This window comes from Kogia breviceps, chromosome 3 (genome assembly GCF_026419965.1).
Source record: "Kogia breviceps isolate mKogBre1 chromosome 3, mKogBre1 haplotype 1, whole genome shotgun sequence".
NCBI lineage: Eukaryota > Metazoa > Chordata > Mammalia > Artiodactyla > Physeteridae > Kogia > Kogia breviceps.
Window position 1 is genome coordinate 104873908 of NC_081312.1, and position 242912 is coordinate 105116819.

The 242912-nt window shown below is 41.0% G+C and overlaps 6 protein-coding genes and 2 non-coding genes across 16 annotated transcripts; 4 read left to right on the forward strand and 4 right to left on the reverse strand.

Annotated features, from left to right (window-relative positions):
• Positions 1–19948: 19948 nt before the first annotated feature.
• Positions 19949–38472, forward strand: CHRNB4 (cholinergic receptor nicotinic beta 4 subunit). Its single transcript, XM_059058161.2, has 7 exons — positions 19949–20135; positions 24427–24575; positions 31753–31797; positions 31901–32010; positions 33130–34117; positions 37579–38009; positions 38107–38472. Exons 1-6 carry the CDS (start codon positions 20081–20083, stop codon positions 37717–37719), a joined length of 1488 nt encoding a protein of 495 aa, XP_058914144.1. The 5' UTR covers positions 19949–20080; the 3' UTR covers positions 37720–38009; positions 38107–38472.
• Positions 38473–39547: 1075 nt separating this feature from the next.
• On the forward strand, positions 39548–39619 carry TRNAW-CCA (transfer RNA tryptophan (anticodon CCA)). Its single transcript has one exon. It is a non-coding gene; the product is annotated as a tRNA-Trp (tRNA).
• Positions 39620–42088: 2469 nt separating this feature from the next.
• CHRNA3 (cholinergic receptor nicotinic alpha 3 subunit) lies at positions 42089–70610 on the forward strand. 2 transcript variants are annotated; one of them, XM_059058160.2, is made up of 6 exons: positions 42089–42518; positions 44198–44337; positions 44451–44495; positions 45644–45753; positions 59880–60891; positions 66249–70610. In XM_059058160.2, exons 1-6 carry the CDS (start codon positions 42437–42439, stop codon positions 66375–66377), a joined length of 1518 nt encoding a protein of 505 aa, XP_058914143.1. In that variant the 5' UTR covers positions 42089–42436; the 3' UTR covers positions 66378–70610. The 2 variants fall into 2 exon arrangements, with proteins under 2 accessions (XP_058914143.1, XP_058914142.1); XM_059058159.2 differs by having other exon boundaries at positions 42114–42518; positions 44183–44337; positions 66249–67902.
• On the reverse strand, positions 68972–130613 carry CHRNA5 (cholinergic receptor nicotinic alpha 5 subunit). Of its 3 annotated transcripts, none has more exons than XM_067029427.1 (6): positions 130296–130590; positions 82102–82214; positions 77171–77215; positions 75709–75818; positions 73238–74069; positions 68972–70452 (listed from the first exon to the last, which is right to left on the reverse strand). In XM_067029427.1, the coding sequence occupies exons 1-6, from the start codon at positions 130420–130422 to the stop codon at positions 70291–70293; spliced, it is 1389 nt and encodes a 462-aa protein (XP_066885528.1). In that variant the 5' UTR covers positions 130423–130590; the 3' UTR covers positions 68972–70290. The 3 variants fall into 3 exon arrangements, with proteins under 3 accessions (XP_066885528.1, XP_058914145.1, XP_058914146.2); XM_059058162.2 differs by having other exon boundaries at positions 69844–70452; positions 82063–82214; positions 130296–130601; XM_059058163.2 differs by having other exon boundaries at positions 69910–70452; positions 81967–82214; positions 130296–130613.
• LOC131754069 (small nucleolar RNA SNORD116) lies at positions 106514–106606 on the forward strand. The gene has a single exon (XR_009335118.1). It is a non-coding gene; the product is annotated as a small nucleolar RNA SNORD116 (small nucleolar RNA).
• Positions 130614–141893: 11280 nt separating the features above from the next.
• On the reverse strand, positions 141894–149252 carry PSMA4 (proteasome 20S subunit alpha 4). The gene is made up of 9 exons (XM_059058189.2): positions 148981–149252; positions 147306–147332; positions 147038–147080; positions 146601–146763; positions 145276–145353; positions 144864–144952; positions 144031–144161; positions 143420–143543; positions 141894–142303 (listed from the first exon to the last, which is right to left on the reverse strand). The coding sequence occupies exons 2-9, from the start codon at positions 147306–147308 to the stop codon at positions 142149–142151; spliced, it is 786 nt and encodes a 261-aa protein (XP_058914172.1). The 5' UTR covers positions 147309–147332; positions 148981–149252; the 3' UTR covers positions 141894–142148.
• Positions 149253–153196: 3944 nt separating this feature from the next.
• HYKK (hydroxylysine kinase) lies at positions 153197–178840 on the reverse strand. Of its 6 annotated transcripts, none has more exons than XM_067029429.1 (6): positions 178644–178739; positions 175902–176062; positions 173778–174128; positions 172726–172865; positions 163145–163328; positions 153197–155202 (listed from the first exon to the last, which is right to left on the reverse strand). In XM_067029429.1, exons 3-6 carry the CDS (start codon positions 174121–174123, stop codon positions 154742–154744), a joined length of 1131 nt encoding a protein of 376 aa, XP_066885530.1. In that variant the 5' UTR covers positions 174124–174128; positions 175902–176062; positions 178644–178739; the 3' UTR covers positions 153197–154741. The 6 variants fall into 6 exon arrangements, 5 of the variants coding, with proteins under 5 accessions (XP_066885530.1, XP_058914154.1, XP_066885529.1 ...); XR_009334725.2 differs by lacking the exons at positions 153197–155202; positions 175902–176062 and adding exons at positions 157973–158040; positions 159763–159873 and having other exon boundaries at positions 178644–178835; XM_059058171.2 differs by lacking the exon at positions 175902–176062 and having other exon boundaries at positions 178644–178840.
• A 5850-nt stretch (positions 178841–184690) lies between these two features.
• Positions 184691–233519, reverse strand: IREB2 (iron responsive element binding protein 2). Its single transcript, XM_059058149.2, has 22 exons — positions 233319–233519; positions 231464–231553; positions 212657–212822; positions 211094–211231; positions 209989–210207; positions 207574–207643; positions 206891–207074; positions 205948–206087; positions 203319–203490; positions 201295–201395; positions 198907–199023; positions 197672–197831; positions 196752–196887; positions 195497–195581; positions 194751–194907; positions 194320–194444; positions 192563–192667; positions 192332–192474; positions 189309–189456; positions 189101–189223; positions 185805–185990; positions 184691–185107 (listed from the first exon to the last, which is right to left on the reverse strand). Exons 1-22 carry the CDS (start codon positions 233335–233337, stop codon positions 184997–184999), a joined length of 2895 nt encoding a protein of 964 aa, XP_058914132.1. The 5' UTR covers positions 233338–233519; the 3' UTR covers positions 184691–184996.
• Positions 233520–242912: the final 9393 nt, after the last annotated feature.

Sequence of the window (242912 nt, forward strand, 5' to 3'; positions counted from 1 at the left end):
TCACTGCAAGACCTCGAACAGACAGTGAAGTCCTCAGAGCCAGGAACCACAATTATTTAAAATAATAAAACTTTTTTCCTTTTTTTGAGGTGAAATTCACATAACAAAATTAACCATTTAAAGTGTACAGTTCAGTGGTATTTAGCACAGTCACAATGCTATGCAGCCACCACCTCTATCTAATTCCAAACCACCTTCATCACTCCAGAAGAAAACTGCATGCCCATTAAGCAGTGATTATTATAAGCAATCATATAATATTTTAAAATAGAGATAAATATAGGTGGCATTAAATGTACTTATAAGATTTTAATTTTTTAAAAGGGTCTGTTACCCCCGAACCTCTATTTCTCTGTACTTCCAAAGAGGAACTTGAAACCGACCTTCTTAAAAGTACTTACTTAAATTTTCAGCCCAGAGTCTCTCCCTTTGAATGCAAGGAGAGTGGGGTGGAGAGGGAGTTCACTTATTTTTCTGATTACTTGTCAAACACTTAGAAAAGCATCAGAGATAGGTTGTCAGATAAAACACAGAACACTGGTGAAATCTGAATTTCAAATGAACAATGAATAATTTTTTAGTTTAACTATGTCCCATGAAATATTTGGGACATATTTCATTTAATTTGGCAACCTTACTTGGGAGTTGTTCAGAGAATTGCAGGAGATGCCAGGAAGGACAGTATTTGGAAGTACTGGTGTTTATGGGGAGGCAGTTTGTACCAAGGCAGGCTTTGGGGGTGTTCCCGTGCCCTAAAAACAGCACCCTCATCCCTCCACTAAGACTGGACCAGCTCTAGACTCCCACCTTCCCCCTTCCCCCAGCTCAGGGCACTGCGTGGAAGTCACAAAGACACGGGAAGGCTTTAAGGCTCTACTTGGTCTTCCAAAAGTGTGTCAACTTCTGACCTGACCTTTTACAGCTCTTGCCCACTTCCTTTTCACATTCCCATCAGAGGACTATATGGTTTGATTTGGAGAGTGTTTTTGTTTGTTCCTTTTTCCTTTCTTGAATCAGTCCCAGGTATTTAAAAACTTTTTCTCCGACATTTTATTATGAACAATTTTAAACAAAAGTTGAAACAAATTCCAGTTTCAAAAGAAAATGGAATCAAAGCACTTCTCCTGACCCTTTCACTGATGCATCAAAACCCCCTGTATATTATATACACATGAAAGATAAGAGGACTCTGAAAGGTGGAGAGAAGAAAGTAGATTGGCCAGGAACCTCAGGACCTGAGGAATGACAGGGCAGGTAGTTCCTGGGTTTTCTTTTTTGCCTAATATATGCCCAACTTGGAGCTAGAGAAGCCAGCAACCTAAAAACACCAAGAGGCACAGACAAAAAAATGCCTTAACCTAGGCTACTCTCTAACCAAAAGGTCAGGGAAAGGAGCAGCCCAGCAAGATAGAAAGCTCTAGACAATAACTGTTCTCCTCCAGCCAAACATCCTTGAAAATACTGTTGCCCCAACCACATCCCATGAGCAAAGATTTCCATTCTTACCCTGCTGTTGCAAGGGGCCCCTAACTCCCAACCAGGGTGTCAGCGGGGGTCACTGGGGAGTGGTAATAGGATATCCCTCTCCTTCCTAGCCAGACTGGTGTCAACCAAGGACACCAGAGGGAGCCTACACTTTCACCCACACTGAGCACTAAAACAGAAGGTTGAAATAAGATCTGGAGTCTCAAAACATCATATCTAAAATGTCTAGGACACAACCTAAAATCACATGTCATACCAAGAACCAGGAAAAATTCAACTTGAATGACAAAAGACAATCAACAGACACCAATACCAAGCTGATACAGATGTAGGAATTATCTCACAAGGATTTAAAAGCAGCCATCATAAAAATGTTTCAACAGGCAATTGCAAACATGCTTGAAACAAATGAAAAAAAGAAAAGTTAAGAGAAGTTAACAGTAATCTCTAAAATACCCGTCACCTAGATTCTTTAATTAACCTTTTACTATACTTGCTTCCTCACCTATCAATCCATCCCTCTATCCATCCATCGCTCCATTTTATTTTTTGTACATTTCAAAGTCAGTGGCAGACTTCAGTACACTTCTGCTCATGTGGACTATGTTCACCCTGAGCCCAAAGGCCTCAGATGCAATGCTGGCCTGCAACCTCACAGAGTTCTGGGCTCCTTGGAGGCAGGAATAAGGGGAGAGTTATGTGTCTTGTGGCTGGGTGATGCCTAAGAATGTGTGTGTGTGTGTGAGTGTGTGTGTGTGTGTGTGTGTGTGTGTGTGTGTGTGTGTGTGTACAGTATTTCTTTCCTCTTAAGAGGGAGGCACTAACAGGAAAAGGCAAGTCCAGGATGGGGATTAAATGCCAGGAATTGGAGGCGGACCTATGCTCAGCCCCTATTTCCTTGGTTAGAGAGGCTGGAGCCCAGGGCAACAGCCACAGGCCTCAGGACCAACCCTGGACACAAGAAAATAGAGCTGGGTGAATCCTTGGAGACCACACAATCTACCATCTCACTACAGATGGAGAAACCAGGCTCTGAGTCTGCTGTAGATTTGTGGCAGATCCCAGCCTGCTATTCTTTCTCTCTGGCCAGAACCACTGCAACCTGGGCCTCAGCTGGTGAGGCAGCTGGCCCAACCCACTGCCAGGGCAACTACAAATAGAGCATGCACCAGTCATGGGTGGAGCCCTAAGCCACGACATCAGCCTATCTCTCTGGCCCTTGGGGAACTGCTCAGCCTGCAGCTGGGGCCAGGCCAGCCAAGGGACCTGGAACACAGAAGGGAGGGTGTTACTCATTTCGTAGTCATTGTCCTCCTGGGCCTACTCACCAAAGGCACTCTTTTTTATAAAAATTTTTTAAATTAGGAAATATCTCAAACATACATAAATCTATAGGAAATCATATTATGAACAACTGTGTACCCCTATCCAGCTTTCTCAGACTTAATTACACATAGTCATATTTGTTTCAGATCTCCTTTTCTTGTTTTAAGAAATAAAAGCATTTTTGATACAAGTGAAACCCCCAGAACCTCTCCCCAAGCTTAATCCTCTTCCTGTCCCCAGAGGTAACCACTTCTCTGAACTCAGAGTTTATCACTCCTGTGATTTTTATACTTCTGCTACTCATGTGGGTATCTTTAAACATATTTTTAAATGTTAGTGAATATGTATATATCCATATATATGTGATTTGTAAAGATGGTTCAAAATTTACTTTTTTGCTTAATGCTACTTTTTAAAAATTTTATTAATTTTATTACTTTTATTTTTGACTGCTTTGGGTCTTTGTTGCTGCACACGGGCTTTCTCCAGTTGTGGCGAGCAGGGGTTACTCTTCATTGCGCTGAGCAGGTTTCTCATTGCGGTGACTTCTTTTGTTGTGGAACAAGGGCTCTAGGCATGTGGGTTTCAGTAGTTGTGGCTCGCGGGCTCAGTAGTTGTGGCACACGGGCTTAGTTGCTCCACGGCATGTGGGACCTTCCCAGACCAGGGCTCGAACCCATGCCCCCTGCAGGTGGATTATTAACCACTGCGACACCAGAGAAACCCTAACCCTACTTTTTAAAGACTTATTTAACGTTAATTAACATGACTCTAGGTCAGGGGTCAGCAAACTTCTTTTGTAAAAAGCCAGATAGTAAATATTTTAGCTTTGCAGGCCACATGTGGTCTCTGTTGTACATTCTTTGTTCTGCTTGTGTTGCTGTTGTTTTGTTTCTTACAGCCCTTTAATAATGTAAAAACCATTCTTCTTAGCTCCCCGGCTGTACACAAACAGGCCATGGCCAGATTTGGTTCTAGGTCATATTCTATTTTATGACTATCCCACAGTTCATTTCTCCATGTTCCTATTACTGGACATTTCAGTGGTTTCCAAATTTTCACTGCTACGCACAGGGCAACTATGAAAATCATTGTGTAAATGTGTGAGTACGCACCAAGATGTGGAAGGGCTGGGCTTCGGACATAAGCATCTTTGACTTCATGACACAGCACCAATTTCTCTCTGTAATCAGTGCCAGTTTTCATTCCCAGCAGCAGCATATGAGCATTCCTGTTGTTCTGTATCCTTACTATCACTTGCTATTATAGGGCTTTAAAAATCATATGAAATAGTATCTCACTGTTGTTTCTATTTGCATCCTCACACTTCTATTGAGGATAAACATTTTTTCCTATTATTTTTTCCCACAGAAGTAGAACAAATAATCCTAAAATTTATATGGAACCAGAAAAGACCCAGAATTGCTAAAGCAATTCTGAGGAAAAAGAACAAAACTGAAGGCATAACCATCCCAGACTTCAGACAATGCTACAAAGCTACAGTAATCAAAACATCATGGTATTGGCACAAAAACATACATATGGATGAATGGAACAGAATAGAGAGCCCAGGAATAAACCCACACACCTACAGTCAATTAATCTTCAACAAAGGAGGCAAGAATATACAATGGAGAAAAGACAGTCTCTTCAGCAAGTAGTGTTGGGAAAGCTAGACAGCTGCACATAAATCAATGAAGTTAGAACACTCCCTCACACCATGCCCAAAATAAACTCAGAATGGCTTAAAGACTTAAATACAAGACAAGACACCATAAAACTCCTAGAAGAGAGCATAGGCAAAACATTCTGTGACATCAATATTTTTTGAGTTCAGTCTCCCAAGGCAATAGAAATAAAAGCAAAAATAAACAAATCAAATGTACAAGCTTTTGCACAGCAAAGGAAACCATACACAAAACAAAAGCACAGCCAACAGACTGGTAGAACATATTTGTAAGCGATAAAACTGACAAGGGCTTAATTTCTAAAATATACAAACAGCTCATATAACTCAATACAAAAAATGAACAACCCAATCCAAAAATGAGCAGAAGACCTAAATAGACATTTCTCCAAAGAAGACATACAGATGGCCAATAGGCACATGAAAAGCTGCTCAACATCTCTAATTATTAGAGAAGTGCAAATCAAAACTGCAATGCAGTATCACCTCACACCAGTCAGAATGGCCATCATCAAAAAGTCTTCAAATAATAAATGCTGGAGAGGGTTTGGAAAAAAGGGAACCCTCCTACACTGTTGGTGGAAATGTAAATTCGTGTAGCCACTATGGAGAACAGTATGGATGTTCCTTCAAAAACTAAAATTAGAGTTACTATATGATCCTGCAATCCCCCTCCTGGGCATATATCCAGAGAAAACGAATTCAAAAAGATACATGTACTCCAATGTTCATAGCTGCATTATTTACAGTAGTCAAGACATGGAATAAATCATCAGATGAATAGATAAAGAAGATGTGGTATATATACATACAGTGGAATGTTATTCAGCCATAGAAAAGAATGGAATAATGACGCCTGCAGCAACATGGATGGACCTAGAGATTAACATACTAAGTGAAGTATGTCAGACAGAGAAGGACAAATATCATATGACATCACTTATATGTGAAATCTAAAAAATGAAACAAATGTACTTACGAAACAGAAACAGGAGACCTTCAAGATGATGGAAGATTAAGACATGGAGATCACCTTCCTCCCTACAAATACATCAGAAATATATCTGCATGTGGAACAACTCCTACAGAACACCTACTGAACGCTGGCAGAAGACCTCAGACCTCCCAAAAGGCAAGAAACTCCCCACATACCTGGGTAGGGCAAAAGAAAAAATAAAAAACAGAGACAAAAGAATAGGGATGGGACCTGCACCTCTGGGAGGGAGCTGTGAAGGAGGAAAAGTTCCACACACTAGGAAGCCTCTTCACTGGCGGAGATGGGACGTAGAGGGGGTGGGGGGAAGCTTTGGAGCCACGGAAAAGAGCACAGCAACAGGGGTGCAGAGGGCAAAGCGGAGAGATTCCTGCACAGAGGATCGGTGCCGACGAGCACTCACCAGCCCGAGAGACTTGTCTGCTCACCTGCCGGGATGGGCAGGGGCTGGGCGCTGAGGCTCAGGCTTCAGAGGTTGGATCCCAGGGAGAGGACTGGGGTTGCCTGCGTGAACACAGCCTGAAGGGGCTAGTGCACCACAGCTAGCCGGGAGGGAGTCCGGGAAAAAGTCTGGACCTGCCTAAGAGGAAAGAGACCATTGTTTCAGGGTGCGCGAGGAGAAGGGATTCAGAGCATCGCCTAAACGAGCTCCAGAGACGGGCACAAGCCGCAGCTATCAGCGCAGACACCAGAGATGGGCATAAAACGCTAAGGCTGCTGCTACAGCCACCAAGAAACCTGTGTGCAAGCACAGGTCACTGTCCACACCTCCCCACCCCCGAGCCTGTGCAGCCCGCCACTGCCAGGGCCCCATGATCCAGGGACAACTTCCCCGGGAGAACACACGGCGTGCTGCAGGCTGCTGCAACGTCACGCCGGCCTCTGCTGCCACAAGCACACCTTGCATTCCGTACCCCTCCCTCTCCACGGCCTGAGTGAGCCAGAGCCCCCTAATCAGCAGCTATTTTAACCCCGTCCTGTCTGAGCAAAGAATAGACGCCCTCAGGTGACCTACACACAGAGGCAGGGCCAAATCCAAAGCTGAACCCCAGGAGCTGTGCGAACAAGAAGAGAAAGGGAAACTCTCCCTGCAGTCTCAGGAGAAGAGGATTAAATTCTACAATCAACTTGATATACCCTGCATCTGTAGAATACCTGAGTAGACAACGAATCACCCCAAAATTGAGGCAGTGGACTTTGGGAGCAATGATATATATTTTATTTTCCTTTTTCTCTTTTTGTGAGTGTGGATGTGTATGCTTCTGTGTGTGATTTTGTCTGTATAGCTTTGCTTTTACCATTTGTCCTAGGGTTCTGTCTGTCTGGTTTCTTTTTTTTTTTTAGTATAGTTTTTAGCACTTGTTATCATTGGTGGATTTGTTTTTTGGTTTGGTTTTCTCTTCTTTCTTTTTTTTTCTTTTTTATTACTTTTTAATTTTTAATAATTATTTTTATTTTTTATTTTAATAACTTTATTTTATTTCTTTCTTTTCTCTTTCTTTCTTTCTTTTTTTCCTCCCTTTTCTTCTGAGCCGTGTGGCTGACAGGGTCTTGGGGCTCAGGCCAGCTGTCAGGCCTGTGCCTCTGAGGTGGGAGAGCCAAGTCCAGAACATTTGTCCACCAAAGACCCCCAGGTTCCATGTAATATCAAACAGCGAAAACTCTCCCGGAGATCTCCATCTCGACGCTAAGACCCAGGCTCCATTCAATGACCAGCAAGTTACAGGGCTGGTCATCCTATGCCAAACAACTAGCAAGACAGGAACACAACCACACCCATTAGCAGAGAGTCTGCCTAAAATCATAATAAGGTCACAGGCACCCCAAAACATGCCACCGGATGCAGACCTGCCCACCAGAAAGACAAAATCCAGCCTCATCCACCAGAACCCAGGCACTAGTCCCCTCCACCAGGAAGCCTACACAACCCACTGAACCAAACTTAGCCCCTGGGGGCAGACATGAAAAATGACAGGAACTATGAACCTGCAGCCTGCGAAAAGGAGACCCCAAACACAGTAAATTAAGCAAAATGAGAAGACAGAGAAACACAGCAAATGAAGGAGCAAGGTAAAAGCCCACCAGACATAAGAAATGAAGAGAAAATAGGCAGTCTACCTGAAAAAGAATTCAGAGTAATGATAGTAAAGATGATCCAAAATCCTGGAACTAGACTGGAGAAAATACAAGAAACATTTAACAAGGACCTAAAAGAACTAAAGAGCAAACAAACAATGATGAACAACACAATAATGAAATTAAAAATTCTCTAGAAGGAATCAATAGCAGAATAACTGAGGCAGAAGAACGGATAAGTGACCTCAAAGATAAAATAGTGGAAATAACTACTGAAGAGCAGAATAAAGAAAAAAGAATGAAAAGAACTGAGGACAGTCTCAGAGACCACTGGGACAACATTAAACATACCACCATTCGAATTAAAGGGGTCCCAGGAGAAGAAGAGAAAAACAAAGGGACTGAGAAAATATTTGAAGAGATTATAGTTGAAAACTTCCTTAATATGGGAAAGGAAATAGTTAATCAAGTTCAGGAAGCACAGACAGTCCCATACAGAATAAATCCAAGGATAAACATGCCAAGACACATATTAATCAAACTATCAAAAATTAAATACAAAGAAAAAATATTAAAAGCAGCAAGGGAAACACAACAAATAACATATAAGGGAATCCCCATAAGGTTAACAGCTGATCTTTCAGCAGAAACTCTGCAAGCCAGAAGGGAGTGGCAGGACACATTTAAAGTGATGAAAGGGAAAAACCTACAACCAAGATTACCCTACCCAGCAAGGATCTCATTCAGATTTGACAGAGGAATTAAAACCTTTACAGACAAGCAAAAGCTAAGAGAATTCAGCACCACCAAACCAGCTTTACAACAAATGCTAAAGGAACTTCTCTAGGCAGGAGACACAAGAGAAGAAAAAGACGTACAATAACAAACCCACAATTAAGAAAATGGTAATAGGAACATACATATCAATAATTACCTCAAATGTAAATGGATTAAATGCTCCAACCAAAAGACATAGACTGGCTGAATGTATACAAAAACAAAACCCGTATATATGCTGTCTACAAGAGACCCACTTCAGACCTAGGGACACATACAGACTGAAAGTGAGAGGATGGACAAAGATATTCCATGCAAATGGAAATCAAAAGAGAGCTGGAGTAGCAATTCTCATATCAGACAAAATAGACTTTAAAATAAAGACTATTACAAGAGACAAAGAAGGACACTACATAATGATCAAAGGATCAATCTAAGAAGAAGATATAACAATTGTAAATATTTATGCACCCATCATAGGAGCACCTCAATACATATGGCAAATGCTAACAGCCATAAAAGGGGAAATCGACAGTAACACAATCATAGTAGAGGACTTGACCACCCCACTTTCATCAATGGACAGATCATCCAAAATGAAAATAAATAAGGAAACATAAGCTTTAAATGATACATTAAACAAGATGAACTTAATTGATATTTATAGGACATTCCATCCAAAGACAACAGAATACACTGTCTACTCAAGTGCTCATTGAACATTCTCCAGGATAGATCATATCTTGGGTCACAAATCAAGACTTGATAAATTAAAGAAAATTGAAATCATATCAAGTATCTTTTCTGACCACATCGCTATGAGGCTAGATATCAATTACAAGAAAAAAATCTGTAAAAAATACAAACACATGGAGGCTAAACAATACACTACTCAATAACCAAGAGATCACTGTAGAAATCAAAGAGGAAATCAAAAACTACCCAGAAACAAATGACAATGAAGACACGACGACCCAAAACCTATGGGATGCAGCAAAAGCAGTTCTAAGAGAGAAGTTTATAGCAATACAATCCTACCTCAAGAAACAAGAAACATCACAAATGAACAACCAAACCTTACATCTAAAGCAACTAGAGAAAGAAGAACAAAAAAACACCAACGTTAGCAGAAGGAAAGAAAACATAAAAGTCAGATCAGAAATAAATGAAGGGCTTCCCTGGTGGCGCAGTGGTTGAGAGTCCGCCTGCCAATGCAGGGGACACGGGTTCGTGCCCCGGTCCGGGAAGATCCCACATGCCGCAGAGCAGCTAGGCCCGTGAGCCATGGCTGCTAAGCCTGCACGTCCAGAGCCTGTGCTCCTCAATGGGAGAGGCCACAACAGTGAGAGGCCCGCATACCGCAAAAATAAATAAATAAATAAATAAATAAATAAATAAATAAATAAATAAATGAAAAAGCCATGAAGGAAACAATAGCAAAGATCAATAAAACTAAAAGCTGGTACTTTGAGGAGATAAACAAAATTGATAAACCATTAGCCAGACTCATCAAGAAAAAAGCGGAAGAAGACTCAAATCAATAGAATTAGAAATGAAAAAGGAAAAGTAACAACTGACACTGCAGAAATACAAAGGATCATGAGAGATTACTATAAGCAACTATATGCCAATAAAATGGACAACTTGGAAGAAATGGACAAATTCTTAGAAAAGCACAACCTTCTGAGACTGAACCAGGAAGAAACAGAAAATATAAACAGACCAATCACAAGCACTGAAATTGAGACTGTGATTAAAAATCTTCCAGCAAACAAAAGCCCAGAACCAGATGGCTTCACAGGCAAATTCTGCCAAGCATTTAGAGAATAGCTAACACCTCTCCTTCTCAAACTCTTCCAGAATATAGCAGAGGGAGGAACACTCCCAAACTCATTTTACGAGGCCATCATCACCCTGATACCAAAACCAAAGATGTCACAAAGAAAGAAAACTACAGGCCAATATCACTGATGAACACAGATGCAAAAATCCTCAACAAAATACTAGCAAACAGAATCCAACAGCACAGTAAAAGAATCATAAACCATGATCAAGTGGGGTTTATCCAAGGAATGCAAGGATTCTTCAAAATACGCAAATCAATCAATGTGATACACCATATTAACAAACTGAAGAATAAAAACCATATGATCAGGCTTCCCCAGTGGCATGGTGGTTGAGAGTCCGCCTGCCAATCCAGGGGACATGGGTTTGTGCCCCGGTCTGGGAAGATCCCACATGCCGCGGAGCAGCTGGGCTCGTGATTCTCAAGGGTGAAAAACTGAAACCATTTCCTCTAAGATCAGGAACAAGACAAGGTTGCCCACTCTCACCACTATTATTCAAAATAGTTTTGGAAGTCTTAGCCACAGCAATCAGAGAAGAAAAAGAAATAAAAGGAATCCAAATCGGAAAAGAAGAAGTAAAGCTGTCACTGTTTGCATATGACATGATAGTATACATAGAGAATCCTAAAGATGCCACCAGAAAACTACTAGAGTTAATCAATGAATTTGGTAAAGTAGCAGGATACAAAATTAATGCACAGAAATCTCTTGCATTCCTATACACTAACAATGAAAAATCTGAAAGAAAAATTAAGGAAACTCTCCCATTTACCACTGCAAAAAAAAGAATAAAATACCTAGGAATAAACCTACCTAAGGAGACAAAAGACCTGTATGAAGAAAACTATAAGACACTGATGAAAGAAAATAAAAATGATACAAACAGATGGAGAGATATACCATGTTCTTGCATTGGAAGAATCAATAATCAATCAATAATCAATATATTACCCATAGCAATTTACAGAGTCAATGCAATCCCTATCAAACTACCAGTGGCATTTTTCACAGAACTAGAACAAAAACTTTCACAATTTGTATGGAAACACAAAAGACCCCAAATAGCCAAAGCAATATTGAGAAAGAAAAGTGGACCTGGAGGAATCAGGCTCCTGGACTTCAGACTATACTAAAAAACTACAGTAATCAAGACAGTGTGGTATTGACACAAAAACAGAAATATAGATCAATGCAACAGGATAGAAAGCCCAGAGATAAACCCACGCACATGTGGTCACCTTATTTTTGATAAAGGAGGCAAGAATATACAGTGGAGAAAAGACAGCCTCTTCAATAAGTGGTGCTGGGAAAACTGGACAGCTACATGTAAAGGAATGAAATTAGAACACTCCCTAACACCACACACAAAAATAAACCAAAATGAATTAAAGACCTAAATGTAAGACCAGACACTATAAAACTCTTAGAGGAAAACATAAGCAGAACACTCTAAGACATAAATCACAGCAAGATCCTTTTTGACCCACCTCCTAGAGAAATGGAAATAAAAACAAAAATAAACAAATGGACTTAATGAAACTTAAAAGCTCTTGCACAGCAAAGGAAACCAGAAACATGACGAAAAGACAACCCTCAGAATGGGATAAAATATTTGCAAATGAAGCAACGGACAAAAGATTAATCTCCAAAATTTACAAGCAGCTCATGCAGCTCAATATCAAAATAACACACAACCCAATCCATAAATGGGCTGAAGATCTAAATAGACATTTCTCCAAAGAAGACATACAGATGGCCAATAGGCACATGAAAAGATGCTCAACATCTCTAATTATTAGAGAAATGTAAATCAAAACTACAATGAGGTATCGCCTCACACCAGTCAGAATGGCCATCATCAAAAAATCTAGAAACAATAAATGCTGGTGAGGGTGTGGAGAAAAGGGAACACTCTTGCACTTTTGGTGGAAATGTAAATTGGTGCAGCCACTATGGAGAACAGTATGGAGGCTTCTTAAAAAGCTAAAAATAGAATTACCATATGACCCAGTAATCCCACTACTGGGCACATACCCTGAGAAAACCATAATTCAAAAAGAGTCATGTACCACAATGTTCATTGCATCACTATTTGCAATAGCCAGGAAGCAACCTAAGTGTCCATCAACAGATGAATGGATAAAGAAGATGTGGTACATAGATACAGTGGATTATTAGCCATAAAAAGAAACGAAATTGAGTTATTTGTAGTGAGGTGGATGGACCTAGAGTCTGTCATACAGAGTGAAGGAAGTCAGAAAAACAAATATCGTATGCGTACACACATATATGGAATCTAAAAAAAAAAAAAAAAAGGTTCTGAAAAACTTACAGGCAGCAGAGGAATAAAGACGCAGACGTAGAGAATGGACTTAAGGACACAGGGAGGGAGAAGCGTAAGCTGGGACGAAGTGAGAGAGTGGCATGGACTTACATATACTACCAGATGTAAAATAGATAGCTTGTGGGAAGCAACCCCATAGCACAGGGAGATCAGCTCGGTGCTTTGTGACCACCTAGTGGGGTGCGATAGGGAGGGTGGGAGGGAGATGCAAGAGGGAAGAGATATGGGAACATATGTATATGTATAGCTGATTCACTTTGTTATAAAGCAGAAACTAACACACCATTGAGTAATTATACTCCAATAAAGATGTTTTAAAAAACCAAAAAAACAGAAGCAGACTCACAGACATAGAAAACAAACTTATGGTTACCAAAGGGGAAAGGGTGAGGAGGGATAAATTAATAGTTTGGGATGAACAGATATACACTACTATGTATAAAATAGATAAACAACAAGGACACAGAGAACTATACTCAATATCTTGTAATAAACTATAATGGGAAAGAATCTAAAAATATATATATATTTATATATGTAGAGCTGAATCACTTTTCTGTACACCAGAAAGTAATAAAACATTGTACATCAACTATACTTCAATTAAAAAACAACAACAAAAACCCCCACATCTTTTCCTATGTCTGTGGGCCATTTAAGTTTCCTCTCCTGTGAATTACATGTTTGTGGCATTTGCCTAATTTTCTCTTTGGTTGGTTAACTTTTACAAATATTAATGTTTATAGGAATTCCTTAAATATTCTGGAATGTATCCTTTGTTGATTATATGAATTGCAAGGGTCTTCTTTCACTCTGTGGTTTCTCTTGAAACCTAATTTGAGGTATGTTTGGTTGGAGAGAAGTTCAAATAGTTTAGTCAAGTCAGAGCTAACAACATTTTTCTTTGGGAATTATGTTTTAAATATTTTGTTTAAGAAGTTACTTTCTACCTGTTATGGACTGAATGTCTGTGCCAACCCCCAAATTCATGCGTTGAGATCCTAACCCCTAATGTGATGGTTAGGAGGTGGGGCTTTTGGGAAGTGATTAGGTCATGAGGGTTGAGCCCTCATGAATGGGATTAGTGCCTTTATAAGAAGATACATGAGAGAGCTTGCTTCCTCTTTTTTTCTGCTCCCTGCCATGTGAGAATACAAGGAGAAAGTGGCTGTCTGTTAACCAGGACAAGGACCCTTACCAAGAACTCAACCATGTGGCAGATCTGATCTCAGACTTCCAGCCTCCAGAGCTGTGAGAAATAAATGTTTATTACTTAAGCCACCCAGTCGATAGTTTTCTGTTATAGCAGTCCAAACTAAGACATTTACCCTAGTCATCATGATATCTTCCTATATTTCCTTCTAAAAGTTTTTAAAAGTTTTTCATTTCACAACTAGATCATTAATCAACCTGGTATTTATTTTTGGTATGATGGGAGCTAGGGATCTAACTGTATTTACTTTCCATGTGGATAATCCATTGTCCCAACACCATTTATAGAACATTCCATCCTTTCCTCATTGATCTACATGGCAACATCTGTCTCATTTCACATTTCCATGTGTCACGGGTCTCTTGATGGGTTTTTGTTCTCTTCCAGTGGTCTATTTGTCCATCCCCTTGACAACACTTCACTGTCTTAATTTCTATGGCACTATCATATGTCTAAGTATCTTAATAAGTTCCATTACCACCACCCCATATACCATTCTTATTCTTTAAAAATGTATTAATTTGGGTTGCCCTAGAAGCAGAGCCTGAGACAAGGATTTGGGTGTAAGAATTTTCTTTAGAAAGCAGTCCAAGGAAGAACAGGTAAGACAGTGGGGAAGTGAGATAGGGAAAGGAAGAAAGTCAATGGAGGTGCATTAATGAACAAGATGGAAGGTCACCTGAGCGCAGTCTCACTGGGCACTTCAGAGTTACTCCAACTGAGGAGCAAAGAAACTGGAGTATTTATCTACTAACTCTCATTCCTCATTGGCTGTTTTTTAAATGTACCCAGGATTTGTTTTAATCTGGTAAGGTAAGACATACAGACATAGAAATTACTATCATAAAGGAAGAAGTTTTCCATGCCCACAGATCTTTAGGAAGAGGAGGCATGGCATGTCATGTAGGACCACAGGGGGAAGAACCAAGTTCAGTCAGGAGGCAGAGGGAGTGAGAGGAAACACAGTATGAGTCTTTATTGTGATTTCTGCAGGAGAGGCAAGGCAAGGTAAGCAGGCTTAGTATTGACTAGTTTGAATAATTTCAGTGGCCTCTGGGGCATATCAGCTATCTGTAGCTGTCTAGTACTTGGCCCTAGGATGATTAGGGCAGATGGATAGTGGTCTGGAGTATAAGAGCCTGATAAGGAGGTGGTTGAGGGCTCTGGGCTTTGGACGGTTGGTTTGCATATGCAAGTTGCACTTGCAGGTGAGTCCTTGATTATCTCTAGAAATTGGCTAACCCCTGGGAGGGGGAGTCTCTCCAGGATCAGCAAAGCCTCAGATGTGTCAAAACATCAGAAAATAAAAAGGCATGATTAATACACTAAGGCTGCTCTTGGAGGCATCAACTCCCTGGCATGTATGGGGTTGGTGATGCTGAGGGATAGGGGCAGGGCACCATTGGTGTCTGCTACACTATTCTTGGCCCCTTGATTTCTACAGGGACTTTGCAATCCACGCATTAAGTTCCATGAAAAATTCTATTGGGATTTGTGTGGGAATCACATCAAATTTATAGATTAATTTGGTAATAAGTGATATAATTACAATATAGGTCCTCCTGCTCATAAGTATTTCCATTTTATAATTTGAGTGCTTACATTCATAAATATGTTATATATTTCCATGTAGTCAGTTCTTCCTTTAAGTCCTGGAGTAATTTTTATAATACTCTACATGAAAGGTCTTGTGTATCTTTTGCTTGATGCATTCTCAGATTTCTGTTGCTGTTGTTAATAGAATCTCTTTTTCTATTACATGTTATAATTTGGTATTACTCATGTATAAAATGCTAATAATTTTTTAAAAGTTGATCTTGAATTCAGCAACCTACTCTCTTACTATCTAAATTATTTATCTGTATATTTTCTTGGGTTTTCTATATAGACAATCATATTGTCTTCACATACAGGTAGTCTTCCTTTCCAATTCTTAAATTTCTTTCTTTCTTTTATAGGTTGCATCATATAAATTGCTGCTGTTGGGCAACCTGTGACCTAAAAAAATGGCAATTTCATATAACTTAAGCTAGTACATGAAGGCCTAGGACATCCAGTGTAGTGCTGAATAGAAACTATGATAGAAGGCATCCTTGTCTAATTCCTGACTTTGATGGAAATTGCTTTTAAACTTTTACCATTAAGTCTGATCATTGCTACATGTTTATTAGGTTAAGGAAGCTAGTTTGCTAACAGTTTGCATTGCATGAGTAATCTGTTAAGGTACATTAGTGATTTATCTAATGTTGACTCATTCTTGTATTGTAGGAATAAACCCTACTTTGCCATGATGCATTATTTTTGTGTGTACACTGATGTTTTCAACTTTGGTATTATTTTATTTAAAATTTTTGAATCTACATTCATGAAAACTAAAAATAGCTAACATTTATTAGGTGCTTTCTATGTTTCAGGCACCATTAAGGCATTTTCCATGAATTATTTCATTTCATCCTAGAAGGCCTATTGTTTTGAAGGTTATTTCCTCTTCTGAAATATGAGAGAACTGAGGCACAGAGAAGTCAAGTCACCTCCCCAAGGTCACATAGAATATTAGCAGTGACACCGGAATACAAATCCAGACTGCCTTGCTCCAGGGGCCATGTACTAACCACTAATCCATGCCATCTCCCTGTGACAAATACCCACAAATCATACTGGTCTATAATTCTCTTGTATGTCCTTGTCTGGTTTAGTACCACAATTATACTACCCTCAACAAATAAGTTTGGGTAGCTTTTCCTCTCCTTCTTTTCTTTCTAAAAATTATTTGTCATACTTCTATAAAAATGTATTTCATCTGGAGTGAATTTGCCGATTTCTTTATTTTGTTTGCTACCTTTCTTAGCCTTTGATTGCTTACGTTTTCAAATCTTGGTTTGTAGGCTCACTTGGCTTTTTTAAAAAAAAATCTCAAATTTACAGAAAAGTTGCAAGTACCAGACACAGACCTTTCCCCCCTTGCATCATTTTGAATACATTTACCACACAAGCTTCTGAACACTTTCATGTGCATTATCTACAAAGATATCTCCTATATAGCCAAAATATAGTCATCAATATCAAGAAGTTAACATTGACATAGTACTACCATCTGATCCCCAGACCCCATTCAAATTTTGCCAGTTGTCCCCATAAAGTCCTATAAAGCAAAAGGATCTGTTTCAGAATCAAGCGTTGTATTTAGTTGTGGTGTCACTTGAGTCTCCTTCTATCTGAAACAGTTCTTCAGTCTCTCCTTGACTTTCACAACCTTGACACTTTTGATGATAAAAGATCAATTATTTTATAGAATGTCCCATAATCTGGGTTTGTCTGATGTATCCTCATGATTAGATTCAAGTCATACATCTTTGGCAGGAATATCACAGAAGGAATTCTGTGTACTGCATCCTATCAGGTAATGTATAATTTTGATTTGCCTCATTATTCATGATACTAATTTTGATCACTTGGTTAAGGTAGTATATTGGTTTCCTAATGATGCTGTAAGAAATTACCACAAATGGAGTGGCTTGAAAAAACATAAATTTTTTTCTCTTACAGATCTGAAGGTGAGAAGTCCAAAATCAGTATAACAGGGCTAAAATCAACGTACTGGCATGACTGGTTCCTTCTGAAGTTTCCAAAGGTGAATCTGTTCCTTGCCTCTTCAGTTCTGGAGGCTGTCTTGGCATTCCTTAGCTCATATATACATCACTCCAATCTCTGCTTCCATCTTCACATACATTCTCTCACTCTGATCTCCTGTCTCCCTTTATAAGAACCTCTGTGACTACATCGGTCCCACCAGGAAAATCTCCCCATCCCAAGACCTTTAATTTAATCTCATCTGCAAAGTTCCTTTCACCATATAAAGTGACATCCACAGGTTCCAAGATTAGGATGTAGACATCTTTGGGGATCATTATTCAGCCTACCACAGGTGGTATCTGCAAAGCTTCTCCTCTGTCAACTCTTTTCCCCCTTATAATTAATAAGTATTTTGTGGGGAGGTACTTTGAAACTATGTAAGTTCCTCATTTCTCATCAAACTTTCATCATTTATTTACTCCAATATAGTCTTAAAGTTTCTAATTTTATTCAATGAGAATTCATCATCATCATTATTTATTTTAATGCTAAAATTGTCCCAGATCTGGTCAGTGGAATCCTTTCCCGATCATTCTCTGAGCACTTCACTTATGTTCCAGCACAAGTTAGGCTGTTTTGAATGGACATCATACCTTCTCCCTCTCTCTCTCCCTTCTTACCCTCCCACCTTTGCTTACCTAACTTAAGGTTTTGCAGATGCCTCCAAGTTTTATAGCATTTTCAAGCTCCCATACTGTGGTATATGAGGGATAATACACATCCTATGAAGTTAGGGCCTCAGACAACAGATCAGCAGCAGCATCCCTACTCTAGCATCCTTTCAGGGACTGGGGTACATCCAAGCCCCCAGCTTCTAGCCAGGAGTCTTTTAGTCCCTTTTTATCCCTAAGGACCTGCCACTGCCTTTGGCTTCCAGAGCCCAGCAGCCTCCAGGCTTCAGCCCCCCCATCACTTTGCATTTCTTTTTTGATTTTAGTTCATGGAGATCTTATTTTTTCAGCCTGGCTATGTCTTTTTGGTTTGCTTTATATATTTCACCTATTTATCGCTGCAGTTTGGAGAAGAGAGGATGCACTCAAACCTTAATTCTCCAAGCCATCTTAAAGGGAAAGTCAGCTCCATTCTTTTTAAAAGAATATGTCAACATGTCAGATTATAGCAAAAAAGACATTGGGGGAAGCAATATGATAGCAAGACTGAGAGTCCTGGAGAGAAGAAGGTGGCAAAGCTGCCGTTTGTAGGCGATCACTCTCCCAGACCCTGCCCTTCCCAACCTCCCTCCAGTTAGTTTTTTTTGTTTTTTGTTGTTGTGTTTTTTTTTTTTTTTTTTGGCTGCGCTGGGTCTTCATTGCTGTGCCTAGCTTTTCTCTAGTTGCCGCAAGTATGGGCTACTCTTCACTGCGGCGTGCGGGCTTCTTATTGTGGTGGCTTCTCTTGTTGCGGAGCACGGGCTCTAGGCCCGTGGGCATCAGTAGTTGCAGCACGCAGGCTCAGTAGTTGCAGCGTGTGGGCTCTAGGGTACGCAGGCTTCAGTAATTGTGGCTCATGGGCTCTACAGCGCAGGCTCAGCAGTTGTAGCGCATGGGTTTGTTACTCCGCAGCATGTGGGATCTTCCCAGACCAGGACTCGAACCCATGTCCCCTTCACTGGCAGGTGGATTCTTAACTACTGCGCCACCAGGGAAGTCCCAGTTGTTAGGTTTGCCTGCTGGGACCCAGACAGGGGAGGGGGTGGGTGGGGAGTTGGAGTGTGAGCGAGGAGTGCCATGGGCTACAGGAATATGCCAAAGGCTCTTTTGGATCCTGGATTGAGGCACCACTTCTGGCCAGGTCCAAAAGTAGGGCTGCCCTGGCGCTGATGCCTATCCTGTGAGGTCCCCCAGCTCCCAAGGGAATGATACTGATTCCAACACTTACCCAGGACCACCTGGCTGGAGGAGGGGGTGCTTGCTCCCTTGAGTCACCAGAGCTACCTGTGGTCAGCACAGGTTGTAAGGCTCAAGGCGGAGGATACAGCCAGCCCACTCTGGCTCCATCCTGTCCCTTCCCCAGTCACCCAATCTAGGTAAGGGGACCCTGAGCTATTTCACCCTCCCAAATTCCACACACTTTTCCTAAGCACCCTTTCCCCAATGTCTGCAGATAGCTGCGCCCCACTCCAGCTGCCTTACTCCCCACTGCCTGCAGTGCTCCTTTTTTTCAGCAAACCCCATGCGCATAGACTTGAGATCTTTTTCTGAAAGACCTCCTGAGTCCTGACGGCAGGCAAAGCCCAGGGACCTCCCGGGTGGAGTACAACCACTTTCCCCAACAGTAGAAGGATCCAGAGCCAGCGTCTGCCTCAGTCTCCCCAACTGTACAAAGGGTGCATGCACGGTCCCGCCGGCCTCCCTTCAAGGAAAGTTGGAGGCCCGAGTAGGTCGGGAAGCTCAGAGACCAGCCCCCGGGAGACGACTCTAGGCGGTTGGCCGAAAAGAGCCAGTCCCGCCCGGATGGTGCCGGCCCCGCCCCTGGGGTCTTCCGCCCCGCCCCATCCCCTTGTGGGTGTAGCTCACAGCTGCTGCCCCCCAGCGGGGCTTGGCTGGGATCTCCGCTGGGTCCTAGTGCCCACCTTCACCACTACTTCAAACCTCCGAGGCCGTGGGCACCGGCTCTCACTCGCCTGCCCGCGGCCGCTGGTGCCCGGGTGGTCCGACCGCTGAACTCGCCTCAGCTGCCTCTCCAGCCCCCGCCCGTCATGAGAAGCCCGCTCCCCTTGCTCCTTTTCTCCCTGGTTGCCCTTTGCGGGCGAGGTGAGTTATCTTCGGGGAAGGAGGGAGGGACGCCTGGGTCGGCCAGAGCCCGGCTGGACTGGCCACAGGTGGGAGGGAAGGGAGGGTGTCCAGCACCCAGGGGAGTGGCCCTAGATTGTCCGGGACGAATGGGGGCGTGGACGGGGCTAAGCCCACTCGCGGCAGCAGGGGCGGGTCAGGATGAGTGGGTCTGCGACGTTTGGGGTGGGGACCGCCTGTCCTCTGCGCGGCCGCCAGGGCCACCCTCCATATGGAGCGCCTTTGGGCTGGGCAGGGGGGCTGAGTGGCACCCGCTCGACAGGCAGCTCTGCTCAATCCCAGCGCTACTGTAGATAGGGAAACTTAGCCTGAGGGGGGGCTACCCAACTCGCCAGCCCAAGCGTGTTTGGGGGTGGATCTCCTAGAAAACACACTTTATGGCACCTCTGCCTCTGGTCACCCACTCCTAAGAGTTGGCCGGCCGGGACAGCCAGCTTGGCTGAGTGTGGGGCTGGTGAAGTGCCCCTCAGGAACCTGCAGAAACCCAAAGGGAAATCCAGTCAGCCCTTCTCAGGCAGAGTCCAGATATGGTGAGGATTGTCTGCTCCTGGCCTCAGTCTCCCCAGCTGAATTCCAAGGACTCTTTCAGCTCCTACGCTCCAGCCCAAGCTTGTCCTCCAAGCCCTAGTCAGCCTAGAGGACCAGGGCTATATCTTCCTTGGACAGAGACACACCACCAGGGGTGTTGGAGGTAAGGGGTAGGGGCACATATGAAGTTCCTATAGGGAAGCGGAGATCTCACCAAAGATGGTGTCTGCACTCCATGTGTGCATCCTGGATCTGTCACCACTTGCTCAGCGACCCTCTCTGGGCCTCTATCTGTTCTACGGGGATGATATGCCTTGACTACATACTTAGGGACTCAGATGTGAGTCAGTTGCAGTGTTTCTTAAATATGGTCCTGGGGCCACCTGCATCAGAAACACCCACTACACATCCCCGGGGCCCCATCCTAGGCTCACAGGATCAGAATCTCCGGAAATGGAGCCTGGGAATCTGCATTTACACAAGCATCCAGGTGATTCTTGAACATGATTGGAGAAGCTACTGATAATATATTGTGAGCTTTCTGTAAAACGTAAAAACCTCAACTTTTTGAAAAAAATCCATAGCTGCCTTTTAATAAATACAAATCTCTTGTTCCCTTCCTCAGTTAAGGACAAACATCCCCAACTGAAAATCACTCTGCCTTTCACATGCCCACTTGCCAAGATTCCACTGACCCTTTACTTTCTGTGGTTTGTATTCCAAACCAATAGGTATTGCCTTTCCATTTTACCAATATAGATTTTTACCATTAGCTCTGCTTTTTCAGACTGTACACACACTCACACGTTTTGGAATTCCAGCCATGGCTTCCTCTCAGACTGTTAACCCCTTACTGGTGGGGAGCAGTTTTTCCCAGAGAAGGCCAAGGAAGGCAAGGCCCTGGAGAGAGGCAGGGCGGGCCCACTCCTTCTCAGAATCACTGGGTCATGACTGACCCCTAGTGGTGGCCTCTTTGTGTAACTGTGCTGGCCCCAGGGCTGGGAGGTGACCCCCAACCGTGCCCCCAAAGCTTCCACCTCTTCTGGGCCACCCTGTCTTCTGGGGGTGAGAGGCCTGTTCCTTGTCTTTTGAACCAGCAGGCCTAATAGGCATAAAGCAGCAGACTGAAAAGCCTAAGCAAATATAGTTTGGAAACCCCTCTGCCCCCCATGCACATATACAAGTACAAACACAGGCACAGGCATGAGTACACACTTGGCTCTGGACACCAACATGGCTTCTGCAGGGACAGGCTCCTTACGGGGAAGTTAGCAAGGGTGCAAAAGAAGGCACAGGGGTTAGGGGAGGGCCTCTAACTGGCTCTGCCTCTGACTTGCTGGGACTCCTTGAGTAAGTTCCTTGCCCTCTTTGGTCTCAGTTTCCCCCGATAAGAAATAGAGAGTGGGCTAAATGGTCTAAGGTTTTCGGAACCTCTTTTTCTGGATCCCACAGCTGGTCCTCAAGATGGGCAAGGGTCCCTGGGGACCAGCTGAACGACTGAGAGGCAGGACAGGCCCAAAGGTAAGCAACCTGAGCATCCCAGGTGGGCTTGGAGCTGGAACACAAGCCCCCACAGCCTGCAGAGCAGCCCATGCCTCTCAGGTACCTAGGTACACCAGCCTCCTGGGGCTGCAGAGACGTGGGATCCAGACTCCCCCAGCACTGCAGGGCTGGGGGCCAGGAGCCTCAGATTCTGACCCGAGCTGTCCCAGACATGCCTGATGGACTTGGGCAAGTCATACCCTGCTCAAATGATGGGTCAATTCAAATATACATAATAAAGAGGGGCTACGGGAGAGACCCAGCTATAACCTGGGGCTACAGATTGGCTTCCAGGGTATTCAAGCAGCTGGCCTCTGGGAGGGGGTCCAGGGTATGAGAGGCAGGGCTCAGAATGTAGGCCAAGCATCCACAGGACCACCCCGGACAGCCTGGGGCAGGTTGGGGGAGGGACAGTGGGCAGCAGGTGCCCTGGGAGCATCTTTCACAGGCACTAAATGCTGCATTTGCTCCAGATAGGCAATGAGTTGGAAAGTGCATGGAGCAGGCAGCGTGGTGGCTGCTCACCGTGGCCTCGTGTCCAGCCCAGCACCCACCCAGGAGTCCACCTCAGACTTGCTCTATCAGGCAGTTCACACTCTGGGCTCTCTGGCCGCATCCAGAGGGCGGGATTTGGTAAGGCAGAGTGAACTGGCCCCTCAGCGGAGGATGTAATCCCAGTTCTGGGCCTGGTGAGCCGGCAGACCCAACCCCACCTCCTCAGCCTCCCTTATTCCCTTATCCTTTTCCCACTTTCTTGCCTGCCCCAACACTGTTTCCTCTGCACACCCGCATCTCTTCCCCTGTTCCTGGGGTCTCCTACTCAGGTGTCCTTGACCTTCCTCTGAGGCTCCCTCTTTCCCAGGCCCCTTCCCAAACTGCCCTTACCTGACATCACCAGAGTGAACGAGATCGAGTTCCTGAACCTCCCCTTCACTCCCAGACGTGTGAGGGAGATGGGACAAAGACCCAAACACCACATGGCAAGAGATCTGGGCTGTGAAAAGGGGCAGATCTGGGGCTGTGGGAGCTCAGTGGGGCTCCCGGCCAGGTCAGGCTCCTTGCAGGAGGCTGCGTTTGCTGGCTCACAGGTATGGTTCTGAGCCCAGACCTCTCCTTTAAGCTCCAGACCAGGAGCCAACTGCCAGATGGACCCCTCCATTTAGTGTCTCAAGGTGCACCCTGCACCCTGTAGGGCCAAGTCTGATCCCAGGAAACTCCCCCTAGCCCAGGCCTTTTCTCTTTTAGTGAAAGCACCACCATCTCCCCAGCTCTACACACAAACCCGCGTTTGAATAATATCTCTCCTCCACTACACGGGAGGCTCTCTGAGGGCAGGAGCCAGGGTTTTTGCTGGCTGTTACCCCCAGCGGATAACACAGTGCCTGGCACAAGAAAGACTCTCAGATATTGATGGCTGGTCGCCTGGGGGCCGTCCTGGCAGAAGAAAGAGTGTGCTTGAAGATTTAGAAGTGAGACAATGAAGGCCACATGGGGAAAGGAAAGCAGTATATATGGCCAAAATATACAGTACCTGGGCATAGAGGTGGAGAGGTAAGAAGAGATCAGGTTGAGGAAGAAATGCTGGTGCCAGGGGCTTTGGATGCCAAGCCGAAATGTTTGGATTTGAACTCTGCCTACAGCTCTGAGAGGTTACGGGAAGGGATGGTCTCTGGTTTAGTAGCTCTGGTTCAGTAGCTGTAGGAAGACCACTCTGGCACTGAACGGGACATGATGGCAGGGGCAGAGTGGGGTTGGGGAGACCAGCAAGGAGGCTACTGGAAGAGCCTGGGGCAGCGTGGTGAGCCAGGACCAGGAGGGATGGAGAGGGGAGGACAGACTGAGAGATTTGGAAAGTAGAATAGACAGAACTGGGTGGCCCCTTGGATGAACCAAGGAAGGGGTCAAAATAGATGCCCAGGTTTTGGACTAGATGTCTAGAGCGTGGGGTGCCATTCATTGCTAGAGGGAACAGGAGGAGGAAGATGTAGGGCGTGGGAGGAGAGAGCTGAGCTCTGTCTCGGATAGATTTAATTTGAAGTCTCCAAGGAGAGGCAGGCCTGCCAGCACCTTAGCTGCTCCAGCTGGCCCCGAGGGCACCTGTGCTCTCTGGCCCTCGCAGCTCTCCCTTTCACTGCCATCAGCTGGATGAGGACCCAGCAGATCTGACCATGTGTTTTCTCAGGGGACTGCCGCGTGGCCAACGCGGAAGAGAAGCTCATGGATGACCTCCTGAACAAAACCCGCTACAACAACCTGATCCGCCCAGCCACCAGCTCCTCAGAGCTCATCTCCATTCAGCTGCAGCTCTCCCTGGCCCAGCTCATCAGTGTGGTAGGTACAGGCGGCAGCTGTGCCTTCCCCACAGCTGGACACAGTATTCTACATGCTCCTCATATGCATGCTGCCCTCAGAGCTGCTTCCAGGGGCAGGGTTCCAAATCTGTGTGTGGGGATGTGGAAACGGCCACAGGGAAGATTAACAGTAAGCCATGGTTCCCTCAGGCACCCCCAACTCAGAGATAGCAGAGGGGAGAAGGGGAACTCTCTAGTGCCTCAGCCTTCCTCAGCACTCCCTACGAGGCCCCACATCCACACATCAAGACCTGACAACCCTACTTTTGCACTCTGTAATCCATTCTTCATTTCCATACCTGCAGTGACCACCCTCATTTATCCAGACCCTCAGTTGGCTAGACCGATGCAGCAGCTGCCTCTGGTCCTGTCCCTACAGCTGGGCCTCTGTGCGCATCGGTTTCTGTACCCTAGTTCCTATCTCCCCGCAGTAGGTAGGGGGTATGTGAGGTCATCTGTTGAGCAGACTAGGGGAGATGATAGGGTAGAAGGAGGAGAAGCTTATGGCCATGTTGGAGGCCCACCTTGTCTATGGCAGGCGCATTGGCTGCCTACCCAGTGGACATTCCTGCCTCACAACTTCTTTGTTAATAAAACTATGACTTGATATTGGATACTCATGAACTTCATGGGCCCTTCTCCAGCCTCCTTGCCACGTATTGTTAAGTCATAGCTAACCGTGGTAATTCTATTCCTCCAGCCAATAATCAGTTAAGGCTTAGGCAAGAGCTGTAGCCCTGGCATCGGGATGCAGGGGCTGCCTAAAGGGGCAGGGGTCTCTGGGAAAGTTTTCTTCATACTCAAAAAGGGACCCAAGAAAAGATTTGCCATTTCCTGCCATAGACATTGTCATGTGATGGTTTTATATTTGGAACCATGGCCTCCATCTTATGATTGTGGGGGAAAAACAAGAGAATCACAGATTCCTAACATCACTGTCAACAACCTAGAATCCTGACATCATTGAATTACTGCATTAACCAACGCTGAAATGATTGGCCTGCTGTCTTGTTATGTGATATAACAGATGTCCTTATTGTTTTAGCCACTCGTAGTTGGATGTTTTGTTGAACATCCAGCTATGCTTGAAGCCAAAGCATTTTAATTGGTTCTGGGATATGGATTGGCAGCTGACTCCAAACTGGGAAACTAGAGTGCACAAAGTAGGCAGGATATCCCTAGCAAAGAGAAGAGCACGTGCAAAGGCACAGACAGCACTTTTGGAAAGAAAGAATCCTGACTTAGAGGCTGAACCAAGGGTCTCAAAGTTTAGGCAAATTCCTTAATTTATGCATATGGAAAAAGATCAGATGAACAAACTAGGACCTTGTCCAGGAGTTCTGGCGATGCCAGAAGTAGATCCCAAATTGCCTGACTCCCAGCCCTGCACACTGACTGGCCACTCCTTTTCCCAAGACCTTGCCAGCGCATTGGAAATCCACCGTGCCTCTCCTCCTGAGCCTTGGGGAGCCAACCAATGCGGCTGAGCCTCCTCTGGTCTGGTGGCTGCCTTCTTACTGCCACCCTCTCTCTCTAGCACACTCAGCCCTCACAAACCCAGCCCCTCCAACCTATAGCCCTCACGAGGACTTTGGCCAGATTAATGGCTGCCTTCCTCCCCTGGGAGGAAGCACAGCCCAAGAATGGGGGAGGGGTGAAAAATCTGTGCTCTCTGTCCCTCTCCCCTCCACAGGCCAACGGGAAGGAATAAGTGCTTCCGGCCAGGCCGCTCCCAGGCTGGTGTCTGAGTGTTACTGTCCAGCCAAAGGCTTTTTGCTTAATGGAGTGAGCCCAGCTGCGGCCTTGCAGCTGCTGCCTTGCAGCTGCTGCCCTGGCGAGGGGGAACAGGAAGGCAGCTCTAGCCACACTTCCAGGCTAAGGCTGCCCCTGCCAGATCTGCTCTGTGGTCCCTGTGGGATAATAGAAGTTACCAGAAGGCACACAGCCTCCAGCCCCATGCCTATGAGTGTAGCACTGTGAGCTGTCATAATCCTGAAAGCTGTGTACAGAACAAATATGAGGTTTGGGGGTTATTTTTCCTTTTGTATTTCAGGGTTTGGTTTTCAAGGAGGGAGGGCTATGGGCATAACCAGTTTAAAGATGGACGTTTCTAGGGAGCAGGCAGGGAGTTTGTGCTATGTAAGGCCAGCAAGCCTTCAGAAGCAGCTCTTTGGGAAGGCCAGGACTGCCTTTGGGAAGGCAGCTGCTGGGGGAGTAAAGGGGACTGAGGCACCGGACTAAAGAAGGAGAGAACTTTCTGGGTGGTAGAAATGTTCTATACCTTGAAAGGAGGTGGGTTACCTGAATAATGCATTGTTAAAACTGATCAAACTGTACCCTTAAGATCTATGCATTTCACTGTATGTGAATTGTACCTCAACTTCACTGTATGTAAATTGTACCTCAACTTTATAAAAGTATTTTTTAAGACAGATGAAGGTTTTCAACTTTCTGTAATGACAGAGTATCTTGTTGCAGATTAACTTTACCATAAGAACAATTAGAAAAGGGGGACAAAAATGCCTGTCCTCCCCCAAATCTGTTTGAAGGTCTTAGAGAGCTTAGCCAGGACTTGAAGGACCAAGATCCAGGACCTCCTGGATCTGATAGCTTCTGGTGCTTTTCCTGTCGTTTGATGATTGGTAAACAGTATAGAGCCAAGGGGCTAGGGAGCTGAGTACAGAGTGGTGGCTAAGAGGCTGGGAAGCCTAGCTGAATGCCTGGCACTCTTACATGGCTAGGATGACACAAATTGGAATTGGAGCCCCACTAAGGAGATGTGGCCTTGGTGAGGACCTTGCAAGGAGCATCACTAAGAGTCAAAATGAATCAAGAACAGACCAGCCCTCATAAAAACTAAAACCTGCTTTGAACCAGCTCAGTCACAGACTAGATGAAGGTGATCTGTCCCTCCTCTAACTGCCTGCCATAAAGCCAAAGTCAGTCGTCCCTGGAGGCAGATAATGTCAGATAAAAACTTACTAAGCAGGCAATAAGACAAGACTAAGTAAGAAAAAACCAAGAGAGAAAAGAGAAACAGACACACAGATGATTCAAATATTGGTGTCATCAGACATAGACTTTTAAATAACTCCCGTTAAGATGGTAAAACTTATGTGTATTTTACCACTATTAAAAATAAAAAATAAATAAACATTCTTAAGAAGAAAATGAGATGCATTAATATGTTCAAGAAACTTATAATGATGGAGAATTTAAAATTTATTAGATGGGTTTAATAGCAGATTGGTCATAGCAGAAGAGAAAGTTAATGAACAGGAAGAGAGGTCAATCGAAAATATCTAGACAAATTATAGAAAAAAGAAAGGAAAATACAGAAAAGAAGATAATATGATACAGGATAAAAATGTCAGGTCTAACATGTATTTGGAGTTCCAGAAAGAAAGGGAATAAAAATAAGAAGCAAAGGTTGAAGTGATACTGACTGAGAATTTTCCAAAACTCACTAAAGACATTAAGCTACACATGCAAGAGGCTCTATGAACCCTATGAGAGGTAAATACAAAGAAAATCATACCCAGGTGCATCATACTCAAACTCCTGACAACCAAAGACAAAGAAAATCGTAAAAGCAGTCGGGGGAAACAAAAGTCAGAAGCAACAATAAAACTAACAGCTGAAAATGGAAGACAGAAAATTGAATGGCATTTTTTAAGTGCTGCAAGAAAAAACTGCAAAACTAGAAATATACCACCAGTAAAAATATAATTTAAAATGAAGGTGAGGGCTTCCCTGGTGGCACAGTAGTTAAGAATCTGCCTGCCAATGCAAGGGACACGGGTTCGAGCCCTGGCCTGGGAAGATCCCACATGCCACAGAGCAACTAAGCCTGTGGGCCACAACTACTGAGCCTGAGCTCTAGAGCCCGCAAGCCACAACTACTGAGCCCACGTACCACAACTACTGAAGCCTGTGCGCCTAGAGCCTGTGCTCTACAACAAGAGAAGCCACAACAATGAGAAGCCCTCACACCACAATGAAGAGTAGCCCCCACTCACTGCAACTAGAGAAAGCCTGCACACAGCGACAAAGCCCCAACACAGCCATAAATAAATTTATTTTTTAAAAAAGGAAGGTGAAATAAAGATGTTTTCAGGAGAGAGAGAGAAAGAATTTAATACAAGAAGACCCAATACAGAAAATGATCCCAGATGGAAATATAGAAATGTAGGAAAGAATGAAGTACAACAGAAAGGGTGAATATATGGGTGAATCTGAATTGATATTGACAGTATAAAAAAACAGAAAAAAATATCTTGCAAGGTTTTAATTATATGTAGAATTAGATACATGACAATAACCCAAAAGTAAGGAGGGGGTAGATGAAATTGAAATGTTCTAAAGTTCTTGCCTTGTTCTGGAAGTGATGGAAGAACTAATTTATATTAGATGCTAAAATGTCAAGTATATGCATATTGCAGACTCCAGAGTAACTACCTAAAGAAGAGTCACATTAATATCGGGAGAAATGGATAATAAAATTGTTAATCCAAAATAAGGCAAGAAAAGAGAGAAAGGGAATAAACAGAAAACAGATAGATGGTAGGTTTAAACCCAAATTTATCAGTAACTACACTGAATGTAAATGGCCTAAATACTCTAATTAAAACAAGACATTTGGGGTTAGGGGGAGACAATTGGCATGCATCCTCTCTCTCCTCTTCCCATCTACCCCTCAACAGTCTGGAATGTGGGTGTAATGACTGGAGCTGCAGCAGTCATTGTGGACCATGCAGATGAGCGCCACACTCTAGGTGTGGTAGAGAAGAAATCTGGAAGGAACCTGGGTCCCTAAGGACTTTGTAGAGCAAAGCCACCATATTACAGGTATACCTCAGAGATACTGCAGGTTTGGTTTCAGACCAGCGCAACACAGTGAATATCACCATAAAGCAAGTCACATGATTTTTTTGGTTTCCCAGTGCATATAAAAGTTATGTTTACACTATGCTGTAGTCTATTAAGTGTGCAATAGCATTATGTCTAAAAAAAATGTATATTAACTTAATTTTAAAATACTTTATTGCTAAAAATGCTAACCATCACTTGAGCCTTCAGTGAGTTGTAATATTTTGCAGTAGTACCATCAAAGATACTGATCACAGATCACTGTAATAAACACAGTAATAATGAAAAAGTTTAAAATATTGCAAAAATTACCAAAATGTGACGCAGAGACACAAAGTAAGCAAGTGCTGTTGGAAAAATGGTGCCAATAGATGCTCCACACAGAGTTGCCACAAAACTTTGATTTGGAAAAAATGCAGTATCTGTGAAGCACAATAAAACGAGGTATGCCTGTACGTCCAAACTGTTATAAGAGAAATAAACTTATTTAAGGCAGTGTTACTCTGGCTCTCTGTTACTGGCAACTGAACCTTTTTCTACTGATATGCTTACCTAGTTGAGGATTCAGGAAAGTTTCCTAAAGGAAGTGACTCCCAAGATGATATCAAGATGCTGGAAGTTATCTTGGTGAAGAGGAGGCAGGGAAATTGGTACAGAATGAGAGCACAAGACACATTCGGAGAACTAAAGAAGGCCAGGGTCGGGGCAGATGTCGGGGGAAGGGCACAGAATAAAGGTGAAATGAAGCTGGGAAAGTTGGCAAGACCTTGCAGACCCTGTGAAGAAGTTGGATTTTTATTTTATATGTGAAGGATGCCACAGAAGTGACCTAAGTAAAAATAGGATTAAGGGGGAAATGGTAGGAACTTTGGAAGTTTCTTCTAGCTGCAGAGGAAGAATACATGTGTGTCTGTGTGCAGAGTGGTCATAGACCAGTTGGGAGGGCCTTGCAGTGGTTCAGGTGAGAGATGGATTATGGTGGTCTGGATTATTGTGGTAGGATTCTTATATTTTTCAGAAAATATTTATTGCATATCTGATACATCCCAGATACCCTTCTAGGTGCTGTCTGCCCTCAAGGAACTTAGATGCTAGTAGGAAGTGGCATATAATATACAAATAGAGGTGGCCAGTGGTGATAAGAGCTATAAAGAAAAATGAAGCAGGGGTGACGCAGTGGTTAAGAATCCGCCTGCCAATGCAGAGGACATGGGTTTGAGCCCTGGTCTGGGAAGATCCCACATGCCGCGGAGTGACTACGCCCGTGTGCCACAACTACTGAGCCCGCGAGCCACAACTACTGCAGCCCGCATGCCTAGAGCCTGTGCTCTGCAACAAAGAGAAGCCACCACAATGAGAAGCCCGTACACTGCAACAAAGAGTAGCCCCCGCTCGCCACAACTAGAGAAAGCCTGTGCACAGCAACGAAGACCCAACGCAGCCAAAAAGTTAATTAATTAATTATTTTTTAAAAAGAAGAAAAATGAAGCAGGGAGAAAGGGGAACGGGGTGCTATTTTATGTAGAAAGGTCAGGGAAGACCTGAAGAAAGTGAGGAAGTCAGCTGTGTGGATTTCCAGGAAGAGGGAATAACATGTGCAAAGGGAGAAGCAAAGAGACACGTATAGCTGAAGTGGGATGAGCAAACAGGAAAGTGTTGAGATAAGAGGTACTAGAGCTAATAGGGATGGAGCTGGGGGAGGGGGGCAGATCATGGATGGCCTTGTAGGCCCTGGGCAGAACTTGGCTTTCACTTTAGATGAGATGGGAGGGGAGTGGAGGGTTTCAGCAGAGAGATGTAGTCTGAGGAGCTGAGATTTTAAAAGGATTACCCATGTTACTCTATAGAGAATAGACTAAAGGCAGGCCAAGGCAGAGCAGGAAGGCCAGTTGGGAGGCTACTGCAATAGTCCAGGTAACAGAACGATGGTGGCAGAGGAGATGGGGAGAAGCAGACAAATTTGAGACTCATGTAGGAGGTACAATCTACAGGACTTACTGATGGATCAGAGAGCAAGGGATCAGGGACAACTGCCAGGTTTCTGGCTTGTGCAATAGTATGGCTGGGGGATGCCATTCACTGAGATGGCAATGCCAGTGGAGGCCCAGGTCTGGGTGAAGATCATGAGGTTTGTCTCAGGCATGTTGGGTGGGAAATATGTCTGAGCCCTCCGAGGATGTTAAATTGGTGGTTGGTCACATGGCCCTGGAGCCCAGAGACTTTTGCTTGATAAAGTGGGGTCTGTCACCTCCTAACAGGTGAACTGATAACCTCATTTCCCTCCCCAGAATGAGCGAGAACAGATCATGACCACCAACGTCTGGCTGAAACAGGTAAGTGCCCTGCAGGGTCCCCAGCCCAAGGAGGCGTTTTCTCCAGGGCTGCCCCTTGGCGACGAGGGACCTACAAGTGACGGGGCCTTGCTTGTCTGCTCAGGAATGGACAGACTACCGCCTGGCCTGGAACAGCTCCCGCTATGAGGGTGTGAACATCCTGAGGATCCCCGCAAAGCGCATCTGGCTGCCTGACATCGTGCTTTACAACAAGTTAAGTGGCAGGGTTGGCCAAGGCGGTGAGGGCCAGGCCTCCAGTCCTGTGCTTCACCCAGACTTCCAAGCTGTCAGGCTGCAAGAGGAATTAGAGACGAGCAGAGCCAGCACCCAGCCAGTTACAGATGGGGAATTGGAGGCCAGAGATGGGGAGGGCCTTGTGACTCACTCAGGCACAGCTGGGACCAGGGCCACCATCCTGACCCCAAGTCCAGTGCTCTTTCTGTCCTCCATACTGTCCTCTTTCTTTTTTTAAAAAAAAAACAACTTTCTTTTTAATTTATTAATTTGTTTTTGGCTGTGTTGGGTCTTCATTTCTGTGCGAGGGCTTTCTCTAGTTGTGGCAAGCGGGGGCCACTCTTCATCGTGGTGCGGGGGCCACTCTTCATCACAGTGCGCGGGCCTCTCACTATCGCGGCCTCTCTTGTTGCGGAGCACAGGCTCCAGGCACGCAGGCTCAGTAGTTGTGGCTCACGGGCCTAGTTGCTCCGCGGCATGTGGGATCTTCCCAGACCAGGGCTCGAACCCGTGTCCCCTGCATTAGGCAGATTCTCAACCACTGTGCCACCAGGGAAGCCCCATACTGTCCTCTTTCTGACCTTCGGTTGCTTTGTCAGTGTTGGGTGTTGGTAGCACTGACTTGATATACATAAATATCTCAGGTAGGTGGAGCGGGATAAAGAGACTTCCCAGGTCCTAGTTGTACCAGCAGAAGCAAGAAATGATTAGGAGTAGGTGGTCTAAGGACAGAAAGACCTGACTTCGAATCTTAGCTGTACTGCTTACTAGTTTTCTGACCTTGAAGAGGACAACTAACTTCTCTGAGCCTTGTTTTTCCCATCTGTAAAATGGGGATGGTAATAATACCTACTTCATTGGACTGTTGTGAGGCTTAAATAAGCAAATCTATGTAAAGCCTTCAGGCTGTTTCATGGCAGGGCTCTCGCAGCCAGGCAGTTGCCAAGTAAAGCAGGCCTTTCCAGTGAGGGCATGGGGGTTTGGAAGAGTGATTAGTGAGAAATAATCCTGCAGGGCTCTTTGGTGAGTTCTAAGAACAGCCAGGCATCATCTATGGATTTCATGATATTCTCCTCCATGCCCTGCCCCCACCCCCAGTGCCGACGGTACCTACGAGGTGTCTCTCTATACCAATGTGGTGGTCCGCTCCAATGGCAGCATCATGTGGCTGCCCCCTGCCATCTACAAGAGTGCCTGCAAGATCGAGGTGAAGCACTTCCCCTTTGACCAGCAGAACTGCACCCTCAAGTTCCGCTCTTGGACCTACGACCACACAGAGATCGACATGGTCCTCAAGTCGCCCACGGCCAGCATGGATGACTTCACCCCCAGTGGTGAATGGGACATAGTTGCCCTCCCTGGGCGAAGGACGGTGAACCCGCAGGACCCCAGCTATGTGGATGTGACTTACGACTTCATCATCAAGCGCAAGCCGCTCTTCTACACCATCAACCTCATCATCCCCTGCGTGCTCATCACCTCCCTGGCCATCCTCGTCTTCTACCTGCCCTCCGACTGTGGCGAGAAGATGACGCTGTGCATCTCTGTGCTGCTGGCGCTCACCGTCTTCCTGCTGCTCATCTCCAAGATCGTGCCGCCCACCTCCCTCGACGTGCCGCTCATCGGCAAATACCTCATGTTCACCATGGTGCTGGTTACCTTCTCCATCGTCACCAGCGTCTGTGTGCTCAATGTGCACCACCGCTCACCCAGCACGCACACCATGGCGCCCTGGGTCAAGCGCTGCTTCCTACACAAGCTGCCCGCTTTCCTTTTCATGAAGCGCCCTGACACCAGCCCCTCCAGGGCCCCCCAGCCCAGCCAGGCTCACCTGACCAAGTCCAAGGCCGCCACCACCGCCTCGGCCATGGGCCCCGCCAGCTCCTCCAACCTCTATGGGAACTCCACGTACTTTGTGAACCCTGCCTCTGCAGCTCCCAAGTCTCCAGCCGGCTCTGACTCAGCGGGTATCCCCAGGGATTGCCGGCTGAGGTCTTCTGGGAGGTTCAAGCGGGATGTGCAGGAGGCTTTAGAGGGTGTCAGCTTCATTGCCCAGCACATGAAGAGTGACGATCAGGACCAGAGTGTAAGTTGCTAGCCCAGCCCCCAACACCCGCCCAATGGAAGAGGCTGGGATAATATAGTCAGTTTCCCATTTTCTGAAGTTAATTCATGAGACAAGCGTTCTCAAACTCTTTGTTTGAATAAGGAATCCAAGACTGAAATGAGTTTTATTCTAGTTTCGTGCATCGAGGGATAGGAAAGAAGTACCAGTGATCCTTTTTGGTTTGTTATGGGTTCCCCAAAAGCAGAGCCTGATATAAAGACCTGGGGAGAGGGAGTTTTTTTGAGAAGTGATCCCAGGAAGCAGAGTGAGGAAGTGGAGAAAGTGAGACAGGGAAAGGAGGAAAGCCAATGTCGCTGTCAGTGAGCAGGATACTGCCACGGGCTCTGGGGGCTAGTCTAGTCAGAGAGCCTCTGCGGAAGCCGGAAGTATGGAAGCAAGCCTCAGAATCATCCCCCAGGAGGGAGGAGGGTATTTGCCCATTAGCTCCCATCCCTAAGGCTCTAGTAACCTTTTGGGCATTAACTCCCCTGCACTTCCTGGTTTTGCCAGCTGATTGTGGAGCAAGCAGTTTTGGTGCTAGAGAAAGCCCTGGGGCAGAGAAGAGAGGAGAAGCAGGCAGAAAGTGGAAGGCTGTTGTGGGCTGGAAAATGATTCTGCAGCCTTTAGGGACACAGGTGGGCCAGGGCACCAAGGGCATATGCTCCCATCCTTGTCAGGCTTGCCAAGAAGCCCTACAAACATTTATAACTCTTAGGAGTATAGAACCATCCATTTAAATATTATTGCTACCAGGATAATAAAGTATCAAGTACAATTACAGATTTCTAAAAAGAGGTTAAGTTTGCTTTCACAGGACAAAGCCATGAGTTCTAGAGTTTAGGTGTCTTGACCGACTCCTTTGAACAAGTTAATGCTTCAAAGGACAATTTTATAACTAAACACAGAACGTGATGGTATGGTTAGAAATTTTCACACACATTTCCAGACTGGGCTGGAGAACAAGTTTCAGAGTCTTGGGAATGTTCGCATTTTAACACCTTATCAAATCAGATTCTTTGAACAGGTTTTTACACCACAACATGCAGCTGTATGCGAAAAAGTGGGCATCGCCTTGTTCTTACCTTTCTGTGATTCCTTTTCACTAGCCACATTCTCAAGGGAAAGCACGGGGATTCCATTATTTAGTGCCAAGAGAAAAGAGCAGGGTGGAAAAGCTCCAAAATTACACTGTGAAAAAAAGAAAGAATTGCTAACACGCGGAATGTAGGACACAAGTTCTTCTACACCCTTGTCCTCAGAGTGTGGTCCTTGGACCAGCAGCACCGGTCTCACCTGGGAGCTGTTCAGAAATGCTGCATCTCAGGCCCCACCCCAGACCTGCTGCCTCAGCAGCTACATTTGCACCAGATCCCCAGGGGATTCCTAGGCTCGGTCCAGTTTGAGAAGCACAGCTCTAAAGGATTATCAGATTTCACTTTCTAAAAAATTAATTTAATTATGCTTGCTTTAGTTCAGAACCATTCAGTAGCTCAGTATTACCTAATTCATTGACTCCCAAATATTAATATACAGACTGGGGCCCTCTTGGCTAATTAGGAGCCACTTGGGCAACTTTTCAAAATACAGCTTTGGGGCCACCTGTTCTGACTGAGCTGGGATCTCTGTGGGAGGTGGTCCAGCAGCTGCATTTTTCACCAGATCCCCACTGGTTCCTGTGCATATGCAGGTTGAGAAACTGGTCTCCTGCAGCCCTGGCTGAGCCACCCGCAACCTGAACTCTCTCTTCTAAAGGTCTCACCACCCCCTAGACACTCACAGGCCTCCGCCTCTTTCTAACTCAATTAATTAAAAGCATTTTGTGGGAAGGAGCCAGGCAGGGCCCACAGTTATTATATTTGCCAGTGTTCATTGAGCTCCAACCACACATCAGGCACTCTAACAGGATGTGACATACATTACTGCTAATTCTGCCAGGAACCTGTGAAGTGTCATTTACTCGAATCCCGATTCTACAATAGAAGAAAAAGCTAGGCCCAGAGAGGCTCATTAACTTGCTCAAGGTCACACAGAGCAGAGCCAAGCTCCATACTCAGATCTTTCTGATGTCATTAACATTCCTTGCCCTTCACAGTGCCTTGCCCTGAACTGACACACATGGGGGCCTTATTGGTTGATCGACTTTCTCATGTCTAGCTGGAGAGAAGAGGCTTTCTTCCCTTCCAGAGCATGCCCGCCCCTAAACCAGCCTGGGCTGTTCCTCCCTGGTGATTAACTGGTCACTATAAATAGCACAAAAATATAAAAAGGGGAAAAGGCACACACACACACACACACACACACACACACACACACACACACACACACACACACACACACACACACACACACACACACACACACACACACACACACACACACACACACACACACACACACACACACACACAGTTGTTTGCAATTAGGGCAGTCATAAAGAAACCCAGGAGTGCCCTGTGGAAAGTGGGCGGTGCCTCCTGCATCTAGGAAACAGACAGCAGCTGTGTTTGGCTGGGGGTGTGGGGCTGGTTGAGCAGGGATCATCCTGGAGGGGAGATGTACACCCCTGACCAGGGCTCTGACAAATTGGGTCACTGACATCGCTTGCCCATTGCTGCCCAAATTTCCAGCTCCAGAGCCTCTGCTGAGTTCTGCTGATCCAGCCAGTCTCCACCAGGGCAAGTACGCATGGAGAAGGATCCAGACAGGCTGGGGTGTGAAAGTGGGTGAGGGGAAGGGAGACCTGAATGCTGGGTCTCTCTGGGGTCACCTCCCCCAGGCCAAGGAGGCAGGCACATCTGTGGTGGCACCTCAGGAGGCTACCCATGTTTCTGCCAATCCTATACCCCACACCTGGGCCTGAGAAGATGGGGGGGGCGGGGAAGGAGGTGGAGAGAAACCCAGATGATGTGGAAGGAGGCTGGGTCTTAATCACAGGAACTAGCAGACGTTGCCATTAATGGAACTGAGCAAAGTAAATAGGATTTCCAGGTGTCCTGCGGTCACATTGCCCAAAACCCTTTCAGCTAGGTGCACCTCAAGTCTTCATTTGGGCGAAGCCAGCTCAGGCAGGGGGCTTGGGGTGAAAATGAGAGCAGGGGCCTTGTGATCCTCAGGTCTCATTCCCCTTATTTATAATCCAGTTTGGTTTCCAATCACATACGTGGCATTAATAACCCCTTCCATTCCTAACCTTCCCATACAGCCTGGTTCCCAGTGTCTCCCTGATGCCATGCAGGGCGGGTAGGGGTGGATTGAGGACCTGAGAGGCACACAGGTACCCAGCTGAAAGACCAGCCTCAGACTCAGAACTTACCACTCCATGTTCTAAGTGGCCTACGGGGTCCCTGGCCAGATAGTGAGGCCCCAGCTCGGGGGAGGAGGGAAAGCAGGGAGGACCTCCGTGCTCAGCCCCTGTAACCAGCCCCTCTGTCTGCCCACAGGTCATTGAGGACTGGAAGTACGTGGCCATGGTGGTGGACCGGCTGTTCCTGTGGGTGTTCGTGGTTGTGTGTGTGCTTGGCACTGTGGGGCTCTTCCTACCTCCCCTCTTCCAGACCCACACACCTTCTGAAGGGCCCTAGGCTGCCCCGCGTGTCTGAGGCCCCCAGGATGTGGGGTGAGATGACATGAGTGGCCAGACGGAGTCTGCTGCTTCCTTCTGGGTCACGGCTGATGAGGCCCTAAATAAATGAGTCTGTCAGCCATCAGCCCCATCAAACAGCCATGGCCATGGGAGGGGCAAGGATGGGGGGGCCTGGACCGTCCTCTCTGAAGGCCTTGGATGAACCCCAGGAAACCCACTGCAGGAGGGTCTTTGGATACCTTAATTCCGGCCTGGCTTCCTTCCCTGCAGCAGGCACTGGGAATAAAGGTGCGTGTAACAGTGGCACCCACAGTATACCAGGCATCTGGTCTGCATGCCGGCTTACCTCTCACTCCATCTCCCTCCACCCCTCCTTGTCCACTAGGTTCACTGGCCTTCTTTTAGTCCCTCACATGCTTCAAGATCTTCCCAGCTTAGAGCCTCTGCATTTGCTGTACATTCTACCCAAACCTTCTTCCCCAGATGTCTCATAAGGTCTTCCCATGGCTGCATCATTCAGGGCTCTGCTCCAATCCATCATTTGTTCAATGTCACCTCCCCAAGGGGCCTTCCCCAGTCACTCATTCCAAAGCATTCTCCCCACAGCCACGTTACCCCGACACCTTCCTCCAGCAGCCTTCGGTACCTGAGGCTCTCACCTGCTGGAGTGTAAGCTCCGTGAGAGCAGGGACCTGGCCCTTGGTGTTCGCTGCGGTATCCTCAGGGCCTAGGACAGAGCTTGGCCTGTAGTAGGTGCTCAATAAATGTTTCTTGAATGAAGACATGGCTCCTATTCCTCCTTCAATCTCAGATGCCCCCTCCCCTCAGCAGCTTTCCCTGGTTCCCCACCTGAAAGGAATGGCTCTCTCCTCCATGCTCCGCGGCCCTGGTCATGTTCTGCTTTTTATCCCGGCTGGGTCAGGTGTGTCTCCCTCACAGATGCTCTGATTGGTTTCCCCTACATACTGTCTTTTGCACAGTGCCTGGCACGTCGTAAGCACTCAAAATATTTGTGCAATGGAGGAAGACTTTTCAAAAAATCTATTCTAAAAATTATCATACAATAAAACTGACTTTTTAGGTACTGTTCTATTAATTTTAACACATGTATAGATTCATGTAATCAGGATGTAGGAGTCACTCATCACCCAAAACAGCTCCCACCTGCTACTCCTTTATGGTCACGTGTCCCTCCAGCCCTAACCCCCCCCCCCCCCCCCGGAACCACTGAGCTTTTCTCCATCACTATAGTTTAGTCTCTTCAAGAATAATCTCTAGGGGGCTTCCCTGGTGGCGCAGTGGTTGAGAGTCCGCCTGCCGATGCAGGGGATACAGGTTCGTGCCCCGGTCCGGGAAGATCCCACATGCTGCGGAGCAGCTGGGCCGTGAGCCATGGCCACTGAGCCTGTGCTCCGCAACGGGAGAGGCCACAACAGTGAGAGGCCCGCATTAAAAAAAAAAAAAAAAAAAAAAGAATAACCTCTAGGGACTTCCCTGGTGGTGCAGTGGTTAAGAATCTGCCTGCCAATGAAGGGGACATGGGTTCAAGCCCTGGTCTGGGAAGATCCCACATGCTGCAGAGCAACTATGCCCGTGAGCCACAACTGCTGAGCCCACTTGCCATAATTACTGAAGCCTACCCGCCTAGAGCCCATGCTCCGTAACAAGAGAAGCCACTGCAATGAGAAGCCAGTGCACCACAACGAAGAGTACACCCCGCTCACTGCAACTAGAGAAAGCCCGCGTGCAGCAATGAAGACCCAATACAGACAAAAATAAATAAATAAATGTATATTTTAAAAAAAGAATAACCTCTAGTGGGGACTTCCCTGGTGGTCCAGCAGTTAGGACTCCTGTTCCCAATGCAGGGGGCCCAGGTTCAATCCCTGGTCAGGGAACTAGATCCCACGGGCCACAATTAAAGATTCTGCATGCACCAACATTAGTATGGAACCACTGGAGAGGGGCTTCTTTCACTCAGCATAATGCCTTTGAGATTCATCCAAGTTGAAGAGTGTAACAATAGTTTGTCCTTTTGCATCCATCATATGGCTGTTGAAGCACATTTAGGTTGTTACCAGTTTGGGGTGATTATCAATAGTGTTACTATAAACATTTCACTTATAGGATTTTGTGTGAACAAAACTTTTCATTTTTCTAGATAAATACTCAGTAATGTGATTGCTGGGTTATATGGGGAGAGTATGTTTAACTTTATATGAAACTGTCTAACTGTTTTCTGGAGCAGCCATACTGTTTTGCATTCCCACCAGCAAAGTATGAGAGATCCAGTTGCTCTGTTTCCTCATTTGCACTTGGTATTGACAGTATTTTTAAATTTTAGCCATCCCAGTGGCTGTTAAGTGGTATATCACCCTGGTTTCAATTTGCTTTCCCTAATGGCTAGTGATACCAAAATCTTGGTGCACAGATGCCAAAAAGAAATATGGAGACAGAGTTTTGGAGAAACGAGAAAAATTGCTTTAATCTTTGCCTGGCAAAGGGGGTAACACTGCAGGCTAGTGCCTCAAGAGCTGTGCCCCCTTCCCTGGGGAATAGGGAAAGGTTATATAGCCTGGGGCTCATGGTCTGGGGTAGGTGATAAAGCTCAAAGTAATGAAGGTCTTGCATTTCTTTTGTTCTGCAAATTCATGGCCAAAGCTGTCATCAGGTGGCTCAACAACCGAGACTGGTGTCCCTGAAGTTATCGGCTGTGACCTTCTGTCCGAAATGAAGAGTGCTACAGGGGAGTGTAGGGGGAGAAGAAATGCCAGGTGCAAAGGGTAATTCAAATGGAGTCAGAGTAATCAGCTTTGTGAAGGAGGTCTAGCTACAAGTGTTTGTTAGAAGTAACAGCTAAAGAATAACCACAATTGATTAACTCTTTCAGGCCTGTTTATGTTGTTTCCCCAGCTTGTTCACTGTTTCCTTATTTTCCTTGTTTATCAGAAAACAGAAGTCTCATTTCTATTTTTGCTGCAACACTAGCAGCAAATGTTGGACATCTTTTCGTGAGCTATTTGCCTTTTTTGGTCAAGTGTCTGTTTAACTCTTTTGCTCATTTTTAAAACTGGGTTTTAGTTTTCTTACTGCTGAGATCTTAAAAATAACTAGGTATAATTTACAAATCATAAAATTCACACATTTTAAGTGTACAGTTCAATGAGTTTAGTAAGTTTATCACTATAACCCAGGTTTAGAACACTGACATCACCCCAATAAGATCACTCATACCCATCTATTCTTCCTTTTGAGTTCTGAGGGTTCTTTATATGTTCTGGATACAAGTCCTTGGTTGGATATGTGATTTGCAATATTTTCCAGACAAAGGGCTTCTTGTCAGGAGAATGAAAATTCTCTAAATGGGGGCCTGACAGTAAGCCCCAAATCTTACAAACATTTTCTGAATCCTGCAAAATGTCTCCTTTTGTTTGGTTTTAATGTGGGTAGGTGACCCATAATAAAGGTGACTGACCTGTCCTGTGATAGAGGAACTCCAAGGAAGCCTGCAGGTACCCCACCCCACTCCTGGTGGGTGGTCCGAGAGACCAAGGGGCCCCAGTGTGGTCTGCTCCATCACAGAACCATCCTGGTGCACCCAGGGTGCAGATGGGCCCGAGGGCAGAGGAGGTTCTGCAGGGTCCATTGGCCTGGAAGGGCGGTGCTTCCTCTGATGGCTCCATCTCCAAGACTTATTTTTAAGTTTGTTATTTCTTTCTTTTGTTTTACTTTTTTTGTGTGTGTGTGTGGTACGCGGGTCTCTCACTGTTGTGGCCTCTCCCGTTGCGGAGCACAGGCTCCGGACGCGCAGGCTCAGCGGCCATGGCTCACGGGCCCAGCCGCTCCGCGGCATGTGGGATCTTCCCGGACCGGGGCACGAACCCGTATCCCCTGCATCGGCAGGCGGACTCTCAACCACTGCGCCACCAGGGAAGCCCCTGTTTTACTTTTTATCAAGGCATTGCAACATATTCGACAGCAGCCTAGGCTAACAAACCTCCAGGTGTTTCTCATCTAGCCTCATCAATTACCAACTCAATGGCCGATATTGTTTCAACTGACTCCAACCCTCCTCCTCATGGTAACCCTAAGGACTCTTAAAAACACAAATACCATTATCATTCCTAAAATATTTAACAATTACTTAATAGTGTCAAAATCTTGAGTCCTCGTCTTAAGGATGTGTTAGAACCTTTCAGGCAGGCCTGCGACCGTCCGTCTAGCCCGGTGGTCCCCAAGCCCGGGGAAAGGAGAGACTCGCACTCACCCAGGAAGCCAGGAACACAGAGAGATTCGGCCCCTATTCTTTCCTGTGGTTTGCGAGCACCTGCTCGGATTGGCCCGGCGCGGAGCCGTCCGTGGGCTGCACCGACCAGAGAGAGGGATGAGACCGCCCAGCCCAGCGCACTGGAGGGCCAGTGCATCCCTGTTCTCGGACGCGAGCGCACCTCTCTCCCCCGCAGAGGCTCGGAAACCCCACGGCGGAGGGCGGGGCTGCGCCCGGGATTGTGGGTGGGGCTGGAGCAGCCGGGGCTCCGCGCTCCGCGCCCTGGTCCCGCTCCGAGTGGGCGGGCAGCGCCTGGAGCCCGGCCAGGCGAGTCTGTCTCCGCCACTGTCCCTCCGGCTCCCGACCGTCCGGCTCTGCTCGGCCTGCCCTCCGCCCCACGCCGCCTGTCCGGTCCGCGCGGAGCCTCTGGTCAGAGGGCAGACCAGCCATGGGCGCCCAGCTGCGCGGAGTCCGCGTCGCGAAGCTCTTGCTGCCCTGGGTGCAGCCGCTTCTGCTGCTGCTGCTGCCAGGTACGGGCGCGGGGCGAGGGGGACTGGAGGGACAGGAGCCTCGCCTGAGCGGGGTCCGAAGGTGATGCGGCCCAGAGCGCAGCGCGAGGAGGTGGGGAGAAGGGCGCCGTGGCTGGGGACCCGAAACACGCGTGGACTGGCTCCGGCCCGGCGGCGAGTTAGGTGGGGGGTGCGTGTTTCCCCCTCGGCTGCCCCATCCTTGAGAGTCATTTGTGCGCTCCCGGGAGGCGCGGGGAGGGCCCGCACTGTGGCCCTTCCTTCCACAGCCCAGCGTTACAGATTCGAGTCTCGGCCCTGCCCATTGTCCTGCTTGGCGCACTGGGTGCTGAACTGACGTGCCCAGGCCGCGGGTTCCACTGTCTGCATCCCGCCCACCTCCTCGTTTTACGAATAGATGGGGAAGTTGAGGCCGGAGAGGGCTCAAGATTTGATCAAGGCCACCTGGGGCAGAGGGGAGTCGTTAAGGGGCGCCAGCCTCTCCTCCTTGTCCTCGCCTCTCCGCACTCCTGGCACCTCCCCGCCTTCGCCTTCTGCTCGGTCTCTAAGAGGAGCCTGTTAGGGAGAAGCCGGCCCTGACAGAAAGGCTTTTGAGTGTCCTGGGAGGGGTGGTAGATACCAGGGGACGAGGGATTTGGCAGGGCTGCAGGCGGTCCCTGCAGCTGGGCGGGTAAGTCTGTTGGGAGACCACGTTGTGACCGTGCACTCAGAGCACTGTTCCTGCCCCTCCGGTGCTGAGGCCCCCACTACTCAGAGCGCTGAACACTCCCCACGGAGCTCCTGAATGTGGCTCCTTCTTTATTTGAGGGGAGGAGGAGACAGCCAAAAATCCCTGGAGAAGTTGGGTTGGACTTAAAGGATTCCCCTCATCCCCTCCCCAGATTTTTCCCAGATCTGTGAGAAGCAACAGACAGCTGACTCAAGATGCCTGGAGTGTGGCTTATAAACAAAGAGGGTCCCCAGAGGTTTCAGAGAGGGAAGGGTCTTTGATCAGGATGTGAAGACAACATCAGCAGGAACTGTGGGTTGCACTCTGAGATCATGGGAGCCACGTAGGCACCCGCTTCTAAGATGTTTGGTGGCCAAACCCCTACAGGGTCCTGGGTGGGAAGAAGCAAAGCCCCGGTCCTAGGTTGTAGTCTCCCTCGGGCTCTGGGGTACTCCTGCCCTGGGAGTGGCCTGGTCCTCTCTCCATTGTGGCTGTACACAGGCAGATTGCATTTGGATCACACTGCTGCTGTGTAGTAACAAAGATGGTGAGGGTGGTTCATGAGCTCTTACCATATGCCTGCATGGAGCTAAGCACTTCACTCATAACAACCCTAAGAGGTGGATACATTTATAATCTTTCACAGATGAAGGAAATGAGGTTTAGAGAGGTTAAGCCACTTGCCTAAGCTCACGCAGCTCACAAGTAGTCTGTCAGGATTTGCACCAGATCTATCCAAATTCAGAGCCCAGGCTTGTAATTATGCTTCTCAATGAATGTGTGTGACCTGATGGAATCCCTTCTCTCTTGGGCCTCAGTTTCCTACTCTTTAACTTCAAGGAGTAGGACTAGTCTGAAAGTCTGTAGTTCCAGAGAGTACCCTCAGCAGATGGAGAGGAAGCTGTAGGTGGATGGTGTCCCTGGTGAGGGAAAAAGTGACTTCCCCAGGATCTTACAGGGCTACTTCCCTCAGTGGCCAGAGCCTCCGACGCCGAGCATCGCCTGTTTGAGCGGCTGTTCGAAGATTACAATGAGATCATCCGGCCAGTGGCCAATGTGTCTGACCCAGTCATCATCCAGTTTGAAGTGTCCATGTCTCAGCTGGTGAAGGTGGTGAGTGCCAGAGCCACAAGCCGTGGCCGTGGGGTATGGAGCTTCTGGAATAGCCTTTCCCAGAACCAGCCTTGTTTTTGTAATTCACCATCTACTTTAATCTCTCTTTCTAGGATGAAGTAAACCAGATCATGGAGACCAACCTGTGGCTCAAGCAAGTAAGTGACCAGACCCTGGGCACTGCTGCCCCCTGGTGGTGACTGCTTTATTTGCTGTCTGTGAACCAAGGGCCAAAACCCCTACTTCACTCCTGTGGACCCAGATTGATGTCCATTGACTGGCTGGTCTGTCTCTACCTGGGCTTGGGGTCGTATGCACTGCTCTACACTCCTGTGGAAGGACTGCAGGGCCCAGCCCCTCAAGTCACAGATGATAGACTGCATCCTGGAAAGAGAGACCTCCATGCTCAGACAAAATGGGGCTGACCCAGGAGTGGAGCTCTGGCCCTGACTCTAGGGTGGCGCCTGAGGCACCTCTTCCCCTTCCTCTTGCTAAAAACTCATCCTTAAGTCAGAATCGTATGCCGTTGTTGTTGTTGGGAGGGTGGGAGCCGGGGTTCTGGATTTTCCTGTTCAGATTGGGACCAAAGAAGTGGGCTTCCACATGTTCTCCCCAGGGAGGCTTTGTGCAGACATGGACAGATAACTCACTGGCCCAAGGGTGATCCTTCCACCAGCTCAGATCAACTGGCCACTCAGCTCATGCAGCCTTCCTTCCTAGGAGGCTGGCAAGCCAGATGGGCACGGTGCCCACTCAGCGCCCTATGGTACACATTCCCTCCAGCCACAGACTCACCTCTTTCCCCTCAGGTGCTCAGGACTCACATCTCCCAGCCTCTGCACCCAAACACTTCCTGGGCCCTGGTGGGATCATGGCTCCTTCCCCAGACCCTTCAGAGGCCAACCCTGTTCAACCTGGAGGTGGAAGAGGGTTCTGTGTGTCATTAGCGCCGTTACTGGGGCTTAATGGCATGTCCATTTCAGGAACGTAAACAGCAGGCGCTTTGGCAGGGACCTGGACCTGGCACTGGAAATGACTGGAGAAAGCCCTAGTGGTCCTGATTGATTGATGGGGGCTGGGCTTGCCCCACTCATGGGGGCAGCTAGGAGGCAACCTGCACGCTCAGCCCAGTGCTGTCTCCCCACTAGCACCCACATGAGGAATGGGCCAATGTGGTCTGCATTGTAGAGGCGGCTCTGACGTGCAGCTGAGGTGGGGAGGTCACCAAGATGAGTGGTGTCAAAAGAAGTAAAACCATGCTTGTCCTTCCACTACCCCCCTCTCCCTCCTTGCCTTCTCCCCCCAGATCTGGAATGACTACAAGCTGAAGTGGAACCCCTCCGACTACAATGGAGCGGAGTTCATGCGTGTCCCTGCACAGAAGATCTGGAAGCCAGACATTGTGCTGTATAACAAGTAAGGTGCTGGGTGGCCCCCACCTCTCAGGGCTGTCAGCCTGGACCTGGGTCCTTGGCCTGCTGTGCTTTACAGCCTGGTCTTCCTGGGACCTTTTCCAAGAGAGTTCCATTCACTTGGTTCATTCCACAGGTATTTATTGATCTCCTATATGCCAGGTCCTAGAGATACTGTGGCACATAATAGATACCCTCCCCCTTGCCTCTAGGAGTTTATCAGACATACCAGGGAAGACAGGAATGAGTTACAGTATCCAAATATGCAATTACAGACTGGAGGAAGGGCAAGGAAGGAAACACATGGGGGTGGGCTTCTGTCACCAAGGCAGAACCTGCCCTTTCCTGTAAGTCAGGCTGCAACCGCACCCCATGGTTAGATGGTTAGACCACAGGAAAGCTTCATTCTTTTTTTTTTTTTTTTTTTTAATGGATGACCACAACAAAAGCAACAATGATTGCAATTACCAAACACGAAACACATTCATACTATGTCATAATATTGACATTCAGTCCAGTAATCCTCCACTGTAACAGCTCCTTTACTTTGCAGTGAAAATTGATTTGTATATTTTTGGCCTCTGAGTCCTTGTGGGATTTTTTTTTATTATTATTCAGACAGAAAGTCACAAAAATTATAATCATCCTCATCAGTTCACTCAGTCCCATGTAATTAATTTTTTAATCTTTTGTTAGCACTTTTATGAATTCATCAGTTTTCCATTATAGTTCTGAAAATGCTTATTCATTCAGTTCAGCAGTATAGTCAGTTACCAGAAACCTGTACTTGGCAGAGTCTTTTCCATGAATTCCTTGAAGATGAAAACCTTTTATAGGAACATTTTTGCGAAAGCATCAGAGTACACCCAGAACTCTGTGTAAATGACAAAAGACTTAAAAATGACCACAGTTAGAGATTTGATGAAAGTTCATAATAATGCAATTGACAAGGAAATTTACTTATTTCTGAGATACACATTTTAAAGTAATAACTAGAATTATGACTTATAACATTATACCAGAACATATAAGATTTTTAGAAATTTCATGTAATGTTTGAAACATTTATATTAACATTTCCATACAAATAACCAAAGAAAGTTTAGTATGAGTTGTTTTTTTGTTTGTTTTTTTATACTGCAGGTTCTTATCAGTCATCAATTTTATACACATCAGTGTCTACATGTCCATCCCAATTGCCTAATTCAGCACACCACCATCCCCACCCCACCGCAGTTTTCCCCCCTTGGTGTTCATACGTTTGTTCTCTACATCTGTGTCTCAGCTTCTACCCTGCAAACCAGTTCATCTGTACCATTTTTCTAGGTTCCACATACATGTGTTAATATACTATATTTGTTTTTCTTTTTCTGACTTACTTCACTCTGTATGACAGTCTCTAGATCCATTCACGTCTCAACAAATGACTCAGTTTCATTCTTTTTTATGGCTGAGTAATATTCCATTGTATATATGTACCACATCTTCTTTATCCATTCGTCTGTCGATGGACATTTAGGCTGCTTCCATGACCTGGCTATTGTAAATAGTGCTGAAATGAACATTGGGGTGCATGTGTCTTTTTGAATTATGGTTTTCTCTGGGTATATGCCCAGTAGTGGGATTGCTGAATCATATGGTAATTCTATTTTTAGTTTTTTTAAGGAACCTCCATACTGTTCTCCATAGTGGCTGTATCAATTTACATTCCCACCAACAGTGCAAGAGGGTTCCCTTTTCTCCACACCCTCTCCAGCATTTGTTGTTTGTAGATTTTCTGATGATGCCCATTTGAACTGGTGTGAGGTGATACCTCATTGTAGTTTTGATTTGCATTTCTCTAATAATTAGTGACGTTGAGCAGCTTTTCACCTGCTTCTTGGCCATCTGTATGTCTTCTTTGGAGAAATGTCTATTTAGGTCTTCTGCCCATTTTTTGATTGGGTTGTTTCTTTAATATTGAGCTGCACGTGCTGTTTATATATTTTGAATATTAATCCTTTGTCCGTTGATTAGTTTGCGAATATTTTCTCCCATACTGAGGGTTGTCTTTTTGTCTTGTCTATGGTTTCCTTTGCTGTGCAAAAGCTTCGAAGTTTCATTAGGTCCCATTTGTTTATTTTTCTTTTATTTCCATTACTCTAGGAGGTGGATCAAAAAAGATCTTGCTGTTATTTATGTCAAAGAGGTGTTCTTCCTATGTTTTCCTCTAAGAGTTTTATAGTGTCCTGTCTTACATTTAGGTCTCGAATCCATTTTGAGTTTATTTTTGTGTATGGTGTTACAGAGTGTTCTAATTTCATTTTTTTACATGTAGCTGTCCAGTTTTCCCAGCACCACTTATTGAAGACACTGTCTTTTCTCCATGGTATATCTTTGCCTCCTTTGTCATAGATTAGTTGACCATAGTTGCGTGGGTTTATCTCTGGGCTTTCTATCTTGTTCCATTGATCTATGTTTCTCTTTTTGTGCCAGTACCATATTGTCTTGATTACTATAGTTTTGTAGTATAATCTGAAGTCAGAGAGTCTGATTCCTCCAGCTCCGTTTTTTTCCCTCAAGACTCCTTTGGCTATTCGGGGTCTTTTGTGTCTCCATACAAATTTTAAGATGATTTGTTCTAGTTCCATAAAAAAGGCCATTGGTAATTTGGTAGGGATTGCATTGAATGTGTAGATTGCTTTGGGTAGTATAGTCATTTTCACAATATTGATTCTTCCAATCCAAGAACATGGTATATCTCTCCATCTGTTGGTATCATCTTTAATTTCTTTCATCAGTGTCTTATAGTTTTCTGCATACAGGTCTTTTGTCTCCCTAGGTAAGTTTATTCCTATGTATTTTATTCTTTTTGTTGCAATGGTAAATGGGAGTGTTTCCATAATTTCTCTTTCAGATTTTTCATCATTAGTGTACAGGAATGCAAGAGATTTCTGTGCATTAATTTTGTATCCTGCAACTTTACCAAATTCATTGATTAGCTCTAGTAGTTTTCTGGTGGCATTTTTAGGATTCTCTATGTATAGTATCATGTCATCTGCAAACAGTGACAGCTTTACTTCTTCTTTTCCGATTTGAATTCCTTTTATTTCTTTTTCTTCTCTGATTGCTGTGGCTAAGACTTCCAAAACTAGGTTGAATAAGAGTGGTGAGAGTGGGCAACCTTGTCTTGTTCCTGATCTTAGAGGAAATGCTTTCAGTTTTTCACCATTGAGAATGATGTTTGCTGTGGGTTTGTCATATATGGCCTTTATTATGTTGAGGTAGTTTCCCTCCATGCCCACTTTCTGGAGAGTTTTTATCATAAATGGGTGTTGAATTTTGTCAAAAGCTTTTTCTGCATGTATTGAGATGATCATATGGTTTTTATTCTTCAGTTTGTTAGCATGGTGTATCACATTGATTGATTTGTGTATACTGAAGAATCCTTGCATTCCTGGGATAAACCCCACTTGATCATGGTGTATGATCCTTTTAATGTGTTGTTGGATTCTGTTTGCTAGTATTTTGTTGAGGGTTTTTGCATCTATATTCATCAGTGATATTGGTCTGTAATTTTCTTTTTTGGTAGTATCTTTGTCTGGTTTTGGTATCAGGGTGATGGTGGCCTCAGAGAATGAGTTTGGGAGTGTTCCTTCCTCTGCGATTTTTTGGAAGAGTTTGAGAAGTATGGGTGTTAGCTCTTCTCTAAATGTTTGGTAGAATTCACCTGTGAAGCCATCTGGTCCTGGACTTTTCTTTGTTGGAAGATTTTTAATCACAGTTTCAATTTGATTACTTGTGATTGGTCTATTCATATTTTCTATTTCTTTCTGGTTCAGTCTTGGAAGGTTATATCTTTCTAAGAATTTGTCCATTTCTTCCAGGTTGTCCATTTTATTGGCATAGAGTTGCTTGTAGTAGTCTCTTAGGAAGCTTTGTATTTCTGCCATGTCTCTTGTAATTTGTTTTTCATTTCTAAGTTTATTGATTTGAGTCCTCTCCCTCTTTTTCTTGGTGAGTCTTGCTAATGGTTTATCAATTTTGTTTATCTTCTCAAAGAACCAGCTTTTAGTTTTATTGATGTTTGCTATTGTTTTCTTTTTTTCTATTTCATTATTTCTGCTCTGATCTTTATGATTTCTTTCCTTCTGCTAACTTTAGGTTTTGTTGTTCTTTCTCTATTTCCTTTAGGTGTAAGGTTAGATTGTTTTTTGTTTGTTTGTTTGTTTTGTTTGTTTTTTTTTTTTTTTTTGCGGTATGCGGGCCTCTCACTGCCGTGGCCTCTCCCGTCGCGGAGCACAGGCTCCGGACGCGCAGGCCCAGCGGCCATGGCTCACGGGCCCAGCCGCTCCGCGGCACGTGGGATCCTCCCGGACCAGGGCACGAACCCGTGACCCCTGCATCGGCAGGCGGACTCCCAACCACTGCGCCACCAGGGAAGCCCGGTTAGATTGTTTATTTGAGATTTTTGTTGTCTTTTGAGGTAGGCTTGTATAGCTATAAACTTCCCTCTTAGAACTGCTTTTGCTGCATCCCATAGGTTTTGGATCATCGTGTTTTCATTGTCATTTGTCTCTAGGTATTTTTTGATTTCTTCTTTGATTTCTTCAGTGATCTCTTGGTTACTTAGTAACGTATTGTTTAGCCTCCATGTGTTCGTGTTTTTTACGTTTTTTTTCCCTGTAGTTCATTTCTAATCTCATAGCATTATGGTCAGAAAAGATGCTTGATATGAGTTCAATTTTCTTAAATTTACTGAGGCTTGATTTGTGACCCAAGATGTGATCTATCCTGGATAATGTTCTGTGTGCACTTGAGAAGAAAGTGTAATCTGCTGTTTTTGGATGGAATTTCTTATAAATATCAATTAAATCTATCTGGTCTATTGTATCATTTAAAGCTTCTGTTTCCTTATTTATTTTCATTTTCGAGAATCTGTCCATTGGTTTAAGTGAGGTGTTAAAGTCCCCCACTATGATTGTGTTACTGTCGATTTCCTCTTTTATAGCTGTTAGCAGTTGCCTTATGTATTGAGGTGCTCCTATGTTGGGTGCATATATTTTTATAATTGTTATATCTTCTTCTTGGATTGATTCATTGATCATTATGTAGTGTCCTTCCATATCTCTTATAACATACTTTATTTTAAAGTCTATTTTATCTGATATGAGTATAGCTACTCCAGCTTTCTTTTGATGTCCATTTCCATGGAATATCTTTTTCCATCCCTTCACTTTCAGTCTGTATGCGTCCCTAGGTCTGAAGTGGGTCTCTTGTAGACAGCATATATATGGGTCTTGCTTTTGTATCCATTCAGCAAGCCTGTGTCTTTTGGTTGGAGCATTTAATCCATTCACATTTAAGGTAATTATCGATATGTATGTTTCTATGACCATTTTCTTAATTGTTTTGGGTTTGTTTTTATAGGTCCTTTTCTCGAGTTTCCCACTTAGAGAAGTTCCTTTAGCATTTGTTTTAGAGCTGGTTTGGTGGTGCTAAAGTCTCCTAGCTTTTGCTTGCCTTTAAAGCTCTTGATTTCTCCATCGAATCTGAATGAGATCCTTGCCGGGTAGAGTAATCTTGGTAGTACATTCTTCCCTTTCATCACTTTAAGTATATCATGCCACTCCCTTCTGGCTTGTAGAGTTTCTGCTGAGAAATCAGCAGTTAACTTATGCAAGTTCCCTTGTATGTTATTTTTCATTTTTCCCTTGCTGCTTTCAATAATTTTTCTTTGTCTTTAATTTTTGCCAATTTGATTACTATGTGTCTCGGCATATTTCTCCTTGGGTTTATCCAGTATGGGACTCACTGTGCTTCCTGGACTTGGATGGCTATTTCCTTTCCCATGTTAGGGAAGTTTTTGACTATAATCTCTTCAAATACTTTCTCGGGTCCTTTCTCTCTCTCTTCTCCTTCTGGGACCCCTATAATGTGAATGTTGTCCCAGAGGTCTCTTAGGCCTTCTTCATTTCTTTTCATTCTTTTTCTTCATTCTGTTCCGTACCAATGAATTCCACCATTCTGTCTTCCATGTCAATTATCCGTTCTTCTGCATCAGTTATTCTGCTATTGATTCCTTCTAGTGTCATTTTCATTTCATTTATTGTATTGTTCACCTCTGTTTGTTCTTTAATTCTTCTAGGTCTTTGTTAAACCTTTCTTGCATCTTCTCATTCTGTGCCTCCATCGTTTTTCCGAGGCTCTGGATCATCTTCACTGTCATTATTCTGAATTCTTTTTCTGGAAGGTTGCCTATCTCCACTTCATGTAGTTGTTTTTCTGGGGTTTTATGTTGTTCCTTCATCTGGTACATAGCCCTGTACCTTTTCATCTTGTCTGTCTTTCTGTGAATGTGGTTTTTGTTCCACAGGCTGCAGGATTGTAGTTCTTCTTGCTTCTGCTGTCTGCCTTCTGGTGGATGAGGCTGTCTAAGAGGCTTTATGGGAGGGACTGGTGGTGGATAAAGCTGACTGTTGCTGTTGGGCAGAGCTTAGTTAAACTTTAATCCGCTTGACTGTTGATAGGTGGGGCTGGGTTCCCTCCCTGTTGGTTGTTTGGCCTGAGGCAACCCAGCACTGGAGCCTACCTGGGCTCTTTGGTGGGGCTAATGACAGACTCTGGGAGGGCTTATGCCAAGGAGTACTTCCCAGAACTTCTGCTGTCAGTGTCCTTATCCCCACGGTGAGCCATAGCACACCCCCCACACCTCTGCAGGAGACCCTCCCACACTAGCAGGTAGGTCTGGTTCAGTCTCCCCTGGGGTCACTGCTCCTTCCCCTGGGTCCTGATGTGCACACTACTCTGTGTGTGCCCTCCAAGAGTGGAGTCTCTGTTTCCCCCAGTCCTGTCCAAGTCCTACAGTCAATTCCCACTAGGCTTCAAGGTCTAATTCTCTAGGAATTCCTCCTCCCATTGCTGGACCGCCAGGTTCAGAAGTCTGACGTGGGGCTCAGAACCATCACTCCGTGGGTGGACTTCTGCAGTATAAATGTTCTCCAACCTGTGAGTCACCCACCCAGCAGTTATGGGATTTGATTTTACCGATTGCACCCCTCCTACCATCTCATTTTGGATTCTCCTTTGTCTTTGGACGTGGGGTATCTTTTTTGGTGACTTCCAGTGTCTTCCTGTCGATGATTGTCCAGCAGCTGGTTGTGATTCTGGTATTCTCGCAAGAGGGAGTGAGAGCACGTCCTTCTACTCCGCCATCTTGGTTCCTCTCCAAGCTTCATTCTTTTACTCACCCGATGAATGCTCCCTGCCCCTGCCTCACGCTGCACACGTGCATCTGCCCACCAGCCGCAGGAAGCTGCACCTTTTTCTCTCTTTCAAAGGTTCTTCCTCTGCCTATCTGAATCTGCCCATTGTGGCAGCTCCAAATCCTGCCTCTTTCCTAAGCCCATACAAACCTGACACCTTCCACATTTAACCTCTGTTATTAGACAAATATAATTTTAATTGATATTTTACAGTATGTACTAGTTTGTTCTCCAGGTATTGACAGACTTCAATTATGTAACTGTGCTTTATTTCTGGAGTTCTAATGTCTTAAAAAAACACTGCACATTTTTCAACAAAACAGTTTGTATAGAATTAGTCTAATCAGATTTTAAAGCATTCTGTGTTTAGGTTTGTATGTGTATTAGTACAAATCAATATGTTTTACTGTTCGTATTGGGACTAGAGAAGCTACGTGTTTGGCTGAAGCCCACTTTCTAGTCATGGGTTAAAAGAAAAGTGTTCTTTAACCACTCCAAAGATGGTCTGTGTTTTTACTTTTTTAATTTTTTAAATTTTTTTAACATCTTTATTGGAGTATAATTGCTTTACAATGGTGTGTTCGTTTCTGCTTTATAACAGAGTGAATCAGCTGTACATATACATATATCCCCATATCTCTTCCCTCTTGTGTCTCCCTGCCTCCCACCCTCCCTATCCCACCCGTCTAGGTGGTCACAAAGCACCGAGCTGATCTCCCTGTGCTATGCGGCTGCTTCCCACTAGCTATCGATTTTACATTTGGTAGTGTATATATGTCCATGCCACTCTCTCATTTTGTCCCAGCTTACTCGTACCGCTCCCCATGTCCTCAAGTCCATTCTCTAGTAGGTCTGAATCTTTATTCCCATCCTGCCCCTAGGTTCTTGATAACCATTTTTTTTTTTAGATTCCATATATATGTGTTAGCGTACAGTATTTATTTTTCCCTTTCTGACTTACTTCAGTCTGTATGACAGATTCTAGGTCCATCCACCTCACTACAAATAACTCAATTTCATTTCTTTTTATGGCTGAGTAATATTCCATTGTATATATGTGTCACATCTTCTTTATCCATTCATCTGTCACTGGTCACTTAGGTTGCTTCCATGTCCTGGCTATTATAAATAGAACTGCAATGAACATTGTGGTACATGACTCTTTTTGAATTATGGTTTAAGCTACAGTAATCAAGACAGTATGGTACTGGCACCAAAACAGAAATATAGATCAATGGAACAGGATAGAGAGCTCAGAGATAAACCCACACACATATGGTCACCCTATCTTTGATAAAGGAGGCAAGAATATACAATGGAGGGCTTCCCTGGTGGCGCAGTGGTTGAGAGTCCGCCTGCTGATGCAGGGGACATGGGTTTGTGCCCCGGTCCGGGAAGATCCCACATGCCGTGGAGCGGCTGGGCCCATGAGCCATGGCTGCTGAGCCTGCGCGTCCGGAGCCTGTGCTCCACAACCGGAGAGGCCACAGCAGGGAGAGGCCTGCGTACCGCAAAAAAAAAAAAAAAAAAAAAAAAAGAATATACAATGGAGAAAAGACAGCCTCTTCAACAAGTGGTGCTGGGAAAAAATTTAGCTACATCTAAAAGAATGAAATTAGAACACTCCCTAACACCATTCACAAAAATAAGCTCAAAATGGATTAAAGACCTAAATGGAAGGCCAGAAACGATAAAACTTTTAGAGGTCTGTGTTTTGTTTACTGCTTTCCCAAGAAAAGACAGCATTCATAAATATGTTTCTTTCATGCAACTTATTAATTGGTCCTTAAAGAACTGGGACAGGAGATAAATTAACTGGTTTGCAGAATGTGAGCCATCCTAGAAATCTCCTGGTCCAAAGGCTCTTAAGGAGCTGGGCAGGGTGGTAAGAATTTTTGCTAAGCTAGAATTAAGAAAGTGGGCACAGATCTTAATCTTATGATTTGAAATTCATAGCTGTTTTCTTGCCGGCAATCTTGGGTGAACAGCTGGGGTACTTTAGGGATGTGTGCTTTTAACAATACTGAGAGACATAGTGAAAAGCTTCAAATCGGATATGGAGAGGAGCAAATATAAGGAATTTTCTTGGAATCTGAAGCTGAAAATAAGATTTAGAGAATATCCTTCAATTCCTCTCTCCTAACTAAAACTTCAGTTTCTCTAAACCTCTGGTGAGAGTTTCTTTTCATTTCAACACACTAGAAACACTTTTTACCTTCTTAGGCCAGTTTCTCCTGCCATGTTTTTGTTCTTTGAAGTTCGTTCTCTAGTAGAATCCTCAGAAAGTGTTCATGGACACAATATACCCTAAGTTCTTACAAGTTCATAACTCATTGTAGCCTTTTTAGGTAATACTTTTAGGTCATCTTGCTGATATAAAATCCTTGGCTCATATTTTCCTTCCATGAAAATCTTAAAAATGCTGACTCATGTTCTGGTATGAAGTGTTGCTGTCAAAAACGATTGCCAGTCTAATTTTCTTTTTTTCTTGTAAAATCTGGTGACTTTGGGGAGAGAAAAGGGACTCTATTAATAAGTGTGCCAGGACCACAGATGTAAACCAGGACTGTTCTGGATGAATTGGGATGTATAGTCAGCTTGTTTACAAGCGGGTTGTTCTTTTTCTTGGGTAACCCAAAGATATTTTATCCTTTATGTTTAAAATCTAGTTGTTTTACTCTGTACCATATACATAATACACCTTCTTTTATTCCAGTAAATTTTTTGTGAATTAGAGTTTTTAAGATCTGTTCTATTGCTTTATCTCTCCAGCAACTCCATTTTCACATATATTTGAACTGCTTTACCTATATTCTCTCCATATTATTTTCTCTCAAATTCTTTTTCTTTGTCTCTTTTTGATTTAAAAGAATTTTTTTCTCCTGTTTATTTTCATCACAATACTTTCCATGGTGTCTGCTTGTTGTTACATTTTAGTTTTTATTTCTAAAGTGATTTTTTAAATTTCTTTTTTCCCATTCTTTCCTAAGTTCTGTCAGTTCTTTATTCATCTTCCTGTTGCTTACCCAAATTCTTAACTTTTCTATTTCTAATTTATGCTGCTCTTTCAAAGTTTCTAAAGACCGTTCTATTAGCTTAATTTGTAATGTTGGATTATCAGTTTCATCTGCTCTGAGGTTATATTTTTGCGCTGTGCACTTGTCTGCTTGTATGTTATTATTATTCAGTTACTTTTCATATTTTTCTTACAGTATGTTAATATGGGGTTCAGTCTAATCCTTTTCTGTTGCTCTTGTTTAAATAGATGGCCTTTGCTGTACTTTTAGGACAGGTTCCCAGAGAGGATGGGAGTGGGTAAGGGTGGGTCTCTTGTGTCACCTGCTTGGGAGTTCCCTCCTCAAGTGGTTCCCGTGAAGCATTTAAATACTCTGTGTAGCCATCTCCACAGTCTGAGAGCTGCCACTTCTAGACACCTGGTTCTCTAGTTTCTCAACCATCTTCTGTTTCTTACCCTCAGTTTCCCACGCTGTTCCATTTGGAGCCTACCCTATGCAGCTTTTTTCTGGGTGGGTCTCTGTCCTTCTGGAAGGCAGTTGGGGTGGGAGGTATTTCTGAGATCGAGCCTAGCCCAGCCTCCTCTGCAGACCTTGGTGGTTCCCCATCCTTTTGTCCTCTCCCAGAAACTGGAACCTTTGGTGCCCTCTCTGTTTCACTGGTCCCCTTGCTGAGGATGCAGTGCAGAGAGGGGTCCTCTTTTTTTGAGGGGCAGATACCTCTTGGCGATTTCTGTCTGGGGCTCTCGGGACAGGAGAACTCCCCTTCCTCTTCCCTCAGCCACCTCCACAGCAGCTAACCCCACCCGAATCCCACACAGGCCCCACTGGTGGTGGTGGTTCGACCCCACTCTCTCACACCTGAGGTTCTTGGAGTTCACGTGTTGACCACGTGAGCAGTGGGATATTTCTTTTGCTATCTTGTTGCCCAGTTTTTCTGAGGAAATTTGGAAAGGTTAAAGAAACAGATGCCATCGTGATCTTTCTTATACCACTCACCACCCTCGCCCCACTTCAGCTCTTACTCTTTTTTTCTATTAAAGTGATACCTCAACTAATCATTTGCACCACGCTGCCTTTTTTTTTTTTTTTTTTTTTTTCCGGTATGCGGGCCTCTCACTGCTGTGGCCTCTCCCGTTGTGGAGCACAGGCTCCGGACACGCAGGCTCAGCGGCCATGGCTCACGGACCCAGCCATTCCGTGGCATGTGGGATCTTCCCGGACCAGGGCACGAACCCGCGTCCCCTGAACTGGCAGGCGGACTCCCAACCACTGTGCCACCAGGGAAGCCCCCCTGCCTTTTCTTTTTTTAATCAACTCACATGGTTCAGCAACACACTGGCTGAGTGAGACCTTTCCCCCCTCTGCTGACCCTTGCTGCCAGCCATCTCTTGGGTAGCCGGGGGGATGAGAGCTTCATTTATTTTTTTGGTCATCTGTTCAGTCAGCTAGTACTCACCGAGCACCCTCTCTGTGGCTGGGGCTCTGCCAGACCCTGGTACCCAGCGAGGTCTTCATCTTCGGTCTCCTGGTGGCAGAGCTAGGCCGCTGACACTGTCAGCAAGCAGACCTCCTGGTCTGGCAGACACAGCTGCGCGGGGGTCTGTAGGCAGCCGCCACAGGGACCAGGATCCCTGGAAAATAGCAGACATGGGCACCAGCAACCAAGGTAAGCTGATCTCCAGCGTTTGGCCTTTTGGACGCACAGACTTGAGGACTCAAGTTCTGACTGGTCAAGGCTCTGCCACAAACTCTCTGTGGGACCCTGAGCAAGTGAGTCCTGCTCTCTGACCCTCAGTTTCCTCATCAGTAAAATGAGGGGATCAGACTAAAGCAGGGATCATTAAGCTTTTCTGTGAAAGGCCAGGTAGTTAAGTATTTTAGGCTTTGTGGGCCTTAGAGTCTCTGTCTCAGCTACTCAGTCCTGCCCTTGTAGCTTAAAAGTAGCTGCAGACAATAGACCCCAAATGGGTATGGCTGTGTGCTCCAATAAAAATTTATGTACAGTAATAGGCTGCAGGCCAGTGGGCCATACTTTGCCTTAGACTTGTCCCTGGGCTCTGAAGGTCCATTTTGTTGATCCAAGATGCCCTAAGGAAAGTTGTTCTGGAGGTCTCTGCCTTCCCAGGGGTCCTCTCCGCCCTCTGTGTAGTGTAGGCCAGCCTCCCAGGACTCCTTGGTGCCCAACATGGTCAAGTCCACTTGGGGCTGTGTGGGTCCCCACCCCCTCCCCACTTCTCATACCCTTCCTTTCCTCCTGGAGCTGGGAATCATCTTCTTGTGGGGAATTGAGGGCCCAGTAGGATAAAGTGGGGCTAAGAACATATAAACACAGCAGGGCACCTTTGGGACAACCCAGCCGGCTGGAGTGAAGGCGGGTAGTAGATTTGACATCAAGTCTTCACGTGTAACGGCTGTCCAGCTCGACAGACACACGTGAGGGTGGGAGGGCCAGAGACCAGCAAGGAGACAGGCCCCCAACACACCCCCTCCTGTCTTCACACAGTGGTATCCAGTAACAACCAGACAGGATATCCCTAAATGTTCAGGTTTGTCTTTTTTTTTTTTTTTTTTTTTTGTCCAGCTCTTCAGGCAAAAGGGTATAGTGGTTGCTCCCTTTAGAAGGACATACATGCCTTCAAATGCGGAACTCTTAAGAAATCAACAGGGCTGACCCACGGAAATGTCAAGAGCTTTCACTGGGCAAGGGCATTGTCATGAGGACCGGCTGGCTTCATGCTCAGATGCAAGACTGGACAGGGTGTTGAGCTGGTCGTCAGCAAATCTTCCACTGCACAAACCAGCTGATAAATGCCAACAAGCCAATTGTAGGAATAATGCATGTCTCTGCATAGAAAGGGTGCACATAGCTAAACAGAAGGGAGAAGGAACATGGGGAGAAAATGGGGAAGGATAGGGACACAGAAGGCAAAGGAACCTGTCATGCTGGGTTTGAAAGACAAGGAATCAGAAAACATGATTATTCATTCTAAAACAGTGCAGGGGGCTTCCCTGGTGGCGCAGTGGTTGTGAGTCTGCCTGCCGATGCAGGGGACACGGGTTCGTGTCCTGGTCCGCGAAGATCCCACATGCCGCGGAACGGCTGGGCCCGTGGGCCATGGCTGCTGAGCCTGCGCGTCAGGAGCCTGTGCTCTGCAATGGGAGAGGCCACAACAGTGAGAGGCCCGCGTACTGCAAAAAAAAAAAAAAAGAAAGAAAGAATTAAAAAAATAAAACAGTGCAGGGAGGAATGGGGAGTTTGGTAAACGGTAGAACCGGGGTCCAGAGATAGGGCCTGGTAATGGACCCATCTAACAGGCTCAGTTTAATGGCAGTGGGCTCCTACGGTGGTCTCTGCAGCCCCTTCCAGGTCCACAGTCTGGTTTGACATCCGTGTGTATACACACATTGGGCTCCCAATGCAGACAGAATGAGGAGGCATTATCAGGGCCAAACCATAGGGACAGCGAGTGGCAAATATCCCCAAAGGTCGCCTAAACACCTGCCTCCTGATGACCACTTTCATTAATTTATTTCTTCAGTTAAAGGAGAAAAAAAAATCTCTGGCATTTGAGAGTGTCTCCATAAATATCAGGTTGGGAGTTGTATGGTGTGGAATGAACCCATGACATGCCCCAGGGCGGGGGGCGATGAGTGTGTCAGATTGTTGGGGGTTGGGGGGTCCTGGGCCTCAGTATCCCCATTGGTAAATGGGATGGTGAACTGCGAGACCTTGTACGGCACTTTGAGCTCATATTCTGCAGTTTTACAAATTGTTACTTGCCATTTACCCGCTGGCGGCGTGAGAAGCTGGACTAGATGACCACGTGGTAATGACCTGTGTGCCGCACACCCCCTCTTTGTCTCCGCAGTGCTGTTGGGGATTTCCAGGTGGACGACAAGACCAAAGCTTTACTCAAGTACACGGGGGAAGTGACTTGGATCCCCCCAGCCATCTTTAAGAGCTCGTGCAAAATCGATGTGACCTACTTCCCATTCGATTACCAGAACTGCACCATGAAGTTTGGTTCCTGGTCCTACGACAAGGCAAAGATCGACCTGGTCCTGATCGGCTCCTCCATGAACCTCAAGGACTACTGGGAGAGTGGCGAGTGGGCCATCATCAAAGCCCCCGGCTACAAACATGACATCAAGTACAACTGCTGCGAGGAGATCTACCCAGACATCACGTACTCGCTGTACATCCGGCGCCTGCCCCTGTTCTACACCATCAACCTCATCATCCCCTGCCTGCTCATCTCCTTCCTGACTGTGCTCGTCTTCTACCTGCCCTCCGACTGCGGCGAGAAGGTGACCCTCTGCATCTCGGTCCTCCTCTCCTTGACTGTGTTTCTCCTGGTGATCACTGAGACCATCCCGTCCACTTCTCTGGTGATTCCCCTGATCGGCGAGTACCTCCTGTTCACCATGATTTTTGTAACCTTGTCCATCGTCATCACCGTCTTCGTGCTCAACGTGCACTACAGGACCCCCACCACGCACACGATGCCTATGTGGGTGAAGACCATATTCTTGAACTTTCTTCCCAGGGTCATGTTCATGACTAGGCCGGCAAGCAGCGAGGGTAACATTCAGAGGCCAAGACCCTTCAATAGCGCTGAGCTCTCGAACCTGAATTGCTTCAGCCACATAGAGTCCAAGAGCTGCAAAGAAGGCTACCCCTGCCAGGATGGACTATGTGGCTACTGCCACCACCGCAGGGTAAAAATCCCAAATTTCAGTGCCAATCTCACGAGAAGCTCCAGTTCTGAATCTGTCGATGCCGTGCTGTCCCTCTCTGCTCTGTCACCGGAAATCAAAGAAGCTATCCAAAGTGTCAAGTATATTGCTGAAAACATGAAAGCACAAAATGAAGCCAAAGAGGTAAGGATATGTCTGTTATTACATTGGTCATTCATTCATTCAACAAACATTTTATTGGTTCCTTGTGGGCAAGGCTTAGGGTGGGGTTAAGGAATTAGACTGGCATCAGTGGCTTGTGTTCAGGCCGGTTCCTCATTTACCAGTTATTTATCCTTGGATACACCGCCTCACCTCTGTGAGCCTGTCTTTTCATTTGTAAAATGGGATGATAAAGGTTGTGAGTACGTGGTACACTGCATTTAGCTGCTGGGCTGCCGGCAGTTTGGTCCGTTGGAACACCTGATGCTGAGTGAATGGATTAGGAGGCAGGCTGGAAGAGGGCATGAGACCAGATGATCTCCAATTAGCATTGATCAGCTGAGCTGACATTTTAAACTTTACTAATTGTGTCTCCCTACTCCCCTTTAAGAGTAATTTACATAAAGTACACACCTCTTAAGTCTACATCTCAGTGAATTTTTACATTATGCGTACACCCACGTAACCATGATCTAGGTGAAGATATAGAACATTTCCAGTGCCTCAGACGGTTCCCTTGTGCCCCTCCCCAGTCAGTAACCCCCTCCCTCCCTCCTCAGTAACCACTGATCCCGACCTCTTTTATGTTAATTAATTTTACCTATTCTTGAACTTCATATAAGTGGAATCGCATAATATAAACTTTCATATCTGACTTCTATCATGCAGCAAAGTGTACAAAGATGTCTGAGGTTTATCCTTTTGGTTTGTTATTGGTGTGTAAGATTCTACAGTATGACAACACTGCCTTCTGTTTATTCATTCTACAGTTGTTGGACATTTGGTTATTTCCAGTTTGGAGCGATATGAATAACGCTGCTATAAATTTATACATATCTTTCGGTGAATATGTACACTCGTTTCTCCTGGCTACATTCCTAGGGGTGGAATTGCTGGATCATTGGCGAGGTGTATTTTTCACTTTAATGGACACTGTCAGGTTTCCAAAGGGTTTGAGCCGATCGACACGCCCCCTGGCAATGTTTCAGAGTCCCAGCTGCTGCCCATCCTTGCCAAATGGGGGTGAAGTGGCCTTTCTTGTCCCTGTGGAGTAATGATTAGGGCTCTTTTTCATATGCTTATTGGCCATTTGGATATCTTCTTTTGTGAAATATCTATTCACACTCTTGCCCATCTTTTTTTAATTGGGTGAACTTCTATTTCCTTCAAAAATCTTATGCTAGAACAGTGATAGGTGTTAGTAATGGGGGAACTTTACACTTATGTGTTTGGCTGCTTCCACTCTGTTTACCCCCAAGGTTACCAGAATCATGTTCAATATTTTTTTAAGAAGCTCTGCTTTAAAATTAACTGGTTCTGCTTTAAGTTGATTATTAGCAAAGAGCTAATTACCAGATAATTTCAGCTCCCGATGCACTGTAGGTAATTAATGTTGGTAGGGAATGTCTGGAGCCTCTTTTATTCAGCTGTGAACGGCATATTAAAGTAGATGAGACAGGAGGGAGATAGCAACAGTGGCCCCGTGTCCTCACCCCATCCATCTGAGCAACTCTGAGCCCGTCTTGTGACTGTAACAATGCAAAACCTCCCACTGATGCCAGAAATTTAGCCAAAAAGTCAGGCCCTCCTTTAAATTCAGTTGAAGCAGTTGTTTGTGTTTTTTTTCCCCAAGACTTTATTGAATTTGTTACAACATTGCTTCTGTTTTATGTTTTGGTTTTTTGGCCCTATGGCACATGGGATCTTAGCTCCGGGACCAGGGGTCAAATCCACACCCCCTGCATTGGAAGGCAAAGTCTTAACCACCGGACCACCAGGAAGTCCCTGAAGCAGTTGTTGGACATTAAGTACATGATTAGAGAATCTCATTTGTCTAACACTAATCACTTTTGCAGATATTCTCTACCCTTTCTTTATCCACTTTTAAAATAATCACTTCTTTTGAGTGATAATTTACTAAAGATTGAGCTCTAAGTACCCATCGTCTTTGTCAGGCTATTAGAAACTATCTTTATTCCAAAAATTATTTACTGGGAACCATACAAGGTGTTAAGAGTTTCACGAGGGTTTTAGTTAGAGTTTCCGCAAGACATGTGATGGAGGCAGACAGTAAAAAAAAAAATGTTACTGAAAGGGAAGTCACAGCTGAAATGCCAGGAAGGTACATTAGTGAAACAGCCTGAATGTGGCCAGCTAGATGCTTCTAGCATGCTTCTAGCACACGGTTCATCTCAAGGGGCAGCCACTGCTCACCTCTGGTCATCTGTTACCACAGGTGAATGTGGTCCCATTGTTTTTCCAGAGAAAGCAGAAATCTGGACCACCGTCCAGTGGATTGCAACCTGTTTATGAAAGGGTGGCAAGATAAAGATGCCTACTCAGTGCTCTGAGGAGAGTCGGGCTGTCTGAAGGATGCCTTCTTTCTCCCTTACTGTGTGGCGGACATGCTGCTGTTTACATAGAGTTTTCTAGATCTCCTGTTCACCCTTCTTTTCTCTTTCCCTGAACTGTTTTTGTACAGATGGGATACCTCTGCTCCCAGCTTCTCCATCTCCTAGCTTTTTTTTTTTTTTTTTTTTTTGCAGTATGCGGGCCTCTCACTGTTGTGGCCTCTCCCGTTGCGGAGCACAGGCTCCGGACGCGCAGGCTCAGCAGCCATGGCTCACGGGCCCAGCCGCTCCGCGGCATGTGGGATCCTCCCAGACCGGGGCACGAACCCATGTCCCCTGCATCAGCAGGAGGACTCTCAACCACTGCGCCACCAGGGAAGCCCTCCTAGCTTTTCTTTTACATCGCTGCCCCAGGTGAGGTCCTTACTCTCCTCCCTGTTTCTTTCTGGGGCTGTATTTACCCTTGCCAGTCATCCCAGCTCTTGAGTTCTTTATTGCAGCTTGTCTGTTGTTCACACTTGTATTTCCACTTGATACTTCTATAACACTGCTTGTTCCTAACTTCGTGTCTCCAGTATTCTCTCCTATCCAGTGACTATCTGGATAGTCTCAAAAGACTGTCTTGTTTAGTTTAAATCCTTAACCTATCTGTTCCATGAATTTTCTTTCAAATACCTATGTTTGTGTATTGGGGGCCTGTAAACTCACCTTTTCTGGGGGTGTCAGCCATCCTTACTGAACTGTGTTTGAGGGGCCCAAACCCAGGCTTCCCAAGGCAGAGGACCCGCATGGCCACAAACTGGGCTAGAGCCCCCCCTTCAGGGGCGTTTCCTCCCCTCCAGCTGACCTTGTCTGTGAGGATCTCCTCCACGTCCCTTTCACTCAACTGCAGTTGTTCATCTTTGATGTGGGGAGCAAGGAGGGAAGCCTCAGGCCCCACCAGTCAGTGGGCGCCTTCTCTGCTCTTCCCCTCATCCAGGCCCTACTTTGCTGACAAGTGGCCCTGCCTGCATCTCTGGGCTGGGAGTGGCAGGCTGGAAAGAGGCACGTTGGTGGAGAGAAGAGCACAGCCAAGCCTTCCCCAGTCCTTCCCTCCACCGAGACCCTCCTCTTCCAACCGCATGCTCACACTCAGCAGGCCACACCTGCCCAGGTTTCTGACAGCCATTTAATTTTTTTTTTTTTCCAGTATGTGGGCCTCTCACTGTTATGGCCTCTCCCCATTGCGGAGCGCAGGCTCAGCGGCCATGGCTCACGGGCCCAGCCGCTCCGCGGCACGTGGGATCCTCCTGGACCGGGGCACGAACCCGCGTCCCCTGCATCGGCAGGCGGACTCTCAACCACTGCGCCCCCAGGGAAGCCCTCTGACAGTCTTTAAGGCACAGTCTCCTCTTGTTTCTGGACATGCAGGGCTGGGCTGGGAGACAGAGCCAGGGGCTTGAGCTAGTTCACCATTCTGCCTAACACTCATCGACCTGTTCATGCATCATTAGTGCCAAAGTTTTCAGAGAATGACCAGTATCGTTGTGCCTTAAAGACTCAGAGTTAAGACATAAAATTAAGTTTCACCCAGCTCTGTTTGCAGCACTGTGTGTATTCATGTGTAAAACCCAAGTCCCCTCTTTCTTCACCAGGCTAAACCATGTGAAGTGCTCTCAGAGGTAGATTTATACTTGGTTAATGGTCATTTTTTAAATCAGCATTAATATCAGTAGGTATTATTCATTGAGGACCCTGTGCCAGCCACATATTTCATTTAATCCTCATAACAACTCTCTGAAGTCGGTACTGTTCTTATCCCCGATTTACCAGTGAGGACATTGAGGCTGAGAGAGGTCACGTAATTTACCCAGATTCTCACGCCTAGAAAGGAGCAGAGCTGGGATTATAACAAGTCTTGGTTTTCCTGCCCCACTGCCTCCTAGGCCCTAGGAGGTTTCGCCAGAAGGGGAGTTGGCAGGAAGCACAGGGTCTATTGTATATTGGAATCTTTTACACCCAAAGTCTTAGGAATTCAAGTAAAGTAACTGGTGGCAAATAGGGCATTATAGCTCTAATCCACTGACTTCTCAGTTTCATCGGAGGGACACATTCACTCAAGCTCATAATGGTGAAATAAAATCCTTTTCTCCCAGCCCCATTTCAGTGCACTTAATTAAATTACTAAATCACATGCTGCCTCTTTATTATGTGATTATTTCTTCAAACTCAGTTGATTCATGGATTCCCTTTTTCTCAATCCACTTATGGTTTCCTTTCTGAGTTGTCTAGTATAGTTAATGTACAGTTCTCCCTCCTATTTCAAGCCTAAATTGAAGCTGTCTTACATACAATTAGTCTTGCTCTTTCTTCCATCTTTTACTTTATGGTCAGCATTTATTTCTGATCTTGAACCTGTTCTATAACTGTACAGAATTCCATGATACTTTGGCCTTCTAATTGAAGATGATATTTGGCTAGTTGGGCATTGTGGAGAGGGGGCGGTGGGAGAGGAAGTGATGATGGGCTTGCCCTGATGTGCTTATTTCATTTTTGAAACAGATGTTAAAAGGAAATTAGTATCTACAACTGGATAAGAGCTAGTACTTTGAATTATGTTGGATTGTATTAGCTATTCTAACAAAGGCCCAGAATCCTCCTGCAGAGGTGTAAATCAAGTAACTGGTTTTAACTAACTTTATAAATTGGAATTCAATTTGGGGGGAAAAAAAGGGTTACATAGATATTAAGAAATTTCTGATTTAAAACAGATTTAATATGACAGATATTTTATTCCTGTTTCTCTAGCGCATAAAGAGAAACTTGAGAATGGTAGATTTCCTCAGACTACATCAATTAGAAAAAAAAGGCTTCTTGCATATTGGCAAGCAGAATGGCTTCTTCTACTGAAACATTTATTAAATATTCAATATTGAAAATGTGTTCACCTTGCCTTTTCCTTCCTGCTCTATTTTTTCCTCTTTCATGATTTTTGTTTTTGTCTTTCAGATTCAAGACGATTGGAAGTATGTTGCCATGGTAATTGATCGTATATTTCTGTGGGTTTTCATTCTGGTGTGCATTTTAGGGACAGCAGGATTGTTTCTGCAACCTCTGATGGCCAGGGATGATGCATAAGCACTAAACTGTGTGTTACTTATGAGGTTACTTATGTGTATTGGGGGAGAGGGGGCTCACTGTTTTTTTAATTTTATTTTTTGTTGTGGTAAAATTCACTTAGCATAAAATTTATCATCTTAACCATGTTTAAGTGCACAGTTCAGTGGTATTAAATATATTCACATTGTTGTGTAACCATCACTGCCATCCATCCCCATAACTCTTCATCTTGTAAAACTATAGACCAGTTAAACAATAACTCCCCATTCTCCCCTCCCACCAGCAACCATCATTACACTTTGTCTTTATGACTTTGACTACTCTAAGTACCTCGTATAAGTGGAATCATATGGTATTTGTCTTTTTGTGACTGGCCTGTTTCACTTCACAGAATGTCCCTAAGGTTCATCCATGTTGTAGCATATTTCAGAATTTCCTTACTTTTTAAAGCTGAATAATAGTCAATTTTAAGTATATACATTTTGCTTATCCGTTTATCTGTTGATGGACACTTGGGTTGCTCCCATGTTTTAGGTGTTGTGGATAATGCTGCTATGAACATGGGTTTACTCTCTCCAATACCTTGCTTTCAGTTCCTTTGAGGATATACCCAGAAGTGGAATTGCTCGATCATATGGCAATTCTACTTTTAATTTTTTGAGGAACTGCCATACTGTTTTCCACCACGGTTATACCATTTTATATTGCCACCAACAATGCACAAGGGTGGATTCTCCCCAGTTTCTCCACATCCTCCTCATACTTTTTTTGGTTTTTTTTGATAATAGCAAACCTATTGGTTGTGAGTCAGTATCTCATTGTAGTTTTGATTTCATTTCTCTAATGATTAGTGATTTTGAGCATTTTTTCACATGCTTATTGGCCATTTGTATATCTTCTTTGGAGAAATATCTATTCAAGATCTTGGTCCATTTTTGAATTGTGCTTTTTATTGTTACGTTTTAGGAGGTCGCTATGTATTCTAGATATTAATCCTTTATCTGATATATGATTTGCAAATATTTTCTCCCATTCTGTGGGTTGCCTTTTTACTGTCAGTAGTGTCTTTTGATGCACAAAATTTTTTAATTTTCATGAAGTCCAATGTCTGCTTTTTCTTTCATTACCTGTGCTTTTTGTGTCATATCCAAGAAATCTTTGCCAAATCCAGTGTCATAAAGCATTTGTCCTGTTTTCTTCGAAGAGTTTTATTGTTTTAGGTCTTACATTTAAGCTTTTTCTTAACAGCTTCCTATCATCAAGCTATTGGCTTTGCTTTTGACATTTCAAGGTTTACTTATTATCCAGTTGTCTTGACTTTTGTTAAAAAAAAATTCATGCAAGAAAAATGTCAAGAGAATTATGGCTAAATGAATATTGAACCAGCCTTTTGGGTAACGTAATGTCAGAATATAATTCTTCTACAGTGATAAGTAGCATGCTATGCTATGGACCATGTAAAAATGGATTAAATATGAAAACTGTTTTTTTTTTTTTTTTTAGTGGTCGAGATGTAACTGGATTAAAAAAAACCTTACTGTTCAGAAATACGAAAAATCGTCTTGTTCAGTATCACAACAGATTTCCCAATGGTTTTCTTATTCAGCTCACAATCTCCTTGCAGTTTATACTGTTTCAGTAAGGTCTCACTACTATCATTTCTTAACATGCACTTTTTTTTTCCTGTTTTTCAAGAGTCTAAGGATCATGCCCTCATTGTAGATGGCCTCAGTTATTTATCTTGCATAATTCTAAATTATTATACTATGAGAAATTATGCCTAGTCATACAGTCATTGTTAATGAACCTTTAGAACGGGGTTTCTCAGCCGTAGCACTAGTAACATTTGGGGCCAGATAATTCCGTGGGGGGGGGGGTCTGTCCTGTACGTTGTAGGATCTTTAGCAGCACCCTGGCCCCTATCCACTAGATGCCAATAACATACCCCCATCCCTTGCTAGGTGTGACAACCAGAAATATCCCCTCAGGGGCAAAATTGCCTCTGGTTGAGAACCATTGCTTTAGACAAATTATTAAGGAGAGAGTATCCCATACTCCACTTCTGAATCTGAATAACTACTGGCAAGAGATGATGATTCACAGAGACCATTTTAATCTTCTCATTAGTCATTATGATGTTTTTCCTATGCAAAAATAAAACGGACAAAATTGCAGCCCACTGTGACTCATGTATCAGTAAGCCAAAAGAAGATTTCTATAAAATGTATTTACATGTAAAATTTTAAAGTAATAGTAGTGGAGATATAATAAGAGGGATCGGGGATATATACATGCTATGACAGCCAACTGGCAATTTAAACTCATCGAACGAGGAGACTTTCACTCACTAAATAGCATTAAATAACTGCCTAAAATAAAAGGCAAATTAGACAGGATCCCTTCTGCCTTCCAAAGAGTGTTGAATTGAACTTAGACCTGTTACTATAAATAAATAAGGCATTTGTTCTCTCAAGAGCTAAGAGTTCTAAATCGGATACAAGATTTCTGTCAGTATTTTCTTCCAGGGACATTAAAGATGAATTTTTTTTTTCTGTTTTTGTTTGTTTTTTTTATTTTTTTATTTTTTTGAATTTAATTTTATTTATTTTTTTATACAGCAGGTTCTTATTAGTCATCCATTTTATACACATCAATGTATACATGTCAATCCCAATCTCCCAATTCATCCCACCACCACCCCCAACCCCCCACTGCTTTCCCCGCTTGGTGTCCATACGTTTGTTCTCTACATCTGTGTCTCAATTTCTTTCCTGCAAACCAGTTCATCTGTATCATTTTTCTAGGTTCCACATATATGCGTTAATATGTGATATTTGTTTTTCTCTTTCTGACTCACTTCACTCTGTATGACAGTAGAGATGAAATTTTAACTTGTCTACCTGTGATACATGATACTGTATTGAATAAGTAAGTAGTAATAGGCTAAGACCAGATTATGTCTAAAGGCCCTTACAACACTAATATTCTAGTACTGTAACTGTTGGAATGAAAGATATAAAATTGAAACATCACAGGTATATAACAATGTGCTTATACATAATTACAATACCACCGTTAATCTTAGAAGATGGTTTTCTCACAGAACAATTTAGTAGTATCCACAGATGTGTTCTTAAAATGGGATTCACTTAGTTGTCATGGACACTTCTAAGATCAAAGATAAAAAGATGCTACCAGAATTTATATAGAAGGTGGTTCTATTAATTGGGGGAAAAAGTGGACAAAAGGATTGAAATGAATGTTAAGGATATGCTACTGCATGTTGACAGGAGTTATCTATTGTATGATTTCACGATGGAAGATAGGCTGTAAAAATAGTTAATAACTATTCAGTTTACGCATCTACAAAATAAAGTCAGCCTTAAAGGAGTTCCCAATTCCCATTTTTCATTTTTAAAAAATGTTGGTTATAGAAAAGCAGCATCACATTCAATCATTATCATACCAAGTAGTCAGCTTATTTAATACAGCAATATATTATACTTAAGATTAGCTCTTACCCAATGAATACAGGACAGAGAGAATTTTTAAATGTGTACCTTTACCAAATGAAATCAGTCTTCAAATACAACAGGAATTTTCCAGCACAGTCAAAAGATGAACTTAACTGTTGATTACAAAGCAGAATTAATTGACAGGATACAAACATTAGATTTTTACTAGTACAGTTTAGATAATATTTTGTGCTGCTATTTTTAAAAGATCAAATGTTATTCAGCTAGTTATTCCTTCAGTCACGCAGGTAGATGTTCTAATGGGCAATCTATTAAGATAAACTGATGTTAGTGTCTGTTAATCTGTTGAAGCTTGCATCAAATTTTAAACACAATTTACATTTTCATAATTTTATAGGTGCCATAAGAGATATGTGCCTTTTAACTAAATTCCTACTACAGCCCCTAGGGAAGTGTCACTTATTTGCATTTCCAATATGAATTGGTACTATTATATTGGCCCATTTATAGATAACTGGAACAAAAAGCCCAAGAGATCCAACAATTGAAACCAGAAGAAAAGTCCACAGAAACATCCGATCAAGAACCTGAGCTATGAATTTCCAATCTTCAACAACCTGTATCAAAAAACAAACAAAAAAAACCCATGTTAAATAATTAAGACACAAAATTCGTAAATTTACACATCAACTTGTAATATAAGTGGGTTATTTTGATAGAATTTTAATAAAATATAATACTTAGATATTTTATAGTAAACTTTAAAACATCTTTTTAATTCTTACTATATACAGTTATCTTTATTACCTGTTCAGCCCAGTAGTGTTTACTTATTTTAATTTTTGAAGATAATCCAGCCTGAAGTTAATTTCATGACAAATTAAAAGTTGGTTCAGAATAATATGTATTCAACAGCTGTTAATCTTCTTCCTCACCTCACCTGCTTTATTTTCCTAGGATTTCCTAGGGACCATTTTAACCTAAGCTCATGAATTCAGAGCTTCTGGTGAGCTCATTCCCTCCCTGTTTCCGCAGCCCAAGCAGGGCGCTGGCTCAGCAGGTGTGAGTGACCTCAAGGAAAGGGCAGGCTGAGACCAGGCCCCGAGCACCAGAGGCTCCCTCCCACCAGGCCACTTCATTGACCAAGAGCTTCCCTAGCCCCTGTTCTCTATGAAGCACCAGGTCTTCTACAGGAACTGTGCCCCAAGTTTCAGGATAATGTAGAATTTAGAGGATTATAAACACCCTACTGCTTCTCTACTTATAAGTTTTTTCCCCTGAAAATAAACTCCATTTACTGGCCCTCTTGGAAGGAGCCCGGATCCTTTTGCACAACACTTTGCAGACATTCATTAAATCCCATCTCAATGCATATCATTATCTAATATCTGTATTTTAAAAAATTTATTTTTGGCTGTGTTGCGTCTTCGTTGCTGCGCGCTGGCTTTCTCTAATGGCGGCGAGCGGGAGCTACTCTTCGTTGTGGTGCGCGGGCTTCTCTTGTTGTGGAGCATGGGCTGTAGGCACGTGGGCTTCACTAGTTGTGGCTCGTGGGCTCTAGAGCACAGGCTCAGTAGTTGTGGCGCACAGGCTTAGTTGCTCCACGGCATGTGGGATCTTCTCGGACCAGGGCTCGAACCTGTGTCCCCTGCATTGGCAAGCGGATTCTTAACCACTGCGCCACCAGGGAAACCCCTAATATCTGTATTTTTTTAAGACTCCATTGATAGCTTCACCTTATAAACTAATTATACTTAACCAAATAGAAACGTTATGATCCACAAGCATTAAAAGTTTATTAGATTAAAACAACATTGTAAATCAACTGTACTTCAATAAAAATTTTTAAAAAGTTTATTAAAAACATATGTCAAATGTCCCTTTGGGGGGAGGGCTGTTCTTTTACCGGATTCATTCCACCTGCTTACCATGCCTGCTAGAAATTTTTCCATTTAAAAAGCTTTAGAGATTAGAATTCATATACATTTTTTATTCTAGGTACTATTTTATTATTTTTTGATTATATTAGTTTCAGGTGTACAACAGTGATTCTAAGTTTTTATAGATTATACTCCATTTAACTTATTATAAAATATTGGCTATATTCCCTGTGCTGTACAATATATCTTGATAACTTTTTTATATATAGTAGTTTGTACCTCTTAGTCCCCTGCCCCTACCTTTCCCCCCTCTTTCCTTTCACCACTGGTAATCACTAATTTGTTCTCTATATCTGTGAGAGAATTCATATAATTTTAATGCAACTATTCAAAGTAAATTCAATTATGAAAATAGTACTATAGTCATAGCTTTAAAAATATTACACAGGGCTTCCCTGGTGGCGCAGTGGTTAAGAATCCGCCTGCCAATGCAGGGGACACGGGTTCGAGCCCTGATCTGGGAGGATCCCACATGCTGCAGAGTAACTAAGACCGCGAACCACAGCTACTGAGTCCGCATGCTACAACTACTGAAGCCCATGCGCCTAGAGCCTGTGCTCTGCAACAAGAGAAGCCACCGCAATGAGAAGCCCGTGCACCACAACGAAGAGTAGCCCCCGCTTGCTGCAACTAGAGAAAGCCACACGCAGCAACAAAGATCCAACGCAGCCAAAAACAAATAATTTTTTAAAATTACACAATAGAAATAAAGAATGACAAGACTGAAATATTACATGTTTTGAAAGAAAACTCCAGTTCAATATGATCACATTAATAAAATGTATTCATAGTTCAATTCTTGCATTTTAAATATTAACCTTAAATAAGGAGCCAGTGAGTTATTTTTCTATAATAAAGTTTTGAGCAAATTTTTGTTTTTAAGCAAATTAAGCATATTATTAAGTACTACACTAAGCTTCACTATACACGTTGATGTATAATATATAACACCTGAGAATACCTTACTGCTTTTGATTTCTCTAACATTCTTATAAGTGAACATCAAAAAGATTTATTCTAGAAAAATATCTTGGCTGTATTTATAAAGGCTCCATTAGACTCATTATTTAAAAAATGAAATCACTTTTGATAAACTATAATGCAGTTGTGCCTGCAGATTACTACAGAATCCAGAAACAAAGTTACTGAAGATCAAATTAAAAGTTAATCATGTCAGAGCCAAAAACCAAACGGCAGGATTACTATGCCTTAGAATAACAGAACAGTCAGCATAACACAAAGTGTTTTCAAAAGTCATCCAAGATGCTGATGGGGGAAAACGAGAGAGATTTGTGTACATGCCACATTTTGCAGATGTTTTAACTGAAATTTTAGTAAAGATTTTTACAGAACAGTGTGTCAACATCTCTGGCCCTCAGTCTATGCTTAGTCTTAAGGGTCATGCTGTTTGCCCAACTTAGAATCAAAACAGATCTGCATTTGTAAATACTCGGTCACAGACCTCACGGACATCATTTTCCTTCATGACGTGCCTTGTGATGTAGCGAATGGAATCAAGTGCAGCTTCCAGTGTGTTTCTAGAAGATTTTGGTCCACGGCTGCTCTCAGTTTCCTCCTTCTGACTGAAGCACCTATCTACGTGACTTCGCATGCAAAGCAGTGTTGGAAGCTTCTGAAGAAATATCTTGCGGACCCACGGAGCCATAGCATTATGTGTTGAGGAAGAACGGTGATGGATGTTGATAGCAAAGACAGTGACCATGATGGATAGTGTCACAAAAATCATGGTAAACACCAGGTACTCTCCAATCAGAGGTATGACTTTGGAAGATGAGGGTATGATCTCTTCAATAACAAGAAGGAAGACAGTCAGAGACACGAGTACTGAAGTGCAGAGACAAATCTTTTCACCTTCATTTGAAGGAAGATAGAAGACAAGTATGGTTAAAAATGAGAGCCCAATACAGGGTATAATAAGGAACAAGGTATAAAAGAGAGGCAGACGCTTAATTACAAATGAGTAAGTGATGTAAGGATACCAGCAACAGCTGTCGGTTCTGTTTCCTTTGCTTCCTGTTGCGCTCACAATTTCCCATTCCCCATTATCAAAAAAATCTCTCTTGTCAACATCTTGGTCCTCCAAAATTATATCAACCTGTGATCCATCGTAAGTCCAGGAACCAAATTTCATGGAACAGTTTTGGAGATCAAATGGGAAAAATGTGACATCAATGGTACAGGAACTTTTGTAGTTTGCCGGTGGAGTCCAGGTAACAGTGCCATCATACCTGACGACAGTTTTCGTACTGGCCCCTTCAAAACGTCCATCTGCACTGAAATACACACATGCACAGTAACAATGCAGAGATTAAACAACCCGGTAGTGCGTTTTACAAGCCTAATAGAAAACCTATACCATAGCATGAAATACTTTTAAAATTATTACACTTGAGATATACCTGCTCTATGTAGGGGACTCTAGTTCAAGGACACTGCCCTTAAATATCTAACTCCATTGAAACTAAACCCCTATTTCCATATCTACTCCAGGACTGACAGATCTATATTCACAGAATCCTGAGATTCAAGTGGTTGAAATGATTTCACTTTGATTACACACAAAATGTAATTAGGCTATTTATAACAATGGATGTGCACAGAGCCAGAACCTGAATCCACATTCCTAGATGCCCCCCTCTCCCCTCAATGCTCTTCTCCCTCCATGACAGATACTGGACGCTTCCTACACTGACAGGGAAAGAACAATAGCCCCAAGCTGGGCACAGCCCTGGAAAACAGCCGTCCCTCTCCAACTCTGCCATCATGTGAACTCACGCACTGGAGAAGTCTAGCAAGAAACATCACCACCAACATGAGCTATCTTCGAAATATTGTTCTCTATCTTAATATTCATGTGACTTTTGCACACTCCTATGTAATATATCCATGTTAAATATAAAAATGTTTGCAATGACTTAGAGTAAAATGATGTTCCAGGAAGCTGCATCATGCTTTGTTCACTCCTTGCATGTTGAGAAGCATGGAGGTAAAGGTTTGAAAAGTGAAAGATATTTTTTGCTTAGCATTTGCTCTGTCCTCATGTCAATGCCTTCTTGCAAACAAGACAAAGTGCATTAGGATAAGCACAAATTCCCAGAAACGTCCTGGAGTGGTTGGTCCTAGAAAAAAGTGAAACTGGCATCCAGAAGTATCCTCTCCCCTAAGTTAAAAACCATCCTCAAAACACACTTAGGTAGAATACCTACAAATATGAGTTAATAATGAATCCAATATTCCTCACTGTGGGAAAATTATTATACAGTATTTAAAGCAAAATTAGAAGGATGCACATTTAAACATAAACTATGACCTTAACTGTTTTTAACCATTACCAAAACATCTGGAAGGCAGCCTGCCAAATATGTAGTCTAGAAAATAAGAGTGTAAATGGGGATGTCAGGCTACACCCCACGCACCACGTGTAAGCTGTGTGATCCTGGACAAGTGTAACTATCTTTGGCCTCCATTTTCTCATCTGTCAAATAGATGTGATCATACCTAGTTCATAAGGTTATCTTGAGAACTGAATGAATAAAGATAAGGCACCAAGCATAATGCCAGGCACAGAGTAAGTCCACCATACGTGTAAGTTTATAACAGTGGTTGCCACCAAGTGATGGTATAACGGGATTGATTATATTCCCCCCAACTTCCTTATACCTTTTTGGACTTCCCAAATGTTTTACAAATTTTTGAAATCCGAGAACACTTATGATCAGAAAACAATATACCAAAAAAGGGAGAGGATCCACAGAACCTATTTGTAGGTTCATGAAATGAGAGAACACAAGATTAAGTCCTCTGACTTTATAGCTAAACAATTTTCAAAAGGAAGAAAAAATTACTAGTGCCTAATGGTAATACAGTTGTTTTCTTTTGAAAACAGAAAATGGTATTCTGGATATAACTTACTTATCAAACAAAACAATGTCTGGAGTCCAGAGAGAGTCTGAAGGGACTCGTATAACTTTTATTCCACTGTAGTCATCAGGGTTCCATCTCAATTTTACATCTATCCATTCCTTTAAAACAAAGAAAACTGACTCAATTTCAATAAAATTAACGGTCAAAGACACTGAAAGCTATACTCTCTTTGCCAAACCCAGACATTTTAGACACGAAGTCACCTCTACTCCCAATAAAGAAAACTCACCTCCACGTCCTTCTTATGGGCACTGGAGTATATAGCCCTGTCCCCTCATGTGGTGGCTCTAGCCATGGTCCTCAGGAGACACAGGCGAGGACCAGAGCTGCGTACGTTCATGGATCTGCTCAACACCTCTTCTCCCACCAGCTGACCATGCCCAGGAGCTGCAGCCATGGGCACCTAAAGTCCAAGTTCAAGGGAAGCATTCTCTTTTCTAGCTGTCTTGTCAATGACTGGCTGGACTGGTCCATGCAAAGAGTAGTTGGATTTATTACACATTCCACATAGTTAAACACCTTGTCCCACCTCCACACAGTAACAACTCTGTGATCACATCAAGACTTGCACCCCAAGGAAAGCACACATGTCTTTCAGGAACTGGGGGTTAGGAAACTGGCAGTAGGTATTAAAAATCAGCAATAATAAAGAACAAACAAAGGGAAGCACTCAACAGCAGTTGGGGACATCTGGCCCAGAAAGAAAAGAAGTCCTTCATATAAGAGAGACTATGAACATAAAATTAAATCATTACATTCTTGCCTGTTCCCATCTCACGTAAGAGTAAAAGCCAAAATCCTACAGTGGCCTAGAAGCCACTACTCATAACCTATGCTAGGAACACCCATCGGCCGCCTGTTGCTTCACTGACCTCATTTCCTACACCTGTCCCACAGCCACTCACCTCCAGCCAGCTGGCTTCTTTGCTGCTGCTCCGTGAACATGCCAGGTGCCCTCCAGCCTCAGGACCTTTGCATGTTTGTGTCCCTCTGCCTGGAACAGTCCTCCCTCAGATACTCACATAGTTTGCTTCTCCCCCTCCTTCAAGTCTTTGTTCAACTATTACCTTCTCAGTGGTACTTCCCCTGCCCATCCTATTTAAAAGTACAGTCCCCAACACTCCCTATCCGCTTTCCCAGTGTATTTTTCTCCAAGCTTATCAGCTTGAAAGGTACTATACAACTTCCTAATTATTCCCCCCATTGGAATGAAGTTCCTTGAGGGCCTAGACTTTTGTCTGTTTTGTTCACTGCTGCTTCCCCAGTGCCCAGAACAGTGCCTGGCATATAGCAGGCACTCAAATAATATTAACTGAATGAATACAAGACTCCATCTACTTCATCCTTCTACCTCCTGCCAATCCACCAAGACCAGATACTCATGCTACAAACCCTGTAATAACAGTGGCACCAGTCAACAGTTGGGTGGCTCTTTGAATTGTATACATACCTGCTTCAACCAGACATTGGTTGTCATTAACTGATTTTTCTCATCCTATGAAATAAAAATTTAAATAAGGCTGATTATTTCAATTACGGAAACAATAATCCTTTAAATAAGAATTTTCTCAGTTTTATATAAACACTCCTTTCTATATAGTACCTATGTTCTGTTCATCAATCCGGTTCTCTAGAAAAGCAGGATCTTTTTACCAGGCTAATTTCACATATTCCTTCCAACATACTCTGTATTTCAGATAAGCTTCCCGAAAGGACACCATTGGCATTTTTAGATTTAATCTTAATAGTCTCAGCTACTACATTTCCTCAAATCTAAGATGCAATCTAAGAATCACAACATTATTTTATGTACTTAGCACTAAGAAAGAAAAAGGCTGATAATGAATTGTAAGTTGTCATTAATTATAAGACATCTTGACTTCAGAAGTGCTAAAATGTGGAAAAATGTGCATCTTACAATCAGTGAGATACAATGTATGCATTCTTGAGGGACTATAACTTGTCATTTGCTTCTGCTGAGGCACACATTTGAATCTCTCCATGGAGCTGTTACGTAGAAAAAAATATGGAGGTCAGAGCCTTGAATGGCAACTTCATAAAGCTTTTACATCCTACTTTTCTAGAGGACCAGGGGTCCTTGCTACTTACACCTTCCTGCTGTCTTGCCTTCACTTACGCCAGTCCTTCACTGAATTTTCAAGGCTTAATTAAAGTGATAACTCTTTCATTAAGTTTTACTGAAATATCATGGAGCCAACTGAACCAGTAAAAGATCATCATGATCATCAACCACAAACGGACCTTGTGTAGGATACACTGCTCAGAGCACACAGACACACAGAAGCACGAGGCAATCCCTACAGTTGGGTAGAGAGGATGGGATATAAATAGCTTAGGTGACTGGAGTGTTTCCATTCCCTATCCCATCCGAACAACAGGTGAATGACCTAGGAGAAAGGAGGAGGCCAGAAGAAAGCACATCCCTAGGGACAAAGACAGCTGTTAGGTCCCTACATGGAAAGAATGGGTCCTAGGAAATACAGCATGGCCATCCCTCTTACACTGTGTCTTCCAATGAGCAATTTTCCTTGATTAAAACACTAGAGCTGGAAAGGACCTAGAGATTTTATCTACTGTAATCCCTTCATTTTGAAAATATGAAAACTGGCCCAGTGAGGCAACTTGCTTAAAATCAGACCACCAATTATTGGTAAAACCGATTCTAGAACTCAAAACTCCTAAATTTAAACACTATACCACCAGCTCTACTGTCCACCTCAAAGTCACACACCATCCAGAATAACTGCTGAGCCCTGTATTAGAATATGCCTTTCAGACAAAAGTTCTAACCAGAGGCATTAAAAATTAGGAAAGTTCTGGTAAACATATTACCTGTGATGCCACATGGCAGTAGGTCATCTTTGAGAATCTAATGAAAATTATAGACCTTTTCACCAGAAAAATGTGAACACACGTAGATTTTGTTCTGTGAGCTAGGACCTAGTCCATACTTAGTATCTTTAATAGTAACATAGATAAAAAGAAAAACCCATAAGTTCACAACTGGCCCCAAAGATGTGGGTTAGCCATTGCGTTAGGGGATACACCCTCTTTTAACCTCAAGTATCTCTTGAGCATCTATCACGTGTTCAACACAGTGACTAAGCCCGTGAGCCACAACTACTGAAGCCTGCGCTCTAGAGCCCGTGAGCCACAACTACTGAAGCCTGCGCTCCACAACAAGAGAAGCCACCACAATGAGAAGCCCGCGCACCACAATGAAGAGTAGCCCCCTCTCGCCGCAACTAGAAAAAGCCTGCGTGCAGTAACAAAGACCCAATGCAGCCAAAAATAAATTAATTAATTAATTGATTAATTTTTTTTAAAAAACCCAAACTGAGTGAAGACAAATGTATGATGACACTCAGGAGGAAACCACAGATAAAGAAATGTTAACTACTCATAAGCATAGCAGAAAAGTTTTAGGGGTAATAGGGTTTTTTTTAACCTGACCATAAAAATAAAATCAAAACAAGCCAACACTGACATTTTAAAAAGACAGAGCGAGAACACGTAGGAAATACGATAGGAATCTGAGGAAACTTCAAGGAAGAGCCACTAAACATGATCACCAGGTTGCGGAACAAAGACCTTAGTGATTAAATGGAACATAAACCCACTGAGAAGCAATTCAGTGAAGCTTCTATCAATGTCCAGGGCCTGTGACCCTCATCTTCCTTGACTCCAGTCCTCCTCCCCGCTCATTGTCACTGACCGTATATTTTCTGGGCTCTTCTCTCAAGAAGCAACCCTTCCTCAATGTCTCTGCTTGGCTAACCCTTGCTTCTACCACTTTCTATGAATGTTCTTCAAGGATCAGGCTCCTGCTCTCTCTGCTTTAAAACTGCATCAATTCAAAGTTTTCAACAATCACCCCCAGGCCAGCAATTCCAAACTGACATCCTCGGCCTCATCTCTCACCTCGGAGCCAGTCTTGACCTTCCAAGGGCCTCAGTGAACATTTTCTTTTGAATGTACCACAATGACCTCATACCAAAAGCAAACCCATCGTCTTCTCTGCCCTGCCCCCATAACAACCAATTTTCTCTTTCAAATTGGTTACCCTTCTAACCACCTAGGCTTCAAAATAAGACGCCTCCCTCCATATTCAGTGGTCAAGTCCTGGTCCTTCTCATATTTGGTCTAACTTGCCTCTCAAGTTTCTAATCTTGCACTCTTTGAAGCCACCTATTTAACTATCTTATTGATCCTCTTCAAGTACTGCTTTTACCATGTCTGTTACCCATCAGATCTCTCATTCACTCAGCATTTACTAACGTGCCAGACACCATGCTAGCCTCTGGGACAGACACAAAGACTTATAAAGCTCATTCTGCTTTGAGGCAGCCCTGCCAGCACATGAGTTCCAGTCAGTGTAACTGGAACAGAAGAGAGACTGTCTTAAAAAGTTTGGATTTCAGGGCTTCCCTGGTGGCGCAGTGGTTGAGAATCCGCCTGCTGATGCAGGGGACACGGGTTCGTGCCCCGGTCTGGGAGGATCCCGCATGCCGCGGAGCGGCTGGGCCCATGAGCCGTGGCCGCTGAGCCTGCGCGTCTGGAGCCTGTGCTTCGCAACGGGAGAGGCCACAACAGTGAGAGGCCCACGTATCGCAAAAAAAAAAAAAAAAAAAAAAAAAAAAAAAAAAAAAGTTTGGATTTCAGAGTCTGACAGATGAATTTGGCCTTGAAGGATAAATGGCTTGTGCTGAGAAGGAAAGTTCTCCAAACAGAAGCAATGGCAGGAGCAAAGGCACAGTGGCACACAGGCATCACTCCTCACCTCCTCCACCATCCAGTCAGACCATCGATCTAAACAGCCGAACAAAAAGGCTCAATATCGCTCATGTACCTGTGATTATACTGTTCCTTGTTATTAAAGTTCTTTCCTCTCTGCATGCCAGATCCTACACTAAGCACAAGCCCAGCTCAAGTGCCACTTCTTCTACCCAGGCTTCTTTGATAATCTCAATCAAGATCTGAAATCCCAGATCTCTGTGACATCACAATTTAGTACTGCAGCATTCTACACTTACTCCATTTACATGTTCACAGTCCCCACTAGAAAGAAAAGTTGAAAGCAAGCCCTACTAACTTACTTCCTACTTCCCTATGTTTAATTTATATTTAAAATCTTCCTGTATTGCCTAGCAAAGGATCAAGCACAGAGTTCATATTCACTAATCTTTCTGGAAGCAGTTAGGTTACATATATCAGTCAACAGACTTCAAAAATGTATATCCTTTGATTCATCACCTTTCTTAAGGAAAGGAGAAATTCAAACATTTATGTACAAATATTCATCATTGTCCTTTATAATAGGAAAAATTGGGAGCAAGCTTCTGCCAACAATAGGAGAATGTTTAAATAAATTATAAATGAAATATAGCCATTAAAAATTACATTTGAAGATTATGTAATAACATAAGAAAATGTTCATCATGTAACAATAGGGGAAAAAGCAGTAATCAAAATTATATCTAAAATAATATTTCAATTTTGTAACATATTCACAAAGAAAAAACTGGCAAGAAACACAACAAAATGTTACCAGTGGTCTTTTCTGGGTGGTAGAATTACAGTCAAGTTTTATTTTCTTATTTGTATTTTTTTGAACTTTCTAAACTCTTTCTAAAAATCATGCATTGCTTCTCTAATCAGAAAATAAAGGCACACCTATAAATGTTATCTATATCCATACATACATACACACACATATTTGACTATTCTGGGAACACAACAGGGAAACAATTATTGATTGACATGATCAAAAAAAGAAGAAACTAGTTTAAAAATTAGCGTGAACCTTTTAGTTTAAAATAGAAATAATCTCTTGACAAAAAGAACGAGTTACGATGGGGAATTTACTACCTGGTAAATGTCACATGGAAAAACCTAAGAAATGTTTTAAGTGTGATACTGAGGCAATGATCTGTTGAGATCCCCTTTCAGTCCTAAAAATCTACAACTCTAACTCTTGGGTTTTATCTTTTAAAAGTTTTGACTTTTTTGTCATATTTTTTAATACATTTAAGGAGAAACTTCCATATAAAGGGTTTAATATCTTTGAATTTATTTAAAAATAGACCTATTTTAATTACCAAATGAGATAAAATGATTTCTAAACTACACAAGATTATATAAACATACAGTATTCTTATGTCTGTGGTGTAATAATTGTTTTTCCCTGGTGAGTTCCTGGAGGAAAAGGACTCTATGTTCATTCACCTTTGTAATCTTTGCAGCTGAGCACCGTGCCTGGGCACACAATACGCTCTCCATAGACCTGTGTGAAATTGAATATGGAATGATATGCACACCTACCACATCCACTAATTGAGATATTGCAAGGCCAAACTTTACTTTTATTTTGTCATTCAGGTGTTCCACTGGACGAACCCATCTCTCGTAGTCTTGAAATAAATCCTTAAACAAACTATCTTCATGTTTGGCAACAAAGGATGGTTCAGCTAATCCTGTATAACAAATTTTTAAAAGTTAGTGGATTGGCTTCTCTCCCATCAAATACCTCTACTTTAAAAAAGTTTTGCATTACTAATGAACCAAAGTATTATTTAGGCTATTGTCAAAGGCGATTTTAAAATGAAGGAGATTTTTAAATGTTTGTGATCAATAAGGGACACTGGTTCAGATATATTTCTTAGTTAAATCAGATTATTCACATGGAAATATGCTGAATTCTGAAAGAAGCACTCCGTACTTAACAGAGTAATTTAAAATCTAAGTAACAAAAGCTTTTAAATTACCAGGGCTAGGGGGGTTGCTTGTCATAAAATTCCAAACCTAGAAAACAGATATATTAAAGTTTATTGATCAACTATAAATGTAAAATAAACATGCTTTAACTTACATGCTTTTACTATACAAATATATAAATATTGAACAAATTAGTCAGATTTGTCATACATTTGTTTGCTATACATTTGTATACAATTACCTTAGGGCCTAAGACTTAAAAAAAAAAAAAGATAAAATTTAAAAAGTTTTAGATTCCATAAGCCAAAACCTGGTGAGATTTATGGATCTAACTATAAACAGTTATGTTTACACTTCTAATAAGCTTAAGTAAGCCTCTTTAAAGAAATGAATTTTCAGTGTTTTATGGACACTGGAGTCTCTATTAAGGAAATGTGGAATGTGTGAAATTCAAGGATGACATTTACTCAAGACTCATGATTTTACAGAAGAAAAAACATTTATTTAAAACAAAATGTAACTGGCTTGTTTATCATAAAGTATATACATAGGCATTTAGAGTAGCTAGTGTTGGCCTTTCTCTAACCTAAAAGAAATGATTTAACAGAAAATTAGCACTTTCACAAAATCTTTTTGTTGTGATAGACCATGTTTTCTATTTGGAGCTATTAAAAACTATCTGGTTACTCTAGCTAGAGGAAACCCATTCCCTGATTTTCTTTCACTGCTTATTTCTTCATTAACAGAGCAGCTTATTCCTCAAAGTTAATGTCTTGCTTCCCTGGGCAATTTAAGATATTTGATTTAATATATAAATATCATAGAGTTTGTGCCATGCCTCGGTAAAAGCCTCCTTATGCTGAAATGTGCAGCACTGGAGATATTTCAATTCAATTAGATTATACACTAGAGAGGCATTCTTTTTAATGTTCAAAAGCTGTTAATTTCAGACATTCAAGTTAAAATAGCATTATTGAACCATTTCTCCAATTCTGATCCTATTTTTAAATGGAAACAACAAAAGTTTAAGGTTGTTTAAAAGACAGAGATAACAAAATGTTTTCTAACAGAATCTAAGGAAACTGTGCCTTAGGGAAAAAAATACTAACTTGAGTTGCCACCTCAAATTTTGTTTGAAAGAAAGTAGACAGGGTATAAATAAATAAAATGATAAATTTATCCTAACATTCTACTAAATGAGAATGCTTAAGATACTTCCTTGTGAATACCTTCTTAGTACCTCCAATACTAGAAATACCATTTTCTTAGCACTTTACAGAAATGCCAGGTGCAAAGGTCAGTGGTATTTTAGCACAAAACCTTAATGGTGCACTAAGATTCTACTTAGAGGTCATGTTTCTTTAGCTGGTTCTAAATGTTTTAAGTTTATACTGCTCATAAACCTCAAAATATTAAGAGGGAGATGATCCAATACATTCCCTCACTTCACAAATGAGGATATATGACCACAAAGGCCAGTGCTACAGAGCTCATCAGTGGCAGAGCTCTGAAGGCCTCCCCTCTACCTTTTGCTCTTTCCACCCTAACATTTTCCACCTTGTGACAACTTTTTAAAAGAGCTTAATATCACATGCCGAGACCTCAAGCCCACACCAGTGTTTGTTCATTCATTCATTCAACAAACATTTAACAGAATGTGCCTTGTATCAGGCACCATGCCAAATGCTGGAAATACACTGGTAATCAAAGACAGCATCCACATTTACAGCCCAGTAGTAAGGACTGGCTCCGAAAATGTGATACTGTATATAAGCTAAATTCTATAGAAACTGAATCAAACTAAAAAATTATTTTTAAAAAGTTGTTATGAGGACTTCCCTGGTGGTGCAGTGGTTAAGAATCCGCCTGACAATTCAGGGGACACAGGTTGGGGCCCTGGTCCAAGAAGATCCCACGTGCCATGGAGCAACTAAGCCTGTGTGCCACAACTACTGAGTCTGCACTCTAGAGTCCACTCTAGAGCCCACAACTACTGAGCTCGTGTGCCACAACTACTGAAGCGCACATGCCTAGAGCCCGTACTCTGCAACAAGAGAAGCCACCACAATAAGAAGCCCGTGCACCACAACGAAGAGTAGCCCCTGCTCACCGCAACTAGAGAAAGCCCGCGCACAGCAGTGAAGACCCAATGCAGCCAAAAATAAATAAATTTATATATATATATATATAAGTTGTTGTGAATAGTTAACGTGTGCTATCCTACTCAAAATAAATACTTTAAATCAATCACTTTCAACCTAGGTTCCTTGGAATCCAGGGCCACTTATATTATACTGTTCTCATTTATATCATACTGTTTTGCATTATTTTTCAATTATGTCACATAGTCTTGGGTCATCAAAGAAACCAATATCCTGGAACATAGGAATCATTTCTTTAGTTTGGCATTGCTAAAGTATAATACTTAGTATTGATCACAGTAGTTACTTAAAAGTAGTTTTTCTTCCCTCACTACTTAAAGAGGGAATAAGGGGAGACTGGTTCAAGATGGCAGAGTAGAAGGACGTGCTCACTCCCTACTGTGGGAGCACCAGAATCACAACTAACTGCTGAACAATCATCAACAGGAAGACACTGGAACTCACCAAAAAAGATACCACGTCCAAAGACAAAGGAGAAGCCACAATGAGATGGTAGGAGGGGTGCAATCACAAAATCAAATCCCATAACTGCTGGGTGGGTGACTCACAAAATAGAGAACACATACACCACAGAAGTCCACCCACTGGAGTGAAGGTTCTGAGCCCCATGTCAGGCTTCCCAACCTGGAGGTCCAGCAATGGGAGGAGGAATTCCTAGAAAATCAGAATTTGAAGGCTAGCAAGATTTGATTGCAGGACTTCAACAGGACTGAGGGAAACAGAGACGCCCCTCTGGGAGGGCACACACAAAGTAGTGTGCACATCGGGACCCAGGGGAAGGAGTAGTGACCCCATAGGAGACTGAACCAGACCTACCTGCTAGTGTTGGAGGGTCTCTTGCAGAGGAAGGGGGTGTCTGTGGCTCACCATGAGAACAAGGACACTGGCACCATAAGTTCTGGGAAATACTCCTTGGCATGAGCCCTCCCAAGGTCTGCAATTAGCCCCACCAAAGAGCCTGGGTAGGCTCCAGTTTTGGGTCGCCTCAGGCCAAACAACCAACAGGGATGAAACCCAGCCCCACCCATCAACAGTCAAGCAAATTAAAGTTTTACTGAGCTCTGCCCACCAAAGCAAAAGCCAGCTCTACCCACTACCAGTCCCTCCCATCAAAAAACTTGCACAAGCCTCTTAGATTGCCTCATCCACCAGAGGGCAGACAGCAGAAGCAAGAAGAACAACAATCCCATAGCCTGTGGAACAAAAACCACATTCACAGAAAAACAGACAAGATGAAAGCGCAGATGGCTATGTACCAGATGAAGGAACAAGACAAAACCCCAGAAAAACAACTAAATGAAGTGGAGATAGGCAACCTTCAAGAAAAAGAATTCAGAATAATGATAGTGAAGATGATCCAGGATCTTGGAAATAGAATGGAGGCAAATATCGAGAAGATGCAAGAAATGTTGAACAAAGACCTAGAAGGATTAAAGAACAAACAAACAGAGACGAACAATACAATAACTAAAATGAAAAATACACTAGAAGGAATCAATAGCAGAATAACTGAGGCAGAATAATGGATAAGTGACCTGGAAGACAGAACGGTGGAATTCACTGCTGAGGAACAGACCAAAAAAAAAAAAAAGAATGAAAAGAAAGGAGGACAGCCTAAGAGACCTCTGGGACAACATTAAATGCAACAACATTCGCATTATAGGGGTTCCAGAAGGAGAAGAGAGAAAGGACTCAAGAAAATATTTGAAGAGATTATAGTTGACAATTTCCCTAACAAGGGGAAGGAAATATCCACCTAAGTCCAGGAAGTGCAGAGAGTCCCATACAGGATAAACCCAAGGATAAACATGCCAAGACACATACTAATCAAATTGGCAAAAATTAAAGACAAAGAAAAACTACTGAAAGCAGCAAGGGAAAAATGACAAATAATATGCAAGGGAACTCGCATAAGGTTAACAGCTGATTTCTCAGCAGAAACTCTACAAGCCAAAAGGGAGTGGCATGATATACTTAAAGTGATGAAAGGGAAGAACCTACAACCAAGATTACTCAACCAAGAAAGGATCTCATTCAGATTCAATGCAGAAATCAAAAGCTTTACAGACAAGCAAAAGCTAAGAGAATTCAGCACCACCAAAACTCTACAACAAATGCTAAAGGAACTTCTCTAAGTGGGAAACAAAAGAGAAGAAAAGGACCTACAAAAACCAACCCAGAACAATTAAGAAAATGGTAATAGGAACATATATATATATATATATATATATATATATATATATATATATATATATATATATATATATATATATCGATAATTACCTTAAACGTGAATGGATTAAATGCTCCAACCAAATGACACAGGCTTGCTGAATGGATACAAAAACAACACCCATATATATGTTATCTACAAGAGACCCACTTCAGACCTAGGGACACATACAGACTAAAATGAAGGGATGGAAAAAGATATTCCATGCCAATGGAAATCAAAAGAAAGCTGGAGTAACTATACTCATATCAGATAAAATACACTTTAAAATAAAGAATGTTACAAGAGACAAGGAAGGACACTAAATAATGATTAAGGGAACACTCCAAGAAGAAGGTATAACAATTATAAATATATATGCACCCAACATAGGAGCACCTCAATACATAAGGGAAGTACTAACAGCAATAAAAGAGGAAATCGACAGTAACACAATAATAGTGTGGGACTTTAACACCTCACTTACACCAATGCACAGATCATCCATACAGAAAATGAATAAGGAAACACAAGCTTTAAATGACACAACAGACAAGATAGGTATAATTGATATTTATAGGACACTGCATCGAAAAAGAGCAGATTACACATTCTTCTCAAGTGCACACAGAACATTCTCTAGGATAGATCACATCTTGGGTCACAAATCAAGCCTTAGTGAATTTGAGAAAATTGAAATCATATCAAGCAACTTTTCTGACCACAATGCTATGAGATTAGAAATCAATTACAAGGAAAAAAACATAAAAAACAGAAACACATGGAGGCTAAACTATACGTTACTAAATAACCAAGAGATCACTGAAAAAATCAAAGTGGAAATAAAAAAAACCTAGAGACAAATGACAATGAAAACACGAAGATCCAAAACCTATGGGATGCAGCAAAAGCAGTTCTAAGAAGGAAGTTTATAGCAGTACAACCCTACCTCAAGAAACAAAAAACATCTCAAATAAACAATCTAACCTTACACCTAAAGGAAATAGAGAAAGAAGAACAAACAAAACCGGAAGTTAGTAGAAGGAAAGAAACCATAAAGATCAGAGCAGAGGGCTTCCATGGTGGCGCAGAGGTTGAGAGTCTGCCTGCCGATGCAGGGCACACGGATTCATGCCCCGGTCCGGGAATATCCCACATGCTGTGGAGCGGTTAAGCCCGTGAGCCATGCCCACTGAGCCTGTGCATCCGGAGCCTGTGGCCACAACAGGAGAGGACACAACAGTGAGAGGCCCACGTATCGAAAAAAAAAAATGATCAGTGCAGAAATAAATGAAATAGAAACAAAGAAAACAGTAGCAAAGATCAATAAAACTAAAAGCTGGTTCTTTGAGAAGATAAACAAAACTGATAAACCATTAGCCAGACTCATCAAGAAAAGAGGGAGAGGACCCAAATCAATAAAATTAGAAATGAAAAAGGAGAAGTTACAACAGACACCACAGAAATACAAAGCATCCTAAGAGACTACTACAAGCAACTCTATGCCAATAAAATGGACAACCTGGAAGAAATGGACAAATTCTTAGAAAGATATAACCTTCCAAGACTGAACCAGAAAGAAATAGAAAATATGAATAGACCAATCACAAGTAATGAAATTGAAACTGTGATTAAAAATCTTCCAACAGGGCTTCCCTGGTGGTGCAGTGGTTGAGAGTCCACCTGCTGATGCAGGGGACACGGGTTCGTACCCCGGTCTCGGAGGATCCCACATGTTGAGGAGCTGCTGGGCCCGTGAGCCATGGCCGCTGAGCCTGCGCGTCTGGAGCCTGTGCTCCGCAACGGGAGAGGCCACAACACTGAGAGGCCCGCGCACCGAAAAAAAAAAAAAAATCTTCCAACAAAGAAAAGTCCAGGACCAGATGGCTTCACAGGTGAATTCTACCAAACATTTAGAGAAGAGCTAACACCCATACTTCTCAAACTCTTCCAAAACATCGCAGAGGAAGGAACACTCCCAAACTCATTCTCTGAGGCCACCATCACCCTGATACCAAAACCAGACAAAGATACTACCAAAAAAGAAAAGTACAGACCAATATCACTGATGAATACAGATGCAAAAATCCTCAACAAAATACTAGCAAAAAGAATTCAACAACACATTAAAAGGTTCATATACCATGATCAAGTGGGATTTATCCCAGGAATGCAAGGATTCTTCAATATATGCAAATCAATCAATGTGATACACCATATTAACAAACTGAAGAATAAAAATCATATGATCATCTCAATAGATGCAGAAAAAGCTTTTGATAAAATTCAACACCCATTTATGATAAAAACTCTCCAGAAAGTGGGCATAGAGGGAACCTACCTCAACATAATAAATGTCATATATGACAAACCCACAGCAAACATCATTCTCAACGGTGAAAAACTGAAAGCATTTCCTCTAAGATCAGGAACGAGACAAGGATGTCCACTCTCACCACTATTATTCAACATAGTTTTGGAAGTCTTAGCCATGGCAATCAGAGAAGAAAAAGAAATAAAAGGAATACAAATTGGAAAAGAAGAAGTAAAACTGTCACTGTTTGCAGATGACATGATGCTATACACAGAGAATCCTAAAAATGCCACCAGAAAACTACTAGAGATAATCAATGAATTTGGTAAAGTTGCAGGATACAAAATTAATGCATAGAAATCCTCTTGCATTCCTATACACTAATGATGAAAAATCTGAAAGAGAAATTAAGGAAACACTCCCATTTACTACTGCAACAAAAAGAATAAAATACCTAGGAAAAAACCTACCTAGGGAGACAAAAGACCTGTATGCAGAAAACTATAAGACACTGATGAAAAAAATTAAAGATGATACAAACAGATGGACAGATATACCATGTTCTTGGATTCGAAGAATCAATAATGTGAAAATAACTATACTACCCAAAGCAATCTACAGATTCAATGCAATCCCTATCAAATTACCAATGGCATTTTTTACAGAACTAGAACAAAAAACCTTAAAATTTGTATGGAGACACAAAAGACCCCAAATAGCCAAAGTGGTCTTGAGGGAAAAAACAGAGCTGGAGGAATCAGACTCCCTGATTTCAGACTATACTACAAAGCTACAGTAATGAAGACAATATGGTACTGGCACAAAAACAGAAACATAGATCAATGGAACAAGATAGAAAGCCCAGAGATAAACCCACGCAACTATGGTCAACTAATCTATGACAAAGGAGGCAAGGATATACAATGTAGAAAAGAAAGTCTCTTCAATAAGTGTTGCTGGGAAAACTGGAAAGCTACATGTAAAAGAATGAAATTAGAATACTCCCTAACACCATACACAAAAATAAACTCAAAATGGATTAGAGACCTAAATGTAAGAGTGGACACTATAAAACACTAAGAGGAAAACATAGGAAGAACACTCTATGACATAAATGACAGCAAGATCTTTTTTGATCCACCTCCTAGAATAATGGAAATAAAAACAAAAATAAACAAGTGGGACCTAATGAAACTTAAAAGCTTTTGCACAGCAAAGCAAACTACAAACAAGATGAAAAGACAACCCTCAGAATGGGAGAAAATATTTGAAAACAAATCAATGGACAAAGGATTAATCTCCAAAATATATAAACAGCTCATACAGCTCCATATTAAAAAAATAAACAACCCAATTGAAAAACGGGCAGAAGACCTAAATAGACATTTCTCCAAAGAAATGTCTTGGCCATACACATGGCCAAGAAGCACATGAAAAGCTGCTCAACATCACTAATTATTAGAGAAATGCAAATCAAAACTACAATGAGGTATCATCTCACACCAGTTAGAATGGGCATCATCAGAAAATCTACAAACAACAAATGCTGGAGAGGGTGTGGAGAAAAGGGAACCCTCTTGCACTGTTGGCGGGAATGTAAATTGGTACAGCCACTATGGAGAACAGTATGGAGGTTCCCTAAAAAACTGAAAATAGAATTACCATATGATCCAGCAATCCCACTACAGGGCATATTACCAGAAAAAACCATAATTCAAAAAGACAAATGCACCCCAATGTTCATTGCAGCACCACTTACAATAGCCAAGACATGGAAGCAACCTAAATGCCCATCGACAGACGAACGGTTAAAGAAGATGTGGTACATATATACAATGGAATATTGCTCAGCCATAAAAAGGAACGAAACTGAGTCATTTGTAGAGCCGTGGATGGATCTAGAGAATGTCATGCGGACTCAAGTAAGTCAGAAGAGAAAAACAAATATTGTATATTAACACATGTATGTGGAACCTAGAAAAATGGTACAGATGAACCGGTTTGCAGGGCAGAAATTGAGACACAGATGTAGTGAACAAATGTATGGACACCATGCAGGGAAAGTGGTGGTGGGGGCGTGGTGGTGTGATGAATTGGGATATTGGTATTGACATATATACACTAATATGTATAAAATGGATAACTAATAAGAACCTATTGTATAAAAAAATAAATTAAATAAAATTTTTTTTAAAAAAGAGGGAACCACGAGAAAGTCTTTGCAAACCATACATCTGATAAGGGACTTGCATAATAAAAGCCCCAACAACCTAATCAACCCAATTTAGAAGTAGGTAAGTTATCTAAAAGAAAGGCCAACAAGTACATGAAAAGATGTTCAAAACTTTTAGCCATCAGGAAGATGCAAATCAAAACCATGAGATACCGCATCATACCCACTAAGATGGCTATAATAAATAACACAGATAATAATGAGTGTTGGTAAAAATATGGAGAAATTGGGACCCTCATACACTGCTAGTGGGGATGTAAAATGGTACTGTTGCTTTGGAAAACAGTCTGGCAGTTCCTAAGAAGTTAAAGGGTGACCACAGACCTAGCAATTCCACTCCTAGGTATATACTCACGAGAAATGAAAAACTTGTATATGAATGTTCATAGCAGCATTATTCATAATAGCCAAAAAGTAGAAACAACGCAAATGCCCAGCAAATAATAAATGGATAAAACAAAGTATATCTAATGGAATATTATTTGGACATAAAAATTAGTGAATTATTAATGCATGCTAGAACCTAGATGAACCTTGAAAACATATGCTTATAAAAGAAGCCTGTCACAAAAGACCACATATTACATGATTCCATTTACATGAAATATCCAGAATAGGCAAATCTATAGAAACAGAAAGCAGATTTTTGATGGCCTAGAGAGGGGGTGCTTTGGGGGGGATATGAAAATGTCCTAAAATCAACTGTGGTGATGGCTGCATGTGAATATAGTAAAATCCACTGAATTATACACTTTAAATAGATGAATTATATGGTATGTGAATTGTATCTCAATAAAGCTGTTATTAAAAGAGAACCTCTTGGGAGAGGAGAGAAGATGGCGGAAGACTAAGACGCGGAGATCACCTTCCTCTCCACAGATACATCAGAAATACACCTACATGTGAAACTGCTCCTATAGAACACCCACTGAACGCTGGCAGAAGACCTCAGACCTTCCAAAAGGCAAGAAACTCCCCACGTACCTGGGTAGAGCAAAAGAAAAAAGAATAAACAGAGACAAAAGAATAGGGACGGGACCTGCACCAGTGGGAGGGAGCCGTGAAGGAGGAAAGGTTTCCACACACTAGGAAGTCCCTTCACGGGCGTAGACTGCGGGTGGCAGAGGGGGGAAGCCTGGGAGCCACAGAGGAGAGCGCAGCAACAGGGGTGTGGAGGGCAAAGTGGAGAGATTCCCACACAGAGGATTGGTGCCGACCAGCACTCACCAGACCGAGAGCCTTGTCTGCTCACCCGCTGGGGTGGGGGGGAGCTGGGAGCTGGGGCTCGGGCTTCGGTTGGAAGCCAGGAGAGGACTGGGGTTGGCAGCGTGAACACAGCCTGAAGGGGGCTACAGCGCCACAGCTAGCCGGGAGGGAGTCCGGGAGAAGTCTGGAGCTGCCAAAGAGGCAAGAGACCTTTTCTTCCCTCTTTGCTTCCTGGGACGTGAGGAGAGGGGATTTAAAGCGCTGCTTAAAGGAGCTCCAGAGATGGGTGCGGGCCGCGGCTATCAGCGCGGACACCAGAGACGGGCATGAGACGCTAAGGATGCTGCTGCCGCCACCAAGAACCCTGTGTGCGAGAACAGGTCACTCTCCACACCTCCCCTCCCGGGAGCCTGTGCAGCCCGCCACTGCCAGGGTCCCGTGATCCAGGGACAACTCCCCCGGGAGAACGCACAGCGCGTCTCAGGCTAGTGCAACGTCCCGCTGGCCTCTGCCGCCACAGGCTTGCCCCGCACTCCGTGCCCCTCCCTCCCTCCCTCCGGCCTGAGCGAGCCAGAGCCCCCAAATCAGCTGCTCCTTTAACCCCGTCCTGTCTGAGTGAAGAGCAGATGCCCTCAGGCGACCTACGCACAGAGGCGGGGCCAAGTCCAAAGCTGAACCCCAGGAGCTGTGCTAACAAAGAAGAGAGGGGGAAATTTCTCCCAGCAGCCTCAGAAGCAGCGGATTAAATCTCCACAATCAACTTGAAGTGCCCTGCATCTGTGGAATACCTGAATAGACAGCGAATCATCCCAAGTTGAGGAGGTGGACTTTGGGAGCAAGATATATTATTATTTTCCTCTTTTTCTCTTTTTGTGAGTGTGTATATGTGTGCTGCTGTGTGAGATTTTGTTTGTATAGCTCTGCTTTCAACATTTGTCCTAGGGTTCTGACCAACCCATTTTGGTTTTTTTTTTTTTTTTTTTTACTTTAAAAAATTTTTCTTCTAAATAACTATTTTTTATTTTAATAACTTTATTTTATCTTCTTTCTTTCTTCCTTCCTTCCTTCCTCCCTCCCTTTATTCCTCCCTTCCTTCCTCCCTTCCTTCCTTCTTTCCTTCCTTTCTCCTTTCTTCCTTTCTTTCCTTCCTTTCTATTTTTTCTCCCTTTTCTTCTGAGCCGTGTGGATTAAAGGCTCTTGGTTCTCCAGCCAGGCATCAGAGCTGTGTCTCTGAGGTGTCAGAACCAACTTCAGGACACTGGTCCACAAGAGACCTCCCAGCCCCAGGTAATATCAAGCAGCAAAAATCTCCCAGAGATCTCCATCTCAACACCAAGATTCAGCTTCACTCAATGACCAGCAAGCTACAGTGCTGGACACCCTATGCCCAACAACTAGCAAGATAGCACTACAGCCCCATCCATTAGCAGAGAGGCTGCCTAAAATCATAATAACGCTACAGACACCCCAAAACACACCACCAGACGTGGACCTGCCCACCAGAAAAACAAGATCCAACCTCATCCACCAGAACACAGGCACTAGTCCCCCCAACCAGGAAACCTACTCAACCCATGAACCAACCTTAGCCACTGGGGACAGACACCAAAAACAACGGGAACTACGAATCTGCAGCCTGCAAAAAGGAGACCCCAAACACAGTAAGCAAAATGAAAAGACAGAAAAACTCACAGCAGATGAAAGAGCAAGGTAAAAACCCAACAGACCTAACAAATGAAGAGGAAATAGGCAGTCTACCTAAAAAAGAATTCAGAATGATAGTAAAGATGATCCAAAATCTTGGAAATAGAATAGACAAAATGCAAGAAACATTTAACAAGGACCTAGAAGAAATAAAGAGGAAGCAAGCAACGATGAGCAAAACAATAAATGAAATTAAAAATACTATAGATGGGATCAATAGCAGAATAACTGAGGCAGAAGAACGGATAAGTGACCTGAAAGATAAAATAGTGGAAATAACTACTGCAGAGCAGAAGAAAGAAAAAAGAATGAAAAGAGTTGAAGAAAGTCTCAGAGACTTCTGGGACAACATTAAACGCATCAACATTCGAATTATAGGGGTCCCAGAAGAAGAAGAGAAAAAGAGAGGGACTGAGAAAATATTTGAAGAGATTATAGTTGAAAACTTCCCTAATATGGGAAAGGAAATAGTCAATCAAGTCCAGGAAGCACAGAGAGTCCCACAAAGGATAAATCCAAGGGGAAACACGCCAAGACACATATTAATCAAACTGTCAAAAATTAAATACAAAACATATTAAAAGCAGCAAGGGAAAAACAACAAATAACACACAAGGGAATCCCCATAAGGTTAACAGCTGATCTTTCAGCAGAAACTCTGCAGGCCAGAAGGGAGTGGCAGGACATTTTTTAAATGATGAAGGAGAAAAACCTACAACCAAGATTACTCTACCCAGCAAGGATCTCATTCAGATTTGATGGAGAAATTAAAACCTTCACAGACAAGCAAAAGCTGAGAGAGTTCAGCACCACCAAACCAGCTTTACAACAAATGCTAAAGGAACTTCTCTAGGCAAGAAACACAAGAGAAACAAAAGACCTACAAGAACAAACTCAAAACAATTAAGTAAATGGTAATAGGAACATACATATCGATAATTACCTTAAATGGATTAAATGCTCTCACCAAAAGACACAGACTGGCTGAATGGATACAAAAACAAGACCCATATATATGCTGCCTACAAGAGACCCACTTCAGACCTAGGGACACATACAGACTGAGAGTGAGGGGATGAAAAAAGATATTCCATGCAAATGGAAACCAGAAGAAAGCTGGAATAGCAATTCTCATATCAGACAAAATAGACTTTAAAATAAAGACTATTACAAGAGACAAAGAAGGACACTACATAATGATCAAGGGATCGATCCATGAAGAAGATATAACAATTGTAAATATTTATGCATGCAACATAGGAGCACCTCAATACATAAGGCAAATACTAACAGCCATAAAAGGGGAAATCAACAGTAACACAATCATAGTAGGGGATTTTAACACCCCACTTTCACCAATGGACAGATCATCTAAAATGAAAATAAATGAGGAAACACAAATTTTAAATGATACATTAAACAAGATGGAGTTAATTGATATTTATAGGACACTCCATCCAAAAACAACAGAATAACATTTTTCTCAAGTGCTCATGGAAAATTCTCCAGCATAGATCATATCTGGGGTCACAAATCTAGCCTTGGTAAATTTAAGAAAATTGAAATCATATCACGTATCTTTTCCAACCACAGTGCTATGAGACTAGATATCAATTACAGGAAAAGATCTGTAAAAAATACAAACACATAAAGACTAAACAATAAACTACTTAATAACGAAGTGATCACTGGAGAAACCAAAGAGGAAATCAGAAAATACTTAGAAACAAATGACAATGGAGACACAACGACCCAAAACCTATGGGATGCAGCAAAAGCAGTTCTAAGAGGGAAGTTTATGGCAATACAATCCTACCTTCAGAAACATCTCGAATAAACAACCTAACTTTGCACTTAAAGCAATTAGAGAAAGAAGAACAAAAAACCCCCAAATTTAGCAGAAGGAAAGAAATCATAAAGATCAGATCAGAAATAAATGAAAAGGAAATGAAGGAAACAATAGCAAAGATCAATAAAAGTAAAAGCTGGTTCTTTGAGAAGATAAATAAAATTGATAAACCATTAGCCAGATTCATCAAGAAAAAAAGGGAGAAGAATCAAATCAATAGAATTAGAAATGAAAAAGGAAGACGTAACAACTGACACTGCAGAAATACAAAAGATTATTAGAGATTACTACAAGCAACTGTATGCCAATAAAATGGACAACCTGGAAGAAAGGGACAAATTCTTAGAAAAGCACAACCTGCCAAGACGGAACCAGGAAGAAATAGAAAATATGAACAGACCAATCACAAGCACTGAAATTGAAACTGTGATTTAAAATCTTGCAACAAACAAATGCCCAGGACCAGATGGCCTCACAGGCAAATTCTATCAAACATTTAGAGAATAGCTAACACCTATCCTTCTCAAACTCTTCCAAAAGATAGCAGAGGGAGGAACACTCCCAAACTCATTCTATGAGGCCACCATCACCCTGATACCAAAACCAGACAAAGACGTCACAAAGAAAGAAAACTACAGGCCAATATCACTGATGAACATAGATGCAAAACTCCTCAACAAAATACTAGCAAACAGAATCCAACAGCACATTAAAAGGATCATACACCATGATCAAGTGGGGTTTATTCCAGGAATGCAAGGATTCTTCAATATACACAAATCAATCAACATGATACACCACATCAACAAACTGAAGGAGAAAAACCATATGATCATCTCAATACATGCATAGAAAGCTTTTGACAAAATTCAACACCCATTTATGATAAAAACCCTGCAGAAAGTAGGCATAGAGGGAACTTTCCTCAACATAATAAAGGCCATATAGGACAAACCCACAGCCAGCATCATTCTCAAGGGTGAAAAACTGAAACCATTTCCACTAAGATCAGGAACAAGACAAGGTTGCCCACTCTCACCACTATTATTCAAAATAGTTTTGGAAGTCTTAGCCACAGCAATCAGAGAAGAAAAAGAAATAAAAGGAATCCAAATCGGAAAAGAAGAAGTAAAGCTGTCACTGTTTGCAGATGACATGATACTATACATAGAGAATCCTAAGGATGCTACCAGAAAACTACTAGAGCTAATCAATGAATTTGGTAAAGTAGCAGGATACAAAATTAATGCACAGAAATCTCTGGCATTCTTATACACTAATGATAAAAAATCTGAGAGTGAAATTAAGAAAACACTCCCATTTACCATTGCAACAAAAAGAATAAAATATCTGGGAAAAAACCTACCTAAGGAGACAAAAGACCTGTATGCAGAAAATTATAAGACACTGATGAAAGAAATTAAAGATGATACAAATAGATGGAGAAATATACCATGTTCCTGGATTGGAAGAATCAACATTGTGAAAATGACTCTACTACCCAAAGCTATTTACAGATTCAATGCAATCCCTATCAAACTACCACTGGCATTTTTTACAGAACTAGAAAAAAATTTTCACAATTTGTATGGAAACACAAAGGACCCCGAATAGCCAAAGCAATCTTGAGAACGAAAAATGGAGCTGGAGGAATATCCTCCCTGACTTCAGACTATACTACAAAGCTACAGTAATGAAGACAGTATTGTACTGGCACAAAAACAGAAATATAGATCAATTGAACAGGGTAGAAAGCCCAGAGATAAACCCACACACATATGGTCACCTTATCTTTGATAAAGGAGGGAAGAATATACAGTGGAGAAAAGACAGCCTCTTCAATAAGTGGTGCTGGGAAAATTGGACAGGTACATGTAAAAGTATGAAATTAGAACACTCCCTAACACCATACACAAAAATAAACTCAAAATGGGTTAAAGACCTACATGTAAGGCCAGACACTATCAAACTCTTAGAGGAAAACATAGGCAGAACACTCTATGACATAAATCACAGCAAGATCCTTTTTGACCCATCTCCTAGAGAAATGGAAATAAAAACAGAAATAAACAAATGGGATCTAATGAAACTTAAAAGCTTTTGCACAGCAAAGGATACCATAAACAAGACCAAATGACAACCCTCAGAATGGGAGAAAATAGTTGCAAATGAAGCAACTGACAAAGGATTAATATCCAAAATTTATAAGCAAATCATGCAGCTCAATAACAAAAAAACAAACAACCCAATCCAAAAATGGGCAGAAGACCTAAATGGACATTTCTCCAAAGAAGATATAGATTACCACCAAACACATGAAAGAATGCTCAACATCATTAATCATTAGAGAAATGCAAATCAAAACTACAATGAGATATCACCTCACACCAGTCAGAATGGCCATCATCAAAAAATCTAGAAACAATAAATGCTGGAGAGGGTGTGGAGAAAAGGGAACCCTCTTGCACTGCTGGTGGGAATGTAAATTGATACAGCCACTATGGAGAACAGTATGGAGGTTCCTTAAAAAACTACAAATAGAACTATCATACGACCCAGCAGTCCCACTACTGGGCATATACCCTGAGAAAACCATAATTCAAAAAGAGTCATGTACCAAAATGTTCATTGCAGCTCTATTTACAATAGCCAGGACATGGAAGCAACCTAAGTGTCCATCAACAGATGAATGGATAAAGAAGATGTGGCACATATATACAATGGAATATTACTCAGCCATAAAAAGAAATGAAACTGAGTTATTTATAATGTGGTGGATGGACCTGGAGTCTGTCATACAGAGTGAAGTAAGTCAGAAGGAGAAAAACAAATACCATATGCTAACACATATATATGGACTCTAAGGGAAAAAAAATGTCATGAAGAGATTAGTGGTAGGACGGGAATAAAACACAGACTTACTGGAGCCTGGACTTATGGATATGGGGAAGGGGAAGGGTAAACTGACGAAGTGAGAGAGTGGCATGGACATATATACACTACCAAACGTAGGGTGGATAGCTAGTGCGAAGCAGCTGCATGGCACAGGGAGATCAGCTAGGTGGTTTGTGACCACCTAGAGGGGTGGGATAGGGAGGGTGGGAGGGAGGGAGACACAAGAGGGAAGAGATATGGGAACATATGTATATGTATAACTGATTCACTTTGATGTAAAGCAGAAACTAACACCATTGTAAAGCAATTATACCCCAATAAAGATGTTTAAAAAAATAATAAAAGAGAACTTCTTACGACTACCTAATGACTGAGAAATAGATGTACAAATACAGTAGTAAATCAGAATTGAGAAAATATAACAAACAGTATAGGTATAACCTTCAGAAAAGCTATTTGAACAATTATCCCATAAGTTTTCTTAATAAACATAAAACTGAATGTGCAATGCCACTGCATTTATTTTCCTTTTTTCTTCTTGATGTTTTATAACTTTCCCAGGAATAGTCTATTTTTTAAAAATTAAGACTTTGTTCCTCCCAACAAACAAAAGTCCAGGACTTCACTGGTGAATTCTACCAAACATTTAAAGAATGAATACCCGTCTTTCTCAAACGCTTCCAAAATATAGGAAGGAACACTTCCAAACTCATTTTACAAGGCAAACACTACCATGATACCAAAATCAGACAAGGATGCCACAAGAAAAGAAAATAACAGACTAATATCCCCGATGAACATAGATGCAAAAATCCTCAACAAGATATTAGCAAACCAAATTTAACAATACATTTAAACAATCATACACTATGGTCGAGCGGGATTTGTTCAAGGGATGCAAGGATGATTCAATATCCAGAAGTCAATCAGTGTGATACACATTAACAAAATGAAGGATAAAAATCATATGCTTGACACAGATGTAGAGAACAAACGTATGGACATCAAGAGGGGAAAGCAGGGTGTTGGGGGGTGATGGTGGGATGAATTGGGAGATTGGGATTGACATATATACACTAATATGTATAAAATAGATAACTAATAAGAACCTGCTGAATAAAAATATCAAATTAAATTAAATTCAAGAAAATCATATGGTCATCTCAATAGATGCAGAAAAGCATTTGACAAAATTCGGCATCCATTTATGATTAAAAACTCTCAACAAAGCGGATATAGAGGGTACATACCTCAACATAAGAAAGGCCATATACAACAAGTCCATAGGTTACATCATACTCAGTGGTGAAAAGCTGAAAGCTTTTCTTCTAAGATCAGGAACAAGACAAGGATGCCCATTCTCACCACTTTTATTCAACATAGTATTGGAAATCCTAGCAAGAGCAATTAAGCAAGAAAAAGAGATAAAAGGCATCCAAATAGGAGAGGAAGAAGTAAAACTGTCAATATTTGCAGATGACATGATATTATACAGAGAGAAATCCCTAAAGACTCCATCAAATAACTTTTAGAATAAAGGAATTCAGTTGAAAGTTACAGGATACAAAATGAATATACAAAAATCTGTTGCTTTTGTATACACTAATAACAAACTATCAGAAAGAGAAGTTAAGAAAACAATCTCATTTACAGTTGCATCAAAAAGAAAAAGATACCTAGGAATAAATTTAACCAAGGAGGTGACAAACCTGTAGAATGAAAGCTGTAAGACATTGATGAAAGAAATTGAAGAAGACACAAATAAAGGAAGAGGTATACTATGCTCATGGATTAGAAGAATTAGTATTGTTAAAATGTCCACACTGCCCAAAGCCATGTACAGATTCAATAAAATCTCTATCAAAATTCCAATGGCATTTTTCACAGAAATAGAAAACACAATCCTAAAATTTGTATGGAAACACCAAAGACTCCAAATAGCCAAAACAATCTTGAGAAAGAACAAAGCTGATGGGATCACGTTCCCTGATTTCAAACTACATTACAAAGCTATAGCAATCAAAACAGTATGGTATTGTCATACAAACAGACACATAGATCAGTGGAACAGAATAGAGATCCCACAAATAAACCAACACATATATGGTCAACTGATTTATGATAAAGGAGCCAAGAATATACAATGGGTTATAAAATGAATAAGTCACAGGGATGTAATATGCTGCACAGGGAACACAGTCAATACCTTTATATGGTGTGTAATCTATAAAAATATTGAATCAGTACATTGTACACCTGAAACTAATATAATATTGTAAGTCAACTATACTTCTATTTTTAAAATGTATATAGATAGATATACACACTGGGGAAAGGACAGCCTCTTCAATAAATGGTCCTGGGGAAACTGGACAGACATATGCAAAAGAAAGAAACTGGACCACTATCTTATACCATACACAAAAATTAACGCAAAATGGATTAAAGACTTGAACATAAGGCCTGAAACCATAAAACTAGAGGAAAACATAGGCAGTAAGCTCCTTGACATTGGTCTTGGTGATGATTCTTTGGATTTGACACCAAAAGCAAAGCCAACAAAAGCAAAAATAAACAAGTGGAACTACATCAAACTAAAAAGCTTCCACATAGCAAAGAAAACTACCAACAAAATGAAAAGGCAACCTACAGAATGGGAGAAATTATTTGCAAATCATATATCTGATAAGGGGTTAATATCCAAAATATATAAAGAATACATACAATTCAATGGCAAAAAAACCCCCCAAACAATCTAATTAAAAAATGGGCAGAGGATCTGAATAAACATTTTTACAAAGAAGACATACAGCTGGCCAATCAGTACATGAAAAAGTATTGAGAAGCACTGGTGAGGATGTAGAGAAAAGGGAACCCTTGTGCACTATTGGTGGGAATGTAAATCAGTACAGCCATTACGGAAAACAGTATGGATGTTCCTCAAAATATTAAAAATATAACTATCATGTGATCCAGCAATTCTACTTCAGGGGCTTTACCCAAGGAAAACAAAAACACTAACTCAAAAAGATACATGTAACCCATGTTCATTGTAGCATTACTTACAATAGCCAAGATATGGAAACAACCTCAGTGTCCACCAATGGATGAATAAAGAAAGTGTGATACACACACACACACACACACACACACACACACACACACACACACACACAATGGAATGTTATTCAACCATCAAAAAGAAGGAAATCCTGCCATTTGCGACAACATGGATGGATCTTGAGGGCACTATGCTAAGTGAAATAAGTCAGACAGAGAAAGACAAATACTATATGATCTCACTTATATGTGGAACCTTTAAAAACAAAAATAGGAAAAACAAAAGAAAAACCCAGCTCAGATACAGAGGAACAGGGAGTGTGGGGTGGGAGAAATGGGTGAAGGGGCTCAAAAGGTAAAAAATTCCCATTATAAAATAAGTCATGGGGATGTAATGTACAGTATGGTGACTGTAGTTAATAAAACCATGTTACATATTTGAAAGTTGCTAAGAGAGTGAATTTTGCAAGTTCTCATCACAAGAAAAAAATTTGTAACTGTGTATGGTGGCGGATGTTAACCAGACTTACTACGGTGATCATAAACAATTTTAAAAAATAATACCTTTTAGAGCAGTTTGAGGTTCATAGCAAATCTGAGGGGAAGGTACAGAGATTTTTATATGCCCTGCCCCCTCCACATGCATAGCTTCCCCCATTATCAACATCTCCATCAGAGCAGAACATTCCTTGCAACTGATGAACCTACACTGATACATCATTATCACCAAAATCTATAGTTTACATTACAATTGCCTCTTGATGTTATATATTCTATGGGTTTGGACAAATGTATGATGGCATGAATCCATCATTACGGCATCCTACAGTATTTCCACTGCCCTAAAAATCCTCTGTGCTCTGCCTATTCATCTCTCCCCCTTCAACCCCCAGCAATCACTGAATTTTTTACTGTCTCCATGGTTTTGCCTTTAATAGTCTATTTTGGGGCTTCCTTGGTGGCGCAGTGGTTGAGTCCACCTGCCGATGCAGGGGACGCGGGTTCATGCCCCGGTCTGGGAAGATCCCACATGCCGCGGAGCGTCTGGGTCTGAGAGCCGTGGCCGCTGGGCCTGCGCGTCCGGAGCCTGTGCTCTGCAATGGGAGAGGCCACAACAGTGAGAGGCCCGCGTACTGAAAAAAAAAAAAAAAAGTCTATTTTGATAACTATTTTAATAATAAATTATGGTACTTGAATGGTCTGAATGTTTGTTTCTTCCCAAAATTCATGTTGAAATCCTAACCTCCAAAGGTTATGGTATTGGTAGGTAGGGCCTTTGGGAGGTGCTTCAGTCATTAGGGTGGAATCCTCATGAACAGGGCTAGGGCCTTATAAAAAGGCTCCAGAGACCTGCCTAGCACATTCTGCCATAAGAGGACACAACAAGAAGTCTGAGACCTGGAAGAGGGCCCTCATCCAACCACACTGATCTCAGACTTCCGGCCCCCAGAAGTGTGAGAAATAAATTCCTGTTGTGTATAAGCTACTCAGTGTGTGGCATTTTGCTATAGCAGCCCAAATGGACTAAGCCAGCATTTGAGTAATATCAACTGCACATTTTTTTTTCTTTGTAAACCTCAACAGTACATTTTTAAAGTGTCAACAGCAAATGTGCAAACTTCCTTTATAAGTGAAGAGACTGAAGTTCTGAAAGGTTGTCATTTGCCCAGGATCATACAGCAAAAGGCTGGAAAGCTGACTTGTCACAAGGCTTTGAAGCCAGGTTTGTCAACCAAGTCCATGGTTTTTCCGTATCAAGTGATTCCACCTTTATAGGTTAAGTGCCAGTTAATCACAGAACTCTAATTGCAACCCAGATCAATCCTCTTTCCACTTACTCAGTAGGCTTCTTGAGGTTATGGAATATGAGAATAGGGGACTCTTTATGCATTGAAATGTTAAGCACTAACTTATATAACGATATAGAGAAACATCTTTATTTTTCTTAGTCATATATGTGATCCCTCCCCTGGGAGAGGCCTTCCTGATACCAATGGTACTAGGGTAAAAGAAGAATCCTGCTTCTCTCAAACACTGGTGATAGAAATGTAGAGTGTTACTGCCTTTTGGAAAAGTAATCTTGTAATATTTTAATCTTGCAAAATTTATCAAAAAATAAAAGTATATATTCCTTTAATTCAGCAACCCCACACCTAACTCCCATAGCAATAAAAGCACCAGTACATAAGGACATATGCACAAGAATGTTTACCACAGTAAACACTGTAGCAAAACTCTGGAAACAAAACAAACAATGAGAGTATAATATATCCATTACATGAAATATTATGAAGTCATTAAAAGGCTTACAGGACAAAGGTGCCAGGACCACTCAATGTGGGAAATGACAGTTTCTTCAACAAATAGTGTTGGGAAAACTGGTTAGCCACATGCAAAAGAATTAAGTTGGATGCTTACCTAACACCATATACAAAAATCAGCTAAAAATGGATTAAAGACCTAAATTTAAGACCTCAAACCATAAAACTCCAAGAAGAAAACATAGGGGAAAAGCTTCATGATACTGGATTTGGCAATGATTTCTTGGTAATGACACCAAAAGCACAAGCAATACAAACAAAAATAGACAAATGAGACTATACCTAACTTAAAAACTTCTAACTGCATCAAAGGATGTAATCAATTTTCTAAACAAGTATATACAAAATCTTTATAAATTCACATATTTCTCCAAAAGTGTACATGCAGTCTCAATTCACTGGGACAAAAATAAATATTTTTGTTCTCCACAGGTCACTGAATGAAGTCTTTGTACAGTTCAGGAAGCTATGGATAGAAACTGAGCTAGGTTTGAAAAACAATACTGTGTCATGTAAAAACAACAATTCATGGCTGCCATGGACAGCCACTTGCTCCCCTTCAGGATTCCAGGTCCCCTCGCGTGGCAGTGGTCTTCCATTTGAAGTCTTTCTGTGGTCCTCGTGGACAGCGCCTTGGATCTCTGTGAGGTCCTCAGTAGTGTCGCTATGTCGGAGGAGAGGTGCCAGGTTGTATGGGGTGGGGTCGCCGTCATCAAAGCAGACATGCTTGCTATCTTCCCTGGTGCTCAGTGTGCGCATGTTTGCATGACATCTGTGGCTTTCAGTCGGGTCGAGTCGCACTGCAGGCAGGAGGAGGGCACTTGGGACAAGACTGTTGAGCGTTTGAGCGTTTCCTTGGGGGTCAGGGCTGCAAATCCTGCCAGCTGGGGAGCTGGCCGGAACGTGGCCGGGAAGGTAGCCTAGTTTCCACTGTGGGGTTTGACCCTGGGTCATGGTTGCTGCAGACCACTGCTTCCCGTGGTCGGCATCCCTGCTGGTCCCCGGAAGGTGATTTGGCCTAGTTAGCCTGAAGTGGTACCTGGGCTGAATTCCTTTGGCCCCTTGAGAGGAAGACAGGCTGCATCTTGCCTGTAGCCAGCTGCAGGGCGGTGTCAGCCTACCCATGGGAGGCTCCCTTGTTCCTGGAAGCGCTGGGAGTGGCCCCAAGTGCACATCAGATGTGCTAGTAGCTGGCAGGGTCTCCAGGTCCACATAGATGTCACACTCACGGCCGGGAGGCTGGTTCCTCAAGTCTATGTGCTTTGGTCAGAAGGCAGGGCTGCTGGAGAGTGGGAGCCCGTGGCCTATTTCAACAGCCCATCGGGGTCAAAGTTCGCATGTGGCCTCTTGAAGGCGACTGGGGTCTTTCTCCATTCAGTGGGAGGGTCCGAGGCCGGGGCTCTGTGTATAAGGTGTGGCTTTTACTGTTCGAGGCTCTGCAGAGAAGCAAAGGGACACACAGAGACCAAGACGCAGATACAGAGGCACACGCAGAAACCCTCAAGCACATCCTTGCGTGCAATCACAGACACACGCATGCGTACACACATACACCCTCTCACACACGGGCCCACCTACGTGCCTACCTTCCTGCAGTTGTGCTGTCAGACATGCATTCAGTTCTCCTAAGTGATAGAGGTACTTGGGAAGCAGGTGCAGGGCTCACGCCCAAGTAAATGTTTGCATGAATCGTGTTCTCTGAGGACCCGGGTCCAATTCTGAAGCCTGCATGATTTATGTCTACTTCTCAGGTGTAGCTGCTGGGCAAGGCTGGCCGTCGGTGAAGACAAGAAGACGTTCGCGTGGTCTGAGGACTGGAGGTGGTAGGAAGACCTGGAAGAACTGAGGTAGGCCCAGGGTACCGAGCGTGGCTGTGGATACCTCAGGACGGTAGGCCTTCAAGCACTCCAAGCTGTGCCACTGGATATTAGGGTTTCCACAGACGGGCCCAGTGGCTGCAAGCATGGATTGACTGTTTCTCTTGCTGAGTGGCCTGGGGGCTATGGATTCCCCAGGCCGTTGGAGTACTCTGGGGTCACTGGCTCCTCTGCAGAGCCATGCAGCCTGCCCTGTCGGGTTCTGCAGTGTCCCAGCACATGCTCGGATCGATGATGACTCCCTTGTATGCATTCCTTGGAAAATCTGAAAAAAATGAGGGAGAAGACTCTACCGTCTCCTCATCGAAACTGAGGTCCAAAAAATAAAAATAAAAAAAACAATTCACAGTTGAACTGAAACACTGTGAATGTGTTAATACCTGCCATAAAACAACAATTTATCTAATACAATATTAACCTGCTTGTCATGTAACACAATGTTCATTGCAGCACTATTTACAATAGCCAGGACATGGAAGCAACCTAAGTGTCCATCGACAGATGAATGGATAAAGAAGATGTGGCACATATATACAATGGAATATTATTCAGCCATAAAAAGAAATGAAATTGAGTCATTGGTAGTGAGGGGGATGGACCTAGAGTCTGTCATACACAGTGAAGTCAGAAAGAGAAAAACAAATATCGTATGCTAACACATATATATGGAATCTAAAAAAAAAAAAAAAAAAAAAAGGTTCTGAAGAACCTAAGGGCAGGACAGGAAAAAAGAGACAGACATAGAGAATGGACTTGAGGACAGGGGAGGAGGAAGGGTAAGCTGGGACAAAGTGAGAGAGTGGCATGGACTTATATACACTACCAAATGTAAAATAGATAGCTAGTGGGAAGCAGCCACATGGCACAGGGAGATCAGCTCCATGCTTTGTGACCACCTAGAGGGGTGGGATAGGGAGGGTGGGAGGGAGAGGCAAGAGGGAGGGGATATGGGGATATATGTATATGTATAGCTGATTCACTTTGTTATACAACAGAAACAAACACAACAATGTAAGGCAATCATACTCCAATAAAGATGTTAAAAAAAATTAACCTACTTGCTAAACAGGCACTGATTTATAAGATGCATATATTTCCAAAACTGTTCAACATCTCTACTTATAAATTAATTCACAGGATTCATATAGTTGCTTTTTACTTTCAAAAGGGTGTTAGCAAAAATAATACAAGGAGACCTTCAAGATGGCAGAGGAGTAAGACGTTCCTCTCCACAAATACACCAGAAATACATCTACATGTGGAACAACTCCCACAAAACACCTACTAAACGCTGGCAGAAGACCTCAGACTTCCCAAAAAGCAAGAAACTCCCCACATACCCACATACCTGGGGAGGGTAGAAGAAAAAAGAAAAAACAGAGGCAAAAAAATAGGGACAGGACCTGCATATCTGGGAGGGAGCTGTGAAGGAGGAAAAGTTTCCACACACTAGGAAGCCCCTTCACTGGTGGAGATGGTGGGTGGGTGGGGTGGGGGAAGCTTCGGAGCCACAGAGGAGTGCACAGCAACAGGCGTGCAGAGGGCAAAGCAGAGAGATTCCTGCACAGAGGATCAGTGCCAACCAGCACTCACCAGCCCAAGAGGCTTGTCTGCTCACCCTCTGGGGTGGCAGGGGGGAGCTGGGAGCTGAGGCTCTGGCTTCGGAGGTCTGATCCCAGGGAGAGGACTAGGCTTGGCTGTGTGAACACAGCCTGAAGGGGTTAGTGCGCCACAGCTAGCCCAGAGGGAGTCTGGGAAAAAGTCTGGAACTGCCTAAGAGGCAAGAGACCATGGTTTTGGGGTGCGCGAGAAGGGATTCAGATCACCGCCTAAACGAGCTCCAGAGATGGGCGCAAGCCGCGTCTATCAGTGCATACACCAGAGACGGGCATGAAGCACTAAGTCTGCTGCTGCAGCCACCAAGAAGCCTATGTGCAAGCACAGAGCACTATCCACACTTCCCATCCCGGGAGGCTGTACAGCCCGCCAAGGACAGGGTCCCGTGATCCAGGGACAACTTCCTCAGGAGAACACACAGCACGCCTCAGGCTGTTGCAATGTCATGTTGGCCTCTGCTGCCGCAGGCTGGCCCCGCATTCTGTACACCTCTCTTCCCCTGGCCTGAGGGAGCCAGAGCCCCCTAATAAACTGCTACTTTAACCCCATCCTGTCTGAGTGAAGAATAGATGACCCAGGTGACCTAAACGCAGAGGCAGGGCGAAATCCAAAGCTGAAACCCAGGAGCTGTGAGAACAAAGAAGAGAAAGGGAATTTTCTCCCAGCAGCCTCAGGAGCAGTGGATTAAATCTCCACAATCAACTCGATGTACCCTGCATCTGTGTAATACCTGAATAGACAACAAATCACCCCAAAATTGAGGCAGTGGACTCTGGGAGCAACTGTAGACTTGGGGTTTGCTTTCTGCATCTAATTAGTTTCTGGTTTTATGTTTATCATAGTTTAGTACTTAGAGTTTATTATCATTGGTAGATTTGTTTATTGACTTGGTTGCTCTCTTTCTTTTATATATATATATTTTTTCCTTTTTCTCTTTTTGTGAGTGTGTATGTGTATGCTTCTCTGTGTGATTTTGTGCTTTTACCATTTGTCCTAGGGTTCTGTCTGTTTTTGGGGGGTTTTTTGTCTTTTTTTAGTATATTTTTTAGCACTTGTTATCATTGGTGGATTTGTTTTTTGGTTTGGTTGCTCTCTTCTTTATTTTTTTTTACTTTTAAATTTTTAAAAATTTTTTTAAAATTTTTTATTTTAATTATTTTATTTTTTCTTTCTTTCTTTCTTCTTTCTCTCTTTTCTTCTGAGCCATCTGGCTGACAGAATCTTGGTGCTCTGACCAGTGTCAGGCCTGTGCCTCTGAGGTGGGAGAGCTGAGTTCAGGCAACTGGTCCAAGAGAGACCTCCCGGCTCCACGCAATATCAAACAGCAAAAGCTCTCGCAGAGATCTATCTCCATCTCAACGCTAAGAACCAGCTCCACTCAACGACCAGCAAGCTACAGCGCTGGACACCCCGAGCCAAACAACTAGCAAGACAGGAACACAAGCCCACCCATTAGCAGAGAGGCTGCCTAAAGTCATAATAAGGGCACAGACACCCCAAAACACACCAAAGGACATGGTCCTGCTCACAAGAAAGACAGGATCCAGCCTTACTGACCAGAACACAGGCACCAGTCCCCTCCACCACAAAGCCTACAAAACCCACTGAAACAACCTTAGCCACTGCGGGCAGACACCAAAAACAATGGGAACACCAAACCTGCAGCCTGTAAAAAGGAGACCCCAAACACAGTAAGTTAAGCAAAATGAGAAAACAGAGAAACACATAGCAGATGAAGGAGCAAGGTAAAAGCCACCAGACCAAACAAAGAGGAAATAGGCAGTCTACCTGAAAAAGAATTCAGAGTAATGATAGTAAAGATAATCCAAAATCTTGGCAATAGAATGGAGAAAATACAAGAAACGTTTAACAAGGACCTAGAAGAACTAAAGGGCAAACAAACAATGATGAACAACACAATAAATGAAATTAAAAATTCTCTAGAAGGAATCAATACCAGAATAACTGAGGCAGAAGAATGGATAAGTGACCTGGAAGATAAAATAGTGGAAATAACTACCACAGAGCAGAAGAAAGAAAAAAGAATGAAAAGAGTTGAGGACAGTCTCAGAGACCTCTGGGACAACATTAAACACACCAACATTCAAATTATAGGGATCCCAGAAGAAGAAGAGAAAAAGAAAGGGACTGAGAAAATATTTTTAGAGATTATAGCTGAAAACTTCCCTAATATGGGAAGGGAAATAGTCAGTCAAGTCCAGGAAGCCCAGAGAGTCCCATACAGGAAAAATCCAAGGAGAAACATGCCAAGACACATATTAATCAAACTATCAAAAATTAAATACAAAGAAAAAATATTAAAAACAGCAAGGGAAACACAACAAATAACATACAAGGGAATCCCCATAAGGTTAACAAATGATCTTTCAGCAGAAACTCTGCAAGCCAGAAGGGAGCAGCAGGACATATTTAAATTGATGAAAGGGAAAACCTACAACCAAGAGTACTCTACCCATCAAGGATCTCATTCAGATCTGACGGAGAAATTAAAACATTTACAGACAAGCAAAAGCTAAGAGAATTCAGCACCACCAAACCAGCTTTACAACAAATGCCAAAGGAACTTCTCTAGGCAGGAAACACAAGAGAAGGAGAAGACTTACAATACCAAACCCCTAAAAATTAAGAAAATGGTAATAGGAACATACATATTAATAACTACCTTAAATGTAAATGGATTAAATGCTCCAACCAAAGGACACAGACTGGCTGAATGGATACAAAAACAAGACCCAAGGGGCTTCCCTGGTGGCCCAGTGGTTGAGAGTCCACCTGCCGATGCAGGGGACACGGGTTTGTGCACCGGTCCGGGAGGATCCCACATGCCGCAGAGTGGCTGGGCCCATGAGCCATGGCCGCTGAGCCTGCGCGTCCGGAGCCTGTGCTCCGCAACGGGAGAGGCCACAGCAGTGAGAGGCCCGTGTACCACACACACACACACAAAAATCAAGACCCATATATATGCTGTCTACAAGAGACCCACTTCAGACCTAGGGACACATACAGACTGAAAGTGAGGGGATGGAAAAACTTATTCCATGCAAATGGAAATCAAAAGAAAGCTGGAGTAGCAATTCTCATATCAGACAAAATAGACTTTAAAATAAAGACTATTACAAGACACAAAGAAGGACACTACATAGTGATCATGGGATCAATTTAAGAAGATAAACAATTGTAAATATTTATGCAGCCAACATAGGAGCACCTCAATACATAAGGCAAATGCTAACAGTCATAAATGGGGAAATCAACAGTAACACAATCATAGTAGGGGACTTTAACACCCCACTTTCACCAATAGACACATCATCCAAAATGAAAAAAAATAAGGAAACATAAACTTTAAATGATACATAGAACAAGATGAACTTAATTGATATGTATAGGAGATTCTGTCCAAGAACAACAGAATACACTTGCTTCTTAAGTGTTCATGGAACATTCTCCAGGATAGATCATATCTTGGGTCACAAATCAAGCCTTGGTAAATTTCAGAGAATTGAAACTGTATCAAGTATCTTTTCTGACCACAAGCTATGAGATTAGATATCAATTACAGGAAAAAATCTGTAAAAATACAAACATATGGAGGCTAAACAATACACTACTAAATAACCAAGAGAACACTGGAGAAATCAAAGAGGAAATCAATAAATACTAGAAACAAATGTCAATTAAAACACAACGACCCAAAACCTAGGGAATGCAGCAAAAGCAGTTCTAAGAGGGAAGTTTATAGCAATACAATCCTACCTCAAAAACAAGAAAAATCTCAAATAAACAACCTAACCTTACACTAAAGCAATTAGAGAAAGAAGAATAAAAAAACCTCAAAGTTAGCAGAAAGAAAGAAATAAAAAACATCAGATCAGAAATAAATGAAAAACAAATGAAGGAAACAATAGCAAAGATCAATAAAACGAAAAGCTGGTTCTTTGTGAAGATAAACAAAATTGATAAACCATTAGCCAGACTCATCAAGAAAAAAGAGGAGAAGACTCAAATCAATAGATTTAGAAGTGAAAAACGAGAAGTAACAACTGACACTGCAGAGATACAAAGGATCATGAGAGATTACTACAAGCAACTATATGCCAATAAAATGGATACCCAGGAAGAAATGGACAAATTCTTAGAAAAGTACAACTTTCCGAGACTGAACCAGAAAGAAACAGAAAATATAAACAGACCAATCACAAGCACTGAAATTCAGACTGATTAAAAATCTTCCAACAAACAAAAGCCCAGGACCAGATGGCTTCACAGGCGAAGTCTATCAAACATTTAGAGAATAGTTAACACCTCTCCTTCTCAAACTCTTCCAAAATACAGCAGAGGGAGAAACACTCCCAAACTAGTACTATGAGGCCCATCACCCTGATACCAAAACCAGACAAAGACGTCACAAAGAAAGAAAACTACAGGCCAATATCACTGATGAACATGGATGCAAAAATCCTCAACAAAATACTAGCAAACAGAATTCAACAGCACAATAAAAGGATCATACACCATGATCAAGTGGGATTTATCCAAGGAATGCAAGGATTCTTCAATATACGCAAATCAATCAATGTGATACACCATATTAACAAATTGAAGGAGAAAAACGATATCATCTCAATAGATGCAGAAACATCTTTTGACAAAATTCAACAACCATTTATGATAAAAACCCTGCAGAAAGTAGGCATAGAGGGAACTTTCCTCAACATAATAAAGGCCATATATGATAAACCCACAGCCAACATCGTTCTCAAGGGTGAAAAACTGAAACCATTTCCACTAAGATCAGGAACAAGACAAGGTTGCCACTCTCACCACTATTAATCAACATAGTTTTGGAAGTTTTAGCCACAGCAATCAGAGAAGAAAGAGAAATAAAAGGAATCCAAATCGGAAAAGAAGAAGTAAAGCTGTCACTGTTTGCAGATGACATGATACTATATACATAGTGAACCCTAAAGATGCTACCAGAAAACTACTAGAGCTAATCAATGAATTTGGTAAAGTAGCAAGATACAAAATTAATGCACAGAAAACTCTTGCATTCCTATACACTAATGATGAAAAATCTGAAAGAGAAATTAAGGAAACACTCCCATTTACCACTGTAACAAAAAGAATAAAATACCTAGGAATAAACCTACCTAAGGAGACAAAAGACTTGTATGCAGAAAACTATAAGACACTGATGAAAGAAATTAAAAATGATACAAACAGATGGAGAGATATACCATGTTCTTGAATTGGAAGAATCAATAATGTGAAAATGACTATACTACCCAAAGCAATGTACAGAGTCAATGCAATCCCTATCAAACTACCAGTGGCATTTTTCACAGAACTAGAACAAAAAATTTCACAATTTGTATGGAAACACAAAGGACCCCGAATAGCCAAAGCAATCTTAAGAAAGAAAAATGGAGCTGGAGGGATCGAACTCCCAGACTTCAGACTATACTACAAAGCTACAGTAATCAATACAGTATGGTACTGGCACAAAAACAGAAATATAGATCAGTGAAACAGGATAAGGGCTTCCCTGGTGGCGCAGTGGTTGACAGCCTGCCTGCCGATGCAGGGCACGCAGGTTCGTGCCCTGGTCCGGGAAGATCCCACGTGCTGCGGAGCAGCTGGGCCCGTGAGCCATGGCCGCTGAGCCTGTGTGTCCGGAGCCTGTGCTCCGCAACGGGAGAGGCCATAACAGTGAGAGGCCCACGTACCACAAAAAAGAAAAAAGAAAAAGAAAAAGAAACAGGATAGAAAGCCCAGAGATAAACCCACGCACATATGGTCACCTTATTTTTGATAAAGGAGGCAGGAATATACAGTGGAGAAAAGACAGCCTCTTCAATAAGTGGTGCTAGGACAACTGGACAGATACATGTAAAAGAATGAAATTAGAACACTCGCTAACACCATACACAAAAATAAACTTAAAATGGATTAAAGACCTAAATGTAAGGCCAGACAGTATAAAACTCTTAGAGGAAAAAATAGGCAGAACACTCTATGACATAAATCACAGTAAGATCCTTTTTTTTCTTCACAGTATGCAGGCCTCTCACTGCTGTGGCCTCTCCTGTTGCAGAGAACAGGCCCCGGACGTGCAGGCTCAGTGGCTATGGCCCACAGGCCCAGCCACTCCGTGGCATGTGGGATCCTCCCGGACCAGGGCACGAACCCATGTCCCCTGCATCGGCAAGCAGACTCCCAACCACTGCGCCACCAGGGGAGCCCTGACCGCAAGATTCTTTTTGACCTACCTTATAGAGAAACAGAAATGAAAATGAAAATAAACAAATATGACCTAATGAAACTTAAAAGCTTTTGCACAGCAAAGGAAACCATAAACAAGACAGAAAGACAACCCTCAGAATGGGAGAAAATATTTGTAAATGAAGCAACTGACAAAGGATTTATCTCCAAAATTTACAAGCAGCTCATGCAGCTCAATATCAATAAACAACTCAATCCAAAAATGGACAGAAGACCTAATATGACATTTCTCCAAAGAAGATATACAGATTGCCACCAAACACATGAAAGGATGCTCAACATTACGAATCATTAGAGAAATGCAAATCAAAACTACAATGATATATCACCTCACACCAGTCAGAATGGCCATCATCAAAAAATCTACAAACAATAAATGCTGGAGAGGGTGTGGAGAAAAGGGAACCCTCTTGCACTGTTGGTGGGAAGTAAATTGATACAGCCACTATGGAGAACAGTATGGAGGTTCCTTAAAAAACTACAAATAGAACTACCATACGACCCAGCAATCCTGCTACTAGCCACATACCCTGAGAAAACCATAATTCAAAAAGTGTCATATACCACAGTGTTCACTGCAGCTCTATTTACAATAACCAAGACATGGAAGCAACCTAACTGTCCATCAACAGATGAAAGGATAAAGAAGATGTGGCACATATATACAATGAAATATTACTCAGCCATAAAAAGAAACGAAATTGGGTTATTTGTAGTGAGGTGGGTGGACCTAGAGTCTGTCATACAGAGTGAAGTAAGTCAGAAAGAGAAACAAATACTGTATGCTAACCCATATATATGGAATCTAAAAAATAAAGAAAATGTTTCTGAAGAACCTAGGGGCAGGACAGGAATAAAGATGCAGACGTAGAGAATGGACTTGAGGACACGGGGAAGGGGAACAGTAAGCTGGGACGAAGTGAGAGTGGCATGGACATATATACACTACCAAATGTAAAATAGATAGCTAGTGGGAAGCAGCCACATAGCACAGGGAGATCAGCTCGGTGCTTTGTGACCACCTAGAGGGGTGGGATAGGGAGGAAGGTGGGAGGGAGACACAAGAGGGAGGAGATATGGGGATATATGTATATGTATATCTGATTCACTTTGTTATAAAGCAGAAACTAACACACCATTGTAAAGCAATTATACTCCAATGAAGATGTTAAAAAATAATAATACGAAATGGTCTCTTTGCAATCAACATTTGGCAAGGTACAAAATATTTGCAAATCATATATCTGATAAGGAGATAATATCCAGAATATGTAAAGAACTCCTACAACTCAACAAGAACAAAACCCCTAAGTAACCCTATTAAAAAATCGGGCAAGGACTTGAATACACATTTCTGCAAAGATGACATTAAAATGACTAACAAGCATATGAAAAGATGTTCAACATCACTAATCATTAGAGAAACATAAATCAAAAATCTCAAGATGGGGACTTCCCTGGTGGCGCAGTGGTTAAGAATCTGCCTGCCAATGCAGGGGACATGGGTTTGATCCCTGTTCCGGGAAGATCCAACACGCCGTGAAGCAACTAAGCCCATGTGCCACAACTACTAAAGCCTGCAGGCTCTAGGGCCTGTGTGCCGTAACTACTGAGCCCACATGCGGCAACTACTGAAGCCCACGCACCTAAAGCCCATGCTCTGCAACAAGAGAACCACCGCAATGAGAAGCCTGCACACTGCAACGAAGAGTGGCCCCTGCCTGCCCCAACTAGAGAAAGCCCATGTGCAGCAATGAAGACCCAACACAGCCAAAACAAACAAACAAACAAACAAAAAGATACCTACACCATCTTTAAAAGAAAAATCACAAGATATCACCTCAAACCCAGTAAGATGGCTACTATTTAAGAAACAGAAAACAGCAAGTGCTGGCAAGGATGTAGAGAAGTTAGAACCCTTGTACAGCATTGGTAGGAATGTAAAATGGTACAGTCGCTGTGGAAAACAATATGGCAGTTCCCAAAAAAATTAAAAATAGAATTACATACGATCCACAAATTCCAATTCTAAGTATATTTCCCAAAGAACTGAAATCAGGATATTAAAGAGATATATTAGCACACCCATGTACATAGCAGCTTTATTTACAAGAGGTATAAGCAGGGCTTCCCTGGTGGTGCAGTGGTTTGGAGTCTGCCTGCCGATGCAGGGGACGCGGGTTCATGCCCCGATCCGGGAGGATCCCACATGCCGTGGAGCGGCTGGGCCCATGGGCCATGGCCATTGGGCCTGCACGTCTGGAGCCTGTGCTCCGCAGCAGGAGAGGCCACAACAGTGAGAGGCCTGCGTACCACAAAAAAAAATCAAAAAAAAAAAACAAAAAAAAAGAGGTATAAGCAACACAAATGTCCATCTATAGATGAATGGATAAACAAAATATGATATATACACAGAATGGAATATTATTCAGCCTTAAAAAGGAAGGAAATTCTGACACAGGCTACAACATGGGTGAACCTTGAGGACATTATGCTGAGTGAAATAGGCTAGTCACAAAAAGACAAATACTGCATGATTCCATTTACATTAGGTATCTAAAGTAGTCAAACTCACAGAAACAGAAAGTAGAACGTGGTTCCCCAGGCCTGGGGGAAGAAAGAAATGGAAAGTTGTTCAATGGGCATAGAGCTTCAGCTCTGCAAGATGTAAAAGTTCTGGTGATCTGTTGCACAACAATGTGAATATACTTAATACTACTGAACTTAAAAATGGATAAGATGGTAAATTTTATGCTATGTATTTTTAAAACCACCATTAAAGTTTTTAATTATTTAAAAAAACTACCATTGAAACTATCACCCACAGAGATTGCATCTGAAATTTCAACAATGAAACAAGGAGTTTGTAATAAGTTGCATCAAATAAAAACTTGAACTGAACAAAACACAGCAAAAGGCTTCAGGATTTTCATGAGGCATTGTTAAAGGGAAAAAAGGGATAGAAAAGAGACTATAATGTAATCCTACTTTTGTAAAATAATCAATTATTAAAATCTATCTATATCTATCTACCTATATAATTATATACGCCTGAGGAAAATTATGGCATTTCGCATACTAAATCAACAATGGTAATTAACAAGGGTTATATGGAGGGATATTGATGTGGGTTAGGGAAGGAGGGAGAGAGAAGAGATGGGAAAGGGAGAGTACAAAAAAGGAAAGGGGGAAAATACCAAACTCAATGAAAAGAATAATTCTCAAGTAGCCACACTCCTCAGAAAGGCTGTAAGTTCCTTAAACTTTCCCACATCTCAGTGTGTGTTCAGCACACAGGAAGACTGCTGACGTTAGGTAAAGTTTTGAAATTACTTAGTTATTGGAATAAAAGTGAAAAAATATTTTTACATAAGAACTGGACCTTAGTAGTAAGGTGGATGGTGCTATCATCTTTCATCATCTAGCTTTATGATCTGTGCTTGAGCCATAGGTCAGGCCCCTTGGTTAACTGATTTCTTATTTTTCATTTCTACTAGTTAAGAAAATCCTAGTTCTCAGGAATGGTAGCAAGCATTGGTAGATCCGGAAATTCAACTTAAACAGGGACCTGAGGACTTCCCTGGTGATCCAGTGGTTAAGACTCTACGCTCCCAATGCAGGGGGCCCAGGTTCGACCCCTGGTCAGGGAACTAGACCCCACATGCCACAACTAAAAGATCCTGCATGCTGCAATGAAGGTCTTGCACACGGCAACAAAGATCCCGTGGGCCGCAACTAAAACAAGGCACAGCCAAATAAATATTTAAAAAAACAAAAAACAGAGAACTGAAAAAAGACCTTGAGTGCTGCATTATATGGGCTTTATACGGGCTTCTATCCAAGTGTCCTTCAAGCCCAGTCCTACTGACTCTTTCTCTTGTCCATATCTTCTGTCTTTTCCTCCTCTGCAAGCCCAGGGAATTATTTCCTCCTATCAAGGAAAAGCTGTGCTCTAACATTATGTAGCCTGTGCTAAGTTGCCCTCTACGGTCCACGTTTTTGAAACTGAAAAAGGCAAAAATGAACTCCTAGACCCACTGTCTGCTGGCACATCACGTTCCTTCTCTGAAGTATGAGCACAGAATTAGCTAGCTTGAGCAGGTAGGGGGAAGAGCCAAGAGGTAAAAGGAAAAACCAGGAACAACATAAATAGGGCATTAATATTTCAAAAGTATTATCTTGTCACATTGACATCCTCGAGACTAAATTTGATAGATCACTGCTAACTATTCAAGATATGACTGTACCAAGGAGCTATGCTACTTGAGAACATCTGAAATCAGAAAAAAATGGCATTATTAATGTCATGAAAAAAATGTTTCTCTCAAATCCCACAAGTTTAAGAACTCATGTGTGCACTTTTCCCCTTGAGAACCAGGACAGTGCAATGCAGAAAAGCAGAGGCTTACACAGAGTGCCCATTTCTTCATGCACCAGGCTGAAAGACATGCCTGGTGCCTGTGATCTGCTCTTATTCACAACTGTTTAATATCTCCTTCAACACTGAACCAAGATCAGGAAGCATGCTGTCCCCACCAGCTGCTCTCTGTGAATGAAAGTGCAGGACCCGGCCACACCGTGCAACACCGCTTACTTGCAGAGCTACACCCTTCCCTGCTGCCCACAGAGTCGGTGCTGTCAGAGCTGTTCTCAAGACACTTTTCCAGTCTACATCAGAGATCACAAAAGGGTCCAAAAGAAATTTAAAATCTCTTCTTCTGTAACCTGAGTCTCCAGGGATAAAAATAAAATGCCACCTGGCACACCTCCCTCATATGTACCGGGCATAAACCAGAGGGTGATTCGTTCTCTGCATTTAGTGGTTTTGTCTAACCAAAAAGCAAAATATCAGAAAGCACACAAGTGACAGTAATAGCTCTTCCACTTGGCATGCTATTAATACCGTGCGACATCTAGCACTGTCATTTATTAATTAATTTATTTATTTATAATAAATTTATTTTTTTTTGGCTGCACTGGGTCTTTGTCGCTGTGCGCGGGTTTTCTCTAGTTGTGGCGAGAGGGGGTTACTATTTCTCGCGGTGCGTGGACTTCTCATTGCGGCGGCTTCTCTTGTTGCAGAGAACGGGCTCTAGGTGCCCGGGCTTCAGTGGTTGTGGCTTGCGGGCTCTAGAGCGCAGGCTCAGTACTTGTGGCACATGGGCCTAGCTGCTTTGCAGCATGTGGGATCTTCCCAGACTAGGGCTTGAACCCATATCCCCTGCACTGGCAGGTGGATTTCCAACCACTGTGCCACCAGGGAAGTCCCTAACATTGTCATTTAATAAAGGGACCTTAGTAATAGTCACTCTGCTTTCTCTTCTAGCAGAATAACTTGTGCCTGGATTCACAAGCTGCTTACCACTAGCAGGCCTTAAAGCCCTTTTGGGCGCATGGAACTCATTCTACTCTGAATGTCGTCTCTGGGATCTTGGTCTCTTCTCTTCAGCAACAAAATTCATCAATTTTGTACTGTAAAGTTATTTTATATTTATTCAAGAAAATAACTGGTTCACCAGTAAGGCTGCTATCCTTTGAAAATGTCACGAATGCTTTCCGGGCTGCCATTATTTGACAAAGTTTCACAATAAAATAACCCCTGGGTACTGGGGAATGGATTACTGATAGGGTGAAATCTGATTGCCAGCTAATCATTGTTTTGCTTTCCTTTGGGGGAAGTACATGTGAAATCACCATATCTGCAGATACATTTGTCCCAACACATATAGATTTATACTCTGTATACACACTACATTATAGCAGAATTCTGAATCGTACATTACTATTCATCATCACTATTTTCGAGCCACTGATGCATTTTTAAAAGATGGAATATAATGCAATAGCTAATGTCAATAACTACCCTTAAATTACATGAAGCCTGGCGAAACTCCACAACGTTAACATGTTAGCAAGGACAATTCGTTACATATACATTCTTTAAAAATGCAAACATTAAGAACACAATGGCACACACATCTTTAAAAAAACACAATTAATCTCACATTTCAAGTATGTAAAATGTATGCAAAAAATATTATTCCAGTGCTGACCACCTGATAGACCTCAGGGATGCTTTGTGTTTTCAGGACACACTTTCAGAAACAACAATCAAGCATAGTCTTTCAGAAACTACTGGCTTAAGCACATCTAATCCTTACTTTGGCAGGGAATTTTTTTAGGGTACCCAACAATTACTTTTAGTAATTTTTCAGGAGGCTTATAAAATTGCACTCAACAGTGTAGATTCTGGAAATTCTACTATAGTTCTCCATTAATTTACAACAGAGAATCCCAGAAGGTCATTTCAAAGGGTACAACAACTAAAATAAGCTTAAGGAAAAAGAGAGATTGCTTTCATGGAATCTGTATCTCCTGTACAGACCTCTCCTCTCAGTCCACACCTGAATACCCATTTCCCCAAAAAATTTCAAGTCATTTGCTGAAACCTCACGTAGTTTCAAAAAAATGTAATCTCGCTCATTAATTTTAGTATGGTGAAGAGGAAGGGAGATAGAACCACAAAGCTGAAAGCTTTAATTTGAATACTCAGCACCACTAGTTACCTGTTAACCTCCATATGTCACAGTTCTCTAATCTATATGAAATCAACATGCGCAAAACCAAATTCATGATCTTCCCCAAAATGGTCCCCTGATGGTATTCCCCATCACAGTGAGTGGCCCCAGCATCTGTCTAGTTCCACAACTTAAAAACCTAGGAGTCATCTTTCATACCACCTGCATTGCCAATCCACAAGGAAACTATTGATTTTACCTCCTAAATATTTCTCAAATCCATCCATTTCTTAACAGCCTCATGGCCACCATCCTAGCACATGTTATCTGCATCTCTCATCAGGATGAGCGCAAGCCTACTACCCTAAGTGGTGCCCACACAGTTTCTTAGCCCCCTCCAATTTGTTCTCTGCACTGATACACAAGTGATCTTTTCAAAACACAAATCTGATATTACGCCCTGGTTTAAAATCCTTCTGTAGCATTCCATTAAGATAGACCAAAATCCTTAAGGCCAAACGCTGCCCGATCTGTCCCCTGTAGCCTCTCCCCTTTGCTCTCTCCAGCTACACGGCCAGTTCAGCTTCTCAAACACACCACACTATTCCCTCCTGTAAGGAGTGCTCTTCTTCCCTTCTGAGATGTCCTCCCTCCCCTTCACCTAGCTAACTCCTACTCATCCTTCAGATCTCAACTTCTTCAGGACTCTGTCCTGCCCCCAAAGTCTCCATTAGGTTCCTCTGCAGAGAACCATGTTCCTTATCTGGGGCATAATTATACAATCTTGGATGTATTTGATTAAAGTCTGTCTTCCTCACTGTGTGGAAACTAATGGCAGCAGGTACTGTGTTTTATTTACCATCATAATCCCACCACCTAACAACATACTGGCACATAGTACATGCTCCATTTGTTGAATGAAAATATGAATGGGTAAAGGAGTCAGTACCATCTGATGATTCCCATTTATCTCTAATAATTCAGAATTTCATCATTGGTTGTGAAAGCAACTGTCACAAGAGATACACAATTTTGCTGTTAAGGATTATGAGTCACTAGACAGCTTCTTGAAGTTAGAGAGACCTTGTCTTACTCAGATTTGAATATGAAGAGAGTTAATATAACATACTGGCTAAGAACTCAGGATTTTAAGTCCACAGGTTGGGTTCTATCTAGCCTCTACTACTTACTGTCTGACCTAAAGGCAAGTTACCTAACTTCTTGGCATATTAGTTTTTTCATCGGTAAAACTGGTCTAAAACAATACCTACCTAATAAGGTTATTGTGAGGATTAAATAAAATTGTTCTTATCAATGCCACCACAGGGTCATTCTTATTAGTCCATAAATGATTGCTAAAGTAATGATAACTGATAGATCTCAAAAGGTAAACACACAAAAATATTACCACAAAAGCAATCACTGCCTGCAGAGCTACTGATTTCTACGTAAAACTTCCACAATAGCCCAAGAAAGATCATCTCCCTACAGATGACTCTAGACAACAGGACCTTGCAAAAAAAAAAAAGAAGGAAGAACATGTCTGTGGCATCAGGCACTCTCAACACAGTGCAATGACAGTTCAGTGAATAGTTCTCCTCAAGTCTATATCCTTTACAGCTAATAATAATAATTAGAATACCAACCTACTAATAGCACATAAATCACATATCTCAGAAAAACAAAGAGAACCAAGCTGTGAAACACACTGAAAATAGGACAAAAACAACAACAAAAATAATTAATGGGCAATTCTTCTGAAGTAGTTAAAAATACAAGAGAAAAACTAAATTGAAGACATAAAAGGTGCAAATATATATACTGTCATTAACTCTCTGAGAAATTTAAATTTGGGTTTTACAAATCCATTTGTAACTCCAAGTATCATTACTCTGGTATTGTCTCAAGTTTGAGGAATTAAAAGAATGACTTATCAAAGATATTTCACTTTTAAGTCACTTACTGAAACCACATATATTTTCAAAGAAATGTAACCTTGACCCTTAATTTTAGTATGGTGATTAAGAAACAGCACAAAACTGCAAAGCTGAAAACCATAATTTGAACACTTGGCACCACTACATAGGTGTTAAATTCCATATGTCCCCATTTTCTTTTCTTTTTCTTTAATATTTACTTATTTATTTATTTGGTTGCACTGGGTCTTAGTTGCAGCTTGCGGGCTCCTTAGTTGCGGCCAGTGGGCTCCTTAGATGTGGCATGCAAACTCTTAGTTTTGGCATGCATGTAGGATCTAGTTCCCTGACCAGGTATCGAAACTGGGCCGCTTGTATTGGGAGTGCAAAGTCTTAGCCACTGAGCCACCAGGGAAGACCCCCATTTTCTAATTTACAGAAATTAGGATATCTGTTGGCAAAATGTTGAAAACTGTTAAACGTGTACGGCAAGAACTCTTGAGTTTGTTATACTTGAGGATTTTTGTGTATGTTTGAGTTTTTCCACTATAAAACATTAATAAAAAGGATAACGGGGTTTCCCTGGTGGAGCAGTGGTTGAGAGTCCGCCTGCCGATGCAGGGGACACGGGTTCGTGCCCTGGTCCGGGAAGATCCCACATGCCGCGGAGCAGCTGGGCCCGTGAGTCATGGCCGCTGAGCCTGCGCGTCCGAAGCCTGTGCTCCGCAACGGGAGAGGCCACAACAGTGAGAGGCCCACGTACCACAAAAAAAAAAAAAAAAAAAAAAAAAAAAAAAAAGGATAACGTCTGCTTTGCTGCCTCACGTTATACGGAAAAAATGAAAAAGTACATTATCTCACTATGTCGGGTAGTGTCTAAGGTAGTTTAAAACTTTTTAATGTTTTTCCACTAAATTCAGTAGGTAGCTAAATAGATAAGGATTTTAAAAACCAATTCTAGGAAGAAGAATCTAAGACACAATAGTGTCCTCTATTGGCATTCTTCCATGAAGAATCATGATTTTCTTATCAAAAAGTATTGAAAAAAGTCAGCCAAGGTGTTCTGCAGCTAAATATGAATAGAAGTCCTTTGCCAATCTTTAGATAAAGATAAATTAACAGACAACACCTGCTATAATTTTAAGTTTCTTCCATAAATAATTCTTAAATCTTTAGCATCTGCTACAACCTGAGTATATTAGAGCCTAACATGTAATACCTAGTTTAGCTCATTCATTCATTCAACAATTGTTGAGTCCCTGCTTCCCATGCCAGCCTCTGTTTGGTGCTAGAGGTTAAGCAGAAAACTCTGGTGCCTGCCTTCCTGGAGACAAGTTTGCATATTTATTTACTTTCATCATATCATAATTATAAACTGTATAGCTATGCAGAGAACACCTCACAATGTGAAGGGCACCCCCTGCATATATGAACATGGCTGCAGCCCTGAAGTCTAACAAAGAATTTCTCAACTCAACACTATTGACAGTTTGGGCTAGATAGTTCTTTGTTACAGGGGGCTGTCCCATGCACTACAGGATGTTTGGCAGCATCCCTGGCTTCCATCCACTGCATATACCACCCCTTCAATGTGACAACCCAAAACATGGCCAAACATTGCCAAATATCCCCTGGTATGGGGGAGGGAGGGACGCACAAAACTGCCCCTGGTTGAGAGTCACTGGTCTAACAGTAGCTAGTAAGCAGCAGATGTAGAACTAGAACCCAGATTTGTTTCTGTTCTCAGAATACTTTAGGGACTTCCCTGGCCGTCCAGTGGTTAAGACTTCACTTTCCAATGCAGGGGGTGTGGGTTCAATCCCTGGTCAGGGAGCTAAGATCCCACTTGCCTCATGGCCAAAAACCAAAACATAAAAAACAGAAGCAATATTGTAACAAATTCAGTAAAGACTTTTAAAATGGTCCACATTTTTAAAAATCTTAAAAAAAATAATACTTTAATGACAAAAGTAATGTATGATCATTGTCAAGATTCCAACCAAAAGCACATTAAGAATAGGAAATCTCCCTCTCCTCCTCCTTATCTTCCTTCCTGCAAGGCTAACCACTGTTAAGTCTGTCGTGTACACATCTTAAAATACATACACACACACACACACACACACACACACACACACACACAGAGGAAGAACAAATGTTTTCTTTTTAACTTCTGCGACTTGCTTTTGTCATTCAGTTCTCTAGGTCAATGTACATCCATCCAGCTCACTCTTTCTTCATAAGCCGCAAAGCAGTCTGGGTTATAGGTGTATCATAATTTATGTAAGCTTTCACCACTGGTAGGCATTTATACAGTCTTTAGTTTTTGGTTATTTCTAACCATGCTACAATGGAAAAATGCTGTAGTTAACATCCTTGTACAAGGACTTTTATGACACCGACTCTCAGAAGTAGAACTGCTGAGTCAAGGTATACATGTTTTAAATTTTTCTGGTTACTGCCAATAGCCTTCCCTTTCTCCTTTACAGGTCACCATAGGAAGAAATAAGATAATGTATCTAAAAGGTTTGTAACAGTGATATATATTATATATACTCAATTCATAATTAAGGCATTCCTGGAGTAATCTTTCCCTACAAGTCTGCTTGTATGTTTTTTAAGTTAACAAAAAGTGTCTTGTACACCTTTTTTAAAGATCTTCTCTGCAGCAGTGCTAGGAGGGCTATTTTACGCAATAGCAAGATAAAAAAGTGAACATAACCAACCATTTTGTAAATGAGAAGAAATGCATACTATATCCAACATTTTCAATGTGGCAAATAGGTATGCTTACCAGTCATTATTTTAAGTGTTACAGATGAAATGCAGAGGGTTTTTTTTTTCACTCTAGGATTTTCATTATATTTTCTATTGATTTTTATCACAGAATTATCGGATGAAGTTTCTCTGTAACTGATATGCTTTAGTAAACCTAATTCAACATCTTGCCCTCTCAGAACACTTGCAGTAAGAAAATGACCTTAGGCAGTGTTCAATTTAGGTCCAGTCAATAGTTTTCAAGAGACAACTTGCACACTTTAAAAGTTTCAGCATCATCAGATTGAATAAATGCAGAGTTCACTATGGTAATTTGACAACTCTCAACAGGCAATAAATATGTATTATGAGCTAGTATATTTACAGTGTCATGAACTAAAACACCCGATGGAACATGAAGTTGCCTCAGTTCACTATAGCCCATGTGACCTTGATTGAGACTCTTGCAGGGCTTCCCTGGTGGCGCAGTGGTTAAGAATCCGCCTGCCAATGCAGGGGACACAGGTTCGAGCCCTGGTCCAGGAAGATCCCACATGCCGTGGAGCAACAAAGCCTGTGCGCTACAACCACTGAAGCCCGTGCTCCATAAGAGAAGCCACCACACCGAGAAGCCTGCGCACCACAACGAAGAGTAGCCCCCGCTGGCAGCAACTAGAGAAAGCCCACGCACAGCAATGAAGACCTAAGGCAGCCAAAAATAAATCAGATGAAATAAATAAAATTTAAAAAAAAATTTTTAAAGACTCTTGCAAATTTCCTCCTTAGGAATGTCCAAATATGAATGAATAGTGGGAACTGGAAGGAAACATGGAACTGGGAAGACAGCTCTATTTGTTAGGCTGGTGGGATAGTGCTTAGTTTCTATTGGCCTTATCCTGTTTGGGGTATAGTTCATTGTAAATTCTGTTTCCATAGTTACTATCACTGGAGTCTCTTAAAAATCCATCCAATTCATATGAATGGGAAACTGTCTACAACCTTGCTACTCAAAGTGTGGTACTCTGACCAGCAGCATCCGTATCACTCGGGGCCTTGTGAGAAATGCAGAACCTCAGGCCCCACCTCTGAACCAGTGACTGCATTATAACAACATCCCCAGAGGATTCCTGTGCACATTAAAGTTTGAGGAGTCCTGGTCTACAAGATTTAGAGCAGTGATTCTCAAGGGTGGGGAAAGAGGGAGACAATTTTGTCCCCAAAGGCCCATTTGACAATATCTGGAGGTATTTTTTGGTGGCTGCTACTGGCATCTCGTGGATAGAGGCCAAACTTCCTGCCAAACAACCTACAAGGCAAAGGACAATCTCCCATAACAAAGAAATATCCAGCCCCAAATGTCAGAGGTTGAGAAGCGCTGACCGAGAGGAAAAGCAGTTTTACCCAACTCCATATATACACTGTTGATCGTAAAATAAAAAGAAATATAATATAAAAAGTTCATATTGTTCTTTTTGTCAGAATTCAAATATTCATATTTAATTAATATTTTTATTGGTAAAAGGCTATATTTTATAATTCTTCTTTAGAAGAAAAGAACATGAGGTCACTGAATTAAACACAGGAGAAATAATATCATCCTTCCCCAAAATGGAAACAGAACATTTAAATTAAAATTTTAGTCACAGAGCAGACTAGTTTTATATTGTCACTATAAAACAATATCTATGCTGTTCTGGAGAGCAGTTTTCTAAAGAAACAAATTGTAAACTTTCTTCCAAAACTATTCCCGTATTTACCAGCTCTCATTGTCAAGACATGCTTATTTAATATTAAACTTAAAATTACATCTGAAAGAATTTAATTGCAATCTTAGAGGAGAAAAATAATGCTATTAGAAGAAAAATATTTTGTACTTAAATTACTGTACTGAAAACTCATATCCTAATTATAAAAATTACTTACTTGATCTAATTTGTAGATTACAGGTTTAAAAAAACCGTATTCTGAGAAATGACTGAAAATCTTTTCGAAGTTCCATCCATAGGCTACATTTACAAACTCGTCTGAAACCTATCAGGAGATACACAAATAAAACCCTATCTTCCAGGTGCTTAGTCTAGCTCATAGAGCATACTTAGTATTTGCAAGGAAACAAAAATAATTTTTTTTTTTTTTTGCGGTACGCGGGCCTCTCACTGTTGTGGCCTCTCCCATTGCGGAGCACAGGGTCCGGACGCGCAGGCTCAGCGGCCATGGCTCACGCGCCCAGCCGCTCCGCGGCACGTGGGATCTTCCCAGACCGGGACACGAACCCGTGTCCCCTACATCGGCAGACAGTCTCTCAACCACTGCAACACCAGGGAAGCCCACAAAAATAATTTTTAATTTCAAATTAAACTGCATGAAAAGTTTATATCCTTACATAAGGCATCCAGATACTCTTTTGGATATAATCATAACAAAAGTAAAGAGGACAGTCGCTATATGTGTATTTCTATTAGCTTCTTAAGATGTTAATGAAAATGACTAAAGGTGAGAAGAAAAAGAATCTTTCATAGCTCTCATTTTCTATGAAATAATTATTTTATTTTCCTTTGAATGAAACAATTCAGCCACTACATATACTACTAATAAAGTTTCAACCATTGAAAATGTCACACAACTACAAAGCTAAGAAATATAACTGACTAATGACTATCTAATTTCCATAAATCACTCTCATAATCATGGTCAGGTCAGTTTAAAAGGCTCGTATTATCTTAATATACTAAGTTAATTATCTATACTTTAATACAGACAAAATTGCCTCCTGAGTATCTTTCACAGCTTTGTAACCTTCCACCAGCCAAATAAGTATGGCTGCTGGCAGACTAGACATTTTCTTTTCCTAGAGATTGGCTCACAGAAAACCATAAGGAAGAGTTATTAAGATCCTGAGATGAATATGAAAACAATAAAATGTAAATATAAAATTAATTATAGTTGGAAGGACCTGAAATCCATCTACTATCACCTTCTAATTTTAAAAATGGAGAACTAAAGGTTCAGCAAGGTCAAGCAATATGCTCAAGGAAACACAGCAAATTAATGGCAGGTCTCCCAATTCCAGACAGTACTTCAGCAGTTTTACACAAAAGCATATTAACAATTAGGAGCAAGTGTGCAATTCCATCATTCTTTCAACATCACTTTGTTCTTCAAATGATCACTTACTAAGAGCATCAGAATCTTGGGATTTTAGAGTCTGAGAGGAAAGCCTGTCATGATCCCTCCTCTTACAGATGAGGAAACTGATATCCAGAGCGATTTTACTGTTCCATTCATTCATCCACAAACAATTTACTTGACTGCTGCAATAAGCTAGGTTTCAGAGATACAAAGACACACATAAGATCACAGGTCTTAAGGAGCTCATGTGGGACCAAGAGAAAAAAATATATAAATGTAATCCAACAAGATGGTTATTATGAGAGGTATTCACTAAGAAGAGTGGGGGCAGGAAGGAATTAATCAGCTCTGATTGATTGGATATAACACTGTACACCAAGCATGAACAGATAGCTATTTAGCTATTTACACTATTTAATCTTGGCTACAATGTTTTATATTAAAACAGATGAAAAATGTTCCACTTTCACCAAAAGGAGTAGAGACTACTGTTTTCTAGAGTGTCAGCAGGCAGAGTGCCTGGCATTTCACACGTATTATTTAATCCTGAAAATGACTCAGAGGTAAGCAGTATTATCCCCATTTTTCAAAGAAGGAGGACTGCTGAGACAAGCTTATCCAAGTCAAGATACACGAGAGTCATAATTTGAACCCAGGTTTGCCTGGCTCCAAAATCACATTCCTTTCTTTCTGTTAAACTATGAATCTCTCTGCACAAGATTTATTTGTTTAAATCATCCTCCACGTTCTTCCTCTACAGTCTTCGTTAAGCAATACACCCTGCAATAAATAATTCTAGCCTTCAAGATTATCACTTCCTAGAATCAGGAATCAGAGTTTAAAAACTTTAAGGAAGGAAAGACAAGAAAAGGTTCTGCTAATACCCAAATAAAGTTTCCTCGCTCATAAAAACTGAAATACTGGTGTAGTAAACTTCAGCTTTTACCTCTTGCTTAAAGGAGTCTTACTTTTTCTATGTTTAGATCACACCATAGGTGCTCCATGAGTAGCAGTATTTTTCTTCAAGGTGTTGACAGGGCAGACTCAAACTTTCTGAAGCTTTGAATTTAAAAAAGTACTAAGCATTTTCTTTTATTGTTTCTATTCCTGTCCAAAACATTTTGAAATAGAGAAGGCTGGGGAAAAGCTCTATTCCAAGATGCTAAGGAGGAATTTAGGATGCAAATGGTTAGCCCGCTGCCCAGCCTTCTACAGCTAACATGTTTCATCTTCGGGCAAAAGGGAAGATTTCAAATGCTATGGGGTGAGTTGGGGAGGAGGACGGGGCCAAGGGGTAGAAGATCAAATCCTAATCCCTAGTATTAAGTCCAAGGAGCCTTCATAGTTGCCTGTGAATAAAGTAACTACGTGGGAAGCCCAGCTGAAACCAAGAAAGGAAAGCCCTGCTGGATAACGACGGCATCTTTTATTGAAAAAGTTGTATCGAAGTACACACTAAGTCACCCATCAGTCTCCAGTGATGCGGGTCATGGAACAAAATTCAAAGAGGTCTTTTCTCTGCATTTAAATGAACACATCTGAGCATTTAAACTGAAACCTCACCCCAAGCCCCCAGAAGTAAAATATAACCGCCCTCCGTAACAAGATTTTCGGTGCGGGCCGCAGCCTCGCGGCTCTCCGGGCACCGGCGTGGAGCTGCCCCGGCCTGCCCGCGGTCCCCGCCCGGCGCACCCCGGCGTCCCTGAGCCCCGCCGCCCGCTCCGAGAGCGAACCCACGGACCGCCCTCCGCCGCCCAGGCTCACCTCCGGGCACGCCGCCTCCCGCGCCCTCCGGACCCCAGCGCCCGGCGACCAGGTGAAAAACGAGGAGGAAGTGGAGCGGGCGGGGCCCGAGGCTGGGGACCTTGCGCTCCGACCCCCGCGCAGCCATCGCCCGGGACCCGCGCGGGAACGCAGGGAGCCGCCTCGCGACGGTCGCGTGGGGAACGCGGACTCGAGGGACCGAGCCGGGAGTGTGGGTTGGAGCCAAAGATAGCAGCGGCTGCGGAGGGGTTGACCGGCTCCTCAGCTGGAGACGGGGTAGCCTCCACTGCCCGCCGGATTTGGGCGAGCTCTGGAAGCGAGAAGAGGCTCGGGAAGCCTAGCCCCGCCCAAGCCCCGCCCCCGCTCACCTCTTGTTCCGCCCAGCCCCGCCTCGTCTTCTCTGGCCACGCCCCCTCCTACTCGTAGCCCCGCCTCCGTTCCGCCCCGTTGTTCCCCAGGCCCGGGTTTTGGCCCCACACTATCCATTCTAGCTCCGCCTTTTTCATACCTGGCCCCTCCTCACCACTCTGGCCCCGCCTCCAGGCCCGACACCTGCCGGGTGAGATGTTGGAGCTCAGAGTCCCAGGAAGGGCAAGGCCAGAGGATGGCATCACAGGCGGGTCCTTAGTCTAACCTTGGGCAAGCCGCTGCATACCTATGATAACTACCATTAATTAATGTCTGCCCCGTGCCCAGCACCAAAGGGGAACCAGACAGACCGTTCTCAGCAGACAGAAAACCAGTAAACATAAATAAAGTTATTGAGTTGTGATGAGAGACGCAAAGGAAACAGGCGGGAGGCTGAAACATAGTGGAAGGGCACTTTCTCCTAGGCTCCCGGCTGAAGCTCTCTCCACTCAACCCTGCTGCCCACTAAATTATTCCTTGCGAGGTAAATACCAGTCGCAGCTTGCCTGCCTCAAAAGGCTGTTATGAGAGCCAAGTGATCCCCAACAGAAGACCAGCGAGGCGACACTGGGCAAGTCACCCTCCCTCTCTGGGCCTGTTTCTTCATCCTTAAAAGGAGGAGGATAAGCTAGAGGACTTGGAAGGTCCAGCTCTGACACTCATTCAAGCCATCCACAGAAATTATTTGCAGGTGTCTCAAATGTGGACAACGCCCTCCGTGCTGCCATCAGTTAATGTTAGCAAATATCAGTGACTCCATCTGCCGCAGACACTAGCAACTCCGACGGTGATTGATAATGATTGCTAGAATTCCATCTCAAATCGCACTAGATATACATTTCATCCCTTCTATTCATAATTGATCAGACAGCTTCATTTGGCTGAAGAGATTCAGGCAAATCATCTTTCAACTTCAATGGCAGTGCGTTTCTCTGATTCTTCACAGTAAGCTTTATGGATTTGACACCTCTAAGACTCCTTGTAAGCAGAAATATCACTCCAAGCTCCAGTCTCTGAATCTGTTTAAAAACTAAACCTGGTTGCAAAGAATCCAAAGGTGAAAATTAGTTAAGACTTTTTTCCCCAACTAAGTACCACCAGGAAAATGGAAACAATATCCGTTGAAACTAGTCTGCTTAAGCTGGACTTAGGGAAAGAAAAGGGCCACAGAAAATAACCAGGTTGTCACTAATTACACTTCTACATAGGAAGGAAAGACAGTACTTATTGCCCCTTATTTCTATTTTGCTCTGAAGGATTTATGGGGCATGTAGACACTTATGCAATTCACCCTAGCAGTATTTGGAGAAAGTAAAGTGTTATTCTCCTTCTACAGCTAGGGGATTTGAAACTGAGTGGTTGAATAACTGTTGAAGGTCACAGCACCTATCAGTGGAAAAAATAGAATTAAATGGCTGTTAGCTGAGCCATGGCAAGCATAATTGGGACTCCTAGGTCTCCCCAGAGTGTTATATCAATAACCATGAGAACGGACTTCCCTGGTGGTGCAGTGGTTAGGAATCCGCCTGCCAATGCAGGGGTCACGGTTTCAAGCCGTGGTCCAGGAAAATCCCACATGCCATGGAGCAACTAAGCCCGTGTGCCACAACTACTGAGCCCACGTGCCTAGAGCCCGTGCTCCGCAACAGGAGAAGCCACTGCAATAAGAAGCCCGCCCACTGCAACGAAGAGTAGCCCCTGCTCACCGCAACTAGAGAAAGCCTGCGCACAGCAACGAAGACCCAACGCAGCCAAAAATAAACAAATAAATAAATAATTTTTTAAAAATGATTAAAGGGGTAAAATTATTTTAAAAAAACCATGAGAACAACAGTTATTTACATAATCTGTGAAAAAAAAAACTTGTTACTGTTCTAAAGTGAAAGGCAAAGTGTGTAATTTGTTGGGCACTTTAAAATCCAAGCAAATAATTATAGAATATAATGTGTGCATCTTGGATGTTTTTTCTAGAATGATACACCAATTACTCTCGGTTGCTGGTTATGGTGGCAGCACCTGACTCTGATAACAGGCGTTTTCACACTGCTAGGAAGCGCTGGCTGATCAAATGACAATGGAAACTGGTGCTGTTGCTGTGGTCACCACCTACAAAGGTTCCCTAAAGTAGCATCTGTCTACCAACTTTCTGAGATTTGACCAAAGGGACTGTCATACAGTCTACAGTGCACCCATATCCCAGACACCACATTTCCTCTGAAGATTATGGAATTTTTGTTACACTATCCTGCCTTCGCCCATCCTACTCCTCGCTTTCCCTGAATATCCAAACCCACCCTTTCTTCAAGACCCATTTCAAATGCCACTTGCCCCTTGAAGCCTAGCCTGGTTCCCCCACCAGATACAGCCTCTCCCTTCTCTGAATTTCCAGAACACTTTTATTTCTCTCACAGCACTTAACCACATTCCATCTTTTGGTCCATTTCTCTATACATCTTATGTCCTCTACTAGATAATGAGGTCCTAGGCTTAGAGTCTATGTCTTATTCATCTTTATAATATCCACTAGCCAGTGAGTGCCTTGCCATAGAAAGTGGAATATAATAATTATCATATTAAACTTACTAGGTAGTGGGAGAATATAATAATCTAAGCACTTTTTAATATACTAGCACATTTAAACTCCAGCAGTATTAGAAGTGTGGTACTTTTATTACCCTTGTTTTGACCTCTCCTTTTCACTGCTCTTGGCAGGTTCCTCTTCTTTCACCCAGACTCCGCATGTTGGGAATTCCACAGGCTGAAATCTGGGACCTATCTCTTTCTCTGTACACTCTGCCCCTGCCTCCACCCTACTCCCCTCACTTCTGTGATATTATCCATTTCCCTGGCTTTAAATACCTTCCACATACTGGCAATGACCAGATTCACACTCAGGTGCTAATCTCAACTCTGTGTCTCTGTGTATGTGACATCCTCGTCACTTGGACATGTCAGTTAATTATGTCCCCAAACATTTTGTCCTCTTAGTCTCCCCATCTCAATCCATGGTACCACCATCCAACTAATTATTCAAGTGAAAAACCTGGAGGTCATCATTGGTTCTTCCCTCTGTTTCACCCACCAAGTCGAATTCAACTCTAAGTGCTGTTTACCTTGAATCTATCTGGAATCCATATCTTAATCCTCCTCTCCTACAGTCAAGTCCATGCTTATCTCTAGCTTAGACTCCACCTGCACTCTCCAGCACATTCTGAGGGCAGCCTGAGTGAGTGTCTTAAAACAGAAACAGAATCCCAAGCCCTTGCCACCCATTAGAGTGGCCCCTGCTGCCTGCATTGATATGTCCCCCCCCACCCACACACACACACCGTGTTCCTGGGTCACTGGCCCCTTTCACTCTCTGGAAGCAGCCAGTATGGTCCTGCCTTGACATCAGCTTCTCCCTCTGCCTCTGCCCTATTCTCTCCCCAGCCCTCCTCCTCCCATGCTTTGCCTAATTCCTACTCCTCCTTCAGGACTGAGCTTATTTGTCACCTCTTGAGAGACAAACCAACCTAAGCTGGGTCTTCCACTGCCTCTGCCTATTACTCTGTATCACTGTGCCCTGTCCCCTCCCCTCACTGTCACAATTTTTAATGACATAATTTTAATGTGCCTGATTCCCCCTATAGAAAATTAGCTCCAGATGGGCAACAGCTGTGTCTGTTATCCACCGGTGGGTGCCCAGTATATGGAGCACACAGTTGATGCTCAAAATGTTTGTTGGATGAATAAATGAATGTTAAGTAGTTGGCCCAAGATCTCTGAGCTAGTGAGGTAGAAAATGGTGAGCAGGGATTCAAACCCAGGTGGCCTGACTTCAAACTCAACTGAATCTCTCTCTATAGACCCCATCCCTAATCTTTAAACCAGAGCCTTAAAACCTGCCTTGCAGGACATAAAGCTGGTAAAGCAAGCACTTAGCTGCAGGGCCCAAGTGTTCAATAGCTGGCAGCTATTATTGTTTGTGTGGCAGTTATTCTCTGATGTGCTTTTGCACTTACAAAACCCTTAAGCAAAGGGGAGTTGGTGCTTTGGAGTTAAAAAAGAGCACATGAGAAGGGAATTAGGGGGCCAAATAAATAAGAGGTATCAAAAATAAACATTGTCGTTTGCAAGTGGTATGACCTAATGAGTTGTCTATTATATCAATGTTGTTGACTTTTCTTTTTTATAACGGGGTCAACTGAGCTAAATTCAGAGCTAGGCAGATTCTCTGAATCTTCCATTCAGCATTTCAATTATGGCTTGGTGATAAATTCTGCTGTGAGCCTTGGAGAGCCAAACTGAAAAGGTAATTAAAGATAAAAATGGATGCTGTCAATTTTACTGTTGAAGTTAAATGCATTTTCACAGATTAAAGGAAAAAAAGCAAGTATTGATACGATATTAAAATCCAATTCTTCAAAAGAAATGATATAAAAATAAAAGGTCCCTTTCAGAAGCTATTTCAATGGCTGTGATCAAAACGTAAAAGAGCAGACATATTTCAAAGCAGAGAGCTTTAAAAGAAAATTAATTGGCCACATTTTTATTAGATTGTAATAGCTATATCGGAGCACATAAAATCAAATATCACAAAAAGTATAAACCATGTATAAAACTGAGCTGTCTCAATAGAATTTAATAATAGCATATATATATATACACCACAATGTCACAGACTCAATTACCAATAGAAAAACACAAGAGAACAAAGAAATGGCAGTTCATTACAAAACAAAATAAATTATAATGTGTCCTGAACAAATACCAGCTCTTGTTATAAATGAAGATATTGTTTTCCACCTTAAGAAAGTACACTGTAATATCCCATGCCCTCTAAATGTTGAAAACTTTTATATCTGGAAGTGATGAATCATATCATGAAAGAATACTTTTAAAGACAAATGTGAACAAAACTCTATTGTGTACTTGTAACTTGCAAAAGAATAGATCTTAAATCTCCACACACACACAAAATGGTAACTATGTAGAGGTAATTGATATGTTAATTAGCTTGATTGTGGTGATCATTTCACAATGTATATGTATATTAAACAGCAAATTTGTATACATCAATGACAGCTCCATAAAGCTGCTAAAAAATAATTTCCACACTAAAAAAACACAAATATGGAATTCTGAAGATAAATTCCTTCAGCAGATTTGCAATTACTATGCAAAAGCTCAACATTTGTGTATTAGATCAACACAATTTATTAGAAATATGTAAATACTGATTGCATTAAATTAAATGTTCTTCATAGGTGACATACTATTATAAATTTTAAGAAGAAACTTATGCCCTTACTTAATGACCACAAAACACAATTGCAAATGCTTGACTCTGTGCAAAAGGTAGAATTTAAGTATTCTTATCAAATATACAGCCTATATCTCACTTTCTATTCTAGAAATGAGAGGTATTTATAGACACTGCCACATATACCAAAAATAAATCCAAAGGACAAATTATACTGCAGGTATAGACCACAAATGCTCCAGAAATTTGCAGCTATGCAGCAGAATTGTCCTCTTAGAATTTAACTCATTGATTGCCAATTTAATTGTCCCTAGACTATTCCCACCTCAATCAAGGGATATTAAGAAATTATGATCCTCAAAAGCACTCAAAAAATTCAAAATTAAATATATTTCTCTTCCATTTGTAATTTGTAAGCTGCCATGTGATGCGTTTAGGGATGTGAGGATAAATTAAAAGCAAAATTGAGCTGTTTCTCTATTATGTTTGGGACTCTGCTCTAATTATCTGCTCCTCTAATTTATTTAGCAAGGTTCATTTTCTCATCTAGCTAGTGATTACTAATTTATGTCAAGTTTTCTATATGCATAAGAAGCAAGACCAGTTGAGCAACCTTTTAGCAATACAAAACACTCCCTCTGAAAGTTAATGTATGGCACTGATTGTTCCAGAGAATCGATTTTCTTTAACCTAATTCTAAGCCACCTGATACAAGTCTCTCAAAATTGGTAATCATTTGGTAATTTCCAGTTCCACAGCTGTCTCACACAAGACACAATCTCTCCTTGCTCTTCTATAACACGTCTGATTAATAATCTTATTTATTTTCTGCTTTCCTCCCCTAGACAGTAAGTTCCATGAAAGCAGAGACATTACCTATCTTGTTCACTGTATCATCCTGAAAACTTGACAAATAGCTGATTCTCAAATAATTGTTGAATGAATAGCTAGGAGGTAACAAGGCACTATTTAAGTTAATCATGCAACTTTAATTCCATTGTTCAGGCTAATTGGGAATTGTCCATTCTTTTTTTTTTTTTTTTGGCTAGATATTGTTTTAATGAGAATTATAAAAGACCAAAACCATATTTTTGCAAACTGCCCTTTTTTTAAACAAATGATTTGCTTTTAATTATATATATATAATTTTCTCCAGTTGAGTCATACCTTCAAACATTTTCTTTGAAAGTTTAGGGAAGACTCATTTTTTTTTTATACTGGAAAAAAAAATCAGGCTCTCTTCCTCCCGCCAAATATCTTGGACAAATCACATCTGTTTAAAATTTATTCTTGTACTTATTGGTTTTGCAAAAGAAGGCATCATCTTACACAGTAGTTGTAATTAAAAGCACTTAAATAGTGCCTTTTAAAAATAGATACCAATTATATATTTAAAATTGCACACGATAGGGGCTTCCCTGGTGGCTCAGTGGTTAAGAATCTGCTGGCGAATGCAGGCCGGGTTCGAGCCCTGGTCCAGGAAGTTCCCACATGCCATGGAGCAACTATGCCCATGAACCACAACTACCGAGCCTGTGCTCTAGAGCCTGCGAGCCACAACTACTGAGCCCACATGCCACAACGACTGAAGCCCAAGCGCCTAGAGCCCATGCTTCACAACAAGATAAGTCACCACAATGAGAAGACTGCACACTGCAACGAGGAGTAGCCCCTGCTCGCCTCAACTAGAGAAAGCCCTCGTGCAGCAGCGAAGACCCAATGTGGCCAAAAATAAATTAAATTAAATTAAATTCAAACAATAAATAAATAAAATTGCGAATGATAAAAGTGATAAAACCACAAATTTACTAGAAGTATGTTATAGACTTTTGCATGGGGAAATATCTTTATATGCATGATACTAACAACAAGAACTATAAATGACTGATAGTTTTGCCTGCATAAACACAAAAAGCCTTCAATATACCTGCATCAAAAATGAATTTTTTAGGGCTTCCCTGGTGGCGCAGTGGTTGAGAGTCCGCCTGCCAATGTAGGGGACATGGGTTCGTGTCCCGGTCCGGCAGGATCCCACATGCTGCGGAGCCGCTAGGCCCATGAGCCATGGCCGCTGAGCCTGCGCATCTGGAGCCTGTGCTCCGCAACGGGAGAGGCCACAACAGTGAGAGGCCCACGTACGGCAAAAAAAAAAAAATAAAATAAATTTTTTTTAGAAGTTAAATGCTCTGATAGAAAATTGAGCAAAGGAGATGGACAGTGCACAAAAGAATACAAATATCTGGAAGAAAAAGAAAAATAAAGCATTTGACATGGTTTTACCCACTGTGTAATGTGCAATGTTGTTTGCAGAATTCTTCCCTCCCAGGGATATTGGTTTTAAGACAAAACAGCAATAAGAAAAAAGACGTTAGGAAATTTTAAGAGTAGTTCATCACATTCACTTAATGTCTTTTTTTTTTTTTTTTTTTTTTTGTAGTACGCGGACCTCTCATTGTTGTGGCCTCTCGCGTTGCGGAGCACAGGCTCCGGACTCTTAGGCTCAGCGGCCATGGCTCACGGCCCCAGCCGCTCTGCGGCACGTGGGATCTTCCCGGACCAGGGTACAAACCCATGTCCTCTTCATCGGCAGGCGGATTCTCAACCACTGCGCCACCAGGGAAGCCCCAAGAAAGATGCTGGTAATACCACTTTTACTACTGAACACTTTTTTCACTTAATGTCTTTTAAAATTAGATTGTAACTACTCATCTGAGTTAGAGACCCTAGTCATCCTCTACTCCCTCTCTCTCATCCCTCACTGTGTGGGAGCCTCCCTCCTCTCTGTTCTTAGACCCTCATCCTTCCTTGCCTATTTCAGTAGCCTCCTATCTGGTTTCCCTGCCTTATGTCTCTTCCTACTTAATCCATCTTCTGGACTCCAAGAGTTAGTGTTAATTGTTTCTCTCATTTACTTAAGAATCTCAGCAGCCTCTGCATTGTAACGAGCACAAACTCCAAGATCTGTGAAGCTGTCTTCTCTCCTTAGCATACGTGTCCAACCTCATCTCTTGTTCCTCTTCTTCCCCCAACGAGCTATGCTCTAGCTCTGCTCAGCAACTGATTTTCCATAAAAATGTGAAGCTTTCCCACTGCCAGGCCTTTACACAAGCAGTTCCTTCTGCCTTTACTCCGTAACCTCAGTGTACAGCCACCTGGAGTCTAGCACATCCTCCACGTTAAGTAGTTGATGACAGCCCTGCCTTTCCTGCAAGACTGCACATTAAGAACTGAGGATGAGGTAAATCAGTGTAAAGAATCTGGCTTTTACTGAGCAAGAAGGGAAGCCACTGGAGAGTTTCGAGTAAACCAGCAGCACAATCTTACATTTTGAAAGGCTGCTATTCTGAGAATTGGCTGAAGGGAAGGAAGCAGATGGGGGCTGTAGCAATAGTCCAAGTGAGAGAGAATGGTGGCATGGACCAGTGTACCTGCAGTGGTAAATGGATTCCAGATACATTCTGGAGATAGAGTCAACAGGATTTATCAGTTCACTTCATCTACCTCTACTTCTGTGCATAGCGAGACTGAAAGGTCATTTTACGACATACAGTCAACCCTCGTTATGTACAGATTCTGCATTTGCAAGTTTGCCTTTAACCCCAAAATCAATACTCACAGTGCTCTCCTGGTCACTGTGGACACGCACAGAGCCATAGAAGTATTTGTTGCCTGATGTCCATTTTCCCAGCTGAAGTCAAACAAAGGGCCACTCTGCCTTCTTGCTTCAGTTCATACTGTAAACAAGTGTTCTTTTGGTCATTTTTGTGCTATGCTTTTCGAATTTTTGTGCTTTTTCTTGGTGATTTCACTTCTTAAAATGTCCCTTCAGTATAGTGCTCACTAGTGTTCCTAAACACAAGGCGGCTGTGATGTGCCTTACATAGAAAATATATGTGTTAGATAAGCTTCATTTAGGTATGAGTTAAAGTGCTGTTGGCCGTGAGTTCAATATTAATGAAGTACCAACGTACACTAAATGTCTCTAAACAGAAACACACATAAAACAAGGTTATGTATTGATCTGTTGTTGAAAGTGTTGTAACCAGAGGCTCAAAGGAACCTAACCTGTTATTTCACTAGGAGCAATGGCTCAGAATTTGCTAACTCAGCGTTCATGCTGACTTTACAGAACATGGCTACCACGAACAAGAATCAACTGTATAAAGAAATTTAGAAGATTCAAAAAGCACTATGTCAAAGGGGCTTGGAAAGAGCTTGAACACCACTACGTGCAGAAAACTCCAAGACACAGTTATTCCTTAAGAGCACTTAATGAGGGATTAAGTTGGGACCCCATATCTGATCAACAACACTGCGATGGCTCAATGCACTGTTCTCATCCCTGGCTGTCCATTAGATCACCCGGGGAGATTTTGAGCAATGGTAATGCCAGGGTCCACTGCAGAGGCTGCTTTAATTGGTATGGGGTATAGCCTGGGTACAAAGAAATTTAAAAGCTTTTCAGATGATTCCAATATGCAGCAAAGCACTTCTCAAACTTCAGCATGAATTAGAAACACATGCAGAGTTTGGTGAAACAGATTGCTGGGCCCTATGCCAAGATATTTATTCAGGAGGCCTGGGGTGGGACACTAGAATTTGCATTTCTAGCAAACACCCAGGTGACGTTCCACAGACCACACCTTTAAGTAGCACTGCCCTACAGCACTTCCATCAGAGGATTCTATTCTAAGTGACAGCATCCTAAGCAAAGCTCGGCGGTGGAGCTCCCTTTGGCCAAACTGAACTAGTCTCACCTTTTGGTTCCTTTCCCTCTGTGGCCTTAGTTTCTCTTGCATAACCTTCCACATGGCTTGGGCTGCCGACTGGGAGGAGCTGGTCCTAATGCAAGACCCTCAGTATTCTTTCCTCACATCCACACATCAAGTCTGGCTTGGCTCAGCCCACACTTTCATTCTTAAACCCATCCCTGGAGACAGACATGGTAATCTGGCCAGACTGAGTGATATGCTCACCTTTGTGAAAGGAGTGGGATTATCTGATTGACAGACCTACCAGGACCACCTGGAGTAGAGGGGCAGAAAACCAGAGTGGAAAACCCGTAGCTTACAGGAATGATGAGCTCAAGGCGGTGGTCACCTCTCAGGGGTAGAGGGAAACAGAGAAGAATGAGACCTGAAAGGGACACACAGGGGGCTTCAAAAGTACTGATTAATTTGTTTCTGAAGCTGGGTAGTGGATACACAGGGCTTTCATTTTAATTCTACCTTTCGTGTTTTACTATGTTTGCACGTATGTATGTGCATACACACACACACACACACACAATTTTTAAGTCCAGTATGAACATCTATCAATATCAAAGGTTGGCGAACGACTCTTATTTCACTAGAGAGGCTTCTGATAGAGTAATATCAGATGAGGCCTAGGAGAAGGACAGCTCTCTGTTTTGCTCAAATTGGGCTACAGGTTCTCCAAGATGGTAGGGCAACAACAAATAGAAAACCTTCACTGCACAGTTCCCACCTTTCTCTTTTTATGATGTTTACATTTCTGTCCATTTTAACATCTTATTTAAAAGTAACTGGGACTTCCCTGGTGGCGCAGTGGTTAAGAATCTACCTGCCAATGCAAGGGACACAGGTTTGATCCCTGGTCCAGGAAGATCCCACATGCCGCGGAGCAACTAAGTCTGTGTGCCACAACTACTGAGCCCATGTGCCACAACTACTGAAGTCTGGGCCTAGAGCTCATGCTCTGCAACAAGAGAAGCCGCCGCAATGAGAAGCCCATGCACCACAATGAAGAGTAGCCCCGCTCGGTGCCAAAGAGAGAAAGCCCGTGTGCAGCAATGAAGATGCAACACAGCCAAAAAAAAAGTAACTGCAAGAGTAGCCACAGTATACATAAAGTGTGAAAAGACCACAGCCCTATTAATCCTGGTATCTTTAACAGTTACTGCTAGAGAATTTTTTCCTTCACCATTTCCATTCTTTCCAAGTTTTATTCAAAAAAAAAAAGAAGAGGGGGAGGGTGATTAAGATGTCCATAAAGAGTAATCATCATTACAATATTCACCTGGACAGCAATAATAAGGACGCAATTCAGTTGGTACCATCCTATTTTCCCACTAGACAAGTTAAAAAAAAAAGTCAAAGCTTTCTCAATGTGGAAGAATAGGACAGCTTTTACACTGAAACGGTGCCCCAAATGAGTTATAAAATCCCTGATTTTGTCTTCTATTTATCCTTTTCCTTCTGTTCTTTTTCTTTCTTCTCACGCTCAGCTTTCGCTTCTTCTTCCTCATGTTTTTTGATCAACTGTTCCACTTCCTTTTGTTTGAGAACTCTGATGACTGTCTTTCCATTCTCTCTTGTTAGTGTGGCAATTTCCACTAGAAGCAAACACACACACTTGTAATACAGGCAGCCATACTTAGCCAAAACACTTAATAAGCAACCACAGTTTAATCTCTTCATACCATTTGGGCCTTAGTACACCACTTTTCCAAGTTTTCTGCTTAATATAATTCATGGATACTTTCATGGAAACAAAATACCTTCAATATTGTAATGTTTTTATGAATATTTTTACTTTAATATCATCTTTATCTTCACCCATACTAACTTTCTGAGCTGCTGTTCTGTTACTTTTGTGGAAAAAGTACAACCAGCCAATTGCTCTAGCTGGCCTGACCAGAAAGAACCAGTTTCCTTGTTAGAACCTCTGAAGGCTCAGTCAAAATCTTTAACCAGTACTTACACTTATTTTTCATGAACTTTTCAAATCTCTTTTTCAAAACAAAGGCATGAAAAGCAGCTCCCATGACTATGAATGAGAAAAGCAGACTAATGCCAAAAGAAGGAGAAATTTTGAGAAGGGAAAATTGAGTAGTGCCTCCTTGAAATTAGGTAGAAGTAGACAAGAGGACAATCTGCAAGTAAATGGCATTTTTTAAAGCAACACTAGGAGCTAAGTTATCTTAAACTAAATCAATACGTTAATTTACCACAATTTTTGAAAAACATTATTTACAAATATTGTTTTATATGGTCATATAACTTTAGTTAAATAAAGCTAATTGCAAACATGGGCTTAACATAAGAGATCAGTAGATTCAGAAGAACAGAGGGTACAACTCATGCAAATGTTATACCTCTGATAAAGGACACCAAACGTATATAACCATATAATTACTTTCATATTCTTTATTATATGTACACATGAGCACAGATATCATTGTCAAGAAGTCAATAAGATAAAACAGCATGGATCAGATTTAACTATGAATATTGAGAACATTCAGGCTCAAGTCCTTAAGCTTGCTATGTAGTTTGGGATGGTGGCTCCAGAACTTGTCAGTGTTGACTTTGGTCAAGTCTTAGGAAATAGCTGTAAGGTCACCTAACTTATAAGGCTGCTGTTTCAGTGCACTATGATAACATGTTAAAGGCCTACTCAATCAATTCCCTCACTAAGCAAACAAATTAGAGGAGTGGACATAAATTACCTTTTTCAGCAGAGAGCTTACTAACATCCATGGTCTTATTTAGGACTTTGATAGCTAAAGCAAGAGCTGACTTCAAAGTCATTTCTCCTTCTTTGTAATCTTGTTTTAACATCGACACAGCTGCCTATAAAACATAAGGAAGAATCAACATAGAGAATTTCCTTTAAATTTTTGCAATTTTTAGGAACATGAATAATGCCTGAATTATTATTGGCATTATAACCAACATAAACAATTTTGATGGCAGGGAGGGTTGACATGGGACAGGGGTGCGAAGGAGGGATGTTGATGATCTATGAATGAATCCCAGGTATCCATGATAGAATTCAGGGGGTCTGTGAACTAGTATGTGGGAGACGGGGGAACTAGATCTTATTTTCACAACTTCTAACTGAAAATTAGCACTTCCTTTCATTATTACTGTAGGCAATAAACCCTAGTAGTATTAGTAGTACCTGTGACTTCATCACCAATAGAAATCAGAGATATTTTCATATCACATTAAGGCTGTTGCAGCTACCTTAAAATGTTGTTTACACTCATCAGTACTTTAAAACTATGGCAGTTACTAGACCCTTTGCTACATTCTATAGCAACACAAAAATACTCACAGCGCTATTATTTCCAATGCATGTAGCTTTCCATCCTCCATAATTTCCGCTAGGGTCACTCTGATAGAGCTGAAAGCCATAGTGCTTATCCCAGCCAATGTAAAGCAATGAAACACCAAAGGGACGTTTTCCTTTAACAGAGAAAAAAAAGAGCTAAACATACCAACAATTTAAATTTAGTATCACCATGGTTACTTGAGCTCAGTGGCTAACCCCTTTTCTGTGAAGTTAAGCATTCATAAACTGTTCCATGTTCTGGCCATCACAGATAAGCTCCATCAAAAATTCCACTTTTGTTTCTAGGATTTGGATGCAGCCAGGAGAGGGAATAAAGACAAAGAGGACCAGTGCTAAATTTCATCATTATGTAAAAAGCAATTTGTTTCCTGAGTTTTTCTTTTCTTTTTTTTTTTTTTTTTTTTTTTTGCAGTACGCGGGCCTCTTACTGTTGTGGCCTCTCCCATCGCAGAGCTTAGGCTCCGGACACGCAGGCTCAGCGGCCATGGCTCACAGGAGCAGCCGCTCCACGGCATGTGGGATCTTCCCGGACCAGGGCACAAACCCGCGTCCCCTGCATCGGCAGGCGGACTCTCAACCACTGCACCACCAGGGAAGCCCTGTTTCCTGATTTTAAAATGTTATTTTGGCCTTTCAATAGTCTATTAATAAAATGTTTGATAGTCTACATAGTGGAAGCCAGTTAGTTCATGAAGTGAGAATGTATGAAAAGTGTCTACTTGTTTCATTTTCAATTTAATTTTACCATCTCAAAAAGGTTATTACTCATAAAACGTTTTATCTTTCGGTAATAAAATTTCCAAAAGTTTCAGTACCTCCAAACTGTGTATAAGCTTGTTTGATATCACACAGTGCTGTGACCAACTGCTCACAAGGAATTGGCTCCTGATACTGCAATAAATACCTAGGATAAAGAAACTGGCATATGAATAGTTTTCTCTAAAACACTCTATATACACACTCTAAGCAAAATACCCTCTGAAAAGAAATCTCTGCCATGGGGTCAACATAATAGTCACTTATAAATAATCTGAAGGGGGAGAGTAGAGGGCATGGCAAAATCTTAATAATCATACAGTAACTAATATTTTACAAGTTTGGTTAAAGAAAAAACACTGTAATTTGCAATTAATAGGTTTTTAATGACTTTAATCTCTACAAAAATGAGTTCTTAGAAACATCGAAACTAATTTTACATATCATCAATTATAGTATTTATGACCATACCTTTGAGCAATGAGCCTCAGTTCATTAGTCAGAACATTAGCATCAGAAGTTATGCCTGCCACACTGCAGGCCATATCCCTTCAGGAAAAGAAAGACATTTATTTGTAAGCAGAGACGATGTTTACAGGGGTATTTACAAGGTTTAGAAAGTACTAAGCTCTATTAGAAATTCACTATGCTTCCTCTCAGCTGCTACACCCTTCAGACAAAACCCATGTGTTTTATCTTTGTAGTAAACTTTCAACTTGATGTCATTCAACACATAAGATAAACAAATGCACACTTAAGTTCTTCACAACAGATGTATTTACCATCACCACCCTGTGAACAGGGCAAGAGAATAAATACTAGGAAGCTACGGTAAATCCCAAGAAGATTCAATCACGAAGAAAAAGGTTTTACCAGACAGGAAGACAGACTACCCCACGCTATTGGGTAGTAAGTACTCTCACCTCCTAAGGCCTAACTTGATGGGGGTGAGGGTGAGGGGAACCGAAGGGCAGGATATTTTATGAGCCTGCCTAGGAAGCTCAGGGCTAGGCTTACAGGGAGGGTGCATTTCCTTTCTCCACCCCCCTGCCCTGGCTCTCCTACAGCCTCGACACCTTCTGGCACTGTGCCTAATCAAGCCTGCAAGCTGCTGAGGGGCCCAACAGTGACTCTGTGGAGGGATGACACTTTCTTGGGTGAGTGTATCAAAAAGGCCCTATAACCAGAATTCACCTGGCCCACCACTGAAGGGAAAGTCTCCAATGAGCAAATCTAGCTCTCTGCTAGCTGCAAAGCCCTGCACACCCAACTGTAACAGAAACTTCACTAAGTGTACAGGGCTTGTTTAAACTTTTCCCAGACCTTCAGGAGGCCTGTTCTTTGGTAAGATTCAGAATAATTCAAAATAATTCCTGAGTAACCATTATAAACAATACCTCGAGGACCCCCTATATGCCAAACACTGTGCTAGTTTATCTCATTCATTTTATTTTATTTCATTAAACTGCCACAACCACTCTAGTAGGCGCTGAAGCCCAGAGAAGTTAAACAACGGGTGTGAAGTCACAGCTTACATTGGTAGAGCACAGATTTAAGCCAAAGCGGTGTGACTACCAAGCATGTACTCTTACAACGCTGTTTCTCCACTAAGTACTTGACCCTGCACTTAAAAAGAATAACATATATGGTCCTGGGCCTCAAGGAAGTTTCAAGCAAATAAGTTAAAAGTAAAAAATTTCAGAAGTAAAAACAGAACAAACTGTTCAATTCTATCATGTCACATGGAACAGCCCTCCCAAAATATGATGAGATGTTTTCCCTAAGATTTCACTTACTCATTCAGTTTATAAATTTTTTCAGAAAAAAAGACTTCATCAAGAAGCTTGTGGATGTTACGTCTCTCTGCTGCAAGCAGAACACCATCATTTGCTAAAATTCCCAAACAGGTGCCTGCATGTCCTATAGCTTCCATGGCATATTCAACTTGGTACAAGCGACCTACAAGACACAAGCAGTGAGAAACCAAGACTCTCCCCCTTGCTCTTGCACCACTGGTTCAAGAGAAATCAGCAACAACACTGGAGGGCTTCAAACAAGAGTCCTGCTTTTACTCATACTCCTATGATGTACATAACCTGGTGATCATTACTTCAAACTACAGAGAGGGTGAACAACTTAGTATTTTAAAAAGTTTGTAGATCCACCCACCCCTAAAATTCAGTTAAAAATTTTTTTTTAAAATTTGAGACAGATCAAACAATTTATATTTTACCTTCTGGAGAAAATATAGTGGTCCTGGAGTCATATCTTCGAGACTGCAAAGGAAAAACATACAAGTGATTCCTGCCCACTTTTAGTAAGTCAACCCCTGTAAACCCACAAACCATTTTACAGAACACATCCTGGTATACAAAATTCAGAGAGTGGAAGGAAACTGGTAAAACATCATTCCATTTCAATTCTCTCATGCAAGTCTGTAAGCTGAGCACAAGCAATACAATTTATCAGGCAACAGCTTACTGGCATGTGTATTAACTCACCATGTTTTCTGAACTTTATGATAATTCCTGTAAAAAGAAAATAGGATAATTATTAAAACGAAACTTACAATTTAAAAAGCACTACTTGACTTGAAAAAAAAATTGTTTTCTTCACTCTTTTCATTCAGCCAACATTTCCGGTGCACCAGGCACTATGCTAAATGCTGGAATGCCAGCATGGGTAAGAGCAATCCTTTTCCTAAAGAGTGTACAGTCGGGCTTCCCTGGTGGCGCGGTGGTTGAGAGTCCGCTTGCCGATGCAGGGGACACGGGTTCGTGCCCGGGTCGGGGAAGATCCCACGTGCCGCGGAGCGGCTGGGCCCGTGAGCCGTGGCCGCTGAGCCTGCGCGTCCGGAGCCTGTGCTCCGCAACGGGAGAGGCCACGGCAGTGAGAGGCCGGCATACCACAAAAAAAAAAAAAAAAAGAGTGTACAGTCTGGTGGTCAGGTGAGGGAGGAAGACACAGAAGGACAATTATAAAGCAATGTGGAAACAGAGGCACTAAGGGTAGAGTGGGAAGAGGGTTGGAGAAAATCAAGAAAGTATTTTTTTGCGAAACACATACAGAAAATGAGCCCAAATTAGAGATGGGAGAGGCAGAAATAAGGCTGAGAACATTTAGGTCGAAGAGGAAGAACAGGGGAAGAAAGAAGGGAAAGGCATTCCAGGCAGAGGAGAAAGCTTGAGCAAAAGGCACTGAGGCAAGATAGGTTAATGGGCGAGAGAAAATGCTGAAGTTAAAAAAAATATGAAAAAACTAAAGAACTAAGCAAGTATCCAGACCATGTAGAGCTTTGAATGCCAAGCTAAGAGGCGGCTTAGGCTTTCTCCAGAGAATGATACGGGGTCCTGAACTATGAAGAGGAGCGGGATGGTAATCTTTGGCATCATTACTATTACTGCAAAAGACAACACTGGGGCTTAGCGTTATTTGGTGGAAAAGCCAAACTTCGGCCTCCAGAGACAATTTCCCCAAATTCTAGAATATCGGTAATTAAAAATGGAAAGATAAGCAGGGATCAGGTCCCGAAGGCCCGCGTGCCCAGGTAAAAACTATGAATTCTATCTCTTAAGCAATGGGGCTCCAAAGAATGATGCTGGGCCAAAGAGCCACAGGAGGTGACCGGCATTTTAGAAAGATCCCTCTGGCTGGTGAAGACTGGGGCAGGGTAACCAGTTATGAGGCTACTGCAACACGCAGGTGAAAGACAAGGCTAGCCCTGAGCAGAGAGCCAGGAGACAGGACAGAGAGGAGACCGCCGGGGCTTCTGATTCGCGAGATAACACAACTTTCTCATCTCCACGCCAGACGCAGGACAACCACCCGAGGCGAGTTCACTCGCACCTCCTTTCCCGCAGGTTCACTTTCACTACGGACTCTAACAGTGACGGAGGCAGCCCTACAAGTCTGCCCTGCTCACCGGCCCCGCGCCCACCCCGCCGCTCGAGCGTGCCCAGTCCCGTGGTGCCCGCTCAGTGCAGGGAAGCCCGACGGCGGCCGTCCGGAGCCAGTCCCGCGGCCGGTCCATCACCAAGGAGCCAGTGCAGAGTCATCGTGTCCACGGTTCGTCGGCGGCCGCTGCAGGCCGGGACCAGCTCTGCCGCGACGCTCAAGATCCCCGCCCGCGGAGAGAGCGGCCAAGCTTCCGCGAGTGCGCAGGGGGCAAAGGCTCACCGAGGGGAGACGCTGAAGAGCCTACACCGAGCTCTTTCTCCGCGACAGAAAACGCACCACCACTGCCTGAGTATCCGCTGCTAATATGGCCCCCGCGCGTGCGCAGAGCCACCGGAGGGGGGCGGGGCAGCCGAGGACGCGGAACTCCTTCTGGGGGCGGAGCGAGCGCCGGTTGTCCTCGTGGGAGCTGGGGAATTGAGGTTCGGAGGCACTGGCGGAGATCCTCAGCCCGATGAGGAGGCACTAGAACACGGGGAGCGGGGCAGGAAGACCCTGGCCAAGGAGGAAGTGGAATTATAGCTAATGTCCCTTTTCCACTGTTTGCGCTTTATTTTCACTTTCGCTTTCTATTCAGCACTAAGTCATAGGCCCAGGAGAGCACTGGTGTGGGACCGCCTGTTAATTGCTTGCCTTTCCTGCCCTGTTCTCAAAACGGACCCAAGCACGTCAGACGTTACCCTTCACTCTGCCTTTTCTCATCATCTCCCTTCTTGAATCTGTCTTCCACTTTTATCGCTGATACATGCATTTTGGGGCATATAAAGCATATTATGATGGGGTTTACACCTTTGGGAGAACTTTCACCTTAGTCTCTCCTCATGTCTCTCACCTTGTTAGAAAGGATTCCCCTGACCAACCCTGTTAAAGCAATACCCTACCATCACCGTACATACACGTTATCTTCTATACAGAAATTGTCATGTTTATTTATGTGTTCATTATCCATCTCTCCACTCTTTTTCAACTGGTTTCAGTCTATGTAAACTATCTACTATTAATGTTTTAAGTTTCTTCGAGCTAGACGCTTGACTAGGTCTGAATTAATGTGCAGTTATTTGCTCATAGTCTCCTCGAAGAAGAGGTCCACAGGGTAGGATCTTTGTCCTCTTCATGTTGGGCAAAAAATTATTATTGAGGGATCTGGGCTTTGAAAAGGAGGTAATCTGGGAATGAATTGTGGTTTGAGGTCTCTCCTTTCATTTCTGCTTCCCAGGCACATAGGGAGGTGAGCCAGGCAAAATGGCAAGGGCCACACCCAGACAGGTGGTGTTCTGAAAGCATCCTTAGGTGGCAGTGTAATTTATGTAATCTCTCTGAGGATCCCTGCCACCTTAGTTCATTCTGACAAATTAAGCATTAAGAGTTTTAAATGAGAGGTAGAATTTATTAGGTTAAAAGAAGAGGGATCAGTTGAGATAAAAGAGCAGGAGTAAAAATGAGTTAAACAAGTTTGGGTGACAGAGTAGCTCAGTCTGGCCAGAGTGAAGAGATGTCAATAAAGGGAGGAAAGGAGGAAAGGCATGTTAGGCCAAACTGTAGAATGCCTTCAATGCCAGCATTTTTTCTCTGTAGGTAGTGGGAAAAGAGGATTAAAGTGATGTTTTAGGATGATGAAGCCTCATGATCTCCCATCCCACATGTTCCTCCTACAGTGTGGCATGGATGCTTCCCATTGAGAGGTTTTGTGTCCCCTTCCCCTGAATCTGGGTGGGCCTGTGACTGCAACGGAAGTAACATCATATGACTTCCAAACGCAGGTCATAAAAAATAAATATCTGTCTTGTTCTCTTGGGAAGGTGTTTCTTGGAACCCTGGCACCATGCCATGAGCGAGCAGAGACCAAATGGAGAGATATTCCACCAACAAGCCTGGATGAGGTTCCAGCATGACTGGCCAGATTTGTGAGTGAGGATTCCTCTAGATTATTTTAGTTCCCCATCATTGAATCTCCCCCAGCATTGAGGTCTTCCCAGCTGAGGCCCCAGGCATTGTGGAGCGGAGATAAGCTGTCCCAGGGCCTGTCTGAATTCGTGACCTGAAGAATCCATAAGATATAAAAAATTGAGCTTTTAATCTACTAAGTTTTTGGTTAAATTGTCACACAGCAATATATTGTAATGAGAGTTTTTATCTGGCCCTAATATGAAGGCTGTAAGGTGCAGAGATTAAGGATAATAACACCAGAAAGTAAAGTTCTGTTGCCGTCTAGAGGGGTTATAAGCCCGGACAGAAAAAGATACTTGCAAGAGTAGAGTCTTTGCTGGAGGTATGGTATTGATTCCAAAATCTAGAACTGGTTTTCCTCCTCATTGGTGGAAAGAACCAAAGACCAGCACTTGTAGACATGCGTTCATTCTAACAGTTCATCAGACGGTTCTCTATTAAGGCTGTGTTAGGTGCCTGGCACCAAGCTAGGTTCTGAAGATAATGAAATAAATATTATTAAATTTATGCCACCAAAGAGTTTATAAACTACATTGACCTGATTGATTGGAGATAAGCTAGGGCAAACACCAAATAGTAAAATATCAATGCAAGGCAGCCTGTATTTAAATATCTAAAGAGTTGGTCAGCAATATTTGCATTAAGATAATTCAGTGGAAGAGAATCCATGTTAGCAGGAGGAGCAAGCAAGCAGGAAATCTGTAGGGTTTCATGGTATAAGAAAGTGAACACTGGTCTGGGAGTGAAATGCAAGTTTTAGTTCATTTTTCTAGTCCCCAGTTTCCTGAATGGTCAAGCCAGATAAAAATCACAACCCCTTAAATTTGAGAAGCATAAGTGCTTTCCTGTGAATGATCTCATTTGATCCTCCTAACACAGGTGTGTATGTGAGCCCATAGAGAGGAGAGGAGGGGAGGGGAGAAAGGAGGAGAGGAGGAAGCGGTATGGGTCCCTGGCTCTCTTGGAGCAAATTGCTTCAACTTTTTAAGCATCTATTTCCTCATCTGAAAATGGGGATTAATCACAACAGTACTATTTTCATTCCCACCAACAGTGCAGGAGGGATCCCTTTTCACCACACCCTTTCCAGCATTTATTGTTTCTAGCAGCGTGAGGTGATACCTCATTGTAGTTTTGATTTGCATTTCTCTAATAATTAGTGATGTTGAGCATCTTTTCATGTGCCTCTTGGCCATCTGTATGTCTTCCTTGGTGAAATGTCTATTTAGGCCTTCTGCCCATTTTTTAATTGGATTTTTTTTTTTTATATTGAGCTCTGTGAGCTGTTTGTATATTTTGGAGATTAATCCTTTGTCTGTTGTTTCATTCACAAATATTTTCTCCCATTCTGAGGGTTGTCTTTTTGGCTTGTTTATGGTTTCCTTTGCTGTGCAAAAGCTTTTACGTTTACTTAAGTCCCATATATACACTACTGAATGTAAAATAGTTAGCTAGTGGGAAGCAGCAGCATACCACAGGGAGATCAGCTCCGTGCTTTGCAATGACCTAGAAGGGTGGGATAGGGAGGGTGGGAGGGAGGCTCAAGAGGGAGGGGATATGGGGACATATGGTTCACTTTGGTGTACAACAGAAACTAACACAGTATTGTGAAGCAATTATACTCCAATAAAGATTATTAAAAAATCATAACAATACTTTTCTCATGGGTTTTTTTTGTGGAGATTAAATGAGATAATGCATGTAAAGTCCTGTGATATAATATGAAATATATGTTTGGTCTTTGTCCCCAGTTCTGGCACAAAGCTTCTAAAACTCTTGTCATTTCCTGAGCGGTAGGGGAGAGAGGAGCTTCTTTTTTATTCATAAGAAGCCCCCTTCAGCTACACATGAATTTATGCTAATGAAGTGAGTCTTGGAGGATGGGGGCTGATTATTAGAGGAACCAACCAAGTGACTAGAGGGCTGGAACTTTCAGCTTCACTCCCCACCTTCTGGGGAGGGGAGATGATTTGATCAACCAGTGGTCAATGATTTGATCAACCGAAGCCAGCATAAAAGCCCTAACCAAAGAGGTTCAAGAGCTTCTGGCTTGGTGAGCAGATCTACATGCCAGGAGCATGGTACACCCCCAACTCCACAGAAACAGAAGCTTCTGTGCTCAGGACGCTTCTGGATCTCACCTTATGTATTTCTTCCTCTGTCTGTTCATTTATTATTATACCCTTAAAATAAACTAATAAACATAAGTAAGCATTTCCTCGAGTTCTTTGGGCTGTATTTGCAAATTATAGAACCTGAGGAGGGGGTCATGGGAACCCCCAACTTACAGCCAGTTGGTTAGAAGTACAACGTAGGACTTGAGGCTGGCATCTGAAATGGAGGCAGTTTTGTGGGACTGAGCCCTTAACCTGGGGGTCTGCTCTAGCTCCAAACAGTTAGTGTCAGGATTGTTTAATGCGAAGGAAAACACCACACATTTAGCGTCAGAAGTGTTGTGAGAGTAGAGAGAGTTTTCTTTTAAATACTTAGTACTCAGTAAATATTTGTTTTTATTATATATAATTAAACAGTAAGGCAGGGATTTGATCATCATTTACTGATCTAAAATTCTGATCCCTAAGAATCAGATCACTGATTGAATATGAGAGAGGCAAAAAGAGAACTTCTCCAATATTCTGAGTTTGGGTAACCTTGTTCATTCATTTAGTAAGTATTTATTAAGTCTTTTCTATGTGCCAAGCCCTGTGCTAAGAACTTTGCATTAATTTCTAAGAATTCCTCACAACTAACTCTATGAGGTACTACAGGCACTATAAGATAGGTACTACTTCACCTTTACAGATAAGTAAATTGAGGTGCAGAGAAGTTAAAGGTGAATATAAGAATGACACGAGTGATACAAGAAAATTCAGAGAGATACCTAGTTTGGGGAGTATAGATAGCTCTATAGGTAGATCATTAGATGGAGAGATATAGAATCAATGTGTTCTCATAGATATCGAAAGAGATAACTACTGAGAAGGTGTTTGAATGGCCAGGGTTCTAGACTTGAGTCATCTGTAGAGAATGGAGGGTTAAAATGACAAGTAAACAGCTATGTACTATATCATACTAAGGGGGACATGAAGAGAAATCAGTGAAGGAAATACAGTGGTATGATTAAAGTCAAGTACATGTGAGCTATGTTCTTCAATATTACATATTCATATGAAAAGAAACATAAATTGTAGAGAATTTTAAAATATCCGTTTAGGGTCTTTCTTAGTATCAATATGAAAACTATTTTGGTACTTCAGGAGTTAGTGGCCTTGCCTGGGTGTGTTATTTGCTTCCTTGCAGTTCCAGTGAGTTCTGGCATCTATCTCTGGAGTTACAGTTTCAACTGCTCTCTCAAACAAGTTAAAGCTTTCTCTTAGGAATACCATCTGTGTTTCCACCTAAGGCATTATGTGTGCCTTATTTTCTCCAGCCTTTTTTCTAGGATACATTAATTTTGTAAATATTTTTAAAGACCATGGGAAAGGCACTATACCAGGTATAAAAAGGGATGAAAGATAAAAAAAGTTTTACAAATAGCTCTTAGGCTAGATGACTACACAGCCATCATCCATGATACCAAGTGATGTGCCATACAGAAGACAGGGTGCAATGGGATTCTGGACAACCAAGAGATGGGAGAAGGCTTCATAGAATTGGTGATATGTTAACTAGGTCTGCGTGTTATACCCACTTATTTAAAATATGTGAATAAGTCTATACATATATATTCCTTTCAAAGTTTAAAAAAATCATTGATCTCAGGGCTGCAACAGACCTTGAGAGATTATCTGATTCAGAAATATCACTCTATATGTTTGATACACTAGGCAAGTGAGACCCATAGAAAGACATACTTGTTCATGTAGTACTCTTAGGTTTAAAAAATGGTCATGAAATTGCTAGAAGACCTTAGTGGTTTCATGTGCATTGCAATGTTTCATCAATTCCTCTTTAACTATGCAGGGAAACCCTTTATGGAATTAGATTTGGTCCTATTGGTTTTTAATTACCCAAGTTAGTATGAATTTTTATCTGGTCATATGGAGATCCCAGATTCATAGGACTTAGCAGTTTCAAACCAGATTTCTTCTACAGCTTTCTGGCCCATGTCAAACATTTGCTGTAAGTGCTTCCACCCAGTTTTTGCAGTAATCATGAGATACTCTTCGTTCTCCGGGTATAGCTGGACAGAGTGTGCAGCTAAGACAAGTGACTGACAAAAACGACTGCATACAAGTAGATACAAAGCACCCCTCTCCACAGGTGTCAGTGGGACTACACTTTCAAACCCTGCAAGGACATGACCTCCTACTTGTATAGGAGTCTTGCTTTCAATCATCATGTACATGATGGTGATTGCCACTTCAAACACATAGTAGCCATAGCTCATGTCATCAAAATCTAAAATCCCAGACACTTGATATACAGCATCTCCAAAGGCTGACTTGCTGGACTCTATTAAAATGTTATGGTCGTTAAGATCTCCATGATTGATACCTGAAAGGAGAAAAATCAAGCCAAGTAAAAACAGTTGTTCAACACCCTAGTTCATTCTCTTTCCATTTCTCTTCCTCAGGTCTGGACATTCAGATAATTTGATAAGCAGTCAGAGATAAAGAGCTAATCCCTCTTTTTCTTGAAATAAAATAATTTCCTCTGAAAAGGGTAAAAGCAGTTAATTTTGGTGGTGGTTTTTGCTTTTGCTTCTCATCAATGTAAGGCCAGAAGATGGAGACTGTAGTCATTGTGAACACCTGATTTTGGCTATGAGCCAAGTAAAGGGAAAAGAACTGTATACACACACACACCTACGTGTGTATGTGTATTCATATTATTATAAGAAGCAAAGAGTCCTAGAATGAACCAGATGTGCCTTTATTTTAACCTAGGATTTCTAAAAGAAATTTCTGATGACAAGGTAATTCCGAATGTCCGCAGTCTTTTGATTAGGTGGTGTTATTTTAAGACAGTACCACTCGAAGTGGGGGGCCTGTGGCTAGTGCTGGCCCACAAACTGTTATTAGTCTGCATCAAATAAAAACAGAAATTGAGACTGTTTAGATAATTTCATAGTGATTTTTCATCAAAGAGTATGACAGGAGCCTTATCTCATTAACAGTATAGGCCAGTTTGGGTGTTGTCAAATGTTCATGGTAAGTCATATGTGGTGTGAGCGGTGAACTAATCTTGAATAGTAGGGCCATGTATCAGGCTGCAGTGGGTTGAGAGAAAAACCCACAATTTTACCATGGATAGTTTGAGAAGCACTGATTTAAACCACTGAGTGAGGGGATTTCCCTGGTGGTGCAGTGGTTAAGAATCTGTCTACCAATGCAGGGGACATGGGTTTGAGCCTTGGTCCAGGAAGATCCCACATGCCACGTAGCAACAAAGTCCGTGTGCCACAACTACTGAACCTGTGCCACAACTACTGAAGCCTGCATGCCTAGAGCTCATGCTCCACAACAAGAGAAGCCACCGCAATGAGAAGCCCACACACTGCAACGAAGAGTAGCCCCTGCTCACTGCAACTAGAGAAAGCCCACGTGCAGCAACGAATACCCATTGTAGCCAAAAATAAATAAATAAATAAATCTATTTAATAAATAAATAAACCTCCGAGTGAGGATTAGGAGGAGATGGGGATGTCCATACCTACTGAAGCAGTGAGTCATGTACTTTATAATAAGTACATGATATAAAGTCCACAATATTAGCTTCTAAGTATAATGCTGATTTCTTCTATATGAGTTAGTATTGTGTAATTCATGTTAAGTGATATGGCACAGTTGGTGGCCTGTAAAAGCAATGAATATTACTGTAAACTACATGCTTCTGATATTGGGGTTCATCATACAATTGATGCCATGTCATAGTTTCACTGGCAATATTTTTTCTTCCTAGAGGTTCATAAAGTAATTGGATATCTTGTACAGTCAAATGGCATTTTAGAATCAATGAAATGTTACTTCACTAATGCAATCTGTATATGCAAGAACCTCTCTCATTTTGTTGCTTCTCTTCACATGTCCAATGGCCTATTAAGAAATGATACAGCTACTCAATGCTTGGAATAAAATGACAAAAGTTGTTGAATTTGAGAATTAATGAAAGAAAAGAAAGAGTTCTGATCCAGATGGCAGAGTGAATTCATTCTATGATAACCCCAATATACATAGCAATGATAAAAGTAAAAAGAGAAAACAATAAATATACAGCCAGCCTCAAAACCAAGATAGATTTATACACTAAAAACAGAATAGAAATGCCAAGCACAAGCAGTGCAGTAAGCAGGAATAAAGCCACAGACTTGTCTATTGTGTTCCAGATGAGCAGTGTGCTTTCCCCCTTTAGGAGAAGGAACTTAAAATGCTACCTGCTGGTTGGGAAACAGACTCACCACATGAAGCTGGAGGCAGTGATGAGGGCTTCCCAAATCTTAAAAGGATGACAAAATCTGCTACAATCCACTGTTTAGACTACTGCAGGTCCAAGGAGGCAGAAGTACAAAAATATAGCCTTGAAACCAAATGCCAAACCAGGCTGCTGTGTGACTATATTCTGTGCCTGATTATTCTAGTTACTGAAGTCTTTGGTTCAGTGTCTACAGTCAGTTTCTTGTCCTTGCTCATGGTACTTTATTTCCCTGTGTGCTGATATAGAGTATGTTCTCTGGCCACAGGGCAGTTACTCTAGAAAAATAATCAAGAAGAACTTCTAAAACTAAAAAATACAATGAAAAAATTAAAAACACAATGGTTGGGTTTAAGAGATTGACATAGCTAAAGAGAGAATCAATAAACTAGAAAATTGTCGAAAATGCAGCATGGGCAGAGAAAAAGATTAACACACACACACACGCGCATGCGAGAAGGTAATATACACAGAGGATTCAGTGAGAAGGTCTAACATGAGCTTAATTGGAGTCTCAAAAGGAGAAGAAAGAGAGAAAGGTGCAGAGGCAAGAATTTTCCATAAACGATGAAAGACCATGTCCACACACAGATCTGAGAAAACAGAGTAGATCAAGAAAAAAAATTATTTTAAGAAAACATCTGAAAAGCATCTCAAAGGAGAAGAAGACAAAAGCAACAGACTGACAGCTGGCCTCTCAGCAGCAATGGAAGCTAGAAGACAGTGGAATTCTAAAATTCTAAACCCATGAAATCTAAAATTCTATAGGCTGTGAAGATCTCCTTCAGGAACGAAGACAAAATAAAAAACATTTTCAGACAAAATCAGAGAGAGTTCACCATTAGAAACTGCATTAAAGGAAATTCAGAAGGTTGTATTTCAGGCAGGAATCAAATAACTCCAGACAGAAGGTTTGGGGTGCTGGAAGATAAAAAGGGAATATATAAGTAAATCTAAATAAACTAGACTCTAAAACAAAAATAATAATGTCTTGTGGTGAAAATATAGAATTAAAGTTTACTAAAACAGCAGCATATGAGTCAGGAAAGAGATAAATGGAATGAAAGTATTTTAAGGTCCTTGTATTGTCTTGAATAATATCAGACTTTGATATGTTAAAGTCACATGTTAGAATTCCTAAGGTAATCATTCAAAGAATAGAGAGTATACAGTTTTCAAACTGCTGGGGAGAGAGAGAAAAAAAAAAGACAAAAATAATTAGTACAAAAACAATTCACCCAAAAGAAGGGCAAAAAGGAAAAGAAAAAATGGAAAAGAGAAAAAATAAAGAGAACAAAAATATGATGGAATAGCTATATAATGTCAGATGGAGTAGATATTAAGGCAGAAAACAATGGCAGAGATAAAGAAGGATACTTTATATTGATAAAAGGTACAATTTCCTAGTAAGACAACAATTCAAATTTTATATGCATGTTGCCTTGAAATATATAAAGCAAAATTTGACAGAAATACAAACAAAAATAGACAATCCACAATCAGATTGGGAGATTTAAAATATACTTTTCTTAATAATTATTAGAACAAGCAGACAAAAAGATAACTCAATAGTATAGAAAACTTAAACAACATGATTAACAAATTTGACCTACTGGACATACTGGACATAACTCTGTACCCAGCACCTACTGAATACATTCTTTTTAGCACACAGGGACCATTTAAAAAAAATTACCAAATGCTCCATTATAAAGTAAATCTTAACAAATTTCAGAGTATTAAAATCATATAGAGCTGCTCTGTCCCACATAGTAGCCCCTTGCCACAAGTTACCATTTAAATTCATTAAGATTAAATATAATAAAACATCTAATTCCTTAGTTGCACTAGTCATTCAAGTGCTCAGTAGCCACACAAAAGCTAGTGTGTTAGACATCAGAAATACAGAACATTTCCATCATTGAAGAAAATTCTACTTGACAGCACTGATACAAAATATGTTCTCTGACCATAATGCAATTACAGTAGAAGTCAACAGTAAAAGGATAATCAAAAATTTCATCATGGGCTTCCCTGGTGGTGCAGTGGTTGAGAATCTGCCTGCTGATGCAGGGGACACGGGTTCGTGCCCTGGTCTGGGAAGATCCCACATGCCGCGGAGCAGCTGGGCCCGTGAGCCATGGCCACTGAGCCTGTGCTCCGCAATGGGAGAGGCCACAACAGTGAGAGGCCCGTGTGCCACCAAAAAAAAAAAAATTTCATCATATATATCTTTTATTGATCTATATCAATGGAGAGGTAGACCAATGTTCATGCATTATCTTACTCAATCTTATAATATAAATATATATACCCATTTTCTCCAAATGTGTATATAGATTCAATTCTAGCCAAAATCTCAACAAAATTTGTCTTTAAACATGACACGCTGATTCCAAAATTGATATGGAAATGTAAAGGACCAAAAATACTCAAGACCCTCTTATAGAAGAACAACAAGGTGGGAGGACATGTTCTACCAGATATGAAGACTTAAAAAGTTAAAGAAATTAAGACACTATGGTAATCTTTAGGGATGCTCAAAAATATTCCAGTTATCTTCCTTCTAGGAACATGCTGGGTTGCAATTCCCTGCTTCTCCAAAAGTTGTATGCGGCCGTGCGGCTTTTATTGGTCACTTACATATGAACAGAAATGACATCACTTCAGGGCAGAAGCTTTAAGATCCAGCATACAATTTACTACATTTTCTTTCCCCATAGCAACGTTCCAGTTGGTGAAAGTTCCATCAGTCTAAATCCCAAAGTGAGAAAACACAGAGCCCTAGTCAATTCATGATAGGCCTGCAGCTTGAGTTGGAACTAAACCTTTGTTATTATAGTCCACAAGAATTTGGGGGTTATTTGTTACTGCAGCATGACCTAGCCCAGCTGATACACAGTGTGGTATGGGTGCAGAGACTAACAAATAGACAAATAGAGTAAAATAGAGTCCAAAGACATATTTGATTTACAACAGAGGTAGTACTGGAAAACAAAAGGAAAAACATAGCTTTTCAATAAATGTTAGTGAGAAAATTTATCAGCCATAAGAAAAATTCACACCATATATAAAAATTCCAGATGGATAATAGGCCTATTATGAAAGGTAAAAAACTAAAACTTTAGGAAGATAATATAGGGTAATATCTCATGACCACAGGTAAGGAAAATTTTTTTCAGAAAACACTAACCATGAGGTAAAAGATTGATATATTTGAAGCCAATAAAAGACATGGGCTTCCCTGGTGGCGCAGTGGTTGAGAGTCCGCCTGCCGATGCGGGAGACGCGGGTTCGTGCCCTGGTCCGGGAAGATCCCACATGCCGCGGAGCAACTAAGCCCGTGAGCCATGGCCGCTGGGCCTGCGCGTCCGGAGCCTGTGCTCCGCAACGGGAGAGGCCACGGCAGTGAGAGGCCCGCATACTGAAGAAAAAAAAAAAAAAAAAAAAAAAGACAAGCCACAGAATGGAACAAAATATTTGTAACACATATAACCAACCAGGGGCTTGTATCCAGAAAATATTTTGAACTTCTAAAATCAATGAGAAAAAAATCCCAATACAGAAACAGGCAAAAGACCTGAATAGGCACTTCACAAAAGAATATATCCAAATGGCCAATTATTGGGAAATGTATATTAAAACCACAATAAGCGGGCTTCCCTGGTGGCGCAGTGGTTGACAGTCTGCCTGCCGATGCAGGGGACACGGATTCGTGCCCCGGTCCGGGAAGATCCCACATGCTGCGGAGCGGCTGGGCCCGTGAGCCATGGCCGCTGAGCCTGCGCGTCCGGAGCCTGTGCTCCACAACGCGAGAGGCCACAACAGTGAGAGGCCCGCGTACCGCAAAAAAAAAAAAAAAACAAACAAAACCACAATAAGCAACTATTACACACACATCAGATTGGCAAAAATTAAAGTCTGATAGTACCAAGGTTGTAGAGGAATATAGATTTTATTCTCTGCTAGTAGTGGTACAAAGTCATACAACCACCTTGGCATTAATAATGCCACATTGTTTGGCATTATCTCTGAAGTTGAAAATGGACATGAACTATGACTTAGCAATCCTACCCCTGAGCTCATGAAGTCATATACCCAAAGAACTCATGAACGTGTATAGCAAGAGACACAAGAATATTCACAGAGCACTGTTCTTAACAGACCAAAACTGGAAAGAACTCAAATATCTTTGAAGAGTAGAATAGCTAACGTGTGGTATATTTATGAATCGCATACTCTACAGTAATAAAAGTTAAAAATAAGCTATAGCCACATGCAACAACATGGATAATCTTACAGAAGTAATATTAAGAAAAAAAAAAGGAAGACACAAGTGAATATATACTGCAGGGAGACGGGACAGGGAGACCAGTTAGGAGGCTACAGCAATAATCCATTTGAGAAATGATGGTATTTTGGACCAAGTGGTGGTAGTAAATGTGGGGAACAGGGTTAGAAGTAGGGTATTCTTTGAAGTTAGAACTGATAGAATTTGACTGGATGTGAAGTGTGGGAGAAAGAACAAAGTCAAGCTGATGACTTGTAGGGTTTTGGTCAGATTAACTAAGCGAATGGTGGATACTATTTTAACGGGATGAAGATGACTGGGAGGGGGAAACAGGTTTGAGGGGGAAAAAAAATCAACTCCTTTTTTTTAAACCACATTGTGTTTACAGAAAGTAAGTGCTATTGGACTGGACTGTGCCCACTCACTCCTCCACCCCGAGTTCCCTGCAAATCTATGTTGAAGCCCTAATCCTCAGTGCAATGGTATTTGGAGATGAGGCCTTTGGGAAATAATTAGGTTTAGGGGAGATCCTGAGGGTGGGGCCTTCATGATGGGATTAGTGTCTTCATGAGAAGAGATACTGGAGAGCTTGCTGGCTTTCTCTCCAGCATGTGAGGAGGACATAGAGAGAAGAGAGTCCGTACTAGACCTGACTGTGCTGGCACCCTGATCTCAGACATCTAGTCTCCAGAGCTATGAGAAACACATTTCTGTTGTTTAAGCCACCCAGTCGTTTGTGGGTTTTTTTTTTTTTTTTTTTTGCGGTACGCGGGCCTCTCACTGTTGTGGCTTCTCCTGTTGCAGAGCACAGGCTCCGGATGCAGGCTCAGTGGCCATGGCTCACAGGCCCAGCCGCTCCGCGGTGTGTGGGATCTTCCCAGACCGGTGCACGAACCCGTGTCCCCTGCATCGGCAGGTGAACTCTCAACCACTGTGCCACCAGGGAAGCCCCATTTGTGTTTTTTTAATGGCAGCTTGAGCTGACTATTACAGAAAGCAGAGGACAAAAAGGATGTTCAAAGTCTATCCTCGGCTTTACTAGAAATGCCCCCTCAGTTCCTTGCCCTTTGACCAGTACTTCATTCTGGGTCAGAAGGTTTGTTACACCCTAAAGAAATTGTTGTGCATGTGTAAAAGGAGATATGCCCTAGCATGCTTATTGCAGCATCATTTATACAGAAAAAAAAAAAAGGAACCAACTAAAATTCCATTAACAAGAGGATAGACCCCAAAAAATTACATTAAAATAAATTATGGAACACACACACACACACACACACACACACTATGGAATATTATTCAGCAGTTAAAGCTAACCAACTAAATGAACTAGAACTACACATATTAAATGGATCAATCTGAAAAACAATGTTGAATAAAAAAGCAGGTTATAGAATGATACTATACAGTGTGATGCCATTTATCTGAAGTTTGAAAGCATGCAAAATACTACTGTAGGTAATCTATGAATACATACATATGTAGTAATATTAAAACATGTATGCAAATTTAGTAGGGAGGGGAGAGGTAGAATCATGTAAAGTTTAGAGGGGGCTTCAAATGTAGCAATTTTAAGGGAAGTGAAAGTATTATTCTTTAAAAGCAACAGGAGCAAATCTGACAAAGTTTTAAGATTGGATAAAGCTAAGTTGTACCTCCATACTTTGTTGATGGTTTGAAATTTGTCAATTTAAAAATCAAGAAAAATACTGATTTGAATGGGAGGATACTCACATTCTCGAAAATGACTTAATTTGGTCATTACTTCATCCTTGAACAGCTGAACAACCTGTTCGACAATCTCTCGATTCCGATTCTGGCCCAAGGCATACAGGTATTTCTCCAAAAGAGGAACATTTTTCAGATTCCAGATGAAGTTCTCCCGATGAAGACTATTTAACTTTGGGTGATGGAATTTCTAAATCAAAAGCAAAGAAATAGACTTTTAACAGCACAACCACTATGGAGAGGTCCACACCCTCAAAAGGGTGGGCTGGCTGTGCCTTAGGGAAAGAGCTGGCATTCTCTCATGGTCACTGACTTGCTCCATTTACCTTAATCCACAAGTGGTAATAACATCATATTTCTAGAGGATCTCATAGTTTTGAGAACACATTCCCATCTTCCCCGATCCTCACAACTAGACAAAGATAGGTGTCACTATCTGCGGCCTACCAAGGAATGGAGGCAGCTCTAAAGAACTCTGTGTTGGGCCCCCTGCTCCCTCTCTGACTTCATCTTCAACAACTTTTTTTCACTCTCTTCTAACCACACTGACACTGGCCTCCCTGCTGTTCAAGGAACATGCCAGCCACGTTCCTACCCTTTTACGTTTGCTGTTTCCTCCTCCTGGGGACCCCAGGAATCCGTATGGCTAATGCCCTCGTTTCCACCAGGTCTTTACTCAAAAATCACCTTCTGGGGGAGGGCTCCTTGACCACTCCATCTAAAATTTCAAGTCTCTCTCCAATATTTCATATCCCTCCTCTCTGCTTATTTTTTCTTTGTAAGCACTTGGCACAAAATGCTGTCTATCAGTCACCATGATTCCCTTACTTACCTTGCTATTCTTGCTAGAATGTAAGGTCCATGAGGGTCAGGAGCTTGTTTTGGGCCTGTTTTGTTCACTACTGTATCCCCACATCTAGAACAGTGCCTGGCACATAGAAGTCACTGCTCAAGCAATATCTATTGAATAAATGAACGTTCTTAGCATAGAAAATTCTAGAATTGGAAAGGCCTTTAGATGTTGACCACTCTATCTAAAGTTCTAAATGGCTTTGACCATCATTGCACAAATGAAGAAAAGTTCAGAGAAGTGAGTTGCCACTATGGGGCTGAGGGAGGACCCAGGTCTGCAGACCCCAGTCTAGATCCCTTTCACACAGTGAGTGCCTAAAAGGGTCTTGGTATCCACCCAGTGGAGTAGCTTTCAAATTTTTTTAACCATGACTTGCAGTAAGAAATACGTTTTACATTGCAACCTGGTATGCAGGTAACACACACCTAGGGGAAAAAAGTTTCTGTAACAATACTTACAACCTTACATGTGCTGTATTCTGAGATTTTTCACTTTATTCTATTTCTTTAAAAATGTTCCTCTAAATTGATTTTAACACCCACTCTCGTGACCTGGAGTTTGAAAACCTCCCCCTGATGCTCCTGTTACCATTATCATGTCCTTGCTAAGTGGTCATGTAGCCTCTGTTTGAATACTTCCTGCAGAAGGTACTTTTTACCCGTATTAAGATGGCTCTGTGTTCTCTCTTTTGCAGAGCTAAAATCTGCCTCTCCCATAGTGTCTATGCAATGGGTTCCAAATGTGACCTCTGGGGCCACGGGAACAGAATTAGTTCTCTCTCACATGACTGTCCTCCTGATATCTGAAGACAGCACTTCTGCCCCTCAGTCTCTTCTGTAGAGTAAACCTTTCTAGTTCCTTCAGTTGTTCCTCACATGACATGGTTTTGAATCTTCTGACCATCTGCTGTGTTAAATGTCACTGTGGATCATAAAAATACCCTACATAGTAAGCACTGAAAACACTGTTAGGAGTTGTGACTTCTGGGGAGTAGGACTGGAAAGGAACTAATAATGAAAATGATGGTAGAGAGAAAAAAGGTTCATTTTACACCTTTCAGTACTGCTTCAGTACTGATATTTTTACTATGTGCATATATTACTTTTATTTTTAAAGAAGGCAAAATATAACACTCTTGTTGGGTTTGCAATAGAGCAACCATCCATTCAGGGAAGGCTCCGAGTCAGTTTCTAAAATGGTAGCACTGTTACCCCGTGCATCCCGCTCTGGTATGGAGTAGTGGGAAGAATACTTGGGATCTGGACTTGGAATCAGACAGATCTGAGTTTCAACTGGCTTTAACACTTAATATCTCAGATCTTAGTTTCCTTAACAGTAAGATCAGGTATCAATACCAACCTCACAGGGAATGTAAATTGGTGTAGCCACTATGGAAAACAGCATGGAGGTTCCTCAAAAAACTAAAGAGTTGCCATATGATCCAGCAATCCCACTCCGGGTCATATACCCAGACAAAACTATAATTTGAAAAGATACATGCACCCCTGTGTTCATAGCAGCACTATTTACATACAATAGCCAACCTAAATGCAACCTAAAGCCAACCTAGGAAGCAACCTAAATGTCCATCAACAGATGAATGGATAAAGAAGACGTGATAGGGCTTCCCTGGTGGCGCAGTGGTTGAGAATCCACCTGCCGATGCAGGAGACACGGGTTCGTGCCCTGGTCCGGGAAGATCCCACATGCCGCGGAGCAACTAAGCCCGTGAGCCATGGCCACTAGGCCTGCGCGTCCGGAGCCTGTGCTCCGCAACGGGAGAGGCCACAACAGTGAGAGGCCCGCATACCGCAAAAAAACAAACAAACAAAAAACAAACAAACAAACAAAAAAGAAGACGTGATACATGTATACAATGGAATATTACTCAGCCATAAAAAGAATGAAATAATGCCATTTGCAGCAACATGAATGGACCTAGATATTATCATACTAAGTGAAGTAAGTCAGAAAGAGAAAGACAAATAGCATACGATATTACTTACATGTGGAATCTAAAATATGACACAAGTGAACTTATCTACAAAACATTAACAGACTCACAGATAGAGAGGGCAGACTTGTGGTTGCCAAGGCGAAGGGGAGGTGGGGGAGGGAAGGACTGAGAGTTTGGGATTAGCAGATGCAAACTATTATATATAGGACCGATAAACAGCAAGGTCCCACTGTATAGCACAGGGAACTATATTCAATATCCTGTAATAAACCATAATGGAAAAGAATATGAAAAAGAATATATATACTCAAGTATAATTGAATCCCCTTCTTATACAGCAGAAATTAACACAACATTGTAAATCAACTATACTTCAATAAAATAAAATTAAAAAAATACCAACCTCATAGTCATCTGTTGATAAACTAAGACATGAAATAAAGATTTCATACATAATAGGTTCTCAATAAATGTTTGTTGAATGTGAACCTTGCAGCTTATGGGCCTGACTTCTCTGGCCTTTCCATCCTTTGGCTCCTTAGCACACCAATCTGAGTTTCTGATAGTTGAATCACTACCCTTTATTAGCCTATCTAAGCCTACCTCTTTTCAGCTTCCTCACTCTACCTCTCACACCAATTCCCATTTCTCAAGCACCTTGTTTCCTCTGCTACGAAGCTCTGACCACACTCATACTCATACGCGCACCCTATATTTTCTTCTTTCTTATACTTAAATGCATCTCCTAAGATTGACCTCCAGCCCATTTGTGAACCAAGCAGCAACCAAATTCCAGTACAGATCAGTTGGTCCCTTCACTTATGAACACTCAATTCTGGCAACAACCAGAACTGCATTGTACTCTGGACTCCTTGTACTCTGGGCTCCCCAGGCCTGCCCAGCCACTGGAAGCTTCAATGGCCTAGCCACATCCCCAGCAGAGCAGTCACAGCCTCTGCCACACCCCTGGGATTAAAATTCTGCACCTGTGTGGTATCTTGTGCAGACTCCATGGTTCCTAGTGCTTATACAGAAATTAAAAACTTACCACCTGCAAAGGCATGGGGGGAAGTTAGGTGAGGGGATGAACAATGGGAATAAAGCATGATAAAATGCATTATAATACCTAGTGGGGAATGCTTCTCTTGGTTTCCTCTAGAACTCCCCTGTCCCCTGCGAGACAACTTAACATAAGTTGCACAGCAGAGCGGCAGGTGGTTAACTACACAGCAGAGCTCACTGTCAGCAATAATGTGGTGCTATCTCCCTCTGAGAACTGTATTTTCCATTTCAGAATTTAGCAGCAAAAGTTGAAACCTCAGTGGCAACAGGCATATTAATAAAGGCCACAGGTAGTAATAAAGAAGTCCTCTGTAACAGACACTCATCTCAACACCTCTTTTTTTGTTTTTGTTTTTTTTGCAGTACGCAGGCCTCTCGCTGTTGTGGCCTCTCCCGTTAAGGAGCACAGGCTCCGGACGCGCAGGCTCAGCGGCCATGGCCCAAGGGCCCAGCCGCTCCGTGGCATGCAGGATCTTCCCGGACCGGAGCACGAACCCGTGTCCCCTGCATCGGCAGGCGGACTCTCAACCACTGCACCACCAGGGAAGCCCCTCAACAGCTCCTTTTTTGTAGATTTGATTCTGAGGGTGGTAGAGAGACTTTCCTGAGCCTTCCAATCCACTCAAAGGTCTTTCTAAATAAAAGTAATATATGAAGAAAATTTCCTAAATGTATACTTAATTAGGAGACCCTACTTCAATCCAAATTATATTAATGTTCAGAAATTGATGTTTTTAATGGATGTCCACAAATGGATTTGCCCCAAATTAATTGAAAACTATTACGACAGAAATGCTTAAACATTTACTAACTAAACCCTCAGTAAATATCTATTGAATAAACAAATAGAGCGCAAGGTGAAATGGTAATTATTGTCAACATAGAGAAAAGTCTTTTAATTGACAAACATTTACTGAGCCCTAACTATGGGATAGTGTGGTGTCAGACTCACAGAATGTATAGTTTAGTGACTCATTTTGGGGTGATGGGATTACTATTAACTTTAAATTTTGTTGTATGTTTATCTGACTTTCTTTAATGAGTCACTGAAAGGGCTTTTAATCAGAAAAAAGAGTTATTTCTATTTGGGGATAAAAAGGTAAATAAATACTAAATATTTCGAGTGTAATATAGATTTCAGTTTCTGGCCAAGAGGGAGTAACAGCGTTTACCCTCCTGGTTGAAATAGTTACAACACTGGACAAAATATATAAAACAATAGTTTTAAAGTTACTAGACATCAGGCAATGAAGGGCAGGGATCCCTGAGAGATGGAGAACAAACGAGGTGAGTTTGTTTTGGATTTTGGCCTTGATAGAGGTGGAAGTGCAGGGAGGGGAGACCCAGGCAGAGCCCAGGGAACTCTCTGAGTTGAGGAGGCAGAGCATCTAGGAAGACCAAAGCTGCTAGAGTTTGCAGGATAGATGACCAGAAAGCAGGTTGCTACAGAGAGAGAGAGAGCACTCTAGAGATCTGCAGAATGTTCCCTTTGAGAATCTGGCAGATCAATGTATGAGTATGAGGAAGAAGCTACTCAATGCTGGGGAAAGAACCACCTGAAAGGATTAGAGGGAATAGTACTTGGATACACAGGGTCAGGAATAGTGCCTGTTCCCACCAATCATACTCATAGTTCATGGGACATTGGGTAGAGAACTCAGAAGGGTCTTGCATTAATAGCGGGAAATAATTGTCCCTAGACTAAACCCAGCCCTGGTCCCACCCAGCAAGTATTGAAAGCAAGACACAAAAGAACCAAACTGCTTCAACTGCATCCACTCAAGCAAGCTCAATGAACACCAAGCGCAAGAAACATGACCAAAACTATACCAAGATACATCATGATCAAAGTACTCAAAAGTAGAGATAGAGAAAATCTTAAAGACACACACACACACACACACACACACACACACACACACAGAGGACGTATTATGTTTAGAGGAACCATCTGACAGCAGATTTCTTGTCAGAAACAATGCAAGAGAAGAAAGTAGTGCAATGTGTTTAAAGCATGTTGGAAAAGACAGTCAACCTAGAAGTTTATGTCCAATGAAAATATCTTTCAAAAATGAAGGTGAGACAAAGACATAAGAAAGCTGAAAAAATTCATTACCAGCAGCCCCACACAGCAAGAAATGTTAAAGGAAGTCCTTTAGGTAGAAGGAAATAATATGGATCTACAAAAAGTATGAAGAGCACTGGAAAAGGTAATCATATAGGCCATATATATCATTTTTTCCTAATTAAATCTCTTTAGAAGATAACTGAAAGTTTAAACAAAAATAATAACAATGTATAAGTAAAAGGTATGACAACAATAGAATAAGGACAGGAAGGAAGAAACAGAAGTATACTATGTCAGGTGCATATACCATACATGAAGTGATATAACTTGAAGATAGACTGTGACGTTAAAGATGTATTCTATAAACCCTAAAGTAACCACTAAAATAAACAGAGTTATAGCTATAAGCCAACAAAGGAGATTCAATGAAATCATAAAAAATACACGAACCAAAAGAAGGCAGAAGAAAAAGCAAAATTGAGAATAAAGAATAGATGTGACAAATAGAAAACAAATATCAAGATGACAGGCTTAAACTTAACCATATAAAAATCATATTAAATGTAAATGGTCTAAACATCCCAACTGGAGGTCACAGATTATCAGATTGGATAAAAAAGCAAGACTCATGTATATGCTGCCTACAAGAAATACACTTCTACTATAAAGTAGCAACGAATTTTTCCCTCGTTCCCAGAAGACTATAAATATCAAGCCTCTGAAGGTAGAGAGAATTTAAAAAATCTCCTAAAGCTTATTGTTAAAGTGTTCTCAGCCCTGTCTCATCTCTCACTTAACTCTCCTTAAGGCTCTACCTTACTCTTTTCTCTAAAGCACCAACCAGATAGAAAAAAAAAAACAAAACTGTGGACAGAATCAGGGAGTGGGAGCAGGCAGGCTGATCCCACCGGGTACTAATGGAGCACATGTGAAATGCGTAGAGGCTGATCTGCTTTCCTGTACGGCAGGAAGCCTTAGCTTCCACAGATCTCAACACTTTCTAGACCCCATCTCTGATATTTTCCACCTTCCCCTCCCTCTGGTCCTTTGTTCCAGGCTGTGGAGGCAACCACTTGATTGCTACCAGAGGAGAACCCTGCCTACTTTAGAATGGAGTTGTGTCCCAGCAGACCCAGGTTATAGACCATGTCCTGCTCAGTACTTTCCTCTCTCACACCCTTAACATTAAATCAGTCACCAAATTTGGTTGGCTCTGTCTCTTAAATATATCTTGAACCTTTTTGTGGTTCAAGCCCTCAATCAGCTTTTATCTGATTACTGCATTAGCTTCCTAGATGCATTCCCTGCCTCCATCTGGCTTTCTGCCAATCTACCTATCATATTGGCCCTCAGAGGGCTATAAATTAGAATTTTTTTTCCTGCTTAAAAACCCTCTAAGGGGCTTCCCTGGTGGCGCAGTGGTTGAGAATCCGCCTGCCAATGCAGGGGATTCGGGTTCGTGCTCCGGTCCGGGATGATCCCACATGCCGCGGAGTGGCTGGGCCCGTGAGCCATGGCCCCTGAGCCTGTGCGTCCGGAGCCTGTGCTCCACAACGGGAGAGGCCACAACAGTGAGAGGCCCACGTACCACCAAAAAAAAAAAAAAAAAAACCCCTCTAAGTCTCCCTACTGAGCAAGCAAATAAGACAAAGTCCAACCTCCTTAGTGTCATATATGATAACATATTTTATAATCTGACTCCACCCTGTGTTTCCAACTTTATCCCGTCTCTCTCAGGTTTAACCCCTATACTCCAGCCACAGTGAATTATTCAGCGGTTCTAGAACATAGTCATTGTACTGCCATGATTTTTTCATGCTCTTTCCTTTCACTGAGCAGCACCCTTCCTCCTTTTCTCTGACTGACTGATGGATTTGAAACTTTTAAGAACTAGCTCAAAAGTTGTTTTTTTTAGTTAAAAATTTTTTTATGAAGCCTTCCTTGAATACCTACTATGTGTTTGACACTGCTAGACATGAAGGATAAAAGATGAGTAATTAAGATGTAGACCAATTTCTTAAGAAGGTCATTTCTCCTTATGTAGCATATGTAACAGGAAGCACAAGCAACAAAATTACAATCCCATACATGATAGACTGTTACCCTGATGGCTCCTTATGAACCATGCCTCCTGGTGTGCATGCCCTTGTGCAGCTTCTCCCAGTTGACTTTGGGATTAGACATGTCACTTGCTTTGGCCAATGGAATATGAGCTAGCATGATTCAAGCAGAGGCTTGGTAAGCATTTGTACACTGGGGCTTGTCCTCTTGGCACTCTCTCTTGGAAGCCAGCAGCTGTGTTGTAAAGATGCTCAAGGCTATCCTGGAGGATGAGACACCAGGTGAAGAGAAGAGGACACATGGAGAGGATCTGAAGCACCGCAGCTGAACTCCCAGCTGAATATAGCTGCATGAGTGACCCCAATTAACACCAAGAAGAGCAGAGAGGCCAGTCAACCCACAGAATCATATGGGTTGACAAGATGTACAAGTTCCGATGAAGCAAAGAGAAGGAAGTGATCCTCTTCGTACAGCCTGGGAAGAGAAAGAAGGGTCCAGGGAAGACTTCACAGAGGAGGTGGTGCCTGAGCTGTGTGTTGAAGGGTAAGTAGGAATTTTGCAGAGCAGGGGAAAATGTATTACTGGTTGAGAAGATGGCATATGCAAAGGCGCAGATGCATGAAACAGAAAGGCACATTCAGGGAATGACGGGAAGTTCTATTCTGGTGATAAGAGAAGCATGAAAGGGGAGACATGGACAATGTGACTGAGCAGGGGAGAGGCAGGGATGAGGCCACACAGTGCCTTGTCTGAAAGAAACGCTGAGGACCTTGGCCTTTACTTTGAAGTCAGTGAGAGGCCACCGAAAGGTTTTAACTATAGAACTGACATAGTCAGATCTGTAATTTTAAAAAGTAACTCTGAACTGGTATAAAGAATACATTGAAGGAGAAAAACACCTGAATGCAGGGAGGGATAGTCAAGGCAGGAATGGAAAGAAGAAGATGGACTGTAGAGACATTTGAGAGGTAGACTGGCTAGGATTTAGTGAGTAATTGGAAGTGTTTTACTCATACAAACTGTGGTTTACTTTTTCAAGAAAGTGTCTATCTGTCCCCCTGGAAAACACTCCTCTAGGACAGGGAAATCTTTACCTTTCCTGCAGTGCCTGCCATAGAAGAGGTACTTAGTGAACATTTGTTGATTAAATGAAGATGTTTCGGTAGGTCTGGAAAAATATTTGTCAAACAAGGTACCATTTCTATAGGACCACAACATCCTTAACACAAGTCATTTCAATCCATGTGTAACACAGCTATCGCTTCAAATAGAGGTCTGGCTATGTCTTATCTGGATGAAAACTTCAGGTTTTAATTTGTGAATGCAGACTGTTTTCAGTGAGCAGTATAAAGAATACCATGGATTTTTAAAGATGTAGGTGATCTTGCTAATACACTAGTAAAGTACAGACCTGGGCAGAAAGAAATCTTTTACTGTCATAAAATGTATGCACCTACTACCCTATTTCCTTCCTAACACATGTTAAGAGGCACCATATAAAAAGAGAGTCTGACCCTAGGTGTATTTAAAATAAAATAAAACCAACAAATAAATTCTTATAAGCAAAATAAAACCCAAAATCTTACCTCCAGTGTTTTATCCAATTTGGCAGCTACCCTTCCAATTTCATATAATAGCTGGGGGCTCATGGGAATCTCAGCTATAGGCCTTCCTGGTAGATAAGTCAGCAGCCTCACCAAGTAGCTTTTGATTTCAGAGCCGCTATCTAGATGGATGGGAGTATATATCCTGTCAATTATTCTTAAAAAAAAAAAGAGTAGAAGTTATTCTGCCTTTCCAATTACTATTGCAAAGAGTAATGCAGAACAAGAGAAAAAACACGCTAACCTAGGACAAGTCAGCAGGATTCTGTGAAGCAGGGCTGAATGGATCAAGCAAGCAGGTACAACAGACAGACATTAGAACATTGGGACCAGCCATTTACATACTAACATAACTGTGGCCCAAAGTCTGCTGGCCTTAGCTCTAAACATAAATCACCTGCTCTGGTTAAGTGAAGGCCTAAAAAACATTTTTTAGTAAATTTAAAATCGAGGAAGGTATGATAAAGAAATGAGTGTTTCAGAATCACAGGCTTCTTTAGGGACAAACTGCTGCTTGGAGAACTCTATTAGATACATCTTAAAAAAAAAAAAAGAAAGATACATCTTAGCATTAAGAATTGAGAGGAACCAAGTTTCACAGATGAGGGCTCCTTGAGAATTTAAGTTGTGTACCCAAGGTCACATGTACAGTAATTACAGAGCTGGGATCTAAAATTCCTGATACTGTGTTCTTTCTACAAGATCACAGCACTGAAATATACAGCTGATCTGATGAATAAAAATATTTAATTATTTTCCTAATTAAAAATAAAAGTTCCCTTAGTTTCCACATGTCCCCTTAGTTGTTCATCCATCAGATCCTTCCCAGGCAGAAGAGTTACACCAGATCCAGGCTCTAACCACTTCTGAATCACAGCCCTCGTCTCTACTTGGGTGATGCTGTGGCTTCTCCCAACTGCTGAAAAAGTAACCCTGTCTACACTTGGAATGATGTACCTGTTCTTGATATTTCTACTTGTACCCCAAATGCAGTAATGCACACGTACAGGTGATGACCAGTGGTAGTCTCGTACCTACTGACATGAGAGAGGTTATGTTGTCTCCTTTAGTACGACACATGGAGGCTGTTGGAAATCCAGCCGCTCTCAGAAATATGATGATGTGACTCTGCACTTCAATCAGGTCTGGAGTTTTGCTTGACTCGCTGTTGCTTATTTTGAGGACATACTCACTTGGGCCATCTGTGGTATCTTTGGTTCTTGAAATGCATACATGAAAGTTTTGGTCATCATAGCTAGGAAGTGGCTGGATCTTGGAAACTTTTAATCCAAATACCGATTCCACTATTGAAGAGGCTTGTACCTCACTGAAAGTGGGTTTGGTAAGAGCCTGTGAGTGCTGACCATCTCCACTTGACATTATTTCTAATGAAAAAAAAAACCCAAATAAATAAACTAGAAAGGGGATATATAATGAATATACTTATTTAAAATATTTTTCTTAAGACAGACCAATAATGTTTCCCAGTACCGATTCTGTACTTCTCTTGATTATGAATTTTCACTCATAAAGTTAAAAAAATCAGATGAGTGTATGAGATAAAAAAGCAGTGAATAAAAATCCTTGTACCATAAATGATTTCTAAACTCACCTCGCAAGCAAAAGGTATGTTTCCAGGGACAGAATGAAGACCAGGAAAGCACCTTGGTGTCACCAATTCCTCCACCCCTCCTAGTACCATGAACTTTATTTAAAGGGGGAAGTTAGGTCCTGAGAGGTTAGTGTCTTGTCCAAAGTTATATATAAAGTTACAGTGAGAACTCAGCACTCTAGACACCTAATCCGTAATTATGTACTTTGGACTATATTACCATCAGTTTTGGTTTAAAATATAAATTCAAATACAGTGATCTTACTTTTCTGTGTTAAATTATAAAGGTCATCATCTAGCTTATTGCACATACTTTGAAGGGTGGACTGATGTGCAAAGCATCACGTGAAGCACTGTGGGAGACAGGAAATGCACTTAGAGGGCTCTGAAAAGTTAACTCATGGTTACAGATATCCCAAATAATAAAAAACATAAAAGCTGTTCAAAACAAGTTATAAGGCAGTAAGTGATAAACTGATAGAATGCCAAAGAAAACACTGAATTGAGTATAAACCTGAAATGACTGAATTATCACTGAAGTGACTGAGTTTGCTTTAAATTGTAAAGAATAAAATTTCTACTGTTAAGCAGAATAGTGGCTTAAAATAAAAATTAAGGGGGCTTCCCTGGTGGCGCAGTGGTTGAGAGTCTGACTGCCAATGCGGGGGACACGGGTACGAGCCCTGGACTGGGAGGATCCCACGTGCCGCGCAGCAACTGGGCCCATGAGCCACAGCCACTGAGCCTGCGCGTCTGGAGCCTGTGCTCTGCAACAAGAGAGGCCGAGATAGTGAGAGGCCCGAGCGCCGAGATGAGGAGTGGCCCCGCTCGCCGCAACTAGAGAAAGCCCTTGCGCAGAAACGAAGACCCAACACAGCCATAAATAAATACATAAATTTTTTAAAAAAATTAAGGTCGCTTACAAAAAGTAAAGGTGCTTCTGAGTTTATGACCTATGCAATTAATATCTACAAAAACTGTGGTAGAAATTCAGGGGAGACAGAAATTACTACAGCCTAAGGATATTCTTGAGAAGATGGATTTGAATTGAGTTAATGCCACCCTCTGCTGAACATACTTGGCATATTTCCTGAGTGTATATATATATACATATATATACATTTATATACATATATATATGGCAATGTAAGGCTTCTGAATATCCTTAAGGACCCAAATATTTAAGATCCTTGCAATCTCGCTTCCCCCTTTTCCCAAAATAGTTTTATTCCAATCCTTCCTTCATAATAAATTGTGAATGATTAATAACATCTTGGGGATAGGTTGCATTTTAGGGTGCAATTTAGATTGTTGTTCAAAGGATGTAATGTTATATAAAAAGAATCTCATAAACAGCTCTTATTGATAGAAATCAGAACAGTTGTTGCTTCTGGCAAGAAGGTGGTATGAGGGAACAACTTTCTGGGAGGAAAATGTTCTGTATCTTGACTAGGCTTTGGTTACATGTGTGTAAACATTTGTCAAAACTTAGCTTAAAACTTAGGTCAGAGTAAGATCTGTGAATCTCACTGAATATAAATTTTACCTTAAAAAAAGGGGGCTTCGGGCTTCCCTGGTGGCGCAGTGGTTGAGAGTCCGCCTGCCGATGCGTGGGACGCGGGTTCGTGCCCTGGTCCGGGAGGATCCCACATGCCGCTGAGCGGCTGGGCCCGTGAGCCATGGCCGCTGAGCCTGCATGTCCGGAGCCTGTGCTCCGCAACGCAACGGGAGAGGCCGCAACAGTGAGAGGCCCGCGTACCGCAAAAAAAAAAGAAAAAAAAAAGTCTTTGTAAGAGACTGTCTAGGACAGGTGGTGGGGTGGGGTCTTAGGACTTTCTCAGAGCTCCCCCAAATCAGAGCATACACTTGTTAATGTCTAATCACTTCAGATCTATGACAGCCAAAGTCCAACTTATTCCAGTGAAGGGAAAGGGATAAAATTCAGGGAGGTACACTAGGGCTCTCCTATATGACCCCCTCCGTGACTCAGCCCCAAGTCTATAGCCTGATGACTCAAGTAATAAGAGTATAAACCCCAAATGCCAGTTCCCTCCCCATCCCTTCTTGCCTGATCCTCCTAACCTAAGTGATTCCTCCTGCCTCTAAACTTGCATACCCCTTGTGCCGCTGTAGGTTTCCACCCTGTTATGGTTATTGCATTCTTGCCAATTGCTTCTCATGTCTGCTTTCTGACCAGTGCATTTGCTTTCAGAAGCAAATTAACTCGTTCAGATTTTGTTTACTAAAGACATGTGACAAAGCCTAAATGGGGTTTGAAACCATCTTTGCACCTGTAACTTCCGGGAACCAATATATTCCGTCACATTGTATATGGGCTTAAGACTTCACATGGGATTTTAACATTCCTTCTGGAGATTTATAAACAGGTGTAAGGCCCATATTCAGAATGTAATATGAACTAAAGCTGTAAATTCAAGACAAAATCCTGGAGTAATTTTTCTTTTTTTTTTTTTTTTGCGGTACGCGGGCCTCTCACTGCTGTGGCCTCTCCCGCTGTGGAGCACAGGCTCCGGATGTGCAGGCCCAGCGGCCACGGTTCACGGGCTCAGCCGCTCCGCGGCATGTGGGATCCTCCCGGACCGGGGCATGAACCCGTGTCCCCTGCATCGGCAGGCGGACTCTCAACCACTGCGCTACCAGGGAAGCCCTGGAGTAATTTTTCAAATCCTAAAGCATTAAAGATGTCAGGATAACTCTGAATTTGATATGAATTATAAATACTTAAAGTTGGAAGGACCCTTAGAGGCAGTTAGTGAAGGCCAATCTGCCTTCCAGTCTAGAAAATGTTTCTATAACATTCTTGAATGGGGTTTGTTAAGCCTCTACATGAAGTGCCCTTGTTTTCTAAAGCAATGTAAAGCAATGTTGGCAGCTCTAGGCATCAAAAGACAGCCTGGTATAACAAAAAGTTGTGCTGGTTAAGTGTATTTTACCACAATTTTTTTTAAATGAAGAAAAGAGTTGCTCTGCTGGGAGAAATAAAACATATTTTATACCTAGCCTCTGAAATTTTGGACTATTCACATCTCCTCTAAAAGGGAGTTGGACTAGATCATCCCTAAAAATCCCTTCTAGTGCTAACATTCTCTTTCTAAAGTTCTTTCTTTTTGAGCTTAAATTTGCCTTTTTTCTTTGTCTACAAAGACTCCAAATTATGGAACTAATGACACAGATCAAGTCAGCTGCTGTAAGTAAGTAAATACAGAGAAATATATTAAGAGATGTCTGTCTTAACCAAATGTCTTTTGTATGGGTGGAGGGGGCAAAGAAGGGAACTCAAATCCTGTAGGTAGTTGATCTATATTTCCTCCCAACTGTGTTTCACTTGACTTCTGAGAAAGCACTTAGGAAGCAAATGTTTTCCAACTCCAGGGCTTATGCCAGAATCTCAAAACCTTTGTACTACAACCAGGGGAGCTGGACCTTAAACTCTGCACTTTGTGTAAAGTATAACAGAAAAGAAACAGGAGTCATTCTTGATTCCCCTCCCTCACTCTCAAAGTGTTACCAAGTCTAGTAAATTCTACCTTAGCATGTCTTCCAGATTGCCCTTCTTGACCTGCAATTCTTTCTGCTATGTCCTTCCAAGGTTGGAGAGCAAGGATTATACCCAGTAAATCTCTGTAGCCCCAGCCCAGACTCCAGCCCAGAGTCTTACTAAATATCAGAGGAACTAACGAAAGGAGGGTTGCCTTTACTCAATAGGCTTATGGGGCCGTTTACCCTCAAAGGGGATCAGGAAACAGAAAGGCAGGGAAACTAGAATCTGTAGTTTTTCAGACAACAACAACGGGTGCTGTGAGTGTCTTCCTTCTGGGTGAGAGGGAAAGAGTGGTGGGCGAGCGGGCTGCAGAAGAGTCAGGAAAATAAGGGAGGAGGAGGACACACAAGTTCAGAGCGTTATTACGTTAGTGAGGTCCAGTCGAGCCCTAGAAATTGTTCCCACCAGACACCTGGCCGTGAGTGCCAGGCGCCGTACCTCCCCTCTGTCAGGGTCTCCACACAGGTCTGGCAGGGTTGGACCAGATGGCTTCTCGGGTCCCTCGCTCTAATTCTGGGATCTCAACCCATCCCTTCTGGGTTACAGGTGCGATCCAGGGAGGAAGGTGACTTGCGCATCACCTACGCAGCGAGTCTGACGTGGATCAAGGACGGGAGAAGCCGAGGCTCATGACTCCTGGCCCGACTTGCAGCAAGCCTCCCTGCTCTCTGGGCCAGCCTCCCAGAGGGTTCTGGGGTTCATCTCTGCTTTCCCCACCCAGCTCACCCGCAACGACCCGAGGTCCTGAGGTGACTCCCGCTCTCCAGCAGCCCGGGACTCTAGCCGCAGTCCTGCGCTCTAGCTCGGAGGTCTCTCCTGACTCGCAGCTCCTGGGTCCGCCCCTCATCCGGGACCGAGAGTCCTGACTTCTGATTGGCTCCTCCAGATCCCGCCGCCGCCAATCAGCGCAGACTCTTGGAAGACGAGGCCCGTCCAGGCCGACCTGGGCTATTCCAGCCCTGTCCCAGGCCTGCCTTTCTTGTTTGTGATTGGCTCTTCCAGATTCCGCCCCGCCCCTCCCTTTGGTGAGTAGCCATTTAGCAGGCTTTCAGCTCTTGAGTGGCACCTTGCAGTTCCTCCCAGTCCACGTAGCTGTGGAGGCTTCTTAGCCTTATCTCAGGATTCTAGTTGTCTGGGTAGAATTCGCGTCCTCGTTTTTCTTTCCTCGCCCTCCCTTCCCTCCTGCTGGAAACACGTGTCCCAGACGTGGCCTCAATCCTGTCCCCCAAAACAGCAAGAGTTCAGCTCGGAGGACCTGGGAGTTTGGCCTGGCAGCGTTCTGCACAGGACCTAGCTCTCCCGGGATACTGGAATGTTAGAACGTGAAATTGTCTAATTTATTAGTTATGTCCACACGTCCCTTGTATTGATGGGGAAACTGAAGTCTAGAGGGTACAGAGCCTCAACCAGACCTGGTCACCCAACTCGTGCAGAACCACATGATTATCAGGAGGCTACCTTGGGAATCATAGCATAACAGCCAGGCTGGTTGGGTGACCTTAATTGTCAAGGTCACGTGGTTCTGAGAGCCAGTTTGATATACGTCTGCAACCAAGCAGAACCTGATAGAACTCTCTCTACTGGAGGAGAGTTTTAGACATCACTCATGTCTGCAACTTGGTCTGTTTTTGTCCATGAACATCTCTCTCTCCCCCTGTGCCCCCACACACCCCCCCCATACAGCACATTCTGCTTAGAGTGACCTTGATTGATTGACTTGGTGGTTCCCAAACCCCTATCAACCACCTATTGAGAGATCGACTCTTTTCTCCCTTTAGATATGGTTCTTATCTGCTTCACTTCTCATTTCCAAGTTGCAGAGCTTTTTTACAGCCGCAGGGCAACATTCTTGATGTCTCATTCCTTTAGGGTGTCAAAGACAAACTTTGATTTGGATTATCTGTAACCAGAATCTGACTCCCAATGGCCTTGTTAGGCCCCTCTGCATTCTCTTCCCTCAGGCAGGTCCTGAATTTTCTCCACCCTCTCACTATTTCACCTCTATTGATCTGGTTAACGTCTTTAAGATACACTGCTCAGTCATATTACTAGGTCTAAGAGAATGAACATTTCTTAAGGCTCTTAATACATGCTACCAAATCATGTTTTTCCTCAATAATGCCAATATTGGATACCATGATAACGAAAAAAGTTCCAATCTGATAGACAAGAAATGTCATGTCACTGTTGAATTAACAAGTTTTTTCCTTCTCCACCTGGCCACTAGGACACTTAGGTATTGGCTCTCAAAGAGTTTAGTGATCAAAAATTGGAGTGAAACAAAATGAACAATCTGCAGAGTGAGATTATAGATATGATTTTATATTATAAAACATCCTATAAAACATAATAGCCCACTAGTTTTATGATACAACTATATATTGCAGGTTGTTTAAAATGCTAAAAATTCAGTGCCATCATCATGTAAACACAAAATTCACAGAGACAACACAATTGTCATTACACAAGCAAATTCTGTGGGGATTACATATACATCTGCTTCTGCAATAAATGTTCCATTTTTGTATACTAAACACAAGCTTTATAATCTGATATTTTGGAAAACTTAACAGCCTAACAACTCACATCAAATTAAAACAAGCTGAAGCTAAACTAATTTATAATTAAAAAGCAAAAGTGGCATCAAGTGAAAACCATAAACTAAGGAAATGCAACACTGGTGTTGCACTAGGCTTCCTCGAAAACTCTGGATATTCAAATATGCAAACTATCACCATGTTGTCTGTGTTGATATTGTGAAGCAAATAAATTTTAGGATACTTAATTGGAATCCTTAGAAAACTAATAATGTACTAATTTTAGTTTATGAATACCAAATTTTAGATTTCAATTAATCATTTAGGTTGCTATTAAGAGTGGGAGAAAGGGCAGATATTTTTAGATCAGTGGGCAGCTGACCATACTTACAAAACATTACTTTAGAGGCTCATGGCCCCGGCTCCCAGCTCCAGATAACTTGCTTCAAGAGAGTGCTGATGAATAGCCAGTGGAAGGAGGAAGTGACACCACCAGCTGGTCCTAAAGCATAGAGGCTCATGAAAACATAGCACCTCCATCCTGCATCCATCAAGAAAAGGCCCTTTCCTCCTGTAATACACAACTTCGTAGCATGAGATGAATTCAGTCCTAAATGTTCACTTTAACATAAATTACCTCCATAAAAAAAGATCTAGAGTATGGAGGTTATGTTCAGGACAACTGTGGAGGGTCCAACTTATTCATCAGAATGGGCTGCCTAGCACAGTCTCCCATCTCTTGAATGTTCAAGGAAAGGTCGCCCAGTTAGATGTTATTTAGACAAGGGATCCTGCTTTGGGTGAGAGATTAGTCTTTTCAACTCTAAAAATGTTATTCCATGAATCTAAGTACCTGTTGGAACAACCCTTGAATCAAGTTCAACTTTATTGTTTCCTCGAGGATATTCCTACTGCAAACTTTATCTTGGTTTTCATTCTTATTTTGGCAGTTATACTGGGAATAACTGTCTGAACATTTAAGTAACATGTTTGAAGAGAAATTTCTGGATGGTATCCTATTTCTTTTTATCACTTTTTTCAATTACCACTATATATATATATATATATATATATATATATATATATATATATATATAATTTTTTTTTTGCGGTACACGGGCCTCTCACTGTTATGGCCTCTCCTGTCGTGGAGCACAGGCTCTGGACACGCAGGCTCAGGGGCCATGGCTCACGGGCCTAGCGGAACATGGGATCTTCTCGGACCGGGGCACGAACCCATGTCCCCCGCATCGGCAAGCGGACTCTCAATCACTGTGCCACCAGGGAAGCTCTACCACAAAATACTTTATAACAAGAGTCAAATATGTGATAATACAATTTTCTTTATTAAAAATAATTTACAGCATCAGTAACATATACACAATTGTCATCAACTGAACTTTGCCTCCAATATATTTCTATACAATACTTAAAATTATTGAACTTAAAACTGTTATACTGTTTTGTTGGCTTTAAATAATAGACAATGATTTATATTTACTTGTGAGATATATGGTTTCATAATTACATACTATGTGTAAAACTGATAGAAACATCAGCACTATCACACTTTAGGGGAAAAGTCACTAAAGAAGACTAAGTCCACCTCCTTCCCCTCTCTTTTATAACTCCAAATCAAACTAAGATAGGGTCAACATCCAGTATCTTAGCACTTTCTCCTAAACCTAAAGGCAAAAGAAAGGTGTCTTTTAATTCAACCACAGAAAAATGTCAAATAATTTCTCCTCATCCTCTCACTCAACACTGAGAAGGCGAATGCACACAACACTGTTACCATATATGCAAACAACCAGAATTCTGATCTAGGTCTTAGCTGTACTTTTTGTCCTTTAGTACATTCCCAGTGAAAAACTGAGCAATTTAGCTAAAGGGAATCTAATACCTCTCATTCAAACGTCAGCTTGGAGATAAAACAGGAAGTAACAACTGTCATCTTGGAAACTTTTTAGGTATACTAATGGCAATTCAGTGACTGGATGACATTTTCAGCGATTAGCAACACAAAGGCATGAAATATGGCAATGGTATGTAGCATAATGTTTCTTAAAATATAACAAAAATGCTGCTGTTGATAATGACCTTTGAAATTGTACTTTTTTTTTTTTTTTGGCGGTACGAGGGCCTCTGACTGTTGTGGCCTCTCCCGTTGAGGAGCACAGGCTCCGGACGCGCAGACTCAGCGGCCATGGCTCACCGGCCCAGCCGCTCCGCGGCATGTGGGATCTTCCCGGACCGACCGGGGCATGAACCCATGTCCCCTGCATCGGCAGGCGGACTCTCAACCACTGCGCCACCAGGGAAGCCCTGAAATTGTACTTTTAAATTCACAACACTAATTTGCTTCTCTAAGGGGCCTACTATACTTCCTGCCACAGTATTTTTTTTTTTTTTTTTTAGAACACGAAATTATCCAGATATATTCAACAAAGGAGATAAGCAAAACAATAAAAACCAACAGGGGCCACATTTTTGCAAACAGAGAATTTGGCTGGAGGCAGAAATATAGGCGTGCTCTGGGACATACATCCATGACTCTCCTCACAAACTGATAGGCATTGCTTACCAAGCTTTTTGGTTCATTGTATATAAGCAAGAGATTAAGAGAACCTTGATTTTGTTCCTGAAATACAAGATCTGCTTGTATTATTACTGGAGTAGGTAGACTGGAAATATAAATGCTTAATTCATAGCTGGCTAGCTTTATCATCTCTTCATCTCCTAGATGTGCTGTTTATGATGATGCCCAGGCCTCTGCCCGTAGGTTACATATTATAATACAGTATGGCTTAAAAATAAAGCAGATGTTTTCCCCACACATAGCAATCTGGATTATCATTTCTTCAAAGCCTGTAACAGATATTTTAATGTTCAACTTGTAAATTCTCCATCCCTAATTCATGTTTTCATGTAAATTAAAAACATATGCACTGACAAATACACAGCATTATAAAATATCAAGAACACAATGTGATTTGAAAGTATCAAAGAAAATATTTATAAAAAATTTAAATAAAAGGGAAATCATTTTGCCAAACTCTAGTCCATCTAATTGTCTAAACACATATTTGCAGAATATTTTCGAAAGATTGTATGATTTGATTATGTGCAAAGTTCTCAGTGGTCTTTACCCACTGGTTTGGTAATTTCAGCATTTTAGCTTAAAACAATTCTTTATTCTGTGCAATGTGAGCTAATTCTGAATTGCAGTAACTTAACTAGGTCATACGATGATCTCCATGTGGGAAAAAAAATCACTACAATTAACCTTCTGCCTGCTAAGTTTAATTTCTTAATTAAAAAAAAAAAGGTATAGGACTTTTTGGAATTAATTATCCAACCTTTTTCTTAAAAGTTGACAAACTTGTTGACATAACATTTGATGTGATAAACAGACATGCAAACAGAGAAAATACAGTATTCAGACAGCAATAACTTAAGTGTTTTATCCTGACGGTTAGCAAAAGCATACATAATAGTATCATGCATCCCAGGTAAAATGATTCAAAATGACAGGAAATCGATTTAAATAATTAAGAAGTAACCAACATTTAAAAAATGTTTAGGGTTGAGCAACCATATAATTTAGGGAGGATAATTTAAAAATCTAGAGGAAATCATGTTAGCGTTTAATGATTAAATAAAAGTTCTCTTTAGCAACCATAAATGAGTGTGGAATTTTAGTTAATAATACCTAAAATATTAGGTTATAGGAAGTTACAGTATCACACAGAGTGAGCAAAATAATCCAATTACTATAATGCCATCTGAGGCTTGCCAGGGTCACAGTAGCAAATTACTGAAAAATTAAGGGCTGCATATGTGATACATATTTTCACTGCCAATACATGGTGCTACGCAATCAGTTGTATTCTGTAACAGTCCACCTTCTGATGTGGAGGAAACCTTGGCTGGATTGGACAGAATGACTGTGTATGGGGCAGGTTCTATCCCTTGCAGTTAGACTGAGACTTAGGATAACCCTGGCTTATATTACAAACTAAGAATGACAACTATGTGCAACTCAATTCTGAAAAGGAACGAATAGATCTGAAAATCCACTTATAAATCAGATTTCACCTTCCACAATTTAAAAGTTATCTGGCTTGTTATATTTCAATCTGCTACTCTTAAACCAACAAACAGTAGTATACAGTTTTATAGGTGCAAAACAAAACAAAGACTTCAGGAAGGTTACTCATATAAGAATCTTTAACACAAGTTCAAATTCTGCCTTTATTTACAAAATGGTCTGATAAAATATCCCCCCATACTTACAGGCCTCTTCCACAACACACTTCACACGCTGATTTTAGCAATGTTAATAGCACCATTCGTATATTATTTAAAATCAAGAAGATTTCATTTTAGTCACTACGTTGATTCATAATCATTTACATCCATGGATGAGATAAGTGAGCATACTGGGACTATCTGCAGCTCCATGGTAAGGATTCCTGGGTCCAGCACAAAAGGCTTTGTTTGCAGTTACCAGTTATGAAAGGTATCCATGGTGAGTAGATACTATGAGAATTTTCGTGCCACAAAGTTTAATAATCCTCCATGTTTGAACAATGTTATTTCCACATCATTTTCAAAGGAAGCAATCACGCTGAATACTTTTCCAGTGCTTGTCTTTAAACAAACAAAAACATCTCACATGAGTGGTAAAATCTACAAAGTTTTACTTAGTGGTTAAGACCATCTGTCTTCACATTCAATGACTAAACTCATATTCTGTCTGAGAAACATTTCTCCTGCTTGAAAACACCTAAGATACCAAACCACAGGCTTCACAGCTAAGTAGAAAAACATGTTATTTTCATCCCTAATTCTAAATAACAAGTATCGTATCACCTAAAACATTAAATCAAATGATTTCGATTTTGACTTACTAATTAGGGAAGTTGTTACTCATGTTCATTTTATGTTAAATTAAATATTCATTGCATAGAATATTGCTACTCTTTTTCCTTGGTTGTAAAGTCTGTTACTCTAACCCTGAACACTCAATTCTGGCTTCTCCTAAAGTGGTCTATGTGCCTGGGATAAAATTAGATCAGGACAGAGACAGCTGATAATGAGGAAAAGGAAGTTAACGCGTGTAATTGGAAGTCCATGTCTTCCTTCTGGACTAAGTATACAGTGTTTTCTACTTTTCCTCAGAGAACATCAACTATATTAACATCGGTTTAAGTACAGAGCCTTCTTAAACTACAATTTGTTCACTAACTGACATTAGTATGCAATTTACAGTAATTGTTTCTTACTCAATTTACAACCATCTATTTATTAGTACACACAGTCATATATTTGAGAATTTTAGATATACCTTTATATTTAATGTAACTCCAGGAGACAGTTCTTCAGGAAATGTTAAAGAAAATGTTTCTCTGCCAGAGAGGCCCAAAGAATCTGCATTTTCTCCTGGAAGGAACTGAAGTGGAGCTATGCCAATTCCAATCAAATGATCTTTGTGAATTTTTTCATAACTTTCAGCCAAAACAGCTTTCACACCCTGTAACAAACATGCATTTTATTTCCTCCATTCATCTCTGAAAGTTGCTTTACTGAGCATTTTAAAGGGAAAAAAATTCTACTTTTGGCTTTTCTGTAAAAACTTTAAACCCAATACCCCATACTAAAGGTCAATGTTATATCAAAGTATTTAAAGAAATCTTTTATAGGTTATTTTTCTCTAAGTAGCTCCTTAACTCCTTCTAACTGCCCCTTGGCCACTGCAGGGTTAAGTACTGCCAGTGCCTACCATATAGTAAGAGCTCTCTATAATTGGGGGCAGCTGCTTTAAACTCAAAAAGGGCCTAGGAGGATTTCTGTTTAATTATGGTAGATCTAACATATGTGTTCATCAACACTCCCTTTTAAATTGCCACTAAAATAAAAGAATAAAGAAGTGTAAACCCATAGCAACAAAGCAAATAGGATGTGCAAATTCTATAAATATTTAGAAAACAGAGACAGGTAACTGACTTAGCAGACAATGTTGAAACTACAAACTGATAAACTGAAACTAGGGTGACACCAGTAAGATCTGAGTCAATTTGCAACAAAGAACCTAGAAAAGGCTTGAGACTCAGAGGCATGAGGTTCTCAGAACATGGGATCCTAATTAGAAGTCTATAAAAAGCAGTAAGATCTCCAGCCTAGTTCCCACTCAAGAGAGGAGGCTATTCTCCAGACAAAATCAGCTGAAGACCCATGTTTCTCTACTTTTTTTCATTATTACCCTCCTAAGGAGTTTTAGACATTTCCCTTCTAATCACATCTTCCTCCTCATTGCCCACCCCCCCCAAATTTAATGTCACAAATATACTGTGTATCTGTTTATATATGTATATCTATACTTCATACATAAAAAGAGTAAGATTTTGTTGCACCCCTTGGGGGTGCCATCACCCTATAGAAGATGGATGCTCTAGACTGAGGAGGAACACTAGGCTCATGGGAAGGCTGGGTGAGAATACTATCAGAAATGGGGGGAGTGGGCTTCCCTGGTGGCACAGTGGTTGAGTCTGCCTGCTGATGCAGGGGATGAGGGTTCGTGCCCCGGTCTGGGAAGATCCCACATGCCGCGGAGCGGCTGGTCCCGTGAGCCATGGCCGCTGAGCCTGAGCTCCGCAACGGCAGAGGCCACAACAGTGAGAGGCCCGTGTACCGCAAAAAAAAAAAAAAAATGGGGGGAGTAAGTCTGTTTCTTCAATGGCTTCTCTTCCATGAAGAAACTGAATGGCCCAGAGAAAATATTTACCGATACTAACATATAGGGCTATCTCAATGAAAAAGGTAGCTTATCATTAGTAAGGCCCACTAACAAAACGCAGCACACAACTACAGCTTGTAATCAGTTTTTTAATGTCTAACTGAATGGACAGCCAAGGATCAACAGTTATATGAGGAAAGCCTGCAGCAACAACAACAACAAAAGCTAAAAAAACTTGAAGAAAAAAAGGGAACCTAGGGCTTCCCTGGTGGCGCAGTGGTTGAGAGTCCGCCTGCTGATGCAGTGGACGCGGGTTCGTGCCCCGGTCCGGGAGGATCCCACGTGCCGCGGAGCGGCTGGGCCCGTGAGCCATGGCCGCTGAGCCTGTGCGTCCGGAGCCAGTGCTCCGCAACGGGAGAGGCCACAACAGTGAGAGGCCCGCGTACAGCAAAAAAAAAAGGGAACCTATACCTATAATTAATATTCACAATATAGACCTACCTTGTTTTTATTGAGCTTTGTAGATACTATGTTTTTTAACAAATTGAAGTTTTCTGGCAATTCTGTGTCAAGCAAGTCTCCAGGCTCCATTTTTCTAACAGCATTTGCTCACTTCACATGTGTGTCACATTTTGGTAATTCTTATAATATTTCAAATGTTTTCATTATTATTTTATTTGTTATGGTGATCTGTGACAAGTGATATATATATATATATTTTTGCAGTACGCAGGCCTCTCACTGTTGTGGCCTCTCCCGTTGCGGAGCACAGGCTCTGGACGCGCAGGTCCAGCGGCCATGGCTCACGGGCCCAGCTGCTCCGCGGCATGTGGGATCCTCCTGGACCAGGGCACGAACCCGTGTCCCCTGCATCGGCAGGCAGACTCTCAACCAGTGCGCCACCAGGGAAACCCGACAAGTGATCTTCGATGTTACTATACGACTTGCTGAAGGCTCAGATGATGGTTAGCATTTTTTTTAGCAATAAATTATTTTTTAGTTAAAGTATGTACAATTTTTTTTAGATATGCTGTTGCACACTTAATAGATTACAGTACAGTGTAAACATAACTTTTTATATGCACTGGGAAACCAAAAAACTTGTGCAGCTCGCTTTACTGTGATAATCACTTTCTTGCAGTGGTGAAGAACCGAAACTGGAGTATCTCTGTGAAGTATGTTGGTACTTAAAATTATTATCTTACAAAGACGAAAGAATCAGACTTATTTCCACAACTCCTTAGAGTATTTACATTTTAAGGGGGAGGGGAATTAAAGATTCAAAACAAATGACGTTTGTATGATTATGATAGCTATGAGGGCTGTATTTTGACCAGCCTTTTCAACAACTACAATTGTAAAGAGAAGCACAGTATGAGTATGAAATGGCAGAGAGCACACGTCACAGGACTATTCTCTCCAACAGATCCCCTATTTGCTCTTCAACAAGGAAACAGTCTCAACAGAAATGTCTTCCTAGCAGACAGCCAGGGACCAATATCACCTATTTGGAAAAAGATAAAAGTAAAACGTGGCCCACTATCTCTGAGTTGTTAACCTTTGATGGAGCAAATCAGAGAAAATTAAATGAAAAGGGGGCAAGTAAAACTACCAATGGGTATAAATAATTATTATTATAAAGCAATAATTTAAGACAGAATATCCTTTCCCTCTACCACGTTTATTTTCACAAATAAGACTGATGTAGGTTTAATTAAATTCAGAGTATTAAAATGCAACTAGATTAGTACAGCATATTATATAAGGTCACTTAAAAACACCCACAGATGAGATCCAAGTAGGCATAAAAAGTCTAAATGAACAAAATGAACTTTGACAGGATGTTACTGACAAAAGGGAATATTTAAAACTCTTTGGAAGTTTAAGAAAAATTTAAGAATCAATACCAGCAAGTATGGTCCTTTGGCAGCCCAATCTCTTGAATTTCCTGAACCATATTTCTTCCCTGCTAAAATAATCAGTGGGATACCTTCCTTCTGGTACAGCTCTGCAGCCTCAAATACATCTAGCTGTAGATTAAAGCAAACATAAGGAATTTTAATACAAATTTTGATCTAGTTAGCAACTTCCTAAATACTCTGTATACATCCTTACCGTCTGTCCTGATGGAAAATGAACTGTTTTGGGAGCTGGTTTTCCAATGAACTTATTAAAAAGCTTGATATTTGCAAAAGTGCCTCTTGTCATCACAGCATCATTACCTCTTCGGGCTCCATAAGAGTTGAATTCACGAGGGGTAAGGCTGCAACAAAGTTAGAAAGTTAGTTTTTATTTTAGATGGAAAATAATCACATTATTAAACTGTAAAACTTACTCATAAACACTTTTTTATTATGGAAAATTTCAAGCATGCACAAAAGTAGAGAAAACAGAACAGTGAATACCCAGGAGACTATCACTACTCTACAATAATCAATTCATGGAATTTTTATTTCTTCTATAATCATCCTCCATTAGACTGTTTTGAAGAAAACTCAGATATCATATTTTAACTGTATACATTTCAGTATGTTTCTCTAAAAAATACGGACTTAAAAATACTACCGTGTTACAAACAAAACCCTCCGAACTTCTTAATATCAGCTAGCCAGTCAATAGTCAAATGTCCCTCATTTTCCTATTACTTTTTTAGTGGTTGGTTTGCTCCAATCAGATCCAAATATGGTTTATAAATTCATCCAGTTGATCTCGTCTTTTTTAATCTATATGTTCCCTCTACTTTTTTGTCCCCTCTTATACTTTATCTAAAGAAATTAGGTCATTTGTAGTGTAGTTTCCTATATCTAGACTGTGCTGACTGCATCTCCATAGTATCATTTCATATGTTGTTCTCCCTCCTGTATTTCTTGTTAACCAGATGTCAAATCTAGTGACTTGACAAGATTTGGGTTTTTAATTTTTGCAACAATGCTGCATAGGTCATACTTCCATCAGGAGTACATGCTACCCAGTTTTCTCTTTCTGGAATGCTACCAGTGATTGATCATCATTGTCTAGACTGCATTAGGGACTGCAAAATGATGATACTCTATTTCTCTTATTCCTTCTTCATTTTTTAGCTGGAAAACTTCTATGAAGACAAACTTTCCTTCATCAATGATTTGGTTATAATGAAATACCTTCCATACAGAAAAGACTTTATTGTTAAATAATGAGATGGTTTCCCATCATCTTCCAAAGGTAATTTGGAGTTTTAAATTTTTCTCTTTTGGTATTATTATGAACTCATGGATTTAAACATATTCATTATGCTTCAACCCATTCCAGTTATTATTCTTTTTTTTTTTTTTTTTTTTTTTTGCGGTACACGGGCCCCTCACTGTTGTGGCCTCTCCCGTTGCAGAGCACAGGCTCCAGATGCGCAGGCTCAGCGGCCATGGCTCACGGGCCCAGCTGCTCTGTGGCATGTGGGATCTTCCCGGACTGGGGCACAAACCCGTGTCCCCTGCATTGGCAGGCAGATTCTCAACCAGTGCGCCACCAGGGAAGCCCCGGTTATTATTCTTTATTGATGCTCAACATGTCCCATCTTTGAGCAGTGACAGATTCAAGTTGGCTCCTGAGACCTTTTGAAAGAAAGCCTGGAAGTTAATTGTAGTTTGGTGGGAATTAAAACACTCTTTGGTGGTCTCTATAGCTCTTTTGCTTTTGGTATAAGACATCTAGAATCATCTTGTATATTTTCCAGGGCCAAACCTGGAATCAACCATTTCTCTAAGACAAATTGGTTGTTTGTCCTAAGAATTGGTATTTAGACACCATTATCTGTGTGCTATGGATATTCATTGCTACTGGATTGGTTACTATATAAATGACCTTTTAGGGACAAGAGAAAACTGGGCATAAGCATCTCAACAACCAACAACCAACTTCCATCAGCCTCTAATTTGGTCTTTTATGTAAAGACAACAAATATTCTTCTAATTTAAACATCTTATCTCAGGATGTACATTTAAATACTGTACTTCAGGATGGAGATGGTGAGGGTTTGAGTGTCTTTAAAAATAAAATTTTTAACTGACGAAAACTACGGTATTAACTGTGCTAAGAAATCCATATCAGCAATTACAATAAATATAAAAATTGTGTATTTGAGAGAAGTGGTGGCTTTTTCTTTGGGGGGGGGGTTGGAATCTTTGTCACAATTACGACCAAGATGGAATCCACCTTTTAAGAAATATTTGGGAGAAACAGAACTTATTTTATTTCTCACCACTATGAACAAAAGCTGTGTATAAAACAAACTGATTTATCTTCATCAAATTACACCAAATGGAGTTGCTATTAGCAATTTCTACCAAAAAGTGTTTTAATTCCCACCAAACTACAATTAACTAGAAAATAAATTCAAACACAGATTTCACAATAGCACTAATGAGACTACAGCAAGAGCTATGCAGTATTACATGTCAAACCAAGCTATGTAGCACTGATTTTTATAAGATATTTCAATGAAAAGTCTTATCATTTGCATAGCTCAAGCATCAAAAAGCTAATCAGGCAGCAATACCACAAATTCTACCTTTAGCAAAATTTTGTCTCTGGTGTCAAAACAGTTTTTTGATAACCAAGCAACCCTACGTTATTAATCACACAGAAATGAAACAAACTCTTTCTAGTTTTGGATTTATATATCCTATGTAAATGATCTCCTTTACATTCACATTTATTATTATTGTGAAATTTTACACTCAAGAAGCAGAAATTCATTGTCTTTTGATTTGATACAGATCAAGCCTAGCCTCACGCATGTACATTTTATAGCCCCAAATACACACATTTAAATTGTGCAGTCCAACACTGGAAGATGGTTAGAACCATCAGGCTTTATTTGGTAGGTCAAACCAATCTGACTTTTCAACAAAGTAGCACTGAAAAAGAAAACTCCGGTTTCCAATTAGTTGTTTATTTAATGGGCAAGGGCTCAATTAAAAATTTCAATTTCTAAAGCAAAAGCAGGTACAATAGTATCCCAGTTATTGCTTAGGTCAAATACATAGACAATCAGACACCATGATAGCATGTAATTTCCTGGATAAAGGAACATGACCAGTAAAAATGCCTCTTAATTAATGAGAAAGATAAAACAAAAACAGCCTATAACCATGTACACATACCCTCTGTTTGTCAAATACTTAGCAGCAGGACTACTCCTAGCAATGCTTCCAGCAGGTGATATATGATCTGTCGTGACAGAGTCTCCCAGATATAATAAGACATGGGCATTTTCAATAGGCTGGAGTGCAACTGGCTCTTTGGTCTAAAAGGTAAAAAATGTTGAAGGCATTTAACTCTTCATGAGGTTTTTCAAACTTCAAACAATTTTTAAAATATCAAATAGTACTTACAAGCTTATCAAAAAATGAAGGACATCTGATATAAGTAGACTTTAAATCCCATGGAAACAAAACTGAATCTGGTACTTCTAAAGAATTCCACCGTTTATTTCCCATCTGTGAATATGGTTTTGGTTGATAAACCAAAAGAAAGATAAAATGGAGTCAGAAAAAGAGGTTTATGAAAATGAGGAAATTAACATAGTACTTAGGTTAGCATTAAAAAAAGAAAATAGGCCTCATCCATTTGGAAAGAAAGCTAAGATACTGCATTCTATAAAATTATGACATTTTTGGACTGAATTGATAAAATTTGCTCATCGAATTCCAGCACACCAGATTTTCAAGAATGTCCTATGAGTTAAAGTTTCAATACAAACTGAATGTGAAACACTTTACAGAACCCCAGAAAAGTTAAAGAATTTAGAAAGATCTAAACATGTTGCTTAACTTAAACAAAACATTAAGTGTGTTTTGGGGTATACTTTTAATATTTAAGAATATTTTCATGGAGAAAACCCTTTTTTTTTCTAACATATTTGTCCTCCATCACTGTATTATTAGTCCTGCCTTCAAACTATGTTCAAAATCTCACCATTACTCACCACCTCCACTGCTGCCCCAAATGTTCCATGCTATTATCATTTTTTTACTTTGGACTACTACATACAGTAGGTCCTCCTGACTCTATCCTTCTTATTACCCAACCCTCTTGCCCCAATATAGTTTCAATTCAAAGACAGTGCAATCTTTTTGATTATGAAACTCCTGTTCCACACCTTCTAATGGCTCCCCATCTCACTTCAGAGTAAAAGATTAAATTTTAATAATGGCCTAAAATTCCCTATGTAATCTGGACATCATTTCCTACCACCACCCTTCTTACTTCCTATGTTCTAGTCACACTGCCTTCATTATGGTTCCCTCCTTAAGGCCTTTACACTGGTCCCTCTACCTGGTAAGCCCTGTTCTTTGTTCAGATATAAGACTAACTTGTTCACCTCCTTCAAAACTTTGCTCAAATACCATGTTTTCAACTATCCTATATAAAACTGCAATCTACTCCCCAAATTTTACACAATTGGTTCTCTTTACCCTGTTCTGTAATTTTCTACAGCACTCATTACTTTTTAATATACTGTATAATTTACCTAATTATTCTGTCTACAGTTTACTATCTGCCTCTCCCCTTGAGAACTTTGTGTTTTCTTCACTGATATATTCCAAAAAGCTAGAAGAGTGCCTGGCACATACTTAGGGGCTCAATAAATATTTGTTAAGTGAATAACTATTATTTTTGCTCTCATATTTATATTCTAAGTTCTTTTTAAAAAGTGTGAATGTATGTATTAGCTTCTAGATGCACAAAACATCTCCCGAACGATGCTTAAGAAACTGACATAACTGGTTGCCTTTGAGGAGATAAAGTAGATGGCTAAGGAATGGGTGGGAGGGAGATTTCAATGTCTGCTCTTATTTCTTTTGAATTTTGAACCATTTGAATGGGAACAACAAACAAGGGCAGTTTCTATGAAGTGTGTCCATGTTCAGGATGCCAAATATAAATGTTTGCTATACATTTCTAACGAGTAAATAAATCAATTCTGATATTCTTAGATACTAGAGATTCCAGATACAAAATGTCACTCATTAAAAACTGTGTATTCAAAATAATGTAATTTAAATTTTGATTCTATTCAGAAAGATACATGAAATAAAGAAACACTGCCATTTTATTAAACCTTTTAAGAAATGAATGAGCGTCTTACCTCTGTCTTCTCTTTTAATGCTTTAAACATGGATAATACAACATGTTCTTCCTCTATCTGATGAACTTCTTCTCGACTAGGCCAAATATCATGTAGGTAAATATTCCTGCCAGTAGCGTCAGTACCTGGTGAAAATTTTTCATATGAAATTTAGTATAAAAAGTAACTCCCTCAAAATGTTCACATCTTTTCAAAGACACATCATAGAAACCAAGTATATTATTCAACAAGAGTGCTTCAGGTGTAAGCACCTGAGAGAACTAATTACTTGCATATTATATTCTTCATATGAATCAAAAATTAATAATGCATCATGATATGATTTTCTGAAATAACTCAAAAAATGAACAGTCTAGGAAACATTTCAAAAGTACAACTTTTGGGGAAAAAAGTGTGTGCAGGTATATATGTATACATATAAAGGAAGATACCTAAAGGCTCTGTCTGGAAATCTATATTCACTGTGCCTGCTATGGCATAAGCTACCACTAAGGGTGGAGAGGCAAGATAATTGGCACGAACACAATCACAAAGACGACCTTCAAAATTTTTATTTCCAGATAAAACTCCACAAGTAACCAAATCACCCTGAAAAACAAAAAAACAAAAAACACAAATGAATGTATTCAAGAGATGGTACAAATCTGGATAATCCCATATAAGAAATCTCAAATATTACACTTCTGAGAGCATGATAACCAAAAGCATTATTTCCAATTATTAGGTACAGAACTATCAATACTGTAAATAAACTAAAATAATTCCTTACACTATTAAGGAATTAGTTCAAGGTTCTAAAAATGACTTCAAAGAATCATTTTATGATTGATAGGTTACTCTTCCCAAGAGATGCAAGGACTACAGAAACATAAATACATTAATATATATATATATATATATATATTTTTTTTGCGGTACGCGGGCCTCTCACTGTTGTGGCCTCTCCCGTTGCGGAGCACAGGCTCCGGACACGCAGGCCCAGCGGCCATGGCTCACGGGCTTAGCCGCTCCGCGGCATGTGGGATCTTCCCGGACCAGGGCACGAACCCGTGTCTCCTGCATCGGCAGGCGGACTCTCAACCACTGCGCCACCAGGGAAGCCAGTTAATATATATTTTTGATAACAGTGAAACACAGGAAAAAACATTTGGATGTTTTACTGATCCACACGGTTTACCTGTTTTACTGCATTTAAAACTGCTTCTGATAAGGGTGCTGTATTTCCCACACATGTTGAACATCCATAGCCAACTATTTCAAATCTGCATTTCAAAAAATAAATGTGACTGGACAGAAAATCACAACATTTGTAAAGAAAGGACAAGTCTTATTTTTCATTTCCATCACTGTAGTAAGATTGCTGAAGAGAATATTCACAACACAGGAACCTTCATCAACATGTTCATTTCACAGCTTTTGAGCAATCAAGTCTGACCCTCAGGCATGCTATCTGTACTGAATGCAAACCTCTGAAGAGCCCTGATACTTAGGACACTCCCTAGTTAAATTTGGTTAACTAAATCTGACACAAAACTTATCACACTATGCAAGAAAATTCTTCAGATACTACTCGCTAGGAATGTAACACGACCATTCAAAAAATCGATATTATACTTTCCTCCAAAGGGGTTTAAACTGTCGTATATCAAGAGGACCTGGCTGCAACAATCTGACCAAAGGCCCCCAAAGAGGCACTGTAATTGGGTACTCTGATAGGAGTAATCTTTTAATTCTCAACCAACTAAACCCAAGAAAAGCTCCTGACAAAAACTCCAAGATGATATAACTTAAAAATTACAGGTACAATCCTCAAAATTACTTTCAACTGCTCTTCTAAACAAAGAAAAAACCCTAAAACTTGGCAGTTTTGCTAAAGAATTGATTTACATAAGACACTGTTCCAAAATACAGTGAAAACACAGCTAGCATCAATTATTTTTTTGAGTACATAAAAAATATGTTATTTTCTCCAAAGTTCAGGGACAACTTAACCTACGCTTAATGGATACAATAATCTCACAAAACCTCAATTAAGACAATTTACTCAGTTAATGCAACCTATAAGATCTCACTCTATTCTGAAAACTGATGATCTACATGACTCATGCAAATTTTGCAGTACTTGGTACCATCCCTTACCTGTCTGTCACTGTTACTTTGTTCTACTTGTTTGTCTTGTGTTTCCATCTTTAAGTTAGAGATCACATCTCCTACTTCTTTGTAGCCAACACAATGCCTTGCTGCTCATTGAATATGCCTAGTAAATGTCTGCTGAGTGATAACGGCCTCAAAGATTTTGTGTTAATGGCAAGGCAACAAGTAGAACTAAAGAGTTTTTTCTATTTTCTTTTTGTATATGAAAGGTCCTAACACGTAGTTTCAATCACTACTGAATACCAATGTCAATATAAAGAGTGGTAACCATCACTTACCCGAGCTTACTAAGATATGGTAATACTCCACTTGAACTGAGGTAATGTGTAGCCATCCCACTGCCTGGAGATAAACTTGTTCTTATATAAGGTTTAACATGCAGACCAGCTTCAACAGCTTTTTTAGCCAAAAGACCTGCAACAATAAATCAACAATAATTTATTATGGCAATGTTTCTCTCCCTCTTTCCCTCATATTAAAGTAGGAAGTAAGAAAGGGTTTATGGTTTATTTTACAGGTCACCTTCAATACAGGTTAGGGTAAAAGTCTAAAATTCACACATTTACTGTCATTATTTTGTTCACTTTATTCTACTGATTTGTTTCATTTAAAACAAATAAAAATTGTGGTAGATATACTAGCTTTGTTATAAATTATTAATATACAATCTGATATCATGGCATCATGCACACAAATGGAAAAGGATATATAATAACATCATGTACACATATAATACATATCATTAAATGAACCATTTTAAATGCTATAATTGTAATGAACTAATAGCAATTTAACATTTATTATATTTGATTTTATACAATTAATGAATTGTTCCATGTACATACAATTGATTTCATTTATATTCCTTGTCAATAATCTTTTACTTCCTTTGTGTCTCAACTGAATCTAGTACACTGCTATGGTAAATGTCTAGTAGATCAAGATATCTGCTAATTAACTATACTTCTAAAATGACAGAAAAAACAGATACAACCTAAAACTCAGATACATGTTATAATTTTAAAAATTCACCTTCTTTGTAATAAAAACAAAATAACATAAATCAAACTTAGGCACCTTAAAACCTAACTAAAAACTCAGGTTCTCAATATCAAACATAGGCATCAATACTCATGCATAATCTAAGAAACAGAATGTGAATATAACAGAAAATGTATGGCTACAAACCACAACCTACCTGCAGCGAGCATGACAGATGGATTGCAATTATTGGTACAACTGATAACGGCAGCAATGACCACAGATCCATGAGACAGCTTATATTCACTTCCTTCATAATGAATAGAGACGATATCATTTTGCTTTTCAGCTGCAATTTGGAAGCCTTTAAATCCAACCTATACAAATTTGCACATAAATATAAACTAAATATTCTGGATATGTATAGAAAAAAAGACTAGTAGAAAATATGGCAGATCCTTGACATTTGATAAGTTCTGACTATTTGTGAGTGATGCTGAAGGTCCATGACATTCAGTAGTTATAATTCAGCTGAAGCATAAATTTGAATAATCATTACAGGAGTCTGGTGGTGTTCCTAAGCTTTTATCTACTGAGTCCAGCCAACTACTCATGATCCAGATCTTATTTGGCTTTGCTGTTCTTTATTCATTGCTACTTAACAGTAATTCTCAAGAGATGGTACAAACTTTTTCTGTTAAAAATGGCCTTGAAGATTTGCTTCAAAATGATCCTGTGTGTCTGTATGTATGTAGAACAGATGAAGCAAGATGGGTTATGAGTTGGTAATTGTTGAAGTGAGGGACACAGGAATTCATTATACTATTTTATTCCTGTAGAAGTTTGACATTTTCCTCAAAAGAAAAAGAAAAAAGAAATTATACAAAGAAAGGCTTTGAAAAGAAAGCCAGCTACTAGTTCTCAGAATAGAAAAAGTGACAAGATTGAAGCCATGATTCTCAAGACGGGAGTACAAACCCTAAAAGTCAAAGAGGTCACTTCATATTTAGTTAATTTACCAGACTTTAAGAGAGTAATCACAACAGTGTAGTGGTTTTGTCCTAGTCTGGGAAATCACAAAAGTCTAGAGCAGTGCTGCCCAACAGAATTTTCTGTGATGATGTAAATATTCAATAGTTATGCTGTCCAATACAAAAGCCATAGCCCCATGTACCTATTCAACTTGTAATGAGGCTATCATGACTAAGAAACTCAATTTTTAACTTTAAGTTTTTATTTAAATATACCCAATCAACCTCTGGTCCTCACAGTGGATCTGGAAACAAGCTCATGAAATGTCTGACTTGAACTTTGGACAGAGGCAAAGGAGGGGGCTGCTGGTGTGTGCCAATAACATATAAAAATACAGCAGTTGATTGAGTTCATGGGTCATCCTGCTAGTTCTTCACTACTTACTTAGCACAAAGTGTATTGACAAATAAGGTAATCTACCTTTTCATTTAAGCAAGCTTGGAAATCACTTTTCATATCTGTCAAAGCAACTCTATCCTGAGGTCTTTTTGGACCACTGACAGATGGAACTATTGAATTCAGATTAATCTGGATCACCTAGGAAATGAGAGAAAAGAGGGAGAAAAGTAATTAGAATTCCTAAGTACAGATTCCAACTTGAGTACTACTTTCTGATGCAGAATGAATATACTCACATTTGTTTTAATGCAATTTGTTTTAATGGTGATATACACTCCCAAGAAATATTTTAAAACAACTCCATTTAATTTATGAAACATAATATATAAAAATTTGCTAAAACACTAGCAGACCAGTATGCAAACTAGCACAACACCAACCATACAGTCTATATAAAATTTTTTTCCCCCCAAATGGTTTTTTCTCACAAAGATAACACTGTCTTCACATGCCTGATGATAAAGTAGATGCCTGTGCCAGCTAAGTTTATTGCTTCTGAGCTCCAAATTCATCCTTCTTTGCCTGCTCTGTGATAACAGAGGTGGGCTTAGTAAACATTTCTCCTTTCTCAGCTTGTACAATGCTGGTCAATACAGAGTACTTGGGGGACGCAGCAGAAAAGGGTTTTTCTACTCCTGGTTCTAGTTTAGCTAGCCAGGCTCCTGCAGACCATGCTTTTTATTCCTTGGTTTAAAAAAAATCATACTTAATAAAAATTCCACCTCCCAGCTAGGTTTCTATTAATTTCTTCTGGTATTTCTACCATTTCCCTATGTACATTTTATTTGTGTATAATCAATTCAAACAAATTTTTCTTCACTATGGTTTTCATCATTATTTAACAGCCCTGTTTATTCTGGTCGAGCACAACCGAAACACCTGCTTTTCTTACACTTTTATTTCACGGATCCAGGTGATCCTAGTTTGTGTCTAAGTATGTATGAGTTTCTCTTGAAGTCAACATCCTGATGAATTTTAGTTTCATTTCTTATCATCTATCTGGTCAGGTTTTTAATAGGCACATTTATTCCATTTCATTATACCACCAAAATGTTTCAGTTTAATTGTTCTTATTCTTTCCCTTAAAAAAAAAAATGTGGACAGAGCACTAGATTTGATAAATGGTACTGAAAGGGACCAGAAAATAATCAGAGAAGTTAACAGATTTGCCCAGAACGTCACACAAATTCAATTCCTATGGGTTCTATATGGCACTCAATATACTATATGTATTCACTTATTCACCTAACATGTTACTGAACATCCACTATGTGCCACGCACTCTTCTAGGAGCTGGGGACAGAGTGCCAAACAAAGCAGGTGAAGTTCCTGTCCTCATGGAGCCTGCTTGTATTCATTCTAGTGAGGGAAAGACAGGCAAATAATTATACAAATTGATAGGTGTCAGGCAGGGATACAAGCTATGAAGAAAAATAAAGCTGGGTGAGAAAATGGATTTCCCAAGAAAAAAGAGCTTAACAGTTAACCATACCAATGATAACACCAAGTTGATTTAGATCGCTGACACACTTCTAGAAAGTGAATTTTATTACAACTTTCCTGAAAGTGAATTCTACCTACTTCAATATAAATTTCCAAAAGATAAGAAATATTTGCTTAGACTGTAAAAATATCTTTAACATTTAAGATCACATAACTGTATATCCCCTTCATAATGGTGGATTTTTTACGAAGTATAGACATTAACCAGGTGATACCTGGGGAGTAGATTATAGTATTCTTATCCTAAAATAGAAAAAAATTAAACTGATAAATTGAGTCAATTTTATATATTTTTTTTGTTTGTTTTTTGTTTTTTTGTTTTTTGTGGTACACGGCCCTCTCCTCGTTGTGGCCTCTCCCGTTGCGGAGCACAGGCTCTGGAAGTGCAGGCTCAGCGGCCATGGCTCACGGGTGCAAGCTGCTCTGCGGCATGTGGGATCTTCCCGGACCAGGGCACAAACCCGTGTCCCCTGCATCGGCAGGCGGACTCTCAACCACTGCGCCACCAGGGAAGCTCCCAATTTTATATTTTAAGTACTAAAAATTGAGACTTGATACAATGTCACAAAATTTACTGTAATATAAATCTATGTAAAATTAATGAATAAAATCAGAGTTGGGTCACAAATAACATTAACTTGTTAAATAATAACAGCTATCTATCATTTATTGAGGACTTAACTATGTGCTTGAAACTGTCATAATGAATTTGTACTTAACCTCTTAAGAATCCTATGAGGTAGATATTATCTTCATATTTCAGAGATGAGGAAACTGAGGCAAAAAGGTTAAAAAAGTGCCCAGGTTGTATAGCTGGTAAGTCTTAGAGCTGGGATTCAAACCCAGGTGGTCAGGCTCCAGAATTTACAGTCTTAACTACTATTAGGTGGGTTACTGTGTATATACCTGGGAATACTCAGGTTCTCTTGAATTATCCTGGTCATTTCGAAACAATTTCACAGCTTTAAGGTATGTTTCCATTGACTTGAGTTTGGCTTTGTCAAAACCTAAAAAGATGATTAACAACAATAAAAATCCTTTCAGAAATTTTTAAATCTTTGGGGGTAACGATGTTGAATTTCAGTGATGAGCAAGAAACAAATATTACTTATTACTAAGCACTCAGAAAATATTTCTTTACAAATTGATATTATTCCCAATAGTTAAAATTTTACCCTTCATAAAAACGCTTTATAAAATACATACCAGCACCCCTCCCTTTTAAAAGTTACTCAATCACAGACAAGATCAGAAATACTGAGCCAGTTATATAAAACTCACAAAAATAGTTTGCAAGAGAAAAACCAATAACAAAATTCAACATAATAAATTACTAGCCACCATGAAAGATGAAATTCATTACCTTCCCTGAACAATAAGCAAAATTAATAGTCAAAATGAAAGAATAAAGTAAATGAAAGTTAAGAACAGTTTTACAGAGCAGAAGGATAGAGATTTAACAAGATCTTCCAGAAATTAAAAGAACTTAGATGTTAACAATAAAGTTTCCAATTAAACATTCTGGTAGTTATCTGTAAGCTTGATGAGAAGTAAGTAACTGTGGCAGATTATATTTGCCAATGATTGCCACAATAATATCTATCCCAAGTTATATGTTCTCTTACAATGTGACATTGACATTTATCCATCAAGAGGTAGAATCTACATTCATTCCCCTGAAACCTGAGCAGTGTAATTTCTAGCTGGCTAACTGGCATGTACCTTCTCTCTCCCCACCCCCCCCCCACACCCCTGCTCTCTCAGGTTACCAACCCTTGAAAAGCCACCATGTGAGAACCAGATTATATATTCAGAAACCACAATTAGGTGTTCTGGCTGACAGTCCCAGCTGAGTTCCCAGCTGACGGCCAGCATTCACTGCCAGACATTCAAGTGAACAAACCTTCAGGATTCCTGGCCCTAGCTTTTAAGTCTTGCAGTTGAGGCTCCAGACATCATGAAGCAGAGACAATTTGTACCTGTATGAATTACTGACCCACTGAAACTATGCAGCAATAAATGATTATTGCTGTTTTAAGCTACTAAGTTTTACGACAATTTGTTACACAGTGACAGATCATTATGACATTAACTCATATCAATATGTAAGGAATAAGGCATTTCTCTCTTGAACATTCTACCACCCAAAATCCAGTTTAGAGAAAACTCTGTATTCTATGAGGACCTTTCCTTCCAAGGTTCCAAAGGACCAGTCCTCCATTTTGCCATTTGACTTATCATAATCTGCCCCCAAACTGAAGAATACTAGAATATATCTGCCCAATATACTTAATGATGAAATTAGTAGTTCAGTAATGATCTCTTAAAAAAAGAAGTGGCTCAAATAAAGAGACCCTGTTTTTTATAGAATAGGGGCCTTATAAAACCAACACATTCTGGTTTTGCAAGTATTTTCTATATTAGTCAACAGAAGAGTGGTCAAAGTTCCTAGTTAATCAGGCTACAATAAAAATTTGGAACCTGTAACCCTATGCTGCTTTTCACAAAATCATGTGCTTATTCTTTAGATAGAGCACTGGTTCCCAAACGCTGTCTCATGGCTCCTCTCTTCCTGGATGTAGAAGAGAACAGCTGTGAATGTGCGCAAGCCTGACTTTCATTAAATTGCAACCTCTGATCACTAACAGGGTGGAGGTATCCATTATTAATTATTGGGGAAATGTGAGGCAAAGATCAGCAGTTTGAATAACTCCTCTAAACTGCTGTAAATGGGTCACAGTGGACTAGGGTTTGAGGACACAACACTCTTTAAACACATCTGATGCAGTTTATTTCAAAGCTGCTGTTTTAAAATAAGACAATTTCATGAACATTAAATAACATGTACAAGGTAGTAATTTATTATACAATATTTCAGATAGACAAATTGGAAATGTAACATTTATTCTAGTGATCTTATATCTTCTTACCTGTATGTTCTAAATGTTTTAATGTCACATTGTCAACAGGGAAAAAGCTGAGGATAGCACCATATTCTGGACACATGTTTGCTATTGTAGTTCGATCTACTATAGATAACTGTGAAACTCCACTTCCAAAAAACTCAACAAACTTTCCAGCCACTCCTACTTGCCTGAGGTGCTATATAAAGAGACACATAGAAACACACACGAAATTAGCATGAATTTTCTGAAAACTATAAAATCTAATTTTTAATCCATTACTACTGACAGTGAAAGAGGTCCTCTGTTATTTTTATGAAACATCAACTCATTCTGGTTTTCCAGGTATTTTAAGGTAAACAGTCAATAGAAGAGTGGTCAAATGCTACTATTAGGGTAGAAAAGGGTTTGAAAGTTCAAAATGGCTAAGATTCCTGTTTTAATGTCTCTGAAATCAGCGTATACCTTAGACTCTATGGTGTGTCTGTTAGCTGGCAGTCTTCTTTCTTTCTTAGCAGCACATAAAACAGTGGTGCTTCTAACCAATGATGGCATCTTAGATTGAGTGAAATACTAATATACTGATGAAACTGTGTATTTAAATTCAAAAAATTATATACTGCTATAAAAATTCTTCGAATTCCAACTACTGATCCAAATATTTACAGCATCATTAATTATAGGTAAATTTCTTTTTTTAAAGATTTTTTTGTTTTTGATGGGGACCATTTTTAAAGTCTTTATTGAATTTGTTACAATATTGCTTCTGTTTTATGTTTTTGGGTTTTTTGGCCATGATGCACATGGGATCTTAACTCCCTGACCAGGGGAGTTAAGTGCACCCCCTGCACTAAAAGGTGAAGTCTTAACCACTGGACCACCAGGGAAGTCCCCCTAGGTAAATTTCATTTTGACAGGATTTAACATGTGGCCTCAAACTTAATTCCTTCTAAAATCATTTTTTTTATTACTCATTTTTAAGTAATCAAAACAGCTACCTAACTTCTCTCAATTGTAAAATGGTGTCAGAATGGTACAGAGACTGCTCAGCACAGTGATGAGGTATGAAATAACATTCAACCTATGAATAATATTAAACTCTAACATTTTATAAGTGCTAAGGATCACTTAATCCAAACGTTTTATAGATGCAGAAACTCAACCCTAAAAGAAAGATGTTTCCTAATTTTCACTGTTTTATTTTCGAGGATAAGAGCAATATAGATTAGATACAGCAAGCCAAATGCTGCTTTCCCCAAATTAATGAGGTACCACAATATACATTTTGAAAAACAATATATGATTAATCCTACAAAGATCATGAATAGAACAGGACCTCAAATATGGGACAAAATAATCAAAAAGGTTCACCTACATAATAGATTTAATTTTTGCATCAATAAGCCAAAATGTCAAAAGTATATGTAGAACATTGTTAAGAAGAAATATAGCCGGAGGAATCTAAAAAGCATCATTAATTTTCAGGATGTGTGAAGGAAAAGAACTGATTTTTCTAAAATTATAATGGGATATTCCTTTTCCTTTAGGAATAATCCTTCAATTCTCTATTTAACTTCTTGATCTTTTGGTACCACACACTGAATCAATCATTTCTGCAAGATGTCAATTTTTTTTCTAATTAGGGAAGAGGGATTGATACTAAATGGTGAGAGAGAGGCAGTACCGTTTATTTTCCCGGCGGAGTATTCTGAAAGTCTTCAGTAATCTAACTGAAAATGCTGAGACGCTGGGATCCAAATTGGAATTATTTGTGGAACATTTCCCAGGTTCATTCATTTAACGAAATGGGACTTAATCATTGCAATAAAGTTAGTGAAAACTAGAAATTTAGGATGGAGAGTTACAAATTATTGTCTTTAGGAAACCCTACAGTACATATATTAAACGCATGCAGCCAATATTTTAAAAATTCAGAGAGAAAATTTCTATATAATACTTTTATCATTTATTTTTAATTGAAGTATAGTGGATTTACAATGTTGTTAGTTTCAGGTGTACAGCAGAGTGACTTTTTTTTTAAATGTTAAAATAGCCAATAGAAAAATCTGACACTACCAAATTTTTACAGCCTATATTTTTTAAAGTACTATCTAATACAGTAATAGTTTTCAGGGGACAAATGACTCAAATAAGTATTAAAGGAGATGCAATTAGACATTTCCTAAATAGGATTTTTTTTTAATTCATGAAGACAACAAACATTCACTGAGGCAATAAGGCATAATGGTTAAGAGCATGGACTTAAGAACCTGACTTGCCTGGGTGGGAAACCTTGTTCTACACTGACCATTCAGCTCTATGACCCTCTGGTTAAGTCATTAAACCTTACTGTGTCTTAGTTTTCACAGAATTAAAATAAGGACGGTAATAGTAACAATCTCATAGGCTTGTAATGAGGAATAAATGAGTTAACATGTCAAGCGAACAACGACACAACAAATCGTTTTGTACTTACTAGTATAAAGGGTTAAATTTTGCTATTATTACTATGATGATAACTATGATGACATAGCTAATAACATCAGAGGGCTGAGGATGAGGTGATGAACCCAAATCCCTGCTCTTATGGGGCTCTTCTACTTACAAAAAAAAATCATGTCCACTAAGTTATACAGGTAGCAAAATTTTAACTTACCTTTGTAATGCCAAGAACAACATCTATGGATGTAACAAAAGGATTCGATGAGCCAGTTAATTCACATCCAACCACCTCTGGTAAAGTAAGAGAAGCTGGCAAACCAAGCATAACTGCTTCTGTTTCAATACCTCCAACCCCTAACGTAATAAAGACAGGTATATGAGTATAGCGCATTTAAAGATAATTTATCTTTGTAACATCTAAATCTCTAGATGTTTCACGAGCTTGTTTTACACAGTACCTTGCACAGAATTGCTATAATGCTATTACTGTAGATATGGAACTCAAGTCTTCTCAAAAGAATGACTCCACTCACATGGTTGGAAAAAACTGAAAACATTTAGTATCTATTAGGCTAGGTACTATGCTATGCTCAAGATACAGTGAATAGAACCCAGCCCGTCAACCTCAAGAAGCTCAGTCTAATGATAAAGACAAAAAGCCAACAATTATAGCACCATATAAAAAAGTACATGCACTCTGCCAGAGGGAACAGCTGATGCAAAGCCATGAGGTGTAATAGCACAGCCCACTGAGGGAAATAAAAGATGTGTTTGGGTAAACGGCTAAAGAGGCAACAGGTTGTGAAGGGCCCTATAAAAAACAGAAGAAATCTGGATTTACAAAGAATGCTAGGAGAAGCCACTGAAGGACTTTAAATGAGGGAGTAAGCACATCACCTTCGCAGACATCGTCATCATCACTAACCACTCCATAAATGGTAGTGCTGTGCTGGGCACGGTCCACATTTCTTTTCATAAATTCTCTCTTATACCACACTGTCCACAAACACTTGAATTAAGATTTACTTTTGTTGCTGCTGTTATAGGTGAAAAAACAGCCTCAAAGAGGCTATAAAGACCCTGCTATTTATGTTCTTTTATAAATTTCCTAACATCCTCCCCCCAAAAGAATTAAATACATTTCGTCATTTACTTACCCCACCCCAGAATCCCCAAACCATTCACCATGGTTATATGAGAATCTGTGCCAACGACACTGTCCGGAAAGAGGAGGTCCTTTTCTTCAAAAACCACTCTCGACAAATACTCTAAGTTTACTTGATGAGCCATTCCAGTTCCAGGAGGGATTACAGCCACATTCTTAAAAACTCTTGAACTCCACTATATTTTATTTAAATTTAAGAAATCCAACTGTTAGCATATATCTGAATTTGCCTCATAATCAACATATAAATAAATACTGACACTAAAAATATTTTACCAATGTTCATCATGGTCAAAGTTTACAGTACATAAAAACAAATACACAGATACTAAACCTAAATATATTCATTTTTCAGATTATTAAAACAAAATTAAGTCAAAGAAAAATGTTCCAATAGTCCAGATAAACAGTAGCTTTCAACTACATTCCAAGGATTCTCAGGGATGGGAAAAGGGGTAGGCCCAAGTAGAAGACCCTCCAAGCTCACTTGAATTAGAGCCACTGTTTTAAATATTTTGTTACACACTACGGGTTTCTGATTAAGATTTTATTTGAAGGAAAAAAAGTAAAAAAGGGTTCTACTGCTAGTGTTTAAAAACTTCTAAAGATATAAAAATCAAACCTTTCAATATTTCATAAACTCCTATTAAAAAATTTCCCCCCAATCATTTATACCTTGAAAAATTGAAGCCTCTCTCGATTTCTGCCAAATTCTACTTCTTGATTTTTTAATACTGTTTCAGGTCTAAAAAGAATAAGAATTGGCATTAAATATATGTATTACAGAAAAGACTTGCCTTGTTTCTAAGTCTACATATTTAAAAAATTCTGGGAATAGTTTACTAGACTTCTCAGAATCAGTTATTTTCTTTTCAACAAGGAAGCTCTGCTTTAAGTAACACTAGAAAGCTACTGCAAGGACTTATTATTTAAGCCATGGTCCACACCAGTGTCCCAAACTGTACTTAACATGTATCACTGTGAGATTTGGCTAAAATATTATAAGTAGCATGGGAACCTTTGTTGGATTTTCCACTGCCAAGGAAAAAGAAGGGTTGTAGCTTAATGAAAAATAAGCATGTACATCTCTACCCACTTAACACTTGTACCAGTTAAACTAGGAGATACTTGTTGATTATCACCATGTAGCAATGACAAACAACTCAACATCACTTTATAGTTTAAAAAGAGCTTTTGGTAAAAATTTTATATTCATCTCACCCAAAATGGAAGGTTCTATTTTATATAAAGTAGTATTTTACTTTATATGGATTATAAATATATTTTACATAAATTATGTAAATTAAGAGATAAAAACAATTCACTGCCAAGCAGTTAACATAGTGCCATTTTTAGGAAGCTATTTTTATCTAATGGATTAAAAAAAAATTATTTCTAACAGCTTTAAGTTGTTTATTTCACTTGCCAGCTGGTGATTTAAGTGTTGACTAGAATATCAATATAACTTAAATTATACATGTCCTCCAGGGTCCAGATAATTATAGTTGTTTGTCAACTTTTTTAAAAAAACCAAAGATTAATAATTCATTGCTGAGTGATCATTTGAAGCCATAGCACATCTTAATGAGATTTTTCTTAGGACCTCAGGGAACATAGCTTTCTAGAGCCACTCCAATTATCTTACCTTTTCACAGTATATATAGCTACAAAGTACCACACAAACATTTATTAGCTCATAACCTGACTTCAAATCAGGCAGTGATTTCAAGTGTCAAACGTATGCTCTCAACTCTCTATTCCTCAATTTCCTGTCTGAGTCTATAATTAATACTTCATTGATGCATTAAAGCACATGAAGGAGTTACTGTTTTCATACAACCAGGGACTATAACATATTTGATCCTAATACTTTGTAATTTAGAGTCAAAACTGAGAGTAAATGTCACACCAGATTGGATTTTTAGAAATAAAAACATACCATCTTCGCACTTCATACCAGTTTTAAAAAGATACCCAAGAAAATCAATGATTTTTTGAATCAATAAATCTTCCTTTTCAGGAAATTAATTTCTAAATAAGAGAAATTAATCTCAAAATTCAACATGTCCCTAACAATCAGGACAGCCAGGTAGGGAATAAGGAGTACTTACATAAATGTAAAACTGTCATGATTTGAAGGCAAAGGACCCACAGATTACACTGAATTCTTAGAAAGGAAGAGCACCTGAGTTCACTTATAACCTGAGGCTTTACAGCTATATTGAGCACAAAATTTAGAACTACCCAGAATTTGAAAGATCAAATTTAGGGACAAATGAACTAATATATTATTTGGTACTTACGATGAAATGTGTGTTGATATTTTTCTTAGCTAGCCTGAATCTTAAATGTGTTAAATTTTTTTCAATTTGAAAAAGTGTAAGTCATTTTTAACTCATCTTTAAAAAACTTGACAGTCTAGTAAACAATGGGATAAACAACATAACTCTCTTAAAATAAGACTAAGACTTTGGAAACTTTATAGCATATAAAAATTCAAATTATAGAACTCTTTTTTTTTTATTTTGAAAAATTACCTATTAGGAAATTTAACCAACTCTTAAGAACGGGATTCTTTTCCAGGCGGGTTTACTACTTTCCATGGTACCATATAGGAAATTGCTTATCTAAAAGGGCTCATTAAGTTTATAACAAATGATAATGATAATATTCTTAACATAGAGGTCTCAATGCAATAAGAAAGAATAAGAAATCTCCTAATAGGAAAATAAAGCTAAAAATATAAATAGATTTCATAAAAGAAATCTGAATGAATAATGAGCATGTGAATGGTATAAATTCACTAAAATAAAAAATCTACAGTTCAAGATAATTTTCTGTCTACATTAGTTACAAAAATTAAATATATTTATAGAAAATTCTTAAGAAAAGTTTTCTTCGAAGGAACAGAAATAAATCATGGTATTTAAAGACTACCATTCTAATTAACTTTGCTTCTTTCAGTACAATAGGAAGCACAGTAAATATGAAGGCAATGTAATAGGAATCAGGAGGGGAAGGAGAATAAATGTGATTTCCTTAACTGGAAAATAATCTGGTACTAATAAATATTTTAAAAACATCTCATACTCAGGCACTGGTTGCAAATGAAAAGGACATAGAATGGGTGTATTTTCGATCTGCGAAGAAAATCTTCCTGAGTTTCGGCCTAGTTCTCCAGAATCACACGATCCTCGGCAGGTAGTCTGGCCTCTGCAGGGAAGCTTCTTAGGCTGCACTCTAAGTGGAGAAAGCTTTCCTGCTTTCTGTAGGTCACCACCTCCAGGATTTGGAGCATTCTGTATTGCACTATCGTTCCAAAAAAGGAAACAAAATAAAACCATTTAAAAGTTACAGAAATTTAGCTCTTCAAAAAGCACACAACAGCAGTGCTATCTGGAATTAACAACTGAATGTTATTCAAAGGTTAATATATCATTTATCTCAGGTTTCAAAAGCAAATCTCAGATTACCAAAAAAAAGTTGATTTATTTAAATTTATGGAGATTAAAAAAATTGTAAGTGCCACTAAAATCATTTTCATATATTAACTTTTGGCAAGTAGCAAAATCGAATTTTCTTCCCATCTAACAACTTAAAAGAAGTTCAGAGCCATCGTTTAATCTAGAGGGCAAAGGCTCTCATAGGTTTTAATAAATTGTAGCCTTATTCCATTACTCCAGGTAATGTAAAAAGAAAGCTGGTACATGAAAACAGAATCATGTCTTCTCTAGTTTGACTTTGTCAAAAGGACCTTTTAAATATAAGAAATTTATTTCAGTGGAAGGAAAATACAGCTGTAGTAAGCTCAGTGTTTTCAATCACCAATTTAGACATTAAAAGCTCACATCTTTAAATTCTCTCTGGAAGTTAAAAAACAAAAAGGAAATGAAGGCTTAATTCAGATATTCACTCCAAAAAGCAGGTTCTAGGCTTACACATATCTATAAAAAATGACAGCAGAAATATACAAACATGAAAATCACTTTAAATTTAGACTGAGTTAAATAGAAAATTCACCAATACATAGAGTTTTCACCAGTTTTTCTTTTTGTATATTAGTCAATACTAACTGTAGCAACTTTACTCTGGCACAAATTATCTCTATTCCCTTTCTTCTATACCACACACTCCCAGTGGACTGGCTGCCAGTCAACGTGCGTGGCTGTCTTTATAAATATGTGTATTAAAGTACCATTTGTTGAAGTCAATTTGTAAAGAATGATCAACCGTGAGATCTGTCGGACAGGCAGGATGGACTTTCTTAGGGTCACCTCCAAGAGTTTTCACTGCCTCCCTCATAGCAGCAAAATCCACCATTGCCGGTATTCCACTAAAAAATAAAGAATGATCAACTTCTAATTCTTCTTTTATATATGCTCAAATGATCAATATGCATTTTTAAATTTAAAAAGTATCCCTTTTTAATTTGCATTCATGTTTGATAATGTATAGGTTATCCAAAGTTAGATGTATCCTGGTTTAATGAGAATTAATATTAAATATTATCTGAGAATTTGAGGGCTCAAAGGTAGATGTGCCAAAAATACAACAGATGATTTTTAGAGGCATAAGGGAACTTCAAGGGAACTGCCTATGGAATTCTTTCTCTTTCCTTAAATTTTAAGATACCCCTCCCTTTTCCCCAGCTCCAGCCCCTTCACTCCCAGTGCCTTCTTGTCTCCAAAGTTATCCACTAAATATATGGATATAGATATAGATGGATCTATATCTATATCTACATATATATCTCCAGCCAACTGTATAAGAAGCATTTACCAAAAGCCTTCAATGTGCTAGACACCAATGGTATAAGGCCAAATAAGGGAGAGCAACTGTTCTCAAGGAATTGTAGGGAAGATAAAGTAGCAATTATAGAATAGTATCATAAGTACTACAGTAGCAGCATATACAGGGTACACAGAGCAGTAGCTTACAAACCAGATTTAGGTGGGTGGGTGAAAGAGATGTTCTTATTTGTCTAGCTAACTCCTACACCTCCTTCAAAACTCAGCTAAAGGTTAATTCTTCCAATAAGTAATCCCTGGACACAAAGATTAGGCAGAATCTTTCAAGCTATGGTAAAGACTTTATTCTAAGTGTAATGGAAGCCAACTGGAGAATAGGGGAATGATATGACCTTGATTAACATCTTTTAATCAAGTCACTTCACCTACTGTGAAAAGGCAAGACTATACATTCCAAGTATGGAAGCAGGGATACCAGTTAACAGATTATTATAGTTATAGTCCAGGTAAGTGAGAATGGGGCTAGAATCAGGATGACTGTGGTGGAGATGGTAAGAAGTAGTTGGATTCAGGATATGTATATTTCAAAGGCAGAGTTGACAGAACCTGCTGATAGAATGGATTATGTACCAAGGAGAGGAACCAGGGTTAACTCCTAGATTTTTGCTCTAAACAAACAGGAGACTATAGTGCCATTCAAACTGACAGAAAAAACTTGGAAAGGAATACATGAGGGGGGCTGAGCAATGAAGTTTTGGATATGTTAAGATTGAGAAGCTTACTGGCTGTGTGGAGATGGCAAGTAGACAGTCAGATAAAAGTAGTTTTTAAATGAACAGTACCAAAAAAAGTGCCTAATTTTTAACAAATAGCTTCAGTTTAGAAAAAGCAACTTTTAAAATTTATAAACTAATCTTCACAATTAAAAAACAAGACAGCCATCAGGGAGTCTGAATTTTAAAAAGCGAACACTCAGAAAATTCATCATGAAAAATAAACCTATCACTTACGTAAAATCTTGAAGAAGAACACGGGCAGGGAAAAAGGGCACTTCAACATTGCTTTGTTTGGTTTTCCAGTCTAAAATGTTCATAACATCTTCCCTTTTCATTAAAAAGCCATCACAATTTCGCACAGCAGCTTCCAACAGGACCCGTATTGAGTAAGGCAGAACATCTGATTCAAGAGAAAATATTACTATTAATAAGGGAATAATCATAACTACGTATTGTAAAAATTACAATAGCAAAATGATAAAAACACAGATGCTTTGTTTTCTCAATTTAAAAAATTTTACTCTAGTCAATAAGCAACAAGGATTTGCTGTATAGCACAGGGATTTATATTCAATATCTTGTAATAACCTATAATGCAATATAATCTGAAAAATATACATATAACTGAATCACTTTGTGTACACCTGAAACAAAATATTGTAAATTAACTATATTTCAATAAAAAAAAAAAGTTTAGTCTAGTAAACAGGGAGCGAAACACTATTCTTGTTAATACCAGGCTTTCTATAAATTTGACTTTCCTGTATGTAAGCTGAGGCCCTGAAAAAGCAGAGATAAAACCTTCACCTAAACTTTAATAGAATAAATGAAAAATTAATTAACTAATTAATTTAAAAACTTCACACAACAGCTGTACTGACTTGGGCATATGAGACTGACAAGTACTTAACATTCAGGGAAAACACAGAAAAAATGAAAAGCACAGATAATTAGAATTAAATACAATAATGAAAATATCCCAATTATGGCAAAAAATGTTTAAATTGTGTAAAAGTTTGTAATAAATTTAAAGGATTTCCATCAAAAATAGTTAAGGTTTAAAAATAAACCAGGGTGCTTAGGTGAATAAAATTCATTTCATGAAAATTGTCATTAACTCTTGATTACCAGTTTAAGGAGAGAAATAGATTTCAATATTTAAAAAATTTTGATCCTATTAAAGTCTCACACTGGGTTTTGCCACAAAGAAGTATTTCCTTCGGACTTAAACGGAAGACTAAATCAGTATGAAATTAGCTAAGTCATGGTAACTCACATAATAGATTACTATGCAGCTGTTTAAAGGAATGATGATCTCTGCATGCTGATAAGAAGTATCTCCAGGGCTTCCCTGGTGGTACAGTGGTTAAAAACCTGTCTGCCAACACAAGGGACAAGGGTTCGAGCCCCGGTCCGGGAAGATCCCACATGCCATGGAGCAACTAAGCCCACGTGCCACAACTGATGAACCCCGCGCATCTAGAGCCCGTGCTCCGCAAGAAGAGAAGCCCCCGCTCGCCGCAACTAGAGAAAGCCTGCGCCCAGCAACAAAAACGCAATGCAGCCAAATAAATAAATAAATAAATAGAATAGAATAAAAAAGAAGTGATCTCCAGACTGTACCATTAAGAGAAAAAGCAATGCAAAACAATGTTTATAGTATATACCTTTACAGTAAGAAAAGAAGTAAAAAAATGTATAATATGTATTATTATATATTAAATATAAAATTTAAAACTACAATTTTAAATATATTAAATATATAATAATATATACTCCCCCCCCAAGAAAGAACAATGAAAAGATAAAATAAAAAACTTAGTATATATGCCATATAGTATTTTGGTTGTATATACTAAGGGCAAAAATATCCACAAAGAAAACAAATTATGTTCAGTCATTAGTACTGATACTGTAGTTTTGAAATTGTCATATCTACAATGAGAAGAAAGCAAAAGTACTTTTGTTACTATGGTTGGGAACCAAGACTTAAGAATAATGACGTACAAGTATAAAATCAGAGTAGCTAAGTTTAAAAAAAAACTTACAATTCAATAGATATCATCAGTACAAACTCATGATCTTTCTCTTTCTAAAAAATACGTATGGAGCTTCCCTGGTGGTGCAGTGGTTGAGAGTCCGCCTGCCGATGCAGGGGACACGGGTTCATGCCCCGGTCCGGGAAGATTCCATGTGCTGCGGAGCGGCTGGGTCCGTGAGCCATGGCCACTGAGCCTGCGCGTCTGGAGCCTGTGCTCCCCAACGGGAGAGGCCACAACAGTGAGAGGCCCGCATACCGCGAAAAAAAAAAAAAAAAAAAAAGGTATGTATTTCCTATCTCTGATCAGTGAAAATGCCTAAAATTATGACAATCCAATAGTACTGAACCACTAGCAACTCAGGTTGCTGTTTCTAAATACTATTTCCCATTTTTTAAAAAAACAGTTCCTTGGAGAAATGGTTAGTTCCGTATTTAGGGAAGGATATGCACAAAATAAGCCTGGAACATCCTGTGTCAGAAACCAAAGAAGTTATCAAAGACTAATGGGGACACTAATGGATCAATCTGAGCAACAAAATGAATAATGACTGTAATACAGTAAAATATATCAAATATATAAACAGCCCTTAGTTCATAATGACTCTTTTGCTACAGAAACTCGTTACTCTGAAAACTGACAAATAAAGGGGGGAAAATCAATCATTAATCTTGTCTTTCCTGATTTCAAGTGACAAAACAGTAAAGAGGGGAAAGTTCCTCGTAATAGCACAATTACAGCTAATAAATGTAGAAAGGCAGTGATATAATTAGAAAAATCACCAATGTGCAACACCTAATGAAATAAAGGATCTGTACAATGATCGTTAAGTGGATGCTAAAATCCTGAGGTGATATATGAATGGGGAACTTATAATGGATGGATCAATACCCAACATAGCATCACCAAAAGTAGGACATTATAGATATTATTTGCCTCCTGATGAAATAGGAAATAGAAGCTAGGAGATGTTCTTTGCAAAAATACATACATACATAAATAAACTGGAATCTAATCAAACATCCAGCTCTAACTTCTAGTTAACAAGAAATATGGGGGACAGTACAACAATAAAATAAAACCATGAAGAAGCAATCAAATCCAGAATGTAGTACACTCTACAGAACAAAGAACCTGATTTCTTCAACATAAAAATGGTATGGAAAAAGGAGAGAGGATGAATATTATAGATTAAAAGAGATTTAAGAGACATAAAGACCAAACGCTACATGTGGATCCTATTTGGATTACTGTGTGAACAAATCAACTGAATAAATGTATTTTTGAGACAACCAGAGAAATCTGAACTTGGACTGGGTTTTAATGATATTAAGGAATTACTGTTAATTTTGTTAGTTATAAGAAGTCCTTTTGTACATCAGAGATGTATACTGGAGTACATTTACAGATTTTAAAAATGGTGGAATATTTGAAACAAAAGATTGACAAAATGTTGATAACTAGCTGACAAATACATGGTGGGTTATTATACTATTCTCTCCCTACTTTTATGCTTGAAAATTTTAATACAACAAATTGAAGATTAATGAAGTTGTAAGTAAAGAGGATAAAGGACTACATAATCAGAAATACTAGATTCAAAGCCAGTATTTGCTATTTACAATAGGTATGACCTTTGGAAAGCAACTCAAGTTGATGCATTTTCTCATTTAAAATGGGAATGCTGTATCATTTTACATTCCCACCAGCAGTGCAAGAGTGTTCCCTTTTCTCCACACCCTCTCCAGCATTTATTGTTTCTAGAGTTTTTGATGATGGCCAATCTGTAAAATGATACAGCCACTATGGAGAACAGTATGGAGGTTCCTTAAAAAACTACAAATAGAGCTACCATATGACCCAGCAATCCCACTACTGGGCATATACCCTGAGAAAACCATAATTCAAAAAGAGTCATGTACCAAAATGTTTATTGCAGCTCTATTTACGATAGCCAGGACATGGAAGCAACCTAAGTGTCCATCAACAGATGAATGGATAAGGAAGATGTGGCACATATATACAATGGAATATTACTCAGCCATAAAAAGAAATGAAACTGAGTTATTTGTAATGAGGTGGATAGACCTGGAATCTGTCATACAGAGTGAAGTAAGTCAGAAGGAGAAAAACAAATACCGTATGCTAACACATATATATGGAATCTAAAAAAAAAAAAAAAAAAAAAATGTCATGAAGAGATTAGTGGTAGGATGGGAATAAAACACAGACCTACTAGAGCATGGACTTGAGGATATGGGGAGGGGGAAGGGTAAGCTGTGACAATGTGAGAGAGTGGCAGGGACATATACACACTACCAAATGTAAATTAGATAGCTAGTGGGAAGCTACAGCATAGCACAGGGAGTTCACCTCTGTACTTAGTGACCACCTAGAGGGGTGGGATAGGGAGGGTGGGAGGGAGGGTGACAAAAGAGGGAAGAGTTATGGGAACATATGTATATGTATAACTGATTCACTTTGTTGTAAAAGAGAAACTAACACACTATTGTAAAACAGTTATACTCAAATAAAGATGTTAAAAAATAATAATAATAATAATAATAAATTTATCAAAAATAAATAAATAAATAAAAAAAATAAAATGGGAATGCCAACTACCTAACATATGTGAAGAATATCTTACCTCAGCATCTATCTAGTACATGTAAAACCCTCAAACAAACATATTATGACAAACAGTAGGTACTGAACAAATATTAGTTTCCATTCTTACCTCAATGAGAAACATAATGAAGCCCCCAAAACCAAGAGGAATTACAGGGGGGACATTTTTTTTTAACAGAACATTTGGAAATGATGAGAAGTAAAATATTATCTCAGAAGCAAACACAAAATTAACTTTGGTTAATTATTCTGGAAAACAATCTCAGGAATATTTTTTGTTTTAAATATCTTAAAAAAAAAGCATTTTGTCACATTTCTAGTAAAATATGGTAAAATAAACACCAATGTTTATCTCCACTCTCTCCTGCAACCCACTAAGATAATAGTAAAGAAATAAAAAAATTATAAACTCACAAGAACAAAGAAAGAAACAGAGAGAAGCAAAACTAACAAAATTTTGGAAAATAGTCCTTGGTTGACTGGTAATGGACTGAGCAGAACAGAGAAAGCTGAAACTAAATGTCTACATAGGGGAAAGGCAATCAGAAACAAAGACTAAGAATCAGGATAGGGCTTCCCTGGTGGCGCAGTGGTTGAGAGTCTGCCTGCCGATGCAGGGGACACAGGTTCGTGCCCCGGTCCGGGAAGGTCCCACGCGCCACGGAGCAGCTGGGCCCGTGAGCCATGGCCGCAGAGCCTGCACATCCGGAGCCTGTGCTCCTTAACAGGAGAGGCCACAACAGTGAGAGGCCCGCATACCGCAAGAAAAAAAAAAAAAAAGAATCAGGATAGCCTGCAATTTCTTAAGAGGAGTGTTAAGAAACTAGAAGGCAATGTAACAATGCCTTCAAAATTCCAAGAGAAAATAATTTCCAACCTAGAAATCTGTACAGGTAAACTATCAATTAATCAGGCAACGTCTCAAAAATTTACTTCTCAGGCACCCTTTCTTAGGAAGCTACTGGGATATGTTCTATAAAACAAGGAAGTAAGTGGAAAATAAAAAATCATGGTATCTAGGAATAGTCTCTGACACAGGAAAGCTCAGACTCTTCTAGGGCAACACTGTGTAAGCCACAGTGCAATTGAAGATGGAGTCCAGATGGTATGCTGTTAAGAGAAGGGAAAAATATTAATTGATAGATTACCTGATTATACCAGAAGAAGTTTAGTTCTTTTGGAGAGTTTGGAGATGAAGTATTGATAAAGACATAGAAAACTAAGCAAACAAAAAGAGTCATTAATTCCAGAAAAAAAATACAAAGTTATAAGAGAAACGAGATGCAATCATCATTTACTACATGAATTGGCTGAGAATATTTACAGTCATAATATAAGCACTGAACATTGATTTGACCAAAAATTATAACTATACTAAGAAGAGGTACATGGGATATATGTAGGGGAGAAGAAAAGTGCCAAATTCTCATTTTCCATAGTAAAAAGTAAAGTCTAATATTTAAAAATCAAGAAACAGCTGTATAAGCAAGGCTATTTAATAATATAGAGGACATTACCAAAACAAACAGCCAAAAGAATTAAAAATAAGTATTCTCTGCAGAGTTGAAATTTGGGGCAGGGTTACTCTTGGTTATAATTTCAGTCATCTTACTGTTTTTTAACTCTATTATTTGAAAATTAATATTAAATTAAGAAGCAATATCAGATAAGAGTGTGCTAAGAAAAAAAGAATCACAAATGTTACTGGATATTTTGTCACTAAGGAGCACTAACTTGCAGATTTGTCTAATTTCAGAATAACTACTAGAGGCCTACAGCAAGGGAAGATGCAAATAAACACCTTCTCCCCCAAACAAAAACAATTTCTTATTTCTTTCTGTGGTAGCCAGCCTCCAAGATGATACCAGTAATCTTCACCTCCTGGCATTCATGCTCTCACATAACCTACATTGAAGATCAGTTGTTTGTATGACCAAGAGTATGGCAGAGATGACAGTGGGGGACTTTCTTCCTCTCTCTCTCTCTTTCTTTCATTGAAGTATAGTTGATTTACACTGTTGTGTGAGTTTCCGGTATACAGCAAAGTGACTCAGATATAGATATACAGATGTATTTCTCATTATGGTTTATTATAAGATATTGAATCTAGCTCCCTGTGCTATACAGTAGGTGCTTGTTGTTTATCTATTTTATATATAGTAGCACATATCTGCTAATCCCAAACTCCTAATTTATCCCTCTCCCCGCCCTTTCCCCAATGGTAACATGTTTGTTTTCTATGTCTGTGAGTCTATTTGTTTTGTAAAAAAGTTCATTTGTATCATTCTTTTAGATTCCACATATTAAGTGATAACATACTGTATTTGTCTTTCTCTGTCTTACTTCACTTAGTATGATAATCTCTAGGTCCATGACAGTGTGTGACTTATAAGGCTAGGTTATAAAAGTATTCCAGCATTAGCCTTCCTCTCTCAGATTGCTCACTCTGGGAGAAGCTGGCAGCCTGTTAAAAGGACAATCAAGCAGCACTGATGAGAGGCTCATGTGGAGCAAACCTGAGGCCTCTGTGCCAACAGCAAGCACTGACTTGCCAGCCATGTGTGAATGGGCCACATTAGAAGCAGATCTTCTAGCTCCAGTCAGGCCTTCAGATGACTGCAGCCCCAACTAACCCCTGCTGTAACCTCAGGAGAGATCCTGAGCCAGAACTATTCAACTAAACCATTTTCGAATTCCTGACCCACAGAAACTGTGAGATAATAAATGTTTACTAATGCTTTAACCACAAAGCTTTTGGTTTAATGTATTACATAGTAAGGAAAAACTAATACAATTCTCTTCCTCAACTTTTTAAACAGTAACATCTACAGTTATTTACTTAGGATCTACTAAGGAGAAAATATCAATGTGTTTTACCTATATTATCTCATGTAACCCTTAAAGTAAATCTATAGGTAGACACTCCAGAGCCCTAACTGTAGAGAATAAGCTAACAGGTGTGGAAAAATGGACACAGGTGCTCTAGTTTGTTTTTAGCAATATTAATTCCATATCCCCACTATGGATCAGGCACAAAGTTCACCAAGGCCCTTAATCTCTTTCTTCTTCCCTATTCTCCCTATGGCCCCCCACCACATACTATCTCATGCTCCAATTATACCATCATAAAAGTTCCTTCTCCAAACCTCTCTGATCCCCATTCTCACACCTTTTCTTCAACACCATGAGGACTTACTTTCTCCCTTATCCATCAGCACCTGCTTGTTTGTACCTCCCCTCACATAAGCAGTTTAGGGTCTATGTGGTCAAATCTCTCGTTTCCCCAAACTGTACACTTTTTCCCCTTTGTTCTTTTATCCTATCTGTCCATCAAAACACCAACCTGTTTTGTCCTTTCAATTGGTGAACCTCACACCACTTTCCCACTTATGAAGAACTGTTCTTTCTTTTTAAAAAGAAATACATTGAGGCATATTTTACACATAATTCACCCTTTCCAAGGATACAATTCAATGATTTTTTAAGCAAATTTACCAAGTTGTAAAATCAGTACCATAAATCAGTTTTAGAATATTTTATCACTTAATTAGATTCCTCATGCCCATCTGCTGTTAATCCCTGTCCTCTCCTTGCCCACACCTGGAAACTACTGATCTACTCTGTCTCTATAGCTTTGTCTTTTCTGTATATTTCATACAAATGGAATCATCCAATAAGGTCTCTTGTGTCTGGCTTATTTCACTGAGCATGCTTTTGAGGTCTGTCCATGTTGTAGGATGTATCTGTAGTTAATTTCTTTTTATTGCTTAAGAGTATTCCATTGTATGGCTATACCAAATTTTGTCTATCCATTCACCCAGTGAAGGACATCTAGGTTATTTCCAATTTTCAGCTATTATGAATAATGCTGCTGAGATGATTCATTTGCCAATCTTGGTGTAGAGAACGTTTCTATTTCTCTTGGGTAGATTCCTAAGAATGGAATTGCCAAGTCATATGTTAAATTTATGTATAATGTTTTAAGAAACTGTCAAACTATTTTCCAAAGTGGCCACACCACTTTACATTCCCACCAGCAGTGTATGAAGTGACCTCATTTCTCCATATCCTTCCCAACATTTGTTATTGTCTGTTTTTTATATAATACCCATTCTAGTGGTTGCGAAATAGTTCACTGTGGTTTTATTGGTGGTGATGTGTAAAGGAGGAGGAAGGAACAAACAAATCCATAAAACATCAACCAGAGAAACTGATAACAATATAAATACATGATTACAACCTCAGTTGGGTCCTCACCATTCACTCAGAAATTCTACTTTGTTTCTCTGATCTGCTTGTTTTCCCACACTCCACAATAATTCATTCATACCTTCAACTACTCTCCTTAAAATCAAATCTCTATTTGCCTCCTACAGAATCTAGCCCCACTTCCTACCTCCTAGATAAATAAAAACTAATAGTTCCTATCTTCACTTCCTCCTACTTTACACACAAGCCTAGATACCTCTTGATTTATCCTTTTCCCAGTTAAGAAGGCAGCTGTGGGGCTTCCCTGGTGGCTCAGTGGTTGAGAGTCCGCCTGCTGATGCAGGGGACACAGGTTCATGCCCTGGTCCAGGAAGATCCCACATGCCGCGGAGCGGCTGGGTCCATGAGCCATGGCCGCTGAGCCTGCGCTTCCGGAGCCTGTGCTCCGCAACGGGAGAGGCCACAACAGTGAGAGGCCCGCGTACCACACACACACACACACACAAAAAAAAGCCAACTTTTATAGGAGTTCCGCATCCAATTCCCAGTGATACATTTTAGGACCCATGAGTCATCAATTCTCTCTCTTTTTTCTGTCATCTGTCCTTCAACTGGATTCTTCCCATCAGCATTTGAAGTCTCTAGCCCCAGTTTCGTGCACACACACACACACACACACACCCCACACCCAGCTTCCAAGTACTATTTTCTTCAAACTCTCAACCAAGTTTTTTGAGTCACCTATATTCCCAATGTCCACTTTTCTACACATTTCATTTTATACTTCTACACTTCCATTCACTCTTTAGCCCAGCCCAATCTGATTTCTTAAAATATCAACGAAACAGTTCTAACTAGAGTTTCAATATTCTCTCAACAATATTAAATGGAGCTAACAATTTCCTCCTTCTTGAAACACTCTTTCTACTGGCTTTCACAATACCATTCTCCATGTCTCCACCCTCACGTTTCTGCCTTACTTGCAAGCAGAAGCAATGACTGCCTTTGTTCCAAACTATCTTGAAAAAGATGTTAATATAATGAATAGCCTTGGAAGATAAAGATAGTGTCTCTTTCTGGAGCAAAAGGCAGGCATGCTTACTGTCCATTATAAAAGATTTGGGTTCCCCAAGTCAGACTTCCTTTTCTGAAACACAATCTCTGTGTACAGGTATTACCTGGCCTTCTTCAACAAATGTCGGTACCAAGCACACTACTTTGCTATGGGTAATAAACTGTCCATTGTCTCTGATCCAAGAGTTTTGTGTCTTCTGCCAGCATCTATGAAACTGTCAGTTTAACTTACAAGGAGAGTGAAAATTTGGCACTTTTACAGTTCTCAACACTTTCTGGCAGTCCTGTTTCAGTTTCCTGGCTGACCTCTACTCCTTTACCTGATCTTTAAATGTAGGAGTTCCTCAGAGTTTATATCTAGGCTTACTTCTTTTCTCACTCCATATGGTCTCCTCTCAGGAGTTTTAACTGATCCTATGGCTTCAACGAACTATCTCTACACCAATAACTCCAAAATATTTTTCTGCAGTCCAGATCTGTCTTCTGAGCTCCAGAACCATGCAGCTAATTGCCTCACAAACATCTCTACTTGAAAACTGATATGTTCCCAAATTCACTAGTACCTAAACTGAACTCTGATTTCCCCTCTGCCCATCCCATATCACTACCACCTCTGTGTTCCCTAGCTCAGTAAACAGCACCACCTTCCACCCAGATGCTTATGCCAAAGCATCTAGGCAACATCCTCGACAGCCTCTTTCATATATATTGTGAATCTGTCTACTTCTATCACCACCACCACTAAAACTAGTACAAGCCACCACTATGTCATCTCTCACCCAGATTCTTTAGTTCATCTTTCTATCTCCATACATGCCCCATACCAGTGGTTTTCAAAGTGTGGTCCCTGGACTCCTGGGGGGCACTGAAACTCTTTCAGGGAATCTGCTAGGTCAACTAAGACATTATTTGCTTTTTCCACCATTTTGACATATGCGCTGAAGGTTCAAAAACAATAGTGGATAAAACTGCTTATGCCTTAACAGGACTCAAAGCAGTGGCAGCAAACTGTACTTGTACTCACTGTATAGTTCATTTTCAGGCAAAATACCACTTTCACTTAAGAATGTCCTTGATGAAGCAGAAAAAGTGTTAATTTTATTAAATCTCAACCACTGAGGTCAAGTCTCAATATTCCATGTGAAAAGAATGAAGTGTATACAGCATTTCTGCTCAAAACCGAAGTACAATCGTTGCTCAAGGGAAAAACACTTGTGTGATTGAATTATAAGCTAAATTAGCCACTCTTTCCAAAGAACACCATTTTCACTTGAAAGAACAAATGACCAACTATGATTATTCAAATATGGATATCTGGCAGACATTTTCTCAAAAATGAAGTAATAAGCCTGTCTGCTCATTATCTAGTCCCACCACTCTCTGCTCACTGTGTTCACCGAAGATCTTTGAGAAATAAAGGCTCACTAAGTTACGCAGATCTTCCAAATGCAGACACATTTTATTATACAATATATAAAAAATACAGACATGCACATTTGTTAGTATCACTGCAGCCCTTTCAACATGGAAACCAGAGCTTCCATGAAGCTGTGCACTCTCAAAGACTCCTCCTGCCTGTGCCAGAACCTGGAACAAGACGCTCCGTGCAGAAGACCCTTTGCTCTGCCACTGCCTGGAGGGTCACACAATGAGCTGCTGCTGCTTCTGCAAACCCCCATGTGTCCCATGCATCGTGAAAGGCTCTTCCCCTGCCAGCATCTGTTCTCTCAATACACGTTCATAGTACCAGTTGCTGGTTGCCTACTCCTCTGCATGTACTCAAGATGATGGCCTACTGCCTGCCCAGCAACTCCAGATCAGCTCCAGTCTGACCAAACCAGCAAACTTCTCTGCGATCTAATGAGCTGAACCACACCTTCTCCAATGGTACCTGACCCCTTTCCAATTTCTCCTTCCTTGGGTATTATCTGTCAGCCCTACAAGTACCATAAAGAATATCCTTACATCTTACAATTACTCTTGTATCACAGTTAATAATTATTTACATTAAAGTTCCCCCATTCTATGTCCTGATTGGACTGAGACTGCTACAACATACTAAGGCACCGTACTTACATTTTCCATTACTAAACTGTGTGCTTTCTTTAGCACAAAGATACTATCTTAGCCATCTTTTACTTGCCAGAAACATGTGAGTACTCAATCTTAGCTGAATGAGTTAAACAGCATTGTTGAGAGATGCATGCACCAAGTATCAAACAGAAAACTGGGCTGGATTAATACCACCTCTTCTAACCAGGAATTTCCAGAATCCTATGATCTGGAAAGCTAATCCTCTAAAGATAGGTAATCAAAAAGACATGCGGGGGGTGGGGGGTGGACACATGCGGGGAACCAAAACAAGCCTGTGACTTAAACTGAAAAAGTATGATAACGTGTGTTACCATACTTCTGAAATGAACTAACAACAGATATCCTTTTGATCAATTACTCAGTGTAAGATCCAAGAGGTGGTTCAGGCCTTAAAAAAAGATGCCGAGGTCTGCTATTTTACATGGGAGGCAGCTGATGAAAGGCATATCCAGGTTTCCAGGACTGTAGATCTTACCACTCAAGGCTAAGTGGCTGCTACTATGATTAGGCAATATAATTTATCTCTCAGTGCAGAGGTCGCAAACTGTTGGCCTGCAGATGTGTTTCGTTTGTTCTACACAGTTTTAACATTTTAAAGTTTAATTGCCAACACTGAAAAACCAGATTTTTAAAAATGAAAATCCAAATTTCTGGCTTAAGATAAATAGAAAGTTTTACAACACCAACCTCACATTTCTGCTGGAACTGAGTAGCACCTTCTCTTTTATAGGGCATTTGCTCTCCTGCTTGCCACAATTCCAGCCAGGGCCATTTCACTTGTTTATGGTGCCTCTATGGTCCTTATAAGCATGAGCATACAACCCCCAGTGTAGCAGTTTTATAAGCATAGACTTTGGAATCTCAGATTTCTGATCAAGTTTCTCCTCTATCATTTATTAGGTAATGGTACTTAGTAGCAGGACCCTGGCCAAGTGTAATAACAGAACTTATAGAATGGATATAGTAAATATTCAATAAACACTAGCACTTTATTACTGCTCTTATTAAGCTGGGAAACAGCATGGTATTAAGGGGGGAAAAGTGTTGGTCTGAAGTCAAAAGATATGAGCCTAAGACCAGATCTTCTCACTTAGAAGATATGTGACCCTAGGCATATTACTGAGATTTTTAGCCTCATTTTCCTCATGTGCATAAAACTATCCTCCCTGCCTAACATAAAACAATGTAGTGAAGACAGATAATGTAAAAGGGTTTTGTTATTTCTCAAAAGTGATTAATTCCAGGTTTAAACAGTAGATGGAGAAATTACCCATAGGAAATATCAATATTAACAACAAGCTTTAGATAAACTAAATATGAAAGAGAAATACACTGAAGACTGATGGAAAGGGGAAACACTCAAACACTCTAGGCCTGCCTAAAGCCTCAAGGAGGCTATCTTTGGAGTCCAGGCTAAGAGAGCAAGGGGACTGGTAGAGTAGCTTTATGGTAAACCTAAAAACCCTGTTCAAGGCCAGGAGCCTGGGGAAAAGATTAAGAAACTGTTCTAGAAGGCCCTGTAACCCCAGACTTTGCAACAGGATTAACTCACACCCATGTCTCACTAGACAAGGTACTGTTTATATCTCGAACCAGTACCAGGCTGGAATGGAACGGATTTCCAATAAAGAACTCTGACCTTTTTTGTTTTGTTTTGTTTTTTAATATCACCATGGAGAGTCCAAGAAGGCAGAAAGAGAAAACAGATTCCTGCTTCTTTAAGATTTTTTTTTTCACTCACTGACAAAGGTACAGAAAACCAGAAAAATAGTATCTATTATTGATAAAGGTACAGACATACTCTTCTCATTTGCTCCTGGTAAGCATGTCATCTATCACTAACTGCTAACATAACAGGCATACTTCATGGTGCCTGTCCAAACCGCCATCCATGCAATGGACAGCGCTCAGTGTCCCATGACCTCCCTGGCCAAAGTGCTGAAGCAAGAGCCAACCCCTTGGCAGGTGAATGACCAACAGCCTGGTGGAAAAAATATAGATTCCTCTCTCAGGAATTTGCAATCAGGACACAGGCTAAACCAGAAAGTTGTTAAGAGCTAAGCTAGAGACAGAGGTTGCCATTTGTGGCCATGTATAAAGTTAGTAGGCAGAGGCAGCTTGTCTGCAGTGAAGTAGAGGGAGAAGAATGGAGGAGGGCCATGAATCTGAAGCCCTGAGAAAAAAAATAAAGAGCTCCCTCACTTATGGCTCATTGCCCATTTTCTTGAGATAACAGCCACCTTTCATTTGCCCGGGAGCTCTGTATCATTACAATAAATCTTTCTTCACTTGAGCTAGTGGGTGTCTGTTCTCTGCTACCAAAAGGACCTAATCTAGAATAGAAATTGTCTACAAAAGCACAGTTAAAACCAACAGACCGCTGGACAAAATGTGGAGGGTTGGTGAGTGCATGATTGTAGATGGAACAGAATCACATTAGGTAAGGTAATCCTTAGAAAGTTATGTATTGTGTGTAAACATTACAAGCAAACTATTTCATCACTTACCAAACTTACAGCCCTTTCCAGAGTCCATGGAAGAGACAAGATTAGAAAACATGGACTTGTGTTCCTACCAGCAAGATAACTGACCAGCAATAGATGCCTGACTTGCCCAGCCAAACCATAGGTTAACTATCGGTTAAAACAATAGGAGAAAAAGTCATCTAGAGATACAGTCTTAACTGGCTGGTAAGCTAATCATAACACACAAAGAATGGCTGGTAGTGGCTATATTGGGTATTACACAACACCAATAAGTAAAGTGAGCTGTGGAGACAGAAGACTGGAGAGTAGATCTCCAAAAAGAAACAGGTGACAGAAAGAACAGCCTCTGGCTTAGAAATTCTAGTTCCCATGAGGCCTGACTGTGCTTTCTTCCTTTGCCTTTGGATGTTTGGAAACTGTAACAGCATCTTCTTTCTTGAGTGCTGAGTTAAGTGAGTTTCTGTTCCTTATATTCAAGGACAAAGACTGGAAAAGACAGTAAATATTCAGTAAAAGGGAAAAGGAAAGTGATGCGGGTGGAAGGAACAATACTTTCAATCCGGTAACTATATAATAAGGTTGCATCAAAATTTAACTACTACATACACACAGCGGCTTTATTTATAAATAGGGAAAGTTGGTTAACAACCTCAATATTCAAAGATCTGCTAACTAAACCATGATGCATTCATATAGGTAATACCGCGCAGCCAGTACAGTAGAAGCTGTAGAAAAGTACAGGTATCCCTTTCTACTCAAACTCATAATCCCTGACTCAGAAACCGAACAGATTCAGATAGCAAGGGATACTTGTATTCAATGACATAGAAAGATGTTCATGATATACTAAATACAAAAAGGTTGCAAAACAACATATACTGTATTTTTTGTTAAGTAGCACATTTACATATATTTGTATATGCATGTAAAAATGAAACTTTCTACACTGCCTATAATGTTTTTGTCTTTGACTACCAATCAACCTAATTTCTTAAAATCAATAAAAACTCTCCTAAAAAATTAAATACAGATTTTCTTTCAGAAATTACAAGGTAGGATTTGGAAAACCAAGTCCTGGCTCTACTACAGGACTAAGCAGTACCATGGTTAAAAAGCAAGCAGTCAGGAAGGAAAAAAGAAAGATGAATGGGATAACCTGAGATAAAGAAGGGGGCCTGAGGCTTTACACCAGGCTGAAGGCCCTCTTGCCCAATAACAGCTACTCTCTAAAGTATGTTTCACTAGAGCCAGGCCAGTCTCTTCACTGTCTTCCCCCTTATTCATTTTCCATTATGCTTGCTGGTCATTCTAATTCCCCAAGTGTTGACTGGCCTCTGTGATCCCTCTGTTTAACATCAAGTCATCCTTCCTTCAGAAAGCAGTCTCTGACTATTCCAGGCAACAGTGATTTCTCTCTTCCTTGGAACCAGGTATATTTTCAAATTCAGAGATCTACTTAAGAGAGTCACTCAAAATCTCTAAGGTTGTAGTCAATGCACTGGAGTGCCAGACAGGCAGCTCCAGATCATTAAAAAGGCATTTAGCCACTAGTGAAATTATGAAAGTTTAAAATGTGGTCAATGTGTACAATATGCCCACTTCCATAAAGACACTTTGAGTATAGGACTTCCCTGGTGGCACAATGGTTAAGAATCCACCTGCCAATGCAGGGGACACGGGTTTGATCCCTGGTCTGGGAAGATCCCACATGTCACGGAGCAACTAAGCCCATGCACCACAACTACTGAGCCTGCGTTCTAGAGCCCACAAGCCACAACTACTGAAGCCCGAGTGCCTAGAGCCCATGTTCTGCATCAAGAGAAGTCAATGCAATGAGAAGGCCGCACACCACAACAGAGTAGCCCCTGCACAGCAACGAAAACCCAACACAGCCAAAAAAAAAAAAAAAAAAAAAAAAAAAAAAAAAAAAAAGACTAAGTGGCTCTCAAAATATGGCCCCAGGCCAGCAGCATCAGTATCACCTAGCAACTTGTTAGAAATCCAAATTTTCAGTCTCTACCCCAGATCAGAACTCCAGACATGGGGCCCAGCAAGCCTCCAGCTGATCCTGATGCACACTGAAGTTTGAGAACTACTGACTAAGGAAACAGCTGGTATTAACTAATTAAAAAAAAGATACCTTGAGTATAAACTTGGGAAGCAAAAAGATAAAATGGCAATAAAAAAGGAGAAATCAAGTAATTTGTGTTGTACTATCTAAAGACAGATTTAATAAGGGAAGGTACTATTAGTGAGGCAGAGAGTCTAGGCTAGTTCACTCACTACCCATTCCCAACCACTTCTCCCTTGTCTTTCTCTACTGCAAAATCCAGAAAGCTAAATACACCATCTTTCAGCCTTTAAAGACGAGAGTGAAGATGACATTTTGGCCAAGGAGATACAGGCAAAAGCTCCTGGGGTGGGCTTTTCTTTCTGTTTTGCTCTTCCAGCTGCCTAGAACATGGACCTAATGCAGGTACATCAGCTATTTGCAACCCCCAAAATGAAAGCAAAACAGAAAAAAGTGAGAAGCCTAGGTTCTTGCTGATACAGTCCCAGTATGTCCACATCCAGACTTCTTGTTAGGTGAGAAAAATAAACCCCTATTTGTTAGAGTCACTGTACAGTAGGATTTCAGTTCCTTGCAGCTGCAGGCATTCCTGATACAGTTAGCAGGGAGCTTAGAAGAGTGTTCTCAACTATCTTTCCTCCCTAACATATAAGAGAGCTAGAACACTTGCTCTTCATTAAGTTACTCACTACAACTGTGATTCTCAGCCTGGTAAGCATCCGAATGTGGGACGCAGAGAGGGCAGTGGTCCAGAACCCTGGTGATTACCAAAGCAATGTCTCCTAAGCACATGTCTGGGAGGCCATTCAGTCTGGTCCCTCCAAAAATGCAACAAGGATTTTTTGTTTTTCTACTCAAGTTGTTCCTTTCTTTCAAAGTCAATTCTTCTTCCAAATTTTATTCCCTACTAAGTAATTACTAAGAAATTATTTAGGTAATTACTTAATAAACCTCTCATAAAACCATTCTATTAAAAAAAAGTTTTAACCCCACAGAAATAAAAACCAAATTTGTTTTAAAGGCATTTGTATTTACAGGCATTGCTTATTATATTTATCATGGTTATAAAAACCCTGGTACTCTGGAACTCAGTTATGTATAGATGCCTGTGACAGGCATTTATTTTCCAGAGATAATATAGCTCTTACTTTATTAATCACTCTTTCAATACATTTTACAGTTGTTTTGATAGTTTCCTACTGATTTCTCGCATTTGGGAAATACAGGCTATCTTCAAGTAGGCACATTTCCACAAATTATCCATAGAAAGAACTTATACTCAAATTAAAAAACATCCTCATATATGTTGTTACTTTACTAAGCTATAAAATGTGGGTTAAGAAACTTCCAGGCCAGAATCACTAGATATTTGAGAGAAGGGAAATAAAAGATCTTTCTTGTATATAATCAACTCAGCTATTTCCTTTTCAAAATTAATACAAACTCATCATCAGTAAAGAAATAAAATAAATGTGAATGAAAGACACATGGCGCTAAGACTAACCTCTCTCAATACAAATCACAGCAACTAAACATGCAAGGTAAAGGATTTTGGTGAACTGTTTATTTTTAAATGGCAACCTAATTCTAGGATAGGGATCTTCTCCAAAATATACTCTAAAATATCCAAATCTTCTCAGAATGTACAAGAAAATACTGCTACTCTAGAACATTTAAACCTACCAAAATCTACAGAAAAATCACAAAAGCAATCTTCTTAAGTAACACAGAAGAAGGAAAAAACAAACAAAAAAAACACCAAGGTTAAGGAAACGCTCCCTCCAAAACTGCAACAGATTTGGCATTTAATTTTTCTTTTCACTGAAAAGTCAGAAAAGAATAATCTAAATCACTCTTCCAAACAGGCCTTCCCTTCACCCGCCTGGTTGAGAAAATCACTTAGTTGTCAATAAAGTAAAGACTTCCATCCAATACTCTGGGGTTCCGCCAAGTTCACTCTTCTGAAACCTCAGTGAAAGGTTTGATCCTGGTCAGGCGCCTGCAAAGGTCTGCCAAGAGTGTCAGGGCACAAGCCAGGGCAAACCATGCCCTGGTCAACAACTCAAATCAGTGGGCCCTGCTGATGATTCCTATTCAAAGGACAGTGGCACTGTTCACCTGGAAAATTAAAATATACATTTAATAGCTCTAGAATATCATCCGGCAGGTTTCTGTTGTTTTTTAAATTGTATTAGTAATTTCTTGGGGGTAAAAATCATTACTAAACTAACTTAGATTTTAAAATGAGAAGCTATGGTATGGGCTTACATCCTCCTCAAACAAAAGCTAGCCCAAGAAGCTTTTAAAATGTTAGACATACGTGTAGGTGTACCTGCTACGACATGGTAGGAATAAATTTAAAATTTCTTCAACTCAGCTCGACAAATGCATTTTTATTATTAGAAACTAAACAAATCCAAGAAAATTTAAGCAACATTACCATACTTGGTGCCTCCAAGTCTAGGTACATTGAAGAACTTCTTATGTGAACTGTCATTTAATGTTTCAATAAGGTACTCAAAGGCATATCCTGAAAAAAAAATTATACTTTCATTAAACACTGCTACAAATTACCTTAATCAAAGCGAAAATACCTAGAAACCAGCTTTGTCCAAAAGAATTTTCTGTAATGGCTCAAATTTTCTATATTTGTGCTATGTTACCTGTATTTTCTATAGGTAGCCGTGGCCATTGAGCACTTGCAATGTGGTTACAGAGACTGAGGAATAGAGTTTTTAATTTCATTTATTTAAATTTAAATAGTCACATGTGGCTAGTGTCCACTGTATTGGACAGTAAAACTCTAAGCCATGACCCTTGTCAAATAAAAACTGAAAAAAAATTATATTTTCATTAAACACTGCTACAAATTACCTTATTCAAAGTGAAAATACCTAGAAACCAGCTTTGTCCAAAAGAATTTTCTGTAATGGAGCAAATTTTCTATATTTGTGCTATATTACCTATATTTTCCATATGTAGCCGTGGCCATTGAGCACTTGAAATGTGGTTACAGCGACTGAGGAATAGAGTTCTTAATTTTATTTAATTAATTTAAATTTAAATAGTCACATGTGGCTGGTGTCCACTGTACTGGACAGTAAAACTCTAAGCCATGACCCTTGTCAAATAAAAACTGGTAAAATAATTAACTCTTGAAAATGTGATAATAAAGAATATCTAGAAAGTAAAATAAGAATGATTTAAAGGATGAATAGGCATGTTTTGAGAAGACATGTCCTGAAAATTGAAAAATACAGAAAGGACAATGCCACAATTATGTTAGAAGAACTGATTTTTAAAAAAATAACCAAAAGATGGACTTTTACACAGCATTCAACAACAGGAATAAAATCAAAAGCAAACCAAAACAAACAACTTATCAGGTAAGACCTTCACAGGCTTTAAGACTAAAGGTAAAGGTGAACAACAAAATATCTGGGTAAATTAGCAGATTCTCCCTAAAAGACACGTCTTTCTGGTGTACGAATTGAAGCTTCACTACCAAGTCAGAGACCCAGGGGGACTTATTTTAATGTGCCCCAGCTCCTAAGGTTCTTGGGGGAAGTGGCGGGGAGGCAGCCTTGAGGTTAAAGAACCTTCAGCTCTTTTGTGCAGATTCACTGCGGTAGGTGGTCAAGACCCCCAACATTGCTAGGACCTTGGTCCGAAATGAGAAGCGATAAGCACTGTTCACTTTTTGAGTGATAATCTTTTTCCTTTTTTACTGAGGGTTAAGCCAGGGAGGTGGATGGTGGATGGGGGGAGCGCTGCAATAAATGGTCCGAGAACTGGCTGACCAGTGTTCGGCCTTGACCACCCCCCACTCTGCTTCTAGAGGCAAAGAAAGAGGGAAGGGCTCGAGGCTGGACAGCGGAATAAACAACTAGCAGCATGAGACGCCACCAAGGAGACATTAGCCCCCACCCTCATCTCTTACAAATGGGGGGCGGGGAGAAGATGGTGGGCCTTTCCTCGACCCTAGTGCTACTGAGGAGTACCGGGAAGCCGCTGGCAGCCAGCAGTGGCCAACGGGCCGAGGCCGGCAGGGGTCAAGGCCAGCGGCGGAACGGACGGCCCTGGTGGGGTCACGCTGAGGGGAGAGGGCGGCGAGGCCGGGCCCTCGAGGCCTGGACGCAGAGTGCGGCCCAGCAGGCAGGCCCCAAGGGAGCACAACCTGAGCCCGGAGGGCCCGGGCGCCGACCGAGCAACTCCAAGAGAGAGAAGCAAAGAACTCGGAGCCGGGGCAGCGCGCGTCTCCAGCTGCCAAATCCAGTCGGTGAAGTGAAACTAACCTGCACTTGGGGCGTCCATCGCCGGAGACCATATTATCCCTGCGGGGAGGGGGCCCGCGGGGGAAGGAGGGGGAGGTCGGGCGGGGAAGAGGGGGAGGAAAGCAGCCGGACCGGCAAGGGAAGCAGGAAAGGAGCAGTCTCGTGCAAACACCGCGAGAGCCGCAGAAACGGCCCCAGGTCTCAGCTCGCGGGATTTGCCGCCCAACTCTCGCGAGATCCTCAGGCTTGGAAACAAAGAAAGAGAAGGGGCGGAGCCAGCCAGAAGGCAATTCTTTGCGTAATCGCTTCTGTTATCGCAAGCTGGGGCGAAACGCCGGGGAGGCTGTGGCGTTGGCGTCACTAGTTTGGCCCTCTTAGAGATCCGTTAGTTGTGGCTTCAAGAGTCCAATTGAGGTTGTGAGAGCCAGCGGTGTTGGGGCTCCTTCGGGGTATCCGGTGATGTGGGGGGGGTGGGGGGGAGGGGCAGAGGGGCAGAATTGGAACTCCTATGAAAAACAGCTTGAGAACCTCTTTCCCCTGAAGATAAAGCCTTAGGTTAAACCTGTCATATATGTAGCCTACACGCGTGTTGTCTGGAGAGGATGGGAGAACTGATCTGGCACGTAGGAAGCGCTCAACTAATTGCTGAATGAATTTTCCTTACATTCCTGTAGCTTCAGTCTCTCCCTTTCTACTGGCTCCTTCCCAGTGGCAGTTAATCATGCTTAACCCTCCATCCCTCCTCCACCTCCGCTCCTCAAGCTCCTCAAGTCCCTACGTTCTTCTCTACCGTCTTATCTCCCGTTGGCAGCCAACTTCGCAGAAAGAGCTGCTTGTGTTTGTCCTTCCCCTCCCACTCCTTATCTCTCTCCAATCTGCCTTCCACCCCCAAGGAACGCCTCTGGTCAATGTCAGCCATAACTCCACTTGCTAATCTCACGTTTCTCAACCCTTACTCTACTTGATCTCTCCCCTTGTTGAGAAATATTCTTCAATCAGCTTTCGTGATCTCAGACGCTACTTCTTTTTTTTCTTCCTATCCTTAAGGGTGCTCCGTCTTAGTTTCCTCTGCTCTTCCTCTGCCCAGCCATTAAATGTCCTGGGTATTACATATACCTCAGGGCTCTGGCCTTACACCACCTCTCACCATTTGTCCTGGCACGTCCCACCTTCTCCTTTGGTTTCAGTTATTAGTTATATGCTGTTGCTTCCCTGTCTACCTGCAACCCAAACACATCTCCTAAGCTCAGAGGTGTATATTCTAGTACCTATTGGATGCCTCCACATCCCACAGGCACCCGACTCAAAATCTGCAAAACAGGACCCTGTAATTTCCCCCTTAAAATCCACTACTCCTTTTGTATTGCCTCTAACAGTGAATGGCACATCATCCACTCAGTTACCCATGCCAGAAACCGACACATCATCCTTGATCCTGTACCCTCTCCCTTTAAACTATGACTCAACAAGCCTTGTCGAAGCAAAGCCCAGTATGTTTCCTCTACTTATGCACCTTTATAACCACCCAGGTCTAGATTTGAACATTTCCCGTCTAGATGATTGTGACAATCTTCTCCTCAAAAAGACCCTGGGACATGAGAACTACCATAACTGTCATTTTCATGATGATGAAACTGAAACTCAGGCTAAGTAACTTACAGTTACGAGTGACTGAGTTAGGATTTGATCTGGTATCTCATACCTATTGTTTATACCTTTTTCAGGAAACCTCCTTTCTGGCAGAGTCATTGCTCTGTCACTCTGTAGTATTGCACTTGCTGTTCTTTCTCTATGAAACACTCTCCTGTGCCCTATCCTGCTAACCCCCTACTCATTCTTCAGGCCTTAGACCAGGTGTTTCCTACAGGAAATACTCACTGACAACCCCCCAACCCCCAGTTTGGGTTGGAATGTGAAGAAATGCTTCCCTATCTTCCTCTATTTCAATTAGAGCACTTTATTCTACTTGATTGTAATTGCCTATTTACTGTACTCTCCATATCTTGGTTAGATACTTTTAGCTGCGTGCAAGAGAATACCCGACTAACAGTGGGTTAAACAATGCAGACCTATAATTATCCACAGCCGGCAGTTCTAGGATTAGTTCAACAGATCAGTGACACCATCAAATACCCAGGCTCATTCCATATTTTGGCCCCACACTTCTCAGCATTTTAATTTTTGTTTCTCAGACTTGTTGCCTCCTGGTTGCAAGATGACTGCATCATACAGAAGCATTATGTTGTTCTAGAACTTCCAAAAGAGGGAGGGAAAGTGGTGCAGAGCCCGTCTCTTTTTTTTTATCAGAGAAGAAAATATTTTCCTGAAGATCCTCCACAGACCTCTCATTGACCAGAAATTAGACTAGTAGTTCTCCACTCTATCAAACTCAACACCCTCTTCAAGACACATATTTTGTAATGTCTCCTTTACTCATCCTGGCATGAAACTCATAGGTAATATAACTTACATATATTACAAATATGTGTAATGTAATGTGTAATATTACACATATTACAAATAATCTATATAATGCCCTAACTGTAATATAAAGGAGAAATAAAAGTAATTTTTTAGAAATTTCTTAGAAAGTATTAAAAGTATTTAAATAGTATTTTTAAAGTATTAAAAGTAATTTATTAGAAAATAATATGTATTACAATATGGAGGTACACAGGCACATCTACATTACACAACATGATGTAATCAGATGCTTGCATCTACGTATAATGATTTTACAGAACATAAAATAATAGTTAACCAAATATAGTCAACACTTTATATTTGACATTTCAAAATAAGGACTAAATACATATATCATTCAAAAATATATATCATGGGACTACCCTGGTGGTTCAGTGGTTATGACTCTGCACTTCCACTGCAGGGGGCATGGATTTGATCCCTGGTCAGGGAACTAAGATCCTGCATGCCATGTGGCAAAAAAATATATATATATATATTTATATTTATATACATATATATCGTGAATGCATGTATATAATAAATGCATTTACATAATAAATTACATATGTGTATATATATATCATGAATGACCAGCTTAAATGGAGGCTAATGAAATGTATTGGTGACTCAAATATTATTGGAAGCATTGTCACTGTTGATTTTCTGGAATGAGGAATAATTCTTGGCAAAGTTCCAAGCAAAACAAAATAACAACTTTTCCTCTTCTTATACGATATTAGCATTCCTGGAAAATTCAGAGTGTATTAAAATAATACACAAATTACTTTTACATTTATTTGTAAATGGGATTAAGTTATAGGTTCAGATAAGTATAAACATATATGTTGTTACTGTTCTTCTGTTTGTGTGTGTGTTATCTACCTGAATATCTGGCAGCATGTTCCATGGGGGAGGTTGGTTCTTTGTTGTAAAATTCTGTCCTATGGAATCTGGGAATCTCACATCCATTAAATTCTAAAAGTGCTTCCCTCCCATGGTGACAATCAAAAACACCCTCCCATTTTCTGTTGTGTGTGTGTGTGTGTGTGTGTGTGTGTGTGTGTGTGTTTTAACAGCTTTACTGAGATTTAAGTCACCCATTTAAAACACTTTATTTTGTGATAATTGTAGATTTACACGCAATTATAAGAAGTAATGGAGGGCCTCCCTGGTGGCGTAGTGGTTAAGAATCCGCCTGCCAATGCAGGAGACAATGCAGGTTCGAGCCCTGGTCCAGGAAGATCCCACATGCTGTGGAACAACTAAGCCCGTGCACCACAACTACTGAGCCCATGTGCCACACTACTGAGCCTGCACTCTAGAGCCTGTGCTCTGCAACAAGAGAAGCCACCACAATGAGTAGCCTGCACACAGCAACCAAGAGTAGCCCCTGCTTGCCACAACTAGAGAAAGCCCGCGCGCAGCAACAAAAACCCAACGCAGCCAAAAATAAATAAAATAAAAATAAATTTTAAAAAAAGAGTAATGGAGATTCCATACAACACTTCACCCAGTCTTCCCCAGTTCTTAAACAGATTTCAGCCGTTTTACAAGTACTCTTTTGTTGGGAACATGTGTATATTTAATTCTATGTGATTTTATCACGTGTAGATTTGTGTGACCACCACCACAGTGAAGATACAGAACATTTCCAAAGATCCCACATGTTGCTCTTTTATAACCACATCCACATTTCTTCTAGGCTCTACTCCATCATCCCCTAACCCGTGGTAACCACCAATCTGTTCCCCATTTCTATAATTTGTCATTTCAAGAATGTTATACAAATGGAATCACACTGTATATAACGTTTTGGGATTGGCTTTTTTTCACACAGCATCATTACCTGGGATCTATCTAGGTGGTTCATTTTTATTGCTGGTTGTATTCCATGATATGATTGTACCACAGTTTGTTCAACCATCACTGAAAAACATTTGGGTTGACTTAAGTTTGGGGCTATTATGAATAAAGCTGCTTTGAACATTCATATACAAGTTTTTGGGTAAACATAAATGTTTATTTCTCTGTAATAAATGCCCAAGAGTGCAGTTGTTGAGATGTATGGTAGTGCATATTTAGTGCTTAAAAAAACTACCAAACTGTTCCAAAGTGACTGCACCATTTTACATTCCCACTAGCAAGATATGAGTGGTCCATTGATCCAGTTTTCCACATCCTTACCAGCATTTGGTGATGTCACTATTTTTTATGTTAGCCATTCTGAAAGGATGAAGTGATATCTCATTGTGGTTTTAATTTCCAGTTTGCTAATGACTAATGCAATCGCATGTGGTTATTTGCGTGTGGTTATTTGCCATCTCTATATCCACTTTGGTAAAATGTGTGTTATGTTTTTGCTCATTTTCTAATTGGAGTGATTTCTTTCTTTCCTTCTCCCTTCCTTTCTTCCTTCCTTCCTTTCTCTCCTTTGCTTCTCTCTTTCCCTCTTTCTCTCTCTCTTTCTTTCTCTCTCTTTCCTTCCTTCTTTCTTTCTCTCTCTCTCCCTTCCTTCCCCTCTTTCCCTCCCTCCCTCCCTCCCTCCCTCCCTCCCTCCCTCCCTCCCTCCCTCCCTCCCTCCCTCTCTCTCTCTCTCTCTCTCTCTCTCTCTCTCTCTCTCTCTCTCTCTCTCTCTCTCTCTCTTCCTTTCGTTACTTTTGAGAGTTCCTTATACGTTCTAGATACTGGTCCTTCATCAGATATGTGGTTTGCAAGTATTTTCTCCCAATCTGTAGCACACATGGCTTTCCCCCTCACACATTGCTTTCTGCAAAATTGGAGTTTTATTAGCAAGGAAGAAAAGGAAATTCCTGTAATGTTGGCAACACCTAGTATCTGTCACATATCACTGCTCTGTAAACTCCATGAGGGCAGGTGCCATATCTATGTTATTCCTTGCCAAGCCTCCAACATCTAAACAGTACCTGGCACAGAGTGGGTACTAAATAAACGTTTGTTGAATGGATGAAGTGACTTGTTCAAGGTTGTACAGCTGGCAGAACCAGATTAAAAAGAGAGGCTGGTAATTTGGTTCTCTTTTAAACATTAAAAAATATGCAATTCATTTTTATTTAGAAGAGAGACTGAGAGCTTCACAGGGGAACAGTGGAGAAGGAGGACCTTCCCTAAAAAGCCAAAAATGACAGTAACTGTCCATGGATCCTTTGCTTTGCCCTTAGGAACTTCATCTCTCAACCACAAGTGATTTGTATAAGCATTTTTTCCAATCACATTCATATTCTCCAAAGAGAAGTTTTCACAATACATTTTTTTCAAGTTACATTTCTAGTTAGATTTTTAACACTCCAGTAATACTTTTGGACCTTTTTAGTTCAGTGTCTTGGACAATATCCAGTCTGGTTCATCTCTTCTTTTTTAATTAAACTTTTTATTTTGGAAAAATTCAAGGATAGAGAAAAATTGTGAGAAAGTTATAATAAATTTTCTAATACACTTCACCTAGATTTATTTAATGTTAACCCTTTGCCACATTTGCTTTCTCTCTCTCTCTCTCTATTTACATATTACATAAATAAGATCCTCATTATTTTGGGGGGTTATTTATTTTTCAGCTTAATTGATGTATAATTCACATACAACACTGTGTAAGTTTAAGGTGCACAACGTGATGATTTGATAATACATATATGTTGTAAAATGATTACTACGATAAAGTTAGTTAACACATACATCACCTCACATAGTTACCTTTTTTTCTGGTAGTGAGAACTTTTAAGATTTATTCTCTTAATGACTTTCAAATATCAATACAGTATTTTTAAGTATAATTACCAATCCTCATTATTTTTCGTTCTAGTTTTCTTCCTGAACCACTTAAGAGTAAATTACAGAAATTACAACCCTTCAACCCTAAATACATCATGTATCTCCCCAAAACAAGGAACATCTCTTACATAACCACAGTATGATGATCAAATTCAGGAAACTTAACATTGCTACAACACGATTATCTAATTTATAATCCATATTCAAATTTTGCCAATTTTCCCAATATTGCTCTTTCGAGAAACTTTTTCCCCCAGTCCAGAATCTAATTTGGGATCAAGTATTCCATTAGATATCATGTCTCTTTAGTCTCCTATAATCTGGAACAGTTCCTCTACCTTTCATTTTTTCTTTTTTTAATATTTATTTATTTATTTGGCTGCACTGGGTCTGAGTTGTGGTATTCGGGGTCTAGATCCCTGAACGGGGCTCAAACCTGGGCCCCCTGCTTTGGGAGTGTGGAGACTTACCTACTGGACCACCAGGGAAGTCCCTGCCTTTCATTTTCTTTTATGACATTGACACTTTTGAAGAATACCTATTGTTTTGCAGCATGTCCTTTAAGTTGGGCTTGCCCAGTTGTTTCTCTATGATTAAATTTAGATTATGGGGCTTCCCTGGTGGCGCAGTGGTTGAGAGTCTGCCTGCCGATGCAGAGGACACGGGTTCGTGCCCCAGTCCGGGAAGATCCCACATGCTGCAGAGTGGCTGGGCCCGTGAGCCATGGCTGTTGAGCCTGCACGTCCAGAGCCTGTGCTCCGCAACGGGAGAGGCCACAACAGTGAGAGGCCCGCGTACCACAAAGAAAAAAAATTTAGATTATGCACTTTTGGCCGGGGCACTATATAAGCAATGTTATGTCCTTTTCAGTGCACCATATCAGGAGGCACCTGATTTTACACTTAGTTCCCTTTTGGTAACTAAGCCAACTCTTAATGTAAAATCAGGGCAGAGTTTCAAGCCCACGTCTGTGGGACTCTAGAGCCCATGTTTTTACCCATCCACAGCTTTGTGGTTAAACATGGTCTCAGTTATTGTGAGTGGTGGGGTGGAGACTCCCACACTTTTCTAAATCTTCTCAGTAAGGTCTCTCAATAGCTAAGCCCTGAGTGTGTTTCTAACCTACATTTTAATTTTACCCAGAGAAAGCCTATTTGATTATTGATAGTTCCAAAATAAAGGCCATGTCTTAATAAAAGAACATCATGATGAATACAAACGCCTGCCATTCCTCAGCTCCCTTGGAAGCCACTGCTGAGCCTGATCACAGGTAAAGTAAGAGCAATTGGCTGCCTGCCCTTGGCATATGAAATCAAAGGGAACCATTGTACACCCAAAGCAGGTAACCACATGTTCTGCCCATCTAGTCAAATGGAATGCAGTTAAGAGTTTTTTCTTTCCGCCAATAAGAGTAGACCACACAATAAAATTTTTAGAAACTCACTGAAATCCCTGTCTCTTGCCAGCAGGTATGTCAACGCAGACTTGCAGGGTAGAACACTATCCTTGGCATTGTGGTATGATATAAAGGAAAGAAAAAGGACTCTTATTCCTCAGATCTGTATTTCCTTTTCCAAGGGAAGAGACAAAATTACCATCAGTAACATGACATAGGACTTTCAGAAGTAGTGTTATGAGTTGAATTGTGGCCCCCTCCAAATTCATATGTTCAAGTCCTAACCCCCAGTACCTCAGAATGTGACCTTATTTGGGAATAGGGTCGTTGAAGATGTAATTAGTTAAGATGATGTCATACTGGAGGGGGGTGGGTCTTATGACTGAGTCCTTATGACTGTGTCTCCTGTGGGGACACTAAGGACTGGTGTTCTTATAAGAGAAAACAGGGACATGGATATACAAAGTGGAGGCAGCCACGTGAAGAGATGGGCGCGCGCATGCGCGCGCGCACACACACACACACACACACACACACACACACACGGAGAATGTCATGTGAACATGAAGGCAGAGATCAGGGTGAAGTGCCTATAAACTAAGGAGAAAGGCCTGGAACAGAATATCCCCCAGAGCCCTCTGAAGGAACCAACCCTATCAACACCTTGTTTTCAGGTTTCCAGCCTCCAAAACTGTGAGACAATAAATTTCTGTTGTTTAAGCCATCCAGTTAGTTGTATTTTGTTATGGTAGCCCCAGGAAACTAACACAAATATCTTCTTGGAATATCCAAGGTGCAGTGAAGCTGAAATAGTAGAATTGTCAGGAGACCTGGGTTTCAGTCCCAACTCAGCCCCAAACACACTGTGTTGTTGTATCTAAATGACTGGATTTATCAGGCCTCAGCTGTAAAACTAATTGAAGTAAGTGTTCTTCTAGATTCAAGAATTATTTTATATAGTCTGTGATTGTATATTTCCAGTTTAGGACATATGCCCTTTCCTTTGTCCCTCTCACCAAAGAAATCATGGTATCCTATCAAATTAGACTTCCTAAATATTTCTTGGTTTCATCTCCTCTGCCTCTGCCTTCACTGGGGCTCTGATCTTTTCTTACCTGGACCACTGTATTAGGTTGAACCATACGGAATTGATGACATTTGACCATTTTCTAAAAAAAAAAAAAAAAAATCATGATTTTATATGGTTCCACCTAACAGTCATTTCCTAACTGGTATCCCTCTAACTGCTTCAGGCGTGCCTCCTCCACCCTCTTGCCACAGCTCCAATCATCCTTTTTATCACCAAGAAGATAGTCTTTCTGAAACACGAATCTGATCACGTTTGCTTAAAATCCCTCAAAGTGGGCTTCCCTGGTGGCGCAGTGGTTGAGAGTCCGCCTGCCGATGCAGGGGACACGGGTTCGTGCCCCGGTCCGGGAAGATCCCACATGCCACGGAGCGGCTGGGCCCGTGAGCCATGGCCGCTGAGCCTGCGCGTCCGGAGCCTGTGCTCCGCAACCGGAGAGGCCACAGCAGTAAGAGGCCCGCGTACCGCAAAAAAAATAAAAATAAAATAAAATCCCTCAAAGTTCTCCCCATTGTCTTCAAGATAAAATCTGAACTTCCCCGCACAGCATTTGAGGCCCTTTGGACCTCATCCTCGCCTATTCTCCGTCTTACCTCTTGACACCAGCGCCATTCTTACATAAGCTGTACCCATACAGAACCAATGCTGTCAATACTTGGATTTCCCTGAAAATAAGCTTTATGTTACCTCAAGCCTTTGCACATTCACCAGCTAACTTCTAGTCCTTCAGGAACAGTAGAGGCTCCTCTTTATGAAGCTTTCACTGCTTTCACCCACTTCCCACCACCTCTGCCCTGGGCTTCCTCTTTCTTGCCCTCCTAGCCACCTTGCTGTAATTCTTGGTTTATTGTCTGTTCATTCATTAGGCTGTGAACTCCCT

Bases quoted from the DNA above. Each gene is read 5' to 3' on its own strand.
- IREB2 (XM_059058149.2), bottom strand. The intron at 194,908-195,496 runs GTAAACCGTGTG...TTTGTTTTTCAG, and splicing joins TTTTAAATGCAGTAAAACAG to GGTGATTTGGTTACTTGTGG. The intron at 189,224-189,308 runs GTAAGGATGTAT...TTTAATCTACAG, and splicing joins ATTTTCCATCAGGACAGACG to CTAGATGTATTTGAGGCTGC.
- CHRNB4 (XM_059058161.2), top strand. From the start codon at position 20,081: ATGAGAAGCCCGCTCCCCTTGCTCCTTTTCTCCCTGGTTGCCCTTTGC. The intron at 31,798-31,900 runs GTAAGTGCCCTG...TTGTCTGCTCAG, and splicing joins CCAACGTCTGGCTGAAACAG to GAATGGACAGACTACCGCCT. The intron at 32,011-33,129 runs GTTAAGTGGCAG...CCCCACCCCCAG, and splicing joins GACATCGTGCTTTACAACAA to TGCCGACGGTACCTACGAGG.
- CHRNA5 (XM_059058163.2), bottom strand. From the start codon at position 130,422: ATGGCTGCGCGGGGGTCGGAGCGCAAGGTCCCCAGCCTCGGGCCCCGC. The intron at 82,215-130,295 runs GTGAGCCTGGGC...TTTGTTATACAG, and splicing joins GGGAGGCGGCGTGCCCGGAG to GATTAGCTGAACCATCCTTT. The intron at 74,070-75,708 runs GTAAGTTATATC...TGTGTATTTCAG, and splicing joins GACATTGTTTTGTTTGATAA to TGCAGATGGACGTTTTGAAG.
- CHRNA3 (XM_059058159.2), top strand. From the start codon at position 42,437: ATGGGCGCCCAGCTGCGCGGAGTCCGCGTCGCGAAGCTCTTGCTGCCC. The intron at 44,496-45,643 runs GTAAGTGACCAG...TTCTCCCCCCAG, and splicing joins CCAACCTGTGGCTCAAGCAA to ATCTGGAATGACTACAAGCT. The intron at 60,892-66,248 runs GTAAGGATATGT...TTTGTCTTTCAG, and splicing joins CACAAAATGAAGCCAAAGAG to ATTCAAGACGATTGGAAGTA.
- HYKK (XM_059058171.2), bottom strand. From the start codon at position 178,764: ATGAGGGGCGGACCCAGGAGCTGCGAGTCAGGAGAGACCTCCGAGCTA. The intron at 174,129-178,643 runs GTGAGCTGGGTG...TTTTTTCATTAG, and splicing joins AGGACCTCGGGTCGTTGCGG to AAATAATGTCAAGTGGAGAT. The intron at 155,203-163,144 runs GTGAGTATCCTC...TTCTCCTTTCAG, and splicing joins ATTAAGTCATTTTCGAGAAT to GTATCAATCATGGAGATCTT.
- PSMA4 (XM_059058189.2), bottom strand. The intron at 146,764-147,037 runs GTAAAATATAAA...TGTGTCTTGTAG, and splicing joins CACTATATTTTCTCCAGAAG to GTCGCTTGTACCAAGTTGAA. The intron at 144,162-144,863 runs GTACTGAAACTT...TCTCTGTTAAAG, and splicing joins AGCTTATACACAGTTTGGAG to GAAAACGTCCCTTTGGTGTT.